The sequence below is a fragment of the Haemaphysalis longicornis genome, unplaced genomic scaffold (assembly GCF_048455015.1).
Source record: "Haemaphysalis longicornis isolate Haplotype H1 unplaced genomic scaffold, Haemaphysalis longicornis Haplotype H1 scaffold_1, whole genome shotgun sequence".
Classification (NCBI taxonomy): domain Eukaryota; kingdom Metazoa; phylum Arthropoda; class Arachnida; order Ixodida; family Ixodidae; genus Haemaphysalis; species Haemaphysalis longicornis.
The window spans coordinates 372,463,552-372,751,909 of NW_027526203.1; the positions used below are offsets into that span (position 1 = coordinate 372,463,552).

General features: G+C 48.6%; 2 protein-coding genes across 2 annotated transcripts; one reads left to right on the forward strand and one right to left on the reverse strand.

The window, feature by feature from the left end:
* Positions 1 to 29,948: 29,948 nt before the first annotated feature.
* On the forward strand, positions 29,949 to 91,930 carry LOC144171507 (alcohol dehydrogenase [acceptor]-like). Its single transcript, XM_077700979.1, has 12 exons — positions 29,949 to 30,263; positions 34,038 to 34,148; positions 48,279 to 48,502; positions 50,120 to 50,303; positions 58,025 to 58,159; positions 59,400 to 59,503; positions 66,556 to 66,723; positions 72,065 to 72,215; positions 76,706 to 76,845; positions 81,314 to 81,497; positions 83,318 to 83,546; positions 91,745 to 91,930. The coding sequence occupies exons 1-12, from the start codon at positions 30,245 to 30,247 to the stop codon at positions 91,869 to 91,871; spliced, it is 1,776 nt and encodes a 591-aa protein (XP_077557105.1). The 5' UTR covers positions 29,949 to 30,244; the 3' UTR covers positions 91,872 to 91,930.
* A 6,277-nt stretch (positions 91,931 to 98,207) lies between these two features.
* On the reverse strand, positions 98,208 to 228,259 carry Galphao (G protein alpha o subunit). The gene is made up of 8 exons (XM_077686345.1): positions 227,943 to 228,259; positions 227,613 to 227,655; positions 143,225 to 143,366; positions 126,899 to 127,059; positions 121,404 to 121,532; positions 116,514 to 116,643; positions 107,070 to 107,223; positions 98,208 to 102,762 (listed from the first exon to the last, which is right to left on the reverse strand). The coding sequence occupies exons 1-8, from the start codon at positions 228,058 to 228,060 to the stop codon at positions 102,575 to 102,577; spliced, it is 1,065 nt and encodes a 354-aa protein (XP_077542471.1). The 5' UTR covers positions 228,061 to 228,259; the 3' UTR covers positions 98,208 to 102,574.
* Between the last annotated feature and the right edge of the window lie 60,099 nt (positions 228,260 to 288,358).

A 288,358-nucleotide genomic window follows, 5' to 3' on the forward strand; every position in this document is an offset into this window, starting at 1 on the left:
GAAATTTTCAACTTCTCTTCTTTACCACTGGCGCATTCTTTTTTTTTTTTGAAGGGGGGGGCGGCGCAGGCTTTCTTTCTTTTTAAAGACGATAGTCTTTCTTAAGCTACTTGAACGTGAAAATTTTGGCCTGTCTGTCTGTCTGTCTGTCTGTCTGTCTGTCTGTCTGTCTGTCTGCCTGCCTGCCTGTCTGTCTGTCTGTCTGTCTGTCTGTCTGTCTGTCTGTCTGTCTGTCTGTAACTCTATAAGCCGCCCGGCCAGAGTGAAACATAATCTGCACAATAGGTTTACATACCCACCGACAAATCTAAACGTCTAAGTCCGGTGGCAACGTTCACACTTATCCACATTGTTGAACAAGAACAGAACATTAGGCAAATATGACGTAAAAAAATCAGATACATAAGTGATATTTGCAGTGTTCCTTTATTTAAAAAATCATGGATCCTTGATTTAATGCAATACTGCATCCACTCTAGAAAAAACCCTCACTCCGTCGCCTGCTATCGGCCGCGCCGCTGTAGGTAGTGGCGGAATTTTATGAAATCAAACGGCAACAGCAACGAAAGGTTCCACTAGACAGGTTCCACGTTTCACTTTTAACGCACGTGGAATTGGCCAACGTGGTTCTATAAACGTTGTAGTACGGTGCCTCGATTCACGCGCGTCCTCCGCTCTGCGGCAGCGCTGGCATCGAGGCACCTTTAAGGTCCCTAAGCCTGGAGCAGTGGAACGCGGTAAATTTAAATTGACTTGAGCAAACCTCTAGCGCTTTTATCTTGGGAGGAGCGTGACGGGAGAGGAACAGCATAAGAGGTGAACGGGAAAGAGAAGCGAGGCATTTCCTTGGCAGGGGCGCCAGACGACTATCATCTTTCGTCGACATTTGCAACGAAGGTAGCAGATACGCGGCCAATTTTTTTTCTTTTTGTTTTTTTACCGGTGACATATAACACCAGCCCATCCCCCACCCCCCCACCGCCCCACCCCCCCACCTTCCCCCCCCACCCAAAAAAAAGACAAGAAATATTTCTGGCTATGCCAGTGTCGCACAGTATTCCAGACATTTGCCAAGCAGTGCCACTGCACTCTAAGAAAAAAGGGTAGAAAAAGGGAGGAAATCGAGGGTTTTCTCCCCCGCACCAGCGAGATTCTCCCTTTAGCTAATTACACGTAGCGCCCTCTATACGGCCTCTACGAAACACCGAAACGGGGGAGGAAATATTCTCCCCTGTCGTCTGCAATATGCTGTCGGCGCCGACGCCGAAAACGATACCGTTCATCGTTGCACTGTGGCTTTCGCCGATCGGGCGCATACGACGACTATGAGCAACACCTCCCCTGCGGTGTGCTGCTTGCTTGTTTTCTCACTGTCTTTCTTTTCTATTATTACCATGTGCCCGCCACGCTAACGCACGGCTCGCCAGCCATGTGTTTGAAGCCCATTCTGTGGGCACCGCTGCATCCTTGCTGTGGGCGACTCGCCTGCACCCTGTTCGACGTTACCACTGCATTTGTGGACGTTTTATACTGACGCCCAAGGGTAAAAGAGGTCAGCGATGATAACAAACTGCCCCTTTTTTCGTCAACGAGCACGGACCGCAGCATATTGACGCATCAGTTACCAACAACAAAAAGCCCCCATTCGGTAACTTCTTGGCTGAATGGTTGCCAGACCAGCTGTGCGCTCTACGCTAAAAGAGCGAAGGCGAGGCAATGAGTGTCATTACCCAAGCATACCTGCCGTACTGCTTCGTGAAACGTTTTTTCTTCTTTGAGATATTTTACTGCTTCTTAAAAAACGACAAATTAATAAAAGTTTGCAATTGCACGGGTTACATTTGATGAAATAACAAAACCCACCTAAAGCTCACGCACTGCCGTGGGTTATCGAAACAAGCAAGGATCTCACTGTTCCTACCTGCATTCTCGGCGATCAGGGTTATAAATACTTTCTCGCCGTTTCAATGTTTACTTGCGGCTTGTGATCATGCGGACATGTTAGAAGTGTACGATATGTGGTGGTGTATACGTGTATTATGCTGGTGATGTTGTGTGTTGCTTGTATTGTGCGTTGGCAGTGCCTTTAATGAAGTGTATGTCGCTGTGTTGTGCTATGTTTCTTCCCAATATGTGCCCGCCCACATGCGCCTCCGTGACGTTGGCTATAATAATATACGTTATCCATAAAGGACACCAAGGAAACGCCTTGATGTAAGTGCCCACTGATGGTGATGCTTAGTCGCTGCCCCACCCCACCCCTTGTTGTTGTTGTAGAACTTTTATTGTGAGAAGAAAGGGGAAGGGGGCAGGGGTGAAAAGTTGAAAGGGAGTTCATGGGTGGGGCCCAACGTCCAGGGCTCCAGATGCAACGGCTCCCACCTTGGCTCTCTGGATCAGACGTAGCTGATCTTCGAGAGATGAGCTGGTAAGGGCTGCCTCCCATGTCTCGATAGGATTAATCTGTATACTATTGTTTTCCTGGGGCCAGATGAGCGGGCACGCCCAGGTTGCGTGAAATAGCGTGGCTATCTCTCCGCATTTTGTGCACGTTTCTTGGAAGGAATTGGGGAACATTTTTGCCAGTCGCGATTTATGTGGGTACGTGTTTGTTTGTATTTGCCTCAGGATTTGAGCTTCTATAGCATTTAATTCCTTGTGTGGAGTAGGAAAGGTGCTTCTCTTTTGCCTAATAAGCGAGAGTCTTTCTCCATATTTTTCGGGGAGGGGGGTGTGATAAGCGTGATCGTCAGGTGTGCGGTGTGTGAGTTCACGCACTGCCTTGTCCGCTGCTTCATTACCCTCCAGTCCTTCGTGTCCGGGACACCATGTGATATTGTATTTTTTCTTCAGTTGAGGTGGAAGAAGGTTTTTGAGGCGTTTTGGTATTCTTCCTGCGGCAAGATTCAATACTGCTCTCTTGGAGTCTGTTATTACGTTCAGACTTCTGCTCGTCTTTTCACCGAGTCGAATTGCCATGAGGATGGCACCAGTCTCTGCTTCTTCTGTGTTTGACTGTCTAATTGTCATGCAATCTTGCAGAGCTCCCTTGAAATCTGTGACCACTAGTGTGGCGTTGGTTTTGCCACATGTTCCAGCATCCGTATAGACCGTGTTTTCATGATCCTTGAATTTTTTCCTGAGGTATTTGACTCTCGCTTGCCTTCTGTCTTTGTGTACAGTGGCGTCCATGTTTTTCGGTAGAGGAAGGGTTTTGATGTGACTGCGCTGTTCAGGTTTCAAGTCCGTCATGGCGTAAAGTCGTGTTCTTTCTGGGGGGCTACCTATCTTCCATAGGATGGATCTCCCAGTTTTAGTGGTGGCAAGCTTTTCCTTCTGGGCGATTAGTAATGCTTCCTTGATCTCTTCGAAGGTGTTGTACACTCCTAATTGAAAGAATTTTTCCGTGGACGTGTACAATGGTAGGCCCAGTGCTGCTTTATATGCCGTCCTGATGATAATGTTTATTCGTTCTTCCTCTTGTTTGTTTAGGTTGTGATACGGTAAGCTGCACCCCTACTTTTTTTTTGCGTCATCTGTTGGTCATTTTTAAAACGTTTACGATTGCTTTACCTCGAGCACGCTAGAGGGCGAATTGTCGAGGATGCGACAGCGACGGATACGTTTTTCGTGTTGCCTGCATTGCCTTTGCGCTGAGATTAACGATTGCAGACGATCCGCGTTTTGATGCATCGGTTGTAGCAAGGTAAGGCGAGTAACAACAACTGGTTGTTCTCAAACGGCCGCATTGGATGCTTGTGATTTCGTGTGCGGTGAACGGCGGGGTTACGAGCCTTTCGGAAATAAAGGCGGCATTTTGAAAGCAATCGGTATGACTTCTACTGTGTTTACGGCGGCGCGTTCGCTCTGAACGCGTAGGCGGGGCGCGCAGCGAGACGAATGCAAGAAGTCGCGCATATACGATTGGCGACATCGCTTGCTAACCGCAGTTCTAGTGCTCCGTAGGTAATTTCTTGGTTATTTTAGCGCATTTTAAGCGCACACAACCACAGTAACCTACGTATTTGTACTTCCTCGATCCTCAAACCGATCAGCTCGTTAAGCCTTTCTCGCATGACAAGCCTTGCTTGGGTGACGCTGCCAGGGGAGGAACGCTCCTCCATTAGCTCGCGAAAGGGGGAAATCTTCCTCCACTCCTAGGGGTAGAAACGCGCTCCTCCCTCTTGAAGGGAGAATCTTTCTACCTCTTAGGGAGCAATATGATACATTACTGTTTCACTCTTAAGGGAGAAACTACCACACCCTTTTTTCTTAGAGTGATGGAGCCCGCGTGGTTGCGTGGGTAGCGCGGTTTCAGAGAATAACATACTTTTGTGCGGAGAGAGAGAGAGAGAGAAATGACTTGTATTGATTCGTCCTGCGAGAAAGGTGCGGGTCAGGCCACGCAGGGCTTCGCCGCACCTCGTCTAACTACCTGCGCTGGGTAGCGGGCGGAGCCCGAGGCGTCGTGCCCGGCCGGCCGCGCGGGTTACTCGGATCGCCCGCGCCGTCGCCGTCCGCTCGACCCCCGCGGGGGCCGGGAGGCGAGGGGCGCTGGCTTTCCTTTCGCCGTTGCAGCGCCAGAGCTTCCTCGAGCCGCTGGACGGCCCTGAGCTGGTTGCCGTGCTCCGGGGAGCCGATCAACTCGCGAATGTCCGGCGGGAGGCGGTCGCCTCCGTCGCGCGCGCACTGTTCGTCGCAGCCCCACATGATGTGGGCCAGGTCCGCGGGCACTCGCGCACAGACACAGCACTCGGTCCGCTCGTAGAGTTCCGGGTACACGTGGCGCGCCAGCGCCGGCGTGAGCACGGTCTCGGTCTGTAACTGCCGCAGGAGCACCGCCTCCTCCCGGGACAGGCCGGGGTGTGGAGGCGGAAAAGTCCCTCTTTCGCGTCTGTACCACCGGAGCACTTCGCCGTAGGCGACGAGGGGCTCCCCTGCGTCTTCGTCTGCTTCCTCCCCGGAGTCTTCCGGGGTTCGGTCGAGGCGGGGGGGCGCGGTCCGGCACGTGGCGAGGACTCGGGCCGCGGCGTCCGCCTCTTCGTTGCGGTTGTGGTGGCCGTTGGGCAGCTCCCGGCCCGCGTGGGCCGGGAACCACCGGATGCTCGTGCTGTTGGCGGCCCCCTCCCGAATCCGAGAGAGGAGCCGCGCGGTGCTCCTGCACACCGTGCCCCTCGCGAAGTTGGAGATCGCCGACTTGGAGTCGCTGAGGACGGTCCGCGTGCCGGGCAGGGTTAGGGCTAAGGCGATCGCCGCCTCCTCAGCCTGCCGGGCGGTCGCGGCCCGCACGCTCCCGGCGTTGAGCAGGTCTCCCGAGGTGGCCTTCAGGACCACCGCCACGAAGGTGTCGGCCCGCTCGCGGTGCTTGGCCGCGTCCACGAACACCGCTCCCTCGTCCTCGTTGTACGTTCTGGCGAGCGCGCGCGCCCGCGCCGACCGGCGTTCGACGTTTCGCTCCGGGTCCACGTTCCTCGGGAGCGGAGGCACTACGATACGGCGTGCTATGTCGTCTCGCAGCGGGACCAGCTCGTCTTCCGCCGCGGGACCGAGGGGCGGGCGGAGGCCCACCCGTTGCAGGATTTTGCGCCCGGACGTGGTGCTGCCCAGGCGCTCCAGCTGCGATACACGCTGCGCCTCGCTGATCTCCGCCAGGGTGTTGTGGACCCCCAGGGAAAGGAGGGCGGCGTTGCTCGTGCCGTTCAGGAGGCCCAGGGCCGCCCGGTAGGACTTGCGGATGGCAGCGTCGATGCGCTCCCGTTCTTGCGCCTTCCACTGGTGAAAGGCGCCCACGTAGGCCACGTGGCTCACCACGAAGGCCTGCAGCAGTCGGAGGAGGCTGGCCTCGCGCATCCCCCTCGAGCGCGTGGAGATCCGCTTCACGAGGCGCGTGGCTATGCCCATCTTCGTGATCATCTTCTCGATCATGGTGCCGTTGCCGCGGTTCGCGTCCACGTGCATGCCCAGGACTCGAACGCTGGGGACCGTCGGGATGGCCGTGCCGTCTGCCGCTCGTACGACGATGTTGCGCTCCGCCTCCGCGGCGGCGCGCTTTCGATACCGGCCCGGTGGGGGCAGGATCAGCAGCTGCGATTTTTGCGGCGAGCACCGCAGACCCGTGCCCGCCAGGCCGGCCTCGATGGTGCGTACCGCCTCCTGCAGCGTCGACTCGATGTGGCCGTCACTGCCTCCCGTGACCCACAGGGTGATGTCGTCGGCGTAGATCGAGTACCGGACGTCCGGGAGCTCGTCCAGGCGCCGGGCCACGCCGATCGTCACCAGGTTGAACAGGAGCGGCGAGATGACCGAGCCCTGCGGAGTGCCGGTGCTTCCGAGCTCGCGCTCCTCCAGTTGCGTGCCCCCGACCTCCAGCCGCGCCGTGCGCCGGGACAGGAAGGCTCGGATGTAGTCGTAGGACCTGCGCCCCAGGCCGAGGCGCGACACCTGGGCCAGGATCGCAGAGTGCCGCACCTTATCGAAGGCGCTCTGCAAGTCCAGGCTCAGGATCGCTCGGTTGTCCGCCGTGGGCCCCTCCGGGAGCGCCAGCACCTCGTGTTGCAGCAGCAGCATGGCGTCCTGCGTGCCGAGCCTCGCGCGGAAGCCCAGCATCGCGTCGGGATACAGCTCGTTGTCCTGCAGGAACCGCTGCCACCGGGCGTTCAAGACGTGCTCCAGCACCTTGCCCACGCACGACGTGAGCGAGATGGGGCGCAGGTTCTCGATGCCCGGCGGCTTGTTCGGTTTGGGAAGCAGGATGGTCTTGGCCTTCTTCCACTGCTTGGGAAGGCTGCCCGATCTCCAGCACTCGTTGAAGTACTTGGTCAGCGTCACCACCGCCGCGTCATTCAGGTTGCGCAGCGCCTTGTTGGTCGCGCGATCCGGGCCCGCGGCCGAGCGGCAGTTCAGGGAGCGGGTCGCCTGGCGGACCTCCCACTCCTCGATGTCCCGGTCGAGGGCGGCGTTCGGCGGCCCGGCGTAGTCGGCATGCGTTTCGTGAGGGGTGGCCGGGAGGTACTGCTCGTTCAGACGCTTGTGCACCTCCTCTTCCCCTAGCTTCTTGGTCGCGGTGTACAGGATCTGCGCCATGCGGTGACGGTGATACTCCTTGCTCTTGCTCTCGTCCATCAGGTGCCGCAGCAGCTTCCAGGTGCCGCCCCGGTGGAGCTGCCCGTCTGCCTCGCCGCAAAGCTCGTACCACTGCTGCGCGCACAGCTGGCGGCTGTATTTCTCGATCTCCCGGCCGAGCACCGCCACGCGCTTGCGCAGCGCGCGATTGTGACGTTGGCGCTTCCAGCGCAGCTGCAGCGACCGCCGCGCCTCGAGCAGGTGCGCGAGGCGGGGATCCATGCGCGGAGTGTCCTCCGTCGTCTCGATCGTCGCCGTCGCCCCCTCGGCTGCGGCCACGAGACCCTCCGTCCACTCCTCGATGTTCTCGATCTCGCCCAGCTCCGCTTTCCGGAACCGGTGCTAGTCGGTCAGGCGGTGCTGGACACGGCCGGCGCCGCCGCCGTCCCCGTCGTCGCCGGAGCGGAGCGGCACCGTCACCTCGACGATGTAGTGGTCGCTTCCCAGGTTGTGGCCCGTGTTCCTCCACTGCGCCGTCCTGCCGCCCGGCAGGAGCGCGAAGGAAAGGTCCGGGTTGGTGTCCCGGGCCGTCGACGTGCCGATGCGTGTCGAGTGCGACGGGTCCGTGAGCAGCACGTAACCGGCCTCGGCGGCATCTTCCAGCAGGCTTCTGCCCTTGGCCGACGTTGCCGTGTACCCGAGCTCCCGGTGCTGGGCGTTGAAGTCGCCGCACACGACGACCGCCGCGTCCCTCTGCCCGGAGACCGCGTTGCGAGCCTTGTGCAGCAGCGCCCGGAACTTTTGCTGGCGGTGCTGCGGGTTGCTGTATACGTTCACGACGAGGACGGCGGTGCCCGTCGCCCGCTTCTTCCGTCTGCCCGTGACTATTGCCAGTTCGGTCACACAGTGCTCGATGGAACTGCCGCGGCCGCCCAGGAAATTCTCGTGTTTGACGAAGGCGATGCCCTTGCGGACGAACGTGCACACTCCTTGCGCCGCGCCCTTCCCGCAGGTGCGGGCGCTCGGCGGGCTGGCGTGCGCTCTGTAACCCGGCAGGGACGTCGCGTTCGCGTCTTCGGCGTGCGTTTCTTGCACCATGATCACGTCGGGGAGGTCCGGCGCGGTCAGGGAGCGCAGGTGCTGTTGCAGGACTGCCTTCCGGCACCGGAAGCCGTTGGCGTTCCAGTGCCAGATCTTCAGGGTCGTGCGGTCGCGGCTCTTCATGGCGAATGTTCCTGAGAGGCTCCGTTGTCGAAGTGTTCTTGTATGGCGTTCATCTCGAGCGTCTTCATGTTTTCGGGACTGAATTGTTGCTGCAGCTGCTGCTGTAGCTGGGTCATCTGGCCGACGGCCTGGTTGACTTGCTGCATCATTTGGTTGAGAGCTCGGTCGATCCTGTTGGTGAGCCGCTTCTCCATGTTCTCCAGATCCTTGCCCCAGCGGTTCATCTGGTTCTCCAGCCGACGGCAGCGGTTACTCAGACCCGCGTAGCCCGGTGTCTTCGCGGCGCCAGTCGCCTTCGCCGACGCCGACGAGACGACTGACTCCGCGTCGTCCTCGTCCGCATCGATCTCTTCTTCGGATTCTTCGCGCTCTTCGCACTCCTGCACCCGTCTCTTGAGAGGGGTCGGGGAGGTCTGGCTTGCCGCCGGAGACGGCTGCTGCGGTTCCTGTCGCTGCCCGGGGGTGGGTTCCCGTGCCACCTGTTGTCGTCGGGGTTGCGGCCGCGGAGCCTGCCCCTGCGCGGGGCGCGCCGCCGTGGTCGAAGTAGGCTTCGGGGCATCGGAGGCGGGAGCGGCCTTCGCCTTCTCCCACCCCTTCTTCGGCAGTCCCCATAGCTCTTCTAGCTGCTTGGAGAGCCGCTCGATCGTGATGCGCTGTTCGTGGATCGTCGCACGCATTTCCTTCACCATCTCGCGTAGCTCCGCGTTCTCCGATCCGTTAGGCTTCGCGGCCGGCCGCCTCGTGCTGTTGTGGCGCGAACCGGAGCGGCTCGCTCGCCTTCCCTTGGACGCCGATCTCTCGCGCCGCGCGGACTTGGACCGCCGCCGCGACCTTAGCCGCGACGACGCAGTTGCGCCGCCGACGGCGACCGTCGCCCATGTGGGGCCACGTGACAGGTCTCGGCGCCTATCTCCGCGCGCCACGCCGGACGCGCTCCTGTCGCGGCTCTTCTCCCGGCTGCCGCCGCGCGCCGCGCGCTGGTCGAGCTCCGGGAAATCGTCTCTTCTAGAAATCCTGACCTTCAGCGCCGGCGGCGGCGGTGCCGACTTCGCTTGCTCCTCGTCGAGCTTGCGTTGCCACTGTCGCTTCTTGACTTGAAACGGGGTCTTGAACTTATTCTTGCAGCTCTTGGTGCCCGTGGCGTGCGGGCCGCCGCAGAGCTTGCAGTTGGGCTTGCAGCGTTGCTCGTGGCCTGGCCCCGGGTTCCGCTGGCCGCAGGCGAAACAGACCCGGGCGGTGGGGGTGGGACACACGTCCTTTCGATGGCCGACTTGGCCGCACGTCTTGCACACCTCTCTGTGTTGCCGGTAGAGGTAGCACCTCGTAATCATTCCGCCGTACCTGACATAGGACGGTACCTTCCCGCCGTCGAAGAGAATGACGACGGCCGTGGACTTGCCGAGGCGGTGGGCGTCCATCGCCGTGGGGTTGTTTCTGTTGACCACGAAGCGGTGGATATCTTCCGCCGTGTCTTCGAGCCCGACGCCGCGGATGACGCCCCGGGACGAGTCCTCCGGCGCCGCCCGGTACGCGTAGGCCTCGTATGTCGCGCCTCCGATCGCGATTTCCTGGATCAGCTCGTACTGCAAGGTGCGCTCCTCGCTGGGCGTGCTAATCACCAAAATGTTCTGGGCCGCGTTGGGCGACACGGAGTCCTCCTCCATGGCCGCTGCGTCCACGCCTGCCGCCGCGAAAACGGCTCTCCGCAGGTCGGTCAGTAGCACCTTGCCTACCACGAGGCCGCCACGTGGTCCAACGACCACCCTGTTCTCGTCACGGGAAGCGAAATTGGGCATCCTGGCTGTCTTCGTCATGACCGCGTTGACTTTGTTAGCGAACTGCGCCCGCGTGGGCTGCCGGGGCGTGCGGGGTTGTGAAGCGGAGTCGGGGCTCGGCTTACCGGTGGGCGAAGGGGCCTGCTGCGGATGGGTCCCTTGCTTGCCCGCTTGGTTCTTGCGGCGGCGCAGGGGGACAACTTGAATCCACCCGGCGCGGTCCCTGTTGCCCGGGGCGGCGTCTTCGTCGGCGCGCGGACCCGCGTCGGCGTCGTCGTCGGTGCCGGGAACCGTAATGGCCGTCCTCCCCGAGCTGCGATCCAGGCTGGGCCGTCGTCGGCGAGGAGAGTCGGCAGGTGTCGTATCCATTTCCGTGGAATTTTCGTAGGCGTCTTCCGCGACGTGGTGGCCCGCGGCCCCTGTCGGGGCGGGGCCCGAGGCGTCGCTCGTGGCGGCGGCCGTCGACGTGGCCGGCGCCATGCTCGGAGTCGTCGTATCCCTCGTTAGGCTTAGCCCGGCGGCCTCGCCTCACTCGAGAAAAACACTCGTAAATCGGCCAGAGATGGGCGAAAATGCCCAAATCTGGTATCGACGTGCTCCGGACGTTAAAAGGAACGCGTACGTACAGGTTTGGGACAGCTGAGGCGGGATGGTCCTCCGAAAAGTAGTATAATCGTCGGAGCCGATGTGAGGTGCGTTCGCTCACCTCGGCGACCGCAGCGCCTCCCCCTTTGTGCGGAAGCTCTACTAGCATACCTCGGACGATTTCTCTTGAACAAGTTGAAGCAACATTCGCGAAGCCTGATTCGCCAAGCTTCCGTATTTTCCAATTTATAACTTGCTTGCCGAAAGGTTGATGCGCAGTAGAAGACGGGAGTTATGTAAGTATTCAATGGCCAGATGTCAGGCCTAACGTCACAATTTGAGGTATAACGTCATCTATTGGTACCGCGGTCGCAATAGCACGTATATACAGTTCATTGGAACTGGCTGAGACACCGTTTTGTCCAAATGTTCTTATTGATTCTTTCAGGCGTGGTAGGCGCATTGCATAGACCAAACTGGCATGACATTAAATTCTCATAAACTATCAGGGGTAAAAATGATATTTTGAGCTGATTCTATTTTGCTACGAGGCTCATACGCGCACAAATATCTTTATTTGCGAGGGGCTAAGTGGGCTAATAATGACCCGCTATGACCCCTTCGTCCACAAAGCACCCAATATGACCCGCTGTCGGTCATCACATTCATCACAGCAGAGTACCCAGTAGGAACAAGGCTTTGTGCGAGACAGTGCTAGTGTACCGCGATCCTAAACAAAGAGAAAATTGTCGGTGTCTCTTCACATCTGCAGGAGAAGTATCGGAGCGATCCATGCATGGACCTCCCGAGTCATTGCTGTTTCGGCTGGGAACAAAAAACGGGCGCCTCCAAGCAGTCGGAGTGCGAGTAAAGGGGCGAGAAGAATTCGGCACCATGTTCCCTATCGTGGACCATGGTTGGCGACGCCGGTTTGAGATAGGAAATAGACGTCCTTGCTCCTATGGGGCGATGATAGTTGACGCAGGACCTAGTAGTCCGCCTTTGTTTTACCTGTACTATTGGGGATGACCAGAGACTCAGCTATAGACGAATTAAGGCGTAACCACTTGGAGCGATTTTTGCTAGCGACGCGGCAAGCGATAGCGACAAGTTGTCGCTGCCGCTTGACGTTTTGACCGCCGATGCAACCACATGCAGCGACAAGCGACAGGTTGTCGCCCAGCCGTTAGCAACCAAGGGAGCGGGGCGAGAATGCTTTTTGTTTACAGGATGGTTACGAATGTGAAAAAGATATATAAATACAATTTACTACTACATCCCCTAGCTATAATTTAATGAAAACGTAGTAGGTGACGTTTTTTGAATAGTAATTATCAGTTCATTTTACACTAGAACAGGTCCGCAGTTCCGTACATCGCGCTTGCGCAGAACGAGTGTGCGCGAGCAAAAAGGCGCCAAAAGGGTCTTGTCGTCGGTTTTGTCGCTTTGTGTCGTTAACAGAGGTGTGTGGATTTCATTTTGCTGGCTATGGAGCGCAGAAATCGTGCTGCCAGGCTGAAGGCCCTGCTAATTGTCCGGCAACTTTCCGAAAGCAATCGCAGTTGCTGGATGCGACCAATTTGGCGTCATCGCGCCTTGGAGAGTGAATACTTCACGGCGGCAACTTCACCACTCGTTTTAGATGCAAAGCATCTCTTGCTCGGGGCTATGTCCGTCCGTCGGCGTCCGCCCGCACCTCTCCCCCTCTCCCCACCAGCTGTGCGATAGCGCGCGCGCTGCTCCTCCTCTCCTCCTCTCCGCGCGCCGCTCCCTCAGTTGCTGCTTGTCAGATGAACTGAATGGACGCCAACAATTCTGTCAGCGAACTGGCGAAACTGAGGCCGCTTCGAAACACCAGCGTCGAGCAGCGGATCCCACACTGCGAGAAAGCGAAGCCACTTCGGCACGCCAACGTCGCCAAGCGGATCCGGATGCGGTTCGCCAACGAGAAGCCGCTTCGAAACGCCAGCGTCGCCAAGCGGATCCGGATGCCGCTCGTCAACGCGACCGCGCTGCGAAAGCGGCCGCGCGCGCGACGGGGGGGTTGGGAACACCGAGATGCTTTGCATCACCACATAGTTCCCTTCGGGGAGATGGTGTAATTTTTTTCGAAGTTCCGTTACACATGTTCATTGGTTTTTCAAACGTCGTTACAGATGCAAGTCATGAAGGATGGCGACCTGGGGCTGTTGTACAGCTATTACCGGATGTCACCAGAAACTTTCGACTCCCTTCACGGTCTAGTCGGCGAGAGGCTGACGATGGAGCGGCTCTGCAGGGAACCGCTGTCGTCCGGAGAGCGCCTCGCTCTGACCCTGCGGTGAGCCCATGGCCTTGGAACGGCAGATTGTTTTGCAAACAAGTATTTTATTATAAATACCAGAGTTATCTAGAAGTGCACTTCCTGTATACTCGTTGTAGGTACCTTTCCTCGGGAATGCGTATCCCGGACGTCGCCATGGCATTCCGTGTCGGGAAAGAAACCGCGAGGCAGGCCATCCACCTGACCTGCCTGGTGCTGTGGGAGGAGCTGTCTCCCATATACATGAAGGTATGAATGCTGAACTCTGCGATGTCGCGCCTAGTCCAGTTAAATGCACTTAACCTGACGGACAGCAAGCTTCTCACCGATAAGGGTGAATGCGTCCCACAAGTTAACATACTGAAGTACCTTACCTTATTTTAATCAAACAACCCTGCCACCCCACCTGCTCTTTTATGGTGGCCCTGATGATTGTGGTCTTCAGAATGTGCCTTGTCATCACGGGTCTTGCATCTGGCCATCACTCAGCAGGAATAGACTACACTTTCAAACGAATCCGGTGTTTATATGTATATATAATGTTATGCTGATTAGCAAACTTCCGGAAAAAAAGACGGAAAACTGCAAATATTAATATGGGTACATGCGGAAAAAAAAATAATTCACAGAGCAAAGGTTCTCCTTTCGTTCTCCTTTCAACGTGCACTCAAGCGAAACCCACATTTTCACCTCGCTTTGCATGTAGTATTTAGCACAGCACACCTTATCTTTTGTTGCAGGCGCCCCCGTCAGAGACAGAGTGGAGGGCCGTTGCCAGTGGCTACTGGCAGCGGTAGCAGTTTCCAAACTGCCTCGGGGCAGTGGATGGCAAGCACGTCCAGATAAAGTGCCCAGGAAGTCTGGAAGCCTGTACCACAACTATAAGGTAAACCATAGGGGAAAGACTTTGGCAAAGCAAAATATACACATCAATTGTAGAACGAGCTTCAGGAGCGGATGTTTGCAGAAAAAGCAGAATCTATCAATACGCCGGGTTCGCACATTTGTTCGAAATTCTGTGCCATCACAACTTTTCGGGCCATTCAAATTCACAGAGTGGAATGACTCGGGATGTTTTGCGGGTATGAAGAAGCGTCCGTGTAGCGATTGAAGGCGGAGCCCTGGAAGACATGCTATTAGATTTGCGGGCTCGTATCGGGGCTTCTCCAGTTGCATTCCTCTACATATGGTGCGTGTTTCTTGGGGACGGGAGGAGGGACTGTGGTGGAGTGTCGGTGAGTGGCATAGGTGCTGCTCCTCCTCGCGTAATGGTAGCGGCGTGTAGCTGAACGTGGCTCTGCCTGCTGGTGTGAGTGTGGGAATTGGAGGTGGGATAGGATTCTTGTAGTCCCGCACATGTATTATCGACATGAAGCTGTCGGTGTTTTGCAGCACTTTGCGAAGCTCCAATGCAATTCACTGGAGCTTCGCAATGCAGCACTTTTGTAGCACTTTTGCGAAGCTCCAGGGCTGCATTATAGGCTTGGTGTATGACAATGTGGAGTTTTTCCTTTGCAGATCTTGGGGCCCGCGAGTACGGTGTACATAACACAGCTAGTGACGGCAGCTTGCATGATGCCAGTCAGTGCCAGTGTAGACAAAAATGAAAGTTGTTTAACTAAGCTGAATGGGAAAGTAACACTTGAGCGGGGCAACTTCAGGTTCAACGGATGAACGTCGAGCCTGGTGTCATTTCCGCAGTTCGATTCAACAGGCCCGGTGTTGAGGATGGACATCGGGTGGAGTCTTCGCCCTTGCATTCTGTCAAACTCTTTTGAGACAATAAGTGCAGCATATTGCACAAACACGAAGGGATGAGGTCACGTGAGCCAGAAGTCTGATGCTAACATTCTCTCCGTACTGTCATCCTCTGTGCATCCAGCCGCTGTGCATAGCATGATCCCTGATACACCACGTTTGTTTAGTTCCGAAGTAGTCGCAGTGTGGGGTGGAATGTCAGCGGCAGACGGACGCACGGTAGCCGACGACGCACTTGGAACGCTTTAAGATGTTGCCTAGCAATGCGATATCTAGCTTTTGAGGCATTCTTTCCCTCTGTAACTTTGACTGAGAGATGCGCACGACAGACACCATGTTGCGAGGTGGGGCACCTGTACCACTCTCGCGCTAAAATCTCATTTATGGCACCAACGTAGTTTCTTTAACATAGTCTCATCTACCCGCCTGGTGACACTATTTGTGGGGTGTAGTGCCACTTGTGAAGTGCCGGTTCTTCATTGCCGGGAACCTTCTCGATTGTTCTCATGGCCGTTGTGGACAGCCGCTACCTGTTCACGCTCGTCGACGTTGGTGCACCTGGACGCCTCAGCGACGGGGGAACCTTCAAGGACTCCCCCATCGGGCAGCGGTTGCACAAGGGCAAGCTGAACTTGCCCAGAGCACAGCAGCTCCCGGGAACGAGCACCCTGGTCCCCCATGTTTACATTGGGGACGAGGCATTCCAGCTGAGACCCGACTTCATGAGGCCGCTGCCGGGCACCCGAACATGGCTTGAAGAAGTCATTTACAACTACCGGCTCAGCCGTGCAAGGGGCGGGTTGCACTGTACAGAAGTTTATCTTCCTCAAACATGCCACAGACGTAGTGTGATGCTGCGATTTTTATTCTCTCAGGTGTCATTTTATGCGTTCTGATGCCACACACACAAAAAAGCAAATACTGGTGGCTTAATTTTTTTCCTTAATAACAAGTGTGCAGGCATGCTTTTTTTCCGTTCGCAGGAGGTGCGTTGAAAACGCATTCGGCATCCTTGCCTCCAGGTGGTCCATCTACGACCGGCGAATCAACTTGGAGCTCGAGAACGCCGAAAACGTGGTGAAGGCCACGTGGGTTCTGCACAATTTTTTGTGCATCTCGAAAGGGGCCGCTGCCCACAACTGCCCGCCCGGCTATGCAGATGTTGAAGACACGTTCGGGAACGTTCGGGGAGGAGCGTGGAGAGCAGAGAGGGGTGGAGGGGCAGCGATGTTTGAGCTGCAAGGTGCAAAAGCGTTAAAGAGTGCCCAAAGCGCGGTCAGGGTTCGGGCGGAGTTTGTCAAAGTTTTTTTTCAAACGAAGGCCAGGTGCCCTGGCAGTGGAACCTGCCTGCTGTGCATGTGGTGCAGTGAGAGTTACTTTAGTGGGCCGTGTTTAGACCAAGACAGCAATTAAGTTGCCTCACCGCAATGACCCTGCAAGTGCAGAAGGTTTTTTCAGGTTTTTTTACGCGTCTACTTAGCTGCATTGGGAGCAGGCAAAAGTGTCTTTTTTCGCAAGCTCGGGGCAGACCTTCCTGGCTGCCCCGCGCTTGCGAAAAAAGGCACTTTTGCGAAAAGGCTTGCGAAAAGGAAGGAAGGAAGGTTTAAAGCAGGTTTGGAGCTTCGAGAAATGCAATTTTGAGCAAATGTAACACCATTTCACAGCATTATAGTGCCTGCATAACCTCCCTGTTGGCAGCTGGGCCAGCCCCATTCAAGTTACGTTTTATCTATCTAGTATTCAGGTGTTGTACCATGCACTAGAACCTACCCCGACCCGGTAACACAGTACTGGTACTACATCTGGAGGTTTACATCATGCGGAGTTAAATAGCTTAGGCCCCAGCGAGCGGGCCTCATTATCACTGTTCAAATGTCAATTCGAAGAACATCAGATAACAGGCCTTGCTTCGGGTCCCGTAAAAAGCAGTGCCCCGTAAACACTGAACGCATGGTGACATTCCGTAAAACAAGGTGTTTGCTAGCATTTTTTCTATCGAACAGTGGTTTCAGTCCGTGCGATGCTGAACATAGTTTTGTCTTTGCCTGTCACCGGGGTTGCGAGAGTCAATGAATTTACTGCGTAGACTACGTAACTTGAGTGTGTTCAAAGACATAATTAATGTTCGACCATCCCCCAATAAGCAAAGCTAACGGCAAAGTTCACTGGCGAAAATGAGTAATTACCCCACAGCAAAAGCGAACCGAATAAACAAGCGAGGGCAATGCGTCCAAGAACCTGTTTGTTCAATACATGCCTCTACAAAACGTTGCGGGAAGCAAAGCCAGTATCGCCCAAAAATGGGCGCCTAAATTCACCTGTGATAAACTACGTTTCTTGTGCATATTATTCTATCTGCTAGCAACCAGCTAAAAATATTTTACTTTTGTTCATTTTTCATTGATTATGGTGACAAATTATGGCTAGCAGCTGTGGTGTTGCACTGTGCCTACGTTACTAAACTCGCATAACCAGTGATTTCTGTGTTCTTATTCTTATTCGTGTGTTCTCTTGCTTTCGTCCTTTGTTACGTCATTTGCGCTGCGGTTCAGCAGTGATTTGCAATTTTGCTAGGGGTATTGCTAGCTCATTTTACTGTATAAATGCGAATTTTATGCATGTCCAGTCTGCACTACAATTTGAATGTATACTTTTTCCATGACCTGTATATTAAGGGGCACGGACCCCGTCACGCCGCTTTATTGGCTTTTTGTCCGTGCTCCCGACATCTGCAAGTATGTGGTTGTCAAACAGATTGACTCCGGCAGACCAAATTGTGCAAATGTGAAGCAGAAATGCAAAGCGAAGGTGGGAGAAGGCACCTAGAGCCTGCTGCTTTATCGCTAAGCCAAAGCCAACTTTCATAGCTACTCATAGACTTGATGAAACTGAAACTATAACCGCCTTGAGACCGAAAACACGATTTTTCAGCCACGTTTTCAGGCATGGCGCATCATGGCGGTCGTATCTAGCGGCTCAATTCAGGTACGCCGCCGCAGAACGACGCTGATAAACGAGCTTGGCGCAGGATGGTGCAAGTAAACACATTTGGCGCTCAATGGCGCAGCTGTTCACCCCTGCTTATTTTTATTGTGTCTGATAACTGAATGTATGAACAAGGCAGAATATGAGTATTTATTGTCAACAATAAAAAGTTTCTTCCCATCAACGTGGTGCGCCTGCTGTAATTAAGCCCATATGTTCCAGGTACGTCATCTAAAAATTCACAGTACTACACTCTGCTGGCGCCGGCTACCTCCTCTAAGAACTCGTTGGCACATCTCAACAGCTCCATTTGCATTTTGTCGCGCAGGTTCTCCGGACACTGCCTAATTTTTGCTGGTATTAGCAAGCCACAGTATTCCGCCTCGTCAGGCTTCGTTAAGATTACCCGCGTTAGCTCCGCAATTTCCGCGTCAAACTGCTGCTGCCTTTTCCGTTTCTTGGGAGGAGCAGGGAGCACTGGCAGAGTGGGGCCAGTTGCCACCGCCTCCACGTCGCATTGTGCTGGCACGTCTTCACGCTCCACCCACACAGTCGCTGTTTCTTGCGCGTCATCTTCGTGGTACATGGCAGCAAAAATCTGGTGCGCCTCCGTGGGCTCCTCACTCTGCTCTCCAACGCTGTCTTCATCGGGCAGCGGCTCCAAATTTCCTGATGTCCTGAAACAAAAACTCGATCTTTTGTTCTTCCATTTCTTCCATTCGGCATGTGAGAGTAGATTCAACAAATGGAAAGGGAATGCAGTATGCAAGGGAGGGAAAGAGGTGTATCAAAATGAGAGCTGAGAGAAAGCAAGAAGAGCGATCAAGTGTAAAGGCATGCAGTTCAGTGCGGAAAGTTCATGACCTGTAACATTTGTCCTTCATCCAGTGGTTGTGGCCATCCCGTTTACACAACTGGGGACCAGCCTGTCTTAGCCCATTGTCCCTAGCTGTCTTTGTATCTGGACACATCCACAAAAGACGCTTGGCATCGGCCTGAGCTGGTACAGGTATCTGGTACAAGGTCTTTGTTCTTGGATGAGGGTACCTAAACCTGGGGGCCCCTACCAGAAGGAAAAAATCGCTCTCGTACGCCTCAATAGTCGTTTTCTGAGGTGAATGGAACTTTTTTTTAACTACGCACATTATATAAGCACCATTTTGAATGAGCCTCTAATGTGTGAACCTTATTGAGGGCAATCAACATACCCCCTAGGTGTGCAGCAGCTTTTTTCGGAGGTAACGTATTTCCTAAACTTACTTCCGGCTGGTGACGGTATCCTTTAGAAACATTAGCCGGTCATAGTACTTCCACTTTGTGTCTTTCTCATCACTGTCGGGGAATTTCACATCTTCAGCTGCCGTGCCGCTCTTCAAGACAGGGTTTTTGATTTTGAAAATTCTCCAGAACGCGTCTTTCAGGTTCTTCCACCGTCTTTTGAGTTTGGGCACTGCGAAAATAAAATGCAAAAATGATCAGCGTGGGAGCAAAGTATACTATCGTAGTATGAGATTGTGTTTGGCGAGCCCGTACATAATTCATAATTTCGTACTCGGTAACTAGGACATTGAGTAAAGCTATGTATGACCAATCACATTTATTCTATTATGCCTATCACTTGTAGTTAAAATAAATAAAACAAGCCTTGCGGGATGTGCAGCGCACGCGTACGCAACTCGAAGCACGAAAACATAGCGCCGCCAAAAGGGCGCAGGTTGAACATGACGAAAGGAGTAAGCTAACTTCAATGCACTGTGGCGGCAGCCGTGATTAAAACTACAGTGCATGCCGTGCAATTCATTTTTAATGGAAGATATCGGCTGTTCGAGTCCCTTACCTGTTGTTCGGAGCAACAGCGCGATGCGGCACCATTCAACGTCTTTCTTTTGTTGATTCTTGTAGGCGGGAAGGGCCAGGTTCCATAATATCGGGCTCTTTTCCACTTCTTCAATTAACTTATCATTGAAAGTTGGCCGTGAGTTGGCCATCGTGCAGCTCTTCATAATCATATGCTCGCCGCAGTAGACAACAAAAAGGGCCCATCTCCCCGCGAGGGGGACTCGAGTAAATGCGTCGCATAGGGGGTGGGTGTATTGCTTTAACGTTTAGTGTTTGGGGAGTTGGTGGTAGTGAATGCGTTGTATCAGCAGCTTCTTGACGTAGTTTGAATGAGTCAAGGATATAAGGCGCGTTCGTAGCCTTCCATTCTGTGTCCTTTGTGGCGCAGTGGGTAGACCACCATGTAACTTGCGTTCCGCCCGCAGGGTCGTGGGATCGAAACCAGGCGCCGGTAAGTATTATTTTTTTATATAGTGTAGGGAGAGGGGTGTTGAGAGCGAGGAGGGTAGCGGGATGCGGGAGAGGAGGAGTGGGGGAGAGGGCGCACCTGGAACGGCTGTTGCGGACGCCGAGGCACGCGAACGCCGGGTGACATCGTGAGTTAAAGAAATACTCTGCATTTAAAATGCGCCCCGGTAGCGGGCCAGTAGCAAGCGGTGGAAGCGCAAAGGCTCACGGGAAAGTCGTATGCTACTTTCCGAGCGCTCCTGGCCATCTGCCCGGCAGCGGCTTTCACGAGCGTGTGTGCGCGTTGTTTGTCTGTTGCCACCGAAAGAAAACGCTCAAACAACGCGCCTTCAACGATAGATACGATGGATGCTACCAGGGGCGTCTCTGAAAGATAACAACTTTGCGACAAATACGCAACACGCACACACGCGCGTGAAAGCCACCGGCGGACGGGATGCCAGTGCAGCTCTAGAACCGGAAGTCGTGGGAGCAGACGACGTACCCCGACAGCCTTTGCGCTTCTCTACCCCTTCCGGGCGACGCGATTTTTTTTCAGGCCAAAACCGAGTGATACGCCAAAAGTTAGCGACAGACGATCGCTGCGACAGCCCGATCTTGCCGCTTGTCGCTGTCGCCGGTCGCACTGCTCGCAAAAAACGCTTCATGTTGTTACGCTGGCGACAAGTGATCTTCTTTCACCACGTTATAATCGCGCGTTGCGACTAAGATTAGCGACGGAGGGTCGCGGCGAAAACCAGATTTTGTCGCTCGTCGCTATCGCTTGTCGCGTCGCTAGCAAAAAAATCCCCCCCCCTCCCCGAAGGGGATCGTGCGGAAATGCGAATGCATTGGGTTGCACCGATGAGTGCGGTGCGAGTAATTATTATTAATGGCGTACTTAATGAAGAGAGACGAGAGTGTGAGTCCTCCAACCGATGATGACGTTGAAGCAACTGCAGTGACGTCACCGCCAGCGGGAGGTGTAATGCTCAGGTTGCATTGTGTTACACTTCGTGCTTGCGGTATCGTTGCCGCGAGGGATTCGACTTCACCGACTTCCATCGCTATCAAGGCGCCAGGCGTGCGCTCCAATGCATTATATAGATTCCGAGCACAGCGAGCGGAGAGAGGGTACGCGGAGAGGAGAGAGAGCCCGCCGAGCTCCGCGATGCGAGCGCCCTCACACGCCCGAGCGCGCTCCTCCTCTCCACTCACTCTCCGCTACTCCGCCCGAGCTCCGCGATGCGAGCGCTGCGGGTCCGCCGCGCCGAGACGACGACGACGACGACGAAGGCAGAACTACGAGGCGCGCGCTTACGTGCGCTCGCGCTGGAGGAATGCAGGCGCACGCCGACGGAGCATGACAACCCCCGACTAAGAAATGCATTCGCATTTAAAATCGTTCCATGTGGTTACGCCTTTACGCCACGATGTAGCACGTTATCGACAGGCTAATTAATAATGCAGCGTTTCAGTGCCGCCACTTGTTAAGGTCACTGCCGCAAGGCTGCTTGCGCACATGTGGTGGGCGACTGCTGTTCTACCCAAAGGAGCTTTCTGGCAGTCAAATGAGGAGAAATACGTGTATATAAACGTCATAATCTGCATGCGTTGTGTGGCGTTTAAATTGGTGTCAAAGGAATTCCTGAAGACATCGGTGGATAGTGCAACGCCGGCGGGTTGAGGTGCGGCTATAGTTGTTCAGCGCAGGGATGGCGGGCCGTCAGGACCGTCTAAGCTGAGGAAGGAATTAGTAGATTCGATTTGACCAATTTATTCACAATGAAACAAGCTGACCGGACGTTGGGTTTGGTTAAAAAAAAAAAACATTGTGGAGTGCCCATATTGCAGAGTAAGAACGGCGAATGGGAATGGTCACTCCTTTCAGCAAACGAAGAAGTTAGTGGCAATAAGGCTGATTTCTTTGGCATAGGTGTGGAAGAAAGGGCCACCAGCACTGAACTTCGCGGATGGATATCGACATCTCCATCACCGACAAGCTTACCCTCACCACAAAGAGAACTTCGATCCCGACCGAAGTGGACGCTTTATGGAGGCGAAAGCGAAAACTCACGTGTGTAGAGATTTCGGCGCACGTTAAAGATCTCCATGGGGTTAATCCGGTGATCCCCACTGCAAAGCGCGCCTTTTAGAACTGGTGTAGCTTTGACACGTTAAAGGCCACAATAAATCAAATACAGTCAACCAGGAGAGAGACAGCGGCGCATCTGCCTGCACGAAAAGTTCAACTTAAGCCCGCGCACAGTCGATCACGGCTTTATGATATGACGAGACGCCCCGCCTAAGAATGCCTTCTTGTGAGAACGAAGAGAAGCTGACCAATAAAATGGCATAAAAAGTATCTTGGATGCTTACTCGGGCAGTACATGCAGCTAAATGGGACACACGTTTTGCCTGTTCAGTTAGAAGATGAAGTCCCGAAAGCAGCGCCATAACTTTTAACGCGAAAGCTCTACTTGGCTAAGTTGGCGAAAGCGCGCACCGGCTTGCGTCTGCAAAAAGCATCCACAAAACTCCGAACTTACGGCACGCGCGCAATCCTTATTTGCTGCAACATGCTCTATAGCAGCGAGTGCATCAAAAAATGAAACAAAAAGAAACACTCGACGCGCGCTCAATGATAAAGGTTGGATAGTTTATGGCGCAAGGCCAACTAGGGCAAAGAGCGCCAAAAAGAAGTTGTGCAATTCATTCCTATTGGCTGCAACACGTTCCATAGCGCGTACATCAGAAAAAATAAGACCCAAAGCAAAGTTCGGTCATCCGAAATCTTGCCTGCAGTCTCGCGGCTTTCGGCTTCATGGAAGATGTGTCGCAGGAACATTGGTAGCGATCCGCGACAAGTTGCTGCAGCGGTCCTTGGCGACATCAGCAGAAGACTCGTCCAAAAGAAACACTTTCACACTCATAAGGATATGCTTAAGAATCAACTGCAATTCCTTCAGCAAACACCAAAGTTTGGAACTTTGGAATAAAGTTCGGGGCAGAAACGGCCCCACCGGAACCGGTAAGCGTGAAAGGAGGAACACCTTCGTCAACCAAGTGGACGACATTTCGCCGAAACACACGAGAAATTGAATATTCTACTGGTTACGCAGTTTGTGCCTCCGGAATTGCGGGAATTCATTTCCCGCTTCAGCAGAAGAGGCTTGCGAAGCACTGAGGGTGACGGAGAGTGGCGATCGGCGACTTGCAAACATCGGATGGTAGGGCGAAAATAATGTCGGAGGTGGTCCCGGAGGCATTAGGCACCGAGCTTGCCTCATCTTATTGACTGGAGCGAAGATTACAACATACGGAATTACACTGCGACTATAGCGTGCCACTTGTCCGCTAAAGCCAAGGGTGAAACTATAAATCGATTGTCATGCGCGCGCCACGTATTCGCGCACTGCATGTAACAGCCCCTGCCGTTGGACGTAGGAATTGGTTAGCGCGCCTAAAATTAGAAGGCACCGGCACTATTCTGGTGAGTCAAAACGAGCGGACAAGTGGCTGGGCGACGTTAAAAATGGGGAGGACGCAGCAGGTGTTTATACATGTGGAGCAGTCAGTGGGGCAATAGCTACGTTGGGTGCTACGTAGGCAGCAGGGACTTGGGGACCATTCCTCCGGCAGTGTGCTGGAGAGCTGGAGGAGGCATAGGGAGGGTTGCTGAATAAACGGCATGATCTAGAGTTCAGGAGGGGGCTCTTCGCGATTAAAGTATTTTCTCTTTACCTGAAATGAAGACTCCTTAAAGTAGAGCGTCAAACTCGAGAGTTCTTTACTTGTGCAGTGAATTCCGGACGAAAACCCTCTCTTTGCGCAGTTCATAGTATGCCTTTGGTGCCTTTGGGAGGCGCTAATCACCTTACTCAAAGCTCTCGGGTTCTCGCTAACCAACATCTGCAACGAGTTGTCTTGCATTTGTTAAAATACTGCTATTATAATCTGGATCTGGCATAGCATCGTTGATGTTTCTGTAGAAATCAACAACGTACTTCGGTTAGATTGCAGTAGTGAGGATAGAACAACTTTATTTTGCTCGGGGCAGGATCTGAAGAGGAATGGTTGGGTACTCTTCTCTTTTCTTCGCCCACCTTTAGACGGCGGCCAGGAGTCCTTAAACATCAGTGGCATCTACAGCCATCCGGAAGAGCCGGACCTGGACGTCCTGGTTGGAGCAAAGCAGCGTGGTCTGCCGCTGCTCTGTGGTTTCTATTTCTAATAAAAAGTATTCTTTCGTCTGTCTTAGTAAGGAATTCATCGTACTAGCGAACATTAAGACAGGGACAAAGCTAAAGAGAAGACGAAACACAAGCTTCTGTCTTGTCCAGCGTCTTTTTTAAGGGGGAACGACCAAACACGCGTTCGAGGTCTGCCCTGCCTCTAAAAATTTTGCGTTTGTCGGTGTCTATATCCTGGACATACCAGGCAAAGTTGACGCTGCTTACTTAAACTCACTCACAAATTTATTTTGAAATCATCTCTCACGCAAACTCGGAGTCATCGCTGAGCAGCTCATCTTGCTCACTCAAACTTAACAGCCGGCACAATATTTATCCTCGTACAGAACTCACAACGACTCAGACCTCCCATTGGGCTCAGGACTCATACGGACTCAGATGTGCTGAGAATTCATTCGGACTAGGAACTCATATCTACTCAGAGCTCTCACGAAATCCTATGTTGAATGCTGAAAATGAAACATCCCGCATTGTCCAGTTTTCACGCATTTTTGCTTTCAGAAAGAGTTCGCTCAACCGCAGTGCGTGAGTTTTTATTCTTACCATAAAAAATTGCAATGCAACCGGTATACTTGGCTGAAAGATTGCTTTCACAAAAGTTAAATGCAGAGTAAAAGCCGTAAAACGCTCTTACTCACGAAATTGTAGGGCTGAAATTCGACTACTTTTCAAATGTTTTTCCAACCACCCTTCACCTTCACTTTTTTTGCAAAAAGTTACTGTGTCCTTTTGATTGAAAAATGATCCTTTACGTAGTGCAGTTACTTTAACTTCGAGCGAAGCGTTGTTAAAACTCTGCAAACCAATGATGATCACGACAGACGTCCTGTGGCTGTACACGCTAAACTTTTTTACACCCTTATAGGCCGAAAGGGTCTAAAAATCTTGTCCAATGGCACACACCTTTAAAAGGTGTTCTGACGAAAAAAGGTGTAAGAATGAACGAAAAAATCCCGGGCCATCTTCGGTAACGTAAAACACGGGGAGGGGCGAAGCATGCAGTGTATACCGTAAAATCCCGAGAGATGCCCCACCCCCGAAAGATAACCCACCACTGTTTTTGGCACGATTTTCCATTTTTTTTTTCAAAAACACCTAAAGATAACCCACCCCTGACAATAGCATCATCCCAGCCGGGGATGACACCCGCGGAAACGAGGTTAGCTAGCGTGGGTAGGGTGCGATAACAGGTCACAGGTCACAGGAACCTGAAAAGGTGCGGTATATCAACAGCCCTCGATGGATCATACGACGGAGAGCTTCATGAGCGGCTCGTTTCGGCGATCCCTCCTTCTGCTGCCCTGCCAACCACGTCGAATTCCGTGCGTGAGGAGGTGGTGGACCTTTTGTTTGACACTGAGAGCAACTGTTTGTTCGACGGTTTTGATGACGAATGAATACAGTGCTAATAAACGCGTGTTCGTTCTTTGGCTGCGATACATTTCTCAACTTTTTTTTACTGCACACCGAAAGTTAGCCCACGTCATATTTTCACTCGATTTGCTCTCGATCTTAGGTGGGCTATCTCTCGGGATTTTACGGTAGGTATATTCTTAGTGCCTTGGCGTTTTTGCCAACGGAGATGAAACCGTTGCTGTATAAGTCTCCTGTTTTTGAAGCACGAAGCTCTCTAGCGCGAGGAGTCAACGAGTGTCCCCGTGTTTTCTTAGTAGGCGTTACGAAGCGCTCCAGTGCGAGGCGTCAACGAGTGTCCCGGTGTCTTTTTTGTAGCACGCGTTACGTTCCAGCACGAGGTGTAAACGAGTTCCCAGTTATTAAAGACGATAGTCTTTCTTCGGCTACTTAAACCCAGAAATTTTGGTCTGTCTGTATGTCTGTCTGTCTGTCTGTCTGTCTGTCTGTCTGTCCGTCCGTCTGTCTGTCTGTCTGCCTGTCTGTCTGCCTGTCTGTCTGTCTGTGACTCGATTCAGCCACCCTGCCAAAGTAAAACAAGGCCTGCGCCATAGTCTTATATAGTCACAGCTAAATGTGCCCGTCTAAGTCCGGTGTAATGTTCATAGTTGTCAATATTGTTAAAGAACAACAAGACATTACGCAAATATAAGACAACAAATAATACAGAAGTGATATTTGCAGCGTTCCATTATAAAAAATTATACATGTTTGATTTGTGCGAGATTAAATATTTCATCAACTGAAGAAAAAAAATTCACTCCGCCGTCGCCTTCTGTCGCCGGCGCCATATAGCTTCTGGCGGCATTTTAAGAAATCAAGTGGCAACAGTTACGAAAGGTTCCACTAGATAGGTTCCACGTTCTGCTTGCAACGCACGTGGACTAGGGAAACGCGGTGCTATAGACATTAAAGAGGGGCGCCTCAATTCACGCGCGTCTCCGCCGTACGGCAGCGCTGGCATAGAGGCACCCGGCCTGGAGCAGTGGAACGCGGTAAATTTAAATAGGCTTGAACCAACCTTTAGCGTGTTTCCCTTGATAGGAGCGCGACCCAAGAGGAACAACATGAGAAGTGAGCGGGAAAGCGAAGGGAGGCATTTACTTGGCAAATGTCGACAAAGACTATCGTCCTTTGTCGACATTTGCAACGGAAGGAGCAGATACGCGGCCAATTTTTTTAGTACCGTGACTACATGAGAAGAACGACGATTACGACGACGACGACAAGAGACGCCAACAGCTCCAGCCCCTAACGGGCTTCGCTCCTAAAAGCGTGGGCTTGTAAACAGCCTACATTAAGGGTGTGATGCTGCTTGACAACCTAAAATAAGGGTGTGGGCAGCGCAGCTACGCATTGCAATCGAGATCGAAGGAGTGCACATTCAATACGCTCAACAGTTTTTTTTAACAAAAACAGGTTTATCAGAATAATAAATATTCAGTATACAGAGAAAGGACACATGGCCATACATTTGAATACATTTTGGAACATAAAGACAGATTCAGGTGAGGTGAATAACATGGCACGTTTGCAATAATTGAAAACTCACACCACCGAATGACCCATAGAACGCATCTCGGCTTGACGAACGCGTGGTGCCCAAAATCCCATCTTGGTCACTGCCCTCAGGCGCCTAAAGCGTTCGGCTCCTCTTGTTTTGAAGCCTACCGTGGCACGGCAGCAGCGCGCAAGGGCCTGGAACAATACTGTATCCAAGTGGGGAGCCCCGAGCACGCTCAGGGTTCATCCGGAGACCCGACCTGTCGATGTCCCAGTGGATGACCAGAAGGCGCTGCACTTCGTCCAAGCAGTCACATTTGGACCACAAATGAATTGAAGAAGAAAACAACGGGATGCACGGGGAGAGGGAGTATATACTTACGTTACTTTACAAATACTCCTAGCTGCTCTACTTGCTTTTATGGCTGGCAGAAGAAAGTCGTTTGCCAGGGTCGGTGGGCTTGTTCAAAAATCAGAAATTTTAGCCCTAATTTTAGAATTAAGCATTTTAATGTCACCATATACAAGTCAGCACGCAGATTTGCAAAAAAAACTTTTAAGCGTGATGCGGAGTAGGACATCGAATTTTATTACCTGCCAAACACCTTGTCCACACCCTTTCAACATCCTCCAAGAAGAGGGTTCATTATTTCAACACCCTTTTCTATGAGCAACACGGTCTTGGTACAACAAAAAAAACAGATGTGACTACGTTACACAACTGTTACCAGCTTTTACAGAGCACTGGAATGCAAAATGTTTAGTGTGTGCATTCTGGGTACTCCCTTTGCAATACCTTTAAAATTCTATTTTATTTGCACAAGCATACATGTGGTAGACCCTGCAATTAAGTCTTATCATTCAACTGGTTGTACGACAATTTTGAGTTTCATCACTACTATCAAGGAAAGAATGTTTAGTCGACTAACACTGATTGATGCGTTGTGTATTTATCGCGTAGCAACTGTTAATAGCATAACGATAATTTTATCCAGATATGTAGGGAGCCGTACTGCTTCGAAATAGGGAGCTACGGGGTGGACTTCAACATGTTCTACGAGCGGGGGAATGTTTGTACCTTACTGTGTTTAAAACAATATTTCTGGGTCTAAGTTATTCACAAATCAACAACCATTTCATACCCTTTCAACACCCAAATAAAAACGAGGGTGTTCAGTCGGCCACCAGTTTTGTCACCACACATGTTGTAATTACACTTATAACTACAGTGAGGGTGCTGGGGAAGGGAGAAAAATAGTGCAACCACCTCTCACCACCCTAATCACACCTATACAACACCTTTTTAGAGCATTAGGGTGCACACAGAGAATGGGCAAAAGGATGTTGGAACAGCGACAACAAAACAGGGTGTAACTACCTTGCAACACTTTTCCGGCTTTTGGAGAGGATTAAAGGATGCAAAGGGTGTAGTGTGTGCATTCAGGGCACCGTTTTTCTATACCTTTCAAATGAAATTCATTCCTATTGATAGGAGCAAACCATATATGCAATATGCAAAAATCGTGTTATCATTCTGGTTTACTCACATCACAATTTTGGAGTTGCATAAGTGGTAGCAATAATATAATTTTCAGGGACTACCACTGATTGGAGTGCTGTACAGGGTAGTAGCCGGGTGGGGGGGAGGGGGCTGGTGTCAGAACACCCTCCGAAATTTTGTAAGATCTGCAGCGCTCCCCTTGTGCTTCTTTCAGACTTTAAACGAAACATAATAGCGTTGTTTACGATGCCAGTCCTGGGGAGTCCTGGGGGATACAGGAAGTATGGGGTGTCCTGGGTGCACTGGTATTTTAAGGTAGGTATTACAGCGAACGAAAAAACCCACCCTACGGATTTAACAAACGAGAATTATGACTAAGATACTGTTTGGGCGGGGCTCTCCTTGTTTTTCTTTTCCTGGCGGCGTATAACACCCCCAAAAAATATTTATGGTTACGCCATCGGTGCCGTATAATTATTGCTTGACAACTGTTAATGCCACAACGGTAATTTTATCCAAATATGACGGGGCCGTACTTCTTTGGAAGGAGAAACTACGGTGCGCACTAGAACTTCTTCCACAATCATTGAGTGGCTAGCGTTTAAAACTATGTATATGCCTTAATAATCATCGCTTTAATCAAATAACATCATTCCACCCTCTTTGGACCCTCTACAGTAAACCGAGGGTGTTGCAGTCGGTCAAAACTCTTTTTGCTACACAAAATGGGTGTAAAGCTACGAATTAGGGTGTTGGAACCTAAGAAAACGGGTCTTATGACCTGCCACCATCCTTATCACACCTGTACTGCACCTTTTGTAAGCTAAAAGGGTGTAGAAAAGTTTAGTGATTTGCGTTAGGGGGCGTATGTTCATCTCCGTGAATGTTTGTATGTGTATACGCACTCACATCACCGGTGTCCACCTTCTGCGCGATTACCCTGCAGATCCTTCCCTGCTTTAAACTTCGTGAACGTATTCCAAGTGACCCATTTTTACAATCAAAATGAAGACAGCCCAGCTCGCCATAAAACGAACAAGCGTGCCAGGAATGACAGATCTGCCCTTTTTAAATCCTTATTTTTTATATATTGGCCGCGGAAGTGTACTGCGCAACGGGACGTTACACGGTTAATACGTGGCCGAAAGTATTTGCGTTGCGACGCACGCTGGGAGTACAGGCCCGACGGCCGTTGTGGGTGAGAGGCGTCTGAGCTGTGCGGCCTTGTAGCCGGAGGAAAACAACAGGGCAGCCTTGATGTCGAGTTGTAGTTACGTTGACCTCGTACGAGTCGAGGACGGCCGGACGCATGCGTGGAGGCGCGCCGACGTCGGGTTAAGGGAAGCCCACCAAGGGCCCCTAATTCTATTTGGCTGTCTCGTCCTTACTCAGCGGCTGCTGCGGCTTTGTATCGTAGTGCTGCCGCTGACCCCGCTCACGCGTGAAGGCAGGGCTCCAACCAGGTATACCCCGGAGGGCGGAGAATCGTCCGCACGGACACAATCTTCCCTTTGAATACCCCAGAGAAATTCGATACGGATCGGTGGGAGGGAGCCCGGACAACCGAGTCGGCTGCAAGGAGTTAGCCGATGGAAATATGCGCATAGGCAAGAAAGGTGAGTTTCCCGCTCAGCAGCTAAGCGTCTTCCACCGTTTTTCGTTCATGTCGGCATTTCAGAAACCAAGTGGAAAGTCTGGCCGCTTTGCACGTGGTGTCAAACTTGGGGAAACAAGCGTTTCGTTCTTCCGCCTCTCTTTCGTTTCGCAGTGCGCTGTTTCCGCAAGTTTGAAACCTTTGCAGCGTCGATGCACTGCGTTTTGTTCCTACACATTGAGTATCTATTTCTCCTTGTGTAGTGTTTTTCCAGCATCGATGAATAACACAAACAATGAAGGGTGCTCACATAACGCGTAACACTTGAATGTAGCGAAGCTGTACGCAACCTTCACGACCATCACGACGGTTTAAGTCCACAATCGCAGCCGATTTGCTGCCTCTTTGCTACCGCAACGACCTTTACTCAATCATTGTTGCTACAGGTGTGGGCTTCCTTCATTTTTTTGGAAGTGATAATGATCCGGCATCACCTTGGAGGGGTATACGCTATGACGTGCTTTGTCTTTCCGAGCAAGTGTTGCCACGATTACGGTTATTTTTTGGCCAATCTTGGCCAATCTCCCTAAGTGGGTATGCTTGGCTTGACAAACGTGCGCCGGGGACGCTGGGTGGCCGCCGCGAGACACGCACACACGAGCGCTGGGTATTTTCTTGTTTTTTTAACGGCTGGGCGATCGCAGCGAGGCCCGTACTCACGTGCTCTCGGCATTTTCTTGGTATTTTTAACTGCGGACACCAAACTCTAATGATTTGCTGAACAGCTTCACTGTGAAAACAGCATGGACGTTGGGGCGGTATGTAGACTGGTACGGGGTGTCTTTTTGCTCTTAACATTGGCAGTGTCTTTCACTGGGCTTTCTGTATGTTTTGTATATGATGTTTCATTGCTTTTTACTCCGCAATCATCTCGATCATTATAAATGCTCTTCTTCTTTTATTGCATTTTTAGCTTGTACTTCTTGGTTACTTCATTGCTTACCACACCAGATAAATTGAATTTGCAACGTGGGATTATTCCACCTCCAAGGCCCGCGATATGGTTTAAAGGATGGTTTCAAGCTACAATAAAAAAAACGAGAACGCGTACGCTAGTTGGCCTTCTGCCCATACAACGTTAACTTCCGCAGTGTGATAACGTGGCTAGTACAAAAGTCCGTTCTGGACAGCGGATACCCTCTTGGTGGGCACAAAAATTAAGCATGGGACTATTTTTTGTTTATCTGCAAGATGACTGTTATGACAGAGCATCAATGCGGGCTAGTTAGTAGGTACGATAGTGAGACATTTTTGTTAGCGGACGAGAGAAAGGGATGACTGAAGCATACAAACAGAAGTCAATATTTCCATTAAAAGTAAGGGTACCGTTTAAAAAAAGAAAAAAAAAGACGGCCATTGTAATCATGCAAAATAGCTCCACTGAAATTATTCGTTGAACAATTTCCCGGAAAAGAAGGAAGCTTTATACATGGATTACGGTACGTAATAACCCCAGCAAAAAGCACAGGCTCAAAGAAGAGATCACATACAGTGCAAGCAATAGGCAGCAAATGGTACGTTTTCTCACATAAAACCATAAGCACGGTGGAAGCATCACACATGTATGAGTGGCAACAATCATACAAACCTAAGAACAATGACTTCACGACTGCTTACGAATTCAGATACGCGCACCGAACAAACTACCACTGAAAAAACACTTCAACCCTGAACTGCATTCGTGTGTGTGCATTGTGTGTTGTGGTGCGAGGGCTGCAAAGGCCAAGCAGCGAAATTTCGACGTAGGTAGGTCTAACTTAACGGAAGGTCATGTGTTGAAAATAGTCCTGCGGGTGTGATGCGATTAAAAGAGATTCGTGAGTGTTTAAGGCTACTAATTAAAAAGTGATGGTAGTAATGGCAGAGTATAATGACGATTACTGAAAATTGCATAGCAATTATTCGGGATGTGACATCGTCTGCAAAAAATAATATCGATAAAAATTCGAAAACGAGTTTATATGCAGACGTGCATTCGTCTGAAAGATAGTGGGTTGGGTGCAGTGGCATCTGGTGTGTGCAAAGCTTATTTATTTATTTACTTATTTTCAAATACCCTCAAGGTCACTGAGAACATTACAGAGGGGAGTGGGGGAAGATTGTACAATACACAAGTAGCACAGCATAAGATGCGGGCATAAGACCATGTCCAAAACAATCAAGAAAATATTCACCGTTTTAAACATGATATCCAGACCTATGAAAAATCAGAAAAATGCGCAAGTAGGGCAGCTTTGAATAACTTGTTATCATGTATTGACACTAGCGGTTCGGGAAGGCGATTTCATTCCCCGTGCGGGGTAAAAATGAAGGATAAAATGCGTTTGTTTTGCAGGGGAACGGCCCAACTTTGTAGCGATGATCGACACGGCGTGATATGTAAGATGGGGCTGATAAAAGAAAATCGTGAAGATGCCCGTGGAAACAAATTTTGTGAAACAAAGATAATCGAAGGATCTTGCAGCGCAACGACAGGTTAGGCAGAAGCAATGTTGATTTCATATAAGACACACTAGCAGTGCGATGATAGTTAGACAGTATAAAACGAGTCGAGTGGTTCTGGATTGCTTCTACCCCTGTAACTAGAAATTCGTGGGCTGGGTCCTGTCGAACAGGAACTGTCGAATCAAAGCAAGTGCGAAGCCAAATGAAAGCAACCAAGTACGCAAACAAACAAACAAACAAACAAACAAACAAACAAACAAACAAACAAACAAACAAACAAACAAACAAACAAACAAACAAACAAACAAACAAACAAACAAACAAACAAACAAACAAACAAACAAACAAACAAACAAACAAACAAACAAACAAACAAACAAACAAACAAACAAACAAACAAACAAACAAACAAACAAACAAACAAACAAATCCACACAAAAGAACCCCTCGCGCTATTGAAAACCTCGCGCTTTTGGGTCACATTAGGCAGCTGTTTTGCTTGCGTACACTTGTTGACGGACACGAAAAGTTCCACGGAACCTTAGCCATAAACAGCTTCGCAGTGACATGGAAGATCTTTATGGATGCGTTAGCACCTGCTCCTTCTCCATCGGGAACATGAGGCTCAGCCCCGTGCGCAAGGCCTGCTACGGCTTCAGAACCCTGCTATACAGCATTTTGCCCACTCCCCTCGTTCACCGGAACAACCGCGCTTTGCGTTCTAACCATCTTAGTGGTCACGTTTGCTTCCTTCAGCAGCGGCATTGCCTGCCTGTCGCGCCTTTTGTTTTCCAACGGCATCGGTATTTCGTTGCCAACATTCGTATTCTCTCTTCTACTTCCAACTATACTCGACTATGCAGTCACTGCACGCGCCATTTTACAACCCACACAAGCGGTGGCACAGCACGTCGATACGCTTTGTGACGGGCGCGTCTGCTATCACTTCCACTCGACGTAACCACTAACTAGGAGGTCGGCAGAGATGCGAGCGCAGTGCTGTCCCCGCTGACAGCGCCCTCTCCGCTCGTGTTCCATTATCCTCTGTTCACCTCTCGCTCTGTGTCCACGGATCGACGGCGCGAATTTTAGCCCACATGCATATAATATTGATTACGCAATAATAAATACTGAAGCACTGTTTGCCGAAAAACAGGGGAGAAAAACGTTTTACGCGAGGATAGTAATCTCGAGTGTCGAAGAGGTAACTTGCTGTTGTAGAGCATAAAACTGTTTGCTTAACATGTGGCGCAGCCTGCAGGCATTCTAAATGGCTTCCGGTATTCTGCAGAACTCGTGGCGCTCAACCTGATTTGCATAGGGACGGCGGCACTATGGCACCACCTGCGAACCTGCCAGGACCTCCGAATGCCACCGGATCCCGAGTACGACTTCATCATAGGTATGGACTCATCCTGCAGCTTGCTTGTGGGGCCCATAGATAGAGCACTGTATAAAAGGTGCGACATAATACGTAAACTAGATTTTTTAAATACCACAACACGGCTACACGCTGAAGCGGAGGATAAGTGATGTCGTTCGCCCGCCGTTGGGAGACCGTTCGCCTGTTAAACTCAAAATTCCGACACCCTTTTCCTCACAATCGGCCCAAGTAGCGAAGGCTGCTGGGTGTTTTCAGAGCAGAGTGGCTCCATGAACCTGATACTTATTTTGTGGGTCGAAAAAGGCACAAAAGACTGTGGGCTATTTGCCTACTATTCACGATCATAAAAGCCTTCATTGAACCACACATGAGCCCATCCCAAAAATGTTTAAAGGCTCATCATTCCAAACAGCCTCATTTCATTCTTGACGTAAGCGTGTTTTCGTTGTATCAAGCCACCTTTGGGACAAAACCAACAAGACTCGAGGTAGCCGTTTATAAATTATCCGAGGTGTTTGCGTTGCCGTAATCAGATGTTTAAAGCACAAATTTGAAGAACCTGGCGGAGGAGCACACAGAAAATGGCTGGTTACGGTGCTATACGTCCACAGGCTTTCGTGTGCGGTGAACAGTGTGGCTGGAAGGTACGGCGTTAAAAGAGCCATGAAGAGAAAATACAACTTCATTTAATTTGAAAGAACTAGGATTCAGTATCTCACTCAGCTTAATTAAAGCCACAGATGATGTCTTTTTAACAAAAAAAAGCAAGAATTATTTAAAAACTTTCAAATTTTGCGCCACAGTGACGTGTTATGAGCAGGCATGACGTCATACGGGCCAACAATAAAACATAATCTTCAGTGCCTTAACTGCACGTTAGCATTCAAGTGATGCGGTCAAATGGAACTATAGGCCCCATTACAGACGTTTAGTCATGTGTCGTCGCGACAGGTGAGTTAGGCGGCCGCCAATCGCACAAACAAGGTTCCGTGACGTCATAGAAAAGTTGCGGGAAATTGGCTAGGGGGTCGCGACTGCTTCACACGTTTTCTTTAATATCTCCGTTATTTTTTCGAAGATTGCGATGATATTGATATCGTTGTTATCGGGACTAAGCAGTCTTTCTGATAAACCCAACTTGTAGTTTGTCTTCATGGCTCCTTTAAGGTTCTTTTTTCTACACATCACAAACTCGGCAGTGTCTCCCCAGCTGTGCAAAACAAGGGAGTAGCGGCAAGTCGGGTGTGGTTACTCTACCAACCTCGTTCTAAATGTTCTGTGTGCAAGAAACATGCCGTCTATCACCTGCCAATGTCACGCGGCGTGACATATATCGGCCAAACCAGGCGACGCATAAATATAGGAGTTGGTAAGCACATAAGCAATTTGTATATGGATAATTTTTCTCACGTCACAGTGCATATCAGTCCGTATAGGTGCTGACCATGCTTCAATGATACTGATGTTTTGTGCACTTCTGATGGAGGCGAAAAGCAAAAACATCCGTGTGTACGAGCTTTTGGCGCAAGTTAAAGATCCCCAGGTGGTCAAAATTAATCCGAAACCCTCCACTACGGCGCGCCTCATCGCCTGCGTTGCGTAGCCGCGTTAAACCCCCACAATGTCCCTCTCTGTCTCTCTCTCTCACACACAGGGAGATATCATTCCTGATGGCCAGTTGAGTGGTGCTGCCTTTCCATTGTTTCATTGCTTTCTTTTTCCCTTTCCATTTTTGATGCCACTGGTTACATCTTATCTCTTCACACGCGCAATATATACCCAATGTATATTTTCATTCCCTGAAATAAAAGCCAGTTGAGATGTCAGCGGGCCTGTCTTCGCCTATGTCTGTACTCGTCTGAGGTGCGCTGTTGAATAAAAAAAAATTACACCATCTTCCCGTGGGGAACCCTGATGAGGATGCGAAGCATCGTGGCGGTTCCGTGTGGTTCCATTGTGTTGCCGTTATGTTGAGTGATGTGGTTTTTACTAGCGCCAGAGGGAATTCCGCGTCCGGGTCCACACCGGTGGCAAAGGCACGCAAGTGCTGTTGTGTTACGGTGAGTAGGCGGTGGTTCTCGAGGCGCCGAAACTCGTCCATCATGTTCTTGTCGATGTTGTCTCTGTGGTAGAATCGGTAGTCTCCGTCAGCTTTGGTGAGGCAAAGGTTGTTGACATTGGTGCACCGGCTGAGAGCAATGTACACGCCCTCCTCTTCGCAGCTTTGTCTTCTCGTTCTTCTTCTTCTTCGGCGGTTCCCCTACGGGAAGATGACGACGGTGGTTGAACGCGAACCTATCTCGTGATGGATTCTTTGGTTGGCCAATCCCTAGGGGCAACCTGCCACAATCAGCATCAGAGGAGCTGCGGACGGGGCTGGTTGAGCTGCAAGGCGCGTGGCGCTTCCCGCCACAGCTTTCCCTCGGGAAATTCAGCATCCCCCTCTAAAGTTTTCAGTTCGTCGTTTCCGTTGACGTTCAGCTGCGCGTGCCTTCGTTGTATCAGTAGCTTCTTGACGTAGTTTGAACGAGTCAAGGACATAAGGCGCGTTCGTAGCACTTGCTCCTGTCCCGGATTTGTAGCGTAGTGGGAAGAGCCCCGCGTACCTCCCGTTGCGGCCAGAGAGTCGTGGAATCGAAACCGGGCGCCGCTAACTATTTCTTTTAAATGCGGAGCATTTCTTAGGCTCACCTGGTCCTGCGTCGTTGATGGCGGCGCCGTCCACACGCTCACTGCGCATGCGCAACTCTTCTCCTTACACCCACAGCTCCGCGATACTACACTATAAAAAAAGAAATAGTTAGCGGCGTCCGGTTTCGATCCCACGACTCTCTGGCCGCAACGGGAGGTACGCAGTGCTCTTCCCACTATGCTACAAATCCGGGACAGGAGCAAGTGCTACGAACGCGCCTTAGGTCCTTGACTCATTCAAACTACGTCAAGAAGCTACAGATACAACGAAGGCACGCGAAGCTAAACGTCAACGGAAACGACGAACTGAAAACTTTAGAGGGGGATGCTGAATTTCCCGTGGGAAAGCTGTGGCGGGAAGCGCCACGCGCCTTGCAGCTCAACCAGCCCCGCCCGCAGCGCCTCTGATGCTGATTGTGGCAGGATGCCCCTAGGGATTGGCCAACCAAAGAATCCATCACGAGACAGGTTCGCGTTCAACCACCGTCGTCATCATCCCGTAGGGGAACCGCCGAAGAAGAAGAACGAGAAGACAAAGCTGCGAAGAGGAGGGCGTGTACATTGCTCTCAGCCGGTGCACCAATGTCAACAACCTTTACCTCACCAAAGCTGACGGAGACTACCGATTCTACCACAGAGACAACATCGACAAGAACATGATGGACGAGTTTCGGCGCCTCGAGAACCACCGCCTACTCCCCGTAACACAACAGCACTTGCGTGCCTTTGCCACCGGTGTGGACTCGGACGCGGAATTCCCTCTGGCGCTAGTAAAAACCAGATCACTCAACATAACGGCAACACAATGGAACCACACGGAACCGCCACGATGCTTCGCATCCTCATCAGGGTTCCCCACGGGAAGATGGTGTATTTTTTTTATAGTGTAGTATCGCGGAGCTGTGGGTGTAAGGAGGAGAGTTGCGCATGCGCAGTGAGCGTGTGGACGGCGCCGCCATCAACGACGCAGGACCAGGCGAGCCTAAGAAATGCTCCGCATTTAAAATGAATTCGTACCAACTAGGCAAACTTACCACCCCCTGCGACAGACAATCATTATCTAGCGAATTGGGCGCCACGCTTATGCCTAGAATTACGGAGGTGCAGGGATGAAGTAGAATCCTATCGGCTTCCTCTTTAAATCAGGGTGGAAGCATCGCAAGGTGTAACAAGACAGCTATATTACAGTCTGTGGCTCCCAGCCATAGTAACAAGATAAAGCATTAGCAGCGAACTACGTCAATAGGAAGCCAAACAAAATTTATTTTTGGTATAATCTGGTTGCAATTGTCCTATAGCATTCCCCCAAGGTGCTTTTTCTCCACTAACATTACAATCTACACTCATTACAATGTCACTAAATCTCCTCCTGTTTTCTTCCAACTGAGGATTGTGAAATTTATTTTAAGATGATGGAGAAGGAACGATGGTGGTGTTGGTTGGCTTCCACTTTCTGTCAAAATTATGGCATGTCCCCTCCCCCAACACAACCCCACCATTGCCAGGGCACGTAAAACAACCATAATATAGGTGTTCGCACTAATTTTACGTTGTTATTACAGGCTTTCAGATCGGATACGGCAGCGCAGTTATTAGTGGCGTGTTAGACGAGGTCGTGTTTTATATCGACAAGTTCGGAAAGAAGTTGGCAGTGTTTCCTTGCAGGACAATTTGGATCGTATTATAAGGTGGTGCCAGAAGAGGCAAATGACGGTGACCCTCCCCCCTAAAAAAGTGTTCACATACGTGTTTCCAAAAAACAAAGAAGCAAATAGAAACGGTGTACACCATTAGATTAATACCCAACCAACAGGGAAATATCTTCGTGTTGTTTTGTCACATGACTGTTTATGGAATGCCAATGTTGATCATGTTGGTAAAGCAGCAAGAGCTCTAAACTTTACTTGAAGGAATCTAAGATGGTCACCCCGGAAAATAAAATACAGCCTATCTCACATTTAATGGACCAATTTTGGAGTACGCATGCCCTGTGTGGGACCCGATGCAGGCCAGGTCGATTGATAAGCTGGAAAAAATTCAGAACTGAGCTGCGCGGTTTGTTTTAGGGCGGTATAAGCGGACAGGCAGATGTACTTCTATGAAAGCGGAATTGGGTTGGGAATCGCTTTCTTTGTGCAGAAAAGAAACTGCACTTGGGGTGCTATTCCAGAAGGCCCGAGTTTGAGCGAAACTCGGGCAAAGCGGAGCTGTGGTGATAATAATAAACTCATGATAATATTTCGGGGCAAGGTTAAAACGCTTTAAAAATGCGATTCATGCTATTTGCTTACTATTGAGGTGACGTAATCGGTCCAGGGCGCGCGCTCCAAGGATGCGCGACTAGGGCGTGGCGCATCTTTCAGTGCTTTCTCTCGTACCACTGCTGCATGGGCGGCTACTGGGGGTAAGCAAATACTACTTTATTAGATGCAAAGCATCTCTTGCTCTGGGCTATGTCCGTCGGCGTCCGTCCGCACCTCTCCCCCTCTCCCCACCAGCTGTGCGATAGCGCGCGCGCTGCTCCTCCTCTCCTCCTCTCTGCGTGCCGCTCCCTCAGTTGCTGCTTGTCCGATGAACTGAATGGACGCCAACAATTTTGTCAGCGAACTGGCTGGCACACCTTCAACCAGCGCCAGCCAGCTTACTCCCAGAACCGCGAGCACCTCTGAAGACAAGGCTGCGCAGAGGAGAGCTCGAGGAGAGTCGCAGAGGAGAGTCGCTTTCCATGCTTTGCTTCCTGCCATATGACGGTGACGCTGAACGAAACCCATTGTAATGTGTAAAGATCGCCTCAGACAATAGGCACGCGCCGTTGATTGTATTGTAGCGAGGATAATGAACAGATGCAACAGGCCATAAATCTATCGGGGTATGTGCCATACGAGCATCAACCATGTGGAAGAGGAAGGTAGGATTATGTCCAATCCAGACGCGAGAATTTGCGCCAAAGACGTGTCAGGGGAAGAGGGTGAACCCCATAAGGTGCGTGCACGAGAAACGAGCTGGGTTATCTCGACGCTCGGACCTGCGTTCCTATCGGCTTCATCTCTGCGAATAAACCACCTCAACCGGCTATCGGTGCGTCGACTGTCTCCTTGACGGTATATGCAATACGTATAAGCTGTCCTGCCTTTTCACAAGAAATCCGCACAAGCTGTCCCACCTTTTCACAAGAAATGCACGTCACGCAACCCCTCGAGGGAGTCTGTCTGCCGCGGTGATGATAGAACGCACAGTCATGCGACGCTTCGCTCGAAACTTTTGCGAGCAGACGATAACTGAAGCGCACGCTCCGGCTGCAGACGGGTAGACGCGCGGTAGGAACCTGCGGAAGCCATGTCCGCCAAATCACCTAAAAGAAAGGTGAGGTCTTGGAAAAACGTCTCCACTGACCGTATTGCGCACACACCGGTTGACGGTCGATGACTGGTGGCGGTCGATGGTGCGGTCGCCACCAAGGCTTCTGTAGAAGCTTCCCGTCGCGTAAAGCCACAGCGCACACTATACACTTGCTCCTCGACGGTCATGCAGCGAAAGCCGCCTCTAAGTAATCGCAAACGGGGGTCTGTCGCCAGATGACTGCAAAACCAATGCAAAGCACTTTTCGAGAGCTAAAAACGAGCTCCAAATCCCTTCTTCGTTTAAAAAACCTGTCGGGATAGAAATATGCGTGCTACGGAACCATAAAAATAAACACCGCCGCAGCAGCGGCCACCACGGGCGTCCCCAGTTCAACTCTGCCGTGCAAAGCCATGCCCGAGTTTGCTCCGAGTTTTAATGTCAGTCAAACAAACCCAGCCCAATCGTGGGCGCGGCGTAACAACCGAAGCCAGACCCATCCATTGCGTCCACTTTGTGTGGGAGTAGCGTCGTAGCCACGAGTCGTAATTTCATGCCCGCTAGCACGAAAAGAACTTAGCACAAAGCAAAAATGCAGTCCCCAGGCCATCGTCAGCCAATGGTGCGACACTCGCGGCGATGTTCGGTCCGTACTGGGGTTCACTATTGTACGAGCCGATAGAAGAGGCCAAGACGACACGATTTTACCACCGGAGCCTTTTTCATACACCGTGAAAACACAGTTGATGACAAATTACACAACTTCAACGTCTAGAACGCACTCGCCAATGCTCAAATACGCTCTTAATACGGGGCGATTTCTGATAAGCGCCCGCCGTGCACACTCAAGCAAGCCGTGAACAAAAGCCATGGTCGGGAGCAGGGTGCGTTCTGTTCGCTACAATGGACGCCTTTGATTACTTGGTTTGTGCTTGCACAGGGATGCACTGGGACCACCCTCAAGTCAAGAAACAAACATAATTCAGTAGAAGAACAGAACACCGAGAAAAACGCACCGCCCTTCACCGGGCGTGACCAACAACCAGGCTAGGGATTTCAAAGTAGCAGTGGGGTTATCTAGTTAATGCTAGGGAATGAGTATTGCAGATCGATTTCAGATGGTGCTGCATGTGAAAGATAGCACAAGCCGTGCTTTATCAACGTAAGCGGCCCCAATACAGCGCGCTGAATATGCCAGGCGTGCTGTGCCCGATTCCTGCGGTTTCGCTCGAGGTGTATCGAATGCTCCACTATCTCTACTTTCATAACCAAAGCAGCTGGAAACTCGAGAGTAGGCGAAACTCGGGCCTTCTGGAATAGTGCCCTTGAAGTTTTTCTTTTACGTATTTAATGGGCACACTGGAGTTGCCCGTAACTACTATTTCAGTGAACCCAGTTACATATCCAGTCGTAATGACTACCGACACAAAATGAAAGAGTACCGTGCGCGGACAACCATGTTTTACAATTCCTTTTTTGTGACGACCATTAGAGAGACGCAAGTGTGCTGGGGGAACCCAGAATTGTTTTATTCAAGTCTGTAACCCCCCTGCTGTAACGCCTTTCTGGCAAAGCGGGGCACTCACTGAATTAAGAATAAAGAAATAAAGTGTCTGCCATCCCCTCTAAGCCATTTGCACCGTGGCCGTGCGTGATGGCACGTGCTCACGGACAATTGGTAACCGATTAAGAGCGCACCAACCGACAGATTCTGCCATCAGAAACTAAAGTTAATAAGAGCCCGGCTGTGAGCGCATAATCACGCAGGCGTGGGAGTCAGGACTCCGCAACGTTATATTGGGTAGCAGATGCTCGCTTCCTGTCGAGAGAAGCACTATGTTCCAAGGATTTTAGCGCACCAACCAAAAGGCCTCCGGCGGTTCCGGTACAAATCACCCCAATATTTGTGTTTAGTGTGTGGCTGCTTTTTGGTTCTGTGATGATTCTAAGCCACTGACACATTCATTTGCCCTTCAGTTGGAGGCAGCTTTTCATGAAACGGATCTGGAGATTAAAGGTACCACTTAAAGGTTCTATTAAAGGTACTTTGAAGGGCATTAACCCTGTCCGGTCAGGTCCTTTTACCCACTTGTGAGAAAAACCTCAAAATTTATCCTTGAACACCCAAGTCGGGCGTACGCCGACAGCGGACCGCTACGGCCGTGTTGCCGTGTACGGCCGTGTCGAGCATGGCTCGACAACGGACCGCAAAGGTTAAAGGTGTCATGTCAAAGAGCTTTATAAACTATATACGCATCAGCCTACTTTCTGTTGTATACAAGCTGTTTGCCAACATTCGGTAGACACAGCCGCAGTGGTGCAAGCATTGAAAGAGGAGGGAGTAAAGAGACGTACACACTATCCTTAGAGGATATGTACAAGCAATGCATCGGCACGCTAATCTTTCATAAGAAGACTGACAAGTTCGCTATCAGTAAGGGCACCAGAAAAGTGAACGCCATCTCACTGGAATTGTTTATAGCTTGCCTGGAGAGAATATTTACTCAGCTTGGTTTGGCGTAGACAGGTATGCGGCCAAATTTAAAATATTGGGGCCATTTGAGATTTGCCTTTCACATCGCTTCGTTCAGTGAATCGGGAGAAGACACGCGAATAATGCATCAGAGACTTTATCAGAAAGGTTAGTCGTAGGGATGCCGATAACTTTGCGGAATTTGAGAGTAACGTTAAACAGACATCTAAAAGCTTCCTATTCAGCCTAGGGAATGAAATAGTGGGATATAAAGATCCCCAGGTGGTCAAAATTATTCCGGAGCCGTCCACTACGGCGTGCTTCATCGCCTGCGTTGCGTCGTCGCGTTAAACCCTACAATAAGTCAATCAATCGAAATAATAGCATACAGGGATGACCATACCTATAGTGGGCAAGTTGTCAGCGTCACGATCCAAACCACGGGAAGAAAATAAGGCGTAGATTTACTTGGATCGTACAGCATTCAGTGTACACTCTGAAGTAATGAAAAGTAAGCTACCTAATACTATAGCTAAAGGCAGGCAACCAATGCGTTAGCCCGCTGATGAATTGTGCAGCAGAAACTTGGGGACGTGCTAAGTCCCTCGAAAGAAAACTTAGTTCGGCCTATAGATATGGCAGCAGAACAGCAGGAGTAACGTTTATGGGTAGGACAAGGGCGTCATGGATCCCGGAGAAACTTGGACGGAAGACATCCTGAAATTAAGGGAAAGACGTGGGGTTCGGCAGGGCATGTAATGCAAAGAACTGATCACTGGTGGGCTACGAGGTGAACACATGGGCCACCAAGAGGCGGGACTATAGGAGTAGGAGATGGCAGACAACTTTGTGGTAGAATGGGATAAATAAATTTCGTGACAAGGAATGTATATGATGGTGCAGGTTTGGAGTGGTTCTAATTTTATGGGAGAGGCCCTCGTCCTGCAGTACATGTGATCATGTGATAGGCAGATTATGTGATCATGACTATTATTGTTATATTAACGGGACGATGAATTGCTCCACGAAACAAGCCTTTGCTACCCCTGAAATAATTGCGTACATGACATGCACAACTCGTCTCTTGTTCATCTCACTCTATTCCCTCTTCCCCTACAGGAGTAGTGTATCATCCAGCGCTGAAAGGCGAAGATGTTAAACGAGAAACACGAGCGCTGCCCTGTCAATTTTCAATCTCGCCTTTGTCTTTTGTCCACTGAATTTTTAAAATTCTAGATAAAGCAATTTTTGTGCATGTGGTGCGTGCGGTGCGTCGTGTGGTCCTCTTCCCCGGGCATGCTGCGGCAGGGAATCTGTGGCCCTACCGAGCAAATGCCAGCGAATCGCACGCGAAACGCCCTTGCCTGGCACGAAGTAGGTGCACGGTCAGAAAGGTATCCATCCCTATAAGAAGCAGAAGAGGTTGCTTGGTGTAGCACCTGTGATGCGCGCTTAGAAGCGTCGAGCGTCTAATGTTCAGCGGAGTTGTAGCACTAGAGTCCGTGCAAAGGAAATACACTACATGTGGGGGCAGGATGAGAGGAAGGTTTTTAACAATTTTCTATGGCTTCCTGGCACATAGCATACCGTGAGGTTAAAGTGGTATAAAAATTGGTCGGCGCTGTCCAAGTTGAGCATGCCGGCATGCACCTGGGCCAGTCGGTCAGCCTCCATGTTCTGCTGCTTTTTGGTGGCCACTCCGCCTTCCTGCATGATGATCTGCCGGAAGTAGTCGAACGGAGCGCCGAACAGAAGCGCGAAGAAGACAACGGCGAGCATCATGCGGCAGTCGAGAATGCGTATAGATGGCGTTATAAGGACGTGGTCGTCGAAGTATACAGGGAACACGCTGTGTCGGCGACTCAGGAGACGGTCGTCTGCTGAAAATTTGCTGGGTATCGTACCTTGGCGTACACTTCCTAGTATTCTACACTTTCATTTACGCCATAAAGGCAGTTACTATCGGCCACAACTAGGCCCTCAACGTCACCAAATAATATGCCATAACAATGCCTTGCAGAGGAGTGTTGAGCAGGGTGCCGAACCGGAACCTAGCACAACCGAAAGGCGGAACTGAAGCGGTATTTTTTCCGGAACCGAATCCAAGGCCGAACCTTTATTTTTTTGAGCCCACTGAAATTAAACCCGAGCTGAACAAAAAAAAATCAATAACGGTTACCGTTAACGACGAAAAGGTTCGATCACCCGTTGTTGATAATGCCAGTCAATGTCATTCGGGTCTTCCTCTTTCACGCAAGATCAACTTCCCAACGCCTCACGCATCTTTCACCTGCAGGGCAGTCATAACTCTTTCAACACTCTATACGTGGTCGCAACACGGGGAAAGGGATGCGCACCAATGTTTCAATGGTATGCTGCTGCTGGTCGCGCGTGCAGACTGCAAGGCTGAGGGAAACAACTGACGCCTTTCGGTAATCAGCACACGATTTGCAACATCTACTTTGCCCTGCCGTCGTTGCGACTGTACAGTACCATTCAGGCTGCAAGACTGCTGCACTACGGAACGGCAAAGGCCCTTCCCCACGCGAGCCTCCTTGTCACATTTCATAACTTGCTTGAAAAGGTCGCACACCCGAAAGGGTATAATACATGATAAATGTTATCTCCAAGTGGTCTAAACGTTCTTGCTTCCCTGCAATATATGGTGCCTTCATAGCACCCGCATACCTCCGGAGCATCAAACGCGGCAATATTTTTTGACACGTGGGTTTCTGAGGGAAAACAGAAATAAAAGGCTCATCGCTTTGTTTTAAAGTATTCAGCGCAGAGTTCGTACATGAATAGTTTGTGCTCTTTTTCGCTTCCTTCGGCTATTCATTGAGCCCAAAACGAAGAGGTAGATTTTTCTCTAGACGTCCTTTCTTTGCCAGAAAATTTAACATAACCAAACGTTCCATCAATGCAAATAATGTTTGCTATAATCGTTAATTTCTCAGGACGAATAGAGCGGACAAGTTTGTACCAGCCATTTCTGGTCTTACATTGACGCCAGAAGTTTGTTGCAAACCACCCTAGTATGTCGCTGCAAAACAGATAATTCATGCTTTGTACCTACAAAACTACACAAATAATGCAACATGTTTTAGGCATGTCATAAGGAACAACCTTGGCTTACATTTGTGAAAGTTTAACCAAAAACCCAAGATGACTTTCTTTCTATATTAGTTTTCAAATGAGCGAAAAATGGCCGACTTATTTTAAGTGCAGTACATTTTTAAAATAAACTATTTTTGCTTTATGAAATAAAGTGCCCACAAAGAATGAAAAATGACGAATAAGACTCTGAAAATTGAACTTCCTAGCTTGTTTAGATGCAGAAAAACGGCACACAACATTTTGGTAATTTTTGAAAAAGTGTTGATTTTGTAATTTTTTAACTGAAATAATTCCTTCCGGGAAGCAAAACTAGCTCCAACTCATTTAGAAATATTCAAAGCCTCAACAGAAAAGAAACCTGCGGGAATAGCTGCAATGGCTTTTGCTTCTAGAGCTAAAAGTTTGGAATTTCGCGTGATGGGTCCAACGCGTCTGTGACCCGAGCCGGCCTCGGGATTTCGTTTTTAAAAGTGAAAGCATTTTCTCTGACAATTAACTTCAGATATCTTATGCCCTGTGCACTAGCAGTTATTATAATTTTTCTACCAAAGTAAAAATGTCGACCAGACACACCTGTCCTATCTCTCGTGAAAGCAACCACAGCGAATCCCTAGGATGACATAAGGGTTGTACGAGAAAGTGACTGGTGAATCCTCACGTCTTGATCTGTTTTCTTTAATATCTGGCCCAATTGTTTAAAGTTATTTTTGAAATTTTACCACTGCATTGGTAAAAGCAGCATTTTGAATTTGCTTGAATTTTTTTTCTATGGTTGTTTTAAACTACTAAACATGGCCTTCTCACTTCGCTGATAATTCGACTATTCGAACCGGCTCACTACGTGATTTGGTCGAACCAGAACTGAACCGGAACGAAATATATTCACCTGAACCCGAACCGTAACCGAACCTGTTTTCTTTTTTTTCTTTGGTTCGTCACCCTGGTATAGACACCCCGCGGTAATTTTCTACGTTGTTTTTTCAGTCACCTTTATGCAGTGGAAATACACGTGACTTCTTTACGCCATCTTCCGATTCTCTGCCATTGCGTGATTTACGTTGTTTCTGATGGATAATAAAACTGTTTTTAAGAGCTCTGAATATACTGCAATCATCATCAATAGGTATTCTATCGGCATCTAGAGACGTGCGCATTTTCTGAACAGATAAGATATTGCTCATTTCATATATTATAGCCAGACGAAAGGTGTTCACAACTGCGAACCGGGGAAAGGAAATTGGCGCACTCGCAGATCGAGAGGCAGCTCAAGCGGCAGACGTGAATAATGCATAAACCCTCGTTAGTCTGAGAGACACATTGCCAAATTAATATTGTAAAACTATCATAAGCACTGTCCAAATTGCCGCCACGCCGCAACATCGCTGGCAATGGCGCTACGGTTCGCCTCTCAAGAAAGGGACACCACAGGATTCCTGGGTGATTTAGTTGCGAATTAAATACGACTGTTCGCAGCGCCCTCAGCTGAGTAGCGGATGTGACTACCACCTGGGCAGGTTCTCCACAGCGACGACCTCCACGTGAACCAATAAAACACACATAGTAGTAGTAGTAGACCTCCACGTGAAGACTGATTTACGAAGTTCGTTCATTGGTTGGTCTATGCATTGGCCTAGAGGGTAGCCTACCTTATCTCCCGAATACTACGAAACCTTTCTAATGTGGTTGTTCGCCATTTTTCTTCATGCATGGTGGTACTCCCCTAATAACGCGGCTATGCCGGTATACATTGCCCTGACTCATTACTGCCATCGGTCCACCGCTCTTATAGCAAGCGCCGGCGGAGCCGAATGATTGGTATTACATTGATGTTACTAGCTGCTTATTTGCCCACTTATGGCCGACAAGAAGCTACAGTTCCGCAAAGATGCTGGGGACCACGCTCTACCGAGCTCCGCTTTCAGAGTTTCACGGCAAATGGCTGAAAGTTTGTCCAACCACTCCGTTGTTCGTATTTAGTTGTGGTTAAGTTGAAATTAACTCACTTGGTTAACTTCAGTTTGCGTTCTTCCTTGCCTATTTTGTTTCGTTTAACGAACGATGTTTGCGTTCTTACGGAGTCAAAGTCAACTGACTTTATGTCGAAACTGCCCGGGGCTGTCGCTTTGGCATTTGCTTTGACGTGTGATATCCTCAATGATCGCCGTACAAGGGATCCTATTCCGGTATACTAACAAGGAATGCTATTCCGGTATCCTAGCATTCTGTTAAGAAACAACTTATAAGGTAACATCAACGATTCCGAAGTTCAATCACTGATGTCATTTCGTAAAGACTGTTAAAAGCAATGCTGAGTATGAAACCGAGTTACGTCGCATATTCTGTGTTTTAGCACCTTATTTCGCCTTTGGCTCAATGGGGCGTTGCGATTACGCATTGCCGATCCAAAACCTAGTCCCTGAAGTGCTGCACTCAGTTTGTGTGAAAACAATCTCCTCTTGCGTTAACGTACGATGGGAGTGTACCAGAAACATGAGGAGCTATTCAAACGTGCCGTGGTACCTATGCAGTCGGTGCCGGTACAGCCGGCTGCGTGCTGGCTCGCCGGCTCTTGGACAACGCTGTTGGCGAGGACGGTGCCCCAGCGCAAGTTCTGCTCGTGGAAGCCGGCAGCGGTGAGGCGCCGTGGTACGCCTCCGTTCCGCTGCTTGCCCTGGCGCTGCAGACGACTTCTATCGACTGGCAGTTCGTGACGGCGCCACAGAAAGACGCGTTGTACTGCTTCCACAACCAGGTACCTAAGATATTAGGGTCAACGACGCTCATGCATTTTTATGGGATCAGCCAGAGCTAACACTGCCGCCAGCACAGTCTCCTCTCGGTCCCTGTGAAGATAATTCTCTGACGCAGCTCCTAATTCTATGTCTAGAAATATTATCCAACTTGTCAATATTCTTTGAACGTTATCTATCCTACTTATTCTTTTTCTTCAATGACACGGGATCAAATAAAAGCAGTTTCAAGTTGGGCAGCGTGCAATGACGCTGCGAGGTAACAAGCAGCCATGCGCATGCGTTCTCCTGCAAGTCTGGTTTACGTTGAAGGGCTCTTAGAAGAACTCCACCAGGAATAAGGATTCTTAGGAAGGCCCATGGGCTGACGTTGATTGAGATCATGGCAAAGAAATTATGTCAAACATGGGCACAGGCAGCGAACAGTGGAAAATGTTACAGAGGGTGGAAGGCCCCAAATATTTCGTCAAGTATGTGGGATACAGCCATGGGTGGTCACGCGGCTGGAAATCCAGCGGCTCAGATTCACCGGAATTCATTCTAGTGACTGATCCGTGCAACCATGATAACGAATTAGTCTAATGACAGCAATTGGAACGCAGTTTGTCTCAAAAATGTGATCCCGCTGTGGCATTGCGCAATGAACAACGCCGTGCTTGCATTGCGTGACGCCACAGTGGAGACGGAATGTTTCAGTCAAACCTTACGCTCGACATGTTCAATCGGTAAAATTTTATTGTTGGCTGCATGCAGTGGTCGATTGAGTGCATTTGTGGTGAAGCTGAACCGGGGGCTTGCCTTACAGTGTGCGCATCTTTTACCTTTTTGCAAGTACTTCTGTCGGGATACACGATGATGGTGTCCGGTGCTCACGGTGTCCGAACACGTCGTGCTACACAGTGCCCTAACACCCCCCGAAATTTTACGTGTGGCGGAGACCCTCCTCCTTTCGGCCTTTCTTCCTGCCATTCTTTTTAAACGCTTCGTCAATAAATTTAAGTAAAAATGAGAATAAGATTTGAAAATGAAAATAAGATATTGTTTGTACGGAGATTTCATTTTTTTTACCCGCGGGGTATAACACCCCCTTCTGGCTACGGCACTGCTGCGCGCAACATGACCGCCGTGAGTTCTGAAAAAGATACCAAGTATTATATATATATATATATATATACAGAAAGATGAGTCGGCAGTCTACAACGCCAAAGGAGGCATAGGGGTGTGGTACGGCTCTTTTCTTTTTTTACTACGGGTAATGAAGAAGAAAGAAAGAAAACAGCCTTTATATATATATATATATATATATATATATATATATATATATATATATATATATATATATATATATATATATATATATATATATATATATATATATATATATATATATATATATATATATATATATATATATATATATATATATATATATATATATATATATATATATCGGGACGTTTTCCGATCGATGAATTCAGGGCTGCGCCTTGCCGCTCGACGTCGTCCCCTTCATTGTTTGTGTTGCAGTCCAATACTTATTCAATTCCAAGTGGCTCAACTCGCTGTGTTAATTATATTAGGAAGGCGTCTTAGCTGCCTGTCGTCGTGAACTCACGCAGAGCCTGCGCTGGCCCCGAGGAAAAGCGCTGGGCGGCACCTCCAACATCAACTGCATGATCCACTCTAGGCCAACCCGGGAGGACTGGGAAGTGTGGAACCAGCGCTGCCGGACCTGCCGTTTCTCGGAGGACCGAGTGGGAGCCCTGTATAGGAATTTCGAGTTCCTCACGGACGATGGACGCTGTGAGACACATTCAGAATGCTCCTCATTTAGGGATTTATTTCAGTTGATGAGGTGTACATATTAAAGGAATGGAGAGATATCAGGTGCGAGAGAAACAAGCAAGAAAAGGAATGAACATGTTAGTATTATCAGTCACTACGCATGCTCGGAATGACAGAACGCGCCTGTTCTAATATTAGGGCTCTATGCATTCCTTGAATGAAAATAATCCCTATTTTCACGCCATTGGAAGAGTGGCCTTGGAACGTTGTTTTTGGTTTAATTACCACCCCACAAGCGCTGCCTGGCCGAGAAATGAAATCCGGCACCATCATAGGAATATACTTGTAAATACAACGTTTCAGTTAAAGCTTTTTCCTCCCAAAAGGACAAAATCATGCGGAACTTGTGCTGACGCAGAGGAGCAGTGATCTGCAACATGGTCCTGTAAGAAGGGACGGCCTGTGCTTTGAAAGAGAGAATTCGGCGCTCGCAGCTCCAAATTGGAAAAAATTGATTTTTTGAAAATACAAAGTTCCAAAAGCTGTTGTAGCTTTTTGTGTACATATGTGTTTGTGTGTGTGTGCGTGCGCGCGCTCGCGTGTGTGTGTGCGTGTGCTAGATTTTGTTGTTAAACACTAAGCTCAATTTAGACCAATGCACACACAGGATCGATACGTTTGGCGGATGACATAGTGAGAACAAGGGGAACTCCGAACTACACGTGGGTTCCGTTCTTCCGGAGGAAGAAAAACAAATATTTTAGCCGGAGTGTTTGCGAGACAGAAAAAAAGAACAATAAATTTGCAGCTCAAATTCGCGGAAAGTCAATGATGAATTTTCCCGAGCCTCAGTAGTTTAGCGAAGGGAGCCTTTTCTTTCGGTTTTTATGTTCTTTCTTTTTATTTTGCCTCCTAATGTACGTCGGCGACAAAAGAAACGACAGATTTTTTTCCCCGTCGGGCGAACTCGAGACTTTGTATTGATTACACCAAAGAAGAGCGCCTTTGGAACTTGCCCAGGAGGCAGGAACGTGATCGATCGATGTACAAACGCACAGTGTGCCTCTCATCGTCTCGCTTTGTTTACGGTATGGGGCTGCACTATACAAAACCGTCCACATCACAAAAATAGAGTGTAATAGTGCACTATTATGCTATTTACTTAACATATACAGACGGGAGTACAGAATTTCATTAGTGACATGCGACAAGTGCAGTGTTCCTTAACACATACTTTTGGCGCCGAGCCCGTTCAGAAATTCATAAAGCATTCGTAATTTGTTACGCTGGTATAAGCTACGCTCACTGGGTTGATCCAGCTTTTCGTGCTGCATATTCTTGGTTATCCCCCCCCCCCCTTCTTCTAGGAAGGACTTGCTTACTGCCACTCGATATGGTTATCTGTAAATGGCTGCTACATCTGGAAGCAGCCTACAAGTATTTCTGACCTCGGTAAAATTTTACAGCCTCTTCGACTACTTTCCACCGTTAATTAAATATAATAAGAACAACATATATGGGTTGACAAAACTACGAAAAGATCACGTGCAAGCGTAACTGGTCTAAAGTAATCTGCAGACGGATGCGGCGTGTCTCGAGGCCAGGAGACTTTTTAGTGCGTGGAACGCCAAGTTTTGACATTGTTTTTTTACTTCTGTCACACCATACCGTTAGCCTAAATTACCTAATAGAATAGTTTTACGCATTACTTCAGGGCAGGTTGAAGTATACTAAGCTTATGGTATAAATGCTATTCAAAGTGCACTATTACGCTCGACTGTACAGTAGCCGGGACATCCATGGGATAATGCCGAACGAGAAAGTGGTTCAGAGGAGATAGAGAACCCACCAGTAACGACAGAAGAAGTAAGGAAGGCTTTGAAAGAAATGAACGGGGGCAAAGCACCTGGTGAAGATCTCATAACACCAGAACTCTTGAAGGATGGCGGGCAAATTGCACTAGTAAAACTGGCAAACCTGTACACGCAATGCCTAATGGCCGCGAGTGTACCGGAATCTTGGGAGAACACGAACATTATCCCAATCCATAAGAAAGGTGAAATGAAGGACTTGAAAACTTATAGGCCGATCAGCTTACTGTCAATCGTCTACAAGGTACTTACCAAGGTAATCGCTAACAGAACTTCTGCCTCCTTAGATTCCTGTCAACCTAAAGAACAAGCAGGGTTCCAAAAAGGCTATTTAACAATGGACCATATTCACACGATCAATCAGGGGATAGAGAAGTGCGCGGAGTATACTGACTCGGTCGAAACTTCAGCAGTCATTCAGGCATTACGGAACCAGGGTGTAGACGAGCATTATGTAAGAATACTAGAGGATATTTACAACGGGTCCACAGCTACCATAATCCTCCATAAGGAGAGCAGTAAAATCCCCATAAGGAAGGGCGTCAGACAAGGAGACACAATCTCTCCAATGTTATTCACAGCATGTTTACAAGGAGTATTCAGAACATTGGATTGGGAACAGGTGGGAATAAGGGTTAATGGAGAATACCTCAGTAACCTCAGATTTGCTGATGACGTTGCCTTGCTAAGCAACTCGGGGGACCAATTGCAAAGCATGCTTACCGCACTGGACAAACAGAGTAGAACCGTGGGCCTGAAAATTAATATGCAGAAAACTAAAGTAATGATCAATAACCTCGGGACAGCACAGCGGTTTGAGATAGGTGGCGAGGGAGTGGAAGGGGTAAGCGAATATATGTACTTAGGCCAAGTTGTGACCCCGGATCACAACCATGAGGCAGAGATGATTAGAAGGATAAGAATGGGTTGGAGGGCATTCGGCAGAGATTCTCAGATTATGAATGACAGCCTACCATGTCGCTAAAGAAAAAGTGTATGACAGCTGCATCTTACCGGTTCTCACCTACGGGGCAGAAATTTGGAGGCTCACTAAGTGGGTAAAAATTAATTGAGGACGACTCAGCGAGCAATGGAACGGAAGATGATAGGTGTAACATTAAGAAACAAGAAGAAAGTGGAGTGGGTGACGAAACAAACGCGTGTTAAAGACATATTAGCAGAAATTAAGAAGAAGAGATGGCTGTGGGCAGGGCATGTAATGCGAAGGCAAGATAACCGTTGGCCATTAAGGGTGACAGAGTGGATCCCCAGAGAAGGCAAGCGTGGCAGGAAGCGGCAGAAAGTTAGATGGGCAGATGAGATCAAGAGTTGGCGGGGATAAATTGGTCGCAGTTAGCACAGGACCGGGGTAATTGGAGATTAATGGGAGAGGCCTTTACCCTGCAGTGAGCGTAGATAGGCTGGTGATGATGATGATGATGATGACAACGACGACGATGGTGATGATGATGATTACTCTCGAAGCATATTACTGGGCCACACAAAATTCGTGACTGTATTGCTTTCACTCACACAAGGCCTGCTAGTTCTTTTGAGTTTATCGAAAACCAGCGGTGTACCCGCCGATGCCCCGGTGCGCCAGTATAACCGCCCTTATAACACATATCGAGTAAAGAGTACAGCGTATAATTTTTCCAAGCATCAAGATTCTCCGGATTATGTATTGTTTGGGACAAACCTTAAAATCAGTTTGTGCACAGTGGCAAATGTTACACAGTGAGATATATGAACGTGCCTGGAACATAAAAAGAATTTCCGCGAAAAACATTTTAGCCTTTTATAGCGAAACTGTATACCAGTATACCCCAGTGGTTCGATCGTCTACGGCGTCCATAGACGAAAGCAGGCAGAATGCTCCAATAAAACTTGTTGCTGTGCGAGTCGGTTGGTAGTGCAAACGAAGGCTTAGCGGAAAGAACACATCGACGGTGACGAGGCATGGACGGTGACGAGACTGTGTCCCGTCTCGGAGCCGTCCATGCCTTCTTTGCGCTAAGCGTTCGTTTTCAGACGCGTTGCGGCAAAGTCGACTTTTCCGCGAATTAACGCTCTGTAGCCCTCTATGTAATTGGTTTTATTTTAAATGCAGAGCATTTCTTTAACTCACAATGTCACCCGTCCGTTGGCGATCGGCGTCCGCAGCCAGCCAGCACGTGCGCCCCTCCCCCGCTCCTCCTCGCTCTCAACAACAGGTGCGGGCGCGCATGCGCGTGCTCCGGCGCTAAAAGAGGCGTTGCAGCAGCAGGTGCTACCTCCTATCCCTCTACTGCGCGCGCTAAGGCAGCGGAGAAGCGTCAGCGTCGAGCGGCCGATCCCGAGCGTCGAGAACGAGAGGCCTTTGCCAGTCGTCAGCGTCGAGCTGCGGATCCATCGAATCGAGAGCGAGACACGGCTTCGAAACGTCAGCGGCGAGCGGCGGACCCCGCGTTACGAGAACGAGATGCTGCGGTCGGCCTTGTTGACGTAGTCCACGACGTACGGCGCGCACGCGTAGTGGTCGAGGATGATCTGCAGGTCCATGTTGGAGTCGAGAACCCTTCCGATTCACGGGTTGAACGCGTTCACGCGCTTCTCGGCGGGGGTCCTCGCGTGAAGCACGCACGGACGCGACGCGCCAGCCCGCAGAATCTCCGAGTACTCCTCCCCGGACCGCACGTCGAAGCCGCGCAGGAACTCGTCCAAGCTCGCAAACTCCCCGTGCTTCAACGCCTCGTGCATTTCGTCGTACTTGGCCTTCAAGCGCCGTCGACGCACCCGTACGACAACAACAACTACAACTACCACCGCCAACTACCACAACCTACGCCACGTGACCACCCCCAATGCTCTGCATTTACTCGTGTCCCTCGCGCGGGGGCATGCGACGGAGGATTTTTTTTTTTTTTTCTCTTTTTGAGGATGTAATGAAAATAGATATTCATTGAGTTCCTACGCATAATATGAGTCTACTACCGAGATCCGAAAAGTCTACGTATAGCAATGGGGGCTGCGCAATGACACGACATCCTACTCGTGTTCGCTTCCTTGCGTGTGTAATTTCAAAAGTCTCTCTCGTTGTCTGCGGTCTTATTAGGGGAAAAGTCACTCTTGCTTGGACAGAATCAGTAAATTGGTTTTTGGGCTTTTGTAGGGTCAGCGTTTGTACGCAAAAACCAAGTGGTTATATAAACGGTCTGAACAGATATTGAGGAATCCGTAAAAACATTTACATTACCCAAATCCTAATTCGCCCCATTAGGGCTTGGTTAGTGACGAACCCCGTAAAAACAGCTTTTCGGAATTCGTATGGGTTACCTATATCAGCAAAAGCCAGTTCCACATCTCGAAGGGCCTGCCATATAAGGAAGAAGCCTTCAAAGAAACGTTTAACCCCCTTACTCTCTCGTGGGTGTTATTTCAAAATAAATCCCGCGTTACTGAGGTCGTACAGCCTGATAGATAAGTAGTCCCGAAATTTCAAGTGTCTAGGACAAGCAGTTCGGCAGGGCGGTGATGTCGCCTGCTTAGAATTTTGAGTGTGACGTAGGGGTGTACTTTTAAGAAATCCCTCTCGCCCTTAAGAAATCCCTCTCGCAAGAAAAACCATGTTTAATGACGTTCATCAGAGGGACAGGCCTTCGACGAAGGCCGGTTGAGCTCTACAATTGCGCCTCTATGAGGGCGCTGGGGCCTTCATACTTTCAAAATGAGGATACGTTTTATTGCGTCCTGCTTTTTTTTTTTTTTTACATTACTGCGTTGTACAGAAGGAAGTCCCACAGTTTGTGACTGCATTTGGACCGCATGTACTGCTTATATTGACTCTAAAAATGTCTTCCCAGCAATTCATTTTCGTATAGCAGTGAAGCTGACTTGACAGGCGCTCGATGTACACCGTTTTGTGGGGATGCATGAGGGCTTATGAAGATATTTTATGAACGATTGAATGAATTTATTTAGAAGGGAGGGGTCGAAGGCGTTGTGCGGGGGAAGGGAAAAACCAGGGGGAATAAACCAATTTGCAGATGGGGACCACTCAGACAACTTGATTTAGGTCACCTTTAGTAGACCGGTGCACCCGGCAAATTTCCGCACAGTCATTAAGGTTTCTTTCAGATCACTGGAAGGCGTAATACATTCATGAAGGGACGTGATACGAGAAGGTAAACACCTACAGCGTTTATTAGTACTACTACTCCTGTATCAAATTGCTTATGTGGCGCCTGAAATCATTCTTCTTCGTGCTGCATGTGTGTATAGTAGCTAAACCCGCTTTTAATATGCTGGGTGTATAGCAGAGCGGATTACGCATTGATCAGCAATCCCCACTTGAGATTTCCTGCATTTCTTAAAATTTGTACTAAGTATCATAAGAACTTCGAACAGATATGCAGAAACTTTGTCGTTTTTCATATTTCTCGCTCGTAATGGTAAGTTTTACACATAATGATTAATTTTGGTTAGATTACCTTTTTAAAATTTAATTATTCTTTGTTACGTCCTTATCCAATTGATAGGTGATAAAATACACTTAGAGAATTAACATTGCCATGAGTTATTTTTTTTAATTGTAATAGTGATACTTGTTACACCTTGAACACCTGTTCCTAGAAATATTCCACCTCAAGAATTAAAGAAAGCTACGAAGGAATGCGAGTCAGTTTATTTTCTACGGTGCAAAAACATGCACATGAAAAAATGGACGAAAGCACTGTACCCTAACTTAATATTACCCAATTCTTAATCTAATCATTATACTGTTGCTTTAAAATGTTCCTGAGTCAGCGCCCCGCCAGTGACAAGTCCCACCCAGCATACACATGGAGTCGAAAAGTGTGGCCGGCACGGTGACATGGCGTAATACAAGCATGTCGCTTGACCCGCGTAACGCCACACTGACGATCACGAGTTTGAGTTAAATCGTAGCCGGACATCGCTCTTCGCGCGAACTTGATCTTTTGAACGCCGCCATTCATCATTCAGGTGGAATGTGGTGAAGCGGACCCCCAAAACATAGTTTAGAGTGCATGGTTAAGACACACCGAGAAAGTAATTTATCCAACTTTTCGTTGAAAGAATGCAGGACGAAATAACTTTGGGCCTAGCGAATAAGCCTAGCCGTAGTTATTTGTTCTATGGGAATTCAGGAGAAAATTTGGCAGGCGCTCTAACATATGACACATTTCATATACGACCTTTAATCCGCGCAACGCCACAGTGAAGATTCCAAATTTGAGCCCACGCATAAGCCAAAAATTTTAACACGAAAGTGTTTTATTCCCGGATACACAAAGATTTCACCAATGTCATATCCGTCACGGAAGTGACGCCAGCACAACGGAGAAAGCTGCCTGTAAAGGTGCACCCCTGCATCCAGGGTCTTCTTGCGGGATAAGCAACCTTTAGTACCAAAGAGTACGTTATACGTAGGGTTGTTCGTTTGAGGGTTTTACACAACAGTGATTTATGCCGCTAAACACCAAGATTTTGCTGACGCCATATCCGTCACGGATATGACGCCAGTTCACCTTTGCCAAAGCGACCCGCCAGCAGGACGTCGCTCGCCAAGCACACCCACAATACAGCCACCGACCCGCAAATCATGCTCAGCTCCATATTTCGCTGCACATTTCACTTTCGTGTTTTACCGATTCCTATGACAGAGAAATCAACCAAGGTCTTTTTCTTTTTTATTTAATATTTTGACCCACAGTAAAAACGACAGGCAAAAAAGGTGCCATAGAAGCGCAAGATTCTGTGGTGATAATTATGTAGGTACAAAAACTAAATGCAGTCTAGATGGCAAGGGTACAGATTTCTGCTGTCTTGGTAGACGGCCCAGGCTAAATGGTGTGTACTTTACCGCAGCAAGCCCGCTACCCGAAGCGCGAATCCCGGTGTCTGAGATGGACTGCGGCGCCTCCGAGCTCTGCTCTGCATTCAGGCGGGCAGGTATTCACAAAGGATTGCGCTTCGACAAGAAAGAAAACCTACTTCTGCAAAGTGAGTTCGCGGTTCTTGCTTTACTTTCTGAAGCGGCGTCGATGGCATTGATGGCATTTTGGAGTGTCGTGGCACGCTTCTTTTGGGCTGTTCAAGGTTAGCTAGCAATGTAATAGAAGCAAAAGACACAACACAAACCACCCGAAAACTAGCTCGTATAAACTCGTACAGACATGATGCCTCGAGATAGGTATGGAAAGATCGAAAGAATAATGTTAAACAGCCAAGCAGAGAGCCCGCTCATCAGCCTGCAGGATGCGAAATACCAGAAGGCGAAGATGAATATGAGTATTTCAGACGAGGTTTCAGTGCTCATCGACACAACAAGAAAGGCATCAGGAGCAGAGTCAGCACGGGCCGAGGTGCACCCAGCAGGGAATCTCAAGTAATGGGTAGTACACTATTTCTGTCACTGAAAAGAACGGTATGTAACCAATGCCTTTTCCAGGAGATGAATTTTAGGGCAGACCTTTGGGGGCTTACTTGAAACTTTAAAGATAACTTTGGTAAGCCCTACTATGCATAGGAAAAAATACCACGTGTGCAACGCTTATGGATAGAAAACGAATGTTGGAAATTAGGGAGCAAAGTCTGGTAGGGGAGACCCTAGCTCAAATTAGAAGTGGAATTGGGCCGGTCTAGTATTGAGGCAAACTGACAACTGGCAGAACATCCGAGCAACATAATGGCAACCAAGCCGCAGGATTAGACGCAAGGAAAACAGAAAACTCGGTCGAAGGAGCAACACCGCAAGTGTATGTGCCTCCTCGATACTGGTGGACGGCCTACGCGAAGTTACCGGTGCACCTTACCATCCTGGGAGAGATGGTCAGGACGAACGGATGGTGCAGGAACTGATGCTTGCACTAGTCCGCGGGAGTGGAGGAAGGACGCTAGGCTTTGCAATGCATTTATTCAAGCAGTACTCAATAGTGACCTCATCAACTTGCAAGACATCGGTTTCCCCTATGCTCGCTAGAAAGTTCCGGACCATCCCCCAGAGTATTTTTGTCTAAGCCGCTCTATCGATACACATCTCTTTGCTCATGATTACGAGGAGCTGGTTTGACCTCTCGTAAAGTTTTATGGCCTCCAACTGAGCATGCCGCCGTTATTGAAACTACAAGAGAACGATGAGGCGATGGCACCGAAGGGGATTACTTATTAGATCAGATCTCCGTTTAGCAATTCCCACTGTCGTTGAGGCATCTGGCCGACTGCGAATAATTGTGTATTTCAGACAACATTTACAAGGGTAGAAGATGGACAAGTTATGACGCCTACGTAAAGCCAGTGTTAACACACCCAAGGCTAAGGATAATGACGGGGGCGCACGTCAGTAAGGTAAGAATTTGAAAGCAGCAAGGGTATACATGTGCATGAGCATGGATGATGAAATGCAGTTACCTTGTCGCGGCACAAACACCGCAGGAACACACACACACACACACACACACACACACACACACACACACACACACACACACACATAAATATATATATATATATATATATATATATATATATATATATATATATACAGAAAGATAGGTCAGCAGTCTACGATGCCAAAGGAGGCATGTTCACTTCATTACCGTAGTAAAAAAAGAAAAGAGCCTAACCACACCCCTATGCCTCCTTTGGCGTCGTAGACTGCTGACCTATCTTTCTGTATTTCCTCAACGAGCCCCTCATTTTCTTACTATATATATATATATATATATATATATATATATATATATATATATATATATATATATATATATATATATATATAGAATAAGGGTTGGCAGTCCAGAAAACCTCGGAAAGCAAAGGGGGGAAAGCGTTGGGTTATAGAAAGATCTGAAGAATTTTTTGAGTCACAAAGAAAGTGGTGAAAAAATGCCTGCCGGGTGGGATCCGAACCCACGACCTCCAGAATACCGGCCTGGTTATCGCACCAGACCGGTATTCTGCAGGTCGTGGGTTCGGATCCCACCCGGCGGGCATTTTTTCATCACTTTCTTTCGGATTCAAAAAATTCGTCATATCTTTCTATAACCCAACGCATTCCCCCCTTTGCTTTCCGAGGTTTTCTGGACTGCCAACCCTTATTCTGTCTTAATTCACTGAGTCCCTCATTTCCCATTTCTGATTCGCTATATATATATATATATATATATATATATATATATATATATATATATATATATATATATATATATATATATATATATATATATATATATATATATATATATGTATATATATATATATGTGTGTGTGTGTGTGTGTGTGTGTGTAACCCTAACCACGACAGATTCCTGGTTTACGCTGCCTGTTTTGTCCGGTCGTTGGTTGGAATAATGCGGCGTACTATAGGACACTTACGGTGACCTTACCATTCCGTATACGCGTCTGATATGCCAACTGTGCACAACGTACGGTGGCAGTGTGGTTTCACATTTAGGCTCCACAACAGTTTCGCTTTTGTCCATGACATATGCATACACGTACGTCGTGAGGTCGGCCAAGCATCGATACCCGATGTAATTGAAAAAAGGTAGAGGTGTAACACACAGGTATGGGATGAGCTATAATGTCGCTGAACTAGAACCATAAGTGGGGTCGTTTATCGTAACAAGAATTGACGAGGAAGTGAAAGGCGATCGTCAATATTATTTTATCAAAATGCGGGAGTACCCTAATCATTTTTACGTTATCAAAATGCAGCAGCAACGTAAAAGGCCGGGTTCCGAATGTTGTCGCAACTGTCGTAATAACTTTAAGGAATGACGTCATTTCACGTCACAGCCAATCTAACTGCATGACACGCCGTTTTTTTTACGTCCATAGCTCACGATATGGCTGTTACGTCGATAGCTTGAACATAGCCTTAAGGCGCCCAGGTAACCAAAGCGTATTTTTAATACGAATTCAATTAAGAGGCGATATGCGAAAAAAAAGAAATAATACGCTATTTAACCCATAGCTTGTTGTTAAGGTTCAAAAACCTTAGCCCGGTTAACGACATTATTATCGGTGCTTAACAAATTGAACATCGAATTACAAGCACATTGGATAATTTACGTGCCATACCACATGATGTACTTGTTGCGAGACAATGTCTAATGCAATCTGACGATTACGAAAAGCTACAAAATAAAGGCTAGAGAACGCAACCGCGCCGCCGTGTTTTGGTGTTTAAGGCGTATGCCGCTGACGGGCACAGTTGGCGTGCTTGAACAGCGCGCGCCGCGAGCGAGTGACGCCATAGATAGCGCCACCTTTTGCCACGAGCCTCAAGTAATGTGCGCGGCGGCTGCGAGCGATTAAGAGATACAATCAATGCTTGGCGCCACTTGTTCCGTTTTCATCAAGGGCGGGATTTTCGGCGTGTTCTAAATGGTATTCGCACGCCATGCCGCATCACTCGAAGTTTTCATCATTGGGCACCGACCCCGAATCTTAATATACCACTCCACCAATACTAGACCATCTTCATTAGCAAAAACGGCACAACAAGGACATGAGCGATCCATGACACAGCGCCCACCCGTGTATTTGCTACGCAGGTTACACCATCCTTCGCGCTCTGCTAGCTACGAACGGGCACCAACTGGCCAAACTGGCAGCACTTTTGAAATATGACAGCATATTTCATCGTAAAACAATGAATGCGTCTAAATCCAATAAAAAAATGTGAACAGGTGTACGCACGTTCATGCGTACATCTCGGCTCAAAGTTATCGTCGTCATCGTCATCAAGAACCGCTTCTCACTGAATGGGGATGACTCCCATTTGTGTTGCAGCCGAATCACGCCTGGGGCCGACCCCGCTACTCATAACGAACAGCGGTGGCGTATCCTCCTGCCCTCAAGATGCGGATGCATGCATAGTGGCATTGTTCGGACCTTGGGTACGCCCAAGGTCCAAACAAAGGAGGCGGTATCAACGTAGGTTTCCTTAAAAAGACATTATAAGTTTGTAATTGAGATTTGCGTAGTTAAGGTTGGGTTGTCTTCTTGATGTTATTTCTGAAAGGAGCGTATATTGTCATACTTGGTGCTAAATTGTTCCAAATTGTAGTGCCAGAGTATATAATACGTCACTTAGCATATTATTGCGGAGAATCAGTGCGTATATTAAATCGTTGATAAGTGTTATTAACAGCGAAGCTATACAGCAAATCGTAATTTTTCGCGTCTGCAGTTAAAAATACCAAGAAATTGCCAAGCGCACGCACGTGAGCGCTGGCCTCGCGGCGGCCTCGCAGCGCATAACAGAACCAAGAAAATGCCGAGCGCTCGTGTGTGCGTGCCTCGCGACGACCGCCAAGCGTCCCCTGCGCACGTTTGTCAAGCCAAGCATACCCACTTAGGTAGATTGGCCAAGATTGCGGCGACCGCCCGGCAGTTAAAATACCAAGAAAATGCCGAGTGCTCGTGTGTGAGTGCCTAGCGGCGACCTCCCAGCGTCCCCAGCGCACGTTTGTCAAGCCAAGCATACCCACTTAGGTAGATTGGCCAAGATTGCGGCGACCGCCCGGCAGTTAAAATACCAAGAAAATGCCGAGCGCTCGTGTGTGCGTGCCTCGCGACGACCGCCAAGCGTCCCCTGCGCACGTTTGTCAAGCCAAGCATACCCACTTAGGTAGATTGGCCAAGATTGCGGCGACCGCCCGGCAGTTAAAATACCAAGAAAATGCCGAGTGCTCGTGTGTGCGTGCCTCGCGACGACCGCCAAGCGTCCCCTGCGCACGTTTGTCAAGCCAAGCATACCCACTTAGGTAGATTGGCCAAGATTGCGGCGACCGCCCGGCAGTTAAAATACCAAGAAAATGCCGAGTGCTCGTGTGTGCGTGCCTCGCGACGACCGCCAAGCGTCCCCTGCGCACGTTTGTCAAGCCAAGCATACCCACTTAGGTAGATTGGCCAAGATTGCGGCGACCGCCCGGCAGTTAAAATACCAAGAAAATGCCGAGTGCTCGTGTGTGAGTGCCTAGCGGCGACCTCCCAGCGTCCCCAGCGCACGTTTGTCAAGCCAAGCATACCCACTTAGGTAGATTGGCCAAGATTGCGGCGACCGCCCGGCAGTTAAAATACCAAGAAAATGCCGAGTGCTCGTGTGTGAGTGCCTAGCGGCGACCTCCCAGCGTCCCCAGCGCACGTTTGTCAAGCCAAGCATACCCACTTAGGAAGACTGGTCAAGTTTGACCAAAACGAAAATTCCAGCGTTCGCCGTAATCCCGGCAACACTAGCGGAATGAGAAAGACATGTCATACCCCTCCAGGGTGATGACCAATGGATTATCACTTAAAGAAATGAGGGGAGCCCACACTCATAGCAACCATGACGGAGTAAAAGTCGTTCAGGCAGCGAAAAAGAAGCAAATCGGCAGCATTCGTGTACGTAAACCTTCGTGATGGTCGTGAAGGTTGCGTACAGCTTCGCTACCTTCAAGTCTTGCGCATTAGTATGAGCTTTCTTAATTTTTTGTCTTAATTCACTCAATCATTGCCTTCAAGTCACTTCAATTCCCCACAAATCACAATTATTTTCTTAATTTTGGTTTGTTTTCCTTCCTAATTAAAACTAGGACTCGTTTGTAATTCCCTTTGCTTCCTGTTAATTCGATTCGATCAAAACTTGGTGTTTGTAGTCCCCGAATTTAATTTACTCTGATTCTTGTTCATTCACATTATTTCTTCATAATTTGCTTCGTCTCTCTTACGAATTCACTTTCATCCACATTAATTTACCTCTGCTTCCTGTAGCTTGATGTCGATTTATTTTAATTAATCATGATATCGCTCATTCATTGAGTGACCCGCTTTAATTTACTTTGATTCAAATCATTTGACAATGATTTAGCTTGATTTGTATTCAATCCTCTGGTTCCAGAAAAGCATTTTGATCTGAAACTGGAAGTTTTTTGATGAAAAAAATTGACAATAAACCCTGAGAACATTCTTAAGAGGATGTGGGCACTTACTACTTGCTTACGGGAAAACTGCTTTTTAGCGAGAAATAAGACTTTTTAAGGCAAGTGTGAATAGGGAAAATGTGCACAAGGAATTGAACTTGCCTAATTGCGAAGAAAAACAAAAAGTCACTTTTTCAAAATTTCGCCTTACCCTGTGCCCTTGAACTAACTTAATTCACCCAGAATCTACCTTATTTACTTTGATTCCTTTTACTCATATCGATTCCTGTTATTTTTTGTCTTCCTAATGCACTTTTGTTCGTGTTATAGCCCATTCATTCCTCTTAAATGACCTTTATTACTCTTAATTCGCTTTGCCATTCTTCCTAATTCGCAGTGTCATCCCCTCATACCAATCATGCTTTGGTTCGCCCTAAATGCCTTTAAATCCCTCCCTAGAAGCTTCCAGGTGCTTTTAAGGAGTTTGCCGATTTTCGCTCAAGGAGTTTGAAGGTCGACTGAACGATGGCACATAATGATGTCATCTCTTAGCTACCCTAATCATATTCATTAGATTTATCATATAATAAGGCTTCATGGTAACAATGTTGTCTCTAGGAGCTCTTTTCTCTGTAAGTGAGAAAACACGCAAAATCATCGCGCACACCCATCCGCTCGCTCTCTGCTCAGTGCGCGCGTTGGCCTCAAAGCATGGCCACTTGAAGGATAAAAGCCGCTCTAGGAAATCGAACTGCTGCCGCCGTTGACAAACCAGCGACACCGTGCAGAAATTTACAGCGCGCTACGCGCAATGACACGTAGCAGCTTGACCGAAGGATGACGCGGCAGTTTTTTCCGAGCAAAGATGCTCGAGAGGAACGATGACGCAGCAGCACGCGCGCGCCTCACGAGTGATGCCGCTAACAGCGCTCCTGGCGGCCCGAGCATCCTCTTTACCAGCGGCGTCCTAATACCCCGACAAACCCAAGCTCATCATGTCAGGGTGTTGACGCACGCGCAGATGCAAGCTATCTCGAACCCAGTGTCACTTGGGCGTCACCGCCCAAGTGCGCCTGACATCCTTGGGCATCACCGACAGGGAACGCCGCTTGAGCGTTATAGAAAAGTGTGCTGCCGTCTCCGCATCCACTAGCACTGAACATGACGAGCACACAGGTGGTCGCACGAGGCCCAACTTTGAATAGCCATGGACGCTGCGGTCTTCGCTGAGCCCGTTCGGAAGCGGTGCAGCAAAGTTTCCTCCGCTCGTGTTTTGTAACGCAAGGCTTGATGATGGGGATCTCCTACGGACTTGAAATGGTCGACTACGGCCCGCTTGAGGCCGGTCCGGTGATCGCCGGAAACTTCAACAGTCGGTGCAAATGTCACCGCATTGCGCGTGCCATCTGATCGGCGGCCTCGTTGCCGTTGACACTAACATGGGATGGAGTCCATTGATACCGCACACGGAAACCCTTGCTGCTGAGCTCTTGCAGAAGCTGTAATGAATGCTGACAGACCCCTTTCGTGGGGATGCCACGCTGCAAAAATTGTAGCGCTGCTTTTGAATCTGTCCGAATGACGACTTGCCGCGGCTTGTATGACTAAATTTTCCCGGAAGCAGCCGCGATCGCAATACACTCGGTTTCGGTTGAGGACCCTGACTACGCCATTTCCAAACTCTTTGCTATAGTAAACAGCATTGCATTTGACTGACTAAAAAGGGCAGTGGAACTAGCATGATTTGAGTTATATGTGATTACACAAATTTCTTTTTTCTGCACTATTATATTGGATTAGGCTAAGAAGGGTATACGAGGCACCAATGTCCTGCACAGCACGTCGTAATGCTGTGAACAATGCAATATTAAAACACCCTTATTGCGCTCAATCGAAAGAAACGTCTAGCTTTAAGTAAAAGATAAAATGCTGGTGTTTGGTGCACACGTGTGGGACGTAATGGTCACAGGGAAAAGTTGAGTAAGAATTTACGCCAAGATATTTGTGCTCATCAACAAGTTCGAGGAGATTGCCGTTCACCTGTGGCAATATGCGATGCCGTCTCTCTGCGTCATCAAGTGAATAACATAAATATTGTTTTAGAAATGCATACTGTTACTTTATTTTCTGAACCACTGCGCTACGTTAGAAATATCAGCATTGGCTACTTTTTCGATATCCCCAATCTTGCAACCCGAAAATAAAAATACACTACTATCTGCTTACATAATTCTGGGAACATGGTGAAGTGCTACTGAGAGAAAAAGGCCGGGGTCCGAGCACTGAGCATTGGGGCCCACCTTATGATATCGGTAAACGTGTAGAAGCCACTCATAATGTAATGTATATACTGCTGTTTCAGTTCCACTTTAGCCTCGGGCTCTGGGATGCGTATCTGACTTCTTAGTTACGTTTAATGTTTTTTTACAATAATCATGTTCCGGAATTGGTACTTAATTTAACACAACATAATTTTATTACTAACAGGTTACCTTCGAAAATACCACGGCAGTCGGCATCGAGGTTATTTCTGACGGCCTCGTTTACAGAGTAGCCGCGAGGCGCGAAGTCATCCTTTCAGCAGGGACGGTGGGCTCGCCTCACATCCTTATGTTGTCCGGAATTGGACCAAGAGATGTCCTTGACAAATTTGAGGTAAGCGCTCCCTTTTTTGCTTCGGCATGTTTTTTGCGGGTTTTCTATGTGTAAATTATGTACTTTTTACGGAGAGGAAAGTAATCGATGGTATTTTTGCACGTAAAGACATGCGAGTAAGTGAACCGTGCATTTCCTCGCCACGTAGCGTGCCCATGAATAATAATATCGTGGTTCTGACAATGAAAATTGCTCATTTACGGTGTCGTATGGTGCGAGAATGTGTAAAAAATAAATCAGGCTCAGAGGAAATTCAACGCGGAGCGTGCTTTTTCACGCCCACGACATTCGGGACCGCGAGCAGAGAATGTATTATACCACGAAGCGGACTTCGCTTGCAGGAGCACTTGTTATCTGCACATTCATCAGTAGGGTACCACTGCATCATGCCTCAAAACAGCCAATCTACCGCAAATATCGTGTGTCTAATCCACCGAATTGCACCAAAAGTGGGTGCTGGAATTGGACGGGGGTGGCCGAACAGCTTGTGTGTGTTGTGTTGCAACTCCGCTTCTTTTATGAGACCCAGTATCAGCGTCTAACCGTTTTCCAGCATGCAGAACTAGAAACCGTCGATCGGGGAGTCATGTCAGTGATGACCGGCCTCCCTCGCATTATGGCGATACCGGTGCTGCAAGAGTAAGCCCAGATCAACCGTGACAATTGACGACCTGATTACGCACCGCAGTACACGTGTCTCCGAAACAGTCACGCCATCAGGTCATTTTAATCCGGACCGCTTGTCTACTCCGGCCATTTCAGAAACAATTCGCTACTCCCCATCCATGGGTGCACACAGTAATTACCTCAAATAAATCAAGCTATACACCGTCGCCGCGCGTTTAGAAACGTGTGGAGTCACGGCATGAAGCAGCCCTACTCAACCAAAATTGGGAGAAAGTCTGTCCTACCCCTTTGTGGCCAGCTCTCCCATCCTGTTAGAATTGAAGGCTATTTACGCCCCCGTACAATGTTCCGTTACTTCCTGTCCACCTCTTGCCAGCATACTCTTTCGCACGGAGTCACCTGTTCTTCTTCCCGGTGACCCATGGTCCACAGGAATGACTACCAAGGATGCCCTTCCGCGCCGAACGCGAGCCCTTGTACCACGGTATTTGAACTCTTCCCCCGGGACCTCACCAGGGCGGAGGAGTATGTCCCACGGAAGAATCCGTTAGGGGTGGCCCTCACGCGGAAACGCATGCACGAATGGAAACGGGACTATCACGGATCAATTAGATGCCCGACCTGTCTTTATGTCACGGCCTTTATTTTGTACTATCTGAGTGGTAAGCAGCGCGAAAAACCAGAACGACAGGAGATCACACAGACAGCAGCGCTGTGTCTGTGTATCCTCCTCCTGTCGTCCTGTTTTTTCGCGCTGTTTACCACTCCGTTATGTACTACCAGGCCTGACTACAACCCGTATTCCACTATGGTTTTACGCAACCAGCGTTCACGCACGAGCGCGCCGACGATGCATCCCTCACGGCACACGCCTATCATGATTGCGCCGATGAATCACTCCGCGTCACCGCATCAACGGTGCTGCCCCGTCTTGCTCTAATAGACCGATCTCTACCCGTTACCTAATGAATGGTTCTGCTCAGGCGGTCTTCTCCACGATAGATCCCTGACAGTAATATTCAGGCTGAAGCTACGATTAACAGCTACGCAGCAAAAACTGCAGCTACAGGAGCATAAGGAGATACCTACACAACTTAATACGTAGATGAGCAACCTAATTAGCAAAGTGCTGGCCCACATTACAAACAATATGCGTAGTACCGAAGTAAATCCAAGGTAATAAAAAGCGGCTTAAGCAAATTTTATGCGGGACAAAAACACCTAATCCAGTTATCGCTCAGCCGCGGTTCTACCTATACTCTTAAAAATATTTGAACAAGTCATACAGCAGATGCTAGGAGCCTAGATCTTCAAAAATTATGTCACTGCAAATGGCCAATGCTGGCTTCAAAAACGAAAGGCAGAAGGACAAGCACAGCTTCGAATAAAAGGAAAAGGAATTCCTCGGGGCACCTAGATCTGCTTACGGGGTAAGGCGAAATCCCGACGATACTCATTAACAACCCATTTGCTGCTACATCATATTTCAGCCACTTTCTTCTGTTTCGTTTCTTTGTCTTTTGGCGCGGAATACTTCAACCGGCTTCTTGTTTGCTACACCGTGTATGCGCCTCTTTCTTCGCTTTTGTTTGTTCGTCTTACGGCACAAATTACGTCAGCAAGAAGGCTGGCACATGCCACAGCTTCCCTGGAACCAGGGTTCTGCGTGGCTGGTGTGCACTTGTTCTACTCACGTGCTATACCGTTCAAGTGGCACGCGTCACGCACTATTCTACAAATTTTAAATTTCCAATTCACAGTTTTGCGAACTTTATGAAGCGGGTACATTAGCTCTCAGTGCTCCCGATTCCTGGCAAATTCTTCAAGTGTGTATGTGCCACGAAAAAAGGAACGAAAAAATTGGCTCGAATTCACGCTGAGGTAATTGACTGCGAATCTCTAAACGACACCCACAACGATAACCCATGCGACGTCACTTAAATTCACACACGTGGCTCTACAAAGAGTGAAACCAGAGACGACCGAATGCAGCAGCGATGGCAGAAAGAAAGCTGAGAGGATAGTCTGGCGAAGGGTGAGGAGGAGGGCGGCACGCGCGGCTATCGCGTCACCTCTCTCACTCACTGCCTCCCCCTCACTCTTGTTTCAAGCGTCGCCTCCAGAAAGCGCTCCCCCCCCCCCCCCCCCTTTCAGACGCTGTTCAGTTCACCGCTAAGCCAAACCGCATGAACGCCGTTATTATACATAATCGGTTTGTACTGCACACCAGGGCTTTGAATGAGAGCAAGTGGTAGATCCACCGCTGTGCTCATTGTGTGCACCGTCTGTCCCCCTGTCTCCTTGTGTGGGCGTAGCTGAGTCGGTAAGACGACGGTCTGTTGTTCCGTTACACTATTCTGGTTAAGGCTCGGTTCTTAGCGGTGCCACTAATTTCTTTCATTTTTTCTCGGGAGTTTTCTGCTGACGCCGACGGTCGCGAAAGAACCCTTGGTGGGTAGACGTATAGTGCTTCGCAGTAAAACAACGACAACATTTCTTCCACGCTGGCAACGTGCGGAGATGACAGGGTTCGTAGAGCACTGGACTGCTGCTGAGCAGACCCGTTTTCAAATCCCAGCGGATCATACTTGGGCTATTTAGTATATACTCTTTAAATCAGAGGCCATTTTCTTGACCAGACAACAACAATGGAGATATTTCGCAGAAAGGGGCACATGCTTTGAAAGAAGCAAACACGCATGAAGACACGTGAGGCACGCGGCAATGTAAAGTTCATTGCAAACTGCTTATATGACGATTAACAGCTTGTGCAACTAGGGACAGCATCATTCATAAAAAAAAAGTTGATACACTATAACGACTCTGCGAAGTGGGCGTCCAGCGAAGCTGCTGCAAAACCACTCCACCTATCGGTGGGGAGCCGCAGCGGTTTATTGCTTCTGTGTAATGTTAGTGCCAATCGCTCTGTTGTCAAGACCAAATACACATCGGTACTTGGTTGATTCGCGTCGTTGTAGCACGCGAGTTCAAAGTTATCAAAAACAAAAGCCCGGAACGAGTCCTTGTCGTTTTTCGCAATGTCAGCATTAAAATCGTCAACGATAGCCACTGGTATTTCTCGTTCTTGTCTCAGTCATGCAAAGTGCTTATACATGAAAGTGTCGATATCGGTTTTTGGATTTTCCGGGGGTGATGTAGATTGTGAACATTACCCTGCCATCACTGGTGTTTACACCACAGGTGCACGCACAATCGGAGGCCTTAGTTTCTGGCTACAACATCAAAGAGTATATACGCGAAGAGCTATGTTTGTCACATTTTGTGGGCTTCGGGAAGCGCACAAAATGAAAAAAAAAATCGGGGTAAACGTAGGCTAGTACACCTCTGAGAGTATCAGCTGCTCCGTGGGCATGCGGCGTTGGCCTGTGCACCGCTACGTTTATGTGCCGCAGCCTTGTTAGGCTTTACTACAGGTATCCATATCGTTGGGCCTAATGAATTGACAAGCAACGTCAAACTCGTTGTAAGCCAATCTGCAGGTAGTACGTCTTAACGTCGTTAGCCCTCAACGAGCAACGTTAGGCCTACTGTGAGGTAAATCCTGGAGAACGAGGGCCTGTCGTTAAGATGGGCCGCAGTTTGGGGTTCGGTTGAGATATCTTGAGCTGGTTCTCCGTTCTTTGTAACGGTTTTACATTCGCACCTTAGCGAAGACTCGATAATTAAGTTTAGTTCCTTTACGGCAGCCGAGAATCAAACCTGGGACCTCGGGCTCAGTAGCACGACTCAACCATTCACTCAGCCTCCGTGACGGCTGGAAAGTAAAAGGAACCCTGTGCCGTATGGCTATTTTCAGCGGGTAAGGATATGCTTTCCTTGATGACTTATGCTGATGTAGGGGAAGCAAAGTATGTGATGAGGCGGCACGTATGTAAGCTAAACTTTTTTTTATTGCGAAAGGAATAAATGTCCCATGGAGAGAAAAGGCCGGCATCGGCTTCCGGCGTCGGCACCACGACAGCAATACGGCTCCATAGCGTTCCATAGCACAAGCCATTCCATATATAGAAAGCGCCTAAACTCAGCAAGAGCGAAAGGTGGCCATTCAAACAAGTGGATACCGCAGATGAAGCAGCACGGCGGCAGAACACGGCCAGGAGAGCGAACAGAGAAGCAGCGAAAGCCACCATCATCGCCAACTCATCCCCCTCCCCGCGCGCATGGCGACAGGAACGTGCCGTGGCGTAACGTCTAGAAGACAAGCCCAAGCAATTCGAAAGCGCAAGAAGGAACCAGACAACGAAGAAAATCGTCTCAAACGGCAAGGCGCCGAAGCCCCTCCAGAGTGCGAGGCGGAAGCAAGGTGTCTCGCGCGTTCAATTAGCCTATAATGTTTTCGCATTCACAATCTTTGAGGTGCCTTTGGACTTTTATTCATATGAATACTACTCCAGTGAAAATGCAGAATAGTAGGGTACAAGAGGACAAGTTAGATTCGACTTGCATATAGATCGTTTCATAAATTTACGGATCGCAATATGTGCCGAAAAAGCAACTTGTTTTTATTACCTTTTTGTGTTTTGTGTTCAAGTGAACATACTTTTTCTGTTAATTGCCCTTTTTATTTTATTTTATTTTATTTTATTTTATTTTATTTTGTTTTATTTCATTTTATTTTATACTCACTCCACGCTGGGAAATTTGTGTGGAAATGGTTTTGATGCTTTGCCTTTTGTCCTCAACATTTCCGCAGATACCGATTGTTAATGAACTTCAAGGCGTAGGGAATAACCTTCAAGACCACGTTACCCTACCCATGTACTTCAATTTGAAAGCACCTGTCAGCATCAACGAATACAAGATAAAAAGCTTGCGGCAAATCTGGAAGTACATTTGGGGCGAAGGTGTGTGGCCATCTATTCCGTGAGTTGCTTACGCCTCTGATTCGGCGATAGCTGATTGTTGCTGCATTGTTTTTTTTTTTTTTTTTTCATTTCGCTGTAATACTTAAAGTTTCTGTCAGCATAAAATAAGATTAGGGTGATACCTTGTGTGTCCTCTTATGTCGCGTGAGTACAAAAAGTAATAGGGCGTTTTGCTCGGCCTGACATATATCTAGCAGATAATACAGAGTACTAATAAACGTTTCTTCCTATAGCTATGTCTTCCCAGCGAACGAGCGGACATGCGGTATGGGGTTATATGTGAACTTATCTTTGGAGGCATATGGACGTTTATACATCTTGCCCTCACCAAGAAGTGGGGCCATGTTTTATTGGTCCCATAGAGTTTCATACTAATATATACTAGAGGGAAATCTGGCGCTGCAATCGCAAGCCGCCGTGAGTGGCGCCATTGCAGCTAGCGACGTTCGTCGCCTACTTGGCTTAGCTAGCCATGTGGCTTCTTTTTCGTCTCGAAGCCAGAAAGGTAACATTTTTTTCTTGTGCATCGTTCATAAAGCTTCTAAATAATTACTGACAAGTAAATTTTTCTGGAAGTTCAATTTTGTAATAACGAAACAAATTTAAATAATCTTTTAGAGTAATATTGTCGCTTTTTTGCAGCCAGAGGCAACTTTTCAGCCTGTGCATGCAGGAGCCATGCCAAGGACAAGTGGAACGTGCCTGGCCGGTACATGACGGAACGCTCGCTGAAGCGCGGCTCCCCTAGACAGTGGCGCCAGATTTCCCTTTAGTGTATATTAGTATGAAACTTTATGATTGGTCCTAAACTGAAGGCTCCGTAGGAATCTTGGATAGGGACCCGCCGCGGTAGCTCAGTGGCTAAGGCGTTGCGCTGCTGAGCACGAGGTCGCGGGTTCGATTCCCGGCCGCGGCGGCCGCTTTTCTGATGGAGGCGAAAAGCAAAAACGCCCGTGTGTACGAGATTTCGGCGCACGTTAAAGATCCCCATGTGGTCAAAATTAATCCGGAGCCCTCCACTACGGCGCGCCTCATCGCCTGCGTTGCGTCGGCGCGTTAAACCCCACAATCAATCAATCTTGGATAGGGATGAAACTTCTTATCAGGCATACATTTTTTTTTTCAATCACACCAGTGTGCATACTAATAGGGCGTTTATTAAATAACATGGCGCATCTAGGGCAGGCTTGCACACAGCATCAGAAGTGGTGCACCCTATTCTTCATTCCCAATTAGGCACCTGAATCATAGTGAATGGCTCAATATCGGTCTATGAGTCAGTCGCAAATTTCGAGTGGACGATGCAAATGCGGTATGAGGTATAATCCATAAACCTGCTACCGGTGCGCGTGACGATCAATGCATATAATCCTAGCATAATACAACAGCCGATGGCGTGTAAGCGAAAAATAGAAACATTTACTCCAGAAACACTCCCTCTACCTGTAGAAACTAAGGCTGCAGAGGATTCGCTGTAATATAGGCCAACGAAGTATTGGCATGTGCAATGTACCGTAAAAGAGCCTTCCTCTCATTCGGTACGCGGGCAGTGATCGACAACGGTGAGCTTTACATTTCGTTAAGCAACTTACGAGAAGTTGACTGTGAGGTGCCTGTGCGGGTCGTTAACGTGCAGCCCAAATAATGCTGTACTGAAACGGCTTTGTGCAACTGTTTTGTACCAGCCACCGCAACCTAGTGGCTGAAGGGCTGACCACGAGGTTGCGCGTTCGATTCCCGGCTTCGGTGGTGGAGGATGCCAAGAAACAAACAACGGCGTGTAGTATGGTGCTTTAAATTATTCCGTAGCCCTCCACAACGGCGCCTCAGCTCAGGTGTAGCTCAGGCGCATGAAAGCCTAGCTACAACTTTTGGACGTCTACTTCGTTCCGGGTACTGCAGGCACTGCCAGCGCCGGTCTACGGTGCGCCCGCAGTGGGTTGAGCTATTATATTTATAAACCACAAACATTGTATGTTGACTAGAAACCAGTTTCGAGCTCAGCAGCGGTGAGTAAAATTCTGACACCTCGTCGGGGCATATCTTCCGTCTGCCCCACACAAGTCTCACCTAGGCTGTTCAGTGTCTTCGTTTAGTGCCTGCCTGTGCCAGCCTGCCTGCCTGCCTGCCTGCCTGTGCTTTCCTTCCTTCCTTCCTTCCTTCCTTCCTTCCTTCCTTCCTTCCTTCCTTCCTTCCTTCCTTCCTTCCACCCTTCCTTCCTTCCTTCCTTCCTTCCTTCCTTCCTTCCTTCCTTCCTTCCTTCCACCCTTCCTTCCTTCCTTCCTTCCTTCCTTCCTTCCTTCCTTCCTTCCACCCTTCCTTCCTTCCTTCCTTCCTTCCTTCCTTGCTATTATGGCACGCGTTATTTCAGGGCTTATTTGATTTTGCTCCATTCTTTCTAATTAATAAACATGCTTCATTGTAGGCGACCTCATCGAAATTCTCTGAATACAATACATATACTCTCCCGCTTTGATATCTGCTCGTTGCAGCAAAAAGCAAATCGATACTGCTGCGTCGTTATTTTTACCTTCTTTTCCTCTTTGAAAAAATAACAAACATGGACGTTCACCCAAAAAGCATTTATTTTCGTTAAAACTTTCACTTATTAAGTTCCACAGGCGCATTATTGAGTTTCGCTAACAAGGCGTATCCAGCATCACGTTTTGTTTCCGAGCTACGATTATAGTCTGACAGATAGACATGCGTTCGGAATGCAAGCAATACAAGAACACAGCTTCATGGTAGTTTCAGTCAGCGTTTTTTTTTACTGTATTCAAAGAATTGACGTTTTTTGTCTCTGCCAGTAAATCCTATCGAATCACAATAATTTACCTACACAAATAAAAATGAAATCGATTTTGAAATGCTTCCGAAAACATCCATATTCTTATTAGAAGACGATGAAATAGTAGTTATTCTTGCCTCAAAATTATTACACACAGATCTGCCCGAAGAGAAATCTCGATGGGCTCAAAGGGCGGGCATGCTCCCGTGCAAAGGCGGCAATGATTGATGCTACACCGGGACTTTTAAAATCTGAATAAATTAACAAATTTGTGGAAGGCAACTTAATTTAATCCTAGGGCTTTGTGTTTCCACTTTATGTATTTTAAAATTCGGCTAGCTCTTTTCATTTTTTCTACATTTTTCTTTTGTGAGTATTTATTCAGCGGATAGTTCACCGTGTCTTTCAGGCGGAATCGACCTTTGCCCTTTTTAAGCGCAATGTGTTACATTCGGTGTCGTGCTTTTCTTTAGCACTTTGGTTTCTGTGTAGCAGCAAGCAGCAACCTTGAAATATTAGGACTGTGGTGGTTCTTCCATGGTGCAGCCGTTATTGCAACCTTGTTCTTAGTGGAAAGGATGGTGTTATAGTGAGTGCAGCAAATAATGTGTATTTTTATTCCTGTTCGCACAACGCCAGAATGACGAAACGAGCACGCATAACTTGGAAACGTGGTATGTGAGAGGCCTTTACACGCCTGTGTAATATCACTAATATAAAACATCATTCTCAATTGTACCAAAAGCATTCACCTTATCACATGGGACATATCCACCCGTACCTTTTAAAGCAGTTCCTTATCAGTGGCTTCACTTGTAACTCGAACTTCTGAAACAACATCCAATGCCCGGCCACCTTCAGTTACCGAGCTGACGCGTTAAGTACTGCTGTTCTTAACGCCAAATCCAGCACAAAGCTTATTTCGACATTTGAAGCCAGCACGAGTGCTGAAGATAACCGATAAGGAAGTCTGTGAAGACCTGAGCTGGTGGGAAATCTCTGTTTTATTTTAATCAGCTTGTTGAAAGTTCGGGGTGCAAAAGAATGTATCAGCGGACCTGGCAGCCAACGATGGGAAGCTAGCGTTTTCCTAGAAAAAAAAAAAACCTGGTGGTGTTAGTACGACGTCACGCAATCATAAATGAAAAGAAAGTTGATTGATTGTGGGGTTTAACGCGCCGACGCAACGCAGGCGATGAGGCGCGCCGTAGTGGAGGGCTCCGGATTAATTTTGACCACCTTGGGATCTTTACCGTGCGCCGAAATCTCGTACACACGGGCGTTTTTGCTTTTCGCCTCCATCAGAAAAGCGGCCGCCGCGGCCGGGAATCGAACCCGCGAGCTCGTGCTCAGCAGCGCAACGCCTTAGCCACTGAGCCACCGCGGCGGGTAAATGAAAAGAAAGTTAAAAGCTCTCTACCAGCTGTTATAGCGCCTCAGCATTTGATGGTTTTATTCATGCCTAACTGTACCCTCATACACCAACCGCCCTTCGTGTTCAAGCTAAATTAAGTAAACAAATTCCTGTTGTCGTTATTGTTGTTGTTTAACCTAAAATAAAGCGCCAAAGTCTGTATATAAAAATTAATAACTGCCACTGATAGCCCTCACTTACCCCGCACGTGCCTTTCAACCGGTGCCTGCCATGTTCTTATGCTTCGATGTCGCGTGATTTTTTCAGGTCATTTAGCTTCGAATGGGATTGCATCGGTTCTCAGGATCGAGAACGCAGATCGGCAGCTTGAAGCAATGCTTTTAGTGATGAACGTTGGTTCGTTTCGAGAAGACATACTTGCAAAAATATCAAATCTCAAAAAAGAAGTGAGTACACTAGGATGGTTTGCGATGTCTGTATCTACCCTCGCAGAGCCCCTGTGGTGCGTTCTGTAATTGTGCTGAGTTTCCTGTATTTTAGATGCGAAGCATCTCATGGTCGGGGCTATGTCCCTCCCTTGTTGTTGTTGCGCCGTCCACACCCCCACTGCGCATGCTCGGCTTGCTGAACGCCCGGTGATGTCTTACCCTTTAATGGCTCATGGAGCGACAGTGTTGCCGGTGTCTTCCTGGGCCGGCACGAGACGAGCACGCTTCACGCGCCTTCGACGTTTCATCGTCGTCGGCGGCGGCGTGCGTCGGCGAGTCTCGGCGGGCCGTGATTACAAGCAGCCCACAACCATCCGGGGAACGTGCATTGACCTCATCTTCAGCAACTTTAGGATTCATCCACTACAACAGCCCTTGACTTTACATTTCACAGACCATAAGGCGGTCATAATCAAAGCGGAACGCCAACCACAGCTCGACGTCACCTACGTTAAACATGATGATGATAATGCCTAAATAAAGACAAACTCATACCGCGTACAACGTCTCTCCCTCTCTTTAATGCCTCTCCACTCTAACACCCCCCCCCCTCCAATAAAATTACACCATCTTCCCGTATAGATGCTTATGGTCGAGCCTGTTCCCTCCCTTGTTGCGCCGTCCACACTTCCACTGCGCATGCGCGTCTCTCCTCCATTCTCCTCCTCACAGCCGTATAAACCAGGTGTGCACACGCGCTGCGCGCTACTCCGCTGCGCATGCGCGTCTCTCCTCCATTATCCTCCTCACCCTACCCACGCGTCTCCTTACTTTAACACCACACACCAACTCTACCCACACTACTTATTTCAACTCTACTTACACACCAACCAACCCCCACTGCTGCTTCGCATCCTCCTCAGGGTTCCCCCCACGGGAAGACGGTAAATTTTTTTTTTCAATTGCTCCACGTTTCTCCAGTAGGATAATCTATAACCCTACGTAGTTTAATCACGTTAATAAACGCACAAGTTTGCTAACTCCAGTTCGAAAGGGGGAGGAGGAATAAATGTTTATTTCACGAGCGCTGGTGCTGCTGTTAGGGCACCCGCCCGTTGGGGGGCGTTCCTAGTACGGGATGCCCTGGCCTTGGCTGGCAGTCCAGGCCCTCTTTACCAGTATTCGCTTGGGTCCCAGGGTCCGGACTTTTCAGGCAGGCCACCTACTGCTCGTAAGAGGGAGAAGTTTGAAAACAATTGCAGTTATCCACCTGCTAAACGTTTAGCCACCTCCCCTACTATGACCGCACTCCCGTCATGTTAACCACCCGCTTACTTCCATCCGTAGCCGCGAAGAGGCTCTTGCATCGACGTCACGGCTTCACCTTCGGTATCGCGCAGGGTCGTTCCATTGCTCATTGTGTTACGATCTACATGGAGAACCCCAGGCCATAAGTGGGTAACAACCACCCATATCTGCTTTGCACCTCTTCAGCCTTTTAATGTACATTCATATCTCCAATTTTTTTATTTTTATTTGCTGCTGTAAAGGAACACACAGCCACGTAGGACCACAATAAATTATTACCGATTCTATAGAAATCTGTCTGCGTAAGCATTATCTGTAAGAAATGTGTTTTTAAAATTACGTAGTAATTATGCATAGCCCAGCCCTTTCACAGAAATGTTCCGTGGGTGGTCACACCACAAAAGGAGAAAAACATATTTCTTTAATACTTCATCGTCTTCACAAGGAAATATTCCGCAGTGGCGAGAATTTATTATGTAATAAATGTCTGAAAAGCATACTTTTTTGCAGTCTGTCGTAGCAGATGCCTTTCAAAGTCCTCTCAGAGGACTGTACGCATTCATGTTGCCATTCGGCACGTCGCCATTCCACAGCTGTTTCATGTTCTAGCTATTCCCTGCTGCCGCATAACCCCCGTTCACTGTGAACGAATCATTAAACCATTGCGTCGGGGGTGGAGTTCGGTAATGCCGCCTCTGTCAGCTACGGGATGACGTTGGCTTCAGAGAAACGCGTAAGTAATTTGAGATGAGGTTTTATTGTATAACAATGAAATAATATTTGAAGATTTTGGGCTTAACCGGCTTATACAACAGCTGGGGTTCATCAGGAGGACTGTGAGGGAGCATCGAGATAAACTGAAACCCATGGCGTTCTGTACCATGCACTAAGTGTCACACACACGAGTGGTTTTGTATACACCCGTCATTAAAATCACAGACGGGGCGGGGTAGGGGTGCTCTTTTCGGGATCTCCGGAGACTAAGAGTACCACATACTGCTACAGTCGACATCATTTTTCTACGGGTCTGTCGGTTGTACGGCGTGGCGTGTCTCATCTCCTCCTGGAGTTTTTGCAGAACCACGGGGCTTAGTGATGAGTGGTGACTTTCCGTCTTTTTTATACTGTATGGTGTAGCTTAGGTGGTGCAATGCTGGTAATTTTATGCCCGTTATAGCAAAAAACAGTCACTACTACTGCTAATTGGGAAGGTAAAAAAATAAACTGATTCTCTATCTCAGCCCCGCGAAGGTGAATGTCTAGTGGAGCATTTACAAAATGACTACACCTGATGATTTGGGTTATGAAACCTTCCATCAGTTTACAGTAACGGCAGTTATAATGGCTTTTCGTCGTTGGGGAAGGCTGTGATGGCTTCCTGACAACATCCTGCCGGTGTTGCCTATGGCGCTGAGCAGGAACAATGGGGTGCTCCTGGCTTAGCGCTTTCGCCGAGCTTCTGGGAACGAAGTTCATCAACTTTCACATCAAGCCGCTGGTGCCTGTTATTTTAACACCAAAGTGCTTTATTCCCGGATACAGAAAGATTGCATATCAGTGTCCGTCATATCAGTGTCCAGAAGATCCGTCATATCAGTGTCCAGAAAGCGCACCACGTAGGGTACTTGAAATGGGTATTCTGCGCGTCTCTTCTGTTCAAGGTATGCGATAGCTGTCTGAAAGCCACGGCGAGCTTCACATCGAGTAACGGTTGGTCTGTCTTCCCCGTTGACTGCTCCTGTCGACACAAAGCTTTCTCCGAGTTGATGTAACTGTTGAGCGGATCCGCCGACAAGCTCCAGGATCTTCTCGTCTCTCACAGGCTCCAAGGCGTTGGTCTCGTTCTCTATTTCCAAGAAGGCTACTGCTTCTTTATCTGGGCTTTTTGCACCCGGCTGTTGATGAGCTTACAGCCTTGCCAGTTATTTGCAGCGAATATTTTCACGAACTATTGCCGTCCTGTTATCTTGTCCTGAGTCCCAGGACCTGCTCTTTCCGGCATATGCCGTGTAGGGAAGTCTTGTTTGATAGGGAAAGGGTGTCACCCCGTCGTCACTACCCTAGAGTGTTGTTCACTGATCATGGATGTTCTCGATCTAATTTGATGGTACTGGAAGGAAGAGCGTTTCGGGTTAAATGCATGCTTCAGCCAACAGTGAATTCCTAGCACGCGCTGGGGCCTCTGGGGGTCACCCGTCATTTTTTCTACTTCCTGTTTTGTGGACCCGTGTCCATAATAACGAGACAAAAATGCTTGTAATTGCCAATTCGTCCCCAAAATAGCCGTCCATAGTCCAGACTGCGGGTTTCTATATTAACGGGGCAGAATTGCATGGTGACAGACCGGATGCCAAAAATTTCGTCCATATGGCGGGGTATCCATATTAACGGGTTTATATTAACGAGACATGACTGTATACCTTTGCCGAAGCGACCCGCCGGCAGGATGTCTCTCACCAAGCACACCCACAAGACAGCCGCCGACCAGCAAATCATGCTCAGCTGCAGATTTCGCTGCACATTCAACTTTCGTGTCTTACCGATTCCTATGACAGAGGAATAAACCACAGCTTTTTTTTTTGCTGTTTTCGCATTCACGCTGCTCTTAAGGAGGCCTATCATTGCGTGGCCTATCCAAAGCGGTGTGCGCACTCCGCTCCACAAATTGCACACACAAAGCAGCTAACCCTGCGCGCGCGCTCGATTACCACTGCCTGCAACGTATTCCATAGCGGCACGTGTATCGAAAAATAAAAATAAAAAATAAAACACACACAAAAAAGAAGCGCGAGAGTCACCGGTTTTTCAGTGTGGACACCACCACGAAAAATTCCGGCCACGTAGGGGCTTACAGATTCGCTCTAAAAGGGGTGGGCGGCGTCCCGACGCTGCCTCAGGTTCATATCACAGATTTCCCTGAGGCCCCGTGTCATATACCGAGAGACTGCTACACGGCTTAAACAGATTAGCTATGCAAACTTTACATTGAGGTACTCTGGTCTAGTGCGTATTCTATTGTAGCGACTTTACGGACAGTCAGTCTAAAAGGTTGCATCGCAACTACATAGACTTTTTCTACGTAGACTACATGGAAACTGAAGATTTGCATGCTCGGAGCCTTATTACCTTTAATATGCTTTGGCGTGTTCGTCTCTAACCGCATTCATCTTTTGCCCAGGACATCAGTGCTTCTTTTCCTGGAATGAACGATAGTAACAAGGAAGGATTCCTACTGCTAGCCACCTGCCTTCATCCAAAATCAACTGGCCGGATCACTTTGAACACAAGGAACGCGAAGGACCCTCCGAACATCAATCCACAGTATTTCAGCGACCAGCACGACATTCGCTGCGTGGCCAATGGTAGGCATTTCTTATGCTCGGTCATGTTTCTTTTTCTATTATTTGACCATTTTTGCTCGCCTGGCGGAAGGTTTCAGTCGAGTTTAATCAGTGTATAATCTTCCTATCTATTCAGCTATAAAAATATGATAAGGCTCACAGGCCCAGTAGGAAAGTAAGCGTCAGTGTTATACAGAATTCGCGTAGATAACGTCACGGGTGCCATTGACCGCACCTTTTGCGTATTGCTGGTACGAGTTTTCATCGATGATCTGTTAACTACACAATGATGGCAGAAACCTGTTGCTATAGTAGAGATTAAAACTGGGTCTTAACACGGAGAGGAGTGTTAGAATAGTTTCGTTTGAGGTTGGCGTCTTAGAAAGATGGGAAGTCCCTTCGTGCTAATTTCCAGTTATTGTCCCTTTAATGAGCGCATACATACTAAGGTGCAATGTGTTCGGCCATCGTCGTACGGTCGTCTCTTTCGCGCTCGTGCACACGGCGGGGCTTCGGGATAGCCTGTGTCGCCCGTGGGGCTTTCACTGGAACCTTAGCGGTCCCGCCCTCAGCTACGTGGAGCCGTCCAGCGTCGGCCCCCGCTCACCACCACCCATCTGCTTACCTGGGTCTTGGATAACCCAACTCCAAGTAGTCGTGATCGCCAAAGACTTCACTTCGCTGCAGAAGAGGCCTCGTCGTTTCACCGCTCCTATCAAGCTCGCCCCCCAGACACAGCAGGACGCCGAACCGATGTCTCTGCGGGGATGTGCTGAACGGTTTTGGCCTTTTCTTTTCGTGTCCCTTCATTGATTATGATTACGCATCATTTTTTAGCGCGCAAGCACATTTGCGGCCGCTACTGTGGTTTCACGGCGGCGCTGTTGTTTGCCGAGGTGGCGCGAGACGCTCCTCCGAAAGTGTGAGGGGCAGGGCAGTTGCCAAGTTCGCGCCGGACACGTGTGCGAAAACCGTCCTTCGCGTCTAGTGGCGCCTGAGAAAGGAAGCGCAAAACGAGGCATCCATGAAAGCAAACGTCTTGTTCCTTCAAGTTCTGCGTGCTGCCCGTTCATCGGTCCTTCGGGTCCTTCGTTGTCGTCCTCCTTACGTGGTCATCCAAACAGCGTGACGTTTGTGCAGGAGGTTCAAACACGATTTACAAAACATGCTCGGTTGCGCCGACGCGCTGCGAGATAACGGCGGAGTAGCGCGTGCTGCCGTGCGTCGCTGATCACGCGATCTCTTCCTGAGACTCAGCAGCTAGGCGCCTTGACCTAGAACACTGCAGTTCGTGCTACGCACAAATTTCGCATTCGGGGGGTATCGTAATCGTCAGGCATTTTTTATATCCACGTACGAACCCTTCGTTGCGCGGGTTGGGAAGTCCTGTGTAGTCACTGAGGTACGACATCGCTTCTTCTAACTACTTGTTTTGTTCTACGTCCTATAGCAAGTGTGACCATGTAAACTGCAAAGCAGTTCTGGATGAACATTAAGCGCAATGAGGAAGCTTATTCATATCCTGTGCTTTAAGGAAGCGGGCATTTAATGCGCGCAGAGTCTGGCATTCCTGTATTTAAGGTTAGACAGGTTGAACGCAAGCTGACTGTGTCGTATTGAACCTAACTACGAATAATACCTCTAAGAACATCTGCTCGGCACCAGCTGCTTAGAGAACACAATTCTTTCCACGTGTACCAACCATTGTGAGCCCTAATTCTTCCAGAAAATAAGTGTGTTCACTGTGTGGCAGACAGAAGTGGTCCTCGACTGAGCGCCAAACTCGTATACATGCGATTAATCTCGCCCAGCTGTCTCATTTTTTTGTTGTTTTTTCTAAGCAATGCAAACAGCTCTGGCGCTGACTTCGGACGGCGCGATGGCTCAGCTGGGGGTATCGCCGCATTTTCCCCGGCTGCGGCACTGCTCGCACCTAGACTCTTCTACACCAAACAGCGACTACCTCCAGTGCTGGGCACGCGCTGCGGCAGGGTCACTCCATCACCCGGTAGGTACAGCAGCCATGGGCGACCCTACTGACCCGTCAGCCGTGGTAGATGCCTCCTTCAGGTACAGTGCTCAACTAATGCTTCGTCATGTATGTATCCCCACTCAGACATAGGTTCGGCGTATGTATGTATGTATATGTATGTATGTATGTATGTATGTATGTATGTATGTATGTATGTATGTATGTATGTATGTATGTATGTATGTATGTATGTATGTATGTATGTATGTATGTATGTATGCACGTATGTACGTACGTACGTACGTACGTACGTACGTATGTATGTATGTATGTATGTATGTATGTATGTATGTATGTATGTATGTATGTATGTATGTATGTATGTATGTATGTATGTATGTATGTATGTATGTATGTATGTACAGGGGCCGTCAGAAGAAACTGGAACACGGGAGCTGTGACCTAACAGTATCGGAGCGCGGTGTAGCTGCATCGGCGGTAACCGAAAGGACGAGAACTCGCATGCGCGCCTGCCGACTGCGATGGGCCATCTATATTTCTCAAACCACTTCATTTAAGCTGGCTTCGAGGATTGTTCGCAACTTACTGGTCTCAGAGATGGCGCCGATTACATACACACCTAAAAATATCTGAAAAAGAAATTGGCCGCGTATCTGCTCACTTTGTTGCAAATTTCCATGAAAGACGAGAGTCGTCTGGCGCCCCTGCCAAGTAAATGTCTCCCTTTTCTTCTCCGCTCACTTCTCATGCTGTTCCTCTCCCGTCTCGCTCCTCCCGAGATAAACACGCTACAGGTTTGCTTTAGTCAATTCAAATTTACCGTGTTGCACTGCTCCCCGCCGAATGGCTCGATCAGCGCTGCCGTATGGCGGGGCACCCTACTTACTCCAATCGAGGCACCCTACTTACTCCACGTGCGTTCCAAGTGTTTAAAATTCCGCTAGGGAAACTGCGGGCGACCGCTTTTGTATTTCATTATTTCAACCATTATTTCAATATTTTGTATTTCATTTTGTATCTTTCATAAAATCAACCATCCGTGTATTTTAAACAAAGAAAACACTGCGAATATCATTTATGTATTGATGTCTTGCCCAGATACGCGTAATATTTTGTTTTGGCTCAAAAATGTCTACCCGTATGAACATTGCCACCGAACATAGCCGTTTATATTTGGCTGTGGGTATATAAACCTATTGTTCAGCATCTGTTTCACTTTGGCCGGGTGACTGAATCGAGGGGCAGACAGACAAACAGACAGACAGACAGACAGACAGACATACATACAGGCAGACTAAAACTTTCGTGTTCAAGTTGCCCAAGAAAGGCTATCGTCTTTAAAACTGTCACTGCAGGTTCCTGTGATAGCGCGAAAGTTCTCCAGCAGCTCGCTTGCACTGTAAGTGTGCCAGAGACTCTTCCGGGTGCGTCTCAGCTATCAGCGCCATCAGAGGTGCGTCTCAGCTATCAGCGCCATCAGCTTGCAGAAACCAGTGTGCTGTGAACAATGCTCGAAGTCAGGTTAAAGAAGTGGTTTGAGACGTATAGATGAGCTATCACCGTTGACAGGCGCGCATGCGTGTTCTCGTCCTTTTGTTTACCGCCGGTGCAGCTATAAGGCGCTCCTATGCGGCGCTCCTATCCAATTACTTCTGATGGCACCTGTACGTAGGTAGGCACGTACGCATATCACCCGGAAGAGATTGCCACTAATTTCTATAGAAAGTTCTCTTCACGCAATGAATTGAATCTGGAGGGTTTTGCAAAGATGAAAATTCTCCTTTGTTAAAGGAGCCATGGAGACAAAATACAAGTTGGGTTTATTAGAAAGACTGCTTAGTCCCGATAACAATGGTACCAATATCATCGCAGTCTTCGAACAAATATAGGAGATATTAAAGAAAACGTGCGAAGCAGTCGCGACCCCCTAGCCAATTTCCCGCAATTTTTCTATGACATCACGGAACCTTGTTTGTGCGATTGGCGGCCGCCTATCTGACCTGTCGCGACGACACATGACTGGACGTCTGTAATGGGGCCTCTAGTTCCATTTGACCGCATCACTTGAATGCTAACGGGCAGTTAACGCACTGAAAATTATGTCTTATTGTTGGCCCGTATGACGTCATTCTTGCTCATAACACGTCACTGTCGCGCAAAATTTGAAAGTTTTTAAATTCTTCTTGCTTTTTTTTCGTTAAAAAACATCTTTTGGGGCTCTAATGGAGCTGGGTGAGATACTGAATCTTAGTTCTTTCAAATTACACGAAGTTGTATTTTCTCTTAATGGCTCCTTTAACTCATCAGTTTGTTGAATTTGTTTTGGTTTATGTCAAAACTGTTTCGCTCATTTGAGAGGGGCGATTCATGTATACAGTTCTTGAAGCAATGCAACTTTCAAATTTCGTCGTTGTAGGGCCCGCCATAGTCTCGTGCCCTACAACGAACATAACGGCGAGGAAGGAGCTTACAACGCCCGTGCCAAGCAGTGAAAGCAATGGTGCCAAAATTAACTGTTGGTGGTAGAAGGCACTCTCCGGCGTAAAGAGATATCGCCATTGCCGGCAGATGGAACTCTCTGTTGGAGGGCTTCTTCATCAAGCCACCGCTGCTCTTGGTTTCCGTACTCAATGAGACTTAAGTTTGTCGATAGAAACACGTATTTCTAGTACGCGACATTATCGCTACTAATTACGTACCTCCGCCCAATTCCCGCGACCCCTCACGGTGCCCTTGAATTTCCTTGTCCTGTTGGCACACATCGGAGTGGTCGTGTCAACTCGGTCTGCTTTTTGAGTTGGTTGTCCTTCCCTGCTCTGCAATCAGAAGAACTTGTAAGCTCTTGAATTGCGAATAATGGTGCTATACATTGTGTCACAATGACATTTCAGCAGTCATGCAGTTCACTTACAATGGCTACTACGGCGATGTCTTTCAAGGACAGTGATGACTGTCCTCAGGATTACGTCGCATCTTTCAATGAGTTTGGATCTCAAGAGGAAATCCACAATGCCTGCTTTTCGCTAGGCAACAGTGCCAGAAACTGGTCTGAGACCAGCAAAGCAAACTTATCTATTGACTTGGGTCGCATTCTATGAGCAGCTGCAAGGGACATTCACCAGCGCAGACCATGTAGACCACTCGCAGCTTCCTTGCAAGCACGGTTCAATATTCCAATGAAGCACGCCACCATCGACGGGTAACACAACAATCAGGATGGTTATCACCGAAGATTGAAGGGGTGACCTTTCCTTTCATGCAGACGGACACAAAGTGATAGTTTTGCAGGACTGATGTGGACTACTTTACAGTCAGCAAAGCCCTCTCTGATAGCCTAGGAAAGGTGCAGGTGCCATGGTTGGAGGTTCAGATTCGGTACGCTGGGGCTACTTGGTGACACCTGTGGGAAATGTGCCGCCAGAGACTGCATGTGTGACTCCGGTTTCGTCGGCGTTTCGTCGCCCTCACAGAGTGTTTCAAAGATATAAGAAAACAGGGATACACCATCGATGTGGGCGAATGCCTAATAACCTCCACGTCGACCCATATCGCCATTTGGAATACCCAGTCCGACGCGCACCGCGGCCGCCGCAGTCCTGCATGGTCGCTTCCGTTAAGTTGTGGCAGTACTGACGGCACAGCAGGGTGTATCGATGCAGTCTTCTTCGATCACGAAATGGAGCATTCTGCAGGTCGGTTGCACACAACTGATGGCCGTACAGAATTAAGGCTGCGGAAACTCAGCAACGAACCATAGGTCACCAAAGGCGTGACAGTTGCTTATGTCGAGAACATCGATGACGACGAACCCGCCGCGGTGGCTCAGTGGCTAAGGCGTTGCGCTACTGAGCACGAGGTCGCGGGTTCGATTTCCGGCCGCGGCGGCCGCTTTTCTGATAGAGGCGAAAAGCAAAAACGCCCGTGTGTACTAGATTTCGGCGCACGTTAAAGATTCCCAGGTGGTCAAAATTAATTCGGAGCCCTCCACTACGGCGCGCCTCATCGCCTGCGTTGTGTCGGCGCGTTAAACCCCACAATCAATGAATCGATGACAACGAAGACTGTTTTGCATTGCAAGGTACCGCACACAGCAAGACCCGCCCTAATCCCTCATTCACATCAATTACAGCTTCCTGACCCCATAACAACATTGCTCGCGCTGCACATGCGCAAGACCACCGACGAAGTACGGCATCATTGCTGATGAAGCTATAAGACCTCATCAGGATCCGCATCCTGAATCTGGCGAACAAGACGGCGTAATTAGGAGCCAAGTATAGCAGGTTTGCCGAGATGATGTCATCCAGCCGTCTCGAAGGCGTGGGTGTCGTCCAGCCTTTTATTTAAAAAGAAGGTTAACCTGTGTCAACTACAGAAGACTTAATCAAGTTACCCGAAATAGCATGTACCCGTTGCCGCTGATCGGCGACTTCTGGACAGATTTCGTCATGTCCACTACTTTACCTCGATATATTTAAAAAGTGGGCTACGGAAGATTGCGCTTAATGCACGGCTCCGTGGGTTAATGAATGGGACCACGAGAAGACGACCTTCGTAACCCCGCATCTAAGATTGCAGTCCCCCTTTCGCGTTATGTTCAACGTTTAAAATACTGGACAGCATTTTAACCGGACCCATATGGTAGATATTACTGACACACCTTGATGATGTTACAGTGTACTCTCGTCCGCTTGAGAGAAACGCTTGCAAAGTCTGTCGTTCGTCCTTCACGCTGTTACAGCAGCCTCTCTTACTCTGAATGAGGGAAAAAATTAGGAACCATCCTGTGCTGTAGGACTGGATGGCCAGAGAAGCTGCTACACACTGTGTAAAGATCAAAACCGTTAAAAAGCACGCAAGAGTCTTTGCAACTAACTCGTGTACCTAGGTTTCAAACGTCCTTCAAAGTTACCAGCACGGCAAATGACAGCCGTCGCGACCAGACGGCACGTGAGGTGCAGAGCTGCTCGTTGTATACCCTCCACCTTCCGTTCGACCATGAAGCTTTCGTGTTTCAGATATTCACGTGGTCTTTGCCCCGCGGGCCAATGGGGAGGCGTCACTTTTGACCTTGAACAGCGCGTTAGCGGCTGCACGGCGTTCATTTCCTACTTTATTGGCTTTTTTGAAGTGAAAGCATTAAATGATCCATTAAGCGAGAAAGCCGGCGCCCGGTGTCCGTAACAGACAAACGGCTCCTTCGGAAGTGGTCCATATTACAAGGCGTTCCATAGCGAGAGACTAAACTCGGCAGTGGCCGTCCACGCCACTACACCGCGGATCAGGGGAGTTGAAGATGAAGCAGTGACATTCACCCTCGTCGTCAATTCTCCCATAACACAGCGGCAGGAACGAGCATCAACGTAACGCGCAGGATACAGGTTGCTGCCATTCGAAAGCATTCAGGGGACGCAAAGTAAAGCTCTCAAGCAGCAAGATTACAAAGCCCTTCGACAAAGCGATGAGGGATCAAGCCGTCTCGGGCGTCCAACTGGACATTCATACTTTCGCATTCCCAACTCATTAGAAATGCTTAGGTGTCCTCGGACCTGTTTCTTCGTTTCCTTTTTGTTTTCTTGCTCTCCGGGTTGCGGCTCGCTTGCACCTCCATTCTGCACGTGAACGGCCCGAAAAATCCCGACCAACGAGAGGCTAACAGCTTCTCTGTAAAATGCCGTTTCGCATAAGGCGAACTTTGCTTTGGGGAAATATTAGATAAGCCACGGAAGCATCAATTCTGATCTCGAGAAGGTAGCCCCGGTCTTCAACTTCCCGCCGCCTGTAGCGAAACGAGCCGTTCAACGATTTCACGGAGTCTGCTCTTGCTACCGGCGCTCCTCAGAAACCCGCGACGCAGTCCACCTAACTTAATTCACCCGTAATGACGCCACCTTCGTTTGGCCCGACAATAATCAGGCTGGCTTCTAGCTCCTGCGACGTCATTTACAAACACCGCCTGCACTGGCCCCATTTTCACTACGACGCTGTGGCGAAGATCCATACTGTTGCGACCGAGTGGGGGCACCCGATCCGAGCTCCCTGGCCTCCGACATACGAGTGGTAGCGTGTATGATGCGAGCGGCCAGCCGCTGTTGCAGCCGTGAAGAAGTCCAAAAGCCGAAGGCTAACGTAACTGTTTACTTCATAGCAAGAGGTGAGCCGAAGCCAAAGAACAATGCCCCGACGGGCGAGGTTACAATACAGAACTCGAGCAGAGCGACAGCATGGATTCGCTGCTCAAACAGGAATGAGTTACAGCGCTTGGGCGGCTTCTATTTATACCAAAAAGCCGTAACGGTCAAAACGCCAACAAGTGGCAACACGCCACGAACGTCACAGACGCACACAACGCTCTTTCCAGAGTTCGTGACAGTCGGTAGCCTCGGCGCACGTTGAGTCCGAGAGAGGGGATAGAGGAGGACTCCACTGCGATCGACGGGGCCTCTGTGTCCTTGAAACGCGTTGAAACGTGCCCCGCCGGGCCGGCAACCGTCGAAGTTTGAAGCTCGTTGAAAGCGAGGCGGCTGGCCCGGCTTGTCGAAACTTGAATGAACATGCTGGCGCCTGACGGCTGAAAGGCGCACGCAGTGGCTTCGCCGCCCAGCCGAGGAGTGATGCGGGAAGGTACGGCGGCGCTGGCGGATTCGTAACAATACGCAGCCGAGAGACGTTGGTTTCATAACCGCTCCCGTCACTGCAAGCGGCGGACAGACTCTTTGCTGAAAGCAAGCCGGACGTTAACTCGCGCGGAGTCAAACTATTCATTCACAGAGAAGAATGTCTGCTTATCGTACGGGGGAAGGGGGGGGGGGGGGGGGTTCTGTTAGGGGGCCTTCCAGCTGGGCTGATAAGCACTTCTCTGTTTCATTTCTTTCGTGACTCGAAGCATTGCCGACACGAAACTACTCAGTGATTTGCTCCCGCCAGAAGGTAACTTATTAGCCCACTGCTCTGTTTTTGTTACGATGTCCTCAAAGCGGCCATCGAATGCTTTTCTTGGTACTACTGAAAGGAAGCGCTGCAATAGCGGCGGTATTTCTTCTGTGACGTTATATAAGCACCCTGAAAAGAACAAGAGATAACCATCTTCTAAATGGCCCCTGCATTTCGCGGTCACATAATGTAAATAACGGTTTTAAAAGCGTTGTTTTAAAAGCGTTGAAAAGATGTTGAAAAGAGATGAATAAGTGTTGCAGGGGCCGTTTCAAATTTCGACCATAACTTTACGGCCGTTTCTTTCAAGCTGTCAGCGACCATGACTCCCTTTGTTGGATGTTCAATTTGGGGAACTGCACATGACGTACAACTCCCGGCAGCCTACATTGGACTTAAGAAGTATTACCCGATTTTTGCTTGCAAGTCGGGCTAACAACAATCGGACGCCGACTGTTCTTCTCGCGATCCTGTCGAGCGCTCCGTAACTGAAGACCAGGACGACATGACGTTTCTTGGAGCTATCGACGCTCCAACGTTACTCAAGCAATGGAGGCATAATGAAGAGCTGCAGGGACTTGTGAGCTTCCTATACGGTCGATCCACAAACTGAAAGTCGTCGCACGTTGGCTTGAGCTCTTCTTTTCACGAATTCCAGAAATATTCGCTCAAAAGTTCTGCTTTTTTTTGCCATCCTCCATTCGGTGTTTGGTCACGGCAGTTGTGACGCCACACTGGTAAGACCACCACGCGGCAGATGTCAGCACGTGTATTCTTGCGAGAAGTATTACTGAGAAAACCGCGCCCGCCGATGTTTGCATGACTACCGGAGGCAGCTGCGAGTGTGAGCCATAGTGGCTGCAAGTTTTGAAGCGGTCAACGGCTGTTTCATGAATGTAAATTAGAGTGCGCGCTTCTCTGTTGCGGCGCACTACAATGGCATGTTTCCGCACTATAATCGAGGACCTGCCCACATTGTGAGGTAATAAGGTTGGTTCAGCTTCACAACTATGAACCAGAGCCGCCAACAATCTATGCCGCCAGCAAAGCAAGGTCGGGGAATGTCAGTAACGTATATATACCACTAAAAACGTGATCTGCGCTGTAGCATTGCGCAAGGCAGAACGTCACGCTTTCACTGCGTAATACCACAGCGCAGACCGACCTATTGAGTCGAATCATATTCGTGACATTGCCATTCGCCAAATTTTTTGTATGGCTGCATGGGTTGGTCAATTTAGTGAGTTGCGGTGAAGCTGAGCCACAGGATTGACGTTCGAGCTGCAGATTTGCTTTTGAGACCACTATAAGGGCTGATATAACGCAGTCAATTTTGTTGCAGGGTTAAGGGCACAGAAAGGCTGCGCGTCGTGGACGCATCGGTCATTCCCTTTGCACTGTCAAGCACACCCCATGCAACCGTGCTTCTGTTGGCCGAACAAGCAGCGGAGATTATCAGCAGCTCCTAGTGGAGGCAAATCAACTCAACCTACGCAGCGGCTACAGGCACCTTACCGACCCTTTTTGTTAATAAAAGATTTGAAAAACAAATACAGCAAGTTATTAATAGTCTTAGTTGATGCATGTACAATGCACTTCGTTCGATTTAAGTTCAGGACTCAGAGGGAAAGGTTCAGTAGCCGCAATATTAACCTCTTGATACAAAGGAACCGATGACGAGCGTCATCAAAATGAGGTCATGGTTTCTCACTGTTTTAGTTACAAAAAATTGCTCTGCTCACCGAAATATTCATATGGCCCGAAATTTATTAAAGAAAAACAACGTTCTTTGGGTAAATAAACATAGCTTTCTTTTGCTAACTTTATTCCTCTATCCAACTGAGTGCGCGAGAAAATTAACGAGCCGGCAGTCGCTCATCTTCCAATCCGCTTTGCTTATCGCGTCAGCCCGAAAGCCTCTCTCTATTGCTATGTCCCATGCTAAGCACGCGCGCACCTTCAACATAAACTTCGTGCAATTGACCTGTTTTGGTAAACTTCTCGCGATGTTGCTTCACAAGAGTCATTATGTACACCAAATGAAAAAAACAATATCCCCTAGCCGCAAAGACAGACTTGAAAAGCACGAACCTACAGCCCAGCGGATAGTGTGAAAATCACGTGCGCGGTGAGTTTATATGTAGTATGCAAAGTCTTAAGTTTGATTCTTTCCTATTGGTTGTACTTGTTTTGTACTTGTACTTGTCTGATGTAGTTGTTTTTCCTAATTCACTTTTGTACTTACATTTTCCCTGGCACAAAAAATTGAAGCAGACCTCATCCTTTTAACGCCGTTATCTACATAAATGCCATCAACATTGTATCGGTGGTGGTGAATATATATAATGGGTGACGTTTCCCCTACCTGACCACTGGAGATAGCAACCAATTTACCTCCAGTAAGCGAGTAGTGGTCACGAACTGTTACCACACGAGAAGAATGGCGCGTTGGCATCAAAAGGTGGTAACATCTTGGAGAGATAATGCTACTGATGCGTTAAGGTCGGCGCTAAAAGTGCGATTCCATCTGTGCCTCAGATTTGCGTTGACGAACTGAATTCACATCCTTCAACCTCCACCTCCCCTCCAACCACCCGTCCCTCTACTCCTAAACTACCCTAACCCAATCTCTCTCTGCAAAGCGAGAAGCGCGACCCGCGGACAAGGAGAACAACCCAATGGATCAAGCGCGCCCCAACCTCCGATCCGCCCGAGCTTGGCAAGCGCAATCCTGAAGGATTCACACGGCGGGGCGCCATTTTCCCCTTCTGTCCAAGTTGAGTAATGGCCGGTAAGCTTCGCGCAAGTGAGCCGGCATCCACCATGCTGCCTGCTGGCCCTGTTCAGGCGCAGCGGCGTCCTCAACAGCGAGCGACGTATAAATGGCATTGCGAGAAACATAACGACAGAAAGAACGGAGCGTGAACTACACTCCATAAGGTCACTTTAGTGCTGTGCACGCACTGACAGTGCCCGAGGCTTCCCTCGACTCTTCGCCCTCCTCATTCCAGCCACGTTCCCCTACACCGACAGCACCAGACGAGCAGGAGAGAGCCACATGTATACCAATGCAGCAAGCGTGGATTTGTGTATTACATAGGAGCGTGGGGGAACGACTCGAGTTGGACATCGCCGCTGAGAGTAAGTCAGGAATATGCCACTGAATGTCACATTGCTCATTGTATAGGGTTAAGTGCTCCTTGTTTTCATCCATCCACTTTACGTCTCTTTGCACCAACCTGTAGCTAAATCCATGCCAATGCTCGGTCGAAATTATTCCGAATTGGATAGGATACAACCCCGCAATGATCTCGTATAGATTACCCTAACCATGATACGATGGAAGATATGTAACGTAAACATTTATCAATGCAAACTAAACTATATTCATTTGTAATTTTATTGTCTGTTCACCAACGGTACGCACCAAATTCACCAAACACACAGCACGATTCGCCACCCAGGTGTTTTAGAACTCGTTACATGCTAGCCACTAGGGTGCAGATTTACTTTCCCTGCTTTTGAAAGAAACCTTCTTTCATTTCACCCGCAGTGGTAGAATCCCAATGGCGATTCACCGAATCAACACAGTTGGCTAATTTAAGCTTTTTGCTTTTCCAAAGCTGGTTTCTTATTTGTTTATTTGTTTTACCATGTCTTGCCTAATATGTTTTCCTCTGGCTCTGGACTGTGAAACGACTTTCTGTATTTTGTATCATGATGAATTTGGTTTTGAATGAATAAATTATACACGAATTCGGAACATCGGAGACTTCTGTTAAGAAATAAGAGGACATCACACAAAATATTTCACGAGTAAGGACATTTTGTGATTGGTTCCACCTTGTCTGGTCACAATTGCATGATCAGCGGTCTGAACTCCGTACAAGACACGTGCCAATCGCAAACCATCTTTACAAAGTAACAGTCTTGTGAGCCGGACACAACATTCTTTCTTGTGTGCATGGACGTGCTGAGCCCATAGTAATGTCACGTTAGCACGTTCCACATTTACCAGGGAAGCTGAATGGGCCAGGGTCCTCAAGAAACTAACGAAGACTACAGATACCCTCCCTAAGAATTGCAATATTCCTAGGCCGGACACGCGAAGCATTTTTGTGACATCACAGGCTACCGCTGAGCAGCACACTCCAAGACGTATTGATCCAAATAGCTTCGAGAATCCACCCTGTGATTACTCTGAATGCGCTTCTCATGATGGAAATTATTTAGCTTCTGTAGCAGTAAAGGCCGCAAGAAAGAATGGAATTGTTTAGAAATCCTGTAATGTAAGGTCAGTACCTACGTTTCAAAAAAATTCACAGAGTAATATGTCACCCCTCCCACTAAAACAAGTGCATAGTCTTGGCTCTCTTTGACCTTATACGCAGGTGCTACATTAAAAGGAGTATACTAGACTACTAAATCAAGTAAAGCGAACGTCTGTCTCATGTGTTAAAACTCACGTGGTAGCAGTCTTTCGGTGGGCTGAGCGTCGCACCGGATGAACGCAAAGCGACTACACAACGTCGCCCCTTTTCTTAGACATCCCCTTAAAGGGGCCATTAAGACAGCTCACAACTTTGTTTATGCAAAAGATTTGGTGTTTCATAGGGGCCATTCAGCCCTTGTCAGACAGCAAACGATGCTTTATTTGCGGTAATATTGAACAATTAAAGCCAAAATTTCAATTCTCCGGCTACATGGAATGTTTCGTGACGTTAGCAAAGATGTATTAGAGGGAGATACCTAAAACGGACAGTTAGTAGGATGACTCCATGCAATAGAATCGCACGAGGCATTGAAAATACGCTTAGTTACCGTCGGCCTTCCTAGGTGGCGCAGCGATGCCACTGTCTAAGGCCCCAAAAGGCTGTTTTAGGGCCTTAGGCATTAGCTCCGCCAGGCACCGCTTCAATGCTCCGTTTATTTCTGACTGGACTTGTACGCGCCGTGTCTTTTTACGGTTAATGACTATCGTTTCGTGAAACATAGAGTGTGACTCGACAAACAGGGTCACGTAAGTGGCAGTGTCGCTCATGCCAGTTTGCTCGTGTCGTGTGAGACATGCGCAACGCACCCGAAAAATGTCTGCAGGACGGCAGTGCTTCGTGGCGCCGACAACGGGTAGTTTCGCATGCGGTGCGTGTGTGTGTATAGGTGTTCATTCGAAACTTTTATTATTGAAGACGGCAGTCTGTTTTCGGCTAATTAAACCTGAACATTATGGTCCGTCTATCTGTATGTCGGTCTGTCCGTCCGTACCTAGATTCAGCCATCCGGCCAAAGACTAAATGAATTCTTGAATGAGGAGTTTATGTAGCCAACACCCTTCCGAACTATAAATCCGGCAACATACTTCATACTTGTCAACATTATTCAACAAAAAAATTGGGCCCATCTCCCCGCGAGGGGGACTCGAGTAAATGCGTCGCATAGGGGGTGGGTGTATTGCGTTAACGTTTAGTGTTTGGGGAGTTGGTGGTAGTGAATGCGTTGTATCAGCAGCTTCTTGACGTAGTTTGAATGAGTCAAGGATATAAGGCGCGTTCGTAGCCTTTGATTCTGTGTCGGTTTTGTGGCGCAGTGGGAAGAGCACCATGTACCTCGCGTTCCGCCCACAGGTAGTGAATGCGTTGTATCAGCAGCTTCTTGACGTAGTTTGAATGAGTCAAGGATATAAGGCGCGTTCGTAGCCTTTGATTCTGTGTCGGCTTTGTGGCGCAGTGGGAAGAGCACCATGTACCTTGCATTCCGCCCGCAGGGTCGTGGGATCGAAACCAGGCGCCGATAAGTATTACTTTTTTATATAGTGTAGGGGGAGGGGTGCGGACCTGTTGTAGAGAGCGAGGAGGGTAGCGTGATGCGGGAGAGGAGGAGTGGGGGAGAGTGCGCACCTGCGCGCTGAGCTGTTGCGGACGGACGGCGGACGCTACATGTGAGTTAAAGAAATGCTCTGCATTTAAAAGAAAACATTAGGCATAGCTGAGGCAAAACACCAATGCACAACCGGTACTGGCCGTGTTCTTTTAATTGAAAATAAGCGCGTGCTTGATATCTTTGATAGTAAATAAAAACTACTCGTTGGAAACAATATTCTGACGCAAACATACAAAAAGAGCTAGCGCAAACCGGGACCTTATGGTGGCGTTCGTTCAGAGTGTTCCAACTTTAACCATCACAAAAGGTTCCAGTAGATGGCGCGAGCAGTGGAACGCGGGCAAATTGAATTGACTCTAGAAAACCTCTACTCCGTGCTTATCGTGGGAAGATCGAAACGGAAAGGCAGACCATAAGAGAAAAGAGGCATTTGCGTGGCAAATACAGCAGAAAACTGTCGTCTTTCGGCGACATTTGCAGCGAAGCGAGCAGATACGCGGCCAGTTTATTAACCCCACCATTTTTACTGCTATAAAAAGAATATGCATGAAATTTCAAGCGTGTATAGTTCATTCTGCAGGCTTGTAACCCCTGTATATATATGCGTTTGATTTGGTCAATCTCAGCCAATCGCACAAGCGGGCCATAATGCGTCATAACTTCAGTGCGTGAAAGTAGCTGGTGAATCGCGTGGCTATTATCTGTTTTCCTCATTATGTAGCTTTTTTGAATGAAGTTTGCGTTAGATGTGGTGTGAGAGCTACTGCAACGAGACAATATTTCTAATCAACCGAAGTTACATTTTGTCTTCATGGCCCCTTTAACAGCTGCTTGTTGTAATGTGAGTGAGTGAGTGAGTGAGTGAGTGAGTGAGTGAGTGAGTGAGTGAGTGAGTGAGTGAGTGAGTGAGTGAGTGAGTGAGTGAGTGAGTGAGTGAGTGAGTGAGTGAGTGAGTGCCGAGCGTCGAGCAGCCCAAGCGTGAAAGAGCATCCAATACCCTGGTAGAAACAAAATCAAGCAAAAGACTGGAGCGCTCCACCACAGTAACGTCGCTGATTACGATTGTGGGAGCCCCCTTGGCCCCCATGCCTCGTTTGCACAAGTGGTTGGGCTTTGCCGGTCATGGGGGCGGTCATCTTGGAATGCGGCGTGGTCACATAAATGCTAGCTTACTCGCTGGCCGTGCTTGGCACGCCGTACCCACGACAGCACGTGACTTGAGAGCGAGGACGCCGGAGGACGAACCCTCATTGCTCTCCCACCGGCACCCTCTTTCCCGGTGGAACCTTCCTTTCCACCGAGCCTTGTTCGAGAAGCACGGATCATATTCGCCGGGTGTCGGCTGGGGTTTCTGTCGTTGTTGGTCGTATCAGGAGTCCCTAATCTCAAGGCTACGATGACAGGAGAACCCAGTTGGCCCCGCGGGACTCTGCTCGGAGATTCGGTCTGGGCCGGTCGTCGGGGGACCGTTCTTCGCGCGGCCGCGACGACAGATATCTGAGTCTGGGTCCCTGCTGCCAGAGCGAACGAAAGGAGCCTTTCTCCCTGCGAGCTACGTAGTGTTGTCTGGTATGTCCCCTGCATTTACCAGGAAATAAAGCCTCAACTTGTTGCTCGAAACGTAGTCTGTCTACCGTGCGTGAGTGCTCAAACACGTGCGTGAGTTTCGTATTCCGCTGGGGCTAGTGTACGGCTGGTAGTGCTTACTCCAGCGAAGCTAGTCGGGGCCCACTGTTATTGCGTGCTGCGTGCTGGAGCCACGAGCGGCTCCAGCACGCGCCACTCTTTGCAGTGTACAGGCAACCAACGTGTAACAGGCACCATCCCATATATAGGCACACGCTGATAGTTTGCGCTGAGGCCAGGAACGACTGCAGCGCGCTTCGTTCGTGCCCTCAAGGCCAGAATCAGCACATTACAAGGAACACACGACGAAGGAATTTTATTCATTGGCATAAAATTGCAGATACTGCATACACAACAAAAGGAAGAGAAACTGAAAACTTTCTTTCTGGTTTGCAGCCACCGCAAAAGAAATTGCTTGAATGTACTTTATTTCAACTGCTTACTCAAAAGGCTCGCTGACGTAGAGAAAAATTACAGATTGAAAACGACACGCCATATGGCTAAACCTCCTTGTATAGTAAAGTTCGTCGTACCCCCGATAGTCTGACTTACGAGAAAGACTGAAAAGATGAGGAGAAAAGAAGCGTCGGAGAGAATGTGACGCGCTGTAACACACGCACCCGGAAACATAACACGTAATAATAGTAAAAACAAGGCATCGAAGAAACTCAACAATGAACGCAGCCTTACCACGCCGCAATCCGGCACCTGGTCCCAAGAGCCTCCAGGGCTCAAATGGAACAACAAAACCGTCCGTTCGTCCGACCGGAAATTAACAACAACAACAACAAAACCAACAACTGAAACAACCAAGTGCATCGCCAAGGGTGTAGTCACAAGCCCTGGATAGTCTCTGGTCACAAACCATTTCTTGTCGCTGAACAGGCACTTGGAGACGCTACGGCCTTAAAAGCAACGTTTACTCGGGCAACAGGAGGGGTGCGCTGCCCCAGCGTGGCGCCGTGGAAGCGACCCTCTTGTGACGTATCCACTGTGACTGCTTTTCCTGCGACCGTGAAGGGGCTCGCGGAAAAGGAAACAATGTCCACGACGCCGACCCAGCGAATGGGGTTTTCGTGGTGTCAAGATGAACTGCTCCATGGACCTCGCACGCGCCCGGCGCATAAAACTCTCTGCGTGGATGCGTGTGAAGGCCACAGCCGCGATTCGCTGGGTCGCTGCCACCAGCGCCATTTTCTGATCCTATGTGCCATTTGCCGGGCTTCATTTAATTCTTGAGGTTCAACATCAGGCAATGATCCGATATCAAGTGCTCCACGACCTTTTCGGGGATCCTATTTCGTTGGTTATATGAATCGAAGGTATTTAAATGTCGCCTCGCATATAGAATCGAAGGTGCTATAATGTTGCCTACCACGAGCAACACCCTGTCTCATAAGTAAACGTGCTGATTAATCGTCTAAAGAAGAATTGATTGAAGCAGAACTTAAAACGTACGCAGCAAAAGCGTGGTGTAGGTTAACTTTAGATTTATGCATAACGTGCTACTCAGTGAAACCACGCAATGTGGACCGGCGTGAATGAGAACCATCATACGATTAGCTTTTATTCAATTCATTCCACGGTTTATAATGAAGGTCCTATTTCAGATTTTTTGTACTCGTGCCATTCAGATATTTCTCGCAATTGTGTTTCCACTAAAGAACGCCTTTATATCGACGTGTGCCTAGCGCTCTTCCGTTTGTTACAAACACATACAGCTGTCACACATTCCGAAGTTATCTGGCTGAAGGTTGAGGCGATATCCTTACACAGAGAGTCAGCATCCATGACACATCTACATTTCGAATGCCGCATTCGATCAGGCAATTGCAGTTGCACTCGGTGGCACCCCTGTTACAGTGGCGCCAGCAGCTGGCGAGAGGACGACGTACGGTATACAGTGTTCGCCCCTCTGCCCAGGTTCGAAGCTAGGTGCGCTATCCCGAAAAGAGAGCTGCTGCTGGTGGAAGCGTCAAAAAGGCCATCGCTGGCGCGGTCTGACGGCGGTCAGGGAAAATACTGTATTCAAACCATCGCAAGAGCAAAACGTTAGAGCTGAGCGATTTAGAGTCCGCGGACAAACGTTTGACGAGGCCGCTGTTGGTCGTCAACAGGCCGCTCGAGGAAGGTGGCCACGCGCCCAAGCGCTCCGGCTTCGTCGCCTGCCACAGCTCGTAGTGCGAAGGTGGCCTGGCAGAAGCGAGATATGCAGCGTACGGACCAGAGGTGATCTAGGGACTGTGACCGTCACATTCCCAAAGAAAACAAAGCAATGCAATTGAAGCCGTCGACATCCACATGTGAGGCGTGTTGAGAGTAAAGCGTGAGCGCCTGAATATGCAAATGGCGCGGCATGACCCCGACGGTACGAGGAATGTGTCTGTTGTGCCGAAGTTGCCAGAGAACAGAAGAGAGAGTGATGCGTGTGCCCGGGGCGGTTTCACACGGCCCGCCCAGGCGCCCTGATGTTTCGCCTGCTGGGCTCGGACAGTTTTCGCAAAGCGTCGCTCCATCGCGCACGTCCTCCGCGCAGCCTGCACAAGGGCGCTAAGCTCCGAGAGCCCACTCGGCAGCCGATGGGTAGTTGTGTAAAACCTCCCTACAAGCACAGCGATTGGAAATGCTTCATCCAGCAACAGTAGAGGCCGAAATCAGTCATGAATTTTTGGGCTTCCTGTAGGCCATCCTGCACGATGGCCTTGTGTTCGCGAGCATTTTGGCCACCGCTTCTCCGTCAATTGGCGGGGATACCGCGGCGATTCTCCTTGCAGGGCTTTCGGCGAACATTTGGAAGAGCGAATTGCAAACGGTTACGAACGACGCCGGAGTCGCTCAGAGTACCCTTTGCATAGCGACTAAGAAAAAAAGGAATGAACGAGTGCGACAGCGGGACATCCTGTGCTTGCCAGCCGGCACACGCGCCACAAGCTCCGGCTGTCGGTTTCAATCCCAGGCCAGGGTGGCACGGCGAAACTTGGCGGCGCGCCCGCTGCGGGGGCCACGGGCAGAGCGGTGGAGACGGCGCCGCAGTTCCGCTCGCCCATTCCGAGACCTGGCGAGAACGAAAGGTAAGGAGAAACAAGGCAGGCGATGAGGGTACCCTCATGACCAAAGCTCGAAACTAGTCACTGACTCTACGGAGGAAGATGGACCTCGAGCATAGACTGGGCCGCGAAGCCCAGCCACCGAAATACTGCTCTCGGGTTGGTGAGCCGGCGGGTTCTGGGAAGTCCAGGAGCCACCGCGTCACTGGCAGCTAATGTTGAGTACAGTACCTGAGCAATCGTCACTTCTCCGGGTGTCGTAGAGCAACATAAGAGTACGGGAGAACGGCCAAGACCCCGGCGGAGCAAACTTGCAACGAGAAATGAGATGCGCGTACAGAGCACGTGTGGGGGCAAACTCCGAGCGCCGCCGAGTCGTGCGTCGGCAGCTCTCGTGCGGGGCTAGCTTTTTGAACTTGAACCACTTTGAATGACTACGCGGACGAAAGGACCCGAGTCCTCTCCGAGACAACTGAAGGGAAAAGAGGGGTGCCCGTGAGCGGGCGGAAAGCAGCAGGCGTACCAAGGGCAAAGCAGAATGTCACCTTCGGGTCTCCTCATAGCCGTTAGGTACGGGAGCTGGGTGGGGAGGGCGTCAAAGAACACGCGTCACTTTTTATTGAGTAAGCACTCTCAAAACAGGACTGAAACAGGCTTGCTTCCTGCACTCTCACACGGTACACTTATTATAGTATAGAATTATGTATATATTTATAGTCTCACCTTCTCCGCGTAACCTACTGCGAAAGAGGCGACATCCCCCCCTTCTCTCCGAGTCGTCGCGGCCCCGCGTCCCTTCGTTCCCGCGAGGTAGGAGGGGAGGAGTTTTCCGTGTTGCCGCTGTTCCTTTTCCTTTTGTTCGTACCTCTCCCGAGGCGGGTTCACCCAGCGGCGGGACGCCGTGCTTTTAGAAAACGAAAGGCCGCCCCCCGTATATGATACACACCACTTTTGGGGGTCGTCGCCCTCCCGCCGCAGAGATGGCTGGCAGAGAAGCGCTGGTGTCTACCCGACTAGGCTATCTTGGCGGAGACGAAAGGAGTCCCGCGGCGAGCAGTCTTGTGCCGAGACGTTGCCACACGTACATATGTGTTTATATATACATACATATACGCTTATATATGTACATATATATAAATATACGCAACTATATGGATATATATGTGTACATATAACGCGGACCAAAATGTCCCAAGGAGCTTCTTTTTTTGTGGTTTTTTTCCTCTCTCTCTTCTTCCTGGTACCTGTCTGCTGCGGGCGCGCGCCCAGAGAAACACGAGACGCAGTCGGGGTTGTCTCCTCGGGAAAGGAGGGCGGCGGCCCGCGAATGGAACAGCCTCGGCAACATGGTCGTCATCATCGTCGTCATCACCACCAACAGCAACAGTGGAAAAAGAAGGAGGCCCCTTGCGGAGAAAGCAAAAAGGTTGCATACCTTCCCGACCAGCGCGCAAAAAGGGGGAGAAACACATTCACGAGTCCTTAGTCCGCGGCGGCGGCCGGCCCATGTGGCGGCAGGAGTATCACGAAATGCAAGGGAAGGGAAATCGGCTGCTGTCGAGTGAGCAGGCTGAGTCGCCTCCAGTTCGCGTGAGGCACCTCGGCTGAGCCGGCGCTCTTCAGTAGAGTCCGCAGCCGCGCAGGTTGTTGGCAATGATGACATCCGTGACCGCGTCGAACACAAACTGGATGTTGGTCGTGTCCGTGGCACAGGTCATGTGGCAGTAGATCTCCTTGGTGGTGGATTTGTTCTTGGCTTCGAACTGCGCCTGGATGTAGGCGGCCGCCTCCCCGTACTCCTGGGCACCTGCGCAAGGCCAAAGGAGGAGGAGGCGCGCGTCAGCGACACCGCGTTCCCTCGCCACATCGGGGCGGGCAGCCGCCCGACGTGTGGCCCCGCCACAGCGTCCCGTAACCTTGCAACCACAGGACAGGCTATTTGTGACGAGGCGCAGGTGTTGACTTCACAGCTTGTAAGCAAACAGGTCGCTCTGTGAACACAACCGTGCAGCTGTCATCTGCTCCCCGCTTTCAACGTCGAAGGTCGAGATGGAAGCAGGCTGCACCATATGCGCACTGTTTGCCACCTTACGCTGTGCAACTTGAGTGCACAGTGCGCCGATTAAAACAGAGGACGTATTTTTCTATGACGTCATTGGGTCAGCATCTGCCCATGGTAAGTACTGTAACGAGGGCACAACGCATGAGGATTTTGCAACAGCTGCATAACCACTGGCCTTTCATTAAAGCAGGCTGAGACGGCCATATGTTCCTGAATAACGACTTGGGGGCAGAAATGGTCAACTCCGTTCTCATGAGGTCGATTTAAGCACCTCAAATAGAACACAACCTCATCACATTAGCTTAGGCTGAGGTCAGGGGCTACAGTCTGCTTACTGGGTGGAGCCAGAGGTTTATACCTCAGCATCAGCCAATGGTACTGACTTTGGAGCTGATGTTTAAATGAGGTTCAAAGTTAGCCCGACAACCTTTCTGGGCTGACACACCTACATCTATTCACGATTATTGTGGTGCTTTACGAAATGAACCGGAGTTGTATCAACTTTTACAAACGATATTTCTACTATTTTCTTCACTCGTGACTCGCGTATTTTAAGGAAAAGCGTGAAAAACACTGTAACAAAATGGAACACTGCTGTTTGCGTTTCTTCCCCTGTGTTTCTCGCGCTTCTTCCCGGAATGAGCCTCACCCAACTAGCCCCGATGTACATTTAATCAAGGGGTTTTTTTTAGGCCCACCGCTATTCGCCTTCTCTCTCATCTGCCAGAGCAACTGCCCCGTTAAACAATGGTGGCGAACCTGTACAGCGTTTAGAAAAAAAAAAAAAGTAGCGTGATATTCTAGAGTAATAAATTTGCCAGGTTACTTCTAACGGTCCCTGGTAAAAGGCAGAATATAATTTTAAGAATGTAAAGTGTCAGTTTCCTCGCCGTGAATTATATAATGTTTCCGAAACATAGGTATCCCATTCCGCAACAATAAAGCAGAAAGTCAGCGCACATTTGTTAGAGTCGTTTCAGTAGGTAATATCAATGAACTCCCTATACCGCTTGTTTCTGACCTTTCTGCCCTTACGACCCTGGAGGGGTGTGCTTCGCCACAATGCCGCCAAATCACTACGTCGAAGCGACTAAATTCGACGATCCCCAAGGCGACGCATACAATTTGGTTCATAATCTCCTCATTAGGTAATACTAAAGTATAGGACACAGTTTTAGTCTAACTGTGCAGGCTGTGTATCTTAATCGCCAAATCCAATCCGCTGGCCGCTGATGTTCCCACTGAGGTGCGTCATGGCAAAACAGACCAAAGGTTGGTATTGTTGTTTTCAAATTTTAGTGGACGTTTAATTTTGCAATAGTCTTCTTTTCCCTATTTCCAACAATCCAGAGAGCAGACTGGGTTTAGGAAAGGATACTCAACCATGGATCACGTTCATGCCGTTAATCAAGTTACAGAAAATTGCGCAGAATACACTAAACCTCTTTACATGGCATTTATAGACAACGAGAAACCGTTTGAATCTGTAGACAACGCTGCCGTGCTTGAAGCATTAAAAGACCAGGGAATAGAAGAGACTCACATACGACTTCTAGACGACATATATAAGGGATGTACAGGGAGCATAACACTTCAAAAGAAAAGCGATAAATTCCGGATCCAAAATGGAGTAAGACAGGGCGATAGCACCTCACCAAAACTGTTCACAGCATGTCTAGAGGGGTGTTCAGAAAGCTTGACTGGGAAAACATAGGATTAACGATAAATGGAGAATACTTGAGCTATTTCAGGTTTGCAGACGACAAAGTTTTGCTGAGTGAGACTGCAGAACCCCTGCGAAAAATTCTTTAGACTTAGTATGGTTGAATACTTCAAACAGCGCTAACACGACGGCGACAAAGAAAGAAGGAGAAACAACAGGAGCTACGTTTGCCCTTCTTTCTTCGTCCCCGTCGTGTTAGCGCTGTTCGAAGTATGCAAACGGAAAGCAGGGCCGTGGGGCTAAAAATAAATATAAATAAATCTAAAGTAATAAGGAATAAGCATGCCGAAAGCGCCCTCTTCAGCTTAGGAAACGAAGCGCTAGAAGGAGTAAAAGAATATAACTACCTCGGGCAGATGTTTAGTGCTTACCCCAACCACGAGAGAGAAATCCGGCGCAGAATAGGTATGGACTGGGGAGCACTCGGCAAACGCTACCAAATAATGAAAAGAAAGCTACCTCTATCACTCAAAAGAAAAGTATACAGCTAGTGCATACTGCCGGTGATGACATGCGGAGCTGAAACGTGGTGCCTTACTAAACAACTTAGGCCGGCTCAACGGGCCATCGAAGGAATAATGATAGGAGTAACACTTAGGGACAGCAAAAGAGCTTCCTGGATGAGGGAACCAACTCGAGTAGATGATATCATAGTTGAAATAAAGAATAAGAAACGGGCTTAAGCTGGCCAAGTAGTGAGACGAACCGACGACCAGTGGACACAAAGGGTAACAGAGTGGATACCAAGAGAGGGTTCTAGAAGGAGAGGGAGGCCAGTAACACGATGGAGGGATGAAATAAGGAAATTCTGGGGAAAACAGTGGACTCGAGCAGCGCAAGACAGGAGTGGCTGGAGGTCAATGGAGAGGCCTTCGTCTTGCCGCCGATCTGAGTACGCAGTTGATGATGATGATGGTGATGGTTTTTTTACAGGTTGCTCCGAAAAATGACAGGGTAGGTAGAGCATCGTTCTCTGTTGGGTTCCCTTGCTACACTACCACCTAAAGATGCTTTAGCGCCCCCTGGCTCACCGAAATGCGCCTGGATGAGTAATTGCTGCCACTAATGGAGTGGCCTGGTTAACGGACGTTTGCACGCGTACCATTTTTAAAATACATTTTTCGTGCGATGCGGAGCACCATGCTCCCATTGAGTAACGTCACGCCCTCATCCTTGAGATTTCTTGAGTAACGCAGTACGCTGGGTCTCGTCATTCGTGAAAATGGCGCAGCGAGGGCTATTCGGGTTCATTGCGGCGAAGGATGCCTATGAGAGGGTTTCAGACTGCACACAGGGTGATATATCCCAAGGGCGTTGTCCAATGAGGCAATCAAGAGCACAAAATCACTCCCCGAGTCACGGAATGGCCGGCTAGCATGAAGTGCCCACGCACCGCAGGTACCCGGAGCGACTACTCTCGTTCACCCGCTGTAGGGGCGGGGAAGTGTGCATAAGGTATACCTCAACGTAGAGGGCCTCCACAGTCTTCGTCGATTTCACCAACCCTCTTGATAACAACTCATGCATATTCTTCACTACAGTGCTGCTCACTGACCAATTTATACTATTAAACACGCAATGTACGCGAATGGCGGCGTTAACCAGACGACTTGACTCGAACAAAAATGTCTACGCTGTGACATTTTGCAATGCAAGCATGGCGCTTTGCATTGTGTCACATCACAGTGCGGATTTTTTTTAGTCGAATCGAATGTCGGGCATCATTATTACCCTGCTTTGCTCCCTCGGGCGCAGCGCCACGATCGGTTATTCAGGTTCACTGTGGCAAAGCAAACCCGTTACTGGGTTTTCAAGGTAGTGATCAAAGACGTGTCAGCGGCAACCATACCAGTACAGCCAGCTGGAGCACACGGCGGTGACGGCGTGACTGCGTGCCACCATCAAGCAGGTTATATTTCGCGGAGTCACTACTGCTACTGCATTGCAAATTAAGCAACCGAGTTGGAAGAGCAACAGGCGGTTCCCTGTCTGGCTACAACGCGGAAATTTACTATGCCCTGGTTGCAGTTTTGCATTGCAAACTATTTTCGACAGGGCTTAGCCATTCCAAGTAATATGTGTAGAAAATTAGGTAATGTTGCCCCCGTTATTTGTCAATAAATAACGACGGTATTGCAATAAAAAAAGAAATTTTGGTGGGTGCTTAAGGCTGCACGATCGTGTTTTTCTTCAGCTGAAGGTGTTACACGGCGATTGCTTCTATAAAAATGCGCCTGAAGCAAACAGCTGGTCATGTGGCATACGTTGCTAAAAGTGCGTATGTTGCAACCACAAAGACGCAAGTCAGTTCCGAATGACCCAGTCTTACCTGTGTACTCTGGAAAGCATATGGTGAGTGGTGACTTTTTGATTTTCTCCTCGAAGAGGTCTTTTTTGTTGAGAAAAAGGATTATAGATGTGTCGGTGAACCATTTATTGTTGCAGATGGAGTCAAACAGCTTTAGGGATTCTTGCATGCGGTTCTGTAAATGGATAGAAAAACACGGGAAACTTAAAAACAGATCGAAGAAAAATCGCGAGGATGGCAATTGCAAATAACAGGTTCCAAGCCATTTTTATCCAAGGTCAACGCTCGCTCAGAACCTGGATGTAATGAAGATGCCGTGGTGAAGAATGGAAGATGTGGAGTAGAACACAGAGAAAATAGTCCGAAAAACAGCACGATTTTCTCTAAACCTTACGCACTGGTGTTTATTTAGATGATTCAGAAGCTAGCGGTATTCTACATTAGAAGTATTCACGTAAGTATTGAATAAGTAAGGTATTCTACTTTAGTCATTGAATGATAGTGTTGACGTCGCATGTTGTACTTGCAAAGTCACTCTTTAAAAAGAGGAAAACAATGAGGAGTAACAACTTGCTACGGCAACCTCCACCAGCAGTTATAAAATGGGGAGCCGCGTAAAATTTTTGAGTGGTGCACAAAGCTATCATCACAATGGGAATTTCCTTCCCAGAATCTTTTTATTCCTGTTTAAGGAGGGGATTTTGCCACAACTTGCGAAGTCTTCCGTCCTCTTTTGTGCAGCACGCGTTTAAAAAGTTGACTGTTTTGCCCGTCGTCTCAGCTGTGAAAAAAAGTCAATCACACAAGAATTGGGGAAAAGAAGTCTCCGAGCGGTGAAATTCGAGGCGCGAGATATTTTGAACACGCCAGCCGTCCACAAGGTCACCATCACATTTCCTACGTGGCGATCCCACCCCTATTGTCAGACCCGAAGTAAATGGTCCGCAGCACAGCCGTGGTTTGGAACCGCCACCATTAGACCATGTAGGTTTCGGGTGGTTTACCTAAAATATGATTCTTATCGAAGAAAGACGTCAACGGTGTCATAAGGACAGCATTATTAGAGTGTTATTTTCGATACGGATCCCTTGAAACGACATGACGTGCAAGAAACGTAATAAAACCACTCTACACAGCTAAAAATACAGCGGCTTACTCACGAAAAATCATATGCAGTAGACTCTCGTTAAGACGAAATCGGTAATGGTGAATTTCATGGTTAAGACGAACATCACTTTTGATCTCCTGTGACATGCGCAGTGCAAGAAACGCCCACTTTAGATGAATTTCTGGTAATACAGGCTAATTTCCATGGTCTTTTCAATTTCGCTTCAACGGGAGTGTACTCTAATTTAAACAGCGTAAAATAAATGTCATGCGTTGGTCTAATCACGTTCAATAAGATCCCGAATGTGAGGCTTCCATTTGAAAGCAACACATTTCGCAACACACAGCGACATTTCTTCGTCGTATGCTGTGAGGACTCATGATCATTCGCGGTGCAGCGCCTCGTTAGAAGATTTCAACACTGCGTCTTGCACGTTTCCGTGTGCGGTTGCCAATGGCACCCAAAGTTCGGCTGGTTTTGCAAGTGGCCGAGGACTTGCTGACAAAATACGGTGTGATTTCATTGCTTCATTACTTCTAACAGATTCATTCGGCTTCTCAAATTCGCGACAACAACGACGACTAAGGTACAGTTACACCAAATACAGGACACAGCGCTGTTACAGGAACAGTCTGCTATTAGTTAGCAAGCTAGCTTATTCAAACTACTTTCATTTTTGCAATGTCTGTCAAGAGTGATAAGCTACAGGTAGAAATTATTTCCACACTTAATTGACGTTGCTCTGAAGAAAAAAATGTGTCAAGTTTAACACTTTTAAATCTAGCTACCGCGAACGAAAGAAAATACTATGCGTATAGTGTGTGGTGAAAGTTTGCCTTCGCTTGAGATTTCGCAGCCTGACATCCAGATATTTACTGGATGATTGGATTCATCTTTTCGCTTGCGCTGATGGGCGCGTGCAGACTGCCCAGCCGGCGTGCCATCAATGGCGGTACTGAGGAACCAAGCACCCGCAAAGCAACTGGCGAAGTAGTACTTTAGTGTGCGTGCATCGTGCGTTCACTAGTCTTCCTTCCTACAAACTCTGTCAGTCCAGTGCTTTCATATATCAGCCATTTAACCATCCCCTAGCCACGTGGTTCGCTTGCGCTGAACGGCACCATAGAGTTTCATACTAATACATACTAGAGGGAAATCTGTCGCTGCAGTCGCGGGCCGCCGTGGGTGGCGCTATTGCCGCTAGCGACGTTCCTCGCCTAGTTGGCTTAGCTAGCCATATGGCTTTTTTTATGTCTCGAAGCCAAAATCAACCAAAAAGGGAAACATTTTTTCTTGTTCATTGTGCATGAAGCTTCTACATAATCACTGACAAATTAATCTATTTGTAGGTTCAATTTTACAATAACAAAGCAATTTTGATGAACCTTCTACAGCAATAGTGTCGGTTTTTCGCCGCCAGAGCCAACTTTTCAGCCTGTTCATGAGCCATGCCAAGGACAAGTGGAACGTGCCTGCCCGGTACATGAAGGAACGCTCGCTGAAGCGCGGGCTCCCCTAGACAGTGACGCCAGATTCCCCTCTAATGTATATTAGTATGAAACTCTATGAACCGCACACACAAACGGCCCAGCCACCGGTGGATGATAAGGTACACCCGAAGCAGCCATTTCGCCCTTCCCTAGTCACATAGTGCCGCAGCGGCGAAGCTGCGAGCAAGCGAAGAGATAACAAAGGCGCAGGTTGCGTAAAAAGGAAGACGCATGCTTCCGTGTTGGTGGCAAAAGGTCATTGCGACGCGATGAATGACCTTGAAAGATTAGTGTAGTAGAGCTTTCCCCCTAAAAATCGAATGAATCTTTCCTTCCCCCCCCGGGTGAAGGTAGTGAACACATCGAATATGTTAATGGCGGGGTTTCGCTCCGCCAGCGTCATTTTTTCCTTTTTTAAGGGCTTCTACTGACAGAGTGAATCGGGTGGATGCGGACTGCACACCGGAGGGGGGGGGGGTCTTCAACTGAGCTTTTTAAGGCTATTACATTGCCCTTCTCTAACTTTTTTACACACTCGTTTGATTAGAGGAATACGGTCATGCACGATAAAGTGATGAGTCGTTGTAGATGACCGTCAGGAAGTTGGAAAGCCAGCAAAGAAGCAGCGGCAGAACTCCCCAGAATATCGCGACAAGCTGAAGCTGTTTATGTGCGGCTAAAATATTGGGCAGCCTGACGCAAGTTGGATGCGCCTGCCGGGGATAGCCTTCCACAACGCCAGTAGCGCGGGTACGAGCATCTTACAGCTGGAGTGGAGCAGGATGTTGACTCGAGAACTGATTCGTTGCGTCGGCAGCAATTTTGGTGCAGTGAGCGCTAACTGCTAGTACTACCGTGTCCGCTGTCCTGACATCCCAAACGAAGCCTATAGCAAATGCTACGGCACGAAAAATAAACACGAAAACAGTTAGATGCGCCCTCAACAACTACTCAGAACGCCAAGACATCTGTCAAGGTACACTAAAATCCACCTTGGGGGTACGGAAGAGGAAATAAAAAAGTAAATATAAAATAAAATAAAAAGCCGTCCTTCAAGTCGCGCAGATGAGTCCGAATAGATGAACAGCGACCGACCTGAGCTCACCGTGAAGGGACAGCAGCTGGCGAGATGCATCTAAACTCTAGTCACGCACAAAGAAAACAGACACAGTGGCAACGAGAATGGCTAGCGACCTGACGTTCAGCCGGTTCCGGCATCAACAATCACAACTGGCGGCGAAGACGCAGGGATATTGCCGCATATTTTCTTATATAGTGTTCCAGCACGGACTAAACGTCAAGTGTTACGAGCTACACACGAACGGCTGGGGTGGTATCACGGGACACGGAAAACACTTGCGCTAAGGGCCGTAGAAACAGCCTCGTAGCCGGTGTACCCACTATAATGCTGGTTGTGGCACAGATGGGGACGACAAATCATGATTTACACCGACTGGACGGGCCCTATGCCAGAACTCTGAAACGATCAGCAGCGCGACGAATCATGCCGTAATAATTGCCAATGACGCAGGAACTTCGGAACTGCCCCGCCACGGGAGCATGGCGGCAACGGTGTCAACGAAAGTAACCTCTGGCGGTCGGGTTGGACGAACGAAGCACCGTTACATATTCAGGAAAACAAAGCAGGAACGCAAGGAAGCGACCATGCAGGGAGCGACCATGTCGGTAATAAAGAAATCATCACCGGAGACTCACAACAGCGCAGCCGAAGTCCTGAGTACTGCTGCGATAAACGGGTTTCAAAGAGCGCGCGTTCGAATTGGTTATAAAGGCGGCGAAAGAAACGCCTCCTACAGGTTAGTCAAGCAAACAATTCCGCTGTAGCCTCAATATGTGCAGTACCCGACAGTGTTTGTTAACGCTATGTGCCAACAAACTTTTTTGTCTCTCTGGGATTGTATGCCGAATAAATAGTTTCGTGAATATCTTCTTCTAACTAACTTGTTATTTCTTTCTGAAACGCATGGAAGGAATATTACTCTACGCTGCAGTGACCAACACTTGTGTACTAGAATGTCTTCCTCTTTATTGACATGATATTGGTGTGGTTCTCCGTAATTCGCTTGCTTGCTCTGCTCCGCGCGACTCCCGGACTTCAAAACACAAATTTGGACATCACAGTAAAAGTGTCCTCTAATTAATTTGCGTTTCATTTTCACTTGACTCTAATACTCTAAACCGGTTTAACAACACAAAGAAAAGACAATTCCGCCCAGCCAAACAATCAAACTCCAAGCACCAGTGGGAAAAATATCACGAGACTGAAAAAATTTACGAGTCATGATATCGGACGATAAGCGGACGTTTTCCTCGTCCACAATAGCAGGCATGCAACGCAAAAATCCGGAAAATTTATGCAACACCATAAACCCAACTCATGCTAAACCCGTTTCGTTAATGCATCAACAAAATGTCCCAATCCCGGAGTTCAAGGTCGCTGATACACTAAACTCTATGTTTTCTTCAGTGTTTACCGATTACCCTGACGATGTATTTCCAAGTGTGCCCGATGTATTTCCAAATGTACCCCCCCATGATTGCCCTGCTATGCTTAATGATTTCCAAATGTACCCCCCCATGATTTCTCTGCTATGCTTAATGTCGTCTTCAAACCAAATGGTATCATCCAAGTAATTGATTCCTTAAAAGTGACGTTATCAGCTGGCATTGACAGCATTAAATCTAACGTTTTAAACAGCACCGAACATTTCTCCTCTGCCATATTTTCGCACATCTTCCAGCAATCGCTGTCATCTGGAGTGGTGCCACGGGACTGGAAAGTTGGTAAGGTCATCCCAATACCCAAGAAATGTCCGTCATCCTAACCTGCAAACTACCGTCAAATATCACCCCACCGCAGGGCGAAGGCCTCTCCTATTGACTTCCAACAACTCCTGTCCTGCGCCGCTCGAGTCCACTGTTGGCCGCCGAATTTCCGAATTTCATCCCTCCGTCGTGTTATTGGCCTTGTCCACCGGTTGTCGGTTCATCCCACTGCATGGTCTGCCCAAGTCTATTATTTTCTTGATTTGAACTTTCTACTCTAGTTTGTTCTCTGATACAGGTATCTCTTTTCCAGTCCCTGAATGTTACTCCTAACATTATTCGCTCCATAACCTGTTGAGCCTACCTACGTTTGCTTTCCAATTGCTTAGTAAGGCCTCAAGTTTCAGCTCCGTATGCCATCACAGGCGGTATGCGCTGGTTGTAGATTTTCTTTTAAGTGACAGAGGCAGTTTGCTTTTCGTTATTTGGGAGCGCTTGCCGAGTGCCCCCCAGTCCATGCCTATTCTGCGCCAGATTTCTCTGTCTTGGTTAGGGTCAGCGCTAACCATCTGCCCGAGGTAGTCATATTCTTGTACGTCTTGTAGCACTACGTTTCCTAAAGTGTAGAGGGTGGTTACAACATGCTAATTGCTAATTACATTAGATTTATTCAGATTTATTTTTAGTCCCACGGCCATGCTTTTTTATTGTAGTTCCTCTATCATTTTGGCAGGTGTTCTGCACTCTCACTCATGTCGTTTGCAAACCTTAAATGACTCAAGTATTCTCCGTTTATTCTAAATCTTGTGTTCTTCTAGTCAAGCTTTCTGAATACCCCCTCCAGATATGCTGTCAACAGTTTTGGAGAGATAGCGTCTCCCAGTCTTACTCCCTTTTGGATGGGGAATTGATCGCTTTACTTGTGAAGTGTTTTCGTGCCTGTACATTGCTTATATGTGTCATCTAGAATTCTTATGTAGGTCTCTTCTATTCCCTGGTCCTTTAATACTTTTAGCCCGGCTGCGGTTTGTACTGAGTCAAACGCTCTCTCATAGTCTATTAATGCCATGCGTGTGCTGTAAAATAATGGAACACATAATCTATTCTCAAGCAGTCAAATTCCTCATCTCTGAACATTTTTTCCGTCCCAATCAGCACGGATTTCAGAAAGGCCTCTCCTGTGACACACAACTAGCGCTGGTTATTAACGACATCAGCTCAAGTATCGATAACAATATTCCGATAGATGCGCCTTTCCTAGATTTTAAAAAAGATTTCGATAAACGTTTCCCATAAACGCATTTTTGTTTTCAAACTTTTGCGCTTAAATGTTGACCCTCAGTGTTCTACAATCGATAAGAAATTTGTTGTCAAACCGGGAACAGTTCGTTTACTCCAATTAGGCGTCGTCATCCAGGCGTCCTGTCCTCTCAGGTGTACCTCAGGGTACGGTTCTCGGCCCCCTTCTATTTTTAATGCATGTTAACGACCTGCCTACCAATATATCGTCCAAAATCCGTTTATTAGCTGCGACTGAGAAATTTATCGTTTTATTAACCGCCCTAATGACTCCCAGATGCTCCAAAATGATCTAATAACTATTGAAACCTGGTGGAAAAATTGGCTCATGGCTCTGAACATTAGAAAAAACATCCGCTGTTTCTTTCCACCGCAGGAAATCCCATCCGCCTCCTACATACCTTTTTTTGGTCCAAAATATCCCCCGTGAATTCCTATAAATATTTAGGTGGTGAATTCCTATAAATAACACCAGATCTTACTTGGTCGTCCCACATAACAAAGATTTCTAACGAAGCAAACAAAGTTCTTGGATACCTTAGAAGAAACCTACGACTCCCTCCCCCTCCTGTTAAACTCTTATCATATATAACATTAGTTCGTCCGAAACAATACGCTTGCACCGTCTCGGACCCACATCACTCTAATCTATCCAAAACGTGAGAATCCGTCCATAACAAAGCAGCTAGGTTTATATATTCAGATTACTGGCGTCACAAAAGTGTTCAAGAACGAAGTTAAGAACGAATCCCATCTTCCCAACCTTGAATTGCGACGCAATGTCGCTAGACTAGTCCGTTTTCCTACATTCTTTCACTCATTACCCGACGCATATGTTGTCATGCCAGCGCATCACATATCCTCCCGCACTAGCCACGATAACACAGTTTATCCTGCGCATGTCCGTACAACTGCATCTCTTCGTCCTTTTTTGTTCAGGCAGCCGAGGATCGCAATGACTTTCCGCTCCACGTCGTGCACCACTCCAGTCCCATTCTGTTCAGAATGCACATCGAAGAAGCCCTGTACAAATGCCCACACCTAATGTAACACGTTTGCGAAGTATGTATGTATGTATGTATGTATGTATGTATGTATGTATGTATGTATGTATGTATGTATGTATGTATGTATGTATGTATGTATGTATGTATGTATGTATGTATGTATGTATGTATGTATGTATGTATGTATGTATGTATGTATGTATGTATGTATGTATGTATGTATGTATGTATGTATGTATGCATGCATGCATGCATGCATGCATGCATGCATGTATGTATGTATGTATGTACGTATGTATGTATGTGTGTATACATGCATGCATGCATGCATGTATGTATGTATGTATGTATGTATGTATGTATGTACAGGGTGTTGCGACGATAATTGGAACACATTAAAAAATTTTCCTGAGCAAACCGCCGCTCTGTTCGCGCTCAAACTTGCCACGAATTCGCAATTTGTGGTCTATTTTGTTTGATACCGGGAGCAGCGATGGTACTTACCTGTGTATTCTGAAAATAAATAAAAACGATTTTCGCCTATTGGAAAATGGCGGCTGATTTGGATGTGCGAGCCAGCGCAAGTTGATGTTGGAACGACGGAACCACCTGCAGAGTGAAACGCATGTTTGGGATTCACGTACGGGGCCAAATGGTGCAGCAGACGATCAGAAAATGCACCTAGAAATGAGCTAACAGACGATCAGAAAACCCGGTATTCGGGCTCGCACGTCCAAATCACCGCCATTTTCCCATAGGCAAAAATCGTTTTTATTTATTTTTAGGGTAAACAGGTAAGCACCGTCGTTGTTCCTGGTGTCAAACAAAATAGACCACAAAGCGCGACCTTCGTGTGAAGTTTGAGCGCGAACAGAGTGGCGGTTCGCTCAGGAAAATTTTTTAAAGTGTTCCCATTACCATCGCAACACACTGTATGTATGTATGTATGTATGTATGTATGTATGTATGTATGTATGTATGTATGTATGTATGTATGTATGTATGTATGTATGTATGTATGTATGTATGAATGTATAAATAAATAAATAAATAAATAAATAAATAAATAAATAAATAAATAAATAAATAAATAAATAAATAAATAAATAGCTTTTTTCGTTACTCCCTCAGCTGACAAGCAGGCTCCAGGACTGGATGGCACCGCTACACTCTAAGGCAATCCCGTGGTTCAGCTCCACCGCAAAGCACTCGCTTGACCAACCCATGCAGCTAACAATGAAATTTGGGCGAATGACGATGCCAAGCATACGATTTCACTGTGGCATCCCGCAATGCAAGCGTGATGTTCTGCACTGCGCAGTGCCACAGCGCAGGTCGCATTTTTGGGTTAAATGGTATCCGCATTGCTGTCATTACCTAATATGCTTTGTTCGCTACATAAATTGGTCACTCGAGGGCAGTCCGGTGAAGCTGAACCACGGGACTGCCTTACAGTGCATTCTCGCGCATACAGATTCCGCGGCATCCGCCACGTGGCGCAGATATGCTCTCAGGTAGGCGGTACCGGTTACTTCGCTCAGCAACCGCACATAGGGATGGAACCTTAATGGCATCCGCACGTTATGCACGCACAGAGATTGTCTGAAGCGTGCATGGCCACCTGCTATTGAAAACGCTCGTGTGGTGCAGTCGGAGTGGGGATCAAGACGAAATGGAACCATGTGATTCGAGTGAAAGTACACTGTCTTGTATTCAATATTGACGTGAGAACACTGGCACTGAGAGAGGATACGATGGGCGGCAAGCTGCTTACGGTGGTCTCGTCTTCGTGAAGAACTTGGTCATATTCGCTCATGGCTACACAAAAGATTATGGCAGTGACGTCTTCAAAGCAGTGGATCCACTTCTTCCGTTCCGACCGCTGTCCACCCACGTCAAACAATCTGCAACAGAGCAAGAGGTTCAGAATAAACCGTGATGACCTTAACGTTGAGCCTAAGGAAATTACAAGCAAAATCGAAGTCATTGTACGTCGTGTGCCGCTTTTCGACGTTTTCGAAGTAGACGGCCGCAATTCCTTTGCTAGTTACGCCCTTAGTCAGCTTGGTCATTAAGTCGAAGTGGCGTAGGTGATGCGTGCTGGACTCGTATTCGGAGCATGGGTTTGATTTCCATCCAGTCCTAAATTTTAATTATTTTTTGCTCAACTGTATTACTTAACTGTATTCCTTACTTCTATATTCTTTACCTCATCGGTGATTTTAGGGACTGTTTCGCTGCTACAGATGCCGACGCCAGACGGCGGCGTTTCTGCCCAATGAGCCATTTATGCTTTCGCATTTAAATATAAAATGTGTAAAGTTGTCCATGAATGTCTCCTTTCGTGGCTTTTTGTAGCTTATTCATGTGGTCACGTGCAGAGTGATATCCGGTTCGAGGGAGGAGGGGTTGTTTCTCATACGCTACAATTTAACTGAAGTCGAATTCTGCACCACGGGGTGACTTTCCCGATAGGTGTGGATTGGTGCCGGCCCGGCGCGGAAAAGAATGGATGCGGCCTATTGGCAAACCATCAGGTCAGTTTGGTGATCTGCTATCAGGCCCCCAAATCGGCCGCTCATTGATTTATCAGAGCAACGTGCAGCCTGCATTGCTGGGCGAACGGATTGCTTAATGAACCATTAGGCGATTGGCCAGTGCCTCATTAAGGGGCAAACCTAGTGGCTCTTTGGGCAATGTGGCACTTTATACAGCGCTTCATTACGCGGTCTAATGGATTCTATGGTCCGCAGCGGATACTGTCCCGTAGTCCATTACGTAGCGACCTAGCCCAGCAGTTCGTTATGACGGCCTGGCGGTTTTCCTGGCCCATTACGGGCATTCTTTCGCATCGTGCGCCGACCGAGGCTCGCACCAGTCGCGGTGGCATTCCCGGCTAAACGAGCGTTCCTTCAACGTTAATAACGGGAAGGGAGGGGCAGTTGTCAGTCGGCTCGTCGTTTCGATGCTACGCTAACTGGTACGCTAAGCTGCCGAACCTCTCCGGCACCTTGCCGGGCTCGCGCATCTGCAGCGCCGTTTTGTAGCGTTAATTGTAGTTATCTCGCTGGAGTAAGCTGGGCTAAACTTCAGCGCAACAGCGAAATAGTGTGCAGGTTGTCTCGTCTTTCACAACTAAACAGTGGGGTGGCTGCTAAACACTCCGCAGGGACAATATCCCGCGAAGAATGAAAAAAAAAAACAGCGAAAATAATGGTTTGAGCAGCGCGAAGCACCTTGCGCCTGCGACGCAACTGTTCTGTTTTAACGTTCACAAACGCAGCTGGTAGGCGTGGGCACCTGAAAGGTGAAAGTAAAAGGAAAACCGTAGGCGCTTCGTAGTTGCGGAATCAATAAAACAGAATCGTTTCGTGAAAGCTTAGGGTCATGGGATAGAGCAAAAGCGCCAAGTGCTTTTAAAAAAACACTATGAATAAGGCTAGTGTGGTAATCCGCATTAGTACAAATACAAGCTAAGTTGTATTAGCCATTTGGAGGACGCTGTCATCGGAGACACGGTTGGCGCTGCGTGCAAGGAGTGCCGACAATTACAGACGTCCCTCATTTGCTTTACAGTTCACCTTAAGGCTTCTTCTAGCAAGAAAAAATAAAGGTTGCATAACAGCCACTGTCTCTGTATTATCTAGAATGACACCTACTGCGGTTAAGTCAATTGCTCACTTGACAGAGACTCAAGGCATCCCTGCTGCAGTGAATGCGATGTTTTAAACAGGCGTGTCCAGAGTACGGCGACCGTGGTTCAGTCAGTGTGACTGCCCTTACGCCTTACATTACTGGGGGGACAGCGCATGCCTGGTAATAGAGGGGGAGCTACGCTCGTTCATGTAAAAAATTGTCACGTTGTCAAAAACAGTCCTACACTCAGAGACACTCCCTTGGATCATCTTCCCCACAATACACTAAAGCGACCATTCGACGTGTTCGAGCACACGATTTGATTCAAAAGTGCGCTGCGCGCTCTGGCATAACACGATGCAAGCCTGATATTCCGCTTTGAGCAGTGATACAGCGCAGATCACATTTTGGGGGCAAATTGTGCGCTCGTTGCGGTCATTCCCCAACCTTGCTTTGTTGGCGGCACGGATTCGCCAGTCGGGTGCATTGCGGTGAAGCTGAACACGAGGACTGCCTTACAGTATACAGACTTCGTTTACACTATGCTGTTGATTCGTCCCATTTCCAATTAATTGAGTGATCTGTGGCGCAGACGACAATGCGGACCCGGTGAGTGGCACGCTTGGAATGTGCCAAATCGTGTGTAGTTTTCGCCTTATTATTTCTTTTGCTATTAGTAGTGATGCAGTATAAATTGGACGAACAGGAAATAATTACTTTACTTTATTCATAGTCATATAGCATTTGTTTTGCTACTTTGATGGAGGCGAAAAACGGAAACACCCGCGGGTCGATATTTCGCTGCACGTTAAAGATCCTCAGGTAGTCTAAATTAATCCGCAGCCCTCCATTGTGGCACGCCTTCCAGCGCAGGTGTAGTTTTGGCGCGTAAAACACCCCATGTTTGGAATTTTGACCGTAAACTTTTGTTCCGGTACTTGAAAAAAAGCATTTTGTTTAGAATGAATCCCATCAAAACCTTCAATAAATTTGCCTTCCCTTTCTCCGTGGAGTGACGGGAGGGGGGGGGGGGGGGGCGAGCACGGGGGCGGCATTGCACACTCGTGAATAGAAAAGCACTGCTCATGTACAGATCATAGAAACACGCTACCAAGAGAGGCATAAATAAAAGCTGCAGTACATAAATGACACTATTAAGAACACTTTGTTGGGCAGCCCATAACCGACTCCAGAAAAAATTGCGCGCAACGAATGAGTGGCGCGCTTCGTTGGTTGCGTGTAAGATGGAACAGCAGCTATCAAAGATAGCGACCATCGAGAAGGCGAGGAAACTGCCTTCTAGCGTGACCAAGGAGGTTGCATAGAAACTCCTCCTTGAGCGTGACGTTTTTTGTTTGGAGAGAAGGCAGCACTCAGGCGCTCTCCGGACGGTGTTGGTCTGTCTGGCCACAATGCACTCGAATGGATGTCGCAAGCTCCGGGAGGAGGACGAGATTGCGCAAAACGAGCAGAAAGAACACCATCTGTTTCGAACGTGTCACAGCCGCCGACGGTGAAAGAAAAAAACAAAGGAAGTTTGAAGAGCAAGCGGGACCGCAGCGTCTGGCGGCACGAAGTGATTTAGCATTCCTCGTTTCCTGAGTTCCGTTAGCGCGTACCGTTACTTGACGGTGAATGCGCGCGCTATTGTAGCCCCGGGGCGGTGTCGTGCATGGCTGCCAGCTAGACCTGCCTGAGCCGTTTGCCGTTGCTACGGCGGCACTGACATTAGGACTGATAAAGTGCACGTGATATAATTACGCTTAGTTTAGCCATAAAAAATGGCTCTACATGCCCTCTCCCGTCAGTCGAAGTCTGCTCGTCGCTCTACGACCGGCTTCCAATATTCGTGGCGAGGAAGTTATCCACGCCGCCGCCTTAGTTCAGCACAAGAAGCACTTTACACAGCCGTGAGAATAATGGGTGAGACAGAATCGTATTGAAGATCATCCGTTAGGTATACGCGGTCGTCTGGTTGACGTTCTTGCTGAATGGCGGAAACCTATTGGGCTGTTCTTCTAAGGAGCACGTGTAACTCGGCCTGCCTCCATACAATCATTTTGCCTCCCAGGCAGGATGCCACAGAGATCCAACAGTCTTCGAACGCTACGCCCCTTTGAATCCCCCCCATCAAAGCGGTACCGGGTGACGCTACTTCGCAATTATTGGTCGTACAGTTGCATTGGGCCGAAGTAAATCTGCAGATATTCTTTTAAGTGTAGGTCATTAAACAGGGCCTGAAGAGGGCTGATAAACGCTTTTCTCTTTCCTTCTTGCCTGGAAACGCTGCGAAAGGTATAGCCATCGACAGCACAAAACTATACTCCGTAATTGCTCCCCGCAACAGACACGTCCTTAGTCTCTGCTTTGCTTTTGTTGCAATTTTCTTTACACTGGCTGTCGAATGCATTTATTGCTGTAGCCGCACAGAAGCCGGCCAATAGCGACGGTATTGGTTGCGTGAAGTCACACGAGCATACAAAGAACATTCTGGTTTCGAACATGGAAAAGAAACGGAAATCTCAGTTTGCGCCAGTTTCTAAGTCACCTGATTCCTGCAGAGCAGTCATATTTGCTTAGGGTTGTTTATGACCACCAAATTAAGAACCGGATGCGCTTCTTCAACACGTCCTAAAAGAATATCAGGTGTGTAAGCATTTTCTTAAGTCGAAGGTAGGTTGCAGGGGCCCTTTAAGCACAAATGCGTGGCTATCAGATATCGGCCTAGGCACACACACACACACACAAAAACAAACATTTTCTTTAAAGCAGTACTGCAGCTCAACTTCTTCCTTATCTGATATTTTACAGTAACGTGGTCATGCACGCCAACAGTGCGACAGAAAATGCAACGGGCAGCCCTTCAGTCCAAAGCGGGTCGTATGACTGTAAACTGCGGTATTACCAATAGTCCACCTTGTACTCAATGGCTGCTGCTATATCTTGTCGCTCTACCCTTATAGCAAATGCATACAAAATAATTTCGCAACGCAGTATGAGGTCAAGACAGCATAAAAGAGCAACCTACTTGAAATTTAAGTTCTTAAAGGAAAAGTGAACCTCTACGATGCCCGTCGTTTTGACTCTTGTCCGTAGAATGTCCTGTTCCGTTGGCATGTATTCTTTCTTTCCCAGGCGGTCTAAGTCGTCCAAAAAGCTGTGGAGAAAAAAGAACAAGAAGCGGTTAGCTGCTACGTCCTTATGGACACACAAAACAACTGCGCCGTGTAACACGACTAGAGTTGATCTAGATGTTTTAATTGAAACAGAAAAAAACAACCTTGCGCCGTTCTACGCTACACGGTCCTTGCAAGCCATTTGAGTGCAAACGTCAAAGTGATAAGCGATGAGCAATTAACAGAAGTGCCACATTTATATACTCTAAAAGACTCTTTCGCTGATTTTTCCCCCGGCATGCAATTGCCTTCCGCCTCTGTGGTTTCCAACGAGTGATGGGGGGCCTTTGATCTGCAATGGCAGCCGGCCCTACGCACGCGGTCGCATCCGGCCTGGTATCGATTACCGTATATAGCCACAGGATTATGAAAAGAAGAGCGAACTAAAACAGCAAACCAAGAGCAATCGGCGAAGTAAAAGCTTACACAGTTAAAAACGCGTGCACACACAGGGACTGGGTTATAGTCTGCCGGAAGCCGTTCGAATTAACGATCAAGCTACTGAATAGACGTCCAATTTCGCTCTTTTATATATGCTGCAGTATATTATTGGCATATCACTGGTGCATGAAAAACATGTTCTGTACATAGCAAGTAGTTTACTGAGCACGCATGTAATCTTTCAGCCGTTGCTCTTTCAATGTACTTATTCTAACCTTGTGGTTCATTAAGGCAGACAACCACTGTACCTTTTAATTACTCCAAAGTAGCCAGTTCCTTTTTAAGTTGAAGCTAAACTCTCCAATAAATTATTATTTCTTTCTCTCTCACTCTTTTAAGTTGCGTTTGCAAGTTCAGTGAAAATTACCCAGAAAAAAAAACTTTGAAAAGCGGCTACATCAAAGGGCGATAAAGAAAAACTGACTGCGGAGGTGGCCTGTGCTGCTGTGAAAAAGGGTCTGAGAGCCCGTTTGGAGCAAAGCTAAGAAAAAAAAAAACGAAAAGAAAAAATTGCGCCCACCTCCCCGCGAGGGGAATCCTGTGTAGATGCGACGCATCGTGGGGTTCACTTGGTGTTTCCGTTGGATTGATTCTGAAATCGCGTGAAACGTGTCGGGAACGCGTATGATTATTACGTTTTATGATTATTATTATGTTTTATTGGCCAATCTCTCTAAGTGGTATGCTTGGGGCTTCGCTGTCGCAACGACCTTTACTCCATCATTGTTGCTGTAAGTGGTAGCTTCTTTTCTTTTATTGCAAGTGTTAATCATTGCCCCATAATGCGTTGTATCAGTAGCATCTTGACGTAGTTTGAATGAGTCAAGGATATAAGGCGCCTTCGTAGCACACGATTCTGTCTCGGTTTTTTGGCGCAGTGGGAAGAGCACCATGTACCTCGCGTTCCGCCCACATGGTCGTGGGATCGAAACCGGGCGCCGCTAACTATTTTTTTTATAGTGTAGGGGGAGGTGCGGACAACGCCGTATGGAGGGACAAGGCGAGTGAATGAGATGGAGTCGCATCTAAAAACAGCTGGTCACGGGGCCCAACTGTTTTTACAATAGAGGCAACTTGTATGCCGTTATTCCTTTAACGCTTCTAAGCCTTTCAAGTTTATTCTGTGAAGTTGTTTGCCTTGCCTTCCTTTTTGTGCCTAAACAGTGGTTTGCCTTAATAGGACACGGAAGTGGCTTGTAAACATTGTATAATTACCTTACGAGATTGGTGTAAAAGATTCGTAGGTGACGTTTTCAGTTTTTCCTGCCGATTTACGCGCAGGTTTAACAATAAAAGTGCGCCTAGAAGTGCCATTTCCTGTGACAACACAGTCGCGATACCTCACATCTGCACTTTTTAACATGTCGCTGGCATATTTAACATGTACACGCTGGTCGTCAACAAAAATTCTATATTAACCTTAAAATTAATGAACATCAGTTGTGAAAGCTAAGGTAGCATGAAACCATGCTACAAACCAGTATGCCGTTTATACGGTAGATTGCTGAAGCCGCGAGCGGTGCACGGTTTTTACAGCGAAGCTGTTAGCCTCGCGTTGGTGGAAAAATTTCGTGTCGTAAACAAAAAACCCAGGCAGGATCCAGCAGTTCCCGCCCGAGATACTGAGTGCATGCGTCAGGCTAGGCAGGACCCAGCATTTGCCGCCAGAGGTGCCCAGCGCCATCTTTCTTTGCAATTAGGCATACAGCATAGAGTTCACTATTTGTTAAAAACACCAGAAAACAAGCATCGAAACCGCACGATAGATGATAAGGCACCTGTAAACAATGGGACCCCCCTATGTTTTCTTGGTGCACGATGTTTTCTTGATGCACTTCCGCTGAATTGTGAAGTTATAGACTAACCTAGCAATCAACACAGAAAGTGTTGGCCACTTTCTTCGTGTAATTTACACTCGTGCCTCGTAATTCGAACCAGACCATAAATAGGGTTAGCTAGTTCTAGAGTTCCTGTGCATCCTTCTCAGAGTTGCGCGTCTCATCACCACGAGCCGCCGCTCCGCTGGTACCACTGTGACAAGAAAGCCCTGATGTATACGGGAAGGCGTCCCCGAGCCGAGCTCCGTCGCCTCCCACATGCGTGTGGTAGCGTGGTGAAGCGTTCCCTCTAGTTTTTGCACACGGCGCGACATGGTACAGACACACACAACGCTCTTTCCAGAGTTTGTGAGGGGTCGGTAGTAGTGGTGCACGCTGAGTCCGAGAGAGGGGAGAAAGGAGGTCTCCGCAACGGTGTCCGCGTCCTTCGGACAAGTCTCTGCATGCCTCGTCTGCCGCCGCCGAAGTTTGAATCACGCACACAGAGAGGCGCCAGCGTATCGGCCTTTCCCAAGCATGTAGCGGCGTGTTGGGATCCGTTGGCGGCCAAGCCCGAGTCACCGATACAGAGGCGCCCACTCGAAAGGCGCACGTAGTGGAGGCTCCACCACAAAGCCTAACTGTGCTGCACGAAGCTGGAAGCACAGCGGCGCGCTGATTCGTTGCACAACTGCTCGTTACACAGCTGCGCGTTGCGCGCTGATTCGGCGCACAACTGGACAAGGAGTTGGGCGCTGCGCGCCGAACTCCTTGCCCAGTTGTGCGCCGGTCAGCGGCTTCCGCTGCACCGCGCAGCGGCCGACGTAGCCGGTAGCGCGTGCACGTGCCAACTCCGCCCCGCCGGCTCGTACATGCGTGACGGATGGGTTTTCAGCCCGACTTTCAAACTCAACATGGATAATGAACGAGCAACTACGCTCCCCTTAAGTAGTGCTTTTTCGTGGTACTAGTACTTGTACTTGTAGTACTTGTTCGTGGCGCCCTCGTGCGCCTAGCTTCCTGTTAAATTGCTGTATGCTGAAATGCATCATACAGTTTAGTAAGATTACACCGGCGATTGCACAGTTTAAAACAGTACAAAGAAACGTTGCAATCTTTTCAGCGAACGCTCACAGACATTGTTTGCTTGTCCAAGTTTGACGATCGATTTGACAATAGACGGCAATCATAATGGGGATTTCTATGAACGCGTCCCATTTGTTTATTCAACCATTTATGTCCGTTTTCTTTTTGTTTTCGTCGACGCGGCAAAGCAGGTGCAAACACGTGGACACGCTAAAATATAATACCTTCTGTACTGCACCACTTTTACTGGAGATGACGAAGACATGGCGGTTTCAGAGAGAAGCGTTTCGGAAGCAGTAGACAGACTGAACAATACGACTTGGAGAGGCTAATGCCGGTTACATGTGGGATAGCATTTGTTGTAGTTTCAGTAGCCTCACCTTGCAAGGTTGCTGCTGCTTTAAAATAGGGCATTCTACGGGGGAACATAAGCCAGGTGAGGCCGTCATTGAATAGAAGTGCAGCTTTCCACGTGACCTGTTTCTTTGATGGAAGCACAAACTGGGCGGAAAGATGTTTAGGGCCTCAACACGGTCGGTAGCTATTTATTCCCGCTATTGTTAGCCCCAGCCAGCCGTCGCCGACAGAGGAGCTCCTGGGGACCATTCGGGAAGAGCTCAGTGACGTCATGCGGCTCGCGTCGAAGGCCGCGCGTCTGCAGCGCGAGCGAGCAATCTCGTCGAACCCATTGGCAAGAAGCCCCTAACGAGAAGAGGGGGCAGCCACGTCGCCGAGGCAACTCGCCCGGGGGCCTCTTTGGCACGGATGGAAACGTGCGGCAGGGGAGGGGGACGCGTCCTGATGCAAGACCGACTTTGGGTCCGCCCACCCGAGGCTGCAGAGCGTACGTGCAGACCGCGCTCCGTGGCTCATGCCGGCGGGCGGACGCCTACAAGATGCTACGGCTCCCTTTCAGTCAATCAATGCGCGTGGCCGTGCGGCTCGAGCTCCGAAAGGATTAGCGGCCAAGGGAAGGCACGCAGCGGAATGCGACCTTGTCAGCCCTAATGATATAAACCGCTGTCGGCCGCAACTGTGACACGGCGGTAAGAAAAAAGAAAGGAACAGCTTCTGTGCCCGAGAATGGGCAGAGAGTGAGCCGAATTTGAATGCGCTGTTCCGTTCGGTCGGCCTGCGCTGATCGGATCAACGGAATTTATGCGTGCACAATGCGAATCTGAAGCCTTCAAAGCATAACGTAACAAATAAACGCCGTGCTTGGGGCATGGAACGGGGAAATAAAAGTAAAATGAATTCCGTGGTCGAACTTACACTGGGGGGAATCGGAGTGTGCGAGGATCAGTGCCCGCGTTGCTGCAGTAGGAAGTGAAAAACGGCCATCCAAATATCTTCGACAGAGCACAGTGATAGTACTCTGCGACTTCGAAATGTGAAATGCTTTCTACTTATAAAAAAAGCCCGCAGAAATGCTAATGCTTGTAAGCAAGGTCGCTATTTTACTGTAAAGATAACAGATGTATACGGGGAACGCTGTATTGCGGACACACGCTCTCGGCGTTCCTTTGCACGGTTCGGGACAGAACGGTGCAGTCACACTAGTTTTTCGAGGAGCAGCGGTCGTCGTACTTTGCGCAATATATTCGAAAGCAAATAACTATGAAGCGATGATATGTTTCACAGTGAATATATATGGTCATGCCGATACTCTCTACTTGCCGCACAGCTGTTCGCCTCCTGATAGCAAGCCACAGAAAACGGCCAGAATTTTTTCGGGACCTTTATTAGTGAACAGGAACTATTTGGAGTGGTGGGGGAGGAGGCAGGAGCGGGGGGCTGGCCGTATATGAATCTCGGAAGAGCCTATTATGTGAGGCTAAAAATGAAAATAAGTGAATGGACACTTGCCTATAGTCGTAAATGGTTTAATCACATTTCCAAGTGAGAATATAAAATCAGCCTGCACAGTAGCTTGTTTGCTAAGAAAGTGCCCTCCCACTGCGGACACCCGTGCCAGAAGCAGCTGAGAGGGATAATGTACTCACTACTTGGCGGAGTCGTTGAGCTGGTACTCGTTGGAGCGGCCAAAACATTCTTGCACCCCGGAGTCCGTCCATAGCCTCTTCATGGCGCTGAGCAGTTCCTCAGAAAAGGGCTCCGTGTCCTCCATCCGGGCGACGACGTCAAACACCATCTTGGCGTCCGCCTGCGCCATCCAGACAAACGCAGGTCAGGACTTGCCAACAACACCTCAGAGCAACCCCTCAGCATTGCAACACTAGCTTTGCGGCCAGTGATAAAGGAGGAAAGATCTCCCGAAGCTGAGAATTATCGAGATGTATCAGTGACGCTCGTGAACTAACGTCAAGGAGCGAGTCAAAGAAATGACTAACTGACTGAATGGCCAATTGATTGATTGATTGATTGATTGATTGATTGATTGATTGATTGATTGATTGATTGATTGATTGATTGATTGATTGATTGATTGATTGATTGATTGATTGAATTTCGACAAGCTCTAAATAAAATCAGTAATGACTGCCATCAGAGGTTATGTACCTCAATTGTCATTTGAAGAATTTGCTTTCTGTATGCTGTGGCGAACTGTGAATTCCGAAAATTTTGTGCCCAAATTCACAGCACTGTTCACACGTGACAAGCTGCTTTTCGTCATTTTCCGGCCACCGTGCGGCGTTGGTTTCCCGCGAAAAGCGATATGATAGCGGCTGTTACGACACCCTACGTGTCAACAGCTTTGTGCGTTTGGACTCCGCCCTATATTCTCCTGATTGATGGTGGAGTTTGACGCGCCGAAGCTGCACCTGGGCTATTAGGCCCACCGCAGTGGAGGGCTCTTCAGGATTAATTTAGACCACATAGGCATCTTTAACGTCCGCCGAAATCTCTCTATATTTACCTCAGTGGTTGCGCCCTTTTCGCTGAAAGGTGTAACATGGCTCTTGTAAATAATAACCTGCTTCCAAGACACACACACACACACAAAAACGAATTGCATCGAAAGGGTAAAGGACATGGACATAAATATAGATTCCTTGCAGCGTTACACGCTCTTACAACGCTGGAAACCTTCAAATCTAGATGCTGTTTCCACTCTCAAGCTCAGCACCCTGAAGTGTACCCTTGCAAAACACGGATTCGCGGAGAAAATGATGACACGGCGAATAGAACAAAAAAAGGGAATGCCAGGGGATTGGTAGCGGCCCAAGCGCAGCAGCGAGGAGCCCATCTGGATGCTGGCGCCGCGTATCGATCGCCGGGAACACGTCGAAGAGGATAAGGAGCGCTGTTGTGTACTCTGCAGCGAGATGGCGGTACCGTCCCCCTCTCGCAATCGAAACGCTCGCTTGTCATCCGCAAAGGACTTCTCTGATACCGGGCTCCCCGCTTCCCTCGTCTTCGTTCCATTTCAAGGGCTGGAAAGACGCACAGAAACTCACCGGTGCGTCCGACAGAAACAAAGAACCAGGCATATAAACCAAAAACAAGGGCACACGCGCGGTGGCAGGAAGGAGAAAATGGAGCGCCAGAAACAGCGCGGCTACAATTTTTCGCCCCTTCCTGGCTCCCCCTCCCTTTCTTCCGAGGTCGCAGGTACGGTTTGCTGAGCGTGTCTTTTAAGGAGCCTGCAAGTAAGCATGCAACCGTTTCTCACTCAATTTTTCACTTTCCCGCCAGTTCCTGCCCTTAGTCGCGACATTTTTCTTTTACAATCCAACCGATTAGGGTGAAAGCACTCGAACCCAGGAATCCGTAATAAATACCGTAAGCCGCTTAAGGTTTTATCACCTGCCGCTATTTTTCTACGTTGCAGTATAGTACAGCTAAGTTAAGCGAGGAAAACTTAGTAGCTACCGACAACTTCATGAGGAAGCGCTCACATTCCCGTCGGCAGCGCTTCATAGGCTTACGCGCTTATGCTTCTAAACCAGCGACCAGCAAAAATAACTGCATCCCCACTTTTGCCTGACAGCGAACGTAAGTATTTTGAATGTGATAGCAATTTAAAACTACCTGTGTGTGTGTGTGTGTGTGTGTGTGTGTATACGAACTCAAATCTGTGTTTTAGTCACTCTGTACAGCGGCGGCCATTTTCCGTACAGGACACCAACAACAAATACAACAGCGCCGCCCTTTCGCACGTTGGAGCACTTAAAGCTTTCGCCTTAAAACACAACCGAATTCGTGTGAAAGTTCAACCCTGGTCTCCAGAGGAGGGTGAAGTGCTTTACTACAGCGCTATGTTAACACGTTGTCGGCGGTACAGCAAGAGTTAGCCTGCGGCCCTGGCGTCATATCGCGTGACAGGCGAACGTGACGGTACGTGAGTAGAACAGGTGCGGCTGGTGCAGAACGCAAGCCACGGAGCACTCTGATACTGGGTAAGGTGTGGCGTGCACTGTCGCCGGTCTTCCTGTCTAAGTGATTCGCGCCAGAAGACGGAGAAGCGAAAGTGAAGAAACGGATGCACAGAAGATGCAACAGTAAAGAAGTCTGATGAGTATCTCCAAGGGGAATCCATAATACTTTCACCTTCAAAGCACGAAAGCAGACTTCAGAGCCCCGAACATTTTTTTTTTGTAGTGAAAGCTGCTGATTCTGATTCATAGACAAAATGGCGCGCTAACACCAATACTACCAGCAGCCGTTCTACATGGAAACGCTTTCTTCACTCGCAGCAGCGCCCTCTTAACAGCTATGAGGGCCTCGCAGAGCGCTTCCGCGCGCGTTCGCTGTCGCACCGCGGCTGCAAGCTACCTGGATGAGCTCAGGCGCACTCTCTCCACTCTGGCTGTGCCTAAACTGGCACTGAAATAAATTGTAAGCGTGTAATTAAAATATCGCGGGGCACACCAAGAAGCTTGTAAAATGCTCGCTCGTGCACGGCCCATGGACGTTTCGTCTACGGCTTCCAGGTTTATGCCCTACGCCCGTCCCTTGTTAACGACCTAAACAAGATGAATCGCCACGTCCTCCGTGCAATTAGTGGCCTCATAAACCTCACCGGCTTGATACCCAGCATAACGCGGTCCCGCGCCCGTCCCTTCATACCTTTATAAAGTAAACCAAGATACGACTTCAGCTTGATATGGAATATTCTCCTCGATGACGAGTTCTCAGAGAAAGGAATCAACTGAATAGTGATTCTGGCTACACCGTCCCTCCCCCACCCACCCCCACATTGGAGCGACTCTCGATCGGCATCCTGCGCCGTAGACCAATTCGGCGGCGCCTTCAAAGAGCTCTGGAGCTCTCGTCGGCGACAGGGCAGGGGATAAAGCAGAAAGTTCCCGGGGCGGTGCGCTTTACGGAGCTAAGGCCATAGCGTAGACCTCTGCAGAACTACCACCATCAAATGTATCTCCTCTCATCTTTAATACATGTATGCTTGCGGAAGAAGTGAAACGTATGGCATTCTGGGAGCAACCCGGCACATTAGCTACCGTTCCTCGGTCCTCCTCTTCCAGAAGTTCCGAATAACAACGGACTCTTACGTCGCGCTCAGGGAGTCGAATCATGTTTTGCCACCTAGTCGCATGGCGACGAGCATCCCAATTAAGATGCGATGCCTACCATAACTATTCACTATTCACATCACCTGCAGGGAGCGATTTGAAGCACCTCACGCGGTTCCCGATCCATCGATCCTCTTCGGACTAGAAACTGGGCATCTCAAGAAACAAAGCAGGCAACGCGTGTAAGACGCGACCCCAGACCGAGTTCTCGTGCATCTCAAGATTTCTTCACGCTCGGCGGAAATATCTGGGAACAAACTTGGCGATAATGCTGCCTGTACAAATTGACAGACACTGCAGGGATCCGAATCCCCTGCTTCCCGCACTGGGGTAAAGGCGGTACACCATTTTTCTCCTTTTTTTAAATTTTTACCGCCTTCGACAGAGGTTTGTTGCGTGCGAGACTGTGGCATACCCTTATTACAGTTAGTTAAACGCACGGTGCAGTGTGCAAACTATGCACTCCTTCGTGCCCCCGTCGCTTGGGAGAGCGACACCGAGGTGAGACAAGGCCGAAGAAGGGCGAATGTTTTGACCACAACCGGTGTGCCTGTGCTTCTGGCAGGGCAGTGTGTGTCGGCCGTCGAATCGGGGGGCAGCAAGCCCGGATTCAGCTAAGACCGAGGACCGGGTATTCGGAAATGCGCTGCCGTGGTGATGCGAGGAACTTGAGTTCTCAGCAGGGGAAAGAACGCAGCGCCATAGCAGTCTTCGGGCAGTGAAAGGAGAGGTTGCCCAGGAAAGCCCATTCAGAAGACGACGGAACTGGGGCGCTCTTCGTTCGGGTGGATTCCGAAACAAACGCCCACATACTTCCCTCGACACTAGCCCTCAGACTGACACCTCCTCAACAGACAGCTTTTATCTACTGGCACCCCGGCACCCATGTCCGATCACATCCGTAAGGCCCGAAACGACCTCCTCTTCCATCGAACAGATCGCTCAGTATGCTCTTGACAATGGTCTCTTTAACCCCATAAAGGCAAAACATATTTCCAGGCAAATAAAAATTGCAGAAACGTGTGCACCCTTATTTAAGGCGAATACGACTTCATTCTTACAAAAAGAAAAATGAAATTTTAAACCACTAATAAAATTGATGAACGTATCATACACGTTCATCATATATCAATCAATCATCATATATCATATATCAATCAGCTTCTCTGCTACCTCTTTACCGGATCCAGGCTCATGGCTTGTGGTATTCGAAGACGCAGTTCCGTTGCTTTTTCACAGCGACGCCTGATAGTTATGCTGGTCAATACCCCCATAAAACTGTTGTACACACCAGCAATTGCAGGGCGTGGGACGTAAACGTGGATTTTGGCCCTGCGGTCAAACTGGTTCACTAGTTGTATGGATTGTTTGTATGACTGTTTCTGAGCAATTCCTTTCACTACTTGTTGCCTACATGGTAAGACAAAGCTGTAGACAACTCAGAGCAATCACCAACATTTTCCTTATCATCGCTTGCCTCGGAGGGGTCAGTGGTGGCGGAGGACAGTAATCACCATCATCACTTTCCGTCAAGTCACTAAAATCGCTGATATCTCCGCCGGCGACGATGCGGTCTGATTTGTTCGTAACTTCAGTACATAAAAAAACAACAGAACCGCAAAGAGTTGAAACTTTTTACGGTTGAAAGCTGTGATTAAAAGCGTATCAAAAGCGATGCAAAAGTTGTGCCATCAATGAACACCCATTTACGGGAAAATTTGAAGCAACGTCAAAGATTGGGTGGACCTTATTAATGACAACAGGGATATTATTTTGGTCGCGCAACGTTTTCTGAAGAAGAAAACGGGCAAATGTAGGACGAAAGAAGGAAATAGTCACTGTTTTTCGAGTAAAATGCCGGTTGGATGCCACCGCGCGAGCTCCCGCGTGGGGCCAGCATCCTCGAGTTGTCAGCACACTTCTGGCGCCACCTTTTGGAACTACTCACATGAGAACACTCCGTCAGTGTATCAAACACGATACTCCGGGCTTTGTCCTCAGTTTTATGCAATTTATCGTCCCTTTCTGCCTTTTCAAAAGCCGCGGATCAAGTGTGATATGCTGGGAGTTGTGGGGTTAAAATGGTCATTCAGGCAAAATACAAGTTGTTTTATTCGAAAAATTAAATGTTTTAGAGTTTTTTCAAGGCTTGTCCGGCAGCAAATGATGCTTTATTTACCGAGAAATTTTACAGTGTAAGCCAAAATTTCAATTATCCCACTAAATTGTGTGTTTCATGACGTCTGTGATGACGTATCCAGGACAGGTATACTTAAAACGAATGTTAAGCGTGTCGATGAGGGCTGCAGCAGGTGACGAAATGTCTTCCATTCCCCGTCCGTCCTCAAGATGGCGCCACAATACCGTGCAGCCACCGACCTCGGGTTAAATTTCAGTGCAGAAAAATCAGGAATAACGGTTTTCAATGACGCTACTACTGACGTAGTGTCTATCCAGCAAGGCGAATTGCCTAGAGTGAACGAATATAAATATTTGGGAGTGTGGATAAACGAAGGGGATTACTACTTAAGAACTCACGATGAGCAACTTAAGGTTAAGGGAAAGCGAAACGCAGCTATAATGAAGCATAGAGTTCTGTGGGGGTATAACAAATATGAAGTAGTAAGAGGAATGTGGAAAGGAGTAATGGTTCCGGGTCTCACGTTTGCGAATGCTGTACTCTGCTTAAAATCAGACGTTCTATCAGGCCTTGAAGTAAACCAGAGAACGGTAGGACGTTTGGCCTTAGACGCGCATGGAAAAACAACTAACGAAGCAGTTCAGGGAGATATGGGCTGGGCGTCGTTTGAAGTTAGAGAAGCTCAGAGTAAAATATGCTTTGAGATGAGGTTGAGGGCAATGGATCAACGAAGGTGGGCAGCTAAGGTTTTTAGGTACCTATACTTGAAAAGTGTGGACACGCAGTGGTTAAGAAAGATAGAAGGCTAACGATGAAATACGGAAAGAACAGTGGAGAATCCAAAACAGTCAAGGTAACCAAAAAAGAGGCAAGGCAGATTGAAACGAATAAATGGTGGGAAAAAATGAAAGCTAAAACGTCGTTAGAGATGTACAGGGCTGAGAAAGGGAACATCAGAAAGGAAAATTTCTACGATAATTCCCAGGGCAGTGCTTTGCTTTTTTAGGCAAGAGCAGGTTGCCTGCTAACTAAGAGTTTTGTGGGGAAGTATTCACAAAATGATGGGGTATGCATGGTCTGCGGAAAAGAAACAGAAACTATGCGACACATAGTGTTAGAATGCGAGGCTCTCCATCCAAATCCACATGAAGGGATTATTGGGCTTCCAGAAGCCCTAGGATTTAAGGGTATCACAGAGGAAGTTAACTTCAAGGCTGTCGAGGGGACGAAAAGAAGATTGGAATGCTGGTGGACGAAAAGCAGAGAGGGGAATATTGCCTAGGACAGTTACCGCCTGTAACAGGGAAAAAAAGTATTTCGTGCCTAAGAAGCTTAAGTGACTGCCCTAAGCAGCGCTAGTATTAAACCAAGAGTGTAAAACATGGTTATATTAGTCCTTTTTGGTAAGATGACATGGCATCACCCCGCTTCAAAGGGGAAACCAATAGCAATCATCATCATCATCATCAACCCACTGTCCGAGCTCGCTTTGTTTTTGACCGTATTTGCACCCTAGTTATTTTTGTTACGGTTGAAAATAATCGTTTTGTGAAACATTAGGTATGCTCGACAAACAGGATCACGTAAAACAATGTCTCTTATGCCAATAACAAGCATAGTGCACGCAGTACGCACTGGTGCTTCTGTGTTTACGTGTGCGTTCGTAACTTCCAATGTTTACCCCCAATCCTTACTGATATAAAATATCTACTAAATTTAAGCGCAAATACCTCGTTCTGCAAGCTTATAAGGCCTGCCTATGCGTTTTTTTCGGCCTCAGCCAATTGCACAGCTATCCATAATACGTCATAGGTTCTAGAGCGGGAAATGAGCTAGTGGGTCGCATGGCCGTTCTCTTTTTTCCTAATAATGTGGCTTATTCTAGTGAAGTTTGCGCTCATAGTGGTGTCAGTGTTATTCTAACGAGGCAGTATTTCGAATGAACCAAACTTGCATTTTGTTTTCATTGCCGTTTTAAACTGGTGCCTGGCGGACTTCCCAAGAATGCCTCACACTCCCTCTTCCCTGAGCGAACCTTGTGTAAATAGTGAATCATTCAACCCCATGTGGACAATGGACCTTGTGTGAACCATGAACATTTGATGAGCTGCTCTTTCCCCTGAACTTTTACCCCATCACCCCCTTCAAAAGTGGTGTTTTCCTTTCGTCATCCTCCTTGCCCGATTTGGTGACGTTGTTTTTTGTTTTCGTTTTTTTGTGTGTGTAATGGTGGTATGTCCAGATTGCGTTCACTGCGTGGCCAGCGCGGCTGATTGGGCAGTCAGCCAGATGGAGATGCTCCTTACGAAGGGCGTCACCCGTTAGCGGAGACGGCATGAAGCGAAGCAACTAGGCTATTTCTCTATTATTTGGCTTCGAATTTAGCGACCCCAGCCAAACTGATAGCGAAGTGCTGCTGCACCCGAGGAAAAAGAAAGAAACGTAACCGTGGGAAGCGAAATTTGAGCAGTCACTGATGGGAATCGAGCCTTATGAGCATTGCTGTCTCAGCCACGCGCGGTACAGGACTGTAAGCCATGCTTGCGGAAAAGCTGAAGCAGAAAGTGAGCTAGGCTGATTCAGCAACGTTGTGAGAAAAACTTCCCGCATTCATTAGAATGTCAAAGCGGTTTCAATTGCGGTGTTAGTCACCTCCATGGTAACGTGCTCAGAGATATTCTGAAGAAACAGTAATAATGTAGAGACATGATCGTAACCAAGGTTAAAGAAATTGAAGAAAAGGAAGAGAGGAGAAGAAGCCCGTTACCCCTACCAAGTTTGAATGTTTTGGCGGGATATTCAAGTTCAAAGTTTGAAAAATTCTGCTCGACGAAACCCGCAAGTGGGCCATGAGGCGTGCCGCAATAAAGGATTAGTGATGAATTTAGTTCCCTTGGGGACCTTTAACGTGCATCGAAATCTTGACACGTGGGTGCGTTGGTTTTTATCCTCCATCAGAAAAAAATTCCCCGCATTTCCCCGAGGGGAAGAATGTGAAAGTGCGAATGCAGGAGTTGAATTTGCGCGGTTCGGTAATGTTCGCGAAAGAGAGATCACACACGCACACACAACTACAAAGAAAGAAAGATGCATTTATTCACAGACACCTGTTTGTGTTGTCGTTGTACTTGATTGCTAGAGCGGATCTCAGCTTTGAAATTTCGTGTCAGTACTCCTTTAAGCGGGTGCATTAGCCCTTCTCACGCCCGATTCCTGGCCAATCCCCCACGTGGGTATGTGCCATGCACAGACACCTATTTGTGTTGTCGTTGTACTTGATTGCTAGAGCGGATCTCAGCTTTGAAATTTCGTGTCAGTACTCCTTTAAGCGGGTGCATTAGCCCTTCTCACGCCCGATTCCTGGCCAATCCCCCACGTGGGTATGTGCCATGCACAGACACCTATTTGTGTTGTCGTTGTACTTGATTGCTAGAGCGGATCTCAGCTTTGAAATTTCGTGTCAGTACTCCTTTAAGCGGGTGCAATAGCCCTTCTCACGCCCGATTCCTGGCGAATCCCCCACGTGGGTATGTGCCATGTCAGCGGCCAGGCAGCGCGCGCCCATCTCCCCCCGTTGCCAAGGAAGACGAGGAGCGCGCGCACCCGCAGCTGTTGCTATGTGGACGGACGGCGGTCACCGGAATTCAGGGTCGCTTATAAAGTGCATTCGCACTTAAAACGGCCGCCGCGGCCTGTGCTGAGCCCGCGTGCTTAGGCTCAGCGGCCGCAATCTTTACGCACTGAGCTCTCGCGGAGCGTGAAATTCAAATTCAAAATGAATGCATGCTACTTTGCCACTGAGTGGATAGTAGACGAAGTCGTTTATGACTGGTTTATAAAATTAAGTTGCAATAAGGACGTGGGCGCGGGAAAACTTAAACAATGCATATAACTGGAAGAGGTAAAATTTCAAATAGGACAAATGAACGAATTTACGCATTGTGGAAGTTTGTGCCAAGAATCCACAGTGCTTGCATTATGGTGTAAGTACACTCATTTTTATCTGGACAAATGAATTCTCTCAATGAAAAGAATAATTATACTTTACTTTCGAAATCAAGAATGGGACGGGAATTTTAAACTGAACAATTGGTGCCGCTGCAGGAAACATTTTACCATAGGAATTGATGTAGAAAATTGAGGCACGAAATCCAAACCTGCAATAATCGCATAAGGGCACACAATTTTCTTTTGGACCTAGAGTCATGAGTTTCCAGCGGGAATTTCGAACTTTAAAGGTGAAGAATGGGACAGTGGCAGCAAATTTCTGCGAAACAAATTAACTATACAACCGTGAATAAAAAACTACAAAAATATAGGATACAGTTGTGAGATTTCTAGTATTCACTAAATAATAAATTTTAATTTACTTTATTGATGTGTTGATTTATTTTAGTATTCTTTTATTTGGCCGGAGCCGCGCAAATATTACATTTTATGTGAAAGAAGTTGGAGATACCGCACTTCTCGCAGGCTTTGAAAGCATCGCGGCGAGATTTTACGCATACTGCAGTGGTTACCGCCGACAACAAGTAAAGTCAGCACGAAACTGACGACGCAGAAGACAGAAAATGTATGCGACTGGCGCTACTTCAACGTAGTTTATTCTCGACTTGCGTCAACGAATACACGCCAAAACGAGGGCATACACAGCCTGTATCACGCGGATGTACAACTGTGCCTTATGACGTCCTCGATAGAAAAAACAAAACAAAACTGTAACTAAAAGCGTGTCGTCGACGTGTCACTTACGCATGCTTCTCCAGTATGGAACCCACGGCAATCCTATCCTTGAGACGCCCTTGAGTCATTCCCAAACCGTGCCTCTAGTTCATATCATTATTACATCAGCGTATCATCACTGAAAGACGAATCTGGTTTAGCCCTCTTCTCATTTCGCCCCCGTATCTCCAGTCTTCCTTCATTTCATAAGTTTTTCCACAGCCTGATGCGCATGCCCCCGTACATTGCTCCCCCAACACACACATATCGACGCACTGGCCATTTCAACCTTCAAGACTTGCGCCCACTTGTACACACCGTTATCTTTCCTACATCCTTTTTTCCTGGCACAGCTGTTGACTGGAATGGCCTTTCGAGTGACATTCCTGTCAATACTTGTACCTCCACCTTCGCAGACACCATTACTAATCACCTTCCACCTTGGTACAAAAGTCGGTTTCTGCGTCGTTTTATGTGATACCCCGCAAAAGGTCTTTAAGGAAATAAAATAAAATTAAACGAAATGAAAAAAAAAATCACTGCCACATTTGTTGATGTGATACGCTTTTAGCATCTAGCGTGCAGTAGAAGCATGGCTTCTACTTAGAATCCCAATCTCATCGATATCCGTGCATCACAACTGTACAAAGAGGTAGAAAGGTTATCGGGGGGAACGGGTAATTATCTTGTCCTATTACAAGTCCTTACTTTTGCTCATCAAGGTGATCAAGCCTAGATCTCACTTCGTCGAGCCTCTGAAGTTTTTGCTGACATCTGAGTTGAGATGTGCGCCCTTTGAAGCACTCCTTTTCGACAAGAAATGGTTGCTTCGAAACGGGATATTAGTCGACCTACTTGAGTGCCTCAAAATTACAATTATGCCACCCGAGCGGAATGTGTGTCGTCAGCATACCCTCAGAAAGAAAATCGTTGGAGGAATGAACAAACTACATATACCAGTCGCCCAGAATGTTTGGCCTTCCCAAGCTCGGGCCCAGCGAACTAAAAACTGCTAGATCTCGTTCCCATTTTGCCCTTTAGGTCTTGACATAAAACTCCATGTTCACTTACTTTTAGCACAACATGCGCGTTTCTTTTGGCGTGACAGGGATGGTTTTACATTGAATATGCAGCGCAAATAGTGAGATATTTTTATGCAAAGAGTACGGTGGAGTGCGCTAGTAGCTAAAGAGCAACATGACGAACATTTGGAGGTTAGGTGAAGGTTTAAGTTGGTTATGAAATAAAACTGGTATTACGGCGTGTACGTAGCGGCTGTATTTTATACAAAACAAGATATGTAACGCATTCAAATCCAACTGTGTCGAAAAAGTAAATGAAACAAAATAATCCGAAAAACGAAAAACACGCGCGGGTGCTATAGTACCCAAGTGTTTCGAATTCAACACTTCATAACAGCGCGCCTCAGAGCCTAGATGTGGATTTGGAGCGTGAAGCCCCCTTTGAGCTTTTCTTTCAAATCTCTGTTTACGAACGTTAAAAGCTCCCCAGTGGGAGAAACAATATGATTGTGCAACAGCTTCCGTTCCCGGCAGGAATCGGCCGCCTCGGGACACGGCCGGGCTATGTACGCAGTGGCATGGCGCTGCCTATTCAAAAACAGGGATAAACGTCTGCTCATCTGCTTCCAGACGCTGCAGTTTTGGTGCAATGCAGAGCGCCGCCGAGTTCGCGCGTACAGTCAAACGACGCGTTCCCCGTTCCCAAAATATCACGCCCACCGGCAGGTTTAGGTGTGGCACCAACAAAGCAATCTTAATCAAATGCTTACGCGTGTTTTGTGAACGTAAGAAGGCTGCTGAACAATTCGCTCAAACGCAGTCATCCCATAATGCAGACTTCGAAGGACACACCCCGTGTTACCATCGCTTTTGCCTATATAGTGCCGGAAAGGGACGTGTTGTTTTAAAGACGATAGTCTTTAGTGGCTTACTAAACGCGAAAATTTTGGTCTATATTTGTGTCTGTCTGTCTGTCTGTCTGTCTGTCTGTCTGTCTGTCTGTCTGTCTGTCTGTCTGTCCGTCCCTCCGTCCGTCCATCCCTCGATTCAGCCGCCCGAACAAAATTAAAAGAATTTTTGAACGAGACGTTTATACAGGCAAAGCACTTCTAAACTACTCGATCTGGTTGATTATATTATGATGTTTAACGCGCCGACGCAACGGAGTGGAGGGCTCCGGATTAATTTTGACCACCTGGGGATCTCTAATGTGCGCCGAAACCTCGAACACAAGGGCGTGTCTGCTTTTCGCCTCCATCAGAAAAGCGGCCGCCGCGGCCGGGAATCGAACCCGAGATTTTGGGCTCAGCAGAACAACGCCTTAGCCATTGATCCACCGCGGCGGGTTACTCAATCTGGTGGCAAAATGTTCACACTTATCAACATTATTGAGCAAAAAGAAACCGTTAAGCATATTTGAGACAAGACATCAATACAAAAGTGATATTTGTATTTGTTTTCATTAACAAGAGAAGGATGACAGATTTTTGCGATAGGAAATAACAAAATATGGCTTGAAAAAAAATGTTTTGACCTCAAAATACAAACAGCAAACAGCACTCGCATTTCTCCCTCGTGGCCGTGTTCAAAGTTCAAAAATAGCAAAAGGTCCTAGTAGATGGCGTGAGCAGTGGGAGGCGGCAAAATTGAATTGACATGAGCAAACCTGCACTGTGTTTATCGTGGCAAGGGCGAAACTGGAGGGTAAGATTGGGAGGGGTGGGCGAGAAAGAGAAGGGAGGAAGTTACGTGGCAGGAGCGACAGAAGACTATCGTCTTTCGACATTTGCCGCGAACGGAGAAGATACCCGGCCAGTGTTTTTCTTTGGCTACCTACTACATTACCATAAATCGTGAATGTTCGAAATAATTTCAAGCGCGTTAGAAAACGTTTCATTTTTCTTTTTATAGTTATCTCACTGCGAAGGCTTGATAAGGAATAAAAGATTTAAATGAAGAACTTGGGCTAATCTATCACGACTTTCCTACTCCCTTCCCCCTCCCGAAAACCCTGAAGTATTTTCTGTCAGTTAACCCATAAACGCTATCACATATGATGCAACGTTTTGCGAGACTTCTATCTCTATTTGTATGTCTCAAAACTTGGCGTACTTCTAAGCAAAAACCCGCTTGAACCCCGCGAGAGAACTCCAAAAAGCGCTTGACACGACGGCCACCGAATATCGATGCACAGTTCACCTTGGTAGACGTGTCTCGTGCGGAAGCAACTGCGGTTGGCGCTACCCGTTAAGGCAACGAGGCCCGGGGCTTCTTGCTCCCTCACATCCGGCGTCGCTGGTGGAGTTCGCGGCAAGGGAGAGGGATGCCTTTTCTAATCGGATGGTTTACAGAGCAGAAAACGGTCGGATCGCCCGACGTTTCCAGCGAAGTGTTTACACTAGCTTTCCGGGTTTATCTAAACTGTACCAACAGAGCAAACTGACGTTAAAAACTGCCGCCACAAACAGTAACACCTAAAGGTAAAGTCTGGTCACTGAGAAGTTCGGGATCACCGAAGAAAAGGGGAGGGGCCGAGCTGCTTCCTCTCCCTCCCCCGTTTCTATTTCCACGCACTCCTGAAACCGGATCGTCTTCAAGTCCACTCTTGGTGAAGAGAACTTCTTTTAGCAGCGCATTTATCTGCGATACTGGCGCATGCACGCTTGCAGAAATCAGTGAGCGTGAGCGTGAGCGACGGACGGCTGTCACTCTGGCTATCCTCATTCGTCTATTTTGAACTGAAACGATCAATGCGGGCTGCTACAGTACCGTAAGCTTTCACAATGACCTATGTCCCGGACCTTCCCTCATCTGACACTGTTACAAAACAAATACGCTGCACGCTGGCCACTGATACTAGATGTTTACAAACACTTCTTGCCTTAAATGTAAGCTTTCCACGCCGGCGTGCGCAATCCACGAGTTACAAGAGTCGTCGCGGAGTAGTCGTTTAAACCCTTTTTCTCTGGAAGTTATCCTTTCCTGATTGAAAATCAAGAAAGAATAACTGTAAATAACAGGAAGCAGTCACACCTTGGACGTGAATACTTCAATACTTCCACTCTGATATGCAAAAGCTAGTGAGCAAGAGCTGTTTAGTAAATGCTACTTGGAAAAATTCGTCCGAACCACAAGGTCATTAATACTTTCACTTTTCTTTCACTGCTGGTGTTACCCATTCAGCTGGCTAGACAGAGGTGATATTTCTCACAATCAGTTGTTGGAAATGCTGGAGTTAAAACGTGACATCTGGTATTGTGCACTTCGGGCATATGATCAGCAGCGTAATTAGTTTACAAATTTCCATGGGGATAGTTTTAGTAGGCGCCCTTGCAAGTTTCTAGACCGGAACATTACTCCGCCGTGGAGCTAAAAAATGGTGCAGCTCACTTTTATCATAGAGAGCCGTCCAGCGCATGAAATGCGCTTGACTTCAAGCACTAGTATTCAATTACCGGTATTGAATAACGCGTTTCGTTTTCCAATTTGTGGCAAAAGTGAGCACGGACATATGCATGCAAGTGCAAGCCAGCCATCAAATAAGCCTGCATCCCCAAAGCACAGTTTTTATTCATCCTTGGCCGATTCCTCACACGTGTATGCACCATCTCTTAATACGATGTAAGGATCTAGCGCCGTTTCGTTTCCTTGACAGCAAATACTTTCCCATATCGGTCTATCTATTCACCAATACGTTTTCGGCCAATCCCCCAAGGGAGGCGATGGGCCTAGGGCTCTTTTTTGTTGCATCCCATTACCGTAGTGATATATCTAAAAGCGCCTGTATTTTTTTATTCTAGGCGAAAAAATATTCTGGAAAGCTTGATGGATTAAATTTCCGCCCCCTGGGCTGCATAACACCTCACACAAATTGTCTATGGAACCCCGCAGCACCTTTCTCTGAAATAACAAAGCAGGAACTGTGACTGAGCTGTTAAGATTACCGCGACTCTTGGCACGTGGGGCTCGGCTTCTGTAACCAGTATTGAATAATGCTTTTCGTTTTCTAATTTTTGACAGAAGTGTCTACGGACACTTATGCAAGCAAGCACAATAATTTGTAGGAGGACACGGCACTGCCAAAGGCCTTTCATGACGCACGCACGCACGCACGCACGCACGCACGCACACACACACACACACACACACACACACAACACACACACACACACACAACACACACACACACACACACACACACACACACACACAACACACACAAACAACGTTGGCAAAAGTTGCCCATCCTCTAGCATATACTGCACCATGAAAAAAGCAACAGATATTTTCACGTATTTTTTCTTCCCCGATTCTGACTGAACTTTGTAAAAACAATGTGCGGTATTGCACGCTAAATTCTCTTGGAGAAAAACTCGTAAACAAGGGCCCCAAGAAAAGCTTCCTATGGAATGCATGCCCGTGGCACACTACTAAACACGATATATTGAAGCGCAAAAAATGAAGCGCAAAAAAGCGCAAAAAATATAATAAAGCGCAATATAATATAATGAAGCGCAAAAAAGACAGGGAGGACAGATAAAGAGACCAGACAACCGCTCTTGCGCCGTTTCTTTGTCTGTCGTCATGGTTTCCTCCGCTGGTTTTCCTGCTGTCACGCATGGACCAATTCACCAAGCAAAACATCCTGTTGAACGCAGTATCGCGTATCTGAACGTGTTTGCTTGTATAAGGTTTCCCCGCAGTTGTCAAGACAACAGACGATTTCTCAATCCGTAGATTATTCCGTCCATAAAGAACGTTAACGCGTGGGCAGAGCACAGGGAATTAAGCCCAACTGCCAACATCCTGTTCCCAGTGATGCCCTCGCAAAAGATCTCCTCTCTAAGCGAATCACCCCTACCTAAGGGAGACATGTTCAGTTTTTGCGTTCTCAAAATTCGCGTTATTAGCGTTAGCAACAGGCGGATGTATGAACAAAGTGGAGCTTACTTCTCTTTCGTTGTTTCCGAAGCTAATGCCGAGGTTTGGCATGGCTCTCAGGATGGCCACCATGGACTGTATGGTGTTGCTGTACACCACGGGTTTGTACTGCTTGAAGTCTTCCTGCGTGAAGCCGCTGTCGTGGATAATTCTGCAAAGAAGTAAATGAACAAGAGCTCATGAGGTAGCCAAAACATGAAGCCCAGCAATCAGCGCACTGAAACCGTGGTTGTTGAAGAAGAGAAACGTTATTGTCAAATTCACTTTCCCCCCATTTCGTTTAAGCACAGCCCACGCAGCTCGGAACCATTTTTTTTTCTAACGCTAAGGCCACGGACGGGGCCGCCTGGATTCTATCTACCCACACAGGCATCGGCGGGACTCCGTCGCAAAGCTCCGGGGAAATTCGATACATGCGGTGGGCAAACTGGAAATCGAGGCGCAATTTTACGACTCCCCACCAATTTCCTTGCCTTGTTTCTACCGCCGCTTCCTTGTAGCGCGATTTGATGCTTGTTTTGCTCTCTGTGTCTTTGTTTCCTTCCGCTTGCCTTGGACGAAAACAAGGAATAGAGACGGGAGCAAGACATTCGCGATCGAAGTACAAGACAAGAATATTCATAGCGTGGAACTTTCAAAACAATTTCTCGTTTGAAAAACAGTCTAAGCGTCCTTCTCGAACCTGATATTGGCTGAAACGATGGCCATTCCGCTCAGTTTTCATTCTGCCCGAGTCCAGAAGGAAGGCTGAAGCTCTGCGCGCGCTCCGCACAAGCGTAAGAGAAACTGTAGCTTGTACAGACATGGCGCAACGAGTAATTTGTAATATAGCTGTGTGGAATATGAAAGGAGACGTAAAGACGGGAGAAGAAAACTAAATACGCGAAAACGAGTAATGGTGACCATTCCGGAAAGAGGCAGTGGTTCGTACCGTCGCGCCATTTCAGTTTTCCGCGCCACTGCACACTTGTTTGAGCAACCCTGGACATCTGCTTCCAAATCATGTAAAGTTGTAAAGACAAAGACAAACAAAGAAGGTGGGAGAAAGAGAACGTCCTGTTATTTTTACAGTTCCCGATGCAGATAGCCCACAAAGCAAACTTGGTATGACACGTGCAAACAAAATGATAAACACACGCATGCAAGTGTTATACTTAGCCTCTTTCCCCACTAGGTTTGCTGGTCAGACAACTCGGTTAATTTTCTCCTCACGCGAAGCTATTCAGCATGCAGCAAAATCTCCGCAAACGGGCATCTCCGCAATTCCCACGACGATGGGAATTCGACCTTGCAACCGCGTGTACGTACAGCGGAATAAATCAGCAAGTTCTGCGTCATCGTGGGGAGCAAAGTGTGCTACTACGCAGATAATACCGAAGATGTGCAGAGAAGCGCTAAGGAATGATGAAGTGGTTGTGCTGAATTCTCTAAACCCCTTTGATTGTTTATTTTACGTCTGCGAGGCAAGCTATCAAACGAACACTGCTAGCAATTTTCATGGAGGCTTTACTCCAGCTTTGTTTGCCCCTGCAATTTCATTTTTAGTTTTAAAGTAATTATATTTCTTTTAAATAAGTCACAGACGCAAAACGTATTTGAAATCTCGTAGAGGCGTGATAGCAATTATGTGATTGCGAACAAATATGCCAGACGTGTTGGAAGTACTGTTAAATTGTTTCTTTTCAGCCAGCGGTATACTGGTAGCGAAAGGAAACAATGAGTCTCGGCATTTAATTCGCAGTATTCATAAGGCAGCTGTGAGACCGCGAAAAATTGTTGTGTCGGCAGGGCACACTTCCAACTGGGCGTCTACCTTCTTCTCCTGTTTACGACACTTTACTCTGTTTATTAGGACCGGTCCATTTGTCCTAGAGTACGGGTGAAGGCGACTACAGCTCGTGGATAGGCCCCCAACTAGCTGTGCTTCTGTCAGCCCCTGGCGCACAGAACAGTCACTGCACGACGCAGAGAGGGCAAAAGCATAAATAAACGGCCACCGTGGCCATGGCGACCTCTCGCGCTCTTCCGTGACGCCGGGCGGCCGGCAGAACACGGTGGTCCAGTGGCCAGCCAGCCCGGGCGCGCCCCGAGCGCAGTTCGGAATGCAGTGACGTCTGCTAGTAAGCAGCCCGGTGCCACAGAAAGCGGCGACCGGGGGCTCTTTTTCTGTGGAAAACTAATAAAGGCATGACTGAGAGTGGCAGTGTCGAGAACAAGTCGGCGGAGCGTTCGCAGTCGGCAGGTTTCCCGGAAATTGAGGGTGGTCGAAATGTCCGGCCAAAAACAAGAGCGCAGGGGCCAGAAAAGCCTGTGGCCGCTAGTTAGCGGCTCAGCCGCTAGGGGGAAAGGGAAGGGTCACGTGACGGGGTGTGGCCGCCCAGGGGGCGCACTTGGAGAGTCGCTGCTTCCAGGCTACGTAGCCTCGCTCCCGGAGCTCCGCTTCGCCGGCGACGAGCAGCCGAAACGCGGCTCTTCATTTACTTATTAATATTTTTCCCCTTTCCGGAGGGTGATCGGGCCCGGAGAGGGCGCTTAGGGGAGCGCCGGGCCGACGCCGCGTTGGCGCCGCTTCACGCCTCGCGCTGCATTCGATTTCGCGCAGGTTCCTTCCTTTCACCCGAGCCGCACGCGAGGTCGCCCCATCGGCCGCTTATTCCGCCGATTGAATTAGGCGGCCGCTCGTGCGCCCCTTATCGGGAGGGCTTTTTGCTTAACAAATCCTTCGGACCGTCTGGGCCAGCGCGCAAAGCTCGCCTCCGGTCGCGGGCCAACTTTGTTGATCACCGCCGCAGTGCAAATGCGACCTGCCTGCCCGACGGCCTCTGCTCTCCCGCGCTGCTGCATTTGCTCGCCGAGAAGAGCGCTTTCCCGCCGCGCCTCCGTGTCGCGAAGAAAGAGTGCGTGCACGAGCAGAGGTGACGTCAGCGCTGCGCGGCTTTCGACAAACGCGATTTCGTTGGCGACATTATTGGGATTGATTCGTCTGGCCATAATCCGAACTCGCCACCACGTATTTAAGTGTAGTTTTACTTCACCAAACTCCTGCAGGTGTTCGCGAGGCCTGTCAGTTGCCTCTTCATTGTTAGCGGCTTAGGTCTAGGAGTAAAAAAATATATTACACAGCGCTACGAAAACCTGACGGTTCTAAATAAACTAAGAATGTTTGACAGCATATAGGCCTCCGGAGGCAACTTTTTCGCAGTATCGCCTGTACGATTTGTCATAAGGATATGTAACAAAAACAGCAATGCTGCAATGCTGAGACAACTTTTAGAGAGATTAAGTAAATTTTCGGGCTCATAAAACATACAGTCAGTCCATGGCGGCATCAGCATGCATGTGGCCTCAAGCAGGTCGCACTGAAAACGTTTGAAAATAATGCGCAGTATGGCTATATTGGAAATATTAAATGTGCTCTATTAAAAATACAACTTCAGTAACCTTTATAAGCAAAAAGGGAATTCAGCCACATTATACAAATCCTGTGTATGTGACCACGATTTAAGAGATTTATTATGAATAAATGAAGCGTACTAATCCAAAAATTGTTTACTCCGTCACCCAAGATCTGCAATCGGGCGGGCCCACATGGCAGGCCCACTTCGTTTTACTGAAGATCTTTATCAGTCAACTCTCATAAAGTATGCATATCTGAATGCAAGTGTGTCCACCCTCTGGGGGACAAACATCCCTGATTGAGCATAATACCTTGCCCCAAAGCGATGATTTACCTAGCGCTCTGTTGCAGTAAAACAATAGGCATCGTACCTAGGTAATTAGAGTTTCACCTGATTGATACCGAAGAGAATGTAGTACGAGCAAGTGGCGTGATTGAGCAATGGCGTGCAGTGCAGCGAATCAGACGTGCGTGCGCCTTGAAGCTTTAAAGCGGCGCGCAGCACCATGGTCACGGCTTGGCGTCCGCAAATAAATAGGGGCCGAGCAGTGTGGCTTTGCTGAGTTCTCTGGACGGCTGATGTAGCCGTTACACGCGATGCCTGCCTCCTCCTGTTTTCCACTCGGCCGCACTCTTGTTTGATGCATTTCAGTGCCAAGCATTGACGGCGCGCCGCTCACAAGCGATTGGCAACGCGCCCAGCGAACGCTCCAACGGCCGGGAACAGCGGAACAGTTTCCAACGGACGGCTGCCCCCTGCCAGTGCGCCCCTTTCACTCCGCCTGTAGAGCGTGCTTTGCCTGCACGGCTGCAAATCTTTGCGGAGAAGAAAGTCTTCGGTAAGGGCGCTGAGCCACTCGGCAAAGGAAACTTTGTCTCTAAGCCACTACGTACGTCCGCGTATTGCTCGACGCAGTTTCACCACTTTCAGTTGTTGTTCTCATATGAGCTTTCATTTAAGCCTGTTGGATTTTTTTTTCTTTTTTTTTGTGTGGGTATGTTGGAACCGGTCCTAAATTATCGGTTGCGGATTACATGAGGCGTAACAACAACAACAACAACAACAAAAACGCCGAAGTGGCAAGAAGTTGTTACATATTTTCGGTAGATTTGTTTTTTTCAATTGTTTTCAATATTTTTTGGGGTGGCTGATGTATTTTCTCTTTGAGGACAGGTGTTCCTAAGATCCTAAGGTATTCATAAGGTATTCATAAATCCTAAGGTATTCATAACCAAGAAGTTAGCGAACGTTAATCACGAGATGAAAGCGTTCCGTCTTCATTTACGGGAACTGCTGGCAGTGAAAAAAAAGCAGTCAAGAGTATTTTACGCACGATTCTTAATCGTCCCGGGTAATGTTTTAGATATAATTCGAAATACATTATGGGCAAAATATACCGCCCTAGCACTATCCGAACACAGCAGAGATAGAGCAACAACAGAAACCGACCAGTAAAGAGAGCGCCTTTGCTTTTCTGAAAACGCAAAATTTTAAAGCAAAGGTTTCTAGCTCTACCAGCCAACGGTTTCTTCGTATCGTGCACGACAAGAAACTCCCAACGCGGCTAAGGAGGGGGAGCGCGGTTTTCACTCACGGAGCACAGTGTAGATGGCGCGGAGAATGGGCGCTATTACCCAGCGTTCCCCGCGCGCCGGTGGCTGCTCACACCGCAGGGCGCGTCGGCGGGACGGCTTTGTCGTCTGCTTCAGCGACGGTTGTTTTAGGTTTGTTTTGGAGCAGCTTTGCGTCCATTGTGCGCTTCCTTTGCACGGCTTGAATATTGATTGATTGATTGATTGATTGATTAATTGATTGATTGATTGATTGATTGATTGATTGATTGATTGATTGATTGGTTGATTGATTGATTGATTGATTGATTGTAGGGTTTAACGCGCCGACGCAACGCAGACGATGAGGCGCGCCGTAGTGGAGGGCTCCGGATTAATTTTGACCACCTGGGGATCTTTATCGTGCGCCGAAATCTCGTACACACGGGCGTTTTTGCACGGCTTGAATAGCTTGTTCGACAGTACCTCATGGGTAACCCTGACCCGACAAAATTGAGTTATTGTGCGGCAAAGATACGTCAAGGATTGGTTTGCCGGACGGGAAGACAAAATGTAGAGACCACATACAGACATCTGGCCGCTAGAGAAACGCTACCTTTTGCGCACTGCTTGACACGAATGGGGCTCTGCTTTCTAAATTGGTGAATACCAATTCGGTTGCGTTTTAAGAGGTATTACAAAAGGCGAAAGGAGCAACTGGTTCTGATAAATAGCGACTATAAAAGTTCCCTCGGTTTCCTTGCAATTATCAAACTTACAAAACTAACTAGTTTAAATGGGTGTAAATGGGAATCACTAAGCTCACATGCCGTTGTTTCGGTGTCTGCGCTGATGTCGCGCGGTGGTGTGGTGTAGCCCCGAGCTAGCACATCAGGATGGCTAGGTTCCGCTGTCTCACTCTTCGAAAGACGCTCCTCTCCGTTTTCTTTCTGCCGACGCACGGCCGGGGCTACTGCGGTGGCGTCTACCGCTCTAGCCCGACCGTGGCCGACGCTGCTGCTGCGTTCGGGACGCCGCCCCCGCGAATCTCAAGTGACGGCTGGCAGAATCTCTGGTTTTACTCTTTGTCGAGCCACGTGTGTGAATTCAAGTGACGTCGCAAGGGCAATTGTTGTTGATGTCGTTTCAGGCTTTACTTTCCAACCACCTTCACAGCGTGGATTGGAGTCATTTTTTTAAACCGCTCAAAATTATATTGCTGGTGCGTCTGTTTCGGCTCCCGTTGTTTTTTAGTGCATCCGCCAGGCCTAAGTCTATTACTTGTTAAATTACCTTACTCTTGGAACAAGGTCAGAATTATGTCTTGAGTACTCTGTTTGAACGCCAACTGTTATTCCTGTTGCTATCAATCGAATTCGTACGCCCTGCCACCACAATCAGCTAAAAACAGAAGCTCATATTTTCTTAAAGGTGTCGTTGCCGCTATGCCTTTCCAGATCTGATCTTCTAATGATGCCTGTTGCAGTTAGAAGGCCTGGGTCGCCTACTAACTGTCACTTGCGCCTGCGTGTTTCTAATTGCGCGTTGGCTGCCTGGCCGTTGTTTTGGAAATGTGTGACTGGCATATGTTTTACATATGTTCTGATTCTGCTCTAACACAAGTTTCCAGCCTTGGGTTTCGTCGTAGTCGGGCGCTGCGCGTTTCTTTAGTGCTGGCCGTATGGCTGTCTCAGTGCTAACAGCCAGAGTAAAAACTAATTTAGGACGTCGGCGATTTCTCAGAAAAAGTTGAAGTGAATTGACGAAGGAGCAGCCTTAACAGAAGCAGGCTTAACGCTGTCGCGCGAAAAGCTTTGTGACGACCAATAAAGCGTGGTTTTGCAACGTGTTATGTTTGCTGTCATTCTTGGCCGTTTTTCTATCGCAGCGGAGTACAAAACATTTGTACAACGTATCTCGAAAAAGTTATTTTATATTGCTTCGCAAGCCACACGAAGGAAGAGAATCCCTCAAGTTATTGTCTCGTACGGGGTGTAGTGCATTCGAACATTCTAAAGCAACTACAGGTTCAGATTCAGTAAGCTTTTAAAAGGAAAAGAAGGACTTTTTTTTCTTTTTCGCGGGACGTTTTCACGTGTTCAAACATATCGTAGGGCAGCGAACGGATTTATCACAGCTCTAATTTGAGCGGCGCCCACTCATGGGGGGATACGCCAGTGCTAAGTTCTGAACAGTACCCGCCGCGGTGGCTCAGTGGCTCAGGCGTTCTGCTCCTGTGCCCAATAACGTAGGTGTGATTCCCGCGCCGCGGCGGCCGCTTTTTGATGGAGGCGAAAAGCAAAAACGCCGTGTGTTCGATATTTCGGCGCGCGTTACAGATCCCCAGGTGGTCAAAATTAATCCGGAGCCCTCTACTACGGCGGACATCATCACCTGTGTAGCGTCGGTGCGTTAAGCCACATAATCAGTCAAATCAATCAATCGATCAGTTCTAAACGCTATTGTTACGAATGACAATCTTAGCATTATATAAAAGTTGTGAATGCATTTTCTGTAATTTTTTTTTTTGGAAACGGTTCATGCGAAATGCACAGCGTAATGACATTTACACATCCACGTGTTTTTTTTTTCTTTTATAATTAAAGGTCCCTGAAACAGGATTTGAAAACAAAGAATTGTGTTTTGAATCTTTTGACTACAGACCTACGAATATCTAAGCCGGCAACACACGTCAACAGGCACAACGGGGAACTAGCAACTTTGCTAGAAAAAAGTTATCACAGTCTTGACTTTGTTCTAAGCAGCCGGGTTATGTTTGCCTAAGCTGAAGTAACAGGACGAACCCGCAGTAGGATGAAACACACGAATGCGAGCGAATGCTAGAAAAAAGTTATCACAGTCTTGACTTTGTTCTAAGCAGCCGGGTTATGTTTGCTCAAGTTGAAGTAACAGGACGAATCCACAGTAGGATGAAACACACGAATGCGGGCGAATTTCTTTCAAGCGAAAATAGAGGCTGAACAACGTGGTGTGCTCTGCAAACAACTACCGATACGTTCGTCCCCGCGCCCGTGATTCAACACTATCGAGACTGTCCTATTAAAGGCGTCCTGAAGGCACCTGCGCAGAGCCTATGGAGCCTCCTTCACAGCACAGTTCTGTTAACCTCCCCCTGAAAGAATTTTCTTAAACTATTAGAGGAGTTTGTGCATATATGAAAAAAGCTCACATTTTCTCCTTTTTCTTCCGCGCCTTTAGGAGCGCTGACTGGAGCGGCTCTCGGCCTGACGATGCGCACGTCAGCAGACTTCCTGTTTACGCGTGTACACCGCCTCCACCCGTATTTATGACGTGACACCACCTGGTTTTGATTTCACATAGTGGCAGCGGCAATTGCTGTCCGCGTGACGAAGTTCTAGTATATTGTCTACGCAGGAAAGTTTGACATCCACCTCAATGCAGTTGTACGGCTACAAAGGAAAGCTGTACAGCAGTCTCAGAAACTTCGCAGTTGAAGAAAATTCGTCCTGGTCCAGGATTCGAAACCGGGACCACCGCTTAACCGGAGCAGTCGCTGTACAAACTGAGCTAACCAGGAGGCTAGCACTTTGTAGCGCGAGAGCGAATTGATCAACAACTCGAAGTGAAGGACAGGTGTTAATCGACCAGATTTAGGGGAAATCCCCAAGGTGTAGTAAGTTTCTACGAAGGAAAGCCTGACATCCACCTCAGTGCAGCTGTACAGCTACAAAGGAATATTGTCTGCTGCACAGGTGCACGCTTCGGTCCTGTCTAACGGGACCATACTTATCAATTTGTCCATTAGTGAAGCAAACATTTAGGGTTTCCAAAGTGAACGGAAGGGCAAAAGAAAAGACCGGGAGGTCAACCAGGTAACGACGCCCTGTTTTGGCCGCGTTGGGCATATAGAGAAAAAAAAAGCAAAGGCTTCAGAAAGTATGCATTCGGTTTCTTTTTAATCTGGTTGGGTAATCCAGTCTTTCTTCCATCATACGGAGCCAGATGTAAAATCGGACTGAAATTCGGTTTTGTCAAACGCTTCGGCGCGGCCACCGCTGCGTGAGGTGTCCAGACGTACCCAGCTCTGACGCGCAAAGAAGCAGCGGGCACCAAGCATATACAGCCTCTTTCAACAATTTTCTGGATGCAACGCGAACGGTTAACAATAGAATATATTTACAAAAAGGATGAACGCTGTCCAATGGGATCGCGCGTAAGCCCGTTGCAGCCAGATGTCACTAACGAAAAGTGTCGGTATCAATGCAGAGCAGGGGATGCAAGGATGACGCTTGGCGTTTCCAGAAGTGCACGAAGAAAGTTCAGCAACAGGAATTATTACTCCATGACGCGTGAACGTGGTACGAAGCATAGTGAGGGTGCAAAATAAGCGCGAGGAAAGAGCTCTGGCGAACCGAGCAGCCTCCTGTTGGGCGTAACAACGCGGTATTCAGCGCAGATGTTCTTGAGCCCCTAATACCGCTACTGCGCGAGCTTATTCACTAAGGGAGGGAGGGAGCGAGTAATTAGGATATTTTGGAAAGCAGGGCTCCTTGAATGAAGACGGGAAGGAAAGCCAGCAGCCAAACACATGAAGAAGGACGCAGGACGACCTGTTCGCCTCTTTTCTATGTGAAGATACCAACATTCCAATGTCATCGTCAGTCAGCAACGAAAGAGAGGCCTTAGAAGGCTATCGTTCATCTGTGTCAACGGCACGCGTTTTCAACAGCAGGTGCGTTAACTCACTAGGCCATACGGCCTAATGAGTTAATGCGCGAGAAAATTTCTGCTAAGAAATTCCTGGTCTCTCAAGCTCGGCACAAGACCTAAAGTTCAGCAGAGTACTGGTTTGGGTGAGTTGGTGCATAGCGAAGTATCGAAGCGCAGCACAAGACAAGGGACAGAGACCCCAGCGATGGCTCAGAGGTACAGCACTCGGCTCGTATGCGGGCGGTACAGGGTTCGGATCCGCGTACCGCCGGGCACCCGCCGGTTTCTTTAATGGGTACAGGCGTCCCTGGTCGAGTGCGGACCCTTGATAGGGGATTTCACGTCTGGAAAGCTGCTTTTACCCTTGCGAGGGGCCCCTGACCCTTGTCCATCTGGCGGGGCCCCCGGCCATCATGCCGCGTTGCGCCATTGCCGGTGGTGAAAGTCTGGCGGCATGTCCTGCCACAGGTGGTTGCGAGTTGAGCGTCCACCATAGCTGTCGAAGGCACCATGTGCATTCGTGTGCCTTGGTGGCGCCGGGCACCTACCGGTAAAATAGGTACAAGCGACTCCCCGGCGTGGCTCTCGGCCCTTGTGTGGTACTACAACGCTTGGGAAGTTCACCCGGCTTGCACGGGAAATCGCCCCTATAGAAAGGGGCGGCTGCAAAAACGCAGTAACTTTTTTTTTTCTGTGTTTCTTCTGTGTTTCGTCTTCTGTGTTTCTGTCCCTCTTCTTGTGCTGCGCTTCGATACTTCACAAGACCCAAAAAATAAATGCATCAGTGCTTGCGTGGGTCCACCGCTTCTCACTGGAAGAGGCTAATGCCGCCAGTACAGGGCGAGAACGAGAAAATGGAACTGTAAGAAACAGAACGTGGCGACGTGCTTTCTTTAGCGCTCGAGCATCGAACCCATGCAGCTCGTAGCCTCAAGAACAGTGAAAATGGTGAGAGGAGAAGGAAACGTAAGCGATTCTTCCCTTATGACGTCCATATTCCCCTGCTTAAACAAAATTCTAACAGGAGAAGGTTGCTGGAACGGTGCCCGGTTGCACCCAATGTTCTCCAATGCGTCCTAGGAGTGTAGTTCGAGCCTGCGTGATTGATGAGCGTTCGTGTGCGTGCGCACGCATTACACCCCGTTTCAGCGCCTTCTCTAGTGTATAGATACGCCAAGCTTACTGCCAAGCTGACCTCTGCGGTTAAATGAAGCATTTTGCAGAGTAACATGATTGCCGTTTATGTTTCATTATTGTCTCTAAACATCTGAATATATCCAGAAGTTGCCAACGTTATCTAAACTATTTTTACGCCTTGTTTCGCTGTGAAGTTGCTGTACGAAGGGCTGTTGAAGGCCAGGAGACGTATTCTCCCTTTGAGCATATGGAAGTTAATAGTAATTACAACGACTAATGACGGAAGTGCTTTAACGAACCTACAACAGCGAGGCCACTTTGCGAGAATAGGGTCAACGTATTCCCATTTTCTCGCCTAAGCCTGAATTCGGTTGATTCATTGTGCGGAGGCTAAGTCCTGGTTATGAGGCGCGTCGTAGTGGAGGGCTCCAGATTAATTTTGACCGCCTGGTGATCATTAACGGGCGCAGAAATTTCGCCTCAATTTAATTTTTACTTCCTACTAAGTTGTTCACTTTAGAGTCCACATTACCGGAGGAAAAGCCGAGGTAGAGAACCAACCAGGAAATGCGGGAGAGATTTTTCGGGGAGCTTCTAAAGCACCTGCGTGCTGCAATCATTTCTCTATCGCAGGCACCGCATTGTAATCGAAATCGTTTGCTATTTTCGCGGCCCATACGTTTCGATTATTAGCCCGGCGCCGATACTGCCGAGTCAAAAATACCGCCTCTTTGTTGAAAATGTGGTTCTGTACATTTGGGCGTTGCCAGCTCAATTAGCGGCCCAATACTGGTCTCCAGGCTTATTTCACATCAGCGCTTGTTTTCTATGGAAAGTTTTACATGCTTTATCGTATTTTCCTTTTCTCTCTTCGCGCTTCGGTGCTGTGAACACCTGCAATATTTATTTCGTGGTTTGCGCATATTTGTAACCATCTTGTAATATGTTTAATCTTTTCAGCAGATATATTTCGGTTGCCGCTACTGTGAATGAAATACGGGAAATTATTAAGCACGTGGTTGTGCATCAAAATGAATGCTTTCTAGTGTACAGAGTCTTCGAACAAAATAATAGACATGCCATGCCAAAGGGTTTCCTGTGAATACGTGATAATAAAACAAAGGCAAGACGCCTCCAGACGCTGCAGTAGAGGGAAAAAGATAAGATTGCAGCGGCAGCCCTAGGCGGCCAACGTCAGTGATTCTAACGGGATCTCATAATGGAGATAGAACACGCACTCCTGTATGGGCCCACTGGAAGTGCAAACCGCACTCTCTAGCTGCATTAATTGCACCCAAAGATCTCGACTCGCTACCATGGTCTCATGCAGCGCTCGGAATATGGTGTATATACGCTTGCGGGGGTGCGATTAGTTCTGCCACGCGCTAGAGGGGAAACAGCTGCTCTTTCAATGCGTGATCATTGCTCGCGCATTAAAAGGTTCAGTTTCCAAAAAATGCGTCTTCCCCAGAACCCCCCGCGTACCCAAAAAACGTTGCAGGAACAATGTGGGTGTCGGCGAAATCAAACCTGGCGGGTGATTCACAAGAGGACGCTGTGCACGTGCTTCGCCGCTGCTTCGAGGGCGATTCACCAATAACGATTCATTAAATGGTGCAACCCCATCTAGGGCGTGTAGTTGGTTCCCGAAGTATGAAAGCATAGCAATAGCAAGCAATGGAGGACCCGCGTCTACATCATTGCCACCGTCCACATAGTCTAGAGGGCCTCCCGAATAGTACCGTTTTCTTTTATTAAAGATGTGTCCTCGCTCGGAAAAAGGCCATCTTTGAAAAAAGAAACGCGACGAACTTTCGCTGCAGCTATACTTCTAGATAAATGCTGACAATAAAATTCAGCTAAAAGCTCGAAATATGGCCAGTTTATCGTCTCGCGTGTTTCGCGGCATCATACAGTCACCACCGTAAAACTTACGGACACTGAATTCTGCGACATACCTCGGTGACATCACTCTGCGATATGTGATGATCACGCATTCTCACATTTAGGTACCCTTGCAGTTTCTTTCTCTTTTTTCTGGGGGGGGGGGGGGCGAGGGAGGGGGGAAGCCTGCCACAAGAAAGCCAGCTGTTGAGAAAACCAGGGCGTTTAGAATGCTATCGGCTTTCTTGAGTTGTTCACCTAATTTCTGGTGTGTCGGTATCTTTCTATACAGTTTATACGTGGTAGGACGTACCTTTGGCCTTCAAAGCATGCTGGAGGTGGGTTGTGGTGGGAGGGACTGGAGGAAGGGTGGAAGGAGTGGACGGGTGGTGGGAAGGAAAGGGTAGAAGAAAGGGCGAGGAGCAATTTGGCCCTCTAACCGACAAGTGCGAAGGAGGGAGAGGGTGAAGTGAATTCGATACGTAACACCAATCCCTCACGCATCTGGAAGAATGGTAATGGCATCACATTGACAGTTATCTGAAATGTGCTCTACTTCGACTTTGACAAAAAGCTTTGTTTGAAGTAATTCCGTGCAGTTAAAACTGTTAACCGCTGCAGTTTTGTTACCATTGCGGCCGCAACAAATCAAGTTTTTAGGTCTGACTGCTGTAAGGCGCTGTAACAAGGGTATTCCCAGAGGTAGTGTTCGGCGGAGGCCGCAATGTCGCGGCTGTAACACGTAGGGACCTCGGGAGGGATCCTCGCTGCCAAATTTTTTGAGTAGTTTGCCCAACACGGCTTTAAGGTGTACGCACCAGCTCCACTTGTCTCGAGAGGACCCGGATGCGACGTCGTGGGAGCGTGAGCTACATAGTTTACTGGTGTTTCCCGGGTTCTGGAGTGACCTGGGACAGTCCTTTGTATGCATGTGTGACTCAAGTATTGCCATGCAATTAAGGACTGTGACGGCCCGTCCGTAAAAAGGAAGGAGAAAGTTTGAAAGCCGTCGCCTCTTGCGCGGTTTCCGGGTCAAACCAAGGAGCCGAGCGAGCCTATTCCTCGAATGTTTGTTCCTTTGTCTTCCTAACCCGTCGACCCCTTCGCATTCTTCCCTCACATGATACGGCTTCGCGTTAACTTAATACGAAATAAACAGCTTTCAACCGATGAGGGAAGGTATTTGCAGACCTTTCATTGTGCCCTGAAGTGGAACAGGAGTGTCCTCTCCCGACAGCGCTTGGACTTCTTTTTCTGAGCTGTAAAAAAGGTGTTCACAGTATGATACACCAGTGTAGCTATTTTGCGCTCTCAGCTCCCTCTAAACCGAGGCGCGGAAGTGAGACGCAATTACACGCCTTATGGCCCCTAGCGAACATATGTCTATAGATGGCTATCGCTTTCCCAGCAGCTTCTCTGTCGCCGCTTGTGCTTTCTATGCGTAAGCATTAAATGGCCCATTGAACGAAAAGTTCGGCGTCGGAGTAGGAAATAGCTGCTTAGAAAGCGTTCCATAACGTGAGCCTGAACTACGCTGTAGCGAGGGGTGGTCGTCTAGGCCAGCACACCGCGGATGAAGGAAGAGAGTGGAAGAAAACAGATAAATGAGCAAATATACGAGCAGCGAAATTCACCATCGTCGTTAACTCTCCATTACACGGTGGCGGAACGAGCAGCGGCGCAACACGTAGGAGACAGATCGAAGTCATTCGAAAGGGTTACGGCGGATGGCGAAGCACAGCGCCTCAAGCGACAAGATTGTGAAGCCCTTCGAAAACGCTAGACAGTCGCAAAGCGCCTGAGGCGTTCGACTGAGCGTTAATGCTTTCGCATTCACAACCCATAAGAAGGGCTTAGGTATCCTCGGACTTTACCGTGACGGCAGTCAATCAAGCCCACTTTAAAGGGTGCTTCACAACAATCACATTGATGTCGCGGGGAAGGTTGCAACACGGAGTTACCATCGACGAAAGCTATTACAACGTTGACTGACAACTACAGCAATTAGTTTTATAAAGACAATCACAATTTATACCCGCCGCGGTGGCTCAGTGGCTAAGGCGTTGCGCTGCTGAGCACGAGGTCGCGGGTTCGATTCCCGGCCGCGGCGGCCGCTTTTCTGATGGAGGCGAAAAGCAAAAACGCCCGTGTGTACGAGATTTCGGCGCATGATAAAGACCCCCAGGTGGTCAAAATTAATCCGGAGCCCTCCACTACGGCGCGCCTCATCGCCTGCGTTGCGTCGGCGCGTTAAACCCCACAATCAATCAATCAATCACAATTTATAGCAATTTATGCCAAGAGATGCAGAAGCTGCAAAAAAAAAAGAGCCATGCCAAGGCTAAATATTCCCATTACTTTCGTTTAATCGCCTGGCTTTTTTTTTTTTTTTTTTCCAGGCCATTAGTTGCGGCCTGGTGGTTGTGGCTAACCGTCATTCTGCGGGCGGCACAAAATTCCTGGTGCGGGGTTAGAGAGAATCCTTTCTCCCAGAAAAAAAAGCTCTTGTTCAAAATAACAAACGACGGCTGTCCCCACTGCATGGTTCGCGTGCCTTTCCTCCCTTACAGCCTAATTGTCTCTTGTATTACGTGTCTCTTCGCTCTATCATTAAATCATATGATCGCTTTCACGATACGATGGCGGGTACAGTTTAGGCAAGCTTCAGAGGTAGCCAAGGTGAAACATGTGAACCCAGAAGCCGAACCCAGCATGCGAACCCAACACTAGCACCCAATAACGGTGCTTATACCAGGGCTGAACATTGGAAAGTGTTTGAAACGAAAGAGAATAAATCTTTGCAGTTTCGAACTGCGCATGCTTTGTATCCCGATGTTATTGGGACCTTTTACAGGGTGCAGGACAAATTTCTACACAACACCTGCTTTGCTATGGGTGCAAATAAATTTCCGGATATTTTCCTGAATATAATTTCTTTATTTCAGTTCAAATTCATAATTTACTTTTTTAGATTTCGTGCGTTTACGCTTGTTTAGTTCAAAGATAAAGAAACATGGGATACCGAAAGTAACTTCCTTCTTAACGGGCGCTGTCACTTTTTTATTGCGTATAACTAGTCCCGCTAAGCAAAAGCAGTTATTATGTAACGGTTCTTGCTTACGGATCTAGATTATGCCCCTAGTGCATACGTTCTTCAGGAAGGCGATTTTTACGTAGGATATGATGCACGCGGGGCTGCAACAAAACATATCTCAATACGTTTGTGCACTGCACCGGAACGCATGGTTACAGTCATAATAATGCAAGACTAACCGGAGGATCGTTCATCGTTCTCAGGAAAGATGAACGGATTCCAGACCACGCTCCTTGAAGACGGCCGGTTATCCTGCTCCTCAGTAACGCGCTCCTATTTATACGATTATATAGGCACTATTACCAAGGTTTGACACCAAGCATGATTGATTGATTGATTGATTGATTGATTGATTGATTGATTGATTGATTGATTGATTGATTGATTGATTGATTGATTGATTGATTGATTGATTGATTGATTGATTGATTGATTGATTGATTGATTGATTGATTGATTGATTGATTGATTGACATTTTTAAGAAGCCCCACTATTCTTTTTTTTTTCGCTGCTGGTCGATTACCCCCGCCCATCCCGTGTGTCGGTATTTTGTCTGTCACGCAACAGGCATGAACTGAAGATTGCTGAAGACCAGTGCGGTCTTTGCAGTTTAGGGGTTGGCATTATTTCGGCTAACGCATAACTCGGCTTTCTTCGGGTGCAATCTGTTTAACTACTCGGAACTACGTTCGTTCGTAAGGATATGGAAAATAGAGACAGCTTAATGCGCACTGGGACGAAGGCACGTGAAGAGACTATTTTATGGCTAGCAGCGGAATGTGATGTCCAGTCACAATTCGTGCCACGTTTTCTGTTAAAGCGAAGCTTTCTTTGTCTCACTGATGACGTTCGATGTCGCGCCAAAACTCACTGCAGGAAAACCAACTTCAAACAATGACATTCACGGAACGACGATGATGATAAGCGAAGGCGAAGCCGGAGCCTCAAGAAAAGAAAAAACACTTTGCGTGGTCGGAATCGAACCTGGGTTATAAAGCCGAAGTCATTCCGATTGCGCTATTCCGATATTTCGATTTTCCGTTTTCCGATATTCCGATTGCGCTATTCCCGTTTTAACCATATTTCTTTTAATAAGGGGGCTATGATTTTTAATTGAATGCTTGCTGAACGATTTTGTTTTTCAGAAGCATTTGACAAGCGGCTCATTCAGTGCATCTTGATACGGCTGTGCTATCGTCTCTACAGTGAGATCGCAGCGAGCTTATAATGAAATAAAAGCATAGCGCGCTTTACATCAAATACCAGGAAGAGATAAATCTGCAGCAAGCAAATTCATGAAATACGCGCTGGAAACAGACGCAGAATTAGAATTCAGTTTGCGTTCTCTGACGTCTCTTCGAAGTGTGTCAGAAAAGGAGCTCGGCAAGGCGCTAGAATTTTGGGCCCAGGGCCGAAATTTGCGCACTCACAAAGCGGAGGCAAAAGGGCCATTTTTCCGGGGGCATGACCTTTCCAGCGACGTTTCCCTTTCGCCAAGCCGGTCGGTCGGTGCGCGCTGCTCGCTCTCTCATCTCGCAATCAGTCGAGCGAAGAGAGATGGCCGGGCGGACGATCGTCGGGCTCAAAGACGTTCCGGGCCGCGATTTTACTTCCCCTTTGCGGCGCGAGTCGGGAAGGGGCTGGGCGAGAGCTGCGCCTCCTGGGCCACTGACGTCACTGAGCATCGATCGGTGGCGTCACACCCGTGGTCAGTGACGTCATCGCCGATCTGTTTCATTCTCAGGCGGCTCTCTCTCTCTCTCTCTCTCTCTCTCTCTCTCTCTCTCTCTCTCTCTCTCTCTCTCTCTCTCTCTCTCTCGGGGTCGTTCGACGCCCGCCGCTGCGACCTGACGGAACGCTGGCCGGGTTGTTTCCCCACCGTCCAAAGTCGGGCCGTTCTCGTGCGCCATTGGCGACCCAGTTCGGCAGCACACGCGCCCGCCGGTCGCCTCACAGGCAGGCAGACCCGAACCCCACTGGCTCCAGCCCCTCCGGAGGCCGCGTGTCCCAGACTGCCGCGGAACCCACTCTGGTATACGGCTGCGCCGTGTCGGCACTCAGCAGAATTGTTCTTTCTCCCGAGCGGGCCAGATCGAACTTGCAATTTTTCCACCACCAATGGGATGCACTCTATTTTTAGAACGGGCCTCGTACAGCCCCCTAACAAGGTTTTAAGGTCTTGTTTATCATTCCCACTGCGTACAGCCGTTGCAGTTTTTCTCCCGGAAAATCCACCTTTTTGATCAGAAGCGGTGCCCACTACCCCTTTATGGAGATTGAGGTCTGCTAAAGAGAAGAAATCAAACGCGCGCGTCGGTTGTGTTCCGACGATCCCATGCTTTGGATTTACGCCTTTATTGCCGTCAATCGACCTGTGTGACAGGTATTACGCCCAACGCCGCGTACACCTAGCACTCGGCCATCCACGCGAAATTGACATAATAGATCCGCCTTGTCTTCCAGTAAAAGCCGAGAAAGTTTCGCATGGGTCGTCATTAAATCAAGCGGATCGCAGGGCTACTTATCGTAGATTAGTTTCGGACGTCAACGCGCGCGTATTAGCGTATTTCATGCGGCGTTTATATGTATGTCACCTTAAGTTGTGGGAGCGGGAATTTTAGCGTTAAATCACAATCTCGATCTGCATATATATATTGTAAAGGAGATAGCCGACGTATGGGGGTAGCCGGTTAGAGAGGGGTTTATTCACGGTCGAGATGTGCACACGCAAGAGCCGAGAGCAGGGTTCCGCGAGACCAGACGCCGAGCGTTCTTCTGCTTCTTATATATATATATATATATATATATATATATATATATATATATATATATATATATATATATATATATATATATATATATTTAAGGAGGTAAGGACGAAGTGCGGGACATGTCCGCATGTCCGCTAATGATGAAGAGGAAGCACTGAAGACAATCAGGAGTTCCCACAACAAGAGCGTCTACGTCAACCGGCATCGGTAGATTCACAAATGATGCTCGCAATATATATTTACGTGGCGGCAGAACAGATGCCACGAACCGTGGTTGATGATGGAGCGATGCATTTACTACACGAGATGATCTATTGACAAGCGGCCATAACGGCGCCGTGCGCTGCACCGCCCGCACAGCTTCTTCGTCGTAAATCGTCGGTACCGCAGCGATATGCCCTACTGCCCCCTTCTGCGCCTTCTCGTGACAATATGATGCACGAACATTTGCTAGTGATGAACATGTGTTAAGTATATTACGCACTTCTTCTTCCAGCCATCCGAAGAAGCCATGTAATACTTCCGTCACTGGCAAAAAGTGCTAAGCCTTGCACTATTTAACGCTCGCCGAAATCTCGTACACTAGAAAGCTTTTGTGCTTTGTGATAACTTCCTAGCGCGAAAATATGGAGGGAGCACGAGACAAGACTACAGACGAGGCAGGCGCCAGATGTTATTGAGAAGGACTTGTTGGGGACGAGTTGGAGCATCTTTAATGTAAAGTAAAAAACTGCGCAAATTGAGACGACCAAAAAAAGTACACAAGGACAGCCGCAGCCTCTCTTTGTGTACTTATAGGCACTTTGTTGTATCAGATTTTAACTGATATTTTACAAAATAAAACATCAAAACGACGGCTTACAGCGTCCAAAATACACAAACTTCTGCGCACATCAGATCAGCATGCGAAAGTCTGTTTAAGGTAAAGAAGTTCGCTCGTCCACAGAGGTAGTGAAGGGGCACTTGCACAACCTCTATAGCTTCTTTGCTAGTTTTATATGCTTAAACTGTTTATCCATCGGTTCTCGCAACAAAGCGGCGCAGGTACTGCGTCCTTTCCAACACCGATGCGCTCATGCAGCGGCGGCTGTGATCTGCCAAATGTCCTGCCCCACACTTGGTTGTACCGCTGCTGAGTGCTCTATCAATCTGTCATTTACGCACCGGCCTTCTTGACCAACGTAGCATTTGCCGCGTAATGGTGTGGTCGTGTAAACTACGCTGTACTTGCAGTCAATGAAACCGACTGCGTGTTTTTTGGGCCGCTCGCTTTGTTCTGGTCATTGTTCACGATCTTGCAGATTCGTGACAATCGGCTCGGCGTAGACCGGTGAATCCCGTGCAATGCGCCCTGTTGCTGTCCCGTATGTGTAGCATGCACCAACTGTCGCTTCGCCTGAAGAGGGCGGCTGCAAAATACGGTGTCATGGTCTTATGAAGCGAAGCTTTCTACGTCTCACTGATTACGACCGTCCTGTCACCAAAACGCCCTACAGGAAAGCCATCTTTACACAGTGGATATCACAAAACGATGATGATGATAAGCAAAGGCACATGAACCGCTTCAAGGAAAAAAAATGGCGCAGCTTTCACTAGTGGTGCAAGGCTGCAGAAACAGCGGTGGTGGAGATCGACTTTGCTTCTTCCGGTTCGCGCCACTCATGGAGTTGCGGGCTTGACGTTGGAAGTTGTGCATTACTCGAAGTCCGGGGTCGTTTTTCCGGCGAGTCCGCTTGTACTCTACATTACGAGCGCGGTACTCGGGATCTTCCGCTCTTCACTTCCGTTTAGGCGCGTTGGCTTCGGCGCGATACTCGGAGTTGAATCGCAGCCGTTTCATATCTTCTCGAGCAGCAACACCACGGCGTTCGCCCGGCGCTTTTTCTTCCGCCGTAGTTACATACTTCTTCGGCCGACCCATGTTTTGCGGGAGTGTAAACGATGCGCTCGGCGCGGAGTCACGAGGCGCTGTGTGTCGCCAACGTGGCCACACGAAGTCGCCGCGTCGGCGCAGTGACGTCATGGCTAGGCGAGGCTGGCTCCGCCTACGCAGCTGCGCGAAGGTCGTGTCGGGTGCCTGGCGACGGAGGAGTTTTTTCTTGCTATTTTTTTGGTAACGCCACCGGACCAAGCTCAAGCTTAAACTGCTCCGCTGTTAAACAAAATCCCGGCCCGTCTCCACTAAAGTGAAACCTGAGGAGGAGCGAAGCATGCAGTGCAAAAGTGTATTGAAAGATTGTAAGCCTCTCTCTTGCCACACGGCGCGCGCTGATTGGGCGCCGGAGAAGCGCCGGTGGGAGGAGCAATCGCGCACTTGCCGGGGCGGTGGCACCCTCTCTTGCGTTGAATCGAATACTTCTAGTACGCGTTTTTACCCATGGAGATGAAATGTTCAAGCGCGAGGCATTGGAAAACGAGTGTCCCGGTGTTTTAATACTCTGACTACACGAGACGACAGGAGATGCGGACAGCCCAAGCCTTTAAGGTGCGTCGCCCCTAAAACGCTTCTTATGGTCGGAAGAGAACCTGCATCCTTTGCGATACGAAGCCAACGTCTATCCGATTGCGCCATTCCGACACGGTCGAAGCCGTTTGAATTGCGGATTGACTTAGGTTGCACAGGAGAAAGTTTCGTGCTTTAACCATCTTCCTTTCAAGAAAGGGGCTTTGATTTTTTTTCTGCACTGCGCTCAGTGCCACGAATGCGCAACATTGTGACAATGACCGCAACAACCAAGTTGCTAGAAAAAACACGCGGTTCGTTTCATTGAGTGCAAGGTCGCATAGTATGGCAAGCTCAGCATACTGTTTTGATGGGCGCAGAAGTGCGTGTTTTTCGGTCGCTGTGAGTCTTCGTTTCAATGCTTTATTTTGTAAACTATCACTAGATGTCTAGTGCCTGTCCCGTCCGCATTCTTTTCTCACGCCTCCGTCTATTCTTTGCGCTAGGCTGTATAGGTTATCAGAAGAGCAACTGTGCAAACTATCCGCTACAATTCGCGTTTTGCCTTAATCAGAAGTACATTAGGGGACTGCAACCCAGGGCCCTGGACTTTGGGGGAAGCGCAGCAAGAAGGCCGATAGGCCGACCATCGAACGGCGGTAAAATAATATCTGCGCGTCCGCGGCGTGCACGCTCCGTTTGAATACTGAAGCCTATTGCTTGTATTCACTGGCGAGGCGCGCATGCAGACAACCGTGTGAGTGCGCCGTCACTCGTTACGTCGGTCTCCGCGGGATGGCAGCACTTGTCCGTGCTAAGCACATGACTGTGTTGCACGTTAACAAACTCTACCTAACCGAACGCAACGTATTGCTGCATCGAGTTCAATGTGAGTGCGATTAATAACATCGTTGACACCACCGTTGAGAATCGGGTTGAAACGGAGCAGACGAGGCACGCCGGTGTTTTTTTTCTTCTTCGGCGTGCGGGCGCAGTGGCCCAAGCCACGCCGTGTCCGTGGCGCATCGGCCATGTCTGTCGCGGTTTCCAGTGTTGCCAAGCGAAGAAATACCACCAAACGAATACCACCTATACTCGCATCCAGAAGCGCATACGTAGACAGAGCTAATCCATGCCTTTTGGGGATGCCTTTTTCTTTATCAGTCCAACAGCTCTCGATGCAACTCCGGCGGCGTATTTCTATACGGTGCTTCAAAAAAAGTATTTCGTAAACGAAAGGACAGTTAGCATGAACAAGCTGGCAACCAACATTACCTGGAAATACGCATTAAACTCCCCAAGAGAACTGCCGCCGCTCTAAGCACTTACCAAGAGTGATTGCGGTGGCGAGTTGATCAAGCAATATAATTATCTAAGAGTAGACTGAGTGCTTTTCCTGGCCCTCTAAATAAATGTACTGTCCACGAAGTGTCCAAATATGTGGGATGCTGCGCAGGGGGTTGCGTACTACGGGACATCTTTTTCGTGCGGTGCGCAGTACATTGAACAACATGGCGGGTGCTTGAACACGGGGTTTAACACCGCATGTCTTCGGGAATGTCGGAAAACTGCAATGCGTAGCAATACAATGGCACTTGTGGCTGCGCGCCTATTTTCCCGGAAACTTATGTCATCGCCAAGCATTACAATCTACAAAGCGGGAAATGATTGAGGCACAATGAACCTATTAAATAAACGACGCGTCAGCCAGCCGCATGCCTTTGCAGCTGTCCGACACGTGAATGAAATTTTTGGACTCCGCCAGACAGTAGCCCTGATTTTTCTTGGCACATGCCATTGGCTTATGTGATATTGACTAAAGGAGATAGAGACGATACGCTGCAAAAATATGAAGTGGTTGGCCGCGTAAGCCGGAACCCGGCTGTGCATGCGCTAGCCTCCGCTCTTCGCTATCATCCCCTGCGCACGGTGGGAAGCTGCCGCGCTGTCCATTGAGACATAATGCAGCCGCAGTGTCTAGCGAACCTGGTACACCCCTGGGAAACGCGTTGCCTAGCAGGGCTCTTTCTTGTTCGCGCGACATTCTTTCGCCCTGTGACCTTGGTTGACAGTTATCACCCTCCAACATAATGACAGATGTTATTATATGAGGTGGGGTACATAGCGCTGTCGGGCTAAAATGCTCGTGAAAATCATCGACGTTGTATGGTGTATGCCCGTTCAAAAACTGGAGCACTGCAATTACCAGCAATGTTTGCAGATTTTCTGCAATTGCATTCGTTATACAGTAGTTTAAAACGCCTTTGAATAAAACTTTTATTGTTTCAGACTGCTCTTGTGCTCCCTTACCTATAGGCTGACGTGCCAGTGTGAGGAATAATGGCGAACTAGCAGCTAAAGCATAGTAATAACATGCCGGTTACATTATAAATGGTCAACAATATTACATAGTGATCCAAGAAACTTATTCACCCAACCTTGAGTATGAATTTCACTGAGCAAAATGTAAGTTCTGTATTTGGAAAACTTAAGCACTTTACACGATCATATCTGTCATTGCCCAATCCCCTCTGTCGTCATCTCCGTTACCATTGTTACCATCAGCCCCCAAAGACAGCCTTAGCCGCAAACCCCAGGGTTCGTTCATCGAGCACTAAAGTTTAGCCTCCGGAGCTGGCACTCTGATCCGCGAGCTCCAGCGTAGCGCAGGTTTCCACCATTGCATAGCCGCATTTCTGAAGGCTATGCAATCCCCGGTTATTTTTTTAACGGGGGTACGGCGATCAGAAGAACAACGCCCCCAAACGGGGCTAGTTAGTGTCGAGTAAGGTTTCTCAGTAGGGAAAAAAATTTCAGGCGTGTTGGTACATGTTTTCCACGAAGCATACATAGCACAGAACGGACGAAGGACAAGCGCTCGTCCTTACTTTGCCATATTTATCGTCCTTTCTGCGCTATGTACTCTTCGTAAAAAGAGTAATGGTTCACACGATGCGCCTCGCAAGCAGACCGACAGCTAATCTGTAGCACTTCCCTAAAGCGCGCCTGGTTGTTCATGTTCGGTTTTGGCCCCCGAATGCCCCAGGTTGAGCGTCGAACTACTATTCGCAATTTCTCTTTGGTTCACTATGTACTTGTTCGCACTGCATGAAGGCACAAATCACTTTGCACCGACCTTGTTCAATACTTTTCTTCTCTTATTCCAAGTGCTTAAAACCATTAGATCTAAACAACCGAACAACATATACCTCGGCATGTGGTCTTATAAATCCTTCATATCAGTTTTCTTTTCGTTTTATGTTCTCTTTTTGTTTTTGTTTTTTTTTGCCGTTGCTCGGGAGGCTACCGAAACTCATGTGGCCTCGTGATACCTGACAAAATGTTCGCAAACGCGTCGTGAATTTTTTCCTTTATCCCTCTTACCCGCTGCGATTTAGTATATGGGCAGAAGAGTTGTGCTGTAGCGTACAAAGTAACAGGTTTCATACCCGGCCACGACTACAGTATTTTTTTTTAATTGCGAAAGTTTGCTCTGCAGCATAAAACGGTGGGGGCGAGTGTGTTTAAATGTACGTAAAGAGGACGTTTTCACTCAGAAAGTCTAAAAGGCTCCGGTGATACAGCCCATAGAGCCAGCGTTTGTAGTCGGGCGGCCGGCCCGGGTTGAGTCCCACACTATGTAGTACTTGCTGTCGGGAGCGTTGGAGGCCACGTGACGGCTAATTAGGGACAGGTACTCCATGGGTACGAGATTTACGTGCATGGAACAGATACTAAGGTGGTCTAAATTCACCCGTAACCTTCACTACGGCGCCTCTCACAGCCCAAATGCAGCTTCCGCGGGTTAACGCCCGACTTGAAGATTGAGAAGGTGGGTACGAACACATCTGGGGGCTTCGATCGATAGGGTCTAGTTATGGTGGCCTTCAGTTAGATAGCAAAAATGCACCCTGATTTGTAATTATTACGTACGCACGATAATTCTTATTTATCCCGAATACGTGCACGACAACTCCAGTTTGAATATAGAAAAAATTTCATCAAAAGGACTCTGCAGCGCCGCTAACTCGCACGTTTCACCGCAACGCTAGCCTACAACAGACAGACTTTACCGAACAATAACTGGGTTGCTGCTCCTCCGGAAATCAAAATAATTAATTTAAAAAAAACAGCCAAAGATCACCGGTCGTGATATTTCAAATTCTTTTACCCTCGGTGCATGTGCGAGTATGCTCGCGTCTAATACTCTTGGGATCTCAGCTAAAGGGACCCTGCAACAATTTTCTCAACTTTTTTATAAATCTTAAATGCTTTCAGAACGTTGCCAACAAACACGTCCAGTATTTAGAATAAGGAGTCGCAAGGTACCTAAGACAAAATTGCTGCCCTACGCCCATGAGATAACGTAGAAACTTGCTCAAAAGATTTTTCTCTTTTCCCGGTCTGCGTTCTTCGACCACTGGAGTTACTGGAGCGGTGTAGCGGCAATTGGCCGGCTTTCCTTCAGTTGCAGCAACCTACGCATTCGAAAGCCACTTTAAAAGGAAATCCACAAAAGCAAAGCAGAAACGGAAGGCGAATATCTGCTGCGGTGAGCAAATCACGCGATTGCGCTCCCTGCTGATGACAACTATGGCTGTTGCGGTGCTCACAGACACGAAGGAAAGAGTGAAAGCGTATATCGGAAGTGTTGCAGAGACCCTTTAAACTATGATTTATCAAAACCCTGTTAAAACTTCATCGTGTGCAGACATCGTGTTGGCATGATCTCGCAATACATTAGAACGAAGAACATAGGCAGGAAGAAAGACTCCGCTTTCAAGAGGCCGAAGTCTTGGTTCTTTCCAATTTGGTATGAGCAACATCGCTTTTCTGTCCTATTGATACGCAGCCATCGTTTGCAATATTTGCTGCGCACACCTTGTTGAAAACATTCCAAGGTAAAAGCAGACTGACAAAGTTATACGGTGCACATACGTATTTTCAGGTTCTTTACGCTTCCGGTCAAGTATTACTACAGCAGCCGGCATGCGTTATTCACTTACAATAGACCGATCTAAATACTTACTGCGAGCCTACACGTTTTATACTAATTACGGGAAGACTAACTGGCTATAAAAATGACTTTCGCGTAACTCTTGGAGCAGGAGTAGAAATGTTAAGCGCAAAATACGTGCGCACGTGGCTCCTCAATCCACGCAGTGGCCCAGCGTGGCTAACAGAAAAAGGCGAACAAAACACCGATCTCCCCTCCCGAGATCTATTCGATTCCCTGACCTAATTTCAGTTGTCAAGCCAAATTTTAAAGGCGAAGCTGTCCTTGGTCGAAGCTTTCATGGGACGAGGCGTGGTAACGCGGACGCAGTGATGTGGCGAGGGCATAGCCTAGCGGGGAGGAGAGCAAGCGCCCAGCACACATGCGGCAAGCTAAAAGAATGCTCGAACTAAACTTTTACGCAGGCAAAGCTTTTCTAAACTACTAAATCTGGGGGCAATTTTATACTTGTCGACATTGTTGAGCAAAAAGAAAACATTAAGCATATTTGAAACAATACATCAAAACGTAAAAGATACGTATTTGCATTGTCCTTTTAATTATGATTTTGCTTGATTTTTGCTGTAGCAAAGGGGGAAAAAAGACGCCGTGAGGAAACAAAAAGCGCTCGCAGCGCCTCTCGTGGCAGTGTTCCATGTTCAAACGTAACAAAAGGTTCCAGTAGATGTCGTAAGCAGTGGCACTCGGCAAAAAATGAATTGGCGCGAACGGGAATCGATCTGCTGGCTTTCAAAAGTTATAGGAAGCTTAGCATTGCGATGAGGGAACGCCAGGCAGCTTCGCTGCGAACATCAGCGTTTGAGACGTTACGTCCGTGAAACTGGGCAAATTCTTTTGTACATACTTCTCAGCCCCTCTTCCCCCTTTTTTTACCCCTCTTTCGTTTTTTTTAGTAGGAATAAAATTATTTGCAATTGCTTTGATGAATAAATGTTTGCGTGAGACTCAGTCAATACGGGGGAAAAACAAGGCTGAAGTGAAATTTTTGGCGAAGCCGATGCACTTACAGTAAGCGGCGGAAACCCACTCAACGCGGTGCGCACGTTTTGCAGACGCCCAAAAACGCGGCCCGTCGCGCTGTGTTCACCCAGCAGCTGCCCACCTGTCATGAGCAAAGCTGCCCCACACGGCCAGGAAAGCGTGGACGCTTCGAGGGGCCTGCAATTTGTCCTCTCAAGGAAGAGGAACCCGAGGCCACAGAAAAATGGCGGAAAGCTTTCGACCCCGTCGCAGGCTGGCGCCGTGTTTCCTCTTTCCGCTTTCTTGTTTCAGGCGTTAACTTGGCTGCCAGTAAAGTATTCCTTGTTTCACTGGAACGGATATAAAGAACGTTCACTGTAGGTGCTGCACCATGCCGGCACCGCGTTTCTTTAAGCCACGAAGGGGCGACAATACCTTAACGTTTTTTTATGAAGCGCATCTTGTCTCGAATCGCCACACGCGTGTACTTTAACAGCAGATAAGTTACAAAAAAAATTTACGAGTGGTTTGGCTGCGCCAACTACGGAATATCGCACGAAAGCAGCCTACGTTTCTCTTTATCTAACGCACCGCAGTCTAACACACCGTAGTCTAACACACCGCAGTGAGCACGTGCTCACACAGAATTCATAGCATGGACTCAGATTTCTTACAAATCGTAGGCAAATCCTTGTGACAATGGGACTACGCGCTACTCTGTGGGTTTGAAAACCTTTGCTAAAACAACAATGTTCAGCGACTGTCGGGTATGCCGCACCCTAGTCCTAACGCCTGGCGCTGAGGTACTACTGCGTCAACCGGTACCCGATGCTTGATACACGAGTAAATTAGGCACCTTCTTCAATGGATACTGGTTCGTGACGTTAGACCTCAAAGCAAGGTGGTGGCTTGTTTTAATAAGAAGTACGGTAAGGGTTCAGCGGCGCACGTAGGGAAGTAAAGGGGGAAGGGAGGGGGGGGGGGGTCAGTCCGATTACTGGTCGCGTTGAGTGTGGGAAAAGTTGGTAAGTCCTGCGTAGAAAGATGAAATACGGGCACTATTTGTGGCGTAGACGATGACTAAATTGCTCAACAGGACAACAGCTCGCTTTTTGTCATCTTGAATGCCTTCTCGCAGAAGGATGCCCGTGCGTTTATTGTTTTTTAGCAACCTGATTCTGAATGTTCGCGGAAACCAAGCTCAACGGGAAATGGGTCGAGAACAGAAGACAGATGAAGAATACGTTTAACGAAAACAGCGATTAACACAAGGGGGAACCATTGTAAGCTTTTTTAACGGTATATAACACTGCTATGATATTTCTTTCCAGTGCTTCCATTCTATTTAAAAGCGCTGAATAGCTAACAGGCTGGCGCAAAGAATATAAACATAAAAGATTGAGCAACACCACGACCGGCTTCATAAAACTATAAAGGCGGTCGTGGTCAACTCTCTGCTGACATGAATACCGAGCGAAGCTGCGGAAATGCCAATGCTCTCCTCCCCGTGCTCTCCTCCCTGGCCAATGCCAATGCTCTCCTCCCTGGCACACTTGGCCGGTCGATGCTCCCGCGATAACCTTCAAATCCTGCTCTACTGTACTTCATAGCTGTACTAAAAAATTATTCGTCCCTTTGCTAAAGAAAAATGTAAATCACGCGAATCTTGGTGGTAAACACGCAATGCACAACGATAACTAAGACCTTCGTCGCTTGTTGGCCACCACTTCCGCCTGACGAACTTCGGTGTCCGCACGCCGCTCACGATTGCGCTCACGGCTACGCTCACGAGCGCGTACCCGCATAAACGCTTGCTCTTCGGCCGAACGAATGACCGCTACGTGATCCCAAATTATTATCATCATCGCCATCATCACCAACATCATCTAAGATCCTTAAGTTGGGCTTTACTGTTAGCGTTCAGCATAAGCACATCGCCCCTTCAAATCAGTAATTTTAAGTTTCGTTTGAAAACCAACGCGGAAGAAGCCTTGCCTTCCTACGTTTCTGTTCAGCCTACAGGGGCCTGTAAGCTGAACAGAAAACAGTGCCTGATCACGTATTTTAGCTGCGTTCAACTCGTGTGTCACGTTCAGCAAGCGGTTCGTTTTAAAACCACAGGGAAATCCCCCCCCCCTACCCCCTTTTGTACATGCTGAAAATAGAACAGCGCCATAAATTAGCATAAAAAATAAACGTGGTCAACCTTACCGCGCCAGGCCTTTACACATGATAGCCCTCCAAAGTTCAGCGTTCCTAATTCATGCGATTTAGTCTCGAAGCGTATGAGGCGTGTAGCGTATGAGGATCGCGAATGAGGCGACGGTTACGGATCGACAACAATTTTTTGTACTTTATCTATGACTGCACTGTCAGATCTACGCGTGCCATTCCCGGCAACCGCTGCCTGGGCGACAGACAGTCGAGTAGTTTCAGGGTGGACCGGGAGCTGAGGGATTCTCTAGACAGGTCGCAGACTGCACACATGTGACGAAGAGCTCACCGTTTGTTAGGTCTAACATGTGGTTGAAAGTATACGCTTGTCATCAGAGAGACACGAAGGTCAGCGGTCATCGAAATTTGAGGCAAAGTAAAATATTCGTCTAAGGACGCTTAAAAAATCCCAACCGCTTCTATGGGAACGCTCCGCTCTTCCCACTGTTTACATTCAGTTTGTTCACTCTGCGCCAGTGAGTAAATGACCCGACGCCCCTTTGCTGACACCTACAATAGATAAGACATAAAGCTTACTTAAAGGTATATGCCGTCAGTCAAAAGTAAAAAAGAACAATGCCTTATAGCAGCCAAAACATCATCACGAAGTTAAAAAAATAAGAGAGGGCCGAGAACAGACCACTGCGGTACGCAACTTGAGGTACAGCAACGATTTGACCGCCGGCTGTTATACATTTACATAGTAGGTGCGCTAGTGCAAATAGCTTAATAAAAGACCAGGAAGACCAAGAATGGAATTGTCTGTTTTCAACATGGACCGTTTCGTAAAATGATGGCTGACCGCATCAAAGCAAGGTAAAGTACTCAGCATCGATCTGGCTCCAACGCTAGGTGCTTCAGAAGCTCGTTGCATAGAAGAAACAAAATTAGTCGTGGTACGGCTGGACAAAAAGCCACGCTGTTTGGCAAGAAGTACCTTTCTCACTATTGGCGGTGAGCGCGAACACGGGCGGCGCTGCGAAGCGCGCCTCCGTGACGTCGGCTTAGGGATTCTCGCATTTGTCGTCTGCGTCACTCAGGCTCGCTCTCCTGCTGTTTCTTTGCGCTCGGTCAACGTCTGATGCTTTTCCGCACCAGAATTGGCGTGTGGGTAACTTTTCATTATAATAATAGGCTTAAAATCGCATACACTAGCTCATGGTGTCAGTTAAAGTATAGTTTTGGATACCGCTACGGAAGAAACATTGCCGGCGTCGCCCCATTCCTTGCGAAGCCGGTCCTGTGCGGAGCGCGAAGAGCCCGAGCTAGGCGTCAGCTTCTCAATTAAGCAATCTCAATTAAGCAATTCTCAATTAAGCAATTAAGCAATTAAGGAGCTTCTCAATTAAGCAATTAAGCAAGTCAGCTTCTCAATTAAGTCAGCTGCTAATAACCGACAACCGTGAAAATGGTAAACCAAAACAAATTCTAGGGCTTCAGGGCTGTTGGCTTTGGCAGAAGGCATTACGATTCCCAGTAATCATATGTAAGGTAAAACAGTTTTTGAAACCTTGCTGAACGCTCGTACGTGTTGTGCCACATCACTTTACGTTGTCAAGGCATGAAAGTTTGCCGACATGCACTATGGGCTGCAAAAACTGTAGGTTGAGTTCCGAATAACCCACTTTGTATATAGGCGCGTGCTGATTTCATACCAGGCATCTAACCAGCATGGAGGTTTGTTGAGCTAAACGAGCCACGTCTACGTTAAATATACAGTAACACTATGTTTGTTCAGACCTGGAGGGATATTTCGGTACATTTTCCACAGCCATATCTCCCCGATATTCGGATATGCGTTATAGGAAAACTGCACTCAAGAGGAGGAGGAGTAGAAGGAGGAGGAGAAAATTTTATTTACAATTAAATCGTGCTGGTTAGTGGGCCAGGTCCTCAGTCCAGGACAAGAGAGTAAAAGTAATTTTCTTCAATTCATAGAACGCCATCCCGAGTAGAATAGGATTTGCTCTTTGCGCCTGGAAGGGTTGGAATGCAATAAAGAGCTACTTGGAATTATTCTTCGGTTTCGATTCTTGTAATATATGCAGGTATACTATTTATTGCGTTAGTTAGCGAGTATATCATGCCTTCAACACCGTAGTCATGTCATCATTGTTCGGGTTGAGAGTCAGTTCGTTATGTTAATGATATGATTACGATAGAAATTCGGAGCACAAAAGCCACCCTCGACTACTGTGGACAACGTTGTTCAGGGCACGATCGCGGTGGCGTAGCACAAACCTTCTCATTCTATTTGCATGTGCATAAACAAAGCACGCTGCGGATATGCACCTTCTTGCACGCAGCCGTAATGAAAGCCAATTTGTGAAGAAGCAATGTATGCCATACAACACGAAGGAAATATCCACACGATCTTTGTGAGCCTCCCAAACATCCCAAAACCCCCTAATAAGACGTTTGTGACGGCGCAGAAAAATTAATGCGTTGGGCAGAAAAAAAAGCAAGAAGCATTAATCTGATACAAGACAACATCAACGAAAGAAATAGAAGAAAGCCGCTTTATTTCCTGCTGTACGATGCGTGTGTAGGGGCCGCTGCTTGGTACGTAGTATTAGACTGTTGAGTCTTCATAAGAACATCTCAAAAATACTGCAGGGAAGCCTGCGCATTTTGAATACTTATCGAGAAGCTCTGATCGCTGATCCTCGCGAATAAGCTAGAAAGGACGAGTTACACATGCTCCTCTGACCGATGCTCTGAAGAAAGTTGTTCTCTATCTCTTCGTGTGTTGCAATTGCAAACTTGTGGGGGATACAGCTTCAAATTATTCAGATGCGTCGGAAGCTGGCAAAATAACTGAATCACTAGAAATACGCTTTTTAATGCACTACAGCAACAAAGCGGGCGATTTCTAGCACAGCCACTGCTGCCCCTCACAAGCGGAGTGTAGCATACGACAGCGGCGCGAGTCCCTAAGCTGACGTCAGAGCCAGGGGGCGCCACTCAAACATCTCACCGCCAATAAGCGAAAGCTTGTGTAAAGCAGGATAGAAGGAGCTTAGACGCTGCTGCACAACAACAACAACAAAAACAACAACAACAACAACAACAACAACAACAACAACAACAATAATAATAATAATAATAATAATAATAATAATAATAAATCCGGAATGCAGATCATAAGTCATACCACGTAGCCCTTAAGTACTAAGTGGCATGACTCATGACCTGCTTCGGATAAGGGCTTCGGATAAGTTTAGACAACTGGGTAGTCGGCGGATCTTCAACGCTCTTCTAGAAAACACAATTTTCTTCCAGACAGAAAGCGGTGATTAACAAGTGAAACGGTATTTTGATCCTAGACAAAGGGCATTCAAACGAAGCTACGTGGTTGACGACCTTGGATGTCAATACCCGCGGTAAGTTAGCAGATGTCGCAAGTTTTTTGTCCGCGAGGAGATATAAAGCTCCGATATATACGGGACTTGGCTTTCGAGCGCAACTTGGAGCATGAGGCGTGGTTTATACTCTGTATACCACGTGTGAAACGACGTGCAGAAGAGCCACTCTGGGGGCTCTTCTGCACTTGCGGCGGCGTTGCACGAAGGACACAGTGGTGTTTGCAGAGCCCCTTCTAACCATATCTCACTGCCGAGACAGCCAGCCTACGATCAGCCCCCGGGTGCGGCGCAGCGCCCAGCCTCTGAAGCTTTCAAGTGCAGTCGCAGAGCCAGAGGAAGACAATCGAATTTAATAACGGCTCACATTTTCGTTTACTGAAGCTCAGAAACGAAATGCCCAACGGGAAAAGGGATACGCGAAGAACAGCCATGACCGAAAAGGAACCTACCCCATAATTAATTTATAAAAAGCCGTAATCAGCGTCATAAGGGACAATTTGAAATTTTAATTTCAAATTTTTTTTAGTCTAAGCCATCAATTCTCGCCCATGAAAAGTTTCGACACGCTTTTCATGAGCACAGTTTTTTCGGAGCAGTGGGCCATCCATTAATTTGTCATATGCTGTTGGCTGAATGGGAGGTTTTTTCCCCAAACAGAGATGCGCGGCTAAATTGTGAAACGGGGTGCTCATTGGCTTCGTGCTATTCAGCGTTTTTGCACAGAGAACGCGATATGACCTCGAACGATATCACCTCTTACATTAGTGGCGAAGTTTTAAGAAGCCGTTTATGAGTTTCCCAACATGGCTGCGTTACGCGTATTGAATGCAGATCGAGCCCTTGAATTCGAGTACGTGTGCCGCGAACGGAAAAATCACATTCTCTTTTTGTGAGCACACCGAGGAAGGATGAGGTCGCCAGCGACAGCCGCACAAATCAGCCATGCGAGCCAATTTCAAGGCTTCTGAATTCAGATTGGACGTGAAAGTGAAGATGGGTACGCACACGCACTCGCACGCAAGTGCGTGCGCGAAGTTGCGGTGTGTGTGTGCGCGGGTGCAAAAAGTTGCACATGCCAAGCGTGTACGACAATTTGGAGCCGTTAGAGAAATTCCACGTCAGCTTTCCCGCTGTCCAACTCTAGACACGTCTCATTGGACAAGTGTTCAGCGGGCCAAGCCATCTTTTGAACACTTGAACACGCTCACAAACAAGCAGGTACATTAACGCAATAATATAAATGCAGGCTACATGACATTGATCTATCTATTTGCACTAGAAGGGGCACGTTTCATTCCGTACTTCTGATTTTTCAGTTGTTTTGTTTCTGTATTTTTGAGAACTAGGCCATGCAAATAAAACCAGGCTATTAAATTACAACGACATTATTAATTAAATAAGTGTATCATTAACGAACGGATGTTTCTAAGCTTGGAGTTTTCAGTCAAAGCCAATAGAGTAAAAAAAATTGTAAAGGTTGTTGTGCTATTGATCCAGACTTTTTGTGCAACTCACGTTCTGAATGAAGCCTTGTAGGGCCTTTTTTCGAATCGGTGGCTAAAGTCCTTCTTCCCAGACAATTGTATTTGTTTCCGGATCACGTTGTTGCAATAGAGGCCGTGCTTCGGTGCGCTTGCGAAAAAAGAAAAGCCGGAACAATGCACCGGCACACTCTTCCAAATACTGCAACGCCCTTGTATAGCGATAGGGACGAAGAAATACCAGAGGGGTGCCCCAACATTTGTTCGCTTGCGCCGCACAAAATGTTTCCCTGGGTCCGCCTCACTACAAAGCACTTGAACGACTATGCATTGCTGCGCCAAGGAGAGTTAAATATTGAGACTGACGATGTCAGTCATAAAATGTCACTTTAAAATTTGATCACAGCGACAAGCTTATGCAACGTGAGTTTGTAGGAATGATGATGTAGGAATGCGTGAGTACCGCTCCTGGTTGAGCTGTGAAAGTGTATGTATGCCTGGTTGTGTTAAGGTCGCCGCTATCGGGAATTAGTGAGTCGGCCACGAGCCTCTGACGACTGGGCTCATCATCCCTGGCCAGTCAGCCTTAGAGTGTACGCGAGAACTAGGGGCTGACGCCTTAGCCAAATCAGTAAAATGGCCGTGAACCTCTTACGGCAGATGACACTACCGTTGTCCAGTCATCTTGAGTGGTCACTTGTAAATTGTGGCTGGGTTTGTTGACGTCGCAACCAAATGGAAACCGACAAATCAGACGGACGAAAGCTTCTGCCGGCTGCTGTCGTCCTCGCTAGTGTCCAAGCCCCCCAAGTGGGCCTGGAGACAAGCGGTAGAGAAGATGTGCCAGGAATATCACAGAGCTATGTCCCTAGGCCATGGCCGCCTTTCTCCCATGCTTTCTGAAGAAACAGGATGTGAACGAGGACGAAACGGACGAACACGGGTGTTGCTCTAACCACCGGCGTTTTGCCTCCGTTACTCCTTTTTTTTTTTTGGGGGGGGGGGGGGGGGGGCGCGGGGACGCATGGTTATTCTTGAATCGGTCGTGCGCTTCTAACGGCCCCTGTCATCGTAGCTGGCAAATAAACCGGACTTGATATGTTGTGGCACCGTCGCAGCTAATAGAAATTTTGATGAGGGGAGAAGGGGTGGGGTTGGGACACATTCAACCAAACAACCAACACATTCAACCAACAGGAATCTGGGACGGCGCTTTTTTTCGCCAAACGAGCGAAATAATGCGTGCGTAATTCTTACGCATTAAGACGCCTTATTTCGTTGCATAAGTCACAGCAAATCCCACATTCCTCGAGTATGATGTAGTGGGCCCGCGGCGTAGGCTCACGTCTTCAAAATAAAATTACGGTGCTGTGCGATGGCATATGATCGAAGAGGCATCTCATGGGGACGCTTGTAGCTTCGCATCGTCCTAATATCCACATGGCGCCATCAGGTGGCTGTACTGGTTGCAAGTACGCAAACACCAGTAGCATTGATGTATTTGCAGTAATTCTATGGTGGCTACGGCCTGCAATAGGCCCTGTATTTCAAGCACTTGCGTGCACCTCCGCAATTTTTTTAATCTTTAATACAGCTCCATGTACGCCGTAAGCATCAGTCAGCATGAAGACAGTTTAGAGGCTAGCTTTGCTTACAATAAGCGCTTTATACGTTTACGAACTATTACCTTCCAAACAATGGCCCTGCACAGCAATATAGCACTGTCATCGTTCCTGCAGCTGCTAAATGTGGGCTAGAAGTCTCCTCTTCGAAGCGCATCAATCACATTCCGCAATTTGAGCTAGATCTCTGTGGCGTTGCGAAAACGATGACCCTTTGTGCCGGACCTGCATCTCTTGGAAGACGGTGCCGGAGCCAAATCTGGCGAGTATAGGTGGGTGCGGGAGTGGCTATTTGTTTCGGGAGTTGAAGCCATGGGTGAGGAGGGCTCGGTGAGAAAGAGGCATGTAACCATGAAGCTTCCAGTTTGTCCCTCGCCACATATCCGGTCGCTTCCGTCGTATGTCCTCCCTCCGACCGCAGCAGAACTCGCTATTGATGATCTGGCCACGGGGACCAATCCCTGACGTTCAATGCCCCGAATGTCGAAAAAGTCCATGGTCATGCATTTGGTCGAGCTCAAAATTCGCCACGCCAAGTTACCGTGGGGTCACGAAAGCTGCCGATGAGGATCGCCGAAGAGCCGAAAAGGCGCGAGAGCCTCCGGAGTGACATGCGCTCGGATAGCATGTTTTCTCTTGCACTTGAGGGCGCTGCCGGCATATCCATCCAGTGTGCCTTGGGCACTGCCGACTGAATTTAATTTAACCACGAAGCAACACCCTTTCGCAGTGCGCTCTCACCCATTAGCTATACATACACACCGTGCTTCGGCCTCGTGATTCTTCCCCCCGTTGTAAGAATGATGGGTTATTTTGGGACATCATGGTAAATAGGAACACCTTCAAGTTGGTTTGCAATAGGCCTCCAACGCAACTCTGTGGCCTTTTGAAATGAGAAGACTGTACGGTAATATCCCAGGTGTGACATACGTCAATGTCAACTTCGAACGTGTCGTCCCACCGAACTGGTGAACAGTTATAAATACTTGAGTAGTCACGACGAGACACGCAAACGCGATGCGAAAACGTGGTGCGAAGTTGGAAGAATGTTTAAAGCGAAGTTCACTTCAACCTGCGGTATATACAACAAAGCTTTTCCCTAAAATACACAGGGGGGCAGGGGAGACTTGTCACCCCGGACGTACGCTGTTTGCTTCACATCAGTGGGCGGCTTTCAATTGCAACAGGGAGCGAGTGAAAGGCAGTATTCTCTCCACCCGCTCCGTTCACCGTTGTGCGGCCCGCAGACGCATTCGTAAGAGCAATACCTCGGGGTGCATCTGAGGCAGCTTAATAAGTGAGTGCCTAAGCGGCTCCGCTCATTTCGTGCAATGGTGGGGGCACTATCGGCCGGCAGGCGTTGGGGGGAGAGGCGGGATGCGCGGGGATAACCGGCGTCGGACGGCCGTGGGAGCCTCCCCGCTTCGGGGGCCACGTGGGAGAGGACGCGGTCCTGAGGGTCGCACGCGCCACTCGCGCTGTTGCTGATCGATGCCGACGCTGGCCTCTTGGTTCAGGTGGCCGCGCGGTGCACGGCATCTGGCACGCTTCGATCCGCGCCGCCTCAGCCGGCAGCCGAGAGATGGCGCCAGAAACCCCTTTTACTCCCGCAGCCTCGCGCACCTGCTGGGGTCCCTTTCCTCGGTTCCCTCTCCGCGGCCGCGATGTCGACGTGGCGTCCCCGCTCGGCAGGCAAGCTCGCCGCGACTTGCGTCCCTTCGACACTGGAGTCTGGGACATCCGGCTCGTTTTACCTAGCGTCACTAGTGTTACCGCTCTGGCGTGGAGCCTGATTTCTCGACAGGGACACGCTTTACCGCCGCCTTCTCGGGATGACTCTTGTCAGGCGTGAACAAGGGTGTCATTTGAGGCTACCTGGGCGCGTAATGATGAAGTCACAGCGATGTGAGAGAAGCGAACGCAATAAAAAGATTTCCTTTTTAAAACAAAAAGCCTTCTGCACGTGTTACTGTGTGTAACCTGCCGGCGCGATTCACGTCGTATTTACATAAGACGCATGTTACCACACTTGCGTGTGTCGTTTTTCCTGAGGGAATCAGTCGCTGGTGTTATGTCACACTGCCTTGCAACACCTGCGCTCGGTACGCTTAAGGCGGGTCTGTGAAGGTTACTACGTGATGGCGAGAAACAATTTCTTACCGCGAAACAGAATACGCCTCGCAGCGCTTCCCGAAAATAGGACGCCCAAATTGCAAAAGAGCAGCGACCCTTTTCGGCAATCGAAGCCTTACTCCGGAATTAGAAACATATGCGCTGCTTTTGCTTGCACTTCGTGGGAGGAGCGCTGAACAGAACGAACGCGAATAACCTTTAAAGAGCGGGCTGGGTGCTTGCAGGGTATGTCGCCTCGACAAAGGACAGGAGCTAGCCTTGTACAGCGTGCACGGTAAACGGCGCCGGCCTAATTAACCCGTCTAGCACAAATAAAGCGGATTTCGTGTAAAAATATCAGACACTGGCTATCTTTGGTGTTAGTGGCGTATCGATCATTAGACCTTAATGTGCCATTAAGGTGGTAGCGAAAGAGAGTGCGTGGCCGAGGGGCGAATGGAGGCCCAGGGCGAGGGTGAGCTTATCTAGCCGAACAACGGCGCGGCGAAGTGAAGCTCCAAGGGAAGATGTGCATGTATATATTTGCGGTTGCCCATTGCGTCGGGGTGGCCTGGGCATTTGTCACTGCTAAGGGGACAACCGGGATCTGCAGGCATACGTGCGATAAGGCGGGAGCCGAGCCCGCAGTTGCGTGTACGCAACGGGTGTTGTGCGAAGATTTTGTGTCGTTTTAAAAATCGCCATTTGTTCGCTTTCAGAGTAAAAGCAAAATTAAAAGTTCCACTTTTGCTATTCCTTCCATCTTTCATTCTTATACACTTAACTCTTCATGCCCGCTGTAAAATGGCTCTCCTTTCGCGTCATTTCTGTTGACTTGCTAAGTAATAATGACGTCTTTAAAACAATTTGCGAAAATCTCATTTGAGTTTGTCTAGCAGGAGATGTTTGCTTCTTTCGAGTTCATCGTTTATTTCTGGGCTCAACTGCAGCGCAGGGGGTGAGATACGCTTCAAAGTGAGACCAAACTATGCGGAAAACAACCACAAAAAATAGGCAAGCGCCTGAGATGTTCCAAACTAGATCATTCAGGGCCAGAAATAATAAAATTGTGAGGCACAAGGGAACACGCAATCCATGGTCCTTATCTGTGCGTGCGACACCTGGTCGCGTTGCCGCCGCAACGTTTCCCGGTCTACATTTCATTACGGTGGAGCTTGATTTTTCATTTATGGTAACCTATAAACACGGCAGGTAGACCTCTCAGACTGCAACAATAAATTACGCTATAAAAACGCATGCGCATTGATATCCTCTCATTGGCCTCTACGTTTATTGTACAGACATTTTTAATAGAAAGTTAATTAGGAGAAGTATGCTTGCACCGGGTTTCTTTTTTTCTTATATGTGCGTGCCCGATCAACACATTGCTGGGAGTTGTCATTTGCAAATACTTGAGGCATGCACATCATGCGTCCTCGGGATTATGGAGAAAGCATACGGCACCAACGTCGTCAGAATTGTTTTTAACGGCGGAGCTGTTTAAGCTTGAGCATGGTCCCGTGGCGTTAGCAAAAAGAAAATGCCACGAAAAAAATCCCGGGCCATCTCCACTAACGTTAAGCCTAGGGAGGGGTGAAGCATGCAGTGTATAAGTGTATTCTTGGCGCCTTGGCGCTTTTGCCCATGGATCTGAAACCATTGGGGGGTAGAGGTGCACAGATTTGCTGCAAAAGTCTCTTGTCTTTGAAGCACGAAGCTCTCTAGCACGAGGCGCAAACGAGAGTCTATTTATTTATTTATTTATTTATTTATTTATTTATTTATTTATTTATTTATTTATTTATTTATTTATTTATTTATTTATTTATTTATTTATTTATTTATTTATTTATTTACCCTCAGGGCTTACAAGAAGCGTTATAGAGGGGAGGGGCTACATCAATAGTGGAATACAAGGCACGTAAAAAAAAAAGAAACTCAAAAAAATTAACCAACGGCAAGAAGGCATGAGCCAAGACACAATAACAAGTATACAGTGCATATGATCAAAAACTGAAAAACACACTGCTAAGCAACAATACAAGTATAAAGTGAACATAAGCAAGAACTCACAAGTAAATCGCTGTGCAAAAATTAAGTTGATTTTAGTGCGCACGCTTTCACATCATCAACTTCTTTTAGTACGCGTTACGTTCTAGCGCGAGGCTTTGGAAAAGCGAGTGTCCCAGTGTTTTCGTACCGTGACTACATGATACGACGACGACATGAGACGACGACGGCATGAGACGCCGACAGTCCGAGCCCCTAAGGGGCTTCACCCCTAGAACACTACGCCGCCTGTAAAGGGTGCACACCACCGCAGATAGATTGGTATTACAACACTGACGTCGGCTTTCGCGCTTGCTCGAGCGTGAGCACAAGGGGCATATGCGTATGCGCACCCCTTACTATACCATTCTAGAGGTGATAGTTTTTCATGGGCCACTAAAATGCCAACCAAAAAAATGGCGCATCTTGCACTAGTGGTGCAAGGCTGGAGAAACAGTGGAGCTGGGGTTCGACCTGGCGTCTTCCCTCCTGGGATCTGCTATCAGTGTGGGGTACCGACCGGAACGGCCTTGTACCATCCGACTAAACTAGGCCTCACCCCTCAACATTTAGCCTAGCCTAGCAAGAACATCGCAAAACCTAGCAAAACTTAGCAAAACCGGAACCTAGGTTTACCTCCAGCTCCGTTGTTTCTCCAGCCTTGCACAACTAGTGCAAGCTGCGCGAATATATATATATATTTTTTCACTGCGCTAGCAATAAATGACCCATTGAGCGAAAGAGCTGGCAGCGGCGTCTGGCATCGGCGTCTGGGACAGCGAAAACAGATACTTGACCACGCGTGTCTTCGAAGTGTTCCATAGCTCGAGGCTTTTCATAGTACGCGCTTAAACTCGGCAGGTGGCCGCCCAAGCCAGTAAATGGTAGATGTAGCAAGGGAGTGGAGAACGCAGCCAGGTGAGCGAACAGACAGTCAGCGAAATCCACCATCGTCATCAACGCTTCCAATGCATGGCGGCTGAAGCAGCGGCGCAACACGTAGAAGGCTGATCAAAGCCATTCGAAAGCGTAAGGCGGAAGCGGATCACCAAGAAAGTCGTTTCAAGCGGCCACAGGACGAAGCCTTTCGATAACGCGGGCGGAAGCAGAACGTCTCAGGTGTTCAATTGCACAATAATGCTTTCGCGTTCAGAACCTTTAAGAAGGGCCTAATTGACCCCAGACTCTTTTATTGCGCAGTTCGGGCTCGTTTACGAGTAAGCCAATTCATCCGCATGCAAATAAACTAGCGGTAATGAGACCCACGTCTCGTTATTACGCAAAACGAGCTATTTAATACTTCCTCTACGTTTAAAGGACCGTGGAACGCGGCCGTTTAAAAGCTACCCCTCTCGCATTTGTGCACTCTAACGTGGTACAGGTTGACCACAATGCACTCGATTGAGAAAGCCATGCAGCCAACAACAAAATCTCGGCGAATGGCGATGCCGAGCACACGATTTGACTCTAAAGTTCGGTCTGCTCTGCGCCACTGCGCAATGCAGGACGCCCTGTTTGCATTGCGTGATGCCACAGCGCAGACCGAGTTTTTTAGTCAAATCGTGCGCTGGGCATCGCAATTCGCCGAAATTTTGTTCTTGCCTGTACGGATTGGTCAATCGAGTGCGTTGTGATCAAGCTGAACCATGGGATTGCCATAAGGCAATCCCTGGTTGCCTGGGGGCACTGTAAAATCTACAGCGGTTACCAAGACAGAGCGGCGTTGCTCGAAGACCGCGCGCTTCACAACCACCCTGAAAGCCACTGGCAAATGTTCACGCGCTTACCTACATTCGCATGCACAGTGCGCGTCCCTGCAGGAAAAGCACCAGTAATCGCGTTGTGGTGGCGCTTTTTTTTAATCAAGTTTACACTTGCAGTCGCTGCTCGCAAGGTAGTATCGCTGTACCGCGGTCCACGGAATGCGACGGCACCGGCCGTTCATGAAAGAATTGAAATCGATCCATCCTTACGGTATTCGCGCATAACGTTTTCATTCGCGCGCACAGAATTGATACATAATGTCCCACGTTTCCGAGTGGACACCTCGGAGCTATGGCTGCCTTTTCAAGAAGAAAACCGACACGGCGACACGAAAAGGTTAGCGGTCCAAGGTCGTTTCAATTAGCGCCGGGTGAAGCGGAAGAGAATGCGTGTAGTCGCGAGTAGTATTGATCAGAGAGCAGATCAGGGTCGTCTCCATTGTGGGTGGCTCTGCCGACCGGCAGCGGGCGCGGCTTACCGCCGGCGCGTACCGCATTGTCGCCCACCTCTGACGCGGGCGGGCTGATGTGCAGGCACGGCAGACGCCGCACCGGGCTCTGCACGCAGCAGACTGTGAAACGGGCTTCCCATTCAGGGCTAATTAAAGCGAAACTATGGGGGCGTCTTTAATTAAGGCAGGGTTGAGACATGCCCAATGCCTTCGTTCTTTCTTTCAGTTTGGGCGTTGAGTACCGGCTGTCACGGGCTGGACGTTACGGCAAGGTGGGAGGCATGGGGTAACAGAATTCTTTAACGATTAAACCTGCAAAATGAAAACAAGTTTGAATCACATTTCCGCGTTTTTTCACTTCACATTTATAGGCTTCGTCAACCAGCCGCGGTGGCTCAGTGGCTAAGGCGTTGTGCTGCTGAGCGGGTTCGATTCCCGGCCGCGGCGGCCGCTTTTCTGGTGAAGGGGAAAAGCAAAAACGCCCGTGTGTGCGAGATTTCGGCGCACGTTAAGATCCACAGGTGTTCAAAATTAATCCGGAGCCCTCCATTACGGCGCGCCTCATCGCCTGCGTTGCGTCGCCGCGTTAGACCCTACAATCAATATACGCCTCGTCACTGGTCCTCCTTACTCCCTTGTTCACAATGACTGGTCATTCACGCACTTTTGTTGACGCAGGCCACAAACATGAGTCTTCAAAAGTGCTGCTGTCGTTTTCTAGTGCAGGTTGCCTGAGACAAAAGTCAGAACAGCCAACGCATTGTTGACCGATATTATTTTGTGTTTAGGCAATTTTCAGTATGGAACCACAGTTGGTGTAACTTCCTATTCCTATTCCTAAATAGAAAGGAAACCGAATATATATAGTAATCGCTTGTTAACTTGAAGCCATAAAATCCGCTGAAAATTTCGAGGTAAGCGGAGTTTCTGATGAAGCGAAATGCCCAAAATTTCTGGTCAGGCCAATTAAATAAGAGCTAGTGCTTGTAACGAAGGCTCCACTGAATGGGGACATTTTCGTAATACAGGCCAAACAATTCGCAGCAAAAACATATCTTTGCTATTGCGGAAGAAAGAACCACGTGATTCTCGCCTGTTTCGCGTTCGCATTTGGTGCCAGAAAAGCGTTCTCGAGCTGCTGAATGCATCGCATCAATTGTTGGTCGCCACCGCTATATTCTATCTTGTTGGGAAGCAGGCGCAGCTTCTTAGTTGTTTCTGCCGTTGTAAACACTTCTCCAGGCTTCTCGTCGTCCGCATAATCAGCTGCTATGTCTACTATACAGGGGGCGGACAGCATTCAGGTAACGGAGACATCGGCTTAGTACAGCGCGTACTCCGGGTAAATTTGCAGTTCACGACCGCTTTCGGCGCGTAGTGGGAGCTAAGCGTTTGAACGGAGACCTTATCAGCTGCCTGTAGCGGAGTTCGCCTTGTGTCCTGTCTTTCAAGATTTGGAGATATCCGTGGTCCCCCGACAAACATTTCGAGATTAAGGGGGCACATAGCCCCTACGGGAGGTAAATGCACGTCGAGAAAAAGTTCCGACTTAACCGATATTTCGAGTTATGCATATATAGCGAATCAGAATGGGAAATGAGGGGCTCGTTGAAGGAAGACAAAAATAAGGGTAGGCAGTCGAGAAAAGCAAGGAAAGCAAAGGGGAAATTTTGGTAGGTCATTTATTCTTCTAGAAACAGATATGGTTTCTTGCAAGATAGAAAGAAAGTGGAGGGAAATATGCCCGCCGTGTGGTATCGGAACCTACGACCTCCAGAATACGCGTCTGGTGCGATGACCCCTACGCTACCGGACGGGCTGTGCTCCCCTCCGCTTTCTTGGTTGTTTATGTTAACGTAATTGTTTTCTGTGCTTGGGGGTGGTAGCCAGCGCCCCTCCGACTAAAGAGAGAGAGAGAGAGAGAGAATGGTGAAACTTGGAAGATTGCGAGCAAACAGGAAACAAAGACTTATCGTCCGCCTGAAGCAGACAAGTTGGCACCAGGTTGAAACTGCCCCATTGTCCAAATCTTTGTCCTCTGTATAATAATAATAATAATAATAATAACGCCTGTATATATAGGTGACAACATTCCACTGTCACGCCGCAAAATCTACGATTAGAGACGATGCACTGACGCCCTGTGGGTTCGGCGCCCGTCTCTATTTTGATGGTTGAGCAATGTTCGCAACTTCCCAGTGCTCACATATATGCGTTTTGGCCATTACAATTGTGAGTTAGACTCGCTCAGCAGAGCTGTATTCCGGATGCGTTTGAGCCATAACAATAGTCAGTTGGATTCATTTCCTAAAGCTGTATTGAGGAATTAAGACTATTGCTTCACGCATTTCTGCTTACGAGGTTGTTTCTTTAATACAGAAATAGGACACCAAGTGGAGGGGTGGAATTATATGCACAAAATAGCGCGAGCGCAGGGACAATATTTACAACATTATCCTAAATCGATTTTCTTTTCTTTGTTTCTTTTTTAAATCCGTGATCATGCGAGCTAAACTTAGGTATGCGTCGAATTTAAACGTCCCAATAAAAGATAGAAGGTTGGCACGCAACGCCTGCAAAACTTCCCAACCAGCCTCATGACAGAGCCCGCCCCCTCCCCCCCCCCCCCCCCCCGAAAAAAAGGGTACATTTTGTATCGCCGCCTTCCCTGACAGTGATCAGAAAATAACCGTTCGTTAACGTATTAACCGAAGAAGGAATGTACGTACGAACAAAATTCTCCTTTGTAGCTCTCAGTAAAGCTTTTCAAATCATCCTGCCTGCATGATTGATGTTTACATGACGCATATTTCGATAACTGCCTCACTGGCGACTCATAGCTACAGAAATAGCCAAGACAAGAAGAATAACACACCAATAAAATAATCGACAGTCTACACCACAAAACACAATAGACCGAAACCATATTCAGCAGCGCATGTATACGTTGTTTTACGTGCTGTGTTCGACCTCATGTAAACAAGAATCCGGGATGCACTTCGCTGAAGTTTCACCGATTCGTCAATTTTATTTCGCTGGAAAGGCCGTCTTCCTTTCTTTTTTTAATTCGAATCACAAGTGGTGTGCATTTCTTGGAATGGGGCTTAACGGCATCATAGCGAGAAATGTTTTCGGCGGTCGTGGCTACAGTGTACATTGGCGAATGGTATTAGGTTTTACCCGGCGATCGTGTTTCAAAAGAAGAAAAAAAAAACTGAAACCGAAAGCTCGATGACGCTATGTTGAGCTGATGTGGTTCTTGCGAACTTATTTCCTGTCGGCGATTCCTGGCTCCCGCGACTGACCGTGTTCTTAGCAACGCTTTATACTTATTCCGTTCTCGCGGAAGCCACACGCACACACAAAAAGCTCGCTCTTTAAACGCGGCCTTCTCAACACTGCAAAATCGTAGAAGAGCACAAAATGACAAATAGGACGGTCGGTTTCGGAAGCAACGTACACAATGCTCGGCCGGTACTACAAGCATCATCTCGAGGCGAAGGAAAAGGCGAGACAGAAAACAGAGGAAGAAAGAAAGCGTGGTGGAGGAGCAAGAGAAATGAGTGCTGCGGCTACCGCGGTATGGAGCACGCCGTCGACCGGCCTGGGGAGGAGGAGGAGGAGGCGATGTGGTCAGACAGACGGGCGAGCGGGGACCGCGGGATAAAAGCGGAGCCGAAGGAGAGCACGGCCACCGCGGACGGGTGGAAACACGGACCGCGGCGACGAACTGGGGGCCCTGTTTGGTCGTCTCGAGCCCCGAGCATCGCGCTGCGCTTGAGCTCCTTGCTGAAGCGCCGATCATGTTTTTGAGCGGGGCGGACAACGGCGCGCTCGTCGAGGGAAATGACGCGCTTCCCGCGCATCACGGCGAGCAGCAGCGAAGCGGGGGCTTCCTCATCATGGAGACGATTTCGAGCCAAGACGAACGGCAGCGGCCGGGGAGGAAAGGTGGTCGAGACGATGGGCCGCAAGAATGAAGAAAGCGAACCGCGCGTCTCAAATGCCACCGGCAGCGTGCACTTTTGTGCGAAGTAGTAAACAGCGGGAGAGCGGCAGCACTTGAGGCGCGCGTTGAGCGGCAGCAAATAGTAAATACCGCGCGTGTGGTGCTTTTCAGCGTTCTGCTTGAGCGTCATGTTGACGGCGCGATGAGGGATGCCGGCCCGTTTTCTGTCTCGTACTTGCTGGCGAAGCCTCACGAGCATTCATTCCTCTACAGATCGTACGGGCAGCCATGTTTCCTGCACTACTACGGCCGGCACGCTATTGACGCTCAGGCATGCATGTCCTTGACGATTGACGCGAACATCTTGCTACTGCCGTACGTCGCTAATCATCTAAGAGGGAAAACAGCTCCCACTGATGAGGCGCCTCCAGGGCTTCCCACAAGCGCCGAAATTTTTCGCCAAAGAAGCCAGAGGAGCGCTTCCCGCAAGGGATGCTGTTTTGCGAAGAAGCAAACCACAACTGAATAGCGTTAGTTAGCACCGCAGGTTCGCGACGAAGCGAAAGCAATTCGAATAACGCAGCCGCGCTGCTTGTACGTGATACTGCGAGCTCCTGTCATAACAAGTTGACGTCCGAAAGATCCCTTTCAGTGAAAGCACGCAATCCTTGGAATGTGTGACCGGCTGTTTACGCAGCAAGCAACTTCTCGTTTCGTTAGACCCAGTTAATAGGCATTGCTTTTGAATTTCGAGCAGGTATAACTGAAATGTCAGCTACGTAAATTCTTCGGCTGCGATAGTTTATCCGCCCTTTCTCATGAAACTTTCTGCTCAAGTGTCCAAGACACGTTTGCACGTAGCTAGAATAATGAAGCACAACATCATGTGTGCGAATATTTCAGTAAAGCAACAATTTGAGTGGTTGTAAGCATCCAAATATTCAGGATTTTTCATTAACATACAATGAGAGTTTAGGTTTTCCGATGACATTTGCGCTTTCTCCAGTTTCACTCGAAGACAGTCCCGTGGTTCTGCTTCGCCACAACGTACTCGATTGACCTTTACATGCAGCGAACGATGAAACTCCGGCGAATGGTAATGTCGAGGTTTCCGTTTTACTCAAAAGTGCGGTTTGCGCTTTGGCATCGCGCGACGCGAGCGTGACGTTCTGCATCGCGTAGTACATCACATCGCAGATCACGTTTTTCAGTCAGGTTACTATCATTATTCGATTTCACTTTCTTGGTGGCATGGAGTGGTCACCCAGGTGCATTGTGGTGAAGTTGTACCACGGGATCGTCTTTTAGTGTTTAATTGGAGCGTGAATCACTAGGAAAAGCGTGAAAAATCAGGGCAGCATTTGGAGCGCTTGGTATCGGGAAGTGTCAGTCGCGCTGAAACAGCTTTAATCAAAGCCGTCGTTTATGCCTGGAACAGCCACCTACAAAATGAAAACTCAGGACGTTTCAAAGTATTTTGTTCTGTCCTAGCCGTATACGCGTGCGCGTGTGCGTATATGTGTGGCTGTGTGTTTGTGCATGTGCGTTTGCGCGCGTGAGTGCGTGTTTTGAGAGCAGCGGCACACAAACGGACCAATATAGTTCTTACAAGTTTCTACTGACGTTTTCCTCCTCGAATAGTTTCTTGGGAAAACGTCATGTTCGGCGAATTCCCTCTTTCAAAAATAGTTTAAATCATTATACGAAAGTAGATGCATGCTCCTCTGAGATTAAATACAGCGTCTTCGGTGGACCCTTCCTGATACTGCCTTCAACCAATAAAAAAATCCTGGCATAAAAATTAAGTCAAAGAGGGTAGGTTCATATCGAAATGGTCGTTTCATTTCCCTGTCGTCTTGAAGAGGCACTTGCAAGCCGTCGGTGCGAGCGAAGAAAAATCGTCTTTTGTCGGGATTGAGACTTTAAATAAAGTGTTCCCGCTACTCTTCGACGGCCTATACGTACGTAACTGCACAATTCCAGATATTTAATTAATTTCCCAGGCACACGTAAGAAAACAAAAACAAATGGACACTTTGAACGAATTTGTAAACTTTATAACCCGCCACAGAGAAGACAATGGTTTGGGGCCGTAAAGTCAACTTTACCGCAGAAACTAGCGACGCCTGTTAGGTCTGGATTCCGTTAACTTTCATTATGTTACCGACAGAGTCATAAATTTTGTACACCAAACAAACTTTGGGCGCGCCGCGACTCGCTGAGCGTTTGCCACAGCATCAACGTAAGCTTTGGTAAAGGAACCTCCAGAACGGATGCGTCTTCTAATCTAGTCTGTTATATGGATCGATAAAGGATACATGGGTGGGCTCATCTTGAAGCTTGGGAACAACTTAAACTTCGCGGAAAGCAGGAGAACAAACCATCGTAATGTGGTAATTCAAGCTTGGACTATTTGGTATAGCGGCACTAAAGTAGCTGCAGTTTTCAACTCCACTAAGTGTTTTAATACAGACCTTCGTGGTGGTAGTGCGGATATTTATAGCGGCTATGTTCTATTCCCCTTCGGCTTGGGCCAACCATTGGCAGTTGCATCGGCAACTGTAGTGGTTAATTGTTGCGTCGGCTTCTGCCTCAGCTGTTGAGTCCGCGGTTGTGTAAGTCCGTGCGGTGTCTTCGTGGATAGAAACGCCATTCTGACTAAAAGCTCGCAGGCTATAAACTGTCCGCGCATTGGTGGCATTCCCGTGCCCCGTCTACAGGATAGAACGCCTTCCTGGCCGGAGCGGCTCCTCAGAGAGGCGGTCTCGGCCTCGGCCTCGACGGGGCCCGACAACAAGCCCCTTCGCAGTTGTTGCTTGCAGTGCCGCCGCGCCGGTCTCGCCGGGCCCGCAAACCCTGCCCAATTAGAAGCACCGATCGGAGCTGGCCAGTAGCCAGTTCCCTGTGACGGCCCGGTATCGCCTCAACAAGCAGGGCCCCGCTGAATGCTAGCTCCCGATTGCTTTCGCTCCGTTTCCCCTTGGGCCACTTGCACAGGATAAAAAGGCTTAGCATTTCCAGCTGGCGCCCTGGTGTTGCCGCGACGACACCATTCTGGGCCTTCTGAGTCAGCTTCTTCAGTTAGAGGTTTCTGCTTGGGAGGCAGTAAGGATGAGAGGTGTTCCCTGCGGCGCTCCTGCCGAGTGAGCAGGTTCGTCAGCTCCTGGTGGCATTCCGCGCCGATGACGATACTCTCGGTGAGAATGTACGCACCCACAGTGGGTGGCACATCAACCAGTGTATTGAATACGGCGATATGGTTGGACCCTGGTTGTAAATATTAGGTTAAAGAAGGAAAAAAATGAACAAAATCGATAATGTTCCTTCGGAGGTCGCTCAGTGGGAATGCAAAATATATTCGCTCAATCGCTCAAGGAGCACTCATCACGGGGGATTGTAGCGATCCTTACCAACGCCCAAACGCCATTCAGTGACTGTAGATTAATTTTGTTGTCGATTTTACTTTTTGAATGTTTTGTGTTACAAGGTTTTTAAAAAAAAGGTGGTTTAGCATTTCGCTGGACAAATGATTTTCCCCTAACTGATTTTTGGCCCCAGAACAGCACTTAGATTTAATTTTTGCTACCAAATGCGGCAAATAATGAATTGTGTGCTGCAGTGGCGGCCGAGCGGGAGTGATTTTATTAGAAAGTGCTTTGATTCGGCGAGGGCACGAGCCGTATAATTGTACTCCATTTAAATTTAAATTATCAGTCGCACCAGATAGACTTTGCTGCTGGGTCAACTTATTAGCTTGTGCTTGGTTTGCGGCAGGAATATGCTCAGGCACCTTAATTACACTGCTTCTGGGGTGCGATTGCTCGTACTCAACCGACAAAGCATGGATGAAAAGTCCCGCTGAATACGGACGTTCGTCAAATGGCTCATCGATCATTCCTTAACCATGACTCCAGCCACTTCTAGATCGAAGACAGCACGTCAAGGGACGCAGGTTCCAGCTATTTATTCAAACAGTGGACACGAAGCAGCAACAACAAAAAAGCCCAAACTTGAAGACGTGATGAAAAACATTTGCTTCGGTGCGCGAAGGTAAAATACCGATGCGGTACGACAAATTTACTAGGTGCGGCTACCGCACCCCAATGTTATGAATGCACCCGTGGCACCAGATAACGTTTCGAGTAAAAAGAAAAACCCCACTAAGTTGGCGAGTTGATGGGACGCGTTTTATTCGCTGCTTGGCTGCACAGGCGGCTCCCCTGGCGGTGATGCTGCTCAGGCACGGAGCCCGGCATCGGCCGCCCGCAGGAGGAACGGCCGCCGGCGCTCCAGACTCGGCCCGAGCCGCGGGCCGGACGTATCGCAAAGCAACAAGGTGCTTCTTTCTTTTCCGGGCGCCCCGTTATTAATAGAAGTGGATGCGCGACGAGCCGCCGTTTTTCCCGCTCTGCCAAGGAAAACAAACTTTGCGAGAATTGTCCACCGCTCCGCGGTTCGCGCACGCCGTCGGAACGCGCGCGGCTGCCCCCTCCGTCCCGGCTGCCGGGCGCGCTCGCCGCCGCTCTCATCCCCCGTGCAGGCGGCGCTTTGCAGCGCAGCACCTGCACGTGTGACCTGGCACTACTAGCGTAGCTTCCTGAAATACTCGTCAGTCCACATCGACGGTAGAACGCTGCATCTAGGCAACACTTCGACTTATCTAAATACGGTCACTGCAAGCGGCTACAGGAACCACAAGGCTATACGCTGCAGCATGCCTGTATGCGAAGTGCAGAGGAAAGGCTATCAGGGCAAAAATTGAATGGTAAGCTCTAAAAGTAGTCAAGCGGCCTGCGAGGGTTCGCGACAATGACCACGTGTGCGCCAGCGGCCAGACTGTATACTCTGCGGGCGCGTCCACGTTGCCTCAAGCGGGTGGCCTAACCGCGACCAGTAGAGAAACGACACCCTGCGGAAACACTGGATATCTGAAGCTGGTGCCAGTTCGAGTTGCACGCCTCGTTGGGGAGTAAGATTGTTGGCGAAGACATTGGAAAAAAGAAACGTGCAGACATACACGCACATGCAAAAGCGCCGACGTCGCGGCGCTGAGGTCGCCTCCAGGAGCCCCGACGCCTCTCGCGCAACACCAGTGCAACGAAGTAGATACCGCTTATACAAGGCGTTGGCACAACCACTTACTTCGAAACAAAGGCGGCACGGCCATCGCAATATGCGTTAGGACAAAGCAAGTCCGCTAGCTGCATACCACGGCGATGGCGGGCATACGTCGCCTGACCATTAGTTATTTTTTTAATAAGAGACGCGGAGGCTAAGATCTCGCTCAGTGAACCCTCCAACACCTTGTGCCGTGAGCTATTTTTTCTCCTCACTCCATAGTCACCCGCTGACAACTTTTGTTGACGCGTATCTTCCCCTTGATTGCAGTTCCTTCCTCGATTAGTTTCGTTTTTCTTCGTGTTCATGTCCATGGCGCGCTTGGAGACAATCCTGAGGCTCAGATTCACCACAATGTAACTCAATTGACTAATTCATGCACCTAACGGTGAAATTTAGGCGAACGACGATGTGAAGCGTACGATTTGACTAAAAGTCCGGTATGCTCTGTAGCATCACACGCAACGAAAGCATGGCGTTCTGCAACGCCCAATGTCACAATGCAGAACAAATTTCTGAATAAATGGAATGCATGCTGCTGTCATTCGTGGAAATTGCTTGGGTGGCGTTGAAATATTCCCGGAATCATTGCTCAAATTACGCTCCGCCAGTAAGCCTCCACCCCACGTTTTTCCTGCGCACGAGGTGTCGGTGCATGGTGGCATGTAATTCTTCATATCTGCGGGTCAACCTACATAGTAGTCTCACCTTTTCTAATTTTATGTCATCGAAACTTTACCTGCCTGTATTTTCCACCACGCAATTTCTAACCCGTTCACCTTGTTTTCTGTTTCATTTATTGCTCCGTCAGTAGCATGGCTTTCTTTGCTGAAGTATCGTGCGAAGGGTGTTAGCGAAATAGAAAATTCGTCTATCTCCAAGCCACCCGCAGTGCGTTGTGTGCAAACTTGAGCCAATTCATTGCACAGCTCACATGGGGGCGGTGCGAAGCGGGTGACAGAGCGAGCTAGCGACGCATTAGAATTACCCAATTTGTTCGAATGTCATTCGTAATCCGCAAACTGATTAGACAACCCAACGTAAACTACGGTCATTGTAATTAAATAAGATCTGCATGATGTCGCGCTACTTAGGTTTAGATTCGATTACGTTGCACTTCGCAGCCGTACCGAATGTTTTAATCGAAGGCAGAAAGAAATGGTTTTATTTGTGGAGGAAGCGTTTTTTTTTTATATATAAATAATGAAGGTGTGTAAAGTTTGCGTGCGGCCTTATCATCTTGCAGCTACACGAATTCACCTGTACAGCAGGGAGTAATCACGCGTGTGCATGCGCAGCGGCAAGCATTAGGCCTACTGGAGCTGCCTGAGCGATACTACACAGAGAAGAATAAATGCAGAAACAAACAAACAAACCGGAGCGCCGCTGCGGTGATCCCTCAAGGGGACGCGTCGCGACCTCCCGAGGAGAGACAAACTACGCGAAAGGGCCACTAATCAAAGTCGCTGGCAAGCTGCGCGCCGGCGGACAGGGTCCGAGCACAGCTCATCGAGCAGCCCGCTGCTGGCCGAGCAAGGCGGGGGAGGCGGAAGGAGGCGGCGAGTGCTGCTTCCTGTCACTCGCTCCGACGGCCGCCGTGCAAACGGAACCGATACGCGGGCGCGCCAGGAGAGACGAAACACGTCGGCCACTCGACGTCGGGGAAGGCACCACTTCCTTCCCCTCGGCCAGAAATGCGCATACTGCCGCGGCCGCACTTAGCGCCGAGAACGGCGGCTGCCCGTCTCCGACTTCATTGACGAATGACGGTCATTTGTACGAGGGGATATTTGCGCCCCAAAGACCTACGTTTTTTATGCGTCCTGCCACAAGCGCAACATGTTTAAATTGATTGAAGTGCCCTTGACATAAGGAGCGGGACCAGCCAAGGCGCGTTTCCGAGTTAAATCTCGCGGCGGTAGCACATCTTCGCCCCAGGCGTATGATTTCAAGGTGGAACACGTCGTCGCCTCCTGCCCCCCCCCCCCCCCCCAAAAAAAAAAAAAAGAAAAAAAAAGAAAAGAAAACGGAGCTCTTGGTCTTGAACGCAGACCAGCCGGAGGGCAAGTTCTTGATCAAGCCCCTCTTTGCCCTCCTATATGTTGTCGACATGCAGGTGCCAACGCTGATAAAAAAGAAAAAAAAAGAGGAAGAAAAAGGGAATCTGAGTAGTCAAACCTTTCGTTACTCATGTTTCTTCTGTCCTGACTACGCGTCAGCGTGTTAGAAGTAGGAGGAGCACGACTGCTTTCTGCCAACAGTATTTCTCTCTTGAAGCAGTAGTAGCGACGAACGTGACCTGAAAGATGGGTCCAGGTTTTATTTTAATGACGGCCATCTTTACTAGCAAACGAGACCAGATAGGACATGACTTCTGCGATATTTCTTTAATTACAACTCGACCCATATTTGCATAGCGAGCTGAGTGGCTCATAGCTTCGCACATGCCGTACAGGCGAGGTCAGATTTAATGCATTATTCTGATGTACCACGCATGTGCATACAAGCGTGTCCAGAACTGGACATGTGCATGTCCAGAAATAAGGAATTTTGCCCCCCCCCTCCCCACCTCCATTTTTTATCAATGAGTGTTACAGAAGAAGCCATCCCCGAGTTGACCGCGCCTTTTTACCGAAAATCTTCTGTTGAACCAGTTGAAAAAAGCAATGCAACCTTCGTGTTGTACTCTATGACCTATGTCAGAGAATTCGTTGCTTTTTTTATCGTTGGGGGAACGCCCTCGGACAGAAAGGATGTATCTCAGCTGTCAGATACCATCGACCATGAATGGCATTCATTCGCCTGCCGCCCGCTTTTTAGAAAGCGTTTCTGCCTCTAAGCTAAGGGGGGTTCGGCTTTCTCTTTGGGCGTTAAGCGAAAACGCTAGGTGACCTCAGAAATATCTTTACCCGTCCAAGTTAAGTGTACGCACACATGTAACGCTGACAGGAGTCGCATTTTTTTGTTTCACATTCCTGTTTACGGCGTCAAATCAAGCGTATGTTTAAAGGTAGTGGCTGAGAGGTGACTAATTAAAATAATTATCGAATAATTTTTTTTCTATCTTCTACAAGTGTGAAAGCACCTTACTAAAGGGAGGCTAATACAGACGGGACGTTGCTAGCCTTGTAGCCTCTTCGAGCAGAGAGTTGGCGCCTTAGTACCTCTGTGGGCCTTTGTGCTTGTGTGTGTGTACGTCTTTTAAACTCTTTCTACCATCCATGCCTGAAGCAGCAAGAATAGCATTTGGTAGGCTGACCCCTTTGTGTGTCATCAAACCGGCCTCCTTCTGATGTCAATACAAGGGCTACTGAACAGAGAGCGCATTTTATTTCCAAAGGAAAAAAGAGGCGGGGTGGGGGTGGGAAGTGGGGGGGGGGGGGGGGAGGAAGTGCCAGAAGGGGAAAATATGAAAGGCTGGCTCTTTCAAGGAAACGCGGCTCCGACTATGGAAAACGATGACTGTTGCCTACTTACGAAAAATATTGGAATAAAATAACATGGCAATGCGAGAATCCACGTAAAGAGCGAATCGCTGCCGCCAAACCCTTAAAATTGCCCCAAATAAGACTAGCTTTTAAAATATCTACGCCGTTTGCCACACCGACCGCTAAAATTTTGTAATTTCAATCGCATTTGAACGCGGTCCCCTTGAACAGGACAGTAGTGTTGAAAGCTGCGCGCTCTCACGATTCGGGCGGAGTCGCGTAAATGTGCGACTTTCGATTTCGCGTCCGCCACCGTGGCCCGCGAACGGCTCGCACGTGCTCCCGAATGATGGACTACAGAGTGCGACCGGGAGGGGAGAGGGATTATATACCTGGACGCCTCCAATGGACGGGGCTCAGTACAGTCTCGATAATGTATACGGAATTCGGACGAAGGCAGAGGTCTCTCAAATAGCATGGCGGCTGCATTAGGAGAAGCTAATGGCTTGCCGATAAGGCGGGCGACGGGAATCGTGTCCGGGTCACGGTGAAAGAATCACGAACGCGGAAGGAGTCCACACACACGGACAGAAGGGGGGGCACTTTTCTGAGCTACCCTAGCGGACTCCTAGGGTACGAACTAACTAACTAACTAACTAACTAACTAACTAACTAACTAACTAACTAACTAACTAACTAACTAACTAACTAACTAACTAACTAAACTGGCTAACTAACTAACTAACTCGCTAAATTAATGTGCTAGTGAAATTGATTGGAAAGAGCTTGTAGTTATGTCAGCAAAAACAAACAGCGAGGTGCACAGGTGTGCCGCGCCTTGCTGTACTACCGCAGTGAATGCACACTTAACACGCATATTTTAACAAATGGCGTTTTATACACGTGCGCTTGACACCACGCATCCCTCACATCGTAGCACACGCGCGCGTTGCTATCGTCACGCGCTGGCGGCCGCAATTAGGCGCTACTACGACGTGGGCTACACATTTCTTGGAGAGCCAAAAATTTTCTACGGTGGAGGGAATTTTCGCGGAAGCCAAAAACCTCATGTATTTCGGGATCTAGTCATTATAACTAAAGGTTGTTGTTTATGTTTAGCTAAATGCTTAATTACTTTCACGTCAAAATAAGGTGAGGTGCTGCTTTTGTCTAAACCTCATCCCTCAATTAAGCCTCCCCCACAACACACACACACACACACACACACATACACACACACACGCACACACACATACTGTAACGCAATCATGTGAGTCAGCAAGCTTCACCCCAATGCGCTCAATTGACCAACCCTGCTGCCAACGACCAAATTTCGGGGTATGACGATGTCGAGCATACGACTCGACTCAAAACTTCGGCCTGAGCTGTCGGATCACTCAATGCAAGCGTGGCGTTTATAGTTGTATATATGGCAGAAATTGACAAGCCTTTACGAAGCTGAGCTGTGTTAACTACGCCAGTCCCTGGATGAACTACTATAATGTATATAAGGAGCAAGATTTTACGGCACTTGCAGAGGAGACACCGAAATCCATCCTTGTGTTTCTTTCTGATCCTGCGCCCCGCCTCTTTATCTAGAAAATACCCTCACACACATAAAATTTTGTTCTGTGGTTTTACGCCCCGAAACGGCACTCGGGCTACCAAGCGTACCGCAGCGCAGCTCACGGACTAATGTTGGCCACTTGGGTGGGGTTCTCTAACGTGAGCCGAAACTTAGACGCATATGTCCAGCAAACTTGCGGTGCTGATAGTAAAGTTCACCTTTTGCGAGAGGCCTCATTATAGGATTAATGACATACGTGGATCTCTAATACACTGTGCAGGGGATTGGTTGACAATGCGAGAGAATGCGCGATGGCTTCAGGAGAACGTTTACGGTGGAACATAACTTTGACCGGCTTTCAACGTAGAGTCAAAACTTTTTACTCTACAGCTTCAGAAGTTGTCCTTCAGATTAGAAGAAAAACAAATGCACCCATAAAACGCTAGCTACCCGCTCGGATCACAAAAGAAGCCAATCTCACTTCGGTTCGCTGGTCGAGATCGCTAAGCCTACCTCATGCAGTTCCTCACCACCTCGCGCAGAGCTGCCATGCCCTGACCCGAAAGGGTGCGAGGAACAGTTTAACGAAAGCGTTCACGTATATAACAAAAAAAACATTGCGGTTTGGCTCAGGGGGAAAGGGAGCAACGAAAGGGCGAGGAGGAAGTTGCGGCGAAATAGATGGTTAGATAACAAGGGCCTCCCTTCTCGAGTGGGCTGGTAGCCATGGCTACGTGGATTTCGAGCTGTGCCACGGGAGCTGCGCTCTGATAATTGGGCAAATTTCAGCCGTCGAGTTCCCCCTGGCCGGGCTCGAGCTCGCGCCTCGTGGAAGTTGTTCGGCGTTCGCGTAATCTTGTGCTCCCATCGTGCCCTAGCACTCCCCCAACTTGCTGGCGCCCTAAGATAGTAGTCGAAACAAGAAAGTTCTACAAAATCAACTTGTTGAATACAAACAGAATTTGTGAATATATTAATATCACGCACACTTCCTTTGAATGTGCACTATATACGCTGTGCATCATTCGATGTGAACCATACCCTGTGCACCATAGAAATGCGAACGGTATGGCATAATAGTCTTTATCCTATCCACTTGGCTTCAATGCGGAGCATGCATAAGAGGGGAAATAATTCGCGTGATGCTACTATTACAGTACGCATCCTTCAGCGATGTGATTTTCTCTCTGGTCTATTTTTCTTGTTTCCCGGCAAACTCCTGGAATAGGTCAATCGCGAGGTGTTCTGTGCTCGGGAGGACCAGCGCCGCCCGCGAAGGGTCGGCGGGGTTAAATGGACACCGGAGACACATGAAACCAATTTAGTCCAGGTCGATGGATTAGCACCCGGAAAGCATGTAAGTCACTCCCGGAGATATATTTCAAAGTGCGCTAGCAAGCGGAGAGCCAATAATCCAACCGTTTGCGGAAATTTAGTCGCATTATAGCAGCTACACAATGCGAATGAGAAGAAAAGGTTAAGCGAAGCTACGCTCGCACCACAGGTCCTTTCCAGCACTTGTGCCGGGAGTGGCCCATGATGAAAAGGCGATTAAGTAACAAAACAATGAAGCTCATACCAGTACATTTGAAAGCTTTTGACGAGTTATCTGTAAAAAAACGAGAGCTTCCGGTAGCACTAGTTTCCGGAAGCACAAGCTTCCGGTAAAAGTGTTATGTCTTAGCCAGTAATGTCAAGGCATGCCATGGAGCTGGCCTGCTGTTCCAGTAATTTTTCTTCGCTAGCCAATCACGTTACATCCTCCAATCAATCGTGTGCACCTAAAGCTATGCAATATAATGCGGGAATTGGGCGTATGCCAGCTTATTAGTACGCAAATAAGCGAATATATTGTCAGCTTAACTCGTCATGAAGACATATGAAAGCACAGCAACACGCATTGCTTCAACATGTCCTCTTCACAAGTTCAGCTGAGCGTAAATTCAGACTGCCAGGAGGGGTGTAACTCACCGTCTGTGTCAGGGCCTGGTTGCCGGACCTATCATAGGCAAGTCCGGTGTACCCCCCGTGACCTCTTTCCCAAAGAGTACTTTGTCACTGTATTCTTGATAAACATTTCACCTTGTTTCTTGTTCATAAACCCATTATTGTCGAAAATAATCTAACAGTCAGTAGACTGGCCTTGTTCGCCGCGTCGGCTTCAAAGGCGCATTGTTCACAAGCAGAAAGAAACCCCAACAAAAATGATCTATAGAGACTCCTGAGCAATCTTCATGATGTGTAAATGCGAGGGCAATACTCGCCGCTGAGTTTGTCGCTGAGTTTCGTAATAGAGCATGGTGGATGAACGTTGTTTCCCCCAGAAAGTCACTTCGCACGTTTCGCTGCGTTGCCATGGCCTCATATTTCGTAGGCCCTGAACTGGCGCAGCGGAGCAGTTGCCGCTGCCGCCTCCATGCTCTTTCCCACGTGGCTCTGCGCACGCCCACGCGCTGCCTAGTAGCGCACTTCACTTTCCTTTGGTGTTTTATTTCTGAGGCACGGGGCGCGTGCCTTCTCTTTGCGAATTGTTTCTGAGGAATTCTGAGGAATTCGAAGCGTCGTTTTTTTGGAACCGATTTTTTGCCACGGGTTTGTGATTGGGACGACGGCGGAGTTTCTTGCCCACTGGCCCGCGTAGTGCTAAAAATGCCATGAAAACAATACACAAATTTTGCTCATTAGAAAAACTGATTCGGCCAGATGCCACTGTTTATCGCAATTACACCGTTTATCGCAAACTTCAAACAGATACTGGGGATATTATTGAAAACATATGAAGCAGTGGCGACTCCCCCAGCCACGTTCCGGCGACTTCTCTATGACGTCACATAATCGTGTTTGCGTGATTGGAGGCTTCCGACCTACGCCATTGTCAATAAACGTGACTGGGCGCATGTAGTGGTACCTCTAGTTCAGTTTGACCGCATAAATTGAATGCTGATGTGCAGTTAACACACTGATAACTATACTTTAGTGCTGGCCCATATTACTTCACTCCTTCCCGAAATTTGAAAGTAGCGCGAAGTTTGTAGCGCGAAGTTTGTAGCGCGAAATTTGTAGCGCGAAATTTGAGTAGCGCGAAATTTGAAAGTTTGAATATATTTCTTTCGTTTTTTTTTTTTTTTCTCGGTTGAAAACGTCTTTCATAGCTAAAATTCAGCCGAGCAAGTTTCCAAAGGCCAGTTCTCCCAAATTGAACATGTTTGTATTTTGACTTCATACTTGCTCGGTGGTTCTCGGCGCATTATGTTGCATACCGCGTAGCTTTGCGACCAATCTGGTCGCCCGCGGGATCCGATGATCATGCTTCCCGCGGTGACTAGCCACCATTGCGCGTATCTCCTCCCTGCGGGAAGCGGCTCCTGTCGATGCTGCAGTGGCCGCACAACACAAAGGCGGCGCAAGGAGGCGTCAAATGCCAGCTGGCTGTTGCAGCGAGGCACCGAGCGCGGCCGCCACCTGAGGTATTCCCCGCAGAGCGGCCACATGCGCGCTGCTGTTTGCCGGCTCTGCTTTTTAGGCCGCGGACATCGCCGCCTTGCGTCTTCGCGCCAAGCTTTATGGATTGACCTCCTTGTCCGCTTTATAGTCGCGACTCCCGTGCGGCACATTTATAAAGTTTAGGTATTGTGCTTCACTCACTGCTCCGCAGTAAGCCTGCCATGCTCGGGAGACAATGGGAGACGCCTCGGCTGCAGTCTTTGTACAGTTATCTCCAGGCGGAATGGATTGCGCCTTTAATTCACTGCAATTCCCAGTTTCCTTATTCTACGTCGCACTTTGATATTTCACCTTCTTACACATTGCAAATTTCACTAAGGTTACACTAGTGCGCAAGAATATTCTTTTTGTTTCAGATGCCCGAAATATTTGTTCTATTTTTTTTTTTTGCGAGAGATTTATAGTTGTGCACTTATCGTTTCATTTCGCACTTAATAGGCATGGCGGCCAAGTTACGAGAAATTAGCCTAAGATAAAATTTATGTAATTACTTAATTGTATATCGTAATTGCTTTATTACAATTTGAAAAATTCTAATAGCCCCTATGGTAGCTTTTAAAGATTACAATGTGCTCTGAGCTACGGCGGATGTAGTGTCTATGCCCTGGGGTCACGGAACAAATCTGAGCGCCCTGACGTACGTGAGCCTTGCATTTAAGTCCTTACGTAATATCAGAGTCTTGTAATATCGACGCGACGTGCCGGTGCCACGCACAACAAGCAAGCCATATAGAAGGTTGACCACGGGCCGTAACCGATCCCCAACAAAGTCCCGTGATCGCTTGAGCCGCCTCGTATGATTTACTGAACCCACAAAAGAGGGTCAAGCTAGGGCTAATTGCGACACGAAAGATTTGAACAGCGACCATTCAAACGTTCAGCAGAATTGCCCCACGTTTCACACCACCCGCGATTTTCAAGGTTCACTCAAATGTCATGCACGCTGGTGTTTTTCTTTCTCTGATTCTCCAAAAACATAAGTGCCGCTAAAAAGAATTCCGGGGGTCGAACCATCGACCCCGTACTTAGTAGCAGAAAGCCTAGTTACGCAGCGAGTAGCTCAAAAGAGGAAACAATTGGCAGGTTCATTCGTCCTTCTGAGCGATATGCGCGTGCTGCACACCTAGCGAATGGCGTCCTTTGACTGACATGGGACGGTTGGGTAGAGCATCTTATGATATTCCTTTTGTCACTCTTATCTCACAAGATTTTTGAAAGGACGGCAGTCGTGGTCCCGCTCATGAGTGACTGCGCCGTTTTATCCTACTCCTCAGCACGCGAAGAGTGGCCTCGAAGAAAGGAGTCACGATATTCATAGGGAGGGACACTGGATGAATGCGCAGGTGCTCACAAAAACGTAGAATCAGATGTAATATACTTGAGAAGTAACCAAGGGCAATGAGGAAAAGGAGAGAGCAGCTGGAAAGGCAAGGTCAGGCACTGAACCCAGCTGGCTACCCTTCATTTGAATAAGGGTTCAGGGGACCCCGTGACAAAGAGAGGAGAGACAGAGAGTGGAGACGCGTGCGATCCCGTAGCCTTTTTGCCAGTGCTACAACGTTCAGGTAGGCTGTTAGTATCCAAGAAATGGTGAACAATATTTGGCGCTTTCTGTGAGAGTAATGATGGTGGCTAATGCCTGAAGATTGTATACGCCGTAAATGGCCGATCGCATCACCCAGCCTCCGCACTCTCCTCCCAGGCCCCAGAAGAACAAGCGGAGTCCACACCATTGGTTACATTTCAGGACATTACACAGTATTATCGGCTCGACAGACAATTCCCTCAACCTCACTCCAAGCTGTTCAAATCAGAAGAAACGACTCTTCGTCGCATCCAAACGAATACCTTCGTCCATCTAATTCGCTTACACCACATGTTTCCCGCACAATTTCTCACCCAATGCACTTTTTTGCTCTAAGCGTGGCGCATTAGTCCACATTTTATTACAGTGTACGCATAGCCCCGACCTCCCACCCTTTCCTTCCCCCCTCCCCCTCCATCAGATGTGGGAGAACCTGATCACCAGCGACCACCTAGACGTCCAGCAACTACTGGCATCTAGGGCGTCGTTCGCCCGGTCATCACTTGGACTCCTGAGCTAGGGAACCACTCCTACTTTATAAGGCTCATTAAAGTTTCGTACTACTACTACTACTACTACTACTACTACAATCGGCTGAGCTCTAAGGCAGACTCACGCCTTTCAAGCGTGGGTCGAGGTCATGACACAATACGGGATGAATAGTCTCATCAGCACCGCAGGAGCTACAGCTCGCGCCTCCAGCCATCCCGCTGAGGAAACAGCTAGTTAGTTTTTCCAGCAATGTATTGGAAACGTAGTTTGCGACGGGTGGTGGTTAGCCACTATATTTAGCGTTGTTAATTGACCGGGCGCGGTCGGTGCTCCACGGCGCAAACAGCGGCAGTAGTGAGTGATGTGCTCGAAGCTGGTTGTAGGTTTTCCTCTTTCATTGAGAACGAGGACAGAGCAAGCTATTTTATACCATCTTAGAGCGTGCAAGTCGACCTCGACATACGGCCAGGTGTACAATAATGTATGCGAAGACCTGATAATACACCACGCCTGAAACTTCGTGTGTTACTTAAACCCTCCTAACCTTCTTAATCCTGTACTGCTAAAAACCACTGTGGGTCTGCTTCACTAAAGAAACATCTCAATAAGCAATCATTGCAACCAACGGGTAAGGTAGACCAATGGTGAGGCTGACAATGCGATATGTCGCAATAAATATGCCCTACAATGGGACATTGCGCACTGCAATCATCCGGTTTGAGTTGCGTGATGTAGAGACAGATGAAATTTTTGAAACAAATCGTATACTACGCCTGGTTCGCAAAATTCACCTTCCCAACCCTACAACCTTCCCCCTGTGCTTACTGCCCCCAGCCTGGCACTCCTACCATATAGTATGGGCGTGCCAACGCACTCCAGATTTCCACCCCACTTTGGAGCTGTGGAGGGCTTAGAGGGCCCGAGCGACAGCAAAAGCTACAGGGGCTCCGGAATGAGAGGTCCATTCGCTTGAAAGGACGAAGATCTATTTTTTGCCATCGATAAAGTTTTTTTCTCCTCCTCTCCTGGGCAGCCCAGACCCGGATACCCAGCTTAAACGGGTGACCCCAGCAAGGACAACCGGTCAAAGTCAAAGAATCCCGGACTAGGGATTCCTTTCCCGGGGCGAGGACCATAACATCAGCCTCTGATCGATGAATAAGCAAAAAATTATTTTCTTTCTCAGGCGTACTGTGGTGAAGCCTACCAAAAGAAGTTTCTTAAAATCTATTTAATTGCCTATACATTGCTGACGAAGTTTTTGCCTAGGAATGGGTATACATAGATGATGATGATGATTGTAGGGTTTAACGCGCCGACGCAACGCAGACGATGAGGCGCGCCGTAGTGGAGGGCTCCGGATTAATTTTGACCACCTGGGGATCTTTATCGTGCGCCGAAATCTCGTACATATACATAGAACAAATGTGACATTGTAACTAAATGCAATAAAGGACAGTACCTGCTAATGAAAGATCCGGCACCGAAATGGTAAAATCAGATGATGCCCCACGCCCAAAAAAAGATGTACCCCGACTCTGAAGAACGCTGACTTGCGGCTAGAGATTGGAGGACTAGTAACAGCCAGCAATAAGACTAGTAACAGCCAGCAATCAGACGAAGCTTCCTTATTTTTTTTTTCGTAGCTGAGAGAGTCTAGTTACTCCAGCCGATAAGATCGTCATATCAAATTTGCACCTCACCGCCGAAGTTCAAAGAGTCGCGACGCGCGCTTTCTTTCCCTCCATATTTTAAAACAGCGTTCGCGTAAATATTATTATGCTTTCTCTCGTCTTGCCTTTGAGTGCGAAGCACATAAACCAACCGGATGCCACCTGCTTTTCAACCTTTCTGTTGGTATAGCTTCAAAGAAAAATATCCTTCTTCTTTTCCACCACATTTTTACTATTGTATTTCAGTCAAGGACGATCCCCCAAAACATAATACGAAGCTGGATGCGGGTATCACGTTTTCATAGAAAAGTAAAATCACTGGTATGAAAGGCGGGAGGCAACGCTTGCCGATTTCCCGGGTGCGTTTACGAAACATGTATCTAAACCCCTATTCAAAGCGGACTCGATGCCGGCGAAAAAATGAAGGTAAAGCCCCGTGCGCCCTTTAATATAAACACGTGGGTGTTATGACCCCAGCGCGCTTAGGTCTCGCCCGGAGCTGCTTACGCAATGCCGAATTTTTTTTTTTGTCCTAAAGATTCTCTCAGCAAACTTTTGTTTTCAAGTGAGCGTTGTTTTCGACAACTCTTTGCGCTAGCCACAGTGTAATCGTCTGTTTTATGGCTCTTGCTTTTCTGTTGCCATTGGGATCGGATAAACATGGTCTTGGTTTCATCCTTTCTTGCTTCATTTTTTAACGAAACTGAGCATAACGCTGCGCGAAAACTGAATCAGCAAGCGTTCACAACAACGTGATCTACAGAGCGTGAACGCATTTCGCTTCTGCACTTTTGCAATTTATGATTGAAGGAACAATTTTTTTCATCTAAATCCTATTAGCCTGTTTCAGTCTGCACGTTGAATTTTTGTAAAAAGATAATACATTTTCTTTACCGAGTGTTTGGAGGACTTGCTATCCATGTGTGCGTGTGCGTTTTGCGTGGGCGCGTGTCGCGTGAATGTATGTGTGTGTGTCCGCGCGCACGTGTGTGTGGGCGCGTGTGTGTGCGTGTGCGGGTGCGCGTTCGAGTGTGTGGGAGTGTGTGTGCGAGTGCATGCGCGGGTACATATGCGTGTGCGTGCGCGTGTGTGCGTGGGTGCGTGGGCGCGTGCGTGTGTGTGCGTGTGTGGGTGCGGATGCGCGTTCGTGTCTGTGAGAGAGTGTGTGCGTGTACATATGCGTGTGCATGCGTGGGTGTGTGTGCGTGTATATGCATGTGTGTGCGCGCGCGTGTGTGCTGTGTGCGATGTGTGTACGTGCGTGTATGCGTGCGTGTTTGTGTCCGTGTGTTTGTGTGTGCGCATGAGAGTGCGTGTGCATGTGGATATGTGTGCGTGCGTGTGGGCGCGTGCTTGCGCGCGTGCGTGTGGGCGCGTGCTTGCGCGCGTGCGTGTGTATGTGTGTGGGTGTGTTCGTGTGTGTGTGCGTTAGCGTGGGCGCCGCGAGCGAGCTACTTCATGACAGGCTTAAAACGATGCTCATACAGAGGAACGATACGGTGTGTAAAAACTACGGCTTGGCCACAAAGATAGAGCCCCTAAAATAGCGGCAGAACGCAGCTTGTACCTTTTTAGCCTGTTATTTGGGATGAGTGTGGGCTGGAACTAAAGCATCCGGATCACCCTTCAGTTAAAACAAATAGGTATAACAACCTCAGGGAATCTCACTGATTGTGCTCAGCGTTTCTGCGATGCGCGTCATCGTTCTCGTGGAAGGAAAGAGAAAACATACGAAGTATGGATTTGGAAAATGGTGAGTTGAGGCTGTTTCACGGAATTTCTATTGACCTAACATCACGACGTATTACGGAGGGGGTGTCATATAGACGTACGTATTTTTGAGAAAAATTGGCGGATGTTTTTCAAGAGTCGGCGTATTGCAGTTTGCTGCCAGTAACAATGCGAAAGGCAGTGATTATTGCTACAGAAAAGAAGAGTTTTCAGCAACTAGAGGATACTCAAGCGAACAGATCAATTTAATTGTCAGCTCGGTACGCTATCTTGTTACCGCTTATTTTCCCCGGTAATACACGTTCATCATAGTTGGTCAGAAAGAAATGTATTCTTGGGACAATTTCGGTAGCCGGACACACGCTTTCATTGGAGGCGGAAGACGACGGTTCAGAACTGCACGCTAAAGATTGGAGCTACAAATGGAAAATACCTAAATGTCCTCTGATAGCAGCAAGGATGTAAGAAAGTGTCAATGCTGTACGTTTCAGGACAACACAAGATCTGCCACGGAACATACGGGGTATTGACCGGGCAGCTCATAACCTGACTCAAGATTTTTGCCTTTGATTCATCACGCTCCACAATACCCTAGATGGCTTTGTTAGCATATTCGGGTGGCAGATCCGTCATTGTGGCGTACCAACGAGTAAAGCTAGAAAGAAAAATGAACTTGTTTTCAGCTTATAAGGACGAAACAGTGGCCGTCTGTGCGTTTGTATGTTTAGGTTCAGGCTGATTCATCCGAAGCCGTCCTAACGTATCCAGTGCGTGCCATCTCATGAGGCCTTTGCGCAGACCGAAGTGCAACGCTTATTTTTGTTCTTTTTTACATCGCCTAGACAGAACATGAAAACGTGTTAGAGATGTGTTTAGGTTGTCGATTAGCTTTCCATAAGTCAGCCATGACCATGGACCAACCATCGCCTCCGTTCTTAGCAACCTGCGTTTTATTATTTTGCTGGTACGTGCACTCATCGTTACACGTTAGGTGCTATCACGGCCCATAAAGCGTCCTACAGGGGCTCTCACGGTTTTATGGCACGTCCCGCCGTTAAATTTTATGTCATTGTTTATATCTACTACACAAAGCTCAGCATTTGCAAGACAATGAGTTCCACATGCTCATTGCTGGATGTGAGAAAAAAGCGCAGGCTTTGGAGCGTTCCTGCAAAATATAAGACTATAGTTACCAGCATCGGTCAGCATCTTCTTAAAGGGAAGGATGGACTAAAAAAATACCCCGAAGAAAAGCTATATACAGAGATAAACCAGAGAAGCGTCCAGTTGGCTACCCTACAAGCGGGAGAGGAAATTCAAAGTGGGAGTGGAAATACTCAAAACAAAAATAACTTTTTAGTGAGGGTTATGCAGCAGCGGGAACCTTCTCCCCAGTTCTTGTTTTAAATGTTCTCTGTGACCGGTCGCTGCATCGGTCGAGACTTTATGTTGATACATGCAAGGTCGTTAGTTCGATTCCCAGCCGGGGTGGCTGCATTTCTGAGGCAGACGGCGTATAAGATTTTTTCTGTGTACGAGGTCGTTGCGCGCATGCAAAACCGCAGGTCCACTGGCGTAGCCATGCTTTGGGTTGAAGGGTAGTTCTCCAACCTTCCGGGAAGAAACCAGGCGGGGATTCATGTTTGATCGCTTACGCCACCACACTCTTTCGGCGCTGTGGACCCTAAAGACTTTGAGGAACAACCAGGCGCTAGGGACACTCAAACCCAGGATAAAATTTTTTCTCATCATAAAACAACATTTCCTGAGATGCGAAACTGAAATTTATAAACGTTAATTTCAAGTGGTGCATCTAAGCATTCTTATTTTTTTTTCTTTGCGTATCCCAACAGTATGTGCGGTTCCTGGTTCATTAACTGCCCTCTCTGCATGCATGCAAGCTCTTCATTGCCAAAATGTTAAGTTGGTCACTTGGTCTTTATCATATAAAAATGTAACCACGGTTCTCGTCAGTGTAGGGAAAGGAGAGGCGGCATCTAGATTATCTCGTCGTGTTAATTGAAATAGCCTGTTTGCCTTTGTACATGTGAATGGAATCTCTAAATGAGTGCTGCACATTATCTGGCCCGCTGCCCGGATGCTGTACGCTTTTGACTTCTTGTACAGCTTGCAGGGCCTTTTTGAAGGTTAACAACTTGTGGGGCAACCCGAGGCAGATTGGTTCTAGGTGCGCAAGCACGCCTAGTTTCGTTCACTTGCGTTCACAAGCTGGCCCAAACGAGCCCTACTAGTTGTCTGTACGGTGTGTACCTGCTTCGGAATCGCTTTTAATGTCGTTTCGCGCTCTATCACCGAGCGACGCCTCATGGCGACCTTCAACGCGTTCCAGGCCTTCTTTTTAACGGGAAGGCGCGCCTACTTTTCCTCTCAATTGCTGTATTTCTGCGCCTGTTGTCCTCTCCACGTATCGGCTAGGCGCCTCTTCTTCCGCACCGTTGATAATCGCGGAGGCCGTGCACATACACGCAAACACCAGAGCGGTGAGCTCCGCACCACAACTCCGCAGCGCTCCCCCAGTGCGCTGGCGCGGCGCCTGCTGACATCACGCGTTCTCCTTCGCCGCTGCACTAATTGCTTCGGAGAACGCGCACAGGTTTCAGATAATATTGAGGCTTCAGACGCACGCACAGATTTTTTGTGGACAGTCGTCCTAGTGCTTGCGCATCAGTATATTTCGGCGCTGTAAGCGCTACTGGAACGTAGGGGAAGCTTTAACGGGATAGAGAAAGAAAGGTTGTTTTTACGCACGACTAAAATTGCTTTTTTATTTTCAGACGGGAAGAGGTATTCAAGCCATGCAGTGTTTACTTCAGGCGGAAAAATCCAAAAGTATGCGTAAAAGCGGTTCCCTTGCTTCCCAGCAGGAATACAATGTCCACAAAACTAGGCAACTAAACATGCCGGTATGGTCCCTGTTTTTTGTATATTCAAAGGAAAGAAACGATGTTAGAGGAAAGCAATGAATGTTTGGCTGCCGTACAAAGCACAGACACAAAACAAACCACTGTATTTAAACACGAATGACATTTTCTAATATTTTACCAGGTAGCAGTTACTTGTCATTCATTTACTTAAATTATTTCCCTTTTTTTTTGCAATTCAACGAGTTCGTATGAATTTACTTGACAGTGTCCTCCTTAGACGCGCTACGAAATGTGAACGTGAAAGGGCATGTGCTGTACGCATGGGTCGAGGATAGAATCCCAAAATAGCTTAAAAAGAGTTGCTTCCAGCTTTTGTTATCTCTTATTATTATTTTATTAGATGGGAGGCGTAACGTCAAATATTGAAATCAGGTGCTAGTCTTCAACCATGACGCGAAGTAAAACTTCGTAGTAGAGTGGGATCTAGGAAACATGGGTTCGCTGCGTTAGAAAACCACGGCAGATCAGTTCCGAAAGAAGCACAGCATGTAATCGAAAAACTTGAGCTTTCGGGGAAAGTATCTCGGGCGAAAACCCTAAATGCAAGCAATGGTGGAGCTTGACTTGAAGCACAAGTGGCGTCGAAATAAAGGAGCGTCACAAAATAGTGCACCGACACATCGTTTCTTTTTTTTTTTTTAAATAAATGCCTGTGAATATGCCAGATGCGCTCTTTGGAACCTTTCCCGCCACTCACCATGCTGATCAAGACATTTTCCCTTTACTGTATACGAGAAGGTCAGACACGTACAACTGAAGCTTGATTATGATCAGTGATCATGGTGCCTAATGTTTTAGGGATAACTATAATAACTTTAGTACGCTCAACGCAAACGTGCGACTGTAGTTTAGACACAGCGAGCGTACTTTTGCTTACTTAAATGCCATGGTTTTGATTTCGTATAGATTTATTGCGAGCACTTCCTTTTTAGGGTATTCGCCGCGAGATCGACATGTAGGTGGCGACAGCGTCGCGCTGCTAGTGTGGATGCTCCGCTGAGCGGCCCATGAGAATGCACACTGTGGGCGCGCATCGTGCCCTTCTCGCGCCTATCTGTGCGCACGAAAGGCGCAGACAAGAGTGATATGCTGTAGTTAAGTTCATCAACGTTCAATGTATAGCATGGAAGCGGCAATAAGTTTTCACTACTACGCCAAAAAAGTGGTGACCCATCGGTAATCTTAGAACGGCCGCAATAATGACAATGAACTTGTACGCCGTGGCTCGTAGCAAGCTCGATCTTTCGCATTCCCAACTATGGCTTTGAGCCTTCAATAAAAGTATAATTACAAACAAATCAGAAATCAGGAAGCCTCGATCTCGGGAATTCAGTTTACATGGCAGTTTCTATCGCTTCCATTGGTAGCCTGACACATTCTGGCATTTGTGGGATGCCCTGAAATGGTAACACCACTTAACTGCCCCGACATTTTTTTTTCTATGGGCTTACGATATCTTTGTGTATTCGAAAGGCAACATACAATTATTGAATTTTAACCACCGCAGAGATATAAATGCAACCGTTGAAACGGATATTTTGCTCGCAGCTTTAGTTAAATGAAGTTTTAGCGACTCTGAAGGCAGGTTTGGTGAATAACGGTGTCGAGTCACTTATCTAGGGCTTTCATCGCAAGTAAACTTGCTAATTAAATTGCTAACGCTCGCAGAACAATCAACATCTCACGTTTAGCTAGACTTTTGCGAAGTGACAAGCAGGTTTACATGTGTGTAAACCAAGCTTCTGGGACCTTCCAGTGAGCACAGATTTTCTGTTGCGGCTGCACTGTTGACCATCTGCGTTCCTTTTAAAATCTAAGAGGTGCCTAGAACCGAGAGATGTGTTTGCATTCTTGCGTAATGTCACTTACGAACCATAAAGATGTTAGTTGCCCTGTTGCAGATGCAGTAAAACATTTCTCTTTATTTCCCGTTACGAAATAGCCCAACGGGTTCTCGGTAACTGCTTTGGGTTGTAAACTGAACCTCAATTTTGTCTTGGCATTTAATTCTTGAGGATTGGTTAGAAAAGGCGGGGATAAAAGTTTTGTGTGCTTTTCATTTTTTTTTTGGAGGGTGGGGGGGTGATGAGGGGTTCTGCCAACATTCCAGACGCAGCGAGGAGAGCAACCGAGTAACGGGAGAAACCAAACGTTGGCGATCAGCATTACTTGCAATTGCAAGTACGCTAGGCGTCATGTTCCGTAGCGGTGAAAAAGCAGTACTTCAACAAATAAACGCCAGTATTTTGAAAACTGATTAACCCCCTCTTGGCCCGAGGTTGTACAGGAATTGTGGCTCGCCTTTTTCAAAATGGTATTTAAAGCGAGCATCTTGGGGAAAAAAAATCCAGCGAGTCGTGGCACACACCCTCCACACATGTGGGCAACAACGGCAGTTATATTACGAAATTTTTCCTCCTTTAAACTTGGGTCCACCTTAAGGGGTTATGACCTGACCATAATAGGCATTTGGTTATGCTGAGTCAAACACATTTTTGGACGAGGTGATTCATGTTGTGATTAGAAAATGGGGTATTTAAAAATGACACACGAAATGCTACAGGACAGACGCAAACTCACAACTGCTTAATTTTACCGAGAAATCCCCCTGGAATACTCTTGCGCATCCACAGAGACGTATGTTAAATAATACATAAAATTACCAACACAGTATAAGCAGCGACTGTCCAAAAATGGCATTTATTTTTAAATAGGTACGGGAAGAATTCGATCACACAGGCGCTGGCAGGTGTAAAATACGACCCTGGTAATGTATAGGCGATAGCGCTCGGGTCGTGTGCAGTGTAATTGTTTTTGTTTGTTTCTTCTTTCTAAAAGGACACAGTGCAATTTTACAGGGGTGTTGCAAATGTACGGGTATGCACGGGTCTTGTCGTATACCCGTTTCGTGTAGTAAGCTTTTATCCTTTAAATAACCATCACGCCACCTTTAAAAAGAACCCTTCGACGTTCCTGAAACGGTAGACGACTGCACTCATCAATAAGGAAAGTGCAATGTGTCGAAACAATATTTATGACACGTTTTACGCTCAAGCGGTGACAACGGCGACGATGTTTTGTGGAGCTAAAATATCGCGGTATCCCCCAACGGCCGCTGATTATTGCGTTTCTAGACAAAATCCGCAAGCAGAGGTAACTATGCCACTGCTTAGAGCGAAACAAGTGCACATATTTATTATTTATCGTGTGCTTCACGCGTCTTGCGCTGCGCGCAACGTGAACGAGCAGGCGACGCCAGAGCGCCATCCACACTAGGAGCGGTTCGTTGCGCCGCCACCAGGGGCCGACTGTGTTCGATCTCGGGGCGAATAGCGAAGGATGTCAGCCTAAAACCTAACGCGAGGATAAACGCTATTTCCTTCTTTAAGGAACACCGAAGGCAACTAGCAAGTTGGGTTCAGACGAAAGTTCAACTGCACCGTAATCCTCTCAGAATTTATTCAGCGGCGAAAGATGCTTTAATCGCGGAGAAATTACCATTTGAAAAACGCGTCTCTCTCCTTCATTTCGGTCGCACCATTTTAATGACATTTCGCGTGATACAAACAGCGACCGGAAGTGAGTGAGAAAGCGGTGTGGTCTAGCAGGAAAACTAAAACCTACCAGGTGAAGCATCGCGGCTGCAGAGGCCACTGATCGCGCTGAGAGTGTGACCAGTGGCTATGCCGATCCTGAAAGAACCGTCGCAACTGCCAGCGGCGCCGCGGCTTGGCAGCTTGCGAAAGTCGGCACGGCTTAAACTATACCTGTACATGTATAATTGTTTATGAATAATGAAAGTTAATGTGTAAAGAAATATTTTGCCTGTTTCCATGAGAGATTGTGTGCGCGCTTCTGGTTGTGTTGTTCGCCCCGTGACTCTTGGCACATCCGGTCAGCCGCTGTTCACGTCATCTATGCTGGGCGACTAACAGCTTCTTTTTCATTATTTACGAGATTATTTCAAAGATACTGCCCCAGTGCCTGCATATTCGTTTTCTGGGGACGCCAATCTACCTATTTAGGCCAACTTCGGTTTTTTTTCTTCAGTTTCCCTTCAATCCATATCTTCGTTGTACGGATATTCCTCGCCAACCACATCATTGACGCCTGTCTATTCGTGCCTTCAAACCGCATACTCAACTTTTCTGGGCTCCAAACCTGTAACAATTAATAGAAAAGATATAGGCTGCAGCATTCCCAACACTTTTCTCTTATTTGTATGCTAGTTTTTTGCTTGTTATGCATTATTTAGAGGCTTCGCCTATCTCAAGTTGTGGCCCACTTTACCCGTCAACGATTAGTTTTGAGCCGCTCCATTTTTTAGACATGTGCGCTCTACTCTAAGTTATCCCCAGCGTTGGCACCGTATACACAGCCACTCGGTCATTACTTGAAGGCATTGTGTGCTATGGTCAGCCCCGTAAAAAAGTAAAAAAGAGCATACATCAATTTCTATTTAATCTTTAGCGCTGTTTACGGAATTACCTGAATCAGAAGAACTCGGCCGAGTACACCTAACCCTCGCAAGTGTTAGGAAGGTCGTAGGTCACACTTGTGAGACTTCCATGAACCCTCTGCTCTGGACAAACTAAACACGCGCGTTGTATGCGGCTAGAAAGATTTCCTATGCCTCCGTGCAACACGCTGGAATTCGAAATTCCTAATTCCCTATTTTTCTGACGTACTATTCAACAACTTTTACCTATAGTAATGAAAAGGAAAAAAAAACTAACCGACGTGGCACGAAGCTCTCGCTCAAGATTTGGGGTTGTTCGTTAAATAGTCATCTATCTCTCTCTCGAGGCTAAACTTCAGTGCACGGTGTTTACGTTGATGCCAGTTTAACCATACAATGGCGCCCCGCCGCTGTGGTAATCGTATGGCATGACATAGTTTAGCTTAGTAAATCAAATAATCCTGTCGACATCATCGCGTGTATGGTGCCACCATTCAAACCTCCTGTGTTACAAACCATCGGGGCGGTAAAACCACCAATTACGCTTATAAAGAACTGGGCTTTCAGAGAATACGACCTTGACGCCGGTCTCTGAAAATACTAATACACTCCGACCGCGGGCTCACCCGAGGAATAGATCCGAGGCGACACTAATCCCTACTCTTTGGACGACGTGCTTCAAGTGGCGCAAAAAAAAAAAAAAAGAACTCCGGAAGGGACTCTTTGTTGCTTTTTAGCGCACGAGAAATAAGCCTGCCCCGGTGCAGCTTTCCGCCTGCCGTCCCTTTGTTATTTGCGTATAAGTTATGGTGGATCGCAGATGTACGTCTTAACTTAACTTTTTCGCCATCATTCGACTCGGTGACCAATAAAGTCGACTTGGACGTAAATCTGGTAGCGTGTTATTTCGTGCTGTGGAAGTTGGCCAGTTTGTACATATTGCTTACGAGAAAAAACTGCGCACAGACAGGACGGAAAAATGGAGATACCACACAGTGTTTTGAGCGCGATTTCGTTCGTTGTTACGTATGCACAAACATCAGCACATCCCTGTAGATATTTTATTAGGTCAACTTCGATCACGGACTACTCAAACCAACCTTTGCCGTTCATGATAAAGTATGCATGTCCTGTCGGACAAAAGAAACCCCTCTAGGTCGCAGTTAGCCTAATGCAATGCTGCCAGTTTGACAGGGCTTGGAGTCATTGCACGCTGCAACAGCAGGAGCTGCACTTTATTATAATGTTTTCTTTAAAAACTCCAACGCTGCTTCGCACAAAATCGGCAGAAAAACTTCGAATTAGTGCAACCCCCTCTGCCCCCTCCCCTGAGAAAAAAAAGATAAGCTGTTTATTTTCTGTGGGAAATCTTTTGTGGGAGTTGTTGACCGCCGTGCCGCGAGGGGTATTACGTTTTTTTCTCTCTTTTTATCGTTATCTTCTTCACAATAGAGAAGTAAAAGGATAAGGTTAAGCGTGCGTAAATTCGGCAATTTTTTGTAAATCTTTAGGATTTTGCTTTTCGATGGGGCTTACGACAGGAATAATAAAAAAAGAGGGATAGAGAAATAGACGGACAAAAAAATAACAATGCCTGTTGATGCTAAAAAAATAAAAGACTCTCTCTCTCTCTATTTAAAAAAAGTAAGACAGAGAACAAAGCTGTCAAAGAAACATTGACGGTATTTTTTTTTTTCTTTTGACTCTCACTCTTCACCAGTGACGCTATCACTGATCCCCGATTGAAAAAGAGTTGATGGGCTCGGCTAATAAAGTGGTGGCCCCTAGAAAAATACAATAGCTCCTCCAATGAAAGGCTCGGCTACGGGAGCACTAAAAGGTAAAAAGAACGGTCGCGGGAGCAGTTCTGGAGCAAGCAGAAACAAGCGGGCGAGCCAAGTGCCGCTTCACGGCCTGCTGTGACGGTGGCGGCCAAGCCAGGTTCGCGTGTCAAGCGTGCGTCGCTGGTCAGACCGTCGCCTAGGCTACAGACTGACGCCGGGCCGAATCTTGGGCATCATTCCAGCGTCATGGCAACAATCACAGCTTGGCGTCGCGGCCGGTCGAGCGTGCGCTCTTGGGGGATGGCCGCCGCACTTATCCCGCGTGGCTCCCTGCGCGCGCATCCGACGCCGCCCGCACGAAACGCACGCAGCCAATTGATCTCCGCGCGCAGCAGACGCCCGTTGCTCGCGGGGCGTAGCAGGACACGAACTCTAGCAAGTGCTCGGCGCTCTTCGCGCCTTCGGTCGTCGGCTTTTCACGGTAGCTGCGAAGTGTTAAGGTGACGAATTCCGCTTAGGACCTGACTTTTGTCGGTTCTGACGCCGAAGAGTTCTGACGCCGAAGAGCTGCACAGACTGCAGTGCTTTACGCACATCTTCAAGGTTTTTTTCCAGAGGGAGGCTAACTGAGTCTTGGCCAGAATGAGTTGACGGCAAATAAATGTTCTCTGTAGGAAACAAATCAATAAGTGCCAAAAAAAGAAGCACGTATTCAATTTGTCTCCAAATGGGATGGGTATGGAATTAACCTTTGTATTATTAAGGTTCAAGCGAAGTTACTTGGCTCTCCCGATACCAAGAGCGGATAAAGGTAGATGCTCCTGTTTCTTCACGCAGGCGATGAGGCGCGCCGTAGTACAGGGCTCCGGATTAATTGTGACCACTTGGGGATCTTTAACGTGCGCCGAAATCTTGTACACACGGGCGTTTTTGCTTTTCGCCTCCATCAGAAAAGCGGCCACCGCGGCTAGGAATCGAACCCGCGTCCTCGTGCTCAGCAGCGCTACGCCTTAGCCACTGAGCCACCGCGGCGGGTCCTTACTAATCCCCATCTCGCAAGCGTCACTTCATTTACCACGACTAGTAATATATGCATGCATGCCATTGTGTAAACTATACCCTGCGGAGTCACTATTGACCCGATTAATTTCTTCATTTTCAAATAAAGCAGACGATAGAGCCGTAAGCCACTTCAGCGTAAAGAAGCCCTTCTTTTAAACCATCAACTTCAAACTTCAAAAGTAGGTCCCGTTGACGTAGCTAATCCCGCCTTTGTAGAATAGCCGAGACGGAAAGACAAAACATACACGTTCGCAGCTTGCTGCTGCCAAACCTAGTGCCTTAGTGAGTTGCGAACATAATCAATTCCGCCCTTTACTTCCATAGGTTTTTGCCCACAACGGACATTGTGTATAACTGGTCTTTAGTTGAAGCAAGACTTTGTTTTTGGTTTCTTTTGCGTTCCAAAAAGTATCTGAACGTAGCACATTGACCCACTGGCTGACATTAGGGCTGCGAAAACAGGACCAACAGCAAACTAATCACCCAGAGATCAGTCATCGTGATTCCACCAACTAGTAGATTCATTTCATCTTCTAAAAGGATAAAGCTGATGCAGTTGCTCGTAATGCTTTCATCAAGTTTCTAAGCCTTGCGACTCATTCTTTGCTTTCTTGTTCTTTTTCTGCAGCGTATGATTCGATTTGGAACAACGGATATGGTACAAGTTGCTATGTAAGACATTTTTAATTATTCATAAACAGCAAATAGGAAGTTTTTTTTTATTATGCAGTAATCCGACAAATGCGGGAGCCTTAAGTAATGGCAGTCAGGCGATGAGACAGCTTAAGTACAGGTGAGAAACTGCTACGGGAAGTAGACAAGCGCAATTATTTATACGCATACCAGATGACGTAATGCCTCACCAGAGGAAGAAACATCAACTATGAGGTGCGTTTGGGGAGCCATCGAAATACAAAGAGTAGCTTAACCTTGCCACTGAAAGGAAACATATGCCTTGCTGTAGCTCTTCCGAATTCCCTTTCGGAGCTAAAAATTAGGGTTTACAAGAAACCTTGACAGAAAACTTCGGTCGATTTAAGCTGGCTTGTTAAAATGGTGGCACGCCTCATGCCCAAAGATTGTAAATGATCCTCGTGGATTAAGAAAGCAACTACCACGGTGCAGACCTTAGCTCGAGGAAGTAATTAAGCAAAGTGTTTTTCGCAAAACATGATGTTGACGATAAAGTATACGTGGACCACACGAGTAACCTATTAGAGAATGGATTCCGAGGGACCAGGCGACTCTCAGAGGCGCATCGAATGAAGTGTAGGGGCGAAATAAGAATATCTGGAGGCGAAGATTACTTTCAGGTGACGAGGGTGATATAGGCAGTTTCAAGTCATTTAGGAGACGTCTGTGCCATACAGTGCTCAAAAAACGTTAATGTTTTGTTGTAGGTTATTATTATTATTATTATTATTATTATTATTATTATTATTATTATTATTATTATTATTATTATTATTATTATTATTATTATTATACAGAAGTTCAGGTAGTACAAAATGCTGCGACAGGAGTTGTATGTCGATAATCAGTCCAGCTAAATATCCACGCTGGAAGGCAGCGTTACGCGCTATCCACAAAAGCTTATGCAAGTACGTTCGCTTTTATCTGCTCTAAGGTGGTATAAACCATGTTATTAGACAACAATTAAAACGCGATTGAAGATGTCCCCAATACCTTTTTTGAGCAGCTCAGCTCTGTATTTCTAAAAGGCGAAGTTGGCCCGCTGTTGAACTACCAAACCTCTTCTCTGCTGTCTCAGTTATGCGTTCCCAGAACTAGTGATGACGATGTTCGCAAAGCTCTAAAGTGCCTTAAACCGTCATTTTCTTGCGGCACTGCAATGTTAAAAGCTTGTGAAAAGCGATTTATTTACACATTAACTGCAGTATTTAATATTTTACTTCAACATGATGTAAAACTTTAAAACTGGTGGCGAAGCTAATGCTAGCAACTAGCGCCCGCGTCTTTATGCTGCGATTAAACTTTCTAAGTCGGTTCTACACATTTTTTTTGCCTTTCGGTGATAAAAGCATGCTGCTTTTCGAACAGCACGAGTCTCTGATCGGCCGTTCCACAACTATTAATGTCGTTTCTTTCTTGCGAAGAGCATCCAGAGCAGTTCATTGTCGGAGACCGCTCGACTGTGTGTAATTCACCTGAACAAGACTCGTTGTCGTCATCCTCCACGTCGTAATTACTAAACTGATCTTCCAGAACACAAAAAACTCTTTTCTTGACCTTTTAATGAGTTACTTGCGTTGGTGGACCTGCTGCGTCAATGTTAATGATCAGCAGGGCTATCCTTACTGTGCTTCAAGTGGCGTGCCACAGGGCTGTGTTCTCAGCGCTCTCCTGTTTTGTTATTTGTGAGGGATGTTTCAGCCGCTTTAAAGCATTATTTTTTTTCCCTTTATGCTGATAACATCAAGTTTCCAAGGAATAGGCCTGTCTTAGCGTCTGTAGGTATTTGCTAAGAGGCGTCCACGCGTCTAGTCACTGTTGCGAAGAAAACATATTCCAACAAAACGCGGCAAAAACAAGAGATGAACTCGTAAAATTGAGCGAATGCTTTTTTCAGTATTCAGTGAAGGGTTTTGGTTTGCCTGGACTTTTGATGATCCCTGTCCTTGTCATCTTCACTCCGCATCCTACGTCCATCGAACAGCGAGTTTTTCAGAACTTTCGCACGGTGTACAGGATTCCCAGAAAATTCCATTGCTCTGGGTTCTTCTTGGAACTGTACTCAACTAAATGCCGTACAGTTCTGGACCAACCTTAGTTTCCGTGAGAAACACGTCTACATTCAAAACAATCGGTTCATAGACCTCGCTTTCTTCGGGAGCGTAGTCCTCCTGACTCAAGACCGCCGGCCTCGGGAGTGCAGCCTTGTCCAAAGGCTATACGCGATGAAGCTGATCTTATGTTTCTTTTCAGGCATACTCCATTGATCCACAAGAAAGATGGCTATGGTGAACTTCTTTCCTATGTCCAGGTAACGTTTTTTTTACAAAACCACAAGAAAATGCCACCTTTTTCGTACTATAATCTCCTGTAATAGGCGCTGTCCACCGTTCAGAATTTGTTTGTACTCTACAAATCGGAATATTTTTGACAGCCCACTCCATCCTCTTCTAAAATATCCTTTACTCATCCATTTATAGTAGTCTTTGGCATCTTTTTTGAGGTTTGCAGTGCATGTTGTCTCGTTTAAGTTATTTTCTGTCTCTGTTACGGATGTTTGCTTCCAATTTGTACGTTAGTGTGTATGCGTTCTTACTGACATTTATAATCAAAGCCTGTCTTTTTGTTGTATAATGGCAGTTCGGTTTATGCTTCATGATACGTGGTGTTATACATTTTCCATGTTAAACGGCTTGTCCGATGTGTATTTTTCTTGCTTTTTTCCCCTCGGGCCAGTACAAAGGGCCGCCGGCTCTCTCTGGACATGTTAATAAACCCTTGTCTGATTGATTAACTGAGTGATTTATTTGTTTATCTGTTGAATGAATATTGTTACTTATATCATTTTTTTCGTCCTTGTTGTTGAAGTGGTGGAGATGGTGAAGGTATGAACTTGTAGTAACTGGTTGACCATAATTCAGTGGTTCGCAATCTTTGGGTTTACCGTTGGCGTCCATAGTCTTGGCGACGATTTACTTAACGACGGACAATTATTATAGCCCACGTATGTATGTTCATATTTTGTGGTACGTGTTGCCACTCAAGGCACTAAACAACAAAGATAGTGAAGATTCACAGAACGTCTAGGTGACTGGTACTCAAGGTCCAATATGACACGCGGAATCGTGGAAAATATTGTGGCAAGTCACTTCGCTTCAAACGTGTCGATGTGTTCCATGCCTAGACAATGCTTTCAGTTACCTCGGTCATAGAGACAAGCGCAGTGAAATCTCTGGAAGCCCTCTACTTGTGTGAGAAAATGTATTGTGTCCTTGGAGCATACAATTAACAAAAGACAGAGTCAAACCCGCGGCTCGCGTACACAGTGGAGCGACAGTTCGCACTCCATCGCATTCGAACCTACTTCGAAGGGTCAGAAAACGCATGCGCACTCCGTGCTCGTACCAGATTGCCTGAGGCGCGAGGGGTAAACTTCCGCCGCGCGTGCAAAGCAGAGTATAGCAGTAAGCAGTCCTTCACATTCGCGTCCAGATTTGAAGGCAGTCGCTCAAAACTGATTGAGTGGTGGAGCGCTGCATTGCAGTTGACGTCAATGACTACGTCGCAAACCGTTTGTAAAACTGTATTTTCAGCAACACTTCGAGTAACATGAGAACAGCCGCCAAGCGCCGCTAATGTTACGTCGCGAGTCTTCATACACGATGCTTCTCATATCCTAGACAACCGACGTAGTGGTTACTGCAGCATTTAAAGCGAAGCTTTCTTTTGCCACACTGATAGCGACCGTACGCGAAAACCCACTACAGGAAAGCCAACTTTCTATGAAGATGATGATGATCGTTGGTGAAGAGAAAGATGGTTGAAACGCAAAGCTTTCTCTGGTTTAAAACCAATGTTTTCAAAGCCCAAAGTTAAACTCCAAAATCCAAATCGTTACGCCCAGAACGTACTGCAGGAAAGCCCATTTCCACATAGGCACATCAAGCGCAGGTGCACAAGTCAATATTTTATCCCTGGCCAATCCCCTGAGTGGGTGTATCAAATACTTCAAGGGCATCATCATCCGATCCAAAGTCCAAACTCAGACGACAACGAACGAATCCCTCACGAGACTGGACTTTGATTCGATTCGGTTTGCAGGGGAAGGAAGATTTGCGTCTCAACCATCTTAGTCGCTAGACGAAGATACTTTTTTACATGTTTGTTCTTATGTGAATCGGTAAACCTAACCTTGACTTCTATTCATATTCCTTTAATGAACTGCTGGCTTAAAACGGCCGATGTTGGCGCGCGGCGCCCACGTTGAGACTACTTTATAGGGAATATTTTACGTGGCATTCTCACTTGAGAATGTACATTCCTGGAAAACTTTGATCGGTAAAATAGAAAATGAGAGACCTAGCCCCGCTCCCATTTGACCTCTTTCCATAGCAGGGTGGCAGCACTTTATGTGTCATAAACGTCTTTCCCTCAATCAGCCAAATTGTTATCGGCATTTACTTTAAAAGAACACTTGATTCAAGCGTTTCAATGGTCTATGTGGCATGTCTACCAGTGCATACTTGTACATGACTGTAAATACCCTTGTTGACGTGCAAGTAAAACCGTCTCATATTTCGATCGCATAAGCTTTGTTGGTCCTGATTTTCTGTAGAGAAATTGCGTGCCTGTAAGCACAGATGTTCCTACTTTTCTAACCACAAAGTTACACCCCTCTGTGACAAGTGTGTCAATACCTCTAATATCGCCCCATTTTATACGGATGGCAGATTAGTATATCAGAAAGGAAGCGTTATTTTTAACATAGCTCATACAATAAACCGGCCTTTTTCTGGACTACCCGACCTTCGAAGGGACACCGTTTCTGTTTTTTTCTTGTTTCTTTTTCCTGCGTCGTACCGTATAGTAGGACCACCCCAGCGTCACACGCCTCTTTCTTGCAATATTTAAAAAGTGTTAAAAAGTGGACAGACGCATATGAAGCAAGAAAGCTGTGTGTGACCACCTATGCCACGATAGTCAATCGGGGGAACAGGGGCGCGCTGCAACCCAATTCCGGAGCGTGCTTGGTTTCACAAACTCCATTGTCGTCTCTTTTAACCCGGGCATATTTTTCAGATCACAAGTATCGACAAGCTTACTGACAAACAATTTCAACGCACACCATGACATGTATATTAATAGAGAAGAAATTGACTGCTGTCTAATCTACCCGCGGTGCCTAATTGGTGACTGGTGCCGCTTCTTGCGTTTGGAAATTGGTGTTTGTAAACTCAAGCGGATTGAGGTTGAAAAACCTTTTCTGTGAGAGAGGTTTAGGGTGTATGTACGTAATACATTCGGTGCTCGTGATTGGTTTTATGGTGCGTCATTGAAAAGTGTGCGGGATGTAAGTGTTGGGGGACCAAGACCAAAGTTCTATTTCTACTACTTCGTAGCTCCTTGAATCACATGCCGGGTACGCCGGTGTGTTTTTAGGTCAGCACGGGTAAGTTCCACGCGTCTTTCCGCTTTTTTCCTCGAATACGAAATGCCCAGCAGCGTGAGGTGTATATTTCTCAGAAACCAAGCAACGTTTATCTTTTCATATGCTGTAAAGCAACAGGCACGTGAGTTGGAAGAAAGTAAGAAAAGTAAGAAGAATGGACGCCACTTGTTCTACGTTTCAAGCTCGCCACACGGGCTTTGTGTGCACGTCACAGTGCAGACAAGGCACGCTTTTTAGTGAGCTGTGGTTGAAAACGACGTTGAAAAATCGGGAGTGCTTAGTCACTCGTTTTGTTTCAGCATAAAGACGCTATTGGCAGAAAAAGTGTTGTGTGAAAAACTTACTCTAAAAGTTAACAGCGTGACACTGGAAACGTTTGGTATACTGTTATTTATAGGCAAAGTTCATTAGTAGTTGCTAGCTACTATAAATAAGAGCTGCATTGGCTCCAACACGGGTATACGATAATTGTGGCCGTTGCTGTAAGATTTGGTTTTGGCTATTTGCTGCTAACTAGCATAAAACGCTAGGCGAAGGCTACACATGGTAGCTCGGTCATATTCTCGAGCTTTAATTTGTGACCGCTTTGTACAAAACGCATATTTTAGGTTACCTCAGTGGCGGGAACCTTTTGTACAGTTTGGTTCCAATGGGTACCCCGGCAGACTAAAGACACATTCCACTTTTACCACACCCGTGTAGCTGCTCGTTTCTAGGATTCATCACTGCGACGTAAGTATATTGAGTACAAAAATTTACACTGCATTATAATTTTGGAAGCGCAAAAGTGACTCCACCGATGTGCCTCGACCAAAGGGACCATAAGGAAATGAACCATTTTCTGGAAAATGAAACCAGGCTCTGGGAAAGGCTCTTGTGCAATATATATGTGGAAACAAAGCCTGCAAAACTACCTTGCAAGTACAGAGAACGCTACTCACTCAAGTTTCCTGATCTTATTGAATACTGAGACCGGCAATATGAACTCGATATCATCTTCACTTCACTGTTTCCACACAGTAGTCGGTTCGAAGTCAGCTGCTAGAAGACTAACGACACCAGCCCTTTGGCAAAAGTGTAAGCGTTCATGCCTTGTCATACAAGGGAGTGCACCCTGCACCATTATGGTAAGGCTTGACACCGATATGAAGCGATGTTTCGGCGTTTTCACGGAGTTATTTCTGTGTCAACAAACACAATAACGTGCGCGTCTCAGCATGCCATCAAGTTTCACGAAGTTTAGTGCATCGTTCCTCTGTCCACATCGTCGCTTGAGGGTCTACTTTATGGTAGCAACGTTCAGGCAAAACAAAGCGTCAGGCTTGCCTGGATACGAACATCCCCGTATTCATTGGGTGTTAACTTTGCATACGAGAACAAGCCCTTTATGTGCACATTTCACTTCTCATTTAGCAAAAGAGAACACAGAATGTGCTCGTATATGCCGCATTTTCTTTTGCTGACGGGTAGTACAGACAGTGTATACGTCAGTACTCAAGAGTCGCTTATTAAACAATCATTCAAGCAGTGACTGTATCAGCACCCCAGCTGCTCTTATAGCATGTAGAAGCTCAAAACCCCACAGCGCCTTTTTGAACATTCTTATCGCCTCATACCGAGGTTAGTTGTCCACCAGCAACACGTCTAGAAAGTTGAACAGGATATAATTTCAAGCGAGCACCCGGAAAAAGGTTTCTTGTGCTTGTCTTCACTGATCGGTGCTTGGGTGTGATGAGACAATGGACTGACGGAGAACGTATTCATCGCGTACTCGTGAAAGAGCATGTTATGGCTTACACGGCAGTGGTCTCAGTACACTCCTCCCCATCCAGCCCGGCCTGCGGTGGGACCCTGGAACTTGCTCTTCTGCCACGCAGCCTCCGTCGCCGCCAGTGACCGCTGCTGACTTAATTTCAAAGCTGGTCTTCACCTCTCGGCGCTATCGAAATGCACGACTCCGCCTACATGTGTACGGTTTGAGAGCGGCTGAATCAGGCAGAACGGCTGCTTGTTATCTCGCTTCAAGGAATATTTTAGGGAGAAATAACATACCACCCCCCCACAATTTAAAGGAAGAGACAACGCACAAGTGCTTAGTAAGCACGACGAAAAAGTGTCACACCGCGTTTACCAAAGTACGTACGAACATTGAGCAAAGTCGTAAAGCGCAATGGTCCACAGCCGAAGAACCCTTTAGGCACGCTGACAACACACTGGCTTCTTTGCAGTGCCTGTCTGCTTGAAATGCGTTAAACGACGTGACTAGCTGAGCCTAGTGGGGTGCAGACTCGCGTTGCGTTCGTGCACAGCACATCGAGGGGAACACACAGTGGCAGCCCTTGGTACAGCGGCAAAAGCCTTACACTTTGACACAGGGGCATTTGTACTTTTTTGTGTTCGAAAAACAGTCGATATTAGTGGGCAAGATGCTAAATTCCATGCAAAACACGAGCAAAGCTTTCACACGTGACGGAGGACTCCGGCGTACGCGGGTAAAATGCTGGGGCTGCGGTCATCGCTACTGCTCGCCAAGCGTGCCAAAAAACAGCCCCGCGCGTTGTCAGCCCGCACTAGCCGGCGGCCGAAGCGATGCGTGCTCGCGGCGTTCGCCGACTTTTGGGCCGCCGTGCGTGATGACAACGGGGTGACATGCGTGCTGTGGGAGGCGGCGTCAGCGGGGGCCGCGAGCAGCATGCCTCGGGGCGCGCGTGCTCGGCTCGGGTGGGGACCCCGCGTGCTGTGGGTCCGGCGTGCAGTGGGGCCGGCAGCGTGTCGGGCGAGGCCTTGCTCAGAGCGGAAGATGGCGGCGTCGTGTTTATCGATCATGTGGGGCCGCGTGCGTCATGAGAGAGAGAGAGAGAGGGATCCCGGGTCGGCCGCAGGGGAGGGCGGCCGGGCTCGACCGCCACGCGTCCCCGGCGGCCGCGTGCACAAACCGGCGGAGCCAACTCACTTCATTTGCTTGACGATGGTGCTCTTGCCGGACTCCCCCGCACCTGGAAAAAGGGGCCCGACGTGAGCGTGCGCGGCCACGGGGCGGCTCGACGGCGCGCCGCCATGACCGCTTCAATGCCATAATGGACGCCATGACGTGCGTTAAGCCTAATCATGCTGGGACCCGGTGTCGGCAAACCCCTGGCAGGCAGCGGCCCGTCGAGACGCACCAGGACAGAGCCTCGGGGCACAATCCCGGGCGGGTCGGGGGGCCGCCGCGCGCGCACAGTGGGAGGAGAGGGAAAAGCTTGGCCGTCGGGCAGCGCGGCAGAGCAGGAAAGCCACTCACCGAGGAGCAGAAGCTTGATGTCTTTGGCGGCTTGGATGCCGTCCTCCTTGAGGTTTTTCTCGATCTGCTTGCTGCGGGCGAGCGCCGCCCGCTCCTCGGCACTCATAGCGCAGCCCATGGCTCAAGCTGCGGTCAGGGCTCCTGGGCGCGATCCCGCGGTGGGCGGCGCTGGGCAACACACGCCGCTGGACTCGCCGGAGAGCACAGGCGACGACAGCACCCTGAAGCCGGGCAGGCGGCTTTCCGCAGCTCTATGATAATGAGCGCTCGCACGGGCACAGCCGCCGCCAATCGACGCTCCGGACCCAGTTTACGGTCGCCTAGGCGACGCGGGAGCCCCCAGCGTGACGTCAGCCTCAGCGCCATCTTGCGCCACGCGATGCCGGCTTGTGGCGCCGCTCCACGGCCCCGCGACCGAAGCGGCGCAGCCCGCGCTTTACGGAACGGCGGCAGCCGGCGAGGGCCGCCGCGCTACGCCGGAGCTCAGACGCCGCGTTCTCGGCGACAAGCCGGCTTCCCGCTTCGGCCTCTTCAACTAACGCTGCCAGAAGGCCAAAGTTTTATTTTTTGCAGAGCTTGTCGACGTCGAAAAGGAAAGCTAAAAGTGCCTACGGCACTTCAGACGATTCTTGTGCGCAATTTTGACCACATACGTTAGCCGGGATCCTGCTGATTTCTTTTTTCAGCCCCTCATCGGGTCAGTACATTCCTAAATCACTTTCTTTTTGTCTTGTGCGTTCATTGGAGCGTAGTGCTCCAGAATTCTCAGAGATTGAAACAGCTGACGATGAATATAGTTGCTTTTTGCAATTTTCGCGTTAATGTTTAATATAAAGGATCCATAAATTATGTTCAAACAGCGCAAACTAGAATTTTGCGTTTCACCTTTTACAGTTAACGGAAGAATCACGCGTGTATGTGTACTTTCCTTGTTTTTATTGCTTTTATGTTAGAGTTGCATTATTAATTCTAGAACCCAAAATTCTTTATATACGTAGCTGTTATACGCATGAATTAAATAGTGAGTTTAACAGAACTGGGTCGTGTGCATGTGCGGAAGTGTCGCTTGGAGGGAAAGAAGGTACTGAAACCAACACCAATCCCTCTAATTTTTGTAAGTGAGCTTCGCCTCTGACGCCCATGCTGCGCAGGAAAGAGACATTCGCAGGCTACTAACCAGCTTCTGAGCTTCTGGAGCCAACTTCACGATAAAAAAAAACACCCCAAGCTGCTAAAGTAAGCAGCCTGACGTACGATGTAATATTTTTTTTTTGTAAATATGAACAAACGATGAAAAGTTCTCCCCGATTCGTACAACAATACACACATTTATTTTCGGCTGCAGCGAAACCGCTTGCATTGCAGTTTCCCCCAATTTTTCAGTTTCTAATAGAAGAAAAAAGAAATGAAGTTTATTGGCTATTGCAAAATATGAACGTTACAACACCAGATATATGCAAACGAGAATCCTATAGTTGATACTTCACCGGGACCCTCGGTATATTATTCGTCGTCATCATCATCATTAGCCTGGTTGTGTCTACTGCAGGACGAAAGCCTCTCCCGAAGTTCTCCACCTACGCCTACCCAGTGCTAGCTGAGCCCATGCTTTCCCCCCAAATTTTCGTAGTCCATCTTTACAGCGAGCCCTCGGACGACCCCTATGGCATTTGCGGTCTATTGGCAGCCACTGTGTTAAACGGATGGTCCACCTGTTGTTTCTCATACGCATTACGTGACCAGCCCATGCGCATTTACTTCGCTTAATTTGAACTAGAAGGCCCTCCACCTTAGTCTGTTCCCTAATCCATGAAGCTGTTTTTCTTTCCCTCAGCGTGAACCCTAGCATTCTCCCTTCCATGGCCCGTTGGGCCGATTTAGTTCCCTTTAAAGTCGTTTGGTGATATCCCCAAGTCTCTGCCACGTAAGTCATTACTGGAAGAACACATTAATTAAATACTAGCTTTTTGAGTGACACAGGAGGCTTACTAGTCATGATATCAGAATTTTTACCAAAAGCAGCCCACCCCATGCTTATACTGCTGGTAATTTATCTTTCATGGTTTGGATCCGCAGCTATGACTTGCCCAAAATATACGTATTCAGCTACTGTTTCCTTGACTTCATTACTTACCCTAAAGTAATGTGTCTTACCGTGCTGATTGGACATTACCTCGGATTTTTCCGCGCTTACTCTTAAGCCTGCAACGATACTTTCCGCGCACAATTGGCCAAGCATGCGCTGCAAACCCTGGCTGTTTCGGCTGAACAGGAGAATGTCGTCTGCAGACCTTAGGTGACTCAGGTATTCCTTATTGATTCGCACCCCGGATTTCCTCCCCTTAAGCGTTCAATACACACCCTCCAGACAGGCTGTAAATAATTGTGGCGATACTGTGTCCCCTGGCCGAACACCCTTTTGTATAGGAAATTCACGAGTTCTGTGATGGAGCGTATAGTTCCCGTGCATCTGTCGTATATATTTTTGAAGAGCGCAATGTATGCCTTGTCGACGCCGTGATCAAGTGACGCCTTTATTACTGCTGAAGTGGGCACTGAGTCAAATGCTTTTTCATAAACTCTGAATGCCATTACAGCGGTGCATTAGACACTGAACACTTTTCGATTACCTGGTTGATAGAGTGAATATGGTATAAAGTTGATAAACCACTCCTGAAACCGGCCTATTCTCGTGGCTGTTGAAGTTCTAAAGTGGCACTTATGCGATTGAGAATTCCTTTTGTAAGTAATTTGTAGGTAACGGAGAGCAGGCTGATGGACCTGTAATTTTTAAGCTCTTCAGCATCACCTTTCTTATGTAAAATAACTAAATTCGCATTTTTTCACTCCTTTGACACCATTAAAGACCTCAAACAATGCGATAGTAGGGCTGCAAGCTTTGTTAGCATGACGTGCCCTCCGAGGCACAATATATCAGCCGTGATGTTATAGTCTCCTGCAGCTTCACCTTTCTTCATTGCTTGGAGTGCCGTTGCGACCTAGTCTGTCGTAACCGGCCGAACCTGACCGACACGAGTTACGGAAAGACTTGCCTCTGAGTCAGGGGCCGAGACGAACAGTTTTGTGTAGAATTCCTCGGCTATTTTTATATATTGTTTGTTATGTTACCACTGGCGTCCCGCAGTGCATACAGTCTATTCTTGCCAATAGTGAGCTTTCAAACTTCCTCCGTGTTTCAATGTTGCTTCAATTTTTACAACACTGAATGCACGGATGTGGGCAGTCTTGCTTTTGTAGATCAATTTGAACAGTTCTGCCATTTCTATTTGGTCCCGCACACTGCGGACTAACAATTTTAAGCGCTTGTCAATGAAGTCCATAGTATTGTGATAACTTGGATTCGAATTCGGGCTGTTTTTTCTCCTATGGCTAGTGCTGACTGAATGGCTACTTGTGTGCAATAATAATTAAGAGAGTCCAGGGGCGGTATTCTCGTAACTGTCCCTTTTTAAAACGTCCCTTTTGCGCCCCTTCCTCGTGACGTACTTCCGGTTAAGCAGTGAGCGTTGGCACTAGGTTTGCCGCGCTTGCGTTACGTCACTTCCGGTTGTTTGCTTTTAGCCAATCAGGGCTTGCCAAAAGGGACACTTTTGAAAGAGACGCAAAAGGGGCAAAAGTCGAGAGTACCACCCCAGATCATTGTTTCATGAGAAAACACACAGAATTTGTTTTCCAGTAACAATCGGAATTCTTGCACTTCCCGTTCCACGGAGGGTAGTTTAGGCGTCTTCCGCTTTAATCCTGCCAATCACCTGTAAATCGTGTGTCATGCGTGGAGTTCCAGCTAAAATGAAGTCAATTTCGTTTTTAGTTTCCCCATTCGGGCCTTTCCAAGTGGATTTCCTGTTCTTTCTTTTTCGGAAGAAGGTATTCATAATTCGGAGATTATTCCTCTCGGCAAAGGCAACCAGCATTTCTCCACGGCTGTTTCTAGGGCATGGGCCAAATTTGTCTGCCGCATGCCCCCTATCTGTTGTGCCCCTACGTTTGCATTGAGGTCGCCCATAATGATAGTGTACGGAGTTTCTACTTCTCTCACTGCCAATTCAATGTCTTCGTAAAATACGTCCACAGCCTCATTATCGTAAGTGGATGTAGGCGCATAGACCTACACCACATGTAACTTGTGCTTTTTATTGAGCCTAATAACGAGAGATGCTACACGCTCATTAATGCTGTAAAATTCTACCACTTTCCCTGCTATAGCCCTACGAACCAAAAACCCTACGCCTAAGTGATGTGTTTCGGAATGCCCGCGATAACAGAAAATATCACCAGTAGGGAGCACCACAAATCCCTCCCCAACCCTTCTTACCTCTTATTTAGTGGCTCTAGGCTCAACCCTAATACATCCCATCGAATATCAGATAATTCGTGCAAAAGAACCACCCGGAGATATTTAATGCGCCGAAATCTCGGAAAGAAGACATATTGTGAGTCAAGCGATGTTCATAAACATCCGAACACACGCATACACAGCCCAGCTCCGCAATGTAATGCTCCCGACAGCGAGAAATTGGTCGTTGCCTTTCTTAAAGGAGAGGAGTGATGCTCCAAATCCACGAGGAACAGGAGTGATACCCGAGAATACGGCCTGAGAAGTGTTTGTAGACCAACTGAGCATGAGCCAGGTGCATCGATAGGAGCCCGCACCACAGGGAATCTACCTCTACCTCCACACGAAAGAGTTTGTTCGAAAGAACACCTTGAGTTACGCTGAACAACTACCGCCGCCGTGGACATACATGCCCAGAACAACCGGAAATAAATCTGCCGTGTGAAGCCCCCCACGCCTAAACAGACGCACCCCCTCGCCCACCGAAAGCCGTCTGGTCGCCTGCGTAGGGGCCGGTAACGCTCTTCCGCATGCAGTAGCTTCCTTTTTTCCTGACGTGCTGGATAGCCTAACACACCAGCTGGGGGGCTCGAAAAAGTATGGGGACAACACCCGTATGACACTGCTTTGCATATAGGTCTTCTCCTTTCGCGATGTAGTTGACGGAATTCCGCCGAAAGTGGGCAGTCACGCCCCCAAATGCGAATCCACCTCGACTCCACAAGCACCGCCTCGAAACTTATAAGTGGCAGGACACCTTTTTGGTAACGAGCGAAATACAGCAGCTGAATGGGGGTTGTACTTCAGCCCCAAATTCCACATAAGCAGAGTCACGGGCCGCTTGGCAAGTCAGAACAATGAAATGACCGATGCGATAAACCAGGAGGCCAACACAACTCCGGAACAGCCGACCGAGTAGGAGACAGCACCCGACAACATACGCCACTATAAATGCTTTTCCAAACTGCAGGTGCATCAGTGGGTGGCAGCCCTCAACCGCCTCGCCCTACTGACGCACATTGCCGTCTCACTAGAAGGAAACGAGCTTTCCTCCCCTTTTTACGACTGGGAGTTGCCCTTACGGCGCATATAATCAGCAAATGGCCATGACCGATCGCTCCCTGTGATTCGGCATCCCCACCCGAAGCGATCCACGCAGCGAGGCCTGCCCACTCGGCACTGGATGAGAGGAACGGCGAGCGTTAGCCGCAACTTCGGATTTTTCCAGCCACAAGTACGCAGAGTATAAGCAAGCACAAGCTTCCGACGCTAACCTTGGCGACAGAGTTCTCCATCAATCAACAAGTAAACGTGTGAGCGGAATTTGGAAGGCTTTATACATTGGAACCATGGAAGCCTGCGCAAGCTCCCCCTCAGTCACAGTACCAGGCAGTAAAGTGAATTTTTTCAAGGCCCATACGGCCAGGTTAGACACAACACGTAAATTACCACGAAGTGGTATCCCTGGTGCGCTATTATCGTGTTCTATTGTTTACTTTATCTTTGTGACTCGGCAAATTTCTTGTACATAAATGGCTTTGTGTGGTCTGTACGATACAGATCATGGGAGCGCTTCGTCCGTGCCTGTATTCCTTCAATTTGTCCTTATATTATTAGAAAAAGTTATACATGCGTAGTAGCTGTAGCAAAGTAGTCGTTCGCACGGACGTGCAGGCGCAGTATAAAGTGAATAGAGCATCGGTTTAAAAATTTAAGAGAATTTCTCCCTTACGTCGCTGCTAGCAAACACTACCGACGTGGGGGCGGTTTTAGGTTCAGAATAACTGACTTACACACTCACTTCAAGACTGATGGAATAAGATAGCGTTGAAGTTTGTGTGAATTTGTGAACTCACGCTTCGTTTGCTTTTGACTGCGCGCGTACGTACGTACATATGCCATAACGTCCCTGCACCTACACTTTCTTCTGCTCTGCTAAACCTGCTAAAACTTCTCTGCTAAAACATGAGTTCTCTGCAAAATCACAGCGAACTGTTGACGCCTTCCGCTGCTGCCCAAAGAGAGAGAGAAAAGACTTTATTGACCACATCCGGCATGCAAGAGACTCGGTCCGGCCACGCAGGGCTCGGCCTCGTCCCCCTGTCTATCAGTCTAGGCTATTCAGTCCTAAGACTTCGGGCTTAGACCACGAGGCTTTGTGCCCGGCCGTCGCTCGGACTACTCGAGGTCCCCGGTCGGTCCGATCGGCTCCCGTTGTCGGGAGGGACCGGCAGTCGCGGGGCCCCCTTTCGCCTTTGCTTGGCCAGGGCCGCCTCGAGCCGCTGGATGGCCCGTCGTTGATGTTGGAGCTTGGTAGAGTTCACACACTCGCGCACTTCGGGCGGATACGTGTCCGTCGGGCACGGCAATAAAGTCCCCCCATCGCGCACAGCACTTTCACACCCCCACATCAGGTGTCTCAGAGTCGCGGGTTCTCGCTCACACGCACTGCACAGGTCGCTTTCATAATAGTCAGGACACATGTGTCGCGCGAGAGCAGGCGTCAGAACGGTCTCCGCTTGCAGTTGTCGGAACCTCGTCGCCTCCGCCCGAGACAGTTCCCGGTGCGGCGGCGGGTAGGTCCTCCGTTGTTCTCGATGCCAACGAAGCACTCCGCCGTAGTCGGACAAGGGCTCCACTTCATCTTCTTCGTCGGTCGTTTAGTCGCCGTCTTCGAGGTGTGGCGGACGGATGGCCGCGGCCCGGCACGTGGCGAAGAGAGAGAGAGAGAGAGAGAGAGAGAGAGAGAGAGAGAGAGAGAGAGAGAGAGAGAGAGAATTGCATTGAAAGGTAAACCCAGAAATGTCGGCCTCAGGATATAATCTCTAGCCAATTTTGTGTGTGGAACGGGCAAGTGGAAAAGAATAGCTTACATAGAGCATGATAGGGATGAATGGGGCTGAGAAATGAAAGTGTCGCCGCCATATACAAAAACATGAATTCCTATACTTATATAGTTCATGTATCGCAGTTAATCAAGACGCGACGAGCTACACTGTCGCAGCTAGGCCACTGCTTCGTAGAAATGTCAGCACTGCTTTAAATGCCTTCTGTGCACGCGGCGCGTCTGGCCATGGACCCAGCAGAACGTCATCCGACATAACCCGAGAGTCTAAACGGGCCAACGGTCTGGCACTCGCGGATAAGCCTAACGCGGATAGTTGCAGAGAACATGCGTAATGGCCTCTGGTACGTGCCACGTTTATCAGCTGGGGTCACCCGCACCGCTGATCAGGTGCTAGTAGCGACGGGTAAAGGCCAGGGCGAGCCCTAGTCGCTTAAAGAGTGCCGCGTGTCTTCGCTGGGTACCGGGAGGCAACCGAAACTAAAAAGGAGAGTGGTTCAAGGCCACGCCGAGCCCGCCGCGTGTCTTCACTGGGTGCCAGAGTGGTTCAATACCACGCCGAGCCCTAATCGCTTAAACAGTGCCGCGTGTCTTCGCTGGGTACCGGGGGGCAACCGAAACTAAACAGAAGAGTGGTTCAAGGCCACGCCGAGCCCAGTCGCTTAAACAACGCCGCGTGTCTTCGCTGGGTACCGGGAGGCAACCGAAACTAAACAGAATAGTGGTTCAAGGCCACGCCGAACCCTAGTCGCTTAAACAGCGCCGCGTGTCTTCGCTGGGTACCGGAAGGCAACCGAACTAAACAGAAGAGTGGTTCAAGGCCACGTCGAGCTCTAGTCGCTTAAACAGCGCCGCGTGTCTTTGCTGGGTAGCTGGAGGCAACCGAAAATAAACAGAAGAGTCGTTCAAGGCCAGGTCGAGCCCTAGTCGCTTAAACAGCGCCGCGTGTCTTCGCTGGGTACCGGGAGGCAACCGAAACTAAACAGAAGAGTCGTTCAAGACCACGCCGAGCCCTAGTCGCTTAAACAGCGCCGCGTGTCTTCGCTGGGTACCGGGAGGCAACCGAAATTAAACAGAGGAGTGGTTAGAGGCCACGCCGAGCACTGGTCGCTTAAACAACGCCGCGTGTCTTCGCTGGGTACCGGGAGGCAACCGAAACTAAACAGAGGAGTGGTTCAAGGCCACGCCGAGACCTAGTCGCTTAAACAGCGCCGCGTGTCTTCGCTGGGTACCGGGGGGCAACTGAAACTCAACAGAAGAGTGGTCGGTCAAGACGTGTTGCGCCGCAACTCTCATCCAGTGCTGGCCAAGATACGTTTTACGTCGACGCCAGTATTTCAGGAAGCCTTATTACCACAGCCGTCGTAAACCCAGCCATGCAGTTTTGTCAAACCTGCCATTACTACGCCCCTCAGAGGCCCCCGTCAACACTTGCTGAGCTCAAAGCGATTTTCAACGCCTTGACGACTATAGAGCTGCTGAGGCCAGACCAATCGCAACCTGTCAACATCTTTACAGATTCAATGCAAGCAGTCCGAGACCTCCGGAAAGTACTTCATCAAGTGCCCATGTCCCAAACCATCCACGCGAAGGCTGCGGCCCTAAGTTTCAGAGTGAAGATTACTTGGGCCCAGATGACATCGACCCCTGGACAGCAACAGGCGGATGCGGCGACTCGTATACCTCCAACGACGCATCCACTGCCCTTATTTCCAGTTGACGCAATGTCAAAGTTGGCCACCGACAAAGAAGACCTTCGGCGCTCCACACGCGCACTTATTCCACCGTGTGGATCAAACCTCCCTGGTGGGCTCACCCGCCGTGAGGAGGTGGCGCTACGAAGGATTCGCGTCGGGGCTGCTCTTACACCAGCGGTCACCTACACCTGGCCCCCGGATCGACGGGCTACGTTTGGCCGGACATGTCCATTTTGCACCACGTCGGCATCGACCGCAGACATTCACCATCTTCTGTGGACTTGCCGTGGCCTCCAACGCTCCCGACAGCAAGTACTACATAGTGTGGGACTCAACCCAGGCCGGCCTCCCGACTACAGACGCTGGCTCTTTGGGCCGTATTACCGGAGCCTTTTAGACTTTCTCAGTGAAAACTTCCTGTTTACATACATTTAAACACACTCGCCTCCACCGTTTTATGCTGCAGAGCAAACTTTCGCAATAAAAAAAAAGCATATATCTCGCTGCTATGGTGGTTATACCCATGTATATGTTCATGGGTCAGTTACCTCTGAATCGTCTGCCGTAGGTGTATGGGCACCATCTGCGGGATCCTCTGTGAGCCAGAATCTCAGCCATAAGACGCGGGCTACAACATCCTAGCTGGCAGCAGGAAGGGCTGCGCTGCAGATTGCCAAGGACTGCCCTTCACAACCATGGGTTGTTTTGCTGGACTCCCGCTTTGCTCTACAAGCCCTTCTAAAGCGAGGAATGCATCAAGGCCAGCTGATTCACGAAATCAACATAATACACACAGAGGCACTGCGACAAGGACACTATTTCGTTGCAGTGGTTGCCCAGACACTGTGGCATTACGGGCAATGGAATTTCTGATCGGCTCGCGCGCGAGGGCCATTGCACAAGTTCAACAGCTCAACTCCCTTTATCCGAGAAGGACGTAAACCTATTAGTTACCACTCTAAGATGACGCATGCAGTTGCAGCACTGGTGGAATCCGGACGTGCAGAACGTCCCCTTTGCGCTGTCGACCCGTAGTGTATATTTCTTATAGCACACGGCTCACCCCGACCAATCTGTGCCTCGAAGTAGCTTATACAAAAAAGCTTTCTTTACAAAATCGGGCAGGTGACATCACCTGTGATCCCTTTGCGGCGTACGAGGGGACGCTGAACACATGTTTTGTGTTTTCACACGCTTCTCCTCAGCGCGAATGACGGCGCGAAGTTCACTGCGGGCGAGAAATCTCAGCATGAAGGACATTTTAGGCCCCTGGAACAGCAACGTCAGTGTTGTGTGGAGTTTTAAAGCTCTGGTGCGTTTCATTAGAGACTCTGGACTAGACGACAGCTTGTGAATGCCTCTTTCTGTATATGTGTGTGCGTGTGTTCGTCTGATGTTTTTCTTGCTTTCTTGCTTTGCTTTTATTATTACTATTCATTTTAGCGTTTAACCCTCATCACATATTCACCAACCGTCTGAAGCAGCAAGCTCAGCATTATGCAGGGCTGGCCTCCTCGGTCTCATTAAAGAACTCCCTCTCTCTCTCTGCAGGTAGGTCTCATCTGTCCACGTGTTGGTTCGACCGGAAACGTTTCTTCTACTTGTAATGAATTTTTTTAAAGGGGAAGAACATATTTCAAATTACTCGCTTTCTGAACCATAATATGACGTGTTAAGGATCCGCACCGTACTCGGAAAAGCAGACAGAAATTGACAGTCAGTATTCGGACTCCGCGCCGTCGTGCTGAAACCGGAAATTGAAAATCTCTGATGAAACATTGTAAACCCTTGCAGGAAATTTTCCTGTAGGAGTCTGCGGGCTTCATTCTAGGTTCGGGTGATAAAAACGACTCAAATTATTTGACCGCAACGAAGTCTTCAGGGTGACAAAAAAGAAAAAAAGAAATGGCGGCGAGATCTGTTCATGATTCTGTAGATTTATTTGCTATCGCGCGACAGTCACTCAGAGATGGCGCAGCGTACTCTCCGCTCGTAGAGTCAACCCTTTACTCATGTTGATTTACCGCACGTTTCTTCACTGTAACCGTTCGTTAAACTTTTTGATCTGAGCAAAATAACGTCCTTTTAAATTTAAGCCATGGTGACTTTGAATGAAAGTCAGGAGATCCAATCGCACAAATTAGTCTTACGGTGTCACAAGTCAGGAACATTTTTGGTGATTCACCATTATTTCCTCGATTTTTTTTTATTATGGCTTATTCGATTGAAGGTCGCGCGAAAATTGGTATGACTCATTCCAACCAGGAAAACTGAAGTTGCATGTTGTATTCATGGTCTCTTAAAAAGACATTGAAGTGTAGGAACAAGATAGCGGTGTGGATGATGCAGATATGACACTTAGGGAACCAAGCGTTGTTAACGACGCAGAGAACCACAAGACCGTGAAAACAGGTATCCCACCCAATAAATGTTTTTTTTTTACGAATTACAATTTCTGACGTCATTAATCGTGAATGGCCCAACAGGATCTCTGGAGCTTCTTATGGGCATTTTTTTTTTCTAGAAAAGGAACTAAAGTACGGCCATGTATCTATGAAAGAAAGGTCAGCTTTAGCGGAACAGACACCAATTGCAGCTTAGAAAGCATTAACCAGCAGACAGGCTCGCCCTTCACGCTTTGTTTTAGTCTTGATTTCACGGAAATATTTTGCCGTGGTAAACCAGTACAGTCGACAGATTATGTGAAGGTGCACTTTAGCACAATCGGACAAAAAGTGGCAAAATGGGAGATAATTTGCGGAGGCGGCGAAGCGACCAGGCTGGGTTTCGGCTTTACTGTTGATACTTTATATCCCTTCTCCTAATTGACAGCAGCCCACGGCTTCGTCGGCGTGTGGGTAGGGCTGCGCCTTCTCAGTCTGCGCGTGCTCTTTCAAGCCGGGAAAAAAATGAAAGGCACACGTGAGGGAAAGAAGTTCCGACTTAATTATGTATTCCTATGCAGACAAAGAACCGCAGCTTGTCATTGAAGAAAAAGGTGGAGGACTTGCTGAAGCTGTGATCTTTAGGTTAACTCAGAAAATTATTCACCATTTAGAGTCCATTTGAGAAGAGTGACATAAACGGCAATCTAGTAGCCACGCCGCTCAGCTGTTGATGTTCTTTGGACCGGCATGGATTGATTGATTTGATTGTGGGGTTTAACGCGCCGACGCAACATAGGCGATGAGGCGCGCCGTAGTGGAGGGCTCCGGATTAATTTTGACCACCTGGGGATCTTTAACGTGCGCCGAAATCTCGTACACACGGGCGTTTTTGCTTTTCGCCTCCATCAGAAAAGCGGCCGGCATGGATTGCGCAACACCATTTTTCCTTTTAGTAGCAATGTCAAGGCACAAAAACAAGGCCCAGCGACTTCTACATCCTTCGTACGCTACTCGGATAGCCCACACAAATACAGGGAGTCAGAGATCACATAGACTGCGGCTGAATTTTACTATCCACACCGGTGAATTTTCTCTCACTTTTAAAGCAATTGTTTGGGGCTCCATCGTTGCTGCTACCGTAAACCGGCTCTCTACACTGCGCTACAGCCAAAGGAGCATCGCCAGAACCGATAGCCCATGCCTCAGCACTCAAATGGCGTGCACTTGCCTTACTCACTTAATAGAGCCTCGCTAATGACTATCACAGACAGGACATTCCACTGCTGGAAGTTCTACTCCGTATATGTCTTCTCCCTCAGCGTCGTTTTCTGTGCGCCGATTTTTCGAAAACAAACACGCACCAATTCGCCGGGCTTGCCATCTTGGCTGGCATCTCTTGGACCTCTCCATCATTCGAACCACGCCGTGCCGCACTGGGCGCTGTAGAAAAAACCAACTTCCTTCAAACTGCACCCCTCAGCTTAGGTCCCCCTCCTCCTCTTGCCTTGCTTGCACCGTGGGAGAGAGTGAGGAGCTCGCTTAGGTGCTGGCGCACCGCTATGGTTTTCCCCCGGTTTGGAGAGCCGGCTTATGCGGCGGCAAGGGAGTCTCCGACACTTCATATCCAAGGATTTCAGCCATCGAGGCTCTGTTGCGCTCCTCCGCAGCACAGTGTTTCCTCCCATGCTTCATCGCACTCGGGCACCACACGGGGTCACATGTTCACGCCATCAACACAACGTCATTATGAAACACCTAATCTCGCATCGCTTGGTCTCGGTCTGGTGGCTAAGGTTTAGCACATTTAGAAGAGATAGATTTTTTTATGTTTTATAGTATTTATCAACCCATTGTAAGCGTTTCAACGTTGTTCCACGGTTTAACGCACTGTTCATGCGTTCATTCACCAGGCCAACCTGGGCTCTCTTCAGTGCTTACTCCTCCGGACCATCAACCTTCTTTTCCGCCAACGTACGAAGACAATGTCTGCTGCCGTGCCACATATCAAAGAACCCTCTAATCTCAATGTTTCTTCTTCCCCACCGACGATGTTCCGTAACTGTGTCAGGATTTCTTGTCCTTGTGAGGAAGTCTTGACTTTTTCGTAAGATCCCATTGAAACGAGCGAGAGACATGAAATTCCAGGGCATTGGAAGCGGAGAAAAATAAAAAAATCCGAGTCCTTCAACCCCGTGAAAAGGAAAGCTCACCGCAGCTGGCACTGGTGGGATTGTTAGGTCGAGGTTGAGCTATATTGCGGATTTGCTTTGTAGAATTATAACGACAGTGGCGTTATCTCTACGTCACAGGCTGAGGACACTCGGGATTGGGGGTAAAGACAATGACGTCTCCAGTGCACCGCACACGTGGCCGTCAAAGAGCGCGCAACATTGAGCATTGTCAAGGGGAGGAATGGGGAGAGAGGCGCCGCGCATGGCGAGGAGTATACAGGGCTCTGGAAGAAAGCTGCCGCCGAGGGGAGGAGTGTAAAGTGGGTATGAACCATACTCCCGCCGTAGATATCCATGCTTCACCGTGTAACACCCAATGTGGAAAACCCAACTTACAGAAACCAAGCGTAGACCGATTTTCTTAAAGTCGGCTTCACTTCTGAACAAAAATGAATTGCTGAGAAAACAATCTTTGTAGAGGAAATATAAGCCGTTTTATATCGAAACATAAAGACCCTAGGAGCTTTTTTCATTTTTATGATTTTTTTTCACACGCTGAAAATTATTGGTCTACGCTCGGTCTTACGCCGTAGACGATCTGTTAGATCATAGCTACAACCCGCCGCGGTGGCTCAGTGGCTAAGGCGTTGCACTGCTGAGCACGAAGTCGCGGGTTCGATTCCCGGCCGTGGCGGCCGCTTTTCTGATGCAGGCGATAAGCAAAAACGCCCGTGTGTACGAGATTTCGGCGCACGTTAAAGATCCCCAGGTGTTCAAAATTAATCCGGAGCCCTCCACTACGGCGCGCCTCATCGCCTGCGTTGCGTCGGCGCGTTAAACCCCACAATCAGATCAATCATATCCTAGCTACAGAGAGCTGCTCTGTAAAACGCTATTAGTGTTCCGCTGTGTGGTGCGCAATGTTCCGGACGATTCGAATAAATACAAAAGGAAAAAAAGTGCCATCATCAGTTTGAAATAGAGGAATTCATATTATTTATAACATCATCGCCTGCCTATAAATATCCTATTCGCGAAATGTTTCCGGCCATGGATCTCCAGCCGTAACGTTGGCCACATTCTTATGTTTCCAACCTAAGCCGCAGGCAGTGCGCAGACGGGGAGAAACGAAACGAGAACAGAAATATTTATATTGCATGTTCCTCGCCGAGGAATCGTTCAGTATACACTCTGCCTATGTATATAAATATATATATATATATATATATATATATATATATATATATATATATATATATATATATATATATATATATATATATCAGAATGGGAAATGAGGTAAGACAGAAATAAGGGTTGGCAGTCACGAATGCCAACGAAAGCGAAGGGGAGAATGCGGTAGGTCATTTATTATCGTTGAAAGGGATGAGGAATTTTGAAAGACAAAAAGAAAGGGGAGATAAAATGCCCGCCCGGTGGGATCCGAACCCATGACCTCCAGAATACGCGTCTGGTGCCATTACCACTACACAACCGGCGGGGCAGTTCTCCCCTCTCCGAGTGGAGAGGGGAGAACTGCCTTGGGGGTGGCTACCACCCCCAAGCGCAGGAAACAAACAATCATCATCATCATCACCAGCCTGTCTACGCCCACTGCAGGGCAAAGGCCTCTCCCAATTATCCAGACCCTGTCCTAACTGTGCCCAAGTTATCCCCGCAAACGTTTTGATCTCATCCTGCGCATCCTGCGCTTGATTTTCCTCCGCTTGGGAGTGGTAGCCGTAGACACTCCAGTCACGGCTCGGGGATTAAAAAGAAGGTCCCCTTCACCCCGAGTAGACCGTGTGGCGCTGAATACCACCCCCAAGCGCAGGAAACAAAAATACCTCAACATAAAGACCTCAGAAAGTGGAGGGGAAAATAGCCCCGCCGGTACCGTAGTGGTCATCGCACCACACTGGTATTCTGGAGGTCGTGGGTTCGGATCCCACCCGGCGGGCATTTTTCTCCACTTTCTTTCTTTCTTTCCAAACTCTTTATCTGTTTCAATGACCTACCACATCCTCCCCTTTGCTTTCCGAGGCTTTCTTGACTACCAACGCTTATATAAATAAATAAATAAATAAATAAATAAATATATATATATATATATATATATATATATATATATATATATATATATATATATATATATATATATATATATTGAGAGAGTCGAGGAATCGTGAAGGAAAGCGCTTTATTCCGAGAGCCGAGGACCCAGGAAGATCCCGTCAGGAAGCGGTGATGATGATGCCAGAAGCCGATATGATGAAGATGAAGCGATGACGATAGGGTGTCCTATTGGAGCACGGCGATTGTCCCAGCCCAGTAGATTGTCCCAGGACTGTAGATTCTGCTGATGCTCACACTTATCTCCCCCCTCTTGAAAGCGGTCACCCGGCCGCTGTCGAGGTTGTGTCGGACCACTGGACATAAGGCTTGAGCCGCAAAACGTGGACGATTTTTGTTCCACGGCAGCGACGATCGGTAACGGCGCTGTTTGGAGCCACGATATAATTTACAGGAGACGTTTGCTCGAGCACTGTGTAGGGTCCGATGTACCGGGAAAGCCACTTTTCTGATAGGCCAGGTTGACGCACAGGAGTCCATAACAAGACCGCGTCCCCTGGGTGAAACGTGACGTCGCGATGAGATTCGTCGTACCGAGACTTGCGGGCGTTTTGGTTGGCTTCTGTCTTCATACGGGCGAGACGGCGGCAGTAAGCGACACGGGAAGCGAATTGTTCAGGAACACTGGCCGTGCAGTCAACAGGTGCCGACAAGAAAGTTGAGTCCAGGCCGGAGGGAGGCGGGCGGCCATAGACAAGAAAATAGGGCGAGAAACCTGTGGTGCGCTGAACTGCGGAATCATATGCGTATGTCACGAACGGAAGAATTGTGTCCCAATTGCTGTGATCCGGTCGGATGTACAAAGAGAGCATGTCGGATAGTGTTCGATGAAAACGTTCAGTCAGACCATTCGTTTGAGGATGATAACTGGACGTAGTTTTGTGAACGGTGTCGGTGGCACGAAGAACTTCCGCAAGAGTAGCCGACAGAAATGTTTTTCCGCGGTCGCTCAGAAGAACTCGGGGAGGTCCGTGCGCAAAAATATGGAGCGCAAAAAGAACTCCGCGACTTCTACAGCGCAACCAGTCCGAAGAGGGGCGGTTTCGGCATAGCGGGTTAGATGATCAACGGCGGTTACAACCCAACGATGACCAGCTGTGGAAATGGGCAAAGGACCATACAGGTCTATGCTGACGACTGCAAACGGTGCTGACGGACAAGGTAGCGGTTGTAGCATTCCAACAGGAGGTGACGTTGGCCGTTTACGGTGCTGGCAGGGCGCGCAGGAGGCGACGTATTTGGCGACACTGGTGGAAGGGCCAGGCCAAAAGAAACGACTTTTCACGTTGTGGTAGGTCTTGTGGAAACCTAAATGTCCGGCAGTAGCGTCGTCATAAAAAACCCTCAGAATATGCTGCTGTAGAGATCGCGGAACGACGGCAACCCACTTGTCACCGGTAGGGTCGTAATTATAATGGTATAAAACACCGTCAAAAAGTCGAAATTTTTGCAGTTGGCGCCGCAAGCGGTTGTTAAATGGCTTCGTCGAACCAGTAAGTTGATCAATTATATTTCTGCAGTACCGGTCTGCACGTTGAAGGGACGGTAGATCTTCGATGCGGTCGAACTTGATATCGTCCAAAGGTGCCATTGGTAAGAGGACTTGGGCCGCATTAGATGGCGAATCATCTTCTGGAGACACAGGGCAGCGGGAAAGGGCGTCCGCATCCATGTGCTTCTTGCCAGACTTGTATGTCACAGTGAAGTCGTATTCCTGTAACTTCAAAAATCCAGCGACCAAGCCGTCCATTTAGGTTTTTGAGCGACGAAAGCCAACAGAGTGCATGATGGTCAGTGACCACAGTGAAATGCCGTCCGTACAAGTATGGACGAAATTTCTGTAAGGCCCAGACAACTGCAAGGCATTCCTGCTCAGAGATTGAGTAGTTTCGTTCGGCAGGTGTCAATGCGCGACTTGCGTACGCCACAACGTTCTCCACAGAGGTGGCGTTGCGTTGTAACAACACGGCACCAAGGCCATGTCCACTGGCGTCTGTGTGTAGTACAGTGTCTGCCGTTTCGTCAAAATGATGCAGCACTGGCGCAGATGTTTGGGCATGCTTGAGCTTTTGAAAGGCGGCTCGCAATCGTCAGACCACAGAAATGGGGCAGCGGATGAAAAACGTTTGTGGAGGGGTGAAGCAAGGACAGCAAAGTTACGAATAAAATGCCGGAAATAGGAAGCTAAACCAAGGAAGCTGCGGAGGTCTTTTTGGCGGGCTGGGCGGGAAAATTGCCTACAGCATTAATTTTGTCCGGGTCAGGGCGAATTCCTTCTTTGCTCACAAAATGCCCGAGCACCTTGATGGACTTGCTCGCGAATCGGCATTTTTTGGTGTTTAGTTGAAGTCCGGCGTTGGTAAGACAGGTGAGGACTTCATCCAAGCGCTTCAGATTGTCGTCAAAAGTCGAGAAAAAAACGACGATATCGTCGAGATAACAGAGGCAGGTTCTTCATTTAAGGCCACGAAGGACTGTATCAATCATTCTCTCGAATGTGGCTGGAGCATTACACCGCCCGAATGGCATCACGTTAAATTCGTAAAGACCATCGGGTGTGGCGAAAGCTGTTTTTTCTTTGTCTGCCTCGTGGATGGGAACCTGCCAGTACTCAGAGCGGAGGTCCAGGCTCGAGAAGTATTCGGGACCTTGTAAAGTGTCTAGGGCATCATCAATGCGAGGCATTGGATAGACGTCCTTGCGTGTTATTTTGTTCAGTGCCCTATAGTCAATGCGAAATCGTACAGAACCGTCCTTTTTCTGTACCAAAACGACAGGAGAAGACCAGGGACTTGATGAAGGGCGAACAATATTTCTCTTCAGCATGTCATAGACGTTCTCCTGTATTATTTTTCGCTCAGACATAGACACGGTATGGACGGCGACGGACGATACAAGATCCATCTGTGTCGATGCGGTGTACCGCTGCAGATGTCTTCCCTAGGGCAGAAGAGTACGCGTCAAAAGAACCCTGGTGTTTGGTCAGCAGAAGCAGCAATGCTTGCCTCTCCTCTGGCGGGAGGACGGAACTTATGGCGGCGTGAAAAGCCGAAGCTGGAGTGGACGATGGGGAAACGTGTTCATCTGTCGAAATGGTTGACAGCGGAAGAATACAGGCTTCTTCATCGCCGAAAACTGAAGCGATGGTGGCACCGTGCGGCACTAAAATTGCTTCGGCAGATGTGTTCACCGCGGCAACAAAAGCCGACCCACATGAAAAACGGACGAGACGGGTAGGTATGACCACTCCTTTGAGAATGAAATTGCCAGCTGGTGTAATCAACACGTCGCCATCGGTGACTCTGTCGGACGACACGGAGAAAACTGTTTCTTCGCCTGGAGAGAGCACACAATCAGTTGTTGCGACCAGACGGTCCGTTCCACTTTCCGACAAACTGGCAAGGCAGGGGTCAGTCATGTGAATGGTGGGTTGATTACAGGTGATGATTGCCGATGCTGATGACAGAAAATCCCAACCCAAGATGACTTGATGTGCACATGGGGACAACACCGCGAACTGTATGTGGTAACGAATGCCATCAATGTAAACACGCGCAGTGCATAGTCCAGATGGTCGAATCCTTCCACCGTTTGCACCACGTAAAGCAGGACCATCATATGGCGTTGTCACCTTGCGTATCCGAGAGCACAAATCTGCGTGAATGACCGAAATGCTAGCCCCAGTGTCAACTAAAGCTTCAACTCAAACGCCTTCAATGAAAACCGTTAATGTGTTTGATGGTGACTCAGGGGGATTTTGAGATTTTTCCCGTGATGCAGTTTCCCCCAGAAAACTGCTGCTTTCAGTTTTTCGGGTGTCGGTCGAAAACTTGTGATGCGGGTCGGAGAGGGGACGAAGATTGGCGAAAAGGCGAAGGCGAACGGCGTCTGGGAGGACGTGGACTCCGGGGCCGGTCATCGGAATCAATTGGGAGCGTAGAGCGAGGCGGAGGAGGCGAGTGCACACGCTGGCGAGGGGCGTAGTTGAAGCGGTTATCTCGCTCGTATGGGGCGTGCCGCGGCGCTCGTCCAGCTGTCGTCGACGGCAAAAGCGAGAAATGTGCCCTCGGATGCCACAGTAGTAGCAGACGGGCCGGTCGCTAATAGGGCGCGGTGCTCGCCAAGTTGAATGGAAAGGCGGTGCGGCCGGAGGTGCAGAAAGGGCGGCCATGTGGCCGTGCGAGGGCAGGGACACGATATGCTCCATGGGCACAGGTGATCTAGATACGGCCTCGGAGTAAGTTGGCATGTGAAGAGGAGCACTATGACATGGCTGAGGAGGAGTTGTCATGGACACCAGCTCCTCTCTCATCATGTCACGCAGACCAGGTGCGTGACCGTGGTGGTTCTGAGCGCAGGGTGTGTCACGCTGATGCAACTCTTCACGGATGATGTCGCGAATCAGAGTACGGAGCTCGGCATAGCCAGAGGGGCAGGCAGGCAAGGTGTCATGTTGAATCGTGTTGAGATGGTCGAGCCGCTGGCAGATGTTTCGCACATCGGCAATGGTAGTGGGGTTCTGAATCGCCATAGCATTAAAGGCAAAATGAGCGATCCCTTTCAGTATGTGGCGTACCTTCTCCGTTTCAGGTATGTCCTTGTCGAACTGGCGGCATAGCGCGAGGACATCTTCAATGTATGAAGCGTAAGTCTCCTCCGGGCGTTGCACACGGGCATCAAGTTTCTTTTTGGCTTCATTTGAGCGAGCAGAGGATGTTCTGAAGATCTTGCGTATGTCCTCCTTGAAGTTCGCCCAATTAGAGAAGCCGTCCTGGTTAAGGAACCACGTCTTCGCGACTTCATTCAGGAACAAGCAAACATTCTTCAGTTTGAATGCGTCGTCCCACCTGTTGAACGCGCTCACTCGTTCAAACTGGTCAAGCCATTCTTCAACGTCTTCGCCCCGAAGGCCAGCGAAAAAGGGCGGTTCGCGGTGGAGGCTGGTGACAGTGAAGGTGGGCTGGACGGGAACTGCAGCGTTGTTGCCACCATTGCTGCTCTCGCGATCCATGGGGCTAGTTCGTAAGCGCCGACCTGATCGAAGCTCCAGCTGTGCGATCGGGAGAGGTATACGGCAGGATCGAAGGCACCCTCCACCACTTGATAGAGTCGAGGAATCGTGAAGGAAAGTGGTTTATTCCGAGAGCCGAAGACCCAGGAAGACCCCGTCAGGAAGCGGTGATGATGATGCCAGAAGCCGAGATGATGAAGATGAAGCGATGACGATAGGGTGTCCTATCGGAGCACGGCGATTGTCCCAGCACAGTACATTGTCCCAGGACTGTAGATTCTGCTGGTAATCACAATATATATATATATATATATATATATATATATATATATATATATATATATATTAAGCCCCGTTGTGTCCACTGCAGGATGAAAGCTTGTCCTAAGATCTCCAGCCACGCCTATCGAGTGCCTGGAGGCCGATAATGTGATTGTAGTGTCGCGACGGCGACAGAGAGATGAGAAGACACACGTCTGCACGCTACAGCGCCGTGGACCCAAACTGGGGTCCCCGCTTTATTCCACGCTCGTGCCCAGCGCGCACCGCAAGCGCGTTGTCAGCTTTCGCCACTCGTGGCTCAGCCCCAGCGTCATCGTTCCTGGAGCGTGCCCGGTTGCGGCAGCAGACGACGCAAGCTGCTGGGGCGCCGCCACATAGCCCTCTCCGACGGCACGCCAAAACGGGCGATCCACGTCGACATCAGCGTGGAAGCAACAGTCTCAGCCGTAATATCGTCGATTGGAGAAGCCTCCGGCCAGCGGGTAAAACGGTCGATCACTGTCAAGATGTAGCGGCAGCCCTTAGATGGTGGTAGTGGGCCAACAAGGTCCACGTGAATTGTGGAGAACCTTGAGTCCGGTAGTGGGGAAGTAGCCAGAGGCGATGTGGTATGCCGCGAGACCTTGCATTGTTGGCAGGCGAGGCAGGAACGGGCCCAGGCGCGTACGTCAGTATTCATGCCCGGCCAGACATATCTCTCGGCAATCAAACGCCGTGAGGCACGAACTCCAGGATGAGAGAGACGGTGAATAGAGTTGAAGGCAATGCGCCTGAGAGACGCAGGAAGGTACGGCCGTCTGCGGCCTGAGACCGGGTCAATGTCGCAAACGATGCTGATTCCCGAATCAGGGCATAGAATGTCCTCGAGTTGCAGAGAGGAGCTGTTTGAAGAACGTAGAGTTAGGAGCTCCTCGTCATCGCTTTGGGCTTGGGCCAACTCCTGAGAACTGAAACCGGAGCGCTGTATGGCGGAAATACGGCTAAGGGCGTCGGCTGGAATGTTGTTAACTCCCTTGACATGCCGAATGTCCGTCGTAAACTCTGCAAGATAAGCCAAATGTCGCGTCTCTCGGGGAGAATATGTAGTCTTCGATGACTTGAAGGCGTTCGTAAGAGGCTTGTGATCGGTGAAGATCACGAAGCTGCGGCCTTCGAGGAAAAAGCGGAAATGTTTCACAGCGAGGTATGCCGCCAGGAGTTCCCGTCCGAAAGTGCTGTACCGTTGCTCAGTGGGAGAAAGCTTCTTCGAAAAGAAACCGAGCGGGTGCCAGCTGCCGCGGATGTGCTGCTGAAGTACACCTCCAATCGCACAGTGGGAAGCATCTACCATCAGGCTTGTGGGAGCGTTGTGGCGCGGGTGCACGAGGAGGGTAAAAGAGGCCAGGCGCTCCTTGATGGTAGTGAATGCGCGATCAGCGGCTTCAGACCATTCAAGACTGCACTCGGGAGACTTGGAAGTTTGAAGGAAAGTTTCGAGAGGTTGAACAATGGCCGCACATTCCGGGATGAACCATCGGTAATAATTCACCAGCCCTAGGAAACGGCGCAGTTGGCGCAAGGACTCAGGTCGGGGAAAGTCGATTATGGCCTTCACTTTGTCTGGCAGAGGGCGAATTCCATTGCAGTCAACGAAATGACCGAGAAACTCCAACGACGGCAACCCGAACGCACACTTGTCGCTATTAAGGATGAGGCCATGCTCTGCTAGGCGTTCGAAAACTATCCGCAGATGGTGCAGGTGCTCAGATAGCGATGAACTGGCCACAAGAACATCTATGTAGGCGAAAACAAAAGGTAGACCACGGAGGACGACGTCTATGAAGCGCTGAAAAGTCTGAGCTGCGTTGCGTAACCCGAAAGGCATCCGAGTGAATTCGAAGAGGCCAAACGGTGTAATGATGGCAGTTTTCTTGACGTCATCCGGGGCTACGGGGATTTGGTGGTAGGCTTTTTGGAGGTCAAGCTTTGAAAAGATGGTACATCCACTGAGGTTATTGGTGAAGTCCTGTATATTAGGTAGGGGGTACCTGTCGGGTACAGTGGCCACGTTCAAGGAGCGGTAATCACCACAGGGTCGCCAGTATCCTGATTTCTTCGGGACCATGTGTAACGACGAGGACCAGTTCATCGATGACGGGCGAGCAATGCCGATTTCAACCATGTGGTGAAATTCCTGTTCCGCGATTTTATGTTTCTCTGGAGCCAGTCGACGCGCCACGGCGTGCGTAGGTGGACCGGTGGTGATGATCTGATGAACGACGTCATGCTTCACTGGCTTTGTCCAGTCTGGAGGGGCAGTCAGGGAAGGAAACTCGTTCAGCAATTCACGGTACGGAGAAGGTAGGTCGCAAAGAAGCGTAAATGCGAACGGATGGACTGGAGACGATTTGCCGATGACAGAAAGGCCGGTTGTGGCGTCCAGGATTCTTTTTCGGGCCATGTCAACCAGGAGGCCGAAGTGCGAAAGGAAATCGGCTCCTAGAATGGCGTGACTCACGTTGGCCACAAGGAAAATCCAGCGGAACGCACGGCGTAGGCCGATGTTTACCATCAGGGATTTTTTTCGGTACACGGGAATGCTGGACTTGTTAATAGCTTGGAGATGGCACAGTGGTGCTTGAGTGCGGTCACAGGAATAAGCGGGGAGCACACTCACTTCAGCACCAGTGTCAACTAGGAAACGTTGACCACTGGTTGCATCTGTGATGTAGAAGAGGCGACTGTCGCTGGCTTGGGAATCGGTCGCCGTCGCTAACGATCCCTCGTCCCGTTTCCCGGCCAGCCGCAAGGACGGGTGCAACGTTGCGCCGCTGCACCGAAGCGGCGATGGTACCAGCACAATGAATCAGGGTGTTGAGGTGGCTGGCTCGTTGTGCCTTCCTGGCGAAATACTTGCGGAGACGGGGTACGGCGAGAAGGGCAAAACCGGCGAGCTCGAGGGTTGCGAGGCGGCGGCGAGCTGTAACCAGCCGAGGCGACAAGCTCCTCGAAGTTTTGCATGCGCTCTCGGAGAGCGGCGAGGTCGTCGGATAGCGGTGAGGGCAAAGGAGTAGCAGGCGCCGCCACGGTGGTATGGTCGGAATATTGAGCGGATGCCACCGTGGACAAAGGCGGATGCAACGTGGCGACTTCCATTATCTTGTCAGCATGCGCGGCCAACGCGGATAAGGGAAGGTCAGAAGCAGTCGCGAGGATCATCTGCACAGATGAGGGGAGCCGTCGCAGGAAAAGTTCCTTCAACAAACGGGAGTCCGCGGCAGAAGGTGCTTCGCCCAGCAGGGTTTGCAGTTCGTGAAGGAGCTGCGAAGGTCGACGGTCACCCAACTCCTCTGCAGAAAGCAGCCCCTGGAAACACTGCCGTTCCAAAGGGCTCGTGCGGCTCAAGATGGCAGCCTTCAACGTGTCGTAAGGGTTCGTGGTAGGCGGGTTGGCAAGGATGTCACGAACCTCAACCGCGATCTCAATAGGCAGTGACTGTTGTAGATGGTTGAAGCGGGTCTCTTGCGACGTGATGTGACTCACTCGGAAGCTTGCCTCGGCTTGAAGGAACCACACGTCGGGGTGCTTAGCGCTGAAGGGGGGCAAACGGCAAGCGACGGCGATGCCAGGTGAAGAGGCAGCGAGGACACAGAAGGACCGCTGGCGTCGCGGGGAGGGTCCATTCTGAGTACGTGGCTCCGCTGCAACGTCCGGGTCACCAATGTCGCGACGGCGACAGAGAGATGAGAAGACGCACGTCTGCACGCTACAGCGCCGTGGACCCAAACTGGGGTCCCCGCTTTATTCCACGCTCGTGCCCAGCGCGCACCGCAAGCGCGTGGTCAGCACACGCCACTCGTGGCTCAGCCCCAGCGTCATCGTTCCTGGAGCGTGCCCGTTTGCGGCAGCAGACGACGCAAGCTGCTGGGGCGCCGCCACAGTAGGATGATTGCGAGGATTTTTAGCAAGGGTACTCAAATCAAAAGTTGCCAAATCCGTGTCTGGTGAGGAAATGCTGTTTGTGCCCCAGGGAGCCTCTGCTCCTAGTACAGTTAAACCTATCTAATAAGCCGGTAGTACATATATATATATATATATATATATATATATATATATATATATATATATATATATATATATATATATATATATATATACAGGGTGTCCCAGCTATCATGCACCAAGATTTAAAAAAAGGGAAATTGCGTAACTCGAAGAAAACCTAGTGCATAATGTTTGCAGTACTGTGAAGAAGCGGAGAGTAATTTTTTCGTTAATGAGACTTAATTTATTAATTGTAATTAATTATCTAACTCGAGAAATACTGTCCTAATCACTAAAGTGTCAATGAGGCACTTGTAGGTAACAACGAGGGGCATCTAACTGCGCTATTTTCAGTGACGAACTAATTGCGTACTCATTTATTTTGGCTGATAAAGGAAACCCGCGAAATATGAAAAATACCACGTGACGACGCTTACGCGCGCATTGTAAAGCAGCGTCCCCAAACAAAGCTGATTGAAAGCAACTGCTTCGCGTGTTACCCGCCCTAAGAGACAGCGCATCACCTTGATAATAAAATATTCTAGTTCACTCTAATAATAACATACATGAAAGGAGCAGCAGCAGCAACATTCGCGGGACGCGTGTGCAGATAAGTAACAAACTCGGTCGCGATTTCTTCTTTCTTTCTTTTGTCTATTTCATTCTGGCTAACTCAGAGGCAGCCTGTTTGAGGGCGTTGCTTTACGGTGCGCGCGGAGGCGCCGTCACGTGGTATTTTTCATATTTCGCGGGTTTCCTTTATCAGCCAGAATAAATGTGTACGGAATTAGTTCATCGCTGAAAATACCGCAGTTAGATGCCCCTCGTGGTTACCTACAAGTGCCTCATTGACACTTCAGTCAATAGGACAGTATTTTTCGAGTTAGATAATTAATTACAATTAGTTAATTAAGTCACATTAAAGAAAAAAATACTGTCCGCTTCTTCACAGTACTGCAAACATTATGCACCTGGTTTCTTTCGAGTTTCCCCTTTACTCTTTTTTTAAATCTTGGTGCATGATAGCTGGGACACCCTGTATATATATATATATATATATATATATATATATATATATATATATATATATATATATATATATATATATATATATATTCATGGCCTCCTATGCCTCCTTTGGCGTTGTAGACTGCCGGCATTTCTTTCTGTATTTCCTAACGTGCCCCTCATTCCCAAATCATCATCATCATCATCATCACCAGCCTATCTACGCCCACCGCAGGGTTGCAGCGATGGCGTAGAGGTAGAACACCCGCCTCGCGTCCAGAAGGACCGTGGTTCGAATCCCGGTGCCGGACAATTACCACCGGATTAAAAAAAAAATCGCGTATTGATGGAATTGCACAAAGGGGCTTGGGGTGCGGCCTGACCCCGGCGACCATTGCCGGTAATGCACTCCCTCACCAGAGCAGGATTGGCCACCCTGGTGTAGTAACGGCCACAACCTCCCATGAATACGCCAATTCCAAATCATATTATCCAGTGAAATCTCGATATAACGAACTTCAGGGGACGGCGGAAAATTGCTCGTTATTCTGAAACGTCGTTGTATCGAAAATCGCAAAATTTAAGACAACAAAAACATTTTAATGCCTTAAACAACCTACCTGTAGAGCTGTGCATCCTTGAAGTCATTTTTCAGAAAAAAATGCACAAGTGATCATGAAACAATGTACGCTTATTTAAAGTAGTTGGCAATTTTCTCCTGGTGCGTGCAGTGCAAGCTTCCTAGCACGAAGGACTGCAACTCTTCCATATTCCTGTGGACTGACTCCTTGGCCGAGCGGTTTTCTCCGGAAATGCGCCATTTTAGTACGCTGCCCAGACATCCGCAGTCGTCACGTGCTGGTCGCAGTCTTAGTGCTGCCGCGGCACCCTCAGCCGCATCGTCGTTCATGCCGTCCTCACTGCCTTCTTCATCCTGAACGCTCATGCTCTGAAGATTGTCCTCTGTGTTCAGCTCCGCTGATGTCCGTGAAGATCCAGCAAACAACCCGAGCAGCGGCGGAACGTAGAAGAACTCGAGGTGGGGCGCGAATAGCGCGGCCGCGGCTTTCTGGACTGAAGAGGTCACCCATGCTTCATTTTTTTTTCTCTTCTTCTCACCTTATTTTTTCTCTCTCTCGCACCGGCTTCCGCATTCCGCGGAGCAAATTGCAAGACGTCCTCTTCTGCGCAGCGCTTCGCCGTGTCGTCTGCTAGCGCACGGCTCCGGTTGCCGCAATTGTTTAAGGGAAATCTAAGAATCTCCGGCCTTGAAAATATGAGATCGTTGTACTGAGGCGTTGTTAACATGACACGGAACTGAATAAAACGATCGTTATTTTGAAAAGTTCGCTATTCTGAAGTACGTAGTAGTGAAATAATTTTACATTAAAACTATAAGCAGTCGGCGTGGGATTTCTTAAATGCTCGTTATTCTGAAACGTTCGTTAATGTGGTGTTCGTTGTACCGAGATTTGACTGTATTGTAACCCCTCACATACTTGGACATGTGCATGACGGATGGGCAATCCCTGGGCTAGAAGAGGAAGAGGAACGATCCTCAGGCGTGTGCGTTTGGAGCCCCGTTCGTTCCTGTGAAGCTTCTCCGTCCTGTCCAGGAAATAAACCCTCCTTTTACCGTAACAGACTTGGTGGAGGTGCGGGGTAAACCCAGCGGACAACGGCGTCACTGGATCTTCGCCGAAGCCGTCGCGTAGCTGGCCCCTCGCCCGTCCGAGAAGTCATGGCGCCCCCGGCTCAAGGCAACTCTTCGGCGACACCGCCGGGCGGCTGGCAGCTGCAACGAGAACCACGGAAGTTTGAAGGCAAAGCGGAAGAAGACGTCGATGATTGGCTCACCCATTACGAACGAGTGAGCAAGTACAACCGTTGGAATGCGGCAGACAAGCTTGCAAACGTCGTATTTTCCTTGGAGAAGACCGCCCTGGTGTGGTTTGACAACAATGAAGCGAAATTTACGACGTGGGATCGGCTAGTAGAGTTAATGAAAGAAAGGTTCGGTGACGCTGAAGCCAAGAAGAAGCGAGCGGAGCAGACTCTTCTGCTGCGAGCTCAAGTCCCAGGGGAAAGCTGCACCACCTATATTGAAGAAATTCTGCAGCTGTGTAGAGTGGTGAACGCCGAAATGCGTGAGGACGACAAGGTGGGCCATCTACTGAAGGGAATTGCTGAGGACGTCTACACATTACTCATTAGCAAGGAGCATTTGGAAACCGTGTCGGATGTAATTCGGCATTGCCGCAAGTTCGAAGCGCTAAAAAAACGTCGTATAACTCCAAAGTTTGGCCGCTTATCCAACGTGACTACTGTCGCAAGCGTTGACAGCACGTCTCCCGCTGATCTCGCGGCTACCATACGGCAAATAGTCCGTGAAGAGTTGCGGCTACATGAAGACGTCCCAAGCAAGGCAGCAAGCTTCTCTGAACGCTATCTGACGAAAGAGGCTGCGTGCCGGTGCCCTTGTGTCCACACTGAATGCATGAATCCGTCCATCAACGCTGCAAGCATTGAGGCCCACCGAGCCGCGGGAAATCTTAATGGTCCCTATCACAGGGACGCAGATTTTTGGCGGCCAGGTCACTTTCCTCGTAATCTATATGCCGACTATTACGAACCGAATCTACAACTGGATCACTCGAACACAGGAAACTACGAGGTTGGCCAGCCTGCCTACCAACCAGATATGCGATATGCGTCTTTTGAACGGTCAGATACGGGGCGTCGGCCGCCTGTTTGCTATCGCTGTGGCATGACGGGGCACATCCAGCGATTCTGCCGTCGTCGACGCCAGCTGCCAACATACAGGGCCCCAGACGCATACCCTCAACGTTCTTCCTACAGGCTTGACTCATCGTGGCATCCGAGAGTACTTCCGACCCCCTCCGGACAAAATGCGCAGCGAAGTGGTTCTCCTTCATCGGATCGCAGCCTGACACCACCCACAATGCGCCCGAGGAGGTCGCCATCGCCTCGCCGCCGCCCGATGTCACCACCTCCGGGAAACTAACCAGTGTGGCCGATGGGGGTGAGGTCGCTGGACCGTCTGTAATCGATAAACCTCTGCCTGTTTCTATGGACAAAAACAAAGTTCAAGTTTCGGTCGATGGAGTTTCAACAATGGCTTTAGTGGACACTGGAGCCACCGTTTCTGTAATGAGTTATGCGTTCAAGGAAAGACTTGGCCGCAAAGTAATGTTCAGCTGGGATCAGCCTCTTTCGTTCCGGGGAGTTGGTGGCGAATGGCTCCGACCTATGGGTGTTGGTAGTGTGAACGTCTCGGTGGCCGGGAAAACGTTTACAGTGGAGTTCGCGGTGCTTCCCAGTTCCACACACGACGTCATTCTCGGGATGGACTTTTTACGGGCATGTGGGGCAACCGTTGACTGTGGCGCCGGTGAACTTTCAGTGAGCAGTGTTCTCTTTCCCTTGTCTGGCGACGATTCTCCAGCTGAAGAAATTCTGATTGTTTGTGACGAAGTGGTTCTGCCAGCACACACAGTATCGCCCATCACGGTGACCGCCTCTGACATCCCTGTCAGCTCCCTGGACGCCTTTGTGGAGCCACTGGCCGGGAACTGTGTGAAGAAAGACGTTTTTTTGCCGCGGTGCCTTATTCGCATCAACAATGGTCACACTTTATTGTGGGCGTTGAACTGCTCCGCTCATAACGTAGTTCTACCTAGAGGCATGAAACTTTCCCGTTTTGAGGCTCACGAGAGCGCGTCTGTTGCTGTGGTGTGTGAAAGTGAGCCTCAGGTTGCCACTAGCGGCGTGCCTGATTCTAAATTTCTGGGCATGATTGACAAATAACTCTCCTCAACTGAGCGTGCTACGCTGGTGACCGTTCTATCCCGACATGCTTCTTTGTTTGACTTCACCCAAGACGGCACCAACATCCGGATCCCGTCTTCACGTGCGCGTCACACAATTGAAACTGGCTCGGCACGTCCAATTCGACAAAAGCCCTACCGAGTCGCCCCATATGAACGCAAGGTTATAGCGGATCAGGTCAACGAAATGCTGCAAAAGGGTGTTCTACAAGAGTCATCTAGTCCGTGGGCTGCACCTGTCATCCTTGTCAAGAAGAAAGATGGGTCATGGCGATTTTGCGTGGACTATCGGCGCCTCAATTCCATTACGAAGAAAGACGTATACCCGCTTCCTCGAATAGACGACGTAATTTACTGTCTGCACTCAGCGTCCTACTTCTCATCCGTGGACCTACGATCCGGATATTGGCAAATCCCGATGGAACCTGCACACAAGGAAAAAACGGCCTTCGTCACTCCTGACGGTCTTTTTGAATTCAACGTGATGCCGTTCGGATTATGCAACGCTCCGGCAACATTCGAAAGGTTCATGGACACGATTCTGCGTGGATTGAAGTGGGAAATTTGTTTGTGTTACCTTGATGATGTAGTAATTTTCGGGCGAACGTTCGATGAGCACAACTGCCGCGTGGATACCGTCCTGAACTGCCTGCAGAGTGCCGGCCTCGTGCTGAATTCGAAGAAGTGCCGTTTTGGAGAGCGTGAAGCGCTGGTTCTTGGCCACATGGTTGACAAGGATGGCATCCGGCCTGATCCTCGGAAGATTGAAGCTGTCGGCAACTTCAAGCAACCACGCTCAGTGCGCGAGCTCCGCAGCTTCCTGGGGTTGTGCTCATACTTTCGTCGCTTCGTTCCTCGGTTCGCGAACTTGGCATCGCCACTTACGCACCTTTTACATGACAACGTCCCATTTCATTGGACACCGGAATGTGAGGCTTCGTTTTCTCAGCTCAAATTTCTTCTGACATCAGGCCCTATTCTGCGTCACTTCGACCCTTCCGCGCCCTCTGAGATACACGCTGACGCGAGTGGAATCGGTGTTGGCGCGGTGCTCGTTCTTTTTAAAAACATAATCATGTTGAGCATGTTCGCCTATGCTAGCCGATGCCTGAGCAAAGCCGAGCGAAATTATACGGTAACGGAGCAAGAGTGTTTGGCAGTTATTTTTGCTGTCCAGATGTTTCGCTCATACATATACGGACGCCCATTTACTGTGGTCACTGACCACCACGCTTTGTGTTGGCTCACTGGACTTCGCAATCCAGTTGGTCGTCTAGCCCGATGCGCCTTGCGTCTACAGGAATATGACTGTTGTGCGCTACAAGAGCGGCCGCGAACACGCGGACACCGACTGCTTATCTCGGCTTCCGGCCTCTGAACCCGAAGCAGACGCTGACAACTTTGACGATTATCTGGCAGTGGTTAGCTCCAACTTTCCTGATGCTGAAACTTTCATCGTGGAGCAGCAAAATGACTCCAGCCTACAACCGCTGTTTGCAGTTGCTCATGGTTCCGATTCGTCTCGCCGCTTCGTTATGCGGGACCGGCTGCTTTGGAAGACGAACTACCTCCCGTGGGGTGCCCGTTTTCTTCTTGTTGTGCCAACACGCCTGCGTTCGCAAGTTCTGCGCACAATGCACGACGATGCTACTTCCGGTCATTTGGGAACGGCGCGAACCTTGCATCGCACAAAAGAACGCTTCTTCTGGCCGAATATGCATCGCACTGTAGCGAAGTACGTAGCCAGTTGTCAAGAGTGCCAGAAATATAAGCGCCCTACCTATGTTCCATCGGGACTTCTTCATCCAGTTTCAACTCCAAGTTCTCCATTCAAACAAGTTGGCATCGACCTGCTAGGTCCGTTTCCGTGCTCTTCCACTGGTAATCGATGGGTCATCGTTTGCGTCGACCATCTTTCGCGATACGCGGAAACCGCGGCTGTTCCGACCGCCACCGCTGCTCAAGTGGCCCTATTCATGCTGCACTTTCTCATTCTTCGGCACGGTGCTCCTCGGGTGATAATCAGTGACCGCGGTGGCCAATTCGTTGCAGACGTCATTGAAGAGCTTCTACGTCTTTGTACTTCTCGTTTCCGCCACTCCACACCCTACCACCCTCAGACAAACGGCATGACCGAACGCACAAACAGAACTCTTACTAACATGCTCGCCATGTACGTCGACTCGGACCAAAAGAATTGGGGCGAGCTGTTGCCTTTTGTCACATATGCATACAACACTGCGACGCATGAAACCACAGGTTATAGTCCGTTCTTCTTGCTGTACGCTCGTGTTCCTCGTAATACTCTGGACTCCATCTTGCCGTTTTCGCTGCATTGTGAGCCCTAGGTTGCGAAGACGCTGTGCCTTGCCGAAGAGGCTCGCCGCCTTGCAAGACTCCGAACTGTGGCGTCGCAGACGCGTTCTAAGAAGCGCTACGACAGTCGGCACCAATTCGTCTCTTATGCAGAAGGTGACTTGGTCTTGCTATGGACCCCAATACGAAAACGTGGCCTGTGCACTAAGTTTCTGTCACGCTACACAGGCCCATACGTTATTGTTGATCGCTTGAGCGACGTCACGTACGTTCTGTCACGGCTCACTACGACTGGACGCCGGAGCAACAAGACGCAACTGGCTCACATCGCCCGCTTGAAGCCATTCATTCCACGCTGTCAACAGTGACTCACCCTGCGGGTTTCGTCTCTGAAGGGGGGAATTGTAATGCCTCACATACTTGGACATGTGCATGACGGATGGGCAATCCCTGGGCTAGAAGAGGAAGAGGAACGATCCTCAGGCGTGTGCGTTTGGAGCCCCGTTCGTTCCTGTGAAGCTTCTCTGTCCTGTCCAGGAAATAAACCTCCCTTTTACCGTAACAATATATATATATATATATATATTTATATATATATATATATATATATATATATATATATATATATATATATATATATATTGATACAGGGTAAAGCTGTGTTTACAGTGGTGTATTTACGATGCACATTCAGAGGCTAGTTATAAGAAACCACGATGGAAGAGAGCACCGCGCAAGCCAGGGAGCGAACGCGCTTCACCGTCAGCGTCCTCTTCATCTCTCTTCTTGATGATGATGCCCGCTAGCACAGTACATGAATACCGTCCTATTTGTGGGGAATCTAATTAATGCCCCGTAACAATATATATATATATATATATATATATATATATATATAAGGGTAGACAGTCAAGAAATCCAAGAAAGCAAGGGGAGAATATGGTAGATCATTCACTATCCTTGAAACAGTGGTGTTTGAAAGAAAGTGGAGAAAAACATGCCCGCCGGGTGGGATCCGAACCCACGACCTCCAGAATACATGACTTGTGCGATCCCACGCTACCGGTGCGGCTGGTCTCCCCTCCACTTTCTATGGTATTTGAGGTTTTTTTATCGAAATGAGCCAGATCCATCTAACGTCAATCCGAGAAACAAGCAAAAGTTTGTTACCGGACATATATGCAGCGCCGTCAAAGCTATTATATGATATACGTACTTTGCATGTCAGCTAGGGGACGTTTGTGGCCCCAAGTAATTAAAAATTATGCCGTGAATTTGAGCAACACTGGGGTGATAAGTTTGGATTTGGCTCATTTTGAATTGAGACACTCAAGGTGATGTGGCATTCTTAAAACTTTATTTAGATGACTTTCAATCATGGCGAGATTGAGTTTTGGCGGAAAAGGTATTAAAATATGCAACATGGCTTCAAGAACAGTAGAACTATATTTATTTATTTATTTATTTGGTCAATACTGCCAGCAGCCTTTTAGCCCACCAAGGCAGGAGTGTACAAAACAGTGAAATGGATTTTGAAAACTGCGAGCACAGAAGAGGAACAAGAGATAACATAGACATATAACACAAATATGCCGAATATTCAAAGAACGATAAAAACAAAGAAACAAAAACAAATATTACTGAATTCTGTAATGTGTGAGGATCAAGTTCGTAACAGTACGATTTGGCATGTACATGACAAAGTACACACTGGAAAAAAGTGTACGACAGGCGTAGCACTAGTTGTAGCTTATTTATTTATTATTTATTGATTTATTTATTTATTTAGTACCCACAGCGCCTTGCGGCATTACAGTGGGGGGGTGTACAAAAAGGCAGTAACAAGAAGTACTTATCAGCAAGCAAGAAAGCAAGTTATAAGAGAACGCATATATACATTTCAAATAGCTGAAGTCATGCCACGAAAAAATACTGCATTATTACAATAATTCAGAAAAAGGCACTCACAAGTACTTTACACAAGCGGGAATGGAAGGTTCAAAAAACGACAAAGCAATGGAAATGGCATATAACATTTTCGATAGCCCTCAGACACACCACGTGAAAAGACGGCATTGGTACGATAATTGAAAAAAAAAAACAGTGCGTTCGGCGAGGCTGAAAAAATGCAATTCATGTATTAAAAGAAGCAATTACAGAATAGTGAGCGGACAGGTGATTTGAGGAAACAGCAAAACCTGCGCTGTAGCAAACACATGACAATGTTAGTTTAGGCCTTCGAGTGACGTAACTGTGGACAGGAACGTGTTACTAGAATGGTGTACAAACACGGAAGAAGGTAATCTGTTCCACTGACGAATGGTTTTAGGAAAAAATGAGTGAAAGAACGCACTAGATTTGCAATCTATCTCACGAACTTTATAAATATGGTCTATGCAGAACAGAAAAAGGCAATAAAGTCATATATAGGCCATAACTGCTTTCAATGGCGTCAACACAAAAAATACATGAGCAGGGGAAAAAAACAGCATAGACAACAGCCAACACGTCGGAATAGATATTATTGAATGGTTCAGCGACGCTCAGATGTACGAAATCAGAGTGAAGCAGTTGTGGGGTTTCAAATAAGACATGCAGGTTGAGTTCTGTGTTCGTGGATTAGAACCGAGCGTAGCCAAAAAAGAATCCAAGGATGACGCATTTACCACTTCGTACGAAAGAACGTTCCAGTCCCTAATCGTCCTTGGAAAAAAAGAGAAACGGTGGGTGTTTGTTTTACTACGAGGAACCAGAATTGTCTTATCATGCTTCCTTCGTGTCTCGCGCGCTGTGTAATATTGTACATAGTCATGATAGTTTAGTCTAGAGTGCCCATTGACAATGTTGACAGGGTTTTGAGGCGGTGAACTTTGCGGCGTGATTCAAGTGTTGGGAGCTCGGACCTGTTGCGTAATTCCGTGATAGAAACAGCAGGTATGGATAGATATGGACAGCAGGTGAGTCCTCCTGGCACCAGTAGCAGCTTTTTTCCAATTCTTTCCTAGGATATGATTTTCTTGGGCCCGCCTGAAGGCACTCACGAAATAAGCAAGCTGTTCATTGCTTTGCCATGAATTTCCAAAACGCTTCACAAGAAGGCTGCTCATATCTTATTCTTCACCTTGACGAAGTGGTTCCATTTCATTCACTTCTTCCGTTCACCTTGTCGTTGACTCCTGCGGACAGATCCTTCGCCGATCTCCTAATTACTGTCTGAATTCACAATAAGCCTGCTCCAAAAAGCAAAAAAAAAAAAAATTACGCCCATCTTCCCGTGAGGGAACCCTGATGTGATGCGACGAATAGGGGGGGTTCAATTGGCGTTTCCATTGGGTTGATTCTCTAAATCGCGTGAAACGTGTTGTGAACGCGTATGATGCATTTCCATCACATGCGGGTGTTCTCATACGAACACCCGCATGTGTTCGTATGAGCGTTTGGACTGACGCTGGTATTGGATTGTGTCAGTCCACTCGCTGAAGGGACTGTCGCTTTCATCACGTCTTCATCGGAAGATCTTGTTCAAGTCAAGCACGGAGGTATCGTCAAGCAAAGTCAAGTCAAGGGCGAGAGCGAGCGATTGACTGATCCGGCGCCGTGCGCTCCCCCGCCTATATTCCCGCTTTTGAAAGGAGAGGAGCCGGGGGGAGAGTCGCGCGCATGCGCACGCTTGCGCGCCGGAGCAGACGCGAACGTAGGCGAAGCGCGCGCACACCAGCTGTTGTTACGATAATGAGACGGAGCGAGAGCGCTGCGCACAGCTGTCGGAGAGAAGAACGGAGGAGAGTTGCACCTGTGCAGTGAGCGTGCGGACGCGGCGACAACGGAGGGACATACCCGAGATCAAGAGATGCGTCGCATTAAAAAAAGTTGCGAGAACACTCACGAAATAGTCTGAACACTCAAGCCAAAAGCAAACTCCCATTGGGCAAGTGGACTTGGCTCATTTTCATTCGTGAAAAAGCAGGATCTGGTTCATTTTCGATACGAACTACGATCTGCGTACACGTTTTCAGGGCGTTATCTTAACTATTTTCTAGCAACCCCTTTGTTAGGGGAAAGTTGCCGAGTTTTTCTTGTCACTGCAGTTTTATCCTACTCAGTTTCGGTTTCTGGATCTGGCTCATTTAAAAATAAAGCGCCTTATTTATGTTAAGGTAATTGTTTCCTGCGCTTGGGGGTGGTAGCCAGCACCACTCCGACTACTCTGGATGAAGGGAACCTTCTTTTTAACTCCTGGGCCGTGACTCGAGTGTCTACGATATGTTGAGAGCGTTCTACCAGTGCTGAACCCTCTTAAGCTACCAAGACTGCAAGAACCGAGACCCTCACTATGCATGTAGCGAATCAGAAAGGGAAATGAGGAGCTCGTTTAATTATACAGAAAAAAGGATAGGCAGTCAAGAACGCCACGGAAAACAAAGGGGGAATGTGGTGGGTCATTAATTATCCTTGAAACAGAGGTTTTTGAAAGAAGGGAAGAGGAGATAAACATGCCCGCCGGGTGAGATCCGACGAACCGTACCCTTATTTCTGTACATACACGCACACACACACACACACAGACATATGTATATATATATATATATATATATATATTTCACCCCTAGTCTATCTACGCCTACTGCAGGGCAAAGGCCTCTCCCATTAATCTCCAATTACCCCGGTCCTGTGCTAACTGCGACCAATTTATCCCCGCAAACTACTTGATCTCATCTGCCCATCTAACTTTGTGCCGCCCCCTGCAGCGCTTGCCTTCTCTAGGGATCCACTCTGTTACCCTTAATGACCAACGGTTATCTTTCCTTCGCATTACATGCCCCGCCCACGTCCATTTCTTCTTCTTAATTTTTACTAATATGTCCTTAACACGCGTCTGTTCCCTGTCCCACTCCGCTCTCTTTTTGTCCCTTAATGTTGCACCCATTATCTTACACACACACACACACACACACACACACACACACACACAACACACACACACACACACACACACATATATATATATATATATATATATATATATATATATATATATATATATATATATATATATATATATATATATATATATATATATATATATATTGTGAGCGCCCATGGCCATTGGCGGAGCCACCCTTTGTGCGAGGACTTTGGACATATTACAACGCTCTCTCTTCATCTCTACATTATCATCATCCGTAGCTAACGCCCCAGCATTTCGCCCTCATCCACTGTAAATACTCATCATCATAAGGTGTGCGCGCGGATTCATCACTCGGGCGTCCGAATAAACTGCCGCCGTGAACATCGACCTCTCCAGTAAGCCTTGTCCTCTCAAGTGGGGGAGGGTGCGTCTTAGTTCCGTTTCATGCGTTTTCGGTCCCACCCCTGGAGCGGCGTTTGCCTGGCGAAAGCATGCTCATGACGCAATAACCGGCTAACACTGCGCCCACCCCGGTACCACCGCAGTGTGTCGTTACGACCCGCCAGCGAGATCCGCCATCACTATAGCTGGGCTCCGCGGTGACGACGTAGAGGAGTGGCTCGATGGCTACGCACGAGTCAGCGCCTTTAACCGGTGGGACGACCACGCGAAGCTGCAGAATGTATCGTTTTTCCTAGACGAAGTCGCCAAGCCGTGGTTTCTCAACAAAGAGGACCGCATCGCCGACTAGTCCGACTTCACCGTGCAGATACACCAGATATTTGGTTCATCCACTGCTCGTCCTGACGGCGCGAAGAAAGCTCGACGGTCGCGTGCCACATGCCCAGGAGACGTATACGTCGGATATAGAGGATGTTCTTGCACTGTGAAATCGCGTCAACAAGGATAGGCAGGAGGCAGATCGGGAGCGCCACATTATGAAAGGGATCGGCCAGTTCGCGTTTTCAGTCCTTGCTGTGCAGAACCCAGCGACAGTCGCCGATGTGGTCACGTCGTGTCAACGTTTGGACGAGCTTCAATCCGTCCGCCTCCAGAATGACACGCTGGCCTCTCCCTATCTCGGCCATTAAGAGCTCTGCATGATGATTATGGCCATAATTTGAGAAGACCCCGGTAACCCGCCCTCACTGTGGAGTGCCACTGTTAGTCGCCAAGCCCCTACCCCCGGTCTTGGTGAAATGGTTCAGGAGGAATTGGCCTCTATTTCCGTTGTTTCGCAGCCCGACCTGCCAGCACCTATGCCCTCCTCGTCCCATTCCGACGTTGCAGGCCGACCACTTTTGTCGTTGGCCCCAGTGACGACTCTGCCTAACTCTCGCTTTGTGGCAGCCGTTCCTCCGGCTCCGAGCCCGCAACCCTACTATCCGACGTGGCGACATACCCACCAAGACCTTCGCACAGGCCGACCTTCGTGCGTGCTACACTGCAGAATTCATGGCCACATCTACCGTTTCTGCAGGCGGCGCCAGAAAGATGAAAGACGTGGCTACGACACGTACGAGCGGGATGACACTCGTCCTGGTTATGGCTATCGCCCTCGATCCTTTACGCACCCTATTAGCCACTCGCCACCACACCCTTGCCAGCCAACCGTTGTCCGCAACTCTCGAGAGTGGCGGCAGTCTTACCACCGTATCGCCGCTCTTGGTCCCCTCTTCAGCCCGTCACCCATGAGCCCACCTGGGTGGCGGTTAACTAAAACCTGCAGTTCCTCGGGGGAGGGGGGGGGGAGCATTGCACCAGTTGCGAAGATTGAAATTCCCCCAGTGCACCCGTGAAATATGTTGTCAGCATCGATTAAAGGAATTTGTACACAAGCTTTGGTCGACACAGGAGCAAGCATTTTGATTACACATGCTGATTTGTGTTCCCGCTTGCGGAAGGTGATGACTCCCTCCGTAGGGCCTTCTCTACATGGCGCTAATGAGATGGTAATCAAGCCTTCGGGATATTGTACAGTTCGAGTGCTGACCGCTGGAGTAACTCACCATATATTGTGTGCTGTGCTTTCTCCGTGTGCCCACAAGCTCATATTAGGATGAGACTTTCTCTCTTCGACTTCAGCTGTCATCTTTTGTCCTCAACCGGTCATCGATATTTCAAGTACTGAAGCCGTCATTTGTGAATATCCAACGACATCACTGACGTTTAGAAGTGACTGTGTTATATTTCCCTGTCACGAGCACGTTCTGTCCGTTTTCGCTGAAGACATTACAGAGGGAGATGTCTTCACTTGGCCTTTTGCTTGTCTGCTTTCGCGGGGTATTACAATAGCTGCGCGCATTGTGCGCTTCACACAAGGGACGGCACTCATCACCGCGCAGAATGAAACGCCCGAGCCAATTCTACTCCACCAAGGCTGCACGATTGGTTCTGTTACGGACGACATTGTGACCGTTCTACTCGCTGCTGCGACATCACAGCGCCCATCTCATTCGGCTTCAGACTCCTGTACACCCCTTCTTGCTACAGCTATCAGCCCCGACCTTAATCCACATGAAAGAAAATCTCTTTTAGCCTTACTTTCGAGGTACCATGCTTCTTTCGACTCAATCTCTCCCTCTCTCTCTCTCTCAGACTTAATGAGCACTGTATTGAAACGGAAGGCTCTGCAATCGTTCGGCGTCGACCATACCGCGTCGCGCCATCAGAAGGAAAGATAATTGAAGAAACTGAGGCCGACATGCTCAGCTCTGGCCGACATGAAAGCCATTGGCTTTCCCCTGTCGTCTTGGTGGCGAAGAAGGACGGTTCAGTGCGCTTCTGCGTTGAATATTGGGTACTAAACAAGATTACTGGAAAGGATGTATACCCAATGCCTCGCATTGATGACGCTCCGGACTGCCTTCAAGGCAGGGAGAATTTTTCCAGTCTGAATCTACGCTCCAGTTAGTGGAAAATCCCGCTGCGTGAGTCGGACAAAGAGAAGACGGCGTTCGCTACTCCCGAAGGCCTCGATGAATTCAATGTGATGCCGTTCGGGCTATCCAATTGATTGATTGATTGTAGGGTTTAACGCGCCGACGCAGCACAGGCGATGAGGCGCGCCGTAGTGGAGGGCTCCGGATTAATTTTGACCACCTGGGGATCTTTAACGTGCGCCGAAATCTCGTACACACGGGCGTTTTTGCTTTTCGCCTCCATCAGAAAAGCGGCCGCCGCGGCCGGGAATCGAACCCGCGACCTTGTGCTCAGCAGCGCAACGGGCTGTCCGATGCCCCGGCCACGTTTGAACTGATGATGGACATTGTGATCTGGGACCTAAAGTGGGAAACGTGCTTCTGTTACTTGGACGATGTTGTTATCTTTTCGTCCACGTTCTCCGAGCACCTGGAGCGTCTCGATGAAGTCCTGGCGTGCCTTTCCCGCGCGGGGTTTCACCTCAATGCGAAGAAATGCTGCATTGCAAGCAAGACCATCAAGGTGTTTGACATGTCGTCACCAAAGAAGGGATACAGCCCGATCCTGGCAAGATCTCCGCTGTCTTCAATTTTCCTCGTCCTCGGCAGTCTAAGGACCTTCGGAGCTTTCTCGGCTGGGCTTCTTACGTTCGTCGTTTTGTACGTAATTTCGCAGCCATTGCTTCCCCTATACTCAAGCTTTTGCAGTCTGGCACGCCTTATGAGTGGACGAACGAATGTGAAGCCGCCTTCCAAGCTCTGAAAGCCGCCCTCACGTGTCGGCCAGTTCTCTGCCACTTTGACAATGCTAGCCCCACAATTCTTCATACGGACGCCAGAGGCCATGGACTTGGCGCTGTCCTCCTGCAGCATGACGAACAGCTTCAGGAAAGAGGGGTTTCCTACGCCAGTCGTTCCCTAACAACGGCTGAACAAAACTACACTATTACGGTGGTCACTTCACTATCGTGACCGACCACCACACTCTCTGCTGATTGAACCGAACGACGAAACGGTTCGACCATCCGTTGTTGGTATAACGCCCAAAATACCACTCGGAGATTTTTCTTTTTTACGTACCATCAGCTTCGTGATCGTACACGGACTTTCAACGCTTAGATAAATCACAACACTATCAACGCCCTAGCTGTTCGTGGTCGCAACTAGAGGAAATTAATGCGTGCCAATATTGAAATTCTATGTTGCTGCTGATCGCCCGCAGAATATCATACTCTCGGCTGCGTGCACGCGATATGTAACATATTCTTTGCGCTCACAGGTACAAGACTCACTACGATTATACAACATTTGTACATCAACACAAAATTATCGATAAAATAACGAAAGAGTAGGTTTTTGATAATTATCTTGCGTAATATTTTACTTTTAAACATAGCACAAACAACGATATTTTGAGATTCAATTCTTCTTAACCCACTATACTTTTTTGGCAGGACAGTGATGTTTTGTGTATTAGCCCGCCTAATATACGGATGAATAAAACTTTAATTTCTTCAAAAAAGGGCAAGAAATATTGGGTGATTGGTCACAGGGGGTGGCGAAAAGACCATACCTGCTAACAACCTCATTATCTAAATAAGGGAGGCCACCAGATTGCTGCACCAGGCAACAGCGACCCACGCCCTAAAAGAGCCTACTTGTTCCATTTTATAATTACTGGGGATGCAGAGGGATGCATGGTGATTTAGTGCTGTGATATAAAATTTCTTTTTATATCTGGTAAAATATCGTCCCTTTAATTCGCTTCTGTACAAAGGTGAAGCCAACAATATAGAGGCTCCTTACATAAGAGAGCAGCTGGAAAGAATGTTTGCGCATTAGTAGGCAACTGTCAGAATTTTCATACCATTCTTTGTAGATTGTTAGTGGTCTAAATATTCAGGTAGAATCCTGTTTTGGTGACCGTGAAATGCAACTGCATGCCGAATCCGCCTAAGATCGTGTCCGGCGTTATTCCGCTGCTGCGTCTACTTAGACGTTCTGCATGGGATGTCAAAGCAACCATGAAAGCAAAATAAACCGTAACCTTGTTTTATTTGCAAGAAATAGCCTTTGGTAACTCACTATACGTTATTCCGGCCCCGCAAAACTTTTTTTTTTCACCAGAAATGATAGTGAGAATTTGAAAACGTTCAAGTTTGACTTTGCCCAACGTCAGCGCTGACGTAATGAGGGAAAATAGATATATCAGTGCATTAACGGCCTGTTAGCAATCAAGAGGCACGTAAAACAAAACTGGAGACACCAACAAATATCGCAGCCAGGGTTTTTGGAATTCAATATTAGCGTGCGCTGCATACTTGGACGAGGAACAGGGACAGTGGAAAAGACAAAACCAAACGATGGTGTGCAGACTAGCAACTGGTTTATTGAAAGCTGTATCGTTATTTATAAGCATGTGATGGCTAGTGTACATTCATTTTGAAATAGATTAAACATGATATCTTCGTGCGCATGCGCTCACGTGCCATACATTTTTCTTTCTTCATCATTGCTGTCTCCTTTTCTGTGAGTGCTATTATGGTCACGCTGATACATTTCTCAGGTTCCACAGACAGCATGCTGAAGGCCTCAATTACTTTCCGACCACTTCGGTCCTTTGAGCGTGATAGCACAGTTGCTTGCTTCAACTTTGGTTTGCACCCGCATTTTGCGCAGTGGGATGCAAGATGCCCGGCGATTGTATTTGCTTGCAAGCGTGGTAGTGTTCTCGCAATCTACACCAGCCCGTTTGTGCGATGTAGGATGCGTGTTCGACAAGAGAGGTTCGACAAGCGTGTTCGACAAGACACCTGTGTGGTCGTGTCCGACAAGACAGGTGTTTCGATTTTATGGACAAAGAGCCCTATAATTCAAAAGGTTTATACTCCATTCAGAATTACTTCGAACCAGCTGGGGTAGCTGCTTAAAAGCATCTCAAGGCTAACTTAGGCTAACGTATAACTCAGCTCTGCGGAGACAATGGCATGGTCAAGATGGTAATGGAACTGAAGATATGTAAAAAGGCATGCCTGAACCCATTTTTTGTCATTAGGACACAGAAAAAAGGGGAGTCATTTCGAGTCATCGTTGAAAGAAGAAAAACATGGCAGAATCATCTAGCTATGTACCTTCAGGGCATCCTCAAAACCCTCCCTGTAGATGACTCCTTCTTAGTGGGCAACTCTGCAGAGGTCATGAAGTTCTTCGCGGAAGAGAAGACTGCTGTGTGCATGTCAGTAGACGTGAAAGACTTGTTCTACGAACTGCCACGGAAAGGCATTCCCGAAGGAGTAGAATGCTCCATTGATAGGTTCGTGCCGCTCAAGTTACAAAAACAGTGCGGTATGAGCGTCGGAGATTTTTCTTTGAACTATTGAAACTATACCTGGAGTCACTTTTCATAGACTACGAAGGGAAAATACATTGCCAGAGAGAAGGCATATGTATTTCTTTTTCAAATTTTTGTTTTAAATTCCTGGTTTTTAAAATTTATTTCGATCAATTATTTCTATTTGTGCTATTACAACTACTAAATGTGTTAACTGCGTCACTTCTGCATTTTCGTGCAGATGCAGAGAGTTACATGCTTCTGACCGTGGGGATCGATACTCGACAAAGTATGCTTACGTATTAAAACTTCCGCCAGGGCCTCTATCAGACCCGCGTCCTTGGGCTCAGCAGCACGAAGCCTTAGCACTGATACACCACGGCGGGTGAATACAACCATTTATGAATGTGTACAAGGAAATTAAATTACTCATAAAATCTGAGAGGATACCCCTTCAAAGGTTACTCAAGAGGAGCAATTCATATACAGTGAAAGCTCGTTAATTCGAACTTCGATCATACGAATTTATTGGTAATTCACAATGTAAAATTTTGCTCGGCCAAGCTCTGTAGAAGCCCATGTATGGAAAAGTTCGTTCATTCGAACTCGAGTAGGTTCAGCACGGATAATTCATACTACGTGCCCCACGCCGGCACTTCGGCGTCTGGCACACGGCCAGAGAAGCGCACCTTGTGCCTACACACGAGGCTGCGTATAACAGAGGAGAAAAAAAAGGGTGAAAAAACTACAAGCCATTCTCATCAGGCGGACACCGTACGGTGCTCCATACCTAGCCCTAAAACCAAGTGAAATCCTTAAGCAACTCAGTGGTCCGCTGTCACGTACCGTCTCGGCGCGCAGGAAAAAAGGACACGGGAAACAGGGGATAGATGGGACAAATTTATATCAAGGGCAAAACCCAAAAGCAAACATGATCAGACTCAAAACCACACAGATATTGAAACGAATGACGAACTAATAACTAGTAAGAAAACCCAACTACAAAATCCCAACTCTAATATTTAAAGTTCAAATATATCTAAAATAAATACACATTAGGCCTACCTAGTCAGGGTTGTTGCGGCTGCGTTGTTACAATGGGGCCATCCTGACGTGGGTTTAGCGTGAGGAAGGCTTGTCGATACGCGGCATGGACGAACCGCTACGTTGTATCGTCTTGCGGTCGCCGCTCACTGGATACTTACGCTGTAGCTGTATACCAGGGGAGGCAACGCCTGGTCCGTTAGAGTGGCCGTTGTGAGGTCCATCGAGCCGTGAGTCGACGGTGCGCCGACGCTCCTCGTAGGCACACGACCGTCGCTGCTTGGGCAGTTCAGGAGAATGGGACCGATGCGCCGTCGGCCCGCTCCCGGCCTCGGCTTGGGTTGCGACGTCGGTGTCCCGGCAGCACCACCCCTGGCTTCCGATTCCCTTCTGCTCGGCCAACTTCAAGAAATTTCTTGCTTCTTACCCGGGTACTATTTTTTTCGTCGTCTAACTCTGCACTACGGTTCCTGACATCCGTCAAACATACAGCCCTGGGCCTACCCCGAAGACAGCTACCCCAAAACTCATGCAACTTAGCTTCCGCATTACATAGGAATAATTCGAAGACGCACACCACACCTCTCAAATACAGCGGTTTAAACTAACTCCTATGGGATTAAGATACTCTATAAAATACTCTATACCATTCAACCCCAACCAGAAAATTCGCAGCCCCCCGGCTATATGACTAAACATTCGAGTTGCTCACATCCCACGGTATATGCACCCCACCTACAATAAGGCCCGCCGAGCAAAAAGAGCTCGCAACATACATAAACAGCACCACCCCCTCCCACGCACCCCATATCTGCACACGCCTCCAGCGTAATCAAGACCCAGGGAATAGGGCTCACTGCAGTGGCTGTTTTCACTACCTCCATCAAAACAGCTGAAGAGGTTGCCATCGTCCTCGCCGCCACAACAGGCGAAGAATTCCTCACCATCATTACTGACTGCCAGGACGCCTGCAGAAGCTACATAAATGGACGCATATCGCAGCTCGCCTTGACAATCCTACAACAGGCGAAACCGCTCCCAGCAATACAGATAATTTTGCATCCAAGCCGCGCCTGCTAAAAATCCCCACGTGGTCAAAATTAATCCGGAGCCCTCCACTGCGGCGTGCCTCACAACCTGTGTAGTTTTGCCGCGTTAAACACCATAATCAATCAATCAACGAATCCCTCGGGGGTAACGATGCGGCACACGCCGCTTCCCGCGCTCTTTCACACCTGGCCGTTCCCCACAAGGGACCGGAATCCCTATCTGAAGTAACCCTTAACCCCACCCCACTTCAAACATACTCCGAAATACTCGCCCACTACAGGAATGGGCGCCGAAAATACCCCTCCCCTCCCCCCCCCCCCCCCCCACCTCTCCCTAGACGAAGCCACCACATTCTGGCGACTGCTAATTCCTACTCACATAGCACCCTTCTACATGCCATGAATTCCACCTTTATCCCGACACATTCAAATTCTGCCCACAACCAGGCACCCTGTACCACCTGGTACGAGAGTACGTGCGATCCCTAACCCTCCCCTCTAATCCCAACCCTACCTATTAGTGGGTGGGGCTGCTGACTATAGCTCCGACCTCTCAGGGCAGCGATGACTGAGGGAGAGGGCACGGATAGCCAGCCCGATCCAAGGCATCCCATTCTAAGGACCTCTCCCACTGGGCGGGTACCCTAATACCCGCACCTCGACCCCGATCAATGAGAGTAAGCTTCACTGTGCAACACACAATGTGGGAAAGCCAGGTTACCAAGCTTACACCGATTGTGTCAAAGTCGGCTTCACTTTTAAACACAAATTTATTGCTAGGAAGAAGCCATCTTATATCAAAATCCGAAGCGCCAGAGGCGACCAGATGGCCGAAGGAAGAGGGTGTGCAGAAGTGAGGGGGAGGGAAGGAGCTTCTCTCAGTCTACGCCTGCAGAAAAACGGGAGAGTTAGCGTAAAACAGCTCCGCCGAAAAAACGGCCCGCTAAAAAAAACACCTGCGGTGGCTCGCAAGACAAGCTTCAGGCATAACAGCTCCTGAAGACTCAAAGAAAGCTATATGCGGCTATAATTGAATTCCAAGCCTTTGTGGGGGATCTATAAAATTCGAAGCCGTACGAAAAAACTTCTACCGCGTAATCTTTCGGGACGGCCAATTGCTAAGGTGGTACTCCACTTAAAGGCCGACACCCTTTCAACCAAAGAACGGTAATCCATAGGATTGGGAGGGGGGCATGAAAGAAACTACAAAAATAGTATGGACGTCAATTAAAGCCAGAGGAGCACAAAGTTAAATAGCTACATAGGAGAAATTCAGGGCCGAAGGACTGTAAATGAGCACCTAAAAGGTTCGAGACAGTTCAATAATAAACATCTACACTGTTTAAATTGTTTCAGAGCTATGTCATAGATTTTGTGATTTTTCGTGACTTTATGCCTTCATGGGATCGTGAGAACATTGCGCTGATCTTTTTTTGCTGTGGTCTCAATTTGTGCTGAAGGTGCAACTTATATACCTCAAAGAAAGCAACCCCCTGAATGTTTTCACTTGTAAAACCTTAGTTATCTATCCAAAATAGCGGCCTTGAGCAATACACTGTTGGCAGCAGTTACTCCTCTTAAAAATGCGGAAACAGTTACAGCAAACTACACGAACTCCAGAACGATATTACACAAGCTACGCTTTTCGTAATTTTTGTGTACAGTAAAAACTCGTTAACTCGGACACCATGTGGAAGCCATTCCAGTTGGATTTAATGAAGTTCGAACGAATGAACGTGGAGTAAAGAATAACCCCAGCACAGTGCGATTGGGAAGCAGCAAGGATGTCAACTATTCAAGGTTCGAAAAAAAAAAAAACTTCTGATTGTAGTCTGCCTTTTGTCCTTGAAGGTCTAACGAGCAAATGTAGTGGAAGGGCTCTTCTTCGACTTTTACAAAACTGGACAAGAGACTTTCGGCACTGAATTCGATAATCACTTCTGCAGCGGATTGAATTCGATAATGACTTCGGCAGCGGATGTGGTGGTAGTGGTGGCCCATAAATATGGCGCATACCCACTTAGGCGGATTGGCCAATAAGAGTTCTGTTTTTTCATGGTAATCAATCAGATAATGCAAAATAGTGGAGCAGAAGAAGGATTTTGCCTAAGTTCAAGAGAGAGAGAGAGAGAGAGAGAGAAACAGAAAGAGGAGTAGGAGAACTAGATAAAAGTCGGGATTATCGGAATAGTTTTAGTATGGCAGACGAGCCGTCTCCGAGATGAAGAAGTGGATTGTGTTGCACACGTCCCTATGGCAGTGGCCCAGCTTAGTGCCCCCAAAAGGACAGAAGCTCTGGCAGAGTCAATGACAGTACAAGACGTCGCAGGGGATTCTCCAGCAACCTTCTCCGATGATTGGAAAATCGGTGAAAAAGCGTATAGCCCGTGAACATAGGCGTCTTGAGCCAACAGGTATTGTCGATAACGTGCCAGAAACACACAAGCAAACGGGGGAAGCACCTCTACAAGCGGTAAAGCCAAGGCGATTTTAGCTAACATATCGGCCGTTTCATTGAGGGTTAGCCCCCAGTGTCCCGGCAGCCAAACGAGCCGAATCTCCCGCACGTTAATGCACACGTCAAAATAAAACATTTTAAGAATTGGATGAAGAGCCATGCACACAAACAGACAGTCCATGAGTAACATCACTGAAGAATGAGGCCGAATCAAGTTTCAGGATTGCAAGAAGGGCAAGAAATACTGCATAAAAATGGGAATGTATTCTGATAATCGCAGTGAAAAAGACCAATTGAATGTCAGAGAGAAGATACCCAGCCAAACCTTCTCATCTTTTTTCGAAGCGTCAGGCGGGAAGCAGGCGGGCTGATGTAGTTCAGCTCTCCTGGCCAGGGGCCATCACCCTGGTCATATTCCCTTTCTGCGCAGGAACTACCCCTAAATTTCTTCTCGAGCGGTGGCGTGAACAGGATTCCTGTGGCTCATGTGCCAACCAATGGAGCGTCCATTCGACTCAACGATCCCGAGGCAGCCCAGTCGGCAGTGCAGGCGGCAACGCAGCACTACCAGTCAATGACTGATGCCCGGCAATTTGACAAGGATCACCTGCATTTCTAACCTACTAACCTGTCGCATTTCTGGCTCATTCCGGTGAATGATTTTATCCCTCATCATCTTGCGCGCTAAAAGGGAATCATGCGGGGTTTTAGCGCAGATTTGAGTGCACATATTTTATGTGGATCCGAAAGAAAAATAACTGGAACAAGACATGTAGGTGGATCTTATCTGCAACCGTCAACTTGTTTTCTTCATGTTTGTGGTTTTTATCTGGAACCGAATAAATGGAGTCATGCCCTGTCGGCGGTTCCAGTTAGTATTCCACTTATGTTCCAGTAAACATTTGTGGAGAGTGCGTTTGTATATTTTTTGATCGTGTCTTCTTCCACATAACACGTGCACGGCCGTGAAGTATACACTGTTTCGTGCATCAAATGGAACGATGAACCACATATATATTTAGTGCTTCTTGCCGGAAAATGCACTTGAGCGTTCATAAAGCACGCGCACACCTCATATAACATTTAATAAACTTCGCCGATATCTTTGAAACTGCCTTGCAGCAGTACACTTTTCTAAGGCAGCTAAGACGTATTATTAGTGATGTACTTTGACAGAAAGCGAAATCCCAATTATTTGCAACGCCGTACAAAGCATTAAAAATGTTGAGAGAAGGATATCTTCGGGAAAAGCAGAAATTACAGGAACCATTTCCACCTGTTGTGCGGCGCCCAAACCGCATTTTTGAACATCGTATTTTGCTAATTTGAGGCGTGCAATACAAATTCACTAGTGACATGAATTTGCGAAGGACAAAACGTCTTCCGTTTCCCCTTCTGCTGTTCGGGCGAAGCCATAACTGCTATAGTGCTGAAGAATTCATGGTGCTTTTGTGAGCACCTTCATACGAAATACTTGTTGAGGCTATTACATGTTATGCATTTGGTTTACAAAGCGTCGCAAAAGCGTCGGTTTCTTTTTCAACGCTCAGCCATCATCTCGCTGTGAACACGCGCCATCATCACGCCATCCTCAGCCATCATCACGCGCACAATTTTAAGTGCTTTATAGGAATGTATAAATGGCTACAGCCTGCGGTGGAATAGGTACTTAGTTCACGTTACTTATGCAGTGATGGGGTACATAGATAATGATGCCCACTGCATCACATTTTACACTGCACACATCATGCTACGCATGCAGATATATGCTTAGAAGTTCGTTTGTGTTTTTCGTCTCGTGGCGGCTATTAATTTCCACAAGCAAAAACAAAAGCCTCTTTGTAGGAAACGGTTGAGTGGGTGCCATTCAGAAGGAGAACGACACAAACCTTGGAGAACTAAATCAACCAGCCGGCATCTGCCTTACATTCTGTGTATTAATACCTAAATGGCGCTGTTATTTCGAAGTATGCATTGCAGTTTCGGGAAAATCCGCAGTGTTACCTTTCTTTATGTTGTTCCTTGTCATAGGAATTCAATTTCACTGAATTACCTGCCTTCTCGTGCTGGTCCCCCGCTAGCTGTTTTCCTGCACTATTGGTGTTCAGGAGGACAATCTGCTTGGAAACGGGTAGATGTGTTATTACTTGCTAATTAGCTATGTCACACTGGCTTTACTATACGGGAGTCGTATTCTATAACGTGGGTATCAAAGAGCACCACAGTATATTTTATTGGTTTTGGGAAGGCTTGTTGTCAAGAGAACGCAGTCAATAAAGCAGCGTCGTTTGGTGTTCACTGCAAACAACAAGGCAGAAAAGCTGTCATAAAAGTTTATGCGCACATATTTCACGCGCTCACGGCCCTGCGGTGAGTAACAACTTTATCCCAACTAACGTGCTAAATTGGCTAATATCTGAGCTCTTTGTCCCAGCCCCAGAGCCACGTAGACGTCCGCATAGAGGCATATTCCTATTTTCCAAAGCAAATAAAGGCGATCGAGGGTGCCGAGTTCGTGATCTCTTCCACGGACTGGTCGCACAGCCACGGAGGAAGAAAACTTTGGCCGAAACCATTACGAAACGACCGCCACTTCAGTGCGGCATGCCATGCGCATGCGTTAACAGCCACAAGGCAGTGCCGTATGCGTTGATGCAAGGTATAGTGGGACTGCAACGGGTACAACGGGTACAACCCCCCTTATGGTCCTAATTTCACGAACGAGTAGCATGAGTAGCGGGGCCATAATACTGCTCGTAGCATTAGTGAGGAAAAATGAGCGTCTCGTAGACTCGTATAGTTTAACCGGAAGCGCTACCTGCGAATTCCTGCAAGGGATAAGCCCATACCTATCACAAAACAAAAAATTGGGGCAATCTTGCACTCAAGACATGAACGTCGAAGCTGTAAGTGAGCATTGACGGACACATAGGTAAGTGTCATTGTTTATTCCGTAGCGCTAGTCGTCGAAGAAGTCGTCGTCTTCGCGAGTGGTGGGTGCGAAGTCACGGCGCAGACGCTACCACGCGAAGGGCTTTTCTACAAAACTGAGCGCATGCGCACGACACGAATCGAACGAATCGAGAGGCGCGCGCTATGACATGGCTTATCGTTCGAGCGGGTGTTATCACGGGTACTTCATTTGTCTATCGGGTATTGCAGCAGCTGTGCGACAGCTGCGCTGTAGAGTTCCTCACGGGTAGTTTTCTGCAGCAGCGAACTTGCGGCAAGTAACAACAGCTCCGCTGTAAAAACTACGCCCACCTCCCCTCGCGGGAACCCTGTGCAGATGCGACGCATCGTGGGTTTCCCTCGGCGTTTCCGTTGGGTTCATTCTCCCATCGCGTGAAACGTGCCATGAACGCGTACGATGCATTTCCGTCTACGACGGGGTTCCCGCATCCCGTGCACGTCGCTTTGCAGCCGCATCGTCGGTGGTGCTAGCAGTTCTGTTATTGGGCTGGCCGGTGCTTGTTGCGGTTGCGCCGACCATCGCGATAGCGGGCTTGCAGCGTTGGACATCGGAGCACCGGCGCTGGAACGACGGAGCGGAGCGGCGCAGGTACCGCGTTGTATACCGCCGCATAGCGGTGAGGGGAATGAGAGAGAGCAGCGCATGCGCATGCGTTAACCGAGCGCTAGCGCGCGCCGACGCACAGCTGGCATTGCAAGGAGCGAGCGCTAACCCGCAGATAACGCTGCGGTGAGAGCGGCGGAGAGCGCATGCGCAGCTGGCGCGGACAACGACGACGACGCCGGATGGATGGAGGGATGCATGCATGCATGGACAAGGCGAGTGAATGAGATGCAGTCGCATCTAAAATGGCGCGAACGTGGGCACCCTCCCACGCCGCGTATCCTGCTAAGCACATACCTGCTACATGACAAAACTCCCGCAAGGACCCCGCTCCTATATAATACGCCGCATGTTCTGCACGTATAAACTCTACCTGGCATAGAAGTCTAATCTGACGGAGACGCACCCGCCAGCAGTGCTTTGAGATTCCCGGCAGTAATTTCACGGCAACAAAGGTATATACCAGGGCCATAGAAGCCAAGGCACAGTCACACTGTCACGGTACATATTCAGCAGAATCTTGTTTCTTGGTGCTACATAGAACTGGCAAAATTTGTTTGGTTTCATCAGGGCTTCCATTAAGTGAAGGCCCTGGGGACGAGCTTTTAAAAACTTGTGGCTAGGGGGCTTTCGTTCTAAGCAGTGAATCCGCTTCTTTCACCTTTGTTAGGCGATGCACATTCACGAAGCTTGGCTTCACTGGAAATGATCTATGAAAGTACCTTCACCCTTGACGCCTCCAATTGTTCTGAATGACACAAAGGAACGGGCCGTTAAGCTGGGCTATTGGCTTAGCACTGCTTAATGCATGAAAAACTGGAATGCATTGTTGTTGTTTTTTTCACTAGTAGCAAACCACACGATTGTTAGTTTGCGCCGATTTGTAGTTTGCTGTCCTTAGTCCTCGACCATACGGGCTGTTTCTATAGTGTGCGTAGCACAAGTAATTCTTTTTTTTTTATGCAAACGTAAAGATGTTAGTGGTACTGTTGAGTTAAAGTTATGACGGTGTAGTAAAATGTTCCTGGTTGCATTTCAGGTCTTCTTGCTAAAGAAAACAAAACAAAAATAATTCGGCCTTGCCTTTAAAAAGAAAGAAAGATTTTTGCATTTCCGGTAGCAGTGTTGCCCCAAATATATATAAAAGGGGCAGAGACAGGATTGAAGGACGCTTGCCAGGGTCCCGGCAGCTTTTCGCGGCATGTAGCAGCGGCAGTAGCAGCAGCAGCAGTGACAAAAAATTTCGCCCAGCCTCCGGCGTGTACGGGAAACACGCGTGCCCGGAGCGTTTGCCTTGGTGCAAGATTTGTGCAGACGTTGTAGTTTATTCCGATGTCAGCGTCACCGCTGGCTGCGTCCGTCGCAATTACTCGCTGGCCTCTCCTTTCTCATCTGCCCTCTCCGGGCCCGCTGGCAGAGCCCTGGCTCAGGCTAATCTCGCCGAGCTGTCCGCTGCCTCTAATTGGCGTCGGGACACTGATCCCTCTGGGCGTGGCTTCGCCGCCAGCTGAGGGCGCACATGCTGCCCGCCTGAAGGCCTCCCGCAGGTGACCCCCGTGCTGCCGAATCCCTGCCACGAACAGCGTCCCTCATTTCGCGGCCCCGCTGGTCCACGCTTGTCGCGGATTTAAATCTGAAACAGCATTGTTTAGAGAGTGATCGAGAAACGATCGCACGCCGCGGCGAGAATTGGCGACTGTAAACACGCTCTCGTGGCACGTTGCTGGCAGCTCTCGAGCATTCTCTCGAGCATTCTCTCGAGCATTCTCGAGCCTGAATTACTTCAGTTAAATAATACCGAAATTTCAAGGCGAAAGCCTTTGATGTTATCTCATCAAACGCTAAATGTGACCGCAGTCGTCATCGTCGGCGACAGCAAGAGTTCTACCGAAATGACCACCGCTGTAAAGAGAAAATAAATTGGATTCGTCTGGGATTTGAACGCGGGTCGCCAGAGCAGCTGCCAAGCGCGCTAACCACAGCGCTAACATGACAGCGCTAACCTGAAACTTCGGTGTGATGGCGTCAACTCCGGGGGCATGGCTAGCGAGTGCGTTGTAACCACGGAATTCTACCCTAGTAACGCCTTTACGTTAAAGAAAGGAAGACAGAAACTGCAGTGCGTTGCCTCTGGCCGAATAAACTGCGCTGCTGACGTGGCTTAGGCCACGTGGCCCTTACCGCTGCTGCTACCCAGTCGGAAAAGACGACACAAAGTTCTGTCGCACAACAGAAATATCTGTTGTACAACAGGAATATCTGTCGTAGAACAGGGATCTCTCTTGGTACCACAGGGTAGTCTGTTGTGCAACAGGAATCTCTGTAGCATAGCTATAGAAGGTCTGTCGCACGACAGACATTTCTGTCGTACAAACGACAGAATGTCCCATTCCCTTACAGGCTCATAATGTATTTTCTGCTGTGTTTTTCGATTGGGTAGTGTCTGCGGCACAGCCAGCACAGCACTCGGCGCCTTGGGTAGCTGTACGGTCGTTTCTCTGCCTAGCTGTCCTCCCATGATCAAAGTACGCCTCGACGTAAGATTACGCTCGTGGGAATAAACTCTTACGACCTATCATAGAGCCTTGTTTTGTCAAACAATATTACCAAACCCTCACGGGAAGCGTTTTTACGCGATCGATTGATTACATGCTTGGCATCTCTTCAACAACTCTTAGAGGAATCTTCTCTTTATTTTTACTACATTGGCTACACAGCGAGTTCTCCGTCATGTGCAATGGCTTCGCCATACCGAGCCTACACTAGCGTCACTAAATAAGCTACGCTTAAAAGCCTTTATTTAGTGACGCTAGCCTACACTGAGTAGCCAGTGTAGACTCAATTAGAACGTTAGTGGCAGGCTATCGCGCTCCTCGCGCTGTTTGGAGGGAAGGGGGGCGGGAGGGGGCAGTGAAACAAATTGCGGGATATCGCCATGAGCGAAAGTTTTAAGACAACAGAATCCTTCCGAGATGCCCTCTCATCAATGCCTGTCATCCTCTCCTCGCGCTAAGGACAAGCGCGTTCGGGAGGAATGAGGGGTTTTTACGTGCGCATGAATACACCCGTCATTGTATTCTATTTTCCTTCGCACTTCTTCCAGAGAGGAGTGAACCCTGAATTGTTTTCTTTTATTTCCAGCCAGTGTGCCACAACGGCTTTCCGGTTGGTTCGTTGAAAGGCTTCGACCGCAAAACATGCATAGGCTTTGTCCCTGTTCGCATCATTGACGGAGCCGAGCGCGTATCCCGCGGGAAGCTTCCCAAAGGCTGCATGCAGAAGTAATGCAGTCGGCGCACGGGGCCAACAACTCCACATCGCCGCGCGGCCCCGGTGCGGAGAGACGACTCTCGAGAAATGAGGCGTGCGCGGATAAAGAGGCGCCCACATATACGCTCCTAATGCCATCCTCCTGCCCTTCTCCTATGTACATCTCCTAGCCGATGGTGAAATAGGACGCGCATCGCCGAATCACGTGCAAACACGCCGCTGCGCTCAGAAAGCGGCCGGCCGGCACATCGGGCTCGAGTTTTCCGTTCGTATAAGGATCACGCTTGTTTAATATTTAAAAGGAGGGATGAGGGGGGCAGCGAGCAAACATTGAGAATATTCGATGCCGATTATTTGCTAAGCACAAGAAAAAAATGTTATAAAACAGACATTTGCCGTTTTTAAACCTTTGCTTTCATGTACGTAAGCTTAGTGTTGTGTGCAGTCTGTTCGCTCGTATAAGTTCAAATGGCTGAGAATCTCGATTTGTACGACTTGCGCTTTGCAGACTTAATTTCACGTGACGCATTATCATTAACATGCCTAAGCGCACTTTGGTAATGCACAGTCTCGCGGTGCGTGCCAGCGCGGACCGGAACGCCGCGTTGCTTCCGCTGGAGCCCCTGGTTTCGAGACGCGCGCTGAGCGCATAGGGTCTCCCTTAGATTGCGGGTCTGTGCGTTTCCGCGCTTCGGTCCAACGAAGCCTCTAAGTATATGGACGGGGCCCACGGCGCCGCTCTACTGACCGCGATTAGGAACATCCGCAACTCGGGAAACGATCGTGGGCAGAGCTCTGGAAAGACTTTTAGCAGGCCGTTTCGCAGCATCACGTGAAGCTTGCGCTAAACGTCCTAATCACGATACGCTACGCGCTTGTTTTCCCTCTACAGCGGGAAGGGTGCTTTTTCAGCCATCGCCATTTCTGTTTTGTCATCGAGCCATGTAGGTTTCCCCGCATGGTAGGCACAGTTTTCAATCTCACTCAAGTTCGCCGCCTTGCCCTTCCGAAGTCTAACACAACCTAAGAAAACATAACGTGAAATCTAACCTAACCTAATCGAACCTAACCTAACCTAACCCAACCTAACCCAACATAACATAACATAACAACATAACAAACATAACAACATAACCCAACATAACATAACCTGACATAACATAACAACATAAACATAACATAACATAACCCAACATAACGTAACCTGACATAACATAACATAACGTAACATTTGTGGGAATTGCGGAGCTCCGCCATCTTTCCTATCCCCTCGGCCCGCCGCGGAGGCGAGAGGGGTGGTACCTCTCTCTCCGCGGTCGCGCGCTTTCCCCTCCGGGAGGATCCCCGTGAGAGCGGGGGGGCGCTGCCGAACCCCTCACGTGACAGGTTTTGCCCGGAAGCTCCGGCGGCCTGGTCCGCGACGGGCGACAAGGAGAGGGCCTCTTTGGACACGAACCATCGTCGGGAGCGGCCGTAAGTACGACTCGCTCCTTTTTGGCCTTCCTTTGTCCGCCCTCGCGCCTGTCTCTCCCGCCCGGCTAAGGTGGTCGGCGGTGTAGAACGACGCGCCCGACGTCTCCTTTATTGCATTGCAATAAACGTCGGAGTGGGCGAATTCTGTGTCCTGTGTTCCTTGCTGTTCGCTGCCGATACGCCAAGTTGGTGATCCGCGGCGGTGTTCAGTGGAGCTAGCCTTGCGGCCGGATCTCGAGGATCGAGCTAGGCCGCCGTTAGAACCCTGGTCCCCACATTTTTGGCGCCCAACGTGGGGCTCGTTTTCAAGTGAATTCGAGGTTCGCTAGCTCCGAGGAACATGGCACAGGATTATGAGTTGGTGGATTTGATGCTGTTGGCCGACCTTTGTGATCATGCCCGGGAGGTCCCGCGATGCTCTGCATCAACAGCGCCCACCGCAGCCGCAGGAGCGGCTCGGGTCCCCCTTCTCCACGGCCCCTACGCAACCGCGAGTGCGGCTTGCGCACCAACGGAAATTTCGGAAAGTTCTGAATTCCGCGAGCGCTATACGTCAGGTGACGCTGCGCTTTCAACCACCATGCGCCGGGCCTACGCAGATGCTGCGGCTCGCGCGGCAACGAGAATTTCGGAAGGTTCCGAATTCCGCGAGCGCTATACGTCAGGTGACGCCGCGCTTTCAACCACCACGCGCCCGGCCTACGCAGATGCTGCGGCTTGCGCACCAACGAAAATTTCGGAAAGTTCCGAATTCCACGAGCGCTCTACGTCAGGTGACGCCGCGCTTTCAAACCCCATGCGCCGGGCCTACGCAGGTGCTGCGGCTCGCGCGGCAACGAAAATTTCGGAAAGTTCCGAATTCCCCGAGCGCTCTACGTCAGGTGACGCCGCGCTTTCAACCCCCATGCGCCGGGCCTACGCAGATGCTGCGGCTCGCGCGGCAACGAGAATTTCGGGAAGTTCCGAATTCCACGAGCGCTCTACGTCAGGTGACGCCGCGCTTTCAACCACCATGCGCCGGGCCTACGCAAATGCTGAAGCCCCATGCGGCGCGCCTCTCGTGCAAGTGAGCACGCAGGCGCCCGTAAGCGAAGGAATGACTGTGGATGCAGCGTCCATCGCGAACGCTCTCGCAGGCGCCATGCAGCAAGTGCTGCAGGCGGCGCGCTCACCCGCTCCCAGGGTGCAGCTACCGATGCCGACGTATAGCGGTTATAGCGATCAAGTGAGCGCGAACGCTTTCCTGCTGGCTCTGAGCCGTTACGAGCAGGCGTCCGGCATCAGCGAGAGCGAGGTGCTGCACAGAGTTCTGCCCGCAGCCCTAGTCGACCATGCCGCCCGGTGGTATCGAGTGATAGGCCACACGGCGCGCACGTTGGATGACTTCCGAACGATGTTCAGGGAGGAATTCCTGCCCGTCGACTACCTCCCGCGGATGCGTAGAGAGTTGGAAATGCGCACCCAAGCTCCGGACGAATCGATGATCGAGTATGTCCGTGCGATGCAGGAGCTTTACGAGTACGCCGACCCACATGCCCCGAACTCGGAGCGGGTCGATCGGGTCATCAGGCAATGCCACCCCACCTTTGCCTTGTACTTGAGGAACTGCAGGTGCAGAGATCTCAACGAGCTGGCGGCCGAATCTCGTGTTGTGCAAGCAGCAATTGCGGCTGCACGCGCGTATCGGCCACCGCCGCCTCCGGTGGAAACACTGGAACCAAGCTGTGCTTGGCGCGGCGTTACGGGCAGCGAACGAGTCGAGGTCGGCTCTACGTTGATACCCAGCCAGCGAGAAACGCTCGGTCTCGGGGACCGAGCGCTGGACCCCTACTCGTATGGGTTGCGCAACGCGGAGGCGATACGGCCGGAGGTCCTGGCAGCCCCGCGCTTGGTGCACACAACAAACCGGTCAGGTGATCGGCCGGCGAACGCACGCCCAAGTGGGCTTCCCTACACGGGATCGGCGCTGCCGCAGTTGCTGGCACCCGCTCACAACTCTCCCCCGGAGAACCGGATGCGGCCAGCTGGCCGCGGAGCGTACGAGCAGCCTCGATCGGCGCAGCAAGCAGCACGGAATTCTGTTCGCTGTTTCAGGTGTGGCCAAGTTGGTCACATGATGCGAATCTGCCCAGGTGGACAGGGAAACGCAGCGGGCCGCCGGTGAAGTCGCCGGCGGCTGATCAACGCGCCCGAGAGGAAAACATCACCGCGCCCGCCGCATTCAGAGTCGGAGTTCCGACCAGCGCGCCTGCGCCCTTTCTCGACCTCGCAATTGCGGGACGGAGTTTTAAGGCACTGCTGGACACCGGGGCAAGCACTTCACTCGTAGGGGACGAGGTCGTTTCCCATCTCGAGCGCAAAGCTATTCGGCTGCGCGCGCGGAAGTTGCCTCTCCAGCTTGCGTGTGGTGATGTTACGTCACGCGGTGACGTACGCCTCGTCGTGCGTTGGAGTCAGCGTGTACGGCGAATGCGTTTCGTCCACTTGCCCGGACTGACGGTCCCAGTCATTCTGGGGAGAGACTTTATGTCCAAGGTTGGACTGGTCGTGGACATCGGCAACGGAGGCTATCGGGAGGGCCCGTTTACGCCGCTAAAGCCGTTCGCCGAACCGCCGCCTGCAGCGAGGTCGCTGTGTAAGGCTGCCGCCGAAACGTCCCGCGCGCCGAGGGAAGCAAAAGCTTCAGGCGCAGCCGATAGCCGGCGCGCGCGGCACCCTCCGAGCTCGGGTGTTGCCGCTCCCGGCGCGGTTGATTTCTCCTGCGCCGCCAGCCCTCCAGCCCGAAATCAGAGCGAGGAGTTAGGCGCGCTCCTAGCAGGTGCTAGTGAGCTGACAGCGGCGCAGCGTAATCGCGTCGTGGACGTCGGCAACGGAGGCTATCGGGAGGGCCCGTTTATGCCGTTAAAACCGTTTTTCGAGCCGCCGCCCGCAGAGAAGTCACTGCATGGGCGCGCCGCCGAAACGTCTCTCGCGCCGCGGGAAGCAGGAGCTTCAGGCGCTGTCGGTAGCCGGCGCGCGCAGCAACCTCCGGGCTCGGTCGTTGCTGCTGCCGCGGCTGATCTCTTCTGCGCTGCGCGCCTTCCACCCCGAGGTCAGGGCGAGGAATTGGGCGCGCTCCTAGCAAGTGCTAGCGAGCTGACAGCAGCGCAGCGTGACCGCGTCTTGTCGTTGTTAGGTGACTTCGGCGAGATATTCACTGAGCAAGCAGGTTGCACAAGGTTGGTGCAGCACTGCATAGACACCGGCGATGCTCAACCATGGAAATGCAATCCCCGGCCCGTCAGCCCGGCCAAGAGGCAGGCAACTGACGAGGCGCTGGAGGAACTGCTGAAAGCAGGCATTATCCGCCGCTCGACGAGCCCTTGGGGGTTTCCAGTGGTGCTCGTACGAAAGAAAGACGGTAGCTGGCGTTTGTGCGTCGACTATCGGCGGCTGAATGCGGTCACGAAAAAGGATGCGTACCCCTTCCCGAGCGTTGACGAAATCGTCGCAAATCTCGGTGGCGCAAAATACTTCTCCATTTTGGACGCCAGCAAGGGGTACCTTCAGGTCGAGATGCGTCCCGGCGATGAATGCAAGACAGCGTTCACTTGCCATCGGGGGCTGTACGAGTTCGTACGTATGCCTTTCGGTTTGTGCGGAAGTCCGAGCACATTCCAACGCCTGATCGACCGGGTGCTCGGTGAGGCAAAGTGGCAGCATGCCCTCGCCTATTTGGACGACATTGTCGTCTACTCCCGCACCTTCGAGGAGCACCTCTGCCACCTGAGAGACGTCCTGGGACGACTCAGGGCGGCCGGCATAACCATCAATCCTGCCAAGGCGCAAATATGCAGCGCTCAGGTGAGCCTGCTCGGCTATCGGATCGAACGCGGACAGGTGTCCCCCGATCCCGAGAAACTCCGGGCGATCTTGGAGTTTCCCACGCCGAAGGATGTCGCCGGAGTTCGGCGCTTCCTAGGGATGATCGGCTACTACCGCCAGTTTATCCCCGCTTGCGTGCGCCTGCAAGCACCCTTGACAAAGTTGTTGAGGAAATCCGCCCCTTGGGAGTGGGGAGAGGAGCAGGAGAGCAGCCTACGCCAACTGGCGAAAGCTGTTGCAGACACTGCATCGCTGAAACTGCCGGATCTGAACAGGCCATTCGTGATCCAAACAGACGCGAGTGACCTCGGCGTAGGGGCAGTGCTCCTCCAGGTGGATGGAGAACAACTGCGACCCGTGGCTTTTGCGAGCCGTGCGCTGACACCGGCAGAGCGAAACTACTCGGTCACCGAGAAGGAGTGTCTGGCCATAATCTACGCAC

What these genes read in the sequence shown, in the direction of transcription:
- Galphao (XM_077686345.1), bottom strand. Translation starts at nt 228,060, where the DNA reads ATGGGCTGCGCTATGAGTGCCGAGGAGCGGGCGGCGCTCGCCCGCAGC. An exon ending in ACCATCGTCAAGCAAATGAA is followed by an intron (nt 143,367 to 227,612) that starts GTGAGTTGGCTC and finishes ACTTCTTTGCAG; the next exon opens with AATTATCCACGACAGCGGCT. An exon ending in ATGCTTTCCAGAGTACACAG is followed by an intron (nt 102,763 to 107,069) that starts GTAAGACTGGGT and finishes GGCCTTGCGCAG; the next exon opens with GTGCCCAGGAGTACGGGGAG.
- LOC144171507 (XM_077700979.1), top strand. An exon ending in CCTCACGGACGATGGACGCT is followed by an intron (nt 50,304 to 58,024) that starts GTGAGACACATT and finishes ACTTTACCGCAG; the next exon opens with CAAGCCCGCTACCCGAAGCG. An exon ending in ATGTCCTTGACAAATTTGAG is followed by an intron (nt 66,724 to 72,064) that starts GTAAGCGCTCCC and finishes ACATTTCCGCAG; the next exon opens with ATACCGATTGTTAATGAACT.